At 47.4% G+C, this 288,358-nt stretch overlaps 8 protein-coding genes and 3 long non-coding RNA genes across 16 annotated transcripts; 7 read left to right on the top strand and 4 right to left on the bottom strand.

Annotated features, from left to right (window-relative positions):
* The first annotated feature begins 29,275 nt into the window (after positions 1-29,275).
* On the top strand, positions 29,276-38,470 carry LOC125707464 (delta-like protein 4). Its single transcript, XM_048974620.1, has 11 exons — positions 29,276-29,734; positions 29,868-30,128; positions 30,415-30,472; positions 31,140-31,403; positions 32,561-32,621; positions 33,106-33,236; positions 33,356-33,525; positions 33,785-34,004; positions 34,466-35,201; positions 35,639-35,747; positions 36,249-38,470. Exons 1-11 carry the CDS (start codon positions 29,681-29,683, stop codon positions 36,252-36,254), a joined length of 2,070 nt encoding a protein of 689 aa, XP_048830577.1. The 5' UTR covers positions 29,276-29,680; the 3' UTR covers positions 36,255-38,470.
* Positions 38,471-44,246: 5,776 nt separating this feature from the next.
* Positions 44,247-54,492, top strand: LOC125707466 (glutathione-specific gamma-glutamylcyclotransferase 1-like). 2 transcript variants are annotated; one of them, XM_048974623.1, is made up of 3 exons: positions 44,247-44,886; positions 45,079-45,114; positions 54,015-54,492. In XM_048974623.1, the coding sequence occupies exons 1-3, from the start codon at positions 44,716-44,718 to the stop codon at positions 54,405-54,407; spliced, it is 600 nt and encodes a 199-aa protein (XP_048830580.1). In that variant the 5' UTR covers positions 44,247-44,715; the 3' UTR covers positions 54,408-54,492. The 2 variants fall into 2 exon arrangements, with proteins under 2 accessions (XP_048830580.1, XP_048830579.1); XM_048974622.1 differs by lacking the exon at positions 54,015-54,492 and adding an exon at positions 45,397-46,508 and having other exon boundaries at positions 44,411-44,886.
* A 2,308-nt stretch (positions 54,493-56,800) lies between these two features.
* On the top strand, positions 56,801-58,241 carry LOC125707718 (uncharacterized). Its single transcript, XR_007382349.1, has 3 exons — positions 56,801-56,995; positions 57,088-57,310; positions 57,411-58,241. It is a non-coding gene; the product is annotated as an uncharacterized LOC125707718 (long non-coding RNA).
* A 28,002-nt stretch (positions 58,242-86,243) lies between these two features.
* Positions 86,244-91,917, bottom strand: vps18 (VPS18 core subunit of CORVET and HOPS complexes). The gene is made up of 5 exons (XM_048973895.1): positions 91,521-91,917; positions 91,049-91,190; positions 90,562-90,653; positions 88,316-90,180; positions 86,244-87,860 (listed from the first exon to the last, which is right to left on the bottom strand). Exons 1-5 carry the CDS (start codon positions 91,618-91,620, stop codon positions 87,132-87,134), a joined length of 2,928 nt encoding a protein of 975 aa, XP_048829852.1. The 5' UTR covers positions 91,621-91,917; the 3' UTR covers positions 86,244-87,131.
* Positions 91,918-92,047: 130 nt separating this feature from the next.
* rhov (ras homolog family member V) lies at positions 92,048-95,212 on the top strand. Its single transcript, XM_048973898.1, has 3 exons — positions 92,048-92,904; positions 93,140-93,198; positions 93,544-95,212. Exons 1-3 carry the CDS (start codon positions 92,706-92,708, stop codon positions 93,985-93,987), a joined length of 702 nt encoding a protein of 233 aa, XP_048829855.1. The 5' UTR covers positions 92,048-92,705; the 3' UTR covers positions 93,988-95,212.
* A 6,652-nt stretch (positions 95,213-101,864) lies between these two features.
* LOC125707038 (uncharacterized) lies at positions 101,865-106,935 on the top strand. The gene is made up of 3 exons (XR_007382166.1): positions 101,865-101,972; positions 103,533-103,837; positions 103,984-106,935. It is a non-coding gene; the product is annotated as an uncharacterized LOC125707038 (long non-coding RNA).
* A 2,069-nt stretch (positions 106,936-109,004) lies between these two features.
* zfyve1 (zinc finger, FYVE domain containing 1) lies at positions 109,005-118,640 on the top strand. Of its 2 annotated transcripts, none has more exons than XM_048973896.1 (11): positions 109,005-111,643; positions 111,944-112,463; positions 112,727-112,941; positions 113,044-113,150; positions 113,238-113,346; positions 113,427-113,524; positions 114,327-114,444; positions 115,638-115,808; positions 116,053-116,233; positions 116,317-116,433; positions 116,721-118,640. In XM_048973896.1, exons 1-11 carry the CDS (start codon positions 111,194-111,196, stop codon positions 116,951-116,953), a joined length of 2,319 nt encoding a protein of 772 aa, XP_048829853.1. In that variant the 5' UTR covers positions 109,005-111,193; the 3' UTR covers positions 116,954-118,640. The 2 variants fall into 2 exon arrangements, with proteins under 2 accessions (XP_048829853.1, XP_048829854.1); XM_048973897.1 differs by having other exon boundaries at positions 109,008-111,643; positions 111,959-112,463.
* A 6,509-nt stretch (positions 118,641-125,149) lies between these two features.
* dpf3 (double PHD fingers 3) lies at positions 125,150-163,548 on the top strand. The gene is given in 14 exon segments (XM_048974287.1): positions 125,150-125,392; positions 135,773-135,934; positions 136,519-136,625; positions 139,631-139,768; positions 139,933-139,954; positions 139,957-139,991; positions 139,993-140,028; positions 140,454-140,526; positions 144,879-144,920; positions 146,491-146,631; positions 147,564-147,692; positions 160,449-160,561; positions 160,688-160,769; positions 160,950-163,548. Coding segments are annotated over 13 exon segments (1,011 nt in total). The 5' UTR covers positions 125,150-125,392; positions 135,773-135,909; the 3' UTR covers positions 161,018-163,548.
* A 4,616-nt stretch (positions 163,549-168,164) lies between these two features.
* Positions 168,165-224,406, bottom strand: rgs6 (regulator of G protein signaling 6). 4 transcript variants are annotated; one of them, XM_048975438.1, is made up of 18 exons: positions 223,804-224,406; positions 220,421-220,520; positions 182,298-182,394; positions 181,169-181,219; positions 180,906-181,012; positions 179,450-179,501; positions 179,255-179,319; positions 178,728-178,804; positions 178,276-178,357; positions 178,078-178,152; positions 177,884-177,982; positions 177,718-177,779; positions 173,782-173,892; positions 173,271-173,399; positions 172,503-172,689; positions 171,942-172,031; positions 171,350-171,403; positions 168,165-170,552 (listed from the first exon to the last, which is right to left on the bottom strand). In XM_048975438.1, exons 2-18 carry the CDS (start codon positions 220,502-220,504, stop codon positions 170,502-170,504), a joined length of 1,473 nt encoding a protein of 490 aa, XP_048831395.1. In that variant the 5' UTR covers positions 220,505-220,520; positions 223,804-224,406; the 3' UTR covers positions 168,165-170,501. The 4 variants fall into 4 exon arrangements, with proteins under 4 accessions (XP_048831395.1, XP_048831396.1, XP_048831397.1 ...); XM_048975439.1 differs by having other exon boundaries at positions 173,271-173,396; XM_048975440.1 differs by lacking the exon at positions 171,350-171,403.
* A 6,901-nt stretch (positions 224,407-231,307) lies between these two features.
* Positions 231,308-276,273, bottom strand: sipa1l1 (signal-induced proliferation-associated 1 like 1). Its single transcript, XM_048974482.1, is given in 26 exon segments — positions 231,308-234,054; positions 234,190-234,268; positions 234,602-234,710; positions 234,802-234,954; positions 235,199-235,412; positions 236,371-236,530; positions 236,985-237,003; positions 237,006-237,214; positions 238,279-238,437; positions 238,439-238,583; positions 238,586-238,676; positions 238,934-239,031; positions 241,683-241,813; positions 242,220-242,574; positions 242,577-242,776; positions 243,041-243,264; positions 243,266-243,316; positions 244,236-244,815; positions 247,270-247,427; positions 247,683-247,786; positions 249,747-249,921; positions 250,031-250,219; positions 250,761-250,891; positions 251,560-253,188; positions 268,753-268,820; positions 275,731-276,273. Coding segments are annotated over 24 exon segments (5,241 nt in total). The 5' UTR covers positions 252,923-253,188; positions 268,753-268,820; positions 275,731-276,273; the 3' UTR covers positions 231,308-233,910.
* Positions 240,202-241,676, bottom strand: LOC125707390 (uncharacterized). Its single transcript, XR_007382272.1, has 2 exons — positions 240,969-241,676; positions 240,202-240,644 (listed from the first exon to the last, which is right to left on the bottom strand). It is a non-coding gene; the product is annotated as an uncharacterized LOC125707390 (long non-coding RNA).
* Positions 276,274-288,358: the final 12,085 nt, after the last annotated feature.

Here is a 288,358-nt window from a genome sequence, read left to right as displayed (position 1 = left end):
TCCGTTTAACGGCCGGTTGGTGGACGCCCAACAAGAAGAAAGCACCCCACGTCACAGTGAAGAGGGGTGGAGCAGCTACACGGGGTCGTCGGGGGGGGGAATTCGGCGCGATCAAACAGATCACCCCAAAGTCGATGGGAAAAGAGTCATAGGGAAGTGTGGGCTCTCTCTCAACATCAATGAACGTGGTGGAAAAAGGAGTGACCAGAGCAAGCCAATGAAGGCCAGGCCTCAGGGAGTCACGGAAAATGTAAACAAGGAAACCACCTGATGGGAGCGGGGGTCAGATAAACGCACGGTGGGCAGGTGCTTCCTGAGCCCCACTCACTCGATCACTTCAACCTCTCTCTCTCTCTCTCTCGTTCGCTCTCTTAAATACACTCCCCCCCCCCCCCCCCCACACACACACACAGTTTTAAAGACACAGTGTTTCTGTGCCGGAATGGAACTCCCAGACGAGGGCGTCCTCAGGAAAGCACAACTCGCTTCCCTCAGTTCCATAGCTGCAGATACTCTCTCTAAGTCCTCCGTCAAAAGAATGCAGGCAGTGAGATGGTACAGCCCCGCTACCTCACCCAACTCCAGAAAGGGACAGGCTGTAGTCTGGTCCTTCTGTGCTGTCAACACCTGCCACCCCAGAATTTCAAAGCGCTCTCCTCCTGAGACGAGATGTCTATATTTGGCCAGTGGGAAACCATGGGGGGTGGGGGGGGGGAGATCACATAACAGACCGACTATACGTGCTGAAACCATCGAGTTGTGATAAAACAATAGGACGATCAGACTCTCGCTTAGGGGGGGGGGGGGGGGGTCGCCTGAGTCAGAGGCGAGGTGTGCACGTGCTCTCTGTGCACACGTCTACAACTCATTAAACTTCTGACCTGACGACTAACCACGACACGGGAGACGGGAGGACAGAGCTCACCACATTCACCTAATCTCTGAACTCAGTGAGTTCTCCTAACGCACGTGTGAAAATCTGTCCAACACAAGCATGGGTTTCTGCTCTGGGGCTGGAAGCAGTCACCAGTTAAACAAATACCTATATGCCATTTGCTTTTCGATTCCTAGATTACAGCAGAGCAGGTGGCTGTTGAAAGTCACTGGACATGCAGTGTTTCAACTAGGTCTGAATGCTATGGTGGGAAAACCTCACTGAAGTCATGCAAATGATCACAGATCATCTGGAAATGGCCTGGTATTTGTTTGGGTAGGAGCCGATGAAGAATGTTTATTTTTTATCAGTGAAGGACGAAGAAGGATGAAGCAGACACAGCTCCATCTGGAGGTAGGGGAGTAGGGGGAGCAAGGATTTCAGAGTGACCTCTCCCTCTTGCACTTGTCCAAACATATATCATCTAGCTCTGTTGAGCGCTGATATCTCGCTATATGTGCTTGACCAGCAGGTAAGAAGGGTTAGGAGTGGATGCTGGCTTTCTGCAAACTCTACAACAGTAACCATGCCACTGGACACCTGGCAGTGACAAGGCTGGCCGCGTGGGGGCCTGTGCTGACCCGATAGGGGCCTAATTCCCAGCTTCCTTTGTCCTGAGAGTGTCAGGTGGACACTTGAGATTGTGTCGGCACTTTGTTTGTTCTCAATGACCGATAAACAGTCTGTGTAGACTGATAGAACACGCTCCATCCCTCTCCCTCTCTCTCTTTCTCTCTCCCTCTCCCTCTTCGGCTGGCCGGACTGGGATTGTTTTGCGCTGTCCAGTGAGGAAGGAAGCCAGTGTGAGAAAGTGCCTGTTTTTTTGGACCCAACAGGAATTGGCCTCATCACAAGCGGTTCCTTTTTTTGCTGCCCGAACAATGCAGTGGCGTCACACCCCTCGACTGGACCTCGGCTTTTCACATGGAAAAATGTTCCCAGAATTCCGCTCCCAGGCTCAGGGTAAGGCCGGGGGGGGGTGGGGGGGGTGGTGGTATTGGGAGGGGGGGGGCAATAGTGTGGGGGCGGGGGAATGATGGCAGGCTGGGGTGCAACTAATATACACTTGTTACCACAAGTACTGTACCCATGGAAACATAAATGTGCTCCAAAGCAAAGTATTTCGGGAAGGGGAGCTAAGGAAAGGGGGCCGGGGGGGATGACCAAAGCGGATGGCTTTGACAAAACACCTCATTGGTCTCTCACGTTTTCACCCCATAGCTTCGAAACAGGATGTTACCTTATCATAGCAAAATGACCTGGACCTCAATAAAGCTTATTCAATAACTGGACGCTTTAACCAAAACACTCTAGTTCTTCCACTCTCATTAGGCTCGATCTTTGCCTCTTTCCATACCACAAGGGGGGCTGGCTGGGAATAAAGCACGAAGACAATGGGCTGCATGGGGCCAGAGCAGTTCTCCATGAATCCCCCCTCGCCTACGTACCTGCGTGGCTGAACGCAAGCAACTGGATGAGACTTCAAATGCACTCGTCTTCCGAAGGACACAAAGGACGGACTTCGCTGCTGTGCGGCACTTCCAGAAAGTGGAGTCTGCGCAGCCGGCACACGTCGGAGAGACGTGCCACCTCGAGGATCAGACAGCGAGGATCAGACAGATCACAGCCTCTGCGGTGAGATCTGAGACCCCCTTGCCAAAACGTGTCAGTCACCCACTGTCATTGTTTAACAGCACAGCAGGCCCAATTCAGAACACAAGCCACAGAACTGTTTAGTAAACAGATTAGGAGTTGCAAATCCAAACAGTGGTCTTCCCAGCAGGCTAGAGCAGATGCGTGGATGAAAGTCCTTTGTGTTCCCCTTGCACCCCCCCCCACCCCCTTGTGACACTGGTTACAAACACCAGCATGGCTGAGTGATGCCTGGATGCAGCTCTGCAAGCGGCGCAAAGCCCAGGCAGAGTTACGTAAGCCCTTCTGTGCTCTGTGTTTGTAATTGCCGTGAGAGGGCAGGCAGTGTGGCGCTCCCAGCCCCTTATCAGGCCCAGCACATCGCCTGGTGGTCTGTGCCGAAGGTCTAGCAGCCTCAACCACCGGTGCTTTGCGATGACATCATTGTGCCGCTTCATGCCGCTGCCATTCGGCCTGAATGCAGCTCCGGCAGGGGACAACGGGCTGTGGCGCGTTCACAGGGGACTGGGGAGGTGTCTTCCTGGCATTCCCTCTCCCTGCTCTCACTTTGTGTGAGCTACCCAGCTGTCATGCATTTATATGCCACCCTAAACTCTCAAGGCAAATGGGCCGCGTGTGTCCCCTACAGTAGGGATTGCAAATTACCTCAGAAAATGAGGAAATAATAAATGATATAGTTAGATCAGTCAGCTGTTCAGAGACAACAGCAGTTATCTACACATCCTGGATTTTATTCACTATAAATAAGTATTTGGGGAAAAAAAACCACTGCCTATCATTATCCATACCACCAACATCAGGAAGTTGGGTAAGTTTTGTATGACGGGTAATACGGGTAAGTAGAGTAACGATGACACTAAAATACAACAAGACAGAAGTTTCTCCTAGACCAAGAAAAATCACACATCCATTCCACTTCCAGCGCTTCTACAAAAAACAGAGGTCTGGAGATTTGTGTCTCCCAGCAGAGCATGAATGGAAGACCCCACATTGGTCTGGATGTAGGCCAAGGCTTCGCCAGGCAAATGGGCAGGCAGGAGGTATGGGGGTCGTAGTGAATGTGGAGCTCCAGCGTCTCATCGAGAGCAGCGGGGTTCACCTTGAGTTAAAGAGAAAACAATGCCCCCAAGTCCACGACGATCTCACGGCCGTTACTGGAACAATAAACAGGATATTACGCACCGGCAAGCTGCATTCCTTATTTTGAAAAAAAGTGCACACAAAATGTGGCAAGGATGAACTTGCGCATAGACGCAGATAAAAGCCAATATGAATGTCTCGACTCGACGCCCTGGTAAATATGAGTAGTACTGCTGTCCAAAGGCGTCAGTTAGGGGACAATGTTTCTTTTATCATGTTTGAAAAACCAACTGGTTTGCAACAATTTTCAAAGCCTATTTTTCCGCTTTCAAATCAGAGAAACAAAGAGGCTGGCAGTGTAAACTAACTTACACGGTGGCTAACTTTAATCTGAATACGGATAAAGGGTTTCCAAAGGGGCTGCAAAGTGTCAAAGCTTTAATCTCACAAAAAATGGCAGTCAGTTAATTAGCTGGTGACCTGCAGTATCTACATCAAAAAAGAAAAATCCCAGAACCATTGACACAGAAGTACAACAGAGGCCAGTCTGGAAGGAGAGAGTCGCTGAATCTAAAATTTACAGGCTGGTCTCAAATCGCACTTTCGTGCAGGAATAGGGGAAGAAATCGCTCAACAAGAGGAATAAATAAATAGCTGAGACCTTAGTTCATTGGTCCGGGACTCACAATATGCCATTTTCACTCCCACTAATAAATCACCGGGACCATGTGAGGAAGCAGGACTTCTGGGAAGATTCTTCGTTTAACAATTGTTTGAAAATGGCCGTTTTTCAGCGATTCTGCTGTTAAGTAAATACAGGCCATACACAGATTGGGACTTTCATTCACTTGTCAAAACCGTTTAAGCTACGTTGAACACTGGGTGGCTCCTGATTGTGTGGGTGACGATAGGGTGTTGGGTGGCCCACAAAGCTGTGGAAAACCTCAGATGTAGGCCTCGTGCCTCCCTTTGGCTTTTCAGGGCTGAGATGCAAAGTGCCACTCTGCCAGTGAGACAGATTCACCATTCCTCACCATATTGGCTCAAATGACCCAAACGCCCGGGCTCACTGTTCATGTGTGGCGGTTGCCCACTGAGCAATATCAGCACAATGCAGTGGTACAGATTCTCTGTACGTCGGTAAGGAGCTGTCAACCTATGGGAGACATTTTCTGCAAAAAAAATTAAATGGAAATGATAGAATGAAAATACAGGCTCCACTTTGCGATTCAGTTTTCAGAGTCTATGCGCAAAAATCCTGCCAAAATGAAAATTAAAACAAAATTGCACCGTTTGCATGTCTGACACAGATATGAAACATTAAAAATTACTTTAAAAAGCTTTTTTGTCTTTTCATTTTCCAATTTGAATTTTCATTTCCTACTTTGCTTTTTTATTTTCAAGTTCACAACATGCAAATATATGTTGATTGGAGCGAGGTGGTGGGCGGAGCTATGGGAGGGGCTATGGGCGGGGCTATGGATCATTGCTGCACTTGCTCGGTCCATTGTCCTTGTGTTTCTTGCCCATGGTCACCATGTCACCTGATCTAACGACAAAGTTACACACGGCTAAAGTTCGCTACTTATTTGCAGATTCTGATTTATTTAGCTTCTTATTCGCAGCGTCTTATTTCATGGCTTAAGTTATTCCCAGCTTCCTTAGAGGGGAGTGTTCAGAGCGCCATTTTATTTGTGTATGTATTTTAATTTTATTTTTTTTCCGAAAATACCTCCCATAGTCAATCAACAGGAACTGGACTCATCACAAAAGGTTCATTTCTTGATTAAAAATATTATCTTCTGAATAGTCCAGTCACAAGTTGCATGCATCATGAAAGTATTTACTCATTTTTCTGACTAATAATGAAATGCTAAATGAAATACTTCCCTCTTTTATAGTGTTTTAGGTGACCAAATGGGGACAGACCACCTATATCAAGTCTGATTCAATACCAACCTTGAAAGGTAGAGTCCAACTCAAGATCAAGACTGTGAGGGGGTCGAGACTGAGAAAGGAAAAGCTCGAGTCCATTTTTGAGAACATAGTTTTAATTATGCAGACTCACTATCATCAGCACCACTGCTAATATTCAAAAATCAAATCTAAAATGGTGTAAAAAGACAAAAAGTATGCCACCCTCCAATAACTAAGTTTTACCAAGCTTTGGGTGTGGAGGGGAGGGGGGTCTCCAACAATCAACAGTCTCCAACAGCATCAAAAATTTAGCACTGTGGTCAAAATATAAATCGGTCTTACACCTCCCTCTAAAATGACAAAATTACAAGTCTGAACCACAAACAGTGTGAGACCGATTGAAGAATAGAAATGCTTTCAATTCTGAAACAAGACTGAGTAAGTGAAAAGGTGGTCTGGAGACCAAGACCAGACTCAAATACTACAACACAGCTCCAAAGGTTCCACTAACACATCAAGGATGACCTGATCCAAGGTTGGGCTCACCAGGAGGGCAAGCCTGGACAACCTATGTCCTTGACCCAGATCTGACCCCCAAGGAAGGTGACAAGAATCCTAACAAGCTGGTCGGTTAAGTGCACAGGTGAACAAGACTGTTGGACACTACAGTACATCATGCAGGGCTCCCAAAAGACCTTCACCGATCAGGTAGGGAGGATCTTGCTGATTGGTTCAGTGCCTGATCGCATGCCGTGACTGGGACCATGCGATCAGACTTTACTGCTACTCTGCCAGGCAGTTGCATGTCTCTCGAGCTGGTTGTCTTGACAGTGTGATTTGTGGATTATTGCCGTGCCAAACCATCCGCGATGCTTTTTTTTTTTTTATCATTACAGTTACGAAATGTCAGTTTTCAGAGTCATCTGAAACTTAAATGAACAGGTTTTCTTTAATGGACACATTTTACAGCCAGTGCTTTTAAAATTGTGTTTAAAACAAAGTTTTTATGTCATGATGTTTAAAAAAGCCTCGCACTACATTCACACTCCTTATCCTCTGTGAAGTGCTTTGTTTGGCACTATAACAAGGTGCTGTAAGATCCTCCCTGGAAACTGATTTTTCCCATAAAAATGAGAGACAGTCCATTAAATCACATACTTTTGGGGGAAGTTGCCTTTAATGGAGGGAGCCACACCTAAAATGGGAGGAATTGTGACAGAGTACTGAGCGAGTGGTATTAATCTCTAGCAGAATGTCATCTTAAAGCTCTCACACATCTTAAAGTGACATCGCCGTGGGAGAATCTACTGATAGGACACGGCAGTGCCCAATGCGTGCAAGAGGCTGGGAAACAAGTCGGCAGTCTCTGGGACAACAATGGGGCAGCAACAATGGCCCTTCCTGGTCCCCCCCACCCCCCATATTCTTGGATCTGTGTAGAGTGGCAATTGAGCTGTGTGCCTCTTGGAGGTCCACTCAACAGCCATAAGTCAAGCCTAAAGACAGACAGGGTTAGAACCTAACCTTGGTGACCTGGAAGTGTAATTCATGCCCCCCTGCAATTCTTCAAGTGGACTATAGGGGAGCTGGAGAGCCAATCTCACTGCAGCAGGTGCATTTCCAGTCCTGGCTGGATAGGTGGGCAGGTCACAGGATATCGTTATTCATGTGCAGAACAGCTTCTGGTTTCAAAGAGACATTTTTCACTGACCTACATTTTCATTTTACTTAAACAGTTCAATCTGTAGACCACGGAACAGCAAACCATTGGGTCTTATCTATAAATGGATCTGGGAGTCATTAGCATGGAACTGAGAAATATTTCCTCATAAAGATGAGATATAGGCATACTTATAAGCACATAAAAGGCAAAATAATTTCCTGTACTCATTTCTCCTAAATATGGCTCCATATAGAATAATGTAAGAGATTGATATCTATGGTCTCTCATGATTAATTGTCTCAGAATTTCCTTCATTTACAACTTAGTTGAGGTGGATTCTCTTAACTACAGTAAAAACCAGTGAAGCAGGGAAATGGGCAGCCTGGTCCTCGGGGACCCATAGTCAGTGCATGTTTTTGCTCCTGCCGAGTTCCCTACCAGAGAGTCCATGTTTTTGCTCCCTCCCAGCTCCCAGTAAAAATGTGAACCGTCTATGAGTCCCCGCGGAACGGACTGGTAACCACTGCCTTACGGACGTAAGAGCGGCTACTGAATTTTGAGTTTTGTTCAACCGATTTTACCATCAATGAAACCCATGAATTTACTGCAAATTTAAAATGAAACCGACAAGTCTCGTCACATCTTGTCGGTAAAGTTATCCGTCCTTCTGCAAAGGAAGCGGGGGCCGCTTGCATTGTTACCAGGGAGCTCGTAGTATGGGGCGGGGCCAAGGATGGTGATGTCATGCTGCCATTCACATGTCCAGTTGTTTCATAAGTTTCCATTAATGACCCCCCCTCCTCCCCCCCCCCTCCATGGAACTGAAAAATGAAAAACCACATGCACCCCTCAGAAATGGTGGGGGTCGCATGTCAGGGACCATCAAAGGTAGTTATTACAGCAGAGCGCCCCCCTACCCTGAAAAGCTGCCAGCACTGCTGAACTCCTACTGCTTTCACTCACGTACAACAAGTGCAGGCCCTCCTGCCAGCTTGTGGAAAGTGCAGGTCCACGGTTTCCGTTCCACTGCGGAGACGCTCTCATAAATCTCTCGTTATCTCGGGGCTGGGGGCACTTTCATCCGGTCCCAGTCTTTTTCTTTCCCCTCCCCCTCATATTTTTGGAAGTCGAATCACGGACGAATGGATCAGAATTTACCAGAGGCCACTGTGCGGCAAACATGTTAAAATGTTTACATCGTCCACCGTATGTCTTGTCGTTGTTTTAAATTTCTCTGTCATATTCTCTTAAGGAGTCATTTTATGAGAAGACGTAGTTGTTAATTCCACATGTTCCGAATTAACACCCATAGACTCACGTCTTTTTTCGTTCTTTTTAATGCCGAGCAATATTGAGGATCTCAGATCTGCCGAAACACTCCAGTCTGGAGTGACGTTGACTGAAAGAAAAAATAAAACTGTTTATCGACTCTCATTGGAAGGCCGAAGAGCTGCTGGCACTGAATCTTGCCCCCCCCCCCATGTGGTCTGTCATGTTAACCTTGTCTTACACTTTTCCATGTGTCTGTGAAGAAACAACAGGCACAGGTAGGGGGGCGGGGGGGGGGGGGTGATAGATTATACACAGTGGTCCTTCCAAGCATTTTATTTTCCCCGCAATCTGTAAACACGGAGGACAGCACTTCTGGAAACAAGGTCACGTGCCTCAGACACTTCAGCTCCTTCCTTCACATTTGACCCAAATTTGAAGTGCAGTGCTCTGCTCTTCTATGAACAACGAATACATGTAGGTTTCTGCATCAATAAGCCCTGTGAAACAGGCTGATATCCACTCACTCTCCGAGGGGCAGCTGACCAACCGACCGACCGGAAATCTCAGGTATATGTAAACCATTTGTGAGGATTAAGAAGGTGATATCCGGCATATAACCTATGAACATGCTGCTTTTATATCTCTCATTTTTATGTATACAATCTCATTATGGTGGGAATCATACTCAAACTATATTGTCAAGGTGTGTATTTAACAAAAAAAGCAAGTGAAATTTGGTGACCACTGCAGTGCTTCATGGGTCTGATCGGAGGGTACTTACATTTCATCATCCGCAACTGCTGCAGCTGACATAGGGAGACCCTAGGTGTGAAAGGGGCTTTGAAAGGGGGGGGCATGGCCCATTTTTGCCCCAGGGCCCAATGTACAGTTGTTCTGCCACTACACCCACTCATCCACCTTCCGACCATCCATCTTGGTCAGGGTGGAAATAATATTAACAGTATAAATATTAAATGTTTTCTTTTATAGCAAAATGCTTATCCAGTACAGGGGGGCTTGGTAGCATTTGACACAACGTGTAGTATATATGCAAAATGATATGACATGGAACAGGTTTAATGAGCAAAACTTTACAATGACAACGTGAAGGTTGAAATCTATAATTTGCTGTATGTGCCTGGAGGGGTACGGCAGACGGGGTGAAATTCAATGTGAACGGGGGACCCTTTTAAAGTTAATCAGGGCTCGAGAACACAGTGAGGTCAGAAGCTGCTTTAAGATAACATCACCTCGAGCATTTCACTGCGAACACTGCCGGCGAGCCGAGAGCTCCCTGGGGAAGAGAACAAGAGGGCCAATCACAGGGCCGAGCTGATTGCTCTCTCGAAAAAAAGCGGGCCACTTCGCCCCAGAACGTGGATTATAAGCCCAAGGACACATTTTGAATGCAAACAAACCGTGTCTGGTGTGGCGAGAGTGTACTGGCTTGATGTGACATCACAGACACTTCTCACCTGTCTCACTCCAAAATGTATCCTTTATAAACATTTACACTCAAAACATTCATTATTGTGCCTTTGCAGCAGCTGTTTCAAGAGAACACTCTTAACCAAAGGCAAACTATAATTATAAAACAACTGTTAGCCCTCAAAACAAAAGAAACAACCAAGCCTCACTGACACACACACCCAAAGGTCTCTCTCTCAAGTCCTGAACTGAGACAAACGATTTTGCTTTTGAAATGACTTTTCCAAAAGCCAGATTACAGAATTCTAGGGATGTTCCTTCGCTTGTCAGATAAACCCATCATTCCCAAACAGACGAGGGACAGCCTCCATCAAGCAGTGACAAAAAGGCCGCTTGTCCAGAAATCCAACCCCCCCACTGGGTCACGACCTCTTTTTCCATGGTGGATCAAACTAGAGGACCCTTTCGGAGTCATTTCAGCAAGAAGTAGGAGCAGCTCATGCCACCGCGAAGGGGGCGCGGCACCCAGCTGGCGTGTGGGGTAGCCCGTCGAGGATGCACTCCAAGGATCACTCTGTAAGCTTCAGTCAGCCAGCATCAAAAGCACCTCATTGGATGGACAGCGGTGCCTGCAGTCATGTGATATGGTTAACACTTCAATCGGACCAATAAGGTCAATAAGTTAATTTCCTCCTACTGGACCTGCATGGATGCAGATCTTCCAGCACTTTTTTTGTATGAAAGGGCATTGAGAGGGTGAATCAGGTTTTGAGAGAATCTGTTCCATGTGCTCTTCTGTCATTCAGCCAGCTGTCCATGCCACTGGGGAGTTCAGTGCCTTTCCTCAGCTACAACTGTCTGATCCACATGTGGGCATAGACTAGGTCGTGACTACAACACGCCATTATTTAGGGGATGGGACACTGCGTAAATGGCACGTGTCTGACTGCCAATGGGGGCACTGATGCTGCTACAGCTGATGTTGATGTGGGTCTGCTGATGATATCAGGTTGTTTGTCCATCATGTCCATCTTTCTTTCTGTAGTGTTTCTGCTGCTTGTTCGAAAAGCTGAAGCCAGGGGATCGGGCCTGTTCATGTTCCGGTGAGAAGAAAAACAATCTGCAGCTGTAACAATTACTATGGTGCAATTGCTGCATAATTGCAGCCTAATTATAGACGCACTGAGGTCAGTCCATAGAGGGCGTGGTACTCCTCTGATTTGTTCCATATTTATACAGTTGATATCTGAAGTGCTTCATCCATCAGGAGTCTATGAATGTGAACTTTTTTTTGGGGGGGTGGCCATTGTCGGGGGGAGGACCGGGCTGAGCGCTTTTAGAGTCCTGTTTTGGTGTCTACCTCACTCCCAGTATTCCTGTAGGCCTTATTTCTCCTAATAGATTTCTCCTAAAAAGATTACCGCTTCCCTATACTGGGACAGGGTGGGGGACAGGGGATGAGGGGGGTTGAGTGTCATACTCACCTTATGACTGATTAGGGCCAGAGGGGACAGGGTGGGGGATGTGACCAGATCTGGCTGAGCCATTGATTTCTATCCATATCTCCAGGTGTGAAAAACATAACTAACGAGGACCTATTGTGATACTTTTTAAAAACACATATGGGTCATATCCCTGCCAAAGGTAATTAAAAAGTTAGCAAGTTAACAAGGGTTTTGGCTCGGAGCTCACCAGCTGGCAGGCCCGAACATCCCAGTGTGATTTTCCGATACAGTGAACACAGCATCATTCTCTCTGAATGAATGTGGAATGAATGACAGAATGATCTGCTTCCCTGTTAATTCATGAGAGGACATGTTTTTTGACACGCCATACGTGTGCTCCTCTCTGTGTTCCTTGCTGTGCTCCATGTATGTGCTCTTGCCTGTGATCCTATCTGTGCGCCATGCGTGTGCTCTTGCCTGTGTTTCTGCCTGTGCTCCATGAGTGTGCTCCTCTCTGTGTTCCTGCCTGTGCTCCATGTGTTCGCTCCTCTCTGTGTTCCTGCCTGTGCTCCACGCATGTGCTCTTGCCTGTGTTTCTGCCTGTGCTCTATGAGAGTGCTCCTCTCTGTGTTTCTGCCTGTGCTCCATGCATGTGCTCTTGCCTGTGTTCCTGCCTGTGCTCCATGAGTGTGCTCCTCTCTGTGTTCCTGCCTGTGCTCCATGCATGTGCTCTTGCTTGTGTTTCTGCCTGTGCTCTGAGTGTGCTCCTCTCTGTGTTTCTGCCTCTGCTCCATGCATGTGCTCTTGCCTGTGTTTCTGCCTGTGCTCCATGAGTGTGCTCCTCTCTGTGTTCCTGCCTGTGCTCCATGCGTGCGCTCCTGCCTGTGCTCCTGTCTGTGTTCCTGCCTGTGCTCCATGCACGTGATCCCGTTCCTGCTTTGTGCTCTATGCATGTGCTTCTGTTCCTGCCTGTTTTCCATATGTGATCCTGTCTGTGTTTCTGCCTGTGCTCTATGCATGTGCTTCTGTTCCTGGATTTGCTCCATCTGTGATCCTGTCTGTGTACCTGTCTGTGCTCCATGTGTGTTCCTCTGTGTGCTTCCTGCATGTGCTCCTTTCTGTGCTCCTGCCTGTGTTCCTGCCTGTGCTCCATGCGGGTGCTCCGGAATGTACTCTTGCATGTGCTCAACGTACCCAGGCTTGTTCCATGTGACACCAAATCCAAAACAAGTGGCAGCCATGCCTCATCCATCCAGAATGGCTCTGGCACTAAGGGCAGTTCTTTCTCATATTGTGTGGGCAGATAAATATCTGTTGGGCCACAAAGAAAGAATGGGAAATATCTTGGTGGTAAAGAGCGTCCAGAGGCATTCAGAGGTTCGGGGGCGGGGGGGCGACTGGTCACGCACACAATCAGGGAACCAGTGCCACTGACTCCCCCACGCCAGGCCCTGCGGCTCAGTCCCGTGCAGTCAGTCATTTTCTCCTAATCCCTCCCCCCTCGCTTGCAACCCCCCGCCCCCCCCCACTTTTCCAACAATCAGACTCTGTGAATAGGAAGCGAGAAGAGGAAGCGTCTCCAGCGTCCACTGGCTGGGAACCGGAAAAACCCGGAAGGCAAAATTACAGAGGAAAAAACAAGGACCCTCCAAAAATACCCCCCAAGCCCATCACTGGAAATAAACAGCAATAGTATTAACCAACCGGCAGCCTGCACCCCTTAGCTCCACCAAGACACAGGAAGTTCAGGCAGGACAGTTGATTAGGCCTCATTAGCTTCCTCCATGTCCAGCTCCCAGCCGTGAAGCAAAGTTCTCCCTTCTTCAGAGCGCTCCCTAAACGATCCATGGCCCCCCGTCAGGAAACGGGTTCTGAGGAAGCAGGCCCACCTTGCCTCAGTGTGCTGGCACAATACATCTCTCGTGCTGGGATTTCTACCACTGCGGCAAAAGGCTTTCATTGCCTTGACAGGTGCTGTGAGACAGCGCTCCATTTTATCCTTGGCCGCCAACAATGAGCACTCAGTTAGCATTAGCTTTACTGTTAGCCTCAGCTAGCAGGTACAGGCATATAGTTACACAGATTGGCAAAATGAGGAAAGCTTTACGTGACTGATGCCCTGCAGCTGTACCATGTCACGAAATCCCAGATCTGCTGCAGGGGGAGAGGGGGAGGGGGTGGCTGGGGGGGGTCATGCCGACACAGGACGCCACAGTGACTGACAGGATCTTCCCCCCAAGGAGGGATAAGGTCACTGCCCTCTGTCCGCTTCCTCTGACCTCCGCTTCCTAAACGCTTGTTGTTTTTTCATTTGTTTTTTTTTCTTCTTGTATCAGCAGCCCCCCCCCCCCCCCCCCCCCGAGTGCCAATGGTGGCAGTCTCCCTCCAGACTCCCCAGTGCACCCTTTCCAATCTCTGCCGAAAGCCTACTTGCTTTTAAAGTTCCCCAACAATCCGTCTAACAGAATGTGAGACGTTCCGAAAATCCGGGAATGGCCAAATGGAAAACCGTGTTTATTGTCTGTCATTCTGATGGGCCTGTGGACACCCCCCCCCCCACCCTCAGGTCAGGGAGCCCTATCTGACAGCCTGGGTGGCCAGGAGAGAAGTGAGTGTGACCCAAAGGGCCCTTTTCACACGCCTCAGGCTCGGACCGCGGGATAACTCCGGTGCCGCTTCCTGTCCGTGGGCCCTCAAAAAAAAAACAAGCCGATGCCTTGACCTCTAACAGGCGAGGATTTCCTTTCATCCCACCAATTCCATGTACAATTAGCTTTGTTGTCAAACATCACAAAAAAACACAGAGGAGAAAAAAAATCTCGAGGATAAAGAAAAGGGGCCGGCTAACGTGCGACTTTCAACTGTTTGTCCTTCGTGTTTTACGTAAACAGGGACTTGGGTAAACAGAGCTCTCCGTTTTGGGAGTGGTACCTGTTTACAGGAACCAAAAGACATCAGCAAAAACACAGAGAGAAGGAGACCTCTCTCTCTTTCTCTCTCTCTTCCCCTCCTTCATCACCTAACTGTGACAGATGCCTGGGGTTTGGCAAAGTGGTGGCAGGGAGGAGCCAGCCAGGGGTGGGGCATGTTAAAATTGATAGCCAGATCTCATGTGATCAATACCTGTCATCACTCTGAAAACGTGCAATCTGCCAACAGTACCACGTGAGGCCCCGCCCTCTCTCTGCTCTTCTGACACACATGGGTGCTTGGTTTAGAGTGCCATGTCATCGGGCAGCTGCTGACCACCTGCACCCCCTCAGCAACCCCCCCTACCCTCCCCAAAGCACCATACACTGATTCTTCCTGAGGACGTCAATGGTCCTGCTTTTTCCAAACAAAATCATCACTTCCTGTGTACTTTTATAAGCTCCTTTTCAAATATACCATGACCCACCCATTCAGTGGAGAGTGAATCTGTCTACACTCACTCTTTGCTATGACATAAAAAAAATATATATTTCAAAATATATAATTTCACATAACACACACCAGTAAGGATCTATCCTAGTGTGAGTAATTTAGGTGACAGTAATCAGAAACCTCTGTAAACAGAAGCTCCATTCTTAGTTTTTCCATCAATCTAGAATATTTTGGAAGTTTTAATCAGTGCATCAGGCATTAAATGTGAACACCAAACATACTGCTGATTGTATTTTATGTTTCTCCAGCACTAAGTTTATTACGAAAAGACAAATATTGTTTGAAATATTCCAATGTCACTGTTTGTTTACATTCAATCACTTTAATCCTGCTTTAAGTATTCTCTTAGTCGTACAGACATACTTGCGGTCTCATCACACATTTTATACACACAATTAAAATAATCTCATTAGAAACAGACACGATCCAGGCGTTGTTGAGACTGGTTTGTGGAATGGTGGCTTTGGCCGCTGATGTAGTTCACCATTCCACTTTTTATTAATTTTTTTTTTTTTGCAGATCCATTTACCTAAGCAAACCGCAGAGTTTAAATGTGCACACTTTTATAATATTAAGATTACTGAATATCGTAACAAAGTCATTCAGACGAAGTGCCTTTCGCAAGGGAACCATAGCAACAGGCTTGAATGACATGGCATAGCACAATCTTAGTCATGACTTTGAGCGGTAAACGCTGCAGATCTTGCTTGAGGATTTCCACATACTGTCATATTCCACCATGCCAGTTAGCTGGCAGCCCATCAGCCGGGGGCATGACGGCCAGGGAATGTGAGCTGGGGGCCCGTCAGCTTGGGGCCCGTCAGCCAGGGGCCATTAGCTGGGGGCCTGTCAGGCGGGGGCCTGTCAGCCAGGGAATGTGAGCTGAGGGCCCGTCAGCCAGGGGCCATTAGCTGGGGGCCTGTCAGACTGGGATTGTCAGCTGGGGGCCCATCAGCCAGGGGCCGTCAGCTGGGGGCCTGTCAGCTAGGGAATGTCAGTTGGGGGTCCGTCAGCCAGAGGCCATTATCTGGGGGCCTGTTAGCCAGGGAATGACAGCTAGGAGCCAGTCAGCCTGGGCCCTGTCAGCTGGGGGCCCATCAGCTTGGCTTCAGAGCTATTCTGTGCAGCACGGTTAGGGTGCAAACAGAAAGAAAATCCCCATCTTAACAACTTCAAATGTGAACAGTTTGCTAAAGCAGCCACTATTCATTAGCAAAGTAATACCAAAGTTCCCAAACAATACTGATCTGCAGTATGGTTTGCAATGATCTCTTTGGGAACTACAAGGTGCTTAAGTCCTGTTTCTTGGCTGTAAGACTACCTAGAAGTCCGAAATACAGGAATATATTTGGATCTATTTTAAGAACTAGAGGCTATTGATCTTTACTTTGAGGATGTTAGTTATAAAATGCATGATTTCTGAGAACGGAGGTCAGCTTCCTGTGGTTTCCTGGGTCAGCACATGGAAGACACGCACTTCCCTTACTGTCGTTGTTTATATGAGGCTTTTCCATCTGGGGAATGACTTTCACACAGTCCGACCTTTCCCTGTCGCATCATAAACATCGATAATAACTCAGTGCTTTCTGTAACATTATTCCTGCACATTCTGTAGCTAGGCTGCGGCCTAGCTACAGGGCTCGGCAATATAAACCATATATTATGTTCTGTAGCTGCTTGTCATATCTCAGAGGCTACGGGCACAAGGCAGGGAACAACCCAGAATTGGGTGCCAGCCCATTGCAGGGCAAAATCACTTTACTGTTGCATAAAAATTAAACGATAAACTGAGAAACTTCAGTAAACTGTCAGTAAAGAACATCGCTTGGTAACTAATATAACATCACAGAAATAAATGCAATTCCACCCAATCATATGATAGTCTTTTAAGAACAAACAACCAACCAAGGTACAGCAACGTTCATTGAGTTAGCAGAGCCCCCTGCATGCTACTGTCTTGGCCATGTGAAAGGGATGAGTGCTCTCTGATTTGGTAAAGGAAAGTGGCTCAGCAGCCACTAGGTTTTTTTAAAAAGATAATATTGTGAGTAAACCAGTAATTAGGGTTTAAACTCTCAATATCAAGAAATACAGAATAAACTGCTTTTTAGTGTTACGCCATATGGAATTTTTTTTTTTTAAGAATAATTTATAATTAAAATTTGATTTCAATTTGCAGTCCATTCAACTTGTCGTCTTTTTCATGTTCTGAATCTGTTTATGGAGAATCCTGATGGAATTTTAAACAGAGCCTTGAAATGACTATTTGAATTATACCACAATAATTGTCCATATTAACTGATATGGAAAAAAATATCGTGATAAAATATTCAGCCATATTGCCAACCATAGTGCAGATGTATGTACCCCCCCCCCCCTACACACACACACACACACACACACATCAAAGGGAATGCACATTTAACTGATTAAAGTTGGCCTGACTGGGACAAAGGACGGAAAGGAGCCTCTGTGAAATAAGATTGTTTTCAGTGTTCAGGTGACTGGGCGCATCGTCAGGCAGGTCCTTTGTGGTGCAGCGTCACCTAACTCCTCTGAATGACCCCAAACACTGCCAGCAGACGGTGCTGCCTGCTGCTCTCAGCGGCAGGGACGGCCGCACAGAGCTTGGGGGACTGTGTTGTTTTGTAAACACACTGCGAGCCAGAGATAGGAAAGTTCCAAAATACCTGCAGATCCAGCTGTCTGACCAGTCTGGTTCTGAGATGGCCCAAAACCTGCGTACTGGTGGTTATCATTGTTAGGATGTCATATGGTCCGTTGTGGAAAGCAACCAGGAAATTGAATCACTGACCTCAAACACAGGGCTCAAAACCAGTGTACATCTACCTCTTCATGGCTTTGTGTAACTTATCTGTAAAACTCTGGTGCAGACGGAGAGGTTTATGGCAGATTTATGAGGGAGCAGAGCCACGTGGCAAGCGACTGCATGCATGCCACTTGTACAGGATGGGGGAAAATCCAAATAAACCGAGCAGCGATAATAAAAGTAGCAGGTAATTTGTCGCTGAACAAAAGTGATATGGCGTGCAGGGCCACACCCCTGAACACCTACTGACTCGGCGGGAAAGCCTGCAGCTTAGAGATCAAACACGCAATTAAGACGTGCTAAACTGCAGCGCTTTGAATGGGGAGGGGGGGGGCAGGCCATCTGCCACCACCACAGCTAATTTTCCGTTGAACGCACCCAGCGGCCCGCGTCTGGTGCCCATGGGGCTGCCTTGGCACCCACCACTGATGCATATTTACCCCCCTCCCCACACCCTCATCACCCCCACCACCCCCCGCCACAATGCTGGGAGCATCCTCCCCCAGTAGGTGAAAACCACCATAAAAATTTCTCAAGCGATTGTTTTTGTTTGAAAGCAAAACCCAACGGACCGAAGACTAAGACAAATAATAAGCTCTTTTGTCTTGTAAATGCAAGTGAAAATAGTCAGAAATCAGCTCTGTGAATTTGGAGCAGCCTGTGCCGACCACACAGTTTGAAACTGTTCACTTCATCTTTGCCCCTATAAAATGTACGCTGCTTTACTTGCGATGGGGCTCATTTATTTATGTTTTCGCGCCTGACAGGACTTCCTGTGTACACACACTAAGCACCACGTGTTCTGCAGGAGCACCGAGGTGGCAGCTCTCTCCCAGTCCTACATCCGTCGGCCCATCTGAGGGCAGCGAAAACACGGGCTCAGGCAGACAGTGTGACGCTCGTTATCTGCTCTGACAGTTATGGGGCCATACAGGCATGCTGTACCCTGCCTGAACGCGTCAAGCTTGGACCCACCTCTGTGACAACGCTATGGCAATAGCAGGTGCGTCTGTTCGGCCTGAAGGCTGACACTGAATGATTGCTTCAACATTCTCTCCTGTATTCGGACAAGCTTCATCCTTTAGTAACTAATGGCTAGCACAGGTGTCGGAAACACAACTAGTACGAAAGAATGCACTTTAAATGTAACTGATTAAAAAAAATAAGCCAGTATTTAGGAACAGGGAGCTAAGTTAATTTTAACTTTGGTTGGTTGTGATGGAGCAAATGTTTACCGTGTTCCGACGTCGGCATCCGTACTGCGAAATGTTTATTCTACCCCTGAAAAGGAATATGGGTTTTTCCGTGAGAACGCAGGTTTCAGAGTGTAAAGTAGGAAGAAGGCCACAAGCAATGTAAACCAGACGGTGGAAATGTTGGCCATCGGTCTTTTTTTTTTTGGGGGGGGGGGTGATTTGTCAGAGGGACCACACAGACGATGCCGCCCTCAAACAACACCACGAGGACCCTCCAAAGGACACAGGAAATAGCAGGAATGGCTGACTTCATGGAAACACACTTTAGCGCACAGACAGCAACAGAGCCAATTTAAATATAGAGCCCGTATTTAAATATACAGAGTTTTAAATGAGCAATAAGTGTTTGTGTTTTTTTATCATCTCGGTTAGTTTTAATCCATCTATTCTAAGCCCTGAGCCTGTTCCGTTTCGTCATCCAGTGCATGCTGGCGGTTTGCAATTAATGCAGAAACTGGTCAAGTGCAGTATTTTCGCTCATATTTGCTTCATCTAACTTCATCACAAGCAGACATGCAGGTTCATTTAAACTTTATTTTAATCTTTTGTTGCGTACTGAGAGCGCAAAAAAAGCATTTTTATGGTTTATTTTAATAACTGAAGTGGTATTAAGAAAAAAATTGTATTTGCATGTACCCTTGGAATATTGGTTTTAACAAATGAAGTCGCCTTAAAGGCAAGCTTTGCTCCGACGTTGGTCAGCTTTAGGTTACCATCACAACTGAGTCCGTGACATTTAAACATCTGGCTGCCGGACCAATGATGGGGTGATGGAGCCTCTCTCTGGGGATCCTGAGGGCAGCTGAAAGGGACATCTAGGCTTGAGCAGGTCTGAAGGTGCAGGCCTGGTTCTTCATATAGCTACCTGGGTTTTTCTTCATATGTGTTATTATTCAAATATATTCTTCTAAATTAAGGGTAGTGGGGGGTCGCTTATGGTCAGTGGATTAGGAGAAGGAGGAATTACTTTCTATTTTAGCAATATGAATGTAAATTAGACAGAGAGGAGGCCAGGCAGATGTATGATTTTCTAAACAATACCTGGACACCTACTTCCTGCCAGGGAATGATGGGAAATGGAGGAGATTTTGATGAAGCTGGGGGACCTCATGTTTCAGAGAGCCGAAATCCACACGCCTGTCCAGCCAGCACTGCTGCCAGGCGGAGCTGCGCGCGCAGCAGGGAGGCGCAGCCCTCACCGCATGAGGCCGCCAACCTGTCCGTGTTCAACAGGCTGCAGTCCCAGAAGCCTCGTCGTGGGATGATGCCGATCATGCTGCCCTGCTTGCAGAGCTTGAATCTGGGCCATGGAATCTGGAGCTGCAGGGAAACCAAATGGCTCAACCCAAGCCACGGGGAAGCAGGGGCTTAATCGACCAAGTTATTTTTAAGGCATCGGGGAAATAAAGAATGAACAGGACAATTAGAAGACTGTCCCATTAAAAAACGCATGCATCATTATGACATCATTATGCAAATGGAAGAAGTGGCTGCAGGGGGAAATATAGGGAGGGCAACTCTGCTCGGACAGGGTCTGTTTACACAAAGCCTGTGTGTGAAACTGGAGGCGGTCGTGCTGTTATTTGCGTTGGCCAAAGGTAAATAATCCCAGGGGTGGTGCCCGTTACGCTGTATTGTTTCGGGGCTGGATCTTCAGCATGGAAAGACAAAGCTGTATATAAGCTAGAAGATGTACGGCGTCACAGAACCCCTGTCATGCTGATTTATGATGTGCACTGAAACATGCTCTCATTCACGTTATTATTGCTGTTATTACTAACCACTCTTCCGTTGGTAGTTAGCATCAGCGATGTCTGGGTAATGATAGTGCAGCCCCGCCCCATGCCTGTCACAATGATGGTGTGGCCCCTCCCCATGCCTGTCACAATGATGGTGTGGACCCGCCCCATGCCTCTCACAATGATGGTGTGGCCCCACCCCATGCCTGTCACAATGATGGTGCGGCTCCACCCCATGCCTGTCACTATGATGGTGTGGCCCCTCCCCATGCCTCTCACAATGATGGTGCGGCTCCACCCCATGCCTGTCACTATGATGGTGTGGCCCCTCCCCATGCCTCTCACAATGATGGTGTGGCCCCTCCCCATGCCTGTCACAATGATGGTGCGGCTCCGCCCCATGCCTGTCACAATGATGGTGTGGCCCCTCCCCATGCCTGTCACAATGATGGTGTGGACCCGCCCCATGCCTCTCACAATGATGGTGTGGCCCCACCCCATGCCTGTCACAATGATGGTGCGGCTCCACCCCATGCCTGTCACTATGATGGTGTGGCCCCTCCCCATGCCTCTCACAATGATGGTGCGGCTCCACCCCATGCCTCTCACAATGATGGTGTGGCCCCTCCCCATGCCTGTCACAATGATGGTGTGGCCCCTCCCCATGCCTCTCACAATGATGGTGCGGCTCCACCCCATGCCTGTCACTATGATGGTGTGGCCCCTCCCCATGCCTCTCACAATGATGGTGCGGCCCCGCCCCATGCCTGTCACTATGATGGTGTGGCCCCTCCCCATGCCTGTCACAATGATGGTGTGGCCCCGCCCCATGCCTGTCACAATGATGGTGTGGCCCCGCCCCATGCCTGTCACAATGATGGTGTGGCCCCTCCCCATGCCTGTCACAATGATGGTGTGGCCCCTCCCCATTCCTGTCACAATGATGGTGCGGCTCCACCCCATGCCTGTCACAATGATGGTGTGGCCCCTCCCCATGCCTCTCACAATGATGGTGCGGCTCCGCCCCATGCCCACCCCACACACGGTCATGTCACCCCCCAGATGAACTGCTTCCCCATCCTCCGTGAGTGCACACACCCGCACCCAACCCCAAGTCCGCCTTAGTTTCATTAGCCTGGAGTAATCCGGACATGCAGGTTAACCACTCAGATCTCAGTGTCCCAGTGCATTTCATGCTGCCTCCCTTTCAGCTTTCTGCGAGCTCCTAACCTCATATAAACACATGCACATCGTAAGGTCCATTTGCCACTCAGTGACCCATAGATGGGCTTTAGGTGTGTGTGTGTGTGTGTGTGTGTGTGTGTGTGTGTGTGTGTGTGTGTGTGCGAGCGGGTATACCTATCCTTATGGGGGCACAATGTCCCCATAACGTGATAAATATCCGGTTTTTTTCCCTTCAGGGGATCGGTTTCCTCGTCCCCTGAAGGGAAAACTCTATTTTATAAGAATCAGTGACTGTTATGAAAAAACTAAAAATGCAAAAACTCTTACATCTTACATTTTGTTTGGTTACTTATGGTCATGGTTAGGGCTGGGTGGGGCTTAAGGTTGTCATAGTTAGTGTTAGCATTTTTCCCATAGAAGTGAATGAGCGGGCCCCATAAGGATAGGTATACCCTGTGTGTGTGTGTGTGTGTGTGTGTGTGTGTGTGTGTGTGTGTGTGTGTGTGTGTGTGCGTGTGTGTGTGAAAACCAGGAAAATAAAAGGATTTTCTGTTCCCATTTTACAGATCCCAACATCCTGATGTTGATTAAAACAGAGAGTTCAACCAAGAGCTCAGAACAAGTCTCTCTGGAGATTTGGCCAGTTGTCCTTGTGCTAGAACCATACAGATGAGCCCTTCGTCCTTGTGCTAGAACCTTACGTATGAGCCCTTGTCCTTGTGCTAGAACCTTACGGATGAGCCCTTCATCCTTGTGCTAGAACCATGCAGATGAGCCCTTTGTCCTTTTGCTAGAACATTACGGATGAGCCCTTCATCCTTGTGCTAGAACCTTACAGATGAGCCCTTTGTCCTTGTGCTAGAACCATGCAGATGAGCCCTTCGTCCTTGAGCTAGAACCTTACGGATGAGCCCTTCGTCCTTGTGCTAGAACCTTTCGGATGAGCCCTTCGTATTTGTGCTAGAACCATACGGATGAGCCCTTCGTCCTTGTGCTAGAACCATACGGATGAGTCCTTCGTCCTTGTGCTAGAACCATACGTATGAGCCCTTGTCCTTGTGCTAGAACCTTACGGATGAGCCCTTCATCCTTGTGCTAGAACCATGCAGATGAGCCCTTTGTCCTTTTGCTAGAACATTACGGATGAGCCCTTCATCCTTGTGCTAGAACCTTACAGATGAGCCCTTTGTCCTTGTGCTAGAACCATGCGGATGAGCCCTTCGTCCTTGAGCTAGAACCTTACGGATGAGCCCTTCGTCCTTGTGCTAGAACCTTTCGGATGAGCCCTTCGTATTTGCGCTAGAACCATACGGATGAGCCCTTCGTCCTTGTGCTAGAACCATACGGATGAGTCCTTCGTCCTTGTGCTAGAACCATACGTATGAGCCCTTCGTCCTTATGCTAGAACATTATGGATGAGCCCTTCGTCCTTATGCTAGAACATTATGGATGAGCCCTTCGTCCTTATGCTAGAACATTATGGATGAGCCCTTCGTCCTTGTGCTAGAACATTACGGATGAGCCCTCCTTTTTCCACCTATTGTGGGGTCATACTGAGCCTGCAGGCCATCGCAGGGAGCATAGTGCACACGCAGAGAACAGCCTGGGGAGTGGGGGGGGGATGCCAGTGTAAAATGGTTTGGAGACACCTTCCACCGCCAGCTCTCTTCAGACTGCCGGGGAAACCCAGAGGAAGCCCACCTACCGTAGCTGTGCATGGCCAGGGCAGGAATTGAGCTCCCAGAGAGCAAAGAGCCTCCCGACCGCTGAATGTGGCTTCGTTTTTCGGCAGCTGCAGATTGTATGTCGAGGCGACTGTAGCCCGGCACATCCGAACCCAGCGGCGCCCCTCCCTTAAAGATGGGGGCTGGCCTTTTTCCCCAAGGAGAAGCCCCAACCGGCAGGCTTTCAAAAAACCGCTTACAAAATCTACCCCAGGCCTGTCGCTTACGATCAATCGCACCATGAAACAGGGTGCTGGATCGCAGAAAGCAAGTCTGTACTGGGGTAGACAGTATTCATGCAGTAAAAAAAACTGCAAAAACAAAAGAGAACCACATCAGTCCCAAATATTAAAAACATGTACGCACTAAGAGTGTCTGTTTTTTATTTATTTATTTATTTTGTCTAAAAATGGAACTATTTATCTGTGAAAATACTGTAGCTTGATATTTATTTCTTCATCTTATAATGGTCAAGCGTTTAACAATATGTCATAAATTATAGACTGTCTAGAAAATTAGGTAGAAAAATAGACCTTAAGTCTGTGCTCCTCTTATTGCCTGCCAGTGAGATCTCGCACCCCACAATACTGCTGCATCAGTGGAGAATTTTATCCAAAGAGATGCACAGATTGCTGTTTTAAACACTCTTTATGTATGTATAAGTCTGGATGTGCTTTGCTGAAGCACTTCATAGTGTGAACATAGATTTAACTGTAATACAGCCCCTCCTAGGCCTCAAACTCATAGCCTCCCGTGTGCCGAAAGCCGTGTGCCCATTTACCAAGCCTGCTTTCAGCTCTCTGCGAGGACTGAGCAGGAAGGCTCGGTCGTATCTGCCGCTGCAGCAAATGAGATAGAGGCTTGCAGGACACGATTCTGGGATGTTCTGCAAACAGGCCTCTCAGGATGCGAGCAGACAGAGGGCTGTAACTCATAGATAATGGCAAGTTCAAGCCGGGAAACAAAGCAGAACGATGGGGCAAAGAAAGAAACGTTTGTCCAAGGGCCCCGACAGCTGTTCTTTTATGAATCCGCTGCTTCATTTGGCTCTAATCTCCATTTAATGCTAATCTTCCTCCAGACCACGGGAGCGAATCCAGGCAAGTTTATTGCTGGGGGCCGTCGGAGAAGACACCTGTAACTCCGAGGGACACAGACGCGGCCGTGCCGAACGCTGAGGTGCAGCCGCTGGAAAAATAAAGTACATAAATATAAAAATGGATCAGCCATCTGGCCAGGTGAGCTATCAGCCTGTTGTTAATTGCACTGCTGCAGTTCTTCATTTATCTAAGAAAGTTACATGTTCAGATGACTGAGTTTTATAGGTTTAAGGTGGGGGGTATAACTTATGAGGCACAGTAGCAAAAATGATTTTATGACATATGACTGTACCTGTAATATTAGAACAGTGGTTATTTTGATAGAGAGGTGTGACCATAATGCCCCAGAATGATTTTTCTTTTGGGGGTGTGTGGGGGGGGGTGTATCTCGGCAGTGCCTTCCTCCTGCAGGATCTGAGCGTGGCCCATGAATGGTGGGAACATACCAAGGGGAGAGCAGGGGGTTGGCTGGCTGGGCGCTTACTCACGCGGCCTGCAAATAAAACAGTCGGAATAGGCCATTGTCTCAGTGCAGGGAGATCACTGCCCCGCATTACAGTGCCGTGGGTGGCTTGCCGGGGTGTGTGTGTGTGTGTTGGGGAGGGGGGGGGGGATGAGGTCATGGTTCTGAGAAAGCGCTTCGTTTCAAAGACACCATCATATCTACACACCAACATTTCCTTTCGTCCGTTCCCTTGCTAGCGCTCACTGTAAATCAGCTGCGAGGTTGGGGGCGGTCATGTTCGCACCCGGCGTGACCCTGCGTGCCGTTAAATCATGTCCAGCAGGGGGGCAGGCTGCTCCCTCGCAGCTCGCAGCACTATGCACCCCTCGCCTTCACAGTCCCCCCGCTACTAGCCTGATGACAGTGCGGTAAAGTCCTGCGTGGGATCTCTGTGCAGGCCACATGCACGCCACTGCAACTCTGACGTTCCTGCCGGAAAAAAAAAACAGCTTATCACCTATTACCCCATATTGGCTAAAGCCACAACAAGCACAAATTCACATAGATGATGGTGGAAAAAGACAGAAAACAGGATAAATAGAACTGAAATAGCATGAATCATATTTTTTATTACGCACTGTGACTGTAAGAGGTGTAAAGTTTGTCGGATCTTTGAGATTTAGGGACGCCTGCACGAAAGATAAAAGGTTAAATTTCTTTATGCTTTGTGCAAGTGTATGGACAGAGTTTGTTTTTAGTTTATTGCATTAGAATCAGCATGGGTTGAGGGTGGGGGTGGGGGGTGGGTGGCAGGTGGAGTCCTTTTTATCAATTTTGATCTAAACAGCTGCTGTCAGAAGTGTATTGACAACACACCATGGCTCTCGGCCTACTGAAGGTACTGATATGGCAACAGCACACATGGTACAACAGGTAATGACCCATTTGGGGAAGAGAGGCCCAGGATGTTCACCCACTGTATGTAACCGGATTGCTCTTTTGTAAATGAGAGCATTGTTTGTTTGGATTATGCTTAAATTTTTAAAAGTTATTCATATATAATATAATATAATTATTAATATATAATGAATTTGGTTTATGTTCTTAAAGAAAACGCTTCTTAAATAACCCTGTAGAAAACAACAGAGCAGATTGTGTGCTGAAGGTGTAATACAACCCCGCTATGTTTTGGAGACAAAAACGCTGTTTAATGACGTGTCAGTCACGCTATCCATAAATGAATTGAGTGTCATGTGGGCTGCCTCAAAGGGGAGACAGATATTTCGATTTGAGCCTTTATGCGCCGTGAAATGGGAGATATGTCAATTTTATCGGGATATCTGCGCTTGGCTCCCCGGGGCTCCGGCGCGTGGCATCCCCCATTCAGCGTACCAGCACGCGTCTGTCTCGCGTCAATAAGAATGGGCTGGATGCGCAGATGCGCAGATGCCCGCAACAGTTTGCAGATCGCCTCTCCTTCTGCTCGTGCTTCTGATATAATTGATCATGTTTCTGCTGATACATACATCAAAGCTTTTCTGAGCAGTTGATGTATCGTCGCCATTCCACTTATTTCCGCCGCCGCTATCCATTGACATTCTACTCCATGTTCTGTCACTCAGAAGGGCGTAGCTGTAAATGAACAGATTCATAAGCGTCGTTTAATTCGGCGTGATTTTCGTTCATTTAAAATCGTGGGTGAATTCACATCACAGAACTTCTGTTCTGACGGCATTCTTCGTTGGTCCTTCATAACGTATCAATAAATATAAATAAAACATTTATAAAATGACAGGCATAAGCAACATATGTTAAGTAGCCTATTAACAGTAAAAAGTTCAAATGTGTTTTTCATCTCTTACTAAAGCAAACAAAAATTGCAAATTTAAAACTCAAAACCAAACCAAAAGATACATAATTCCGTTTAGAAAAAAAATATTGTCTGTTTTTTTCAGGTCTTCAATACAGAATACCAATTGCAAATAATGATTATCAGTTTTAAACAAAACATCACGATAAAAAAACACTCCGCCGATTAATTAAAATACCCAGGTTTGGAGCATCTGCAAGGAATGTTCCCTAATTAAGAGGGTTGTCGCGGGACGTAGTGCCCTAGCGCGCAGTCTTTCGCCAGATGGTGGGTAGGGAAAATCCACGTGCGGAAAAACAGTCAAACAACACAACCAGTCAAAAAATCAAAACCAACAGGCTAATATTACCAGTAAATGGTATACAGATTTTTATATGCAAAATTTAATTACCTCCAGTCCCTTGTGTCAGTTAGGTTTAACGTTTTATCAGCAATTTCGTCTCGCAAAGATCTAACACATAAGATTGTATCTATGCTTTAAGAGAAATAACATATTAAAAGTAACCATTAAATATAATGTCTAAAATTAAACCGGAAAATCATAAACAATGTGTTTTTTTTTTAAATATGGAACTCTCACCTAAATGTTTCTGTTTATTCCACTAGATAAAAATGAACCAGTACATGACTGAGAACTGTATAATTTCAAATTGCTATGGTTAAAACAATATTTTCATTACAAAATATAAAAACCGGATACGCAAACGAAAAAAGGAGTCTCTAAAAAATTAAACAAGCACAAAGGGGTCTCTAAAAAAGAAAATTAACCCAAAACAAGTCGTCTCTTAAAACTCAAACAAATAGTTTCAACGCAAATTAAAACTGATAGTTGAATTAATTTAAAATGGCACTGTATCATAATGATATAACACCTCGTGTATTATTATGAAAATACATAGGGAAAATCCCGATCGTGAAAATAAGTTTGACCGTACTTTATACGATTGTGATTAAGTATTAGATCTATAGATGGAGAAGTGAGATTTTATGTGAACTGATTCCTTTTCGATGCCCTGTCTCCCAAACAGCGATTGCTAATTCAGACTAAAGAAGCGGAAAAACAAAAATACTTTTTCTACAAATGTTAAACAATAATACGAATTTAACGTGTGATTTTGAAAACTTCGATAAATGCAATAACCACGTGTCAGAGATCTTATTTTGTGCGGCTTCCTTCAGATTTCCTATAAACATGCATGCACATCCAGGCTTTATAATGTTACGGAAGCATAACTCTGACGGGGGCTCATTATCATACAGCTGAGCGGTTATCTCCCCCATCGCTTTTACAATCTTAAATAAAAAGTCACATGAAAGCCGGTTCTGTGTTCGACTTTAATGAGGGGCACGCGACCCAACAATAAGAGGCAAGGTGCAATCACTTGGGCTCGCGACGCAGCCGGTCGCTCGCCAACCTCAGAAATACGAGCGTGCGATTTCAAAACGGGGGGAAAATATTTACCTTGCACCTGAAATTTAGCAGCACCAATACCCACGCCTTGCGCGAAAGGTAATTTGTCAGGGTGCCCTGCTGGTTCTGTTTACAGTAAGGTTTGTTTCAAGTTTTATCTGTTTTGTTTGATAAGATTCATTTGTTATTATAGGTGTTATTTGCAATGGCGTTTTAAATAATAAACTATTTCTCTTTGTAAAACCATTTTATTGTATACCAGCCTTTAATTGCATTGTATTTGTAAATGAAGAATAAGATTCAAAACAGTATGCTTATTTCCGAAAAAATGTATTGCATAATAAATCATTTATTCAAGTACCCCAATGTCCTCATTCTAAATCCGCCAAACAAAACAATGTCCTATAAAAATCTATGAAATATGAATTTGTACGCTGAGAAAATTAGCTTCAAATAATATAATATAAATCTGGAAAGATGTACTGTAGCACTAATTAACTTTGCCAGTTCCCAATGTCTTTGCGTATCGCTGGTTGCCATTTGAGACATATGATTTTACGCCTGTTATCCCGCGTTACAAGCATAACATTAAATAGTTGGTAAATAAAATAAAATATGCTCAGTTAATTGATACAAAAAAAATCTATACGTTCTGTTCCATGGCGTAAACGCTCAAAATATATCAACAGATGCTGGGCTTTTGATAATCGGTCTGTCTCCTTTGGTGGTCAGCGTTGCGGTGGGGTATTAAATCTGGATATGAGTGTTGTTGGAAATGGTGGTGGTGGGGGAGGGTGGTGGATGGAGAGGGGCGGTGTTTACTGATGGACAGTTTATATAATGAGCTACAGCAGGATCAAGTATATAAACTGAAGGAGGCGGACAGCAGTCTTCATTTAGGAATAGTAAGCCCTGGCAGTAGGTTACCGTCTCTACTGCACGATACTGTCGCTTCAAAACGTGTGTCTTTTTCAAAAACAGAACACAAGGCAGACTAGGACGCGCTACGAAACCAAATAACACGGTGGACTGTATAGAAGGTGAAGCCAAGCAGGAGACGCGCGGGGCCAAACTGTGGATACTGATCTTTATAATATACCGTTGGATGACCAGGAATTTTAAGAGCTACGTCTGGAGTGTTTGGAGTCTCTGCAACGGGGGGATCTTGTGCTGATCTTCAAGAAGGATATATATTTTCTTTTTTTTGCCGTTTTACGTTCCAACGTGACTATTTGGAATAGGAGACTTGTGACGGGAAAGCGGTATTTTGAGGAGACGAGTGGCTGCCCAGGAGAAACAGAAAGGATGGCAGCTCTGTTCACCTTTACCTTCGCACTTAGCTTAACGATTTCAACGCAGGTAAACGGTTATGCTGTGTGCTGTTCATGCATGGATCCGGGGAAGCTTTAAGTTATTTAGCAATGTAAATGTCTAGATTGTCGTTCAGAAATTATGTGTCATGCAGTATTTCAAATATTTTTGTATTTTAAAGGTCTGGGGATCCGGAATATTCGAGCTCGACCTGCACGATTTCAAGAATAATAATGGACTGCTAGTAAATGGGACAGCGTGCAAACCAGACTGCAGGACTTTTTTCCGAATTTGCTTGAAAAACTACCAAACGGTGGTGTCTCCAGGTGACTGTATCTTCGGCAGCGTCATTACTCCCGTCCTGGGCACGAACTCGTTTAGCGTCAGGCAAAGCAGCAGTTTCAGCAAACCAATTCGAATGCCGTTCAACTTTGGATGGCCGGTAAGATGCTTTTTGCAAAAACATGCATTGAATTCAGAGTTGACTTAATATAGCAATTTAAAGCACCTGTTTTCTTCTGTAAATACGCATGTTAATGTTAGCAATGTTTTAACGCTGCTGAATAAAGAATGTATTATTTGACTAAGCAGAATGAATTGTGTGGCAGCGAAGAATATTAAAGCTGAATTCGCACCATAGTATTTTAGGATATTTGTACTGATGCCACTTGTGGTTTTGAAGTTTTTTACATCTGTAGTCATACGAATAATTTATGTTATGTCCTTAGGGGTCATTTTCTTTAATTATTGAAGCCTGGTATTCTCCCTCGGCGGATCTACCTGCAGGTGAGTAAGTCCCCATTTAACCACCAGAGGGAGACATGTCTCCTTGTTCCCGCTCACAGCAATTTACAAATTGTGTGTTTATTATGTGTGAACAAATGTTTATTTTACAAACATACTCTCTAATAGTAATTTTATGTTAGAGTATTTTTCACTATAATTTATTATAATTGTGCATGTATCCAAATACAAGGTATGCTTGGCTTTGTTACGTGCTACAAAACAATTTTTTCATTCTTATACACCAACACAATTGCGCTTCCTCCGAGTTATTTTTGGCGTGGGAACGAGTGCTGGTCTTTGGTGAGAATATTTAAACCTTGCCAAAACCTTCTGACTGCCTTTTCCTGTATTTTACACCTTTTTCTGTTCCGCCCTTTGGAAGGGGAATAATAGCTTGAGAATGTTTTGCTGACACGAGGGAAGAGGAAATTTCATTCGTAGTACTCTGCACTTGAAAGGCTTACTCGCTTTTGATAACACACATGACGAAAACCGCTGTTCAACCGAGTTACCATCTGTTATTTAAATATGAGCAAGAACAAAGTAAAGCCTCTCCCAGTGCCTTTTATTTAACGTTGATAGAAAATACGTTGTTTTGATAAAATTTGTATTTTATTTGGACAGCTTTTCATGGTGGTTCTGCTTTCCCCTCTCTTGTTCCTTGCAGACACAAACAACCCCGAATTATTGATTAGCTCTTTTGCCATCCAAAAAAAGTTGGAAGTAGGGGATGAGTGGTCTCCTGATGTACAGAACTTCAAGCAGACGGAGCTAAGGTATTCTTACCGGTTCATCTGCAATGAAAATTACTACGGCGAAAGTTGTTCCAAAAAATGCGCACCCAGGGACGACCATTTTGGCCACTACACCTGCGACCCTGATGGGCAAATATCCTGTCTCCCTGGCTGGAAGGGAGAATACTGCGAACAACGTAAGCAATCGGAGAAAATGATCTACTGGCCTGAAATAACTTGGGTTTGCTTTTTAAAAAAAACTACACGTTTCTTTTAATTTCTGAATTCAACAGTGTTGTATTTTTGCCCTTGGTTACGCATCTCAGTGGTGTTAATTTGTAACGGATCTCTTTAATGTGTAAACCCTGCATCTGCACGGTACAAGTAACTGTGCTGGCTTAGCTGACACAGATGCAGATGCAGAATTGTGTTCAAAAAGAGAGCAAGGTGAAGTGCGACCGCTATTCATATACAAGCACAGCAGAAAGTGTATCATATCTAGACAAATTATTTAAGCTGGACAGTCTTGTGCCATAAGCAAATTTGTATATGCGTTTCCATAAAACAATACAATTACCTAAATACAGTATAAGATCCGTCTAAGGTGGTATGGAATACATTACGCTACAATATGCATTAAATTAGATCGATTTTGTAAACAGAAATGAAGGGCAATATCTTGAAATATGTTGAAATGCCAACAACCGCAACCACGTGTTATATGTCGCCTTTCTTCCAAAACAATCGGGCAGTAAACCTCCCAAATCCTGAACGCAGACAGGCGCATCTTCGCGGTAGGTGCACGGCCACGAGAGCTTGCGCGAGCGGCGCCGCCCCTTCGTGTTAATTAGGAATAGCGTGCCGGGGAGCCACCCGGGCGCAGCCGCGAGTCTGGTTTCTCTCACTCTGCCTGGGCGCGTGCCGGCCAGCCTAATCCCACACCGGCGTCCCCATGGGGGAGGGCGGCACGCGGCGGGTTAATCGCGGCGTCATTGTCCCCCGTGCGCCACTCAATCGCGCTCCCCATTGTGATGTCACTGCGCGGTAGCAGCTGCAAACACGACAATGGAGGCAGCTGTCCGCGCCTGACGGCGAGCATCTGCTTCAGCCTCGCCAGCCGTTAACCCGCACAAATCAATGTTCCATCAAACACAAGGTCTTAACAGAGATAGGGCCAGTGCAGAAGAGAATCGTCCATAATCGCCCCATAAATTCTTTGTATAGAATTTTTAGTGTGTACAAATATAATCTAAGCAAACCTTTATGTGTGGGAGTCCCTATCAATATCTATATTAAATATGAAAATGTGTGTTTGCAAGCAAAGTTTGTGACTCGTTATCTCTCTGTGTTGCAGCGATCTGTCTGGAGGGATGTAGCAAAGGGAAGGGCAACTGCTCCAAGCCAGGGGAGTGCGTGTAAGTTGATGGGACGGGAACTAGCGATGTCTACAGCTTTCATTTTCACTCCAGCTAATTAAGGGGAAATGACCCACTTCTCTGGGTGCAGATTGTACAGATTTCACTGTCTGGTCATTTCCCATCCAGTTTAATTCATAATACCATGTATTATGTTTTTTAGATTCCTATGGCGGATTTGACATAGTTATAGGATAAACTCTGCGAAAATATAACCTTTGTGCTGCTTCAGAGTTTTAAATGTGCCTGTTACCAGTGTTTAATGTAGACAATGGTTTCAACTGAGACAAGGACTCATAATTGGGCTGTCAGACCAGCACCTGCCAGTTTCTACACCTGTGTCAGGTGTTGGGAGGGGGGGGGGGGCACAGTGTGTTTGTAAGTAGTGGTGTGGGCGGTGTCTGTTAGCTTGGGGTGAGGAGGGGGGGCTTCCTGAAGGAGGGGTCTCTTGGTAAACATGCGGCATTCTGCTTTACCCTTACAGGTGCAGGGATGGTTGGCAGGGAGCATTCTGTGATCAATGTAAGCCATACCCAGCCTGCAAGCACGGAACCTGCCAACTGCCGAACCAGTGCAACTGCGAGGAGGGCTGGGGCGGACTCTTCTGTGACCAGGGTGAGGCACTATTGCAGTCTCACACAGAGCTGTGTTTTAGCAGTCGGCGATAAACAGCTGCGAGTGAGCAGGATGACAAATTGCATGTCAGTTGACGCATCCCGCCTGTGCCCACACAGATCTGAACTATTGCACCCACCACAAGCCGTGCCGGAATGGGGCAACTTGCATGAACACGGGCCAGGGAAGCTACACCTGTACCTGTCAGCCGGGCTTCACTGGGGTCAACTGCGAGCTGGAGGTCAAGGAATGCGACAGCCAGCCCTGTCGCAACGGAGGGAGGTGCATGGTAAGGCCCCCTTTTTTCCCACGATGCCTGTGCGAGCGGCATTTCCTGTTTTTGTTTTTCGATAATCTGTGCAAGACCTTTTCCGCCATTGTGAAGAAACGTGGGTCGGTTGACTTCTTTGACCCCCCACCCCGTTGTAAGGATCTGGGATCTGGGATCTGGGATCTGTCCCCAGCGAGTCACCTCAGACAGCTCGGCCGAGAGCCGGTCCCCCTTTTCCCAAAATGTTCATTCACCCCCCACGTCTTGTTGCGCATAGGACTTGGAGAGCGGATACCACTGTGTGTGTCTGCAAGGCTTCGAGGGGCCACACTGCGAGCACAGCCTCCTGACATGTGCCGACTCCCCCTGCTTCCACAACGGGAAGTGCCACGAGAAGGACAACGGCCGCAGCTACACCTGCGAGTGCCCCCGCGGCTTCACGGGACTCAACTGCGAGAAGAAAGTCGACATGTGCACATCCCTCCCCTGTGCAAATGGTACATTCCACATTCCTCTCTCCACACAAGACAGTCTAATATATGCCTGCAAGGTGAAACGGGCACTGACTTCCCAGAAGAGTACAGCAAACAGTCAGAGCAATGTAGTGTGAAGTGTCGCATGCTGCTCTGCATGACGCATCAAAAATCTGTCTGAAATCCTGCAGCTGTGCCATAAACTGGCATATGGCTCATTAATCACTAATTTGGCTCCAGATTATGCAACGTCACAACTTCTGTTTCGGTTTAAATTTCAATCATTTTCCCGCATATCATTTAATATGTTCTTGACGGGCCTATAATTGCGACACCGTATGCAGTACAGCTCATAACGGGTGGGTGTAATTAGCAAATAGCTCACTCAAATTTAATGTCGTGATTTGGGTTTTGAGAAATGACATCTGTGGTGGGCGGGTCTGGCCAGAGCGCATCGTCCAATGGAGTCGATCTTCCCGATGTAGGTGGGCAGTGCTACATCATCGGCAACCTGAGGTTCTGCAGCTGCCGGGCCGGTTTCACGGGTCAACACTGTGAGATCAACATCAACGAGTGTGCGGCAAGCCCCTGTGCCAACGGCGGAACCTGCATGGACCGCGTCAATGACTATAGCTGCATCTGCGCCCCCGGCTTCTCAGGACACAACTGCGACCGTCCGGCCGACGAGTGCATCCTGCAGCCCTGCCTGAATGGTGGGACGTGCTCCGGTGGTCATGGCAGGCCATTCGTGTGCACCTGTGCAACCAGCTATTTCGGCAACCTCTGCCAGAATTACCAGCCGCTGGTGCCGTCCGCCCCGAGCCCCACCCAGCAGGAGAAGCCGAGTGACACCTACCAGTGGGCAGCCGTGTCCCTCGGCATGGGCCTGGTGGTTCTGCTGGTGCTGCTCTGCATGGTGGTGGTCGTCTTGCGACACGTGCAGCACCAACGAGGCCGGGACGGGCCTGACAGGGACGCCATGAACAACCTGTCCGACTTCCAGAAGGACAACCTTATCTCAGCCTCGCAGCTGAAGAACACCAACAAGAAGGTGGACCTGGAAGTAGATTGTGGCCTGGAGAAGTCCAACTACAAACACAATAACTACCACTTGGACTACAAATCCTCCAAGGAATACAAGGACGACATGTCGCAGGATGACAGGACTCACAGTTACGAAAAGTGCCCCGAAGAGAAAACACCGTTGAGTAGAATGTACAGGTAATTCGCGGGAAGTGTCTCCCCGACTCCCATAATGCACAGTTCCTGGGCGACAAAATCAGCCACTTAGAAATGACAAAAGACATGATCCTGTATTTATTTTGCAGCTTTCATACATTACCACCGTATGTATTCCCATCTGCCGTGACTTTAGCAATGCGCCTGAATTTCTGTTCATTTCGCACTTCCGGGAGATGATTCTAACACAACCGTCAGAGTTACACGTTAGAGAAACCACAGTTTCTGCTCAGGGACTTAAGTGATCCATAGCTAAGGTCCCTAGTTGAGCCTCACCCCAGGTGGGCACTCGGGACTCCTCAATCCAAACCGCAGAACAGAGCGATGCAGGTTCAGCTAACACTTACTACCCTGCCCAGCCCGCTCCCCTCTGTCGGCCTGTGTTCCTGAGTAACCTTGTGCTCTCTCTGTGTTTACAGTGAAAAGCCAGAGTGTAGGATATCAACGATATGTTCCCCAAGAGATTCCATGTACCAGTCCGTATATGTAATAGCAGAAGAGCGGAACGAGTGTGTCATAGCGACTGAGGTAAAGTTTTGATTACTCCTTTGAAAAGGTGTTTACACTTTCTAATTCCTGAAATCAATATTCAGTATCGGTTTCTGCCGAAAACGATGATTCCACGATAATAATATCACAGCTTGTATTTTGATATAAAACCACTCTGAACATGTTGAGCTGAGTTTGTTAATCCAAGCAGAACATCTTGAAGTAACTGGGCGTCCTATTTTGCTGAAAATGTATTGGCTTGGCTGACTTAAAATTAGCTGTATGTTTGAGTTACTTAAAAAACAAAAAAATCTAAGCTGGTTTCCATGTTATTTGGCACAGTTCAGTGTTGAAACTCTGAAAGCTAATGGGAATAAAGGGAGACATGTTGCCATGCCAAGCTAAACAGGAATAAGACAGCATGCTGTAAAAAAGATAGATAACCAGCATGTTTTTGCCGTTCTCTTGTATTTTGCTAAAAAGCCGATTACTGTGTTTTTCTCGCTCTTCTCTAATCCTAAACCGCCTTTTTGTTTGCAGGTATAAACTGTGGAAGATAACCTAAAAAAAAAATTAAAATCAAGGAGGAATATCTTCCAGACTGTTTACAGAACTTAAGAAGAGACTGGGATTTATTTAAATGTAAATTGCTGCTCTTGAAAACTTGATAACTGGAGAGAGTGGGAGTCTGCTCTGTGATTGCAATAGGATTTCTACTTTTGTCAAGTGTCTGAATGTATAAGAGTTACTGAACTGTGGAGGGAATCTCAGAAGCACATGCATGTGCATCTTGGATGTTTCACCAGTAGGGCAGCGTGTGTGTGTGTGTGTGTGTGTGTGTGTGTGCATGTGCCTGAGTGAGCATGTGTGTGTGTGTGTGTGTGTGTGTGCGCCACCCTCTGGAGCCATGGCGGAACTTCGATACGAGCACACCTTTTTGAGAGAGACAGCAGAACTGTAAATATGTGGGCAGACGGCTAAAGGACGGAGGAAGGGTTTGCCTCGGATAAAAAGACCCTCGGCATTGTGGCGATAATCATTGACCAATCAACAAACAGCCAACAGATAAGTGGGAGGGGCCAGCTACTTCCAGGATTCTTCCCAGGCTGTGTGCTATGCAAGAAACTAAAAAAAAAGTAGATTTCTCCAAATAAAGAACTCTACATAATTCTTTCTGGGGGTGGGGGGGGGGGGGATGATAAAAATAAGTACAGGTGACGGTTCGTTGCTCATAAGAATGACTGAGAATTGTCAAATCTGCAAAATGACTGGCATTTCAATTTTGTTTTTTTTAAACAAAAACACTTTCCAAGCTCTGATAAAGATTGTATGCAGCCCATATCACAAAGCCTTAAAATGGGTTTGAAGCACTGAATTTGTGCCCTAACCTTCTTGGGTTTTTTGCACTACAGAGAAGGGGGGGGGGGAGAGATATTTTCCTTTGGAAATTGAATGGGATTTAGGGTGGAAAAACAAAGGACGGAGACCCAAAGTGCTGTGCCAGTGGGACCCAAGGAAAAGTACAACCCACTACTTTTTATAATTATGCAAAATTGCCCATACAATAAAAACTAAAAGAAGTGACTATCGTACCAAGGACTGCCTATAATTAGTATTGAAATTACTGAACCAATAATGTTATTTTTTAAGATTAGAATTTCACTAGTTAATTTAAATATTATGAAGCACTGATCTTTCTATGTTTTATAAGATTATTTTGTATATAATGTATATTTATAAACAGAAAATGTCTGAAGTGTACAAGCTGTTCCTTTTAAAACTGTGTTTCATTTGATGTTCACAAAATATGAATTTATTTTTTTGTTTTTGTTTTTTTTTTTATCAATGAAAACATACCTGGTACATAGTTGTTTCCTGGCCTCATTAAATGTTAGAGAAGGACGGAATACCAGAAATCCTAGCACTTTGTCTAGCCTTTGGAATTCTGTAGGTCTTTTCAGTTACAGCCGATAATCCTACAAAAAAAAAAACGACAAAAATCAGCTACATCTGGATTTCCTGTGACCTTGTAACTTGTAATAATCGCATATACATAGAGTGGTAGTATTTGTCGTGTAAAATCCATGTGCTCTCAGTCATTGGTGGTCAGTATTGTACTTGTTGGAAACAGGCAAAAGACGTTGGAATATAAGGAATAATATATTAAAATGTATAAAGTAAAATTAGCTAAATCCTTTTCATTTAATTGCGTAGGAAAGCATAGCAGAAGGCATTCTACAATGGTACCTCTCTCGCAACGTATAGAAGCGTCACGAACAAAAAAGTTTTTTAAATATATTTTTTGTGTGTGTTTCAGATGATATAATCGTTCTTTTTTTCTGAAGAGAGGTGGAATTAAAGGTCTCCAGGATTTTTTGCGACGCTGCACCATATGTAGAGGGGAAAAACCTCATTTAATGTAGTAATTAGCAGGCCCCCCCCCCCCCAAACAAACAAAAAGGTAATTAAAAGTAGGCTTCTGTTTACTGGGAGGATCTTGTGCTTTCAGAACAGAAATAAGGACTTTTGGGGCGATGTCAGTCCTCGTCTGCATGGCCCCCCCCACACTTGGCAACGTCACCACTTAATTACTGAAAAGAATCCCCACCCCTTAAACCCCGCCCCCTCACCCCTTCACGTTCATGTACTTTTAATTGGCTTGAAATTTAATCCGTCTCCATGGAAACGAAGCCCCTAAGCTGGAATTCTGAAACAAAAACAAGTAAAGAGCAAACGATGGGAGGAGAGAGAAGAGAAAAGCAGCTACTTAACAAAGGCGGGCAGATGCAAAAGGGTGTGACCCCCCCCCCCCCCCCCCGCTACACACACACACACACACACACACACACACTTCTATGAAAGCGAGCATATGTGCCCCCCGCACCCGAGCACGAGCAGAACGGAGCCTCAGAGACGCAAGAGGAACCTGCCGCCAAGCCCCGGCCTCCATTCAGGGTGAAATCCGACAGAATGACCCAGCGGTCCCTCCGAAAACCCCGCTAAGTTGCTTTAAAAAAGGCTCTCCGACGATGACCCAGAATGCTGGGGGCACAGATGGGCCTCTGAGTTTAATTAATTTTAGGTTAATTCATTCAGGGTGTCCCTTTACTCCAAGAATATTGAAGCATCCTCCATCTAAAGCCCACTCTGCCATACTAATTGTGTAACATCTTCTTTCTGTACTAAAAACGTGTTTTTGTCATAATATATGATTAAACAGCAAACCTTCCAGCTGCTGCATGATAGGCTGACTTGGCTCACGCAGGACTGGGGTTTTACTGGACAGGAGTCTCCAATTCCCTTCGATTTCTTCTTGATGCGGTTCGGTTTGTTTATAACGTGGCCGTCTGGTAGCTTGAGGCAGGTGGAACGTGGCATAGGGGGGTTGGGGGAGGGGCTCTCAGTGGTTCAAATGTGCTGATTTGCTTCTAACTTTAAAGGAATCAGAGCCAAGACCCCCCCACCCCCCCCCCCCCCACACACACACACACACACACACACAGTTACCAGAGCAAGTCGCTAAGATAAAACACAAGATCGGTCTCCAAGTTTGCACACATTCCAGACAATGGGAATTGGATATTATTCAGTCAAACACAACAAGATAATACAAGGCTTTCAGAGTTGATTTTCACCTTACTTCAATCTCTCTTGTAAATCAATTAATAATGGGCAGACTAATAATCAGTTCTCAACAGCAGAATTTGGTTCTAGAAAAAAACAGGCCTAGGCTTTAGAGCTGGGAACAGCCGTGTGGTCAAAGGTGAACCCCGAACATTCCTAAAAGCCGTCGTTCGAAAGGCTGCGTCGTCATACCATGCCTGCAGCTTTTGCTCGCAGAGTTGCAACCTGTCTCGTGCCGGCAGCTGTGTGTTTTCCCCATACTGGCCCATATTTTGGCCTCTGGGTTTCAATCACACAGCCAAGCATTTTCATTGTGTTATAATCACAGCATCCTGTTTGTTACCAAGTGACATCATTTCCTGCTTCCCGTCTGATTAAAATGCAAAGCGCACTGGCCAAATGCTTTTCTCACGCATCTCTTACAAACACTTTTTCAGTATTTGCGTCTCAAGGAAGTTTAGCGTAGTGAAGGCAGGGAATATTATGACATATGTCATATTTTCAGATAGCCTGCAAGTGTACAGGTCAAAACAAATTATCAAAAAGAAAAGAAAACTGCGGGCGGGGGGGGGGGGTATTTTCCGTAGACATATAGGCTTTAAACCCCATTCCCCAGAGAATAAAAATTAAACACAATCTTCTGACACATCATATTTCCACTTCAAACAATTCAACGAGGGGATGCAGTTCATTCATTAGGTTTGTGTTTTGAAATATTTATCCTGAAGAATCCGAGAGAACGTAATGATGGTTTAAATACTTGTATACAGCATAAATACAAGTACAAGAGCAAAATATTTTTAATCTCTATCCAAACTGCTTCCTTATTCGTAAGTAATTCAATTAATTAACACTAGGGGGCAGTAGGTATTGTATTTATAGAAATGCATGGGTCCCAACTAAGTAATTTTACTTGACTTGTTTATAAAACAATCAAAATTAAAATGAGGTCCATGTTTAGCAGTGAACATGACCAATTATCTGATTCCAGTCTGGAATGTCCGGTTTCACTCTGGTTTGCCTTTTTTTTGGTTCATGGCAGGAAATGTAATTTAACTTCGTGTATTCAGCCATCAGCTGTCCCAGCAGGTGCACCAAACACAAAATTAACTTTTTGATATTTACATTGTAATAATGAAATGCAGTTAAACTCTAACAACATGCCAAAGTTTCATAAAACTGAAAAATCAGTAAGTTGCTTCTTTCAGTAAACGAAAAGTAAGATATGTGATAGGATCATTTCCCAACTTTTGCAGACATATTCATCTATATTTGGTAAACGTGTTTCAGAACATACAGTCCCCTGTACTGGGAAGTGAGCCTGCATCTGGGTCAGATGTCAAAGACGCAAATAGCTACCCAAGTAGTGAAATATGAATATGGAGACCTTCTTACACAGCTAGACGTGATTTCAGAAATGCATGTGGCAAACTTGCTAAGACAAGCTACTCGGATGCAAAAAACAGCCCTGAAGATAGATAGAAAATTCCAAAAATCCACCAAATGCCGATACTTCAGCTTACTGTCAAGGAAGTTCTTCACCACCCCCACCGACCCCCACCCCCCCCCCCCCCCCCCCCCCCCCCACCTTGCCTTAACTGTTCTCGCTAGTCTCTGATTTTTGCCTCCAGATATGAAGTACGTCTGCAAATGTGTTCCCAGTGATTCCCAGAGCCCATAGTTGGTACAAAGAGATCGAAGAGCTTTACAAAGAGGTGCCACCATAATCGTGGCCCTGATGTGACACTGCTGACCACAATGAGTGGATGTAGGTGAGCCCTGGTCAGACGAAGATCCGGTGTGATATCAGTGGCACAAGCCCGCTTATGAAAAATCGACCGGTGCGTCAACGTCGCATGTCCAAAGTCTCCAAGTGCGTGACTACCCTGCTACCACACCCAGTCTCGGGACACTTCAGTCCACAGGTTGTTTCTCTGTCAGTAGGCATGACACAAGCTTAGCGGGACACCATTGACGAAATACCAGGTGGTTTACAGACGTCTAAAGCTCTTACGAGCGTGCAGAGCTCATGATTCTGCCTAATGCCTCTATTTATAGCTAATCATGTATTAGCCATGGCAGAATTGTATCTAAAACTCAAAGAAAATACCGCATGTGTGGGCCAATATCAAGTGACTCTTAAAATAACTGATTTTGTCATTCTTCACACAAAAAGCTTATTTTTTTAAATCCTTTATTTACCATTTGCATAAGCACAGATACATCGGAATGCTTCTCCTCATGTACCCCATCTTGGTCCATAGATTGGGGGATAGAAAATGTCAAATTTCGTTTGGGTCACAGCACCCCCTGAAGTCAGTACCATTTGGGCAATAGCAGGAGGTCTCACACATATGGTTGCACCTCTTCCCCCTTTCCCGCTGCGGTCCGAAAGCAGGCCTGCCACAGGGACCGCAGCGTACTGCTCCTCCTCAGACAAGACGCCCCGCAGACCTACGCTTTCCCGAACATGACGGCACATGATGTGCTGGTATCTCCAAGGAGCACATGCAGAAATCAGACAAAAGGCTACACTATACATAACATACTCTTCGCCAAACACATGTAGTTATCTAGATTGTGTATGTTTTTGGAAGTGTTACAGTACATTGTGACTCACCCCAGGGATAAGATTAGATTCTGGAATTTGGCTGTTCTCTGTGATGAGTCAAGACTTGTTGCACTGCATGGTATTCATTTTCCATGATATTTATGTTGCGCTGTGCTGTACTGTATAATTTATTGTGATGCACAAGACCACCCCCCAAAAGTCATGTACAGTAGTATTTAATCAAATAAGCAAATATAATTTTAATTATTATATGCGGAAAATTATATTACATACATGTGCATCAGACTTAATGGTAGCGATTTTAATGGTCTTCAATACTTTTTTTTCCATTATAGACATTTATTAATTTGAAAGTTCCAATATCTGAACATAATTTTCTTTTGCTATTCATTGTCTATTTGTTTGTCTCTTCCCATATTTACCGTGATAATAACAGAATGTGGAGTTGCCCTTAAAATTGTGTGTATGCACAATTTCCAACTTGTAGTGAAATTTCTAAAATAGAAAATGATACATAAATCATTTAACTATATTATTTGTTTCACATGATTCTTGGAAGCACCGCTTTTCACTGCAATAAATTGAAATTATTTGGAAAATATAACTTTAAATATTAATTCCTAGAAGAAATCTTTCTCTCCAGAAGCTATTGATTGTGACCAGTAGACAATCGACTACTGATTTAAAGAGTAGTAAATTAATAAGCAGCTCACTTAGAGCTGTTACTTGATATCAGTGTCTGTGGGCTACAGCATTATCATCCAGATTACACATTGATAAAGCCTGACAGACCTTAGCACTGCCACCGAACAGCACAATGGCACGGAGCATAATGATCTTGATTTCTGAACACAGAGTGAGTATGAACAAGAAATATCAGTAAGTCCATAGAACATGTCTTTTTCAAGGAAGACCTTCAAATTATAAAAAAAGAGACCTTTTTGCGATCAGTTTCACCTTTTACTCTTTATTAATGTACAGTATAGTCTTGTCTTCTGCTACCAGTTCTATAGTTTTGTATCTACAGACCAAGACATGAAATGTAGTAAGTGCAGATAGTCTGAGGGAATTTACATCTAAGGTGCTGTGAAGGGGAATGATGCAGAGAGCAAGCAGGTGATGAGGGATATTGGGTACATAAAGGGAGAGAATGAACACTGCAGACAGGTATGGCCCGAAACATGAAGACCGAGGTAGGAGCGACAACGGTGAACTAGGGATTCTGGGTCTGCTAGCAAAATATTACCTTGGTCCTCCACTTAGATTGGTACTTTCAAGTAGCAATATGAATATGTAGATTGAGTATTGTTGAAATAGGACAACTGGCAAAATGAGACAAACTTTGCGGCTAATGTATGTGTTCAGCAATAGTTTATTTTCTCTTTTATAGTGTTAAACAGGCATGAATGTATTTAGAACGGCATCAAGTTGAGATTCAAGACATTGAGATGATTCTGATGATTTTAACGATAATCCCCCCACAGGTCCCATGGTAGATACAATTTGCCAACCAGAAGGGGGGAGGTGGAGGAGAGGGTGGCTGGGGTGTAAGGAAAAGGAGTGAGGATGGCCCAGTGTTCTTGTTTGATCATTTGAATATAAACGGTCTCAGAAAATTACAATCGTGGGGGGTCCAGTCGGCACCACTAGGGTGATAAGAAAGTAACTGAATTAGCAGTGGTCAGACAGTTTCCATCCTGTCCTGCCCAGTCCCTGCCTCAGGCTCTTCACACTGCAGGTCACCCTCCATACAAAAATTCACTCACAGTATCTTTACACAGTACTTTGCTGGGGAGGGTTTTATGGGCAACGGTATATTACTGGGTTTTAAACTGCAGAGTAAAAAAATGGATTCATTTTGGGGATTCTCCTCAATAATGAAAATCCACTTTGGGTTGTGAAAACGTCCCTTTTGACACTATTTTTGGTTCATTCTGAGTTTTAAAAGAGCTGCTGGTTTTTAAAGATAATACGACTTGAATCGCATATAGTAGTTGTTTTGTAGATGCTTACTGTCCAGACCAGTTACGCTTTTAATGTGCGACTTCCTACCAAGAGGAAGAATTTCAGTAAGATTTACAGCGTATTAATACAAAGCGTCAATTACTCCGAAGCGGAAAATACTTTCCAGACGCATTCCGATAAACGATTTGTGACGACTTCCTCTGAACGTCAGCCGCTTTCGCATAGAAACCTATGACGCAGATCTAAATGGAGCTGGGGACTCCATCCATGTGTATCCAAAAACGAAGAAATAAAAATCGTGACAGTGACCAAAACGGAAGAAGACCCTTTACTCTTAGGTTTTTCTTTTTAGACTTAATAAAGCTTAGGGCGTATTTAGTTTCTTGTTTATGACCAACAGGCGCGTCTCGCTGAGTTTCTGTAGACCGCGTGGGACACATCCCTGAGATTGGTAAGTGACGTTCAGGCCCACGATAATCTGTACTCTGATTGGTCCAGCTGTTGCTCAACTGACTGGCTCGGCGCCACAAACACACGTGTGCCCGGCACTTGCAGTATAAAAGCTTAGTACCGCTGCAGGACGGCGGTAGATTTTCCCTTATACTTAGTTAATTGAACCGGATCTGTCATTTTACACATTTTTATTGGACTTTTGCTTAATGATAAAGGGATTGGCTATTTACAGTGGATTTTAAAACCTCAAGATAGAAGATGCTGCAGTATTAAAACCATGGGGAGCAGAAACATAAGGCAATCAAATTGCAGACCAAGTTAAAGACTGTCAGGCGTCTGTTAACTTGTACAACTAGAGGCTATCTGAAGTGAAATTGCTGAAATACGTGAGGAATGAAACATCAGGACATGATCAATGAACAAAGGAGTCTCTGGGTTTTTGGCTACGGTTCTCTCGTCTGGAGACCGGACTTCAAGTTCAAACGGAGCAAAGTCGGCTACATACAGGGCTATAAGAGACGCTTCTGGCACGGCGATACTTTTCACAGAGGGGACATTGATATGGTAAGTCTTCTTCCTGTATAGTATTGTCAGTACTATAAAATATTTATGTGAACTCTTAAGTGATGCTTAAGATACAGGGTCACCTTTGTTGTTTACGATTGTCTATAACGTATGTTCATTCGGCAGCTGTCACTCAATAAATAGGTCAGTTTTGTATTTAAACCTGTTCCTCTTTTTTGCTTTTTCGTGTAGCCCGGAAGAGTTGTGACTCTTGTGGAAGATGATGACGTAAGTGTCTTATTTCCGAAATACATCGCGGGTAGTGATGGGAACTCTCCTTAACGCTGGTTTTGCTTGTTCCTTTTTTAGTTTAAACTCTTCATGTGGATGCATGTCTGTTTGAGGTCGGGGGCATTAAAGAAACATATTGCCATAGACTAACAGTATTCAGTTAATAGATGATGATATTTTTTTCATTTAACACTGGATGGTGAAATTTGAAAGTGGCAAATTGGGGGATCGAAAAGTATCTATGTGAGAACTTACCTCTTGCTTTCATATGTTTATCAGGCATGCACTTGGGGTGTGGCTTACGAGGTGACAGGCTCCCAGATCGAAGACTCCCTCAAATACCTGAATGTGAGGGAGTCCGAATGTGGCGGCTACATCACCAAGTGGGTGGAGTTCATCTCGCGTGAGGACAGCCACACACCTACCCTCGCCCTGACCTACATTGCCACAGCCAGCAACCCCATATACCAAGGACCTGCCAGTCCAGAAGAGATTGCCGCCCAGATTGCTGTCTGCAAGGGCAAGACGGGCCACAACATTGAGTACTTGCTCCGCCTGGCCCAGTTCATGAGGCGGTACTGCCCAGAGGTAGAGGATGACCACCTGTTCTCCATCGAGGCTGCTACCCTGGCCCTAGAGCCCTACCTGTTGGTGTCCAAGCAGATGATGTAACCCTCGTGTCTGCCTTGTTCAAGTTGGGGGCCAATCCAAAACACTATGGTCCAGCAATGGCAGTTTTTACTGCCACCATGTAGTAGCACTGCACTTTGAACACTTTTGTGTTGACATTATTTTCAGACTTTATATAATAGATAAATGACACTTTTTAAAAGAGCTGCTTATTTATATCGATGATTTTTTTTTCTAGTTTTAGTGGAGATATTCAGACTGCAGGTACTACAGGCAGAACTTGCCTGTTCCTCCTAATACTGGAAGTATCAGCCTTCAGATTATAAAGAACTTGTTCTCATCCATCGCAATGCTGTTTACTATGATGTTGGGTTTCGTGCAATATTTCTGTGTTTTTCTTGTTTTCCCACTGATGGGTTTTAATGAGTAATTATGGTATTATGTTATTTGGTGCTGCCAATTTCAAAGTGCAATATTGTCCTAAAGGACACAATTATTTCAATTGTTTTTATGTTGTGAATTACAATGTCTGTTGTTTCTATTGTTGGTTGATGCAAGCAAACAGCACAAACATTTTGCACTTATAACCTTATACATAAATGTTTGGATAATTGTTTTATTGTATTAATATTATACTATTATTTATTATTTCCTCCTTTTCTTACTATGGTCATGTAGCCAACAGCTGTTCTTCTGTCTCACTACCTTTGTTGTAAAAGGAAAAAAAAACATTTATTCAGACAGTAAAGTTATTAATTTCATCGCTGGATTTTCTAGTTTCTTTTTTAACCCCAATATTTAAAAGCAGCAGATGTGAATGATGTCTGACAGCCAATTCATCTTCATACTGCATAAGCCATTTTACTTCAATAGTTATGTCCATCCATCCATTTTCCAAACCGCTTATCCTACTGGGTCGCGGGGGGTCCGGAGCCTATCCCAAAAGCAATGGGCACGAGTAAGGGAACAACCCAGGATGGGGGGCCAGCCCATCGCAGGGCACACTCACACACCATTCACTCACACATGCACACCTATGGGCAATTTAGTAACTCCAATTAGCCTCAGCATGTCTTTGGACTGTGGGGGGAAACCGGAGTACCTGGAGGAAACCCCACGACGACATGGGGAGAACATGCAAACTCCACACACATGTGACCCAGGCGGAGACTCGAACCCCGGGTCCCAAAGGTGAGAGGGAACAGTGCTAACCACTGCACCCTTTACGAGTAATACGTTTATAGTAAAAACCAATTCAAGCATGGATTACATATTAAGTTCAATTAAAATTTATTTGTATGCCGCATTTTCACTGTCATGACCTGCGCGCCCAGCCCTCATGTGTGCCACGCCCCCTGATCGGCCACGTGTGCTTCCCCGATTGTGCCCAGCTGTTTTCCATCAGTCTGATGTCATGTCCTGTATTTAGCCCGCGTTAAAATCTGTTTCCCCCTTTCTGTCATTGATGTTACTTCGTCGCCGTCTGCCCTGTCTTCCCCAATAACACCCCGTATTCTGCATCCTCGTCTGCCAGCCTCATCCTTCCCTGCTTCCTACCTGTTCGCCGACCGGCGATCATTGCATTCACAACATTACATCGTCTCAAAGCGCTCTACATTATCCCCACCTCAAGCCCCCAGTAAGCAAGCCAAAGGCGACAGTGGTAAGGAAATACTACCCAGAAAGAAGAAACCTTGGTTGGAACCCGTCCTCCAGGGGCCGGCAGAGGAAGTCCAAGGAGCAAGATGTCAAAGTTCTGATTCACACTGTCTCAATTTATCATTTAAATCTCCATGCAGGGGCTGGCAGGTGAAGGCAGACAGTTGATGGTGCTGCTTCAGATGGCAGGATGAACAGTGGTACTGCATCACAGGCAGAAGGGCGAGCAGGTCCGGAAGACACCACAGATAGTGGAGGCGTCGCAAGCAGCAGGGTTGGCAGGATATCTTGATAATTTGGGGTCTCCAGGCAGCACTGCGCAGGAGAGGTAGAGGAAATAAAATGTGCAATTAGCCAAAGTACGGGAGACTAGCGGCAGTGCAAACGGTTAGGTTAGTGCAATATGTAAGCTCCAACTGATAATGCTATGGCAGCATAAGTAGGAGGGAGAGGCAAGTTGGAATGCATGCCTGGGGAGTCCCTGAAACGTCAGCACTCTAATTCCACAAGGGGGTGTGAAGCTAGAGTGACAGCACTGACAGTCCAGTTTATCCAAAGCCAATGGCACCGATCCCCACCCAGCTCTACACCTCACACTACAGGTCTGACTGGGAGTGAGGAGTTAGCTTGAGCTAGAACTAGAGTCCCTATAGGCTAGACTAAGCAAGTCTGTTTTTAGTCTAGACTTGAACATTGAGAGTGAACCTGAATCCCGCACATCCGGTGGAAGACTGTTCCACAGCTGAGGAGCTCTATAGGAGAATGCTCTGCAGCCTGCCATAGATCTTTCTACCCTAGGTAGTAATAGACATTCTGTTCCTTGAGATCAAAGCAAATGAGGAGGGTTGTAAGAGGCCAGTAGGTCTCTATGGTATCCTGGTGCAATATCATTCAGTGCTTCATAAATTAATATTAGTATTTTGTAATCAATCTGAGACTTAACTGGAAGCCACTGATGGGAGCATAGAACAGGGCTAATATGATCAAATTGAACCAGAACACCAAGGTCTCTGACCACTGTGTTAGGTTGGGTAGGAAGACCACAGAGGCTGAGGTTGTCAAACTTATTTCAAGCGGTTTTGGGACCAACTGTCATGCCCAGCTGGTGCGGGTCCTCCTGTGTGCCACGCCCCCCTCGCCCGTGTTACCAGCTGTTTCCAGTCTTGTTAGTTGCTGTTGTGTATTTAGTCCACGTTAGAGTATGTTTCCCCAGCCCGGTCATTGCCGTCAGTCCTGTGTGTTGCTTCGTGTTTCTGGGTTTATCCTCCCCAAATAAATCCTATGTTTCCCCGACTCCCTGGACTCCTGCTCCTCTTCCTCTTTTCCCGCACCAACTAACCGTGCTTCTGTTTTTGCTGCGTTTAAGAAGTTTTTTTTGCCGTCCAGCAGCAATATCCAGGGGTGTACTTCTGGACCCTCTAACAAAATATCACCTTAGGCCCCCTCACCCAATAGTATGTATGATAAACATTGTTAAGTGCTGGCCCCCCCGATTCAGCCAGTATACCCAGGTGAATCTGTTTGTATCAATCAAAGTACCAATCAAAGTAATCAAGAACTGAGTAGCACCAAAACTGCGACATTCGAGCAGCACGAGTATGTAAATTCCCTGATTGTTAGAACTAATCTTAGAAACATTTGTGTCGTTTTGTAATTTGAGGTGTCTCCTGTCTTGTGGGAAAACACACATGCCCAACGATGGAAAAACACCTGTATGACACCTACGAACTCTCCAGTACAGCCTGTTCTATTTTTTGTGGATATTCTGTGTTTGGCATACCTTAGGTGGGTGTTAATCCATGCCTTATTTGACAGTGACTGAGAAATGGCACAACATACCATAGTCTTTATCCTGCCCTGCCCTATGCGTAACAACTTCATTGGGCAGTCCCCAGCAAAGTGCAAAGTAAACAAGCCTATATTTAACCACTGCTGAATCGTACACAAACATATTTCTCTTCATGCGAATGTGTGTCTGCATCAGAACAGAATGTAATAACCATTCAGTGTTGCGTCAACACAGCAACTATGTTTTGAACATCGGTGGTTTCATGGTTTGGCTCATTGGCGATCTCTTATTTCACAATTTTGTTAAGTTTGCAGTTTTATAAGAATATGACTTAGGGGCGGATTAACACCTAATTTCACGCCACTTGCGAAAGTGGCAGTCCTCTCGTTATTATTGGGTAATATATTATGATTAGTAATTATAGTAATTCTCAGTTATATGGAAGTAGATGCTGAGGGGCTGGGTTCTTTATCATGCGGGCGGCACTGTACCGCAAACCTTTACTGAAGCCTTCTCATTGTAACGTTGTAAACCCAACATCAGAGATCCAATATATTTATTTTGGTTAAATAAGTTCAGCGTGCACCCCTTTACCTTGTGGGGGAATGTTTAGAGCGGCCAAATGTGACTTGCCAAGCTCAGCAAACCTTGTATTTCTGAGAATCGCCTGCTAACTGGGTGAGAGGTTACAATGGTGTAGGCTCATGTAGGGACCTGCAGGCTATTTATGAAACCGAGTGAGTTCACCTATTTGAAGGGCTACAGCCTTTTCCAAGGGAGATAAACAGCTGCTGTATATGAAATGTATAACTCTGTTAATCTGTAATTGATTGTCATTGGTTAAAGGGATGGTTTTTATATGGTCCCATGGAACAACATAGCAACTGTCAAGAACACGCCTCTATATGATAAAGTAGTTCTGTGTTAAATAATAATGATGATGACGATAATAATAATAATAATAATAATAATAATAATATCTTAAAATTTTAACTATTTCAACCAACATTGATATATTTCTGTTATGTTATAAACATCATGGTACATGCAAGACCTTCCAAAACAACGTTTCAAAACACTGTTTCTGACAATTCAACATTTGACATTTTTATTAAGGAATTTACATAAGAAAATTACAGTATGATGTTACATGTGGATTTTACAGAGATGAAACAATGTGACATTTCCCACCATGCACTGCTGAAACCATCCATCCATCCATCCATCCTCCATACCCACTTGTCCTCTGCAGGGTCACAGAGGTCCAGAGCCTATCCCAGGAGCAATGAGCATGATGCAGGAATCACCCAGGATGGGGCGCCAACCCATCACAGTGCACACGCACCATTTACACACATTCACACCTGCAGACAGTTTGGCAACCTGCTGAAACCATTTAGGCGACAAAAGACGTGTCATCTTTCATGCTTTATCTCAGTAACCCAGGTAATCTGACCAGGAAACAACAATGACAATATATCCTGCTTAGTCCACTATAAATACTGCGCTTCTCAGCACACACAGATGAAACAGCCAGCAGTGTCTATTTTGAGTAAAAACCTTAAGCTTTTGTGTCATTTTTGTGTCATTTATTCCACCAGAGGCACAAATGGTGATGATCTCTGTTTTCTTGTGAGCTTCACTTCCTTCCTATTTCCCCACATGTTTTCACACGCCTCTCACCAGGCCACCATTGTCACTGTTGCATGCTGAGTGTTGTGTCTTGTTTCCCCGGTTTGTGACTGTTTTTTCTTCTTATGCAACAGGCAGAAATTGCAGGAGCCCATCTGATTCAGTTTCCGGTGATTAATTATAGATATCGTGCCTGTCCGCACGTTTGAGACAAGAAAATGTGACATCGTTATGTTTACTAGACACATTTAACTTACAGTTACTATTTCCATGAGGAGTCATTTAGTATTTTATGTCATTAAATAGCCGTACAAATATTTTATTTCCTTATTAGTAGTATTATTAGTATTATATAATTAGCATCCAGTACGTAGAACAGGAAAAAATTTACAATTTAAATTAAAATTCTTTAAAAACTCCCCTGAGATGAGAGTTTCTTTAGAGTCTCCTGGGCTACTTCAGGGTCAGGCCCATTGCTCCGCATTGGCTGCACCGTGGGAGAAAAGGTCACGGAAGGATTTAGCCGACGAGTGAGATGTATGCTTTGTTCTAGGTTTAAATGGAGGGCTATTGTGTGACATCGCAGGAAACAAATGCTACAAGGGGGTCGACCTTGAAATGCCCCAGAAGTAGTAGCACACATGAGGAGAGGAACATGTGTGTGTGTGTGTGTGTGTGCAAATTACATATATATTACATATAATATAATAAATATTATATTATATGTGATAAAAATCTGTTATTTTCACATAAATATCTGTGAATGCATTCAAAAAACTAAAAATGCCAAAGGTTTCTTATTTCATTTGGTTACTTATGGTTAAGGTTAGGGCTGGGTAGGGGTTAAGGTCATCATGTTGGGATTAGAGTTTTCCCCCTAGAAATTAATGGAAAGTCCCCTCTAATATATAATTATAAACCTCTGTGTGTGTGTGTGTGTGTGTGTGTGTGTGCGTGTGTGTGTGTGTGTGTGTGTGTGTGATTATTATATTGCGGAGAACACATTTCCTCACAATTTGATGAAATCCTTTTACTCTGACTTCGTTGGGACATTTTTACAACCCTATAAAGATAACTTCAAAAAGTCTTTTATTTTATTTGGTTACTTATGGCTAAGGTCAGCCCTAAGGTTGCCATAGTTGGGATTAGGGTTAAGGGAAAAAAATACGTTAACGGTTAAAAAGTATGTCGGTGAGGGTGTCTGGTGCTGGGCTTTCTGTGGGACAGGACATATTAAACGATTTGTACCATAACAATGAAACTCCACCACGTCAAGGTAGCAACAATGCATTCCTACTGTTGAGAGGAAAGTCACTCCCTTGGAGAAAAAAGGAGAGAAAATATAACTCAGCGTGAAACTTAAAGAATTAGTGGACTTTACAATGCATGAGCGACTTACAGGTATTCATTAAGCAAAATCAGTGTGAGAGCAATACATGTTAAGTGCACTGTATGCTAACTGTACTGGCTTGGCTGCCACGCTGTTGGAGACATGGGTGGCAGTGAGCGAACGCAGAAGTTTCTACACATCAGTGTTCTTGCTCCCCATTATGAAAGGGTTGGTGGAGTGGAATGTATGACACAGTCATGCGTATTGACTTCTATAGTAACCAGACAGGACAACCTATGATCCATAGCAATTGTCATTCTCTAAGTGACAAACAATTACTGTTGGGCCTTTTACTCTACCCACTTGTCCTGTTTAAAGATTAAATATCATTACTGTAGCTAAATGTAGCTAATAGTTTTGGAAGCAGTATGAATACAATTCATTTAATTGCAATTAATTAAACTAATTAACTATCCCCTCAGGATGGCATTCTCTGTGATGAGTCAAAAAAATTACTGTTTGCTATTTATTTCCCCATTAAAATAACATTAAAATAACATTCTGGGGGCGGCATGGTGGTGCAGTGGTTAGCACTGTTGCCTCACACCTCTGGGACCTGGGTTCGAGTCTCCGCCTGGGTTACATGTGTGTGGAGTTTGCATGTTCTCCCCATGTCGTCGTGGGGTTTCCTCCGGGTACTCCGGTTTCCCCCCACAGTCCAAAAACATGCTGAGGCTAATTGAAGTTGCTAAATTGCCCGTAGGAGTGCATGTCTGTGTGAATGATGTGTGAGTGTGCCTTGCGATGGGCTGACCCCCCATCCTGAGTTGTTCCCTGTCTCGTGCCCATTGCTTCCGGGATAGGCTCCGGACCCCCCACGACCCAGTAGGGTAAGCGGTTTGGAAAATGGATGGATGGATAACGTTCTATTGGACTGACGAATTAGTGATGACCATCCATCAAATATCATGTACAATAGTGTTTCTGCAAATATTCAAAAGTTATTTTAATCAATATATGCTAAATTATATTGTAATTTTATTGTAATTATATTACATACACATATGCATCAATACTTTCATTCTTTTTCCATTATGGACATGTATTACATTAAAAGATCAAAAGAACAAAATGTTCTTCTTGCTATTCAATTTCTTTGTCATCCCGTATTTACTGTGATTATGGCAGAATATGTGGAGTTACCCATAAAATTATATGTACAATTTCCAACTGGTAACAAAATTATATTAAAAATTACATCATAAAGATAAAAGAGGGTATATAAATCAAATAATTTGCTGCAAATATTTGCTGCTGAAATAATTTGTAATATATGACTTAAAATACTGATTCCTAGAAGACAGAGAAGCATGAACTGTATTGGGTTGGCACTTTCAACTTGCAATCTAAAGATATACAGATCCAACTCTGGACACAATTTGTCAACTAGAAGGTGGGGATGGTAGGGGCAGTGGGAGGGGTGGGGGGGGGGGGGTCCAGGGTAGGTTTTGAGGCTTCTATACAGTGCTAGAACCCCTGAATTAGCTAGGGTATCCTGGCCCTTCAATAGTCCTGTGCAACGGCGTAGAACTGGGTTTAAATCATTTCTGTATATTCCTCAGTAATGAAAATCTACTTTAGGTTGTGAAAGCTTCCCCTACATCACCAAGTGGGTGGATGTCTGTTTGAGGTCGGGGGCATTAAAGAAACATATTGCCATAGACTAACAGTATTCAGTTAATAGATGATGATATTTTTTTTCATTTAACACTGGATGGTGAAATTTGAAAGTGGCAAATTGGGGGGTCGAAAAGTATCTATGTGAGAACTTACCTCTTGCTTTCATATGTTTATCAGGCATGCACTTGGGGTGTGGCTTACGAGGTGACAGGCTCCCAGATCGAAGACTCCCTCAAATACCTGAATGTGAGGGAGTCCGAATGTGGCGGCTACATCACCAAGTGGGTGGAGTTCATCTCGCGTGAGGACAGCCACACACCTACCCTCGCCCTGACCTACATTGCCACAGCCAGCAACCCCATATACCAAGGACCTGCCAGTCCAGAAGAGATTGCCGCCCAGATTGCTGTCTGCAAGGGCAAGACGGGCCACAACATTGAGTACTTGCTCCGCCTGGCCCAGTTCATGAGACGGTACTGCCCAGAGGTAGAGGATGACCACCTGTTCTCCATCGAGGCTGCTACCCTGGCCCTAGAGCCCTACCTGTTGGTGTCCAAGCAGATGATGTAACCCTCGTGTCTGCCTTGGTCAAATTTGGGGCCAATCCAAAACATTATGGTCCAGCAATGGCAGTTTTTACTGCCACCATTTAGCATTGCACATAACATAACATTCACAGCTTAAAGCATCTCGGCATATCTTAGTTTTTACCCATGGATTTCAGCACGTATACTGCATATACACATGATTTACAGCAATCATTATGTAGCTCCGCCTACTGAACCAATGAGCTCATCCATTGGGTTTTTGCTGAACGGCAACTATTTCCAGCTAACTACCTTGTTAAGTGGGGACTATCAATTATCCTCTTTGACCGTCCCAAATTCAAGTTTATCTGGTTTGTGTTTGGTTAGCACCTTGTGACTGTCAGGAATTACACTACAACATGTTTGAGCATGTTTGCGTAAGTTGTTTGGGTAGTTTAAGCATTGAATTTCGGGAGGGTCCGATCACTTGTGCTATTTTCAAACAGGGGATGCAGGCTGAGAGGTAATGGAAAGTATTTGACATTTTGGTCATATTTTATTTAAATTGGTTTTGGAAGCAATATTTATATATTTAGTTTAACTGTAATAGTAACACAATTGATGACTCCTGTGCCTGTCATGCTGATCAACAGAAGACACCTACAGGGACTATTTCAAAGCAGAGCTCACAGGGGTTTCAAGAAAGAAGTCTGAAAAGTGCCCCCCCCCAACCCCCCACCAATCCATCAGTCACAAAGTGTATTTTTCTTCATTGCTGTTATTTTGGCCTCTGGGCACCCCTAACCATCTCCCAGTTTTCCCACACCATGCAGCGCTGAGCAGGAAAAAGCCCCCCCCCCCCCATTGCCCCAGGGATAAATGGCCATGCAAACAATGTTACAGTTTTTTTTTATTGCTTTGGCACATTTCATGAAACATACTTAACATTCTCAAGGCTATAAGAACATTACACAAAACCGTTCATGCGTGTAGCACAACACTATGGTTTAGCTGATTCATGTCTTAAAAGCAAATAATTCCACCAATGAATTATTCAGTGCCGCCAAAATGAAAAGTACAACCAGCATCGTTTTAACCACGAGAGTCAAAATGTTCAGATATATTGTCCGTATGTCAGAGTAGTTATGCTCCTGAGCTCCACAATGCTGAATGACAGTCGGTTCCCACTTTCACAATGTCACTGACTGATCATTTGTCATTAGCAAACTGATACTTCTTCATCTCAAAGACTAGTTTCAACACTGCAATGCTCCACATTACAGTATGTCAAGTTCACTGGCAAGAGAAAGCTCTCTCATGCACATGTAACTTCTTCAGATCTCAAGACAGTACAATAGCAAATAAAACATCACACAGCACCGTATAACACAAAAGCAACAAAATGGGAACACAAGAAACACTCAGGTACCGTGGGAACCAAAAACACAACTGAGAAAACTGCAATATGATAATCATGTGTCTACTGTTATGGGTGTAACATTTTACCATAGGATGCCAATGTACTAAACTATTTGCATATGTGAACTAAAACATTTGGAAATTTGTGTGAAACAATGAGAATTGATGCTCTGCTGTGCAGAAGTGACATTATGGTGTGGGGATTACATCTGTTGTTTTGCAAATGTTAATGTTTTTTTATGTGGTGACTAAGACAATGATCTCCTACATGTGCAGTTTTGGGTGTAAAATTACTGCAGTGGGAAACCACATGATCTATTTTGACTATCATGACCAAACAACTGAAATTTTTGCCAGATCATGACAGTTGTACAAAACCCTTTGCATATATGTAGCTAAATATCTGGAAATTTGTGTTAAACAATGATGAATGATGTTCAGCCATGCAGAAGTAATGTCATGGTGTAGGGATCACGCTTGCTGTTTTGGAAATATTAATTGCCTCTTGAGAAATGATCTGAAGCAAGCGTGAAAAACTGTAAAATCAAAGACAGGTTCAAAAATACTAGGGACACATGGCAAGGGATCACAGATGAAGACAGAACGTGTCAATGGTCAGAGAGCTAGTTGAGGTGGTCCTGGAATAGATGGTTTCATGAAGGTAGAGAGGGACTCTGTGACTGGATGTGGAGGGGCAGCTTGTTCCACCATTAATTACACCCCTGTTGTGCAATTAATAATTGCCTTATCTGTTTGGTACCTATTGGTCATTGGTTTATGTCCTTGTTTTTGATTTCCTCTGCCCATGCCTGCTTATGCTTATGTATCGAGTCTTTCCTAGTTTTCGGCCTCAGTGTTTGTCAGTGTTTCCTAGTCCCTGTGTATGTTCATTGTAATGTATTCCACCTGTGTCTTGTTGCACCATGCCTGTCCTGATTGGTTGATTTAGTTATGGTCCAACCCTTGTTAACCGTCTCTGTATGTATTTAAGTGCCTGCTGTCATTCTGCTCTTCAGTTAGTCGTTATATTCAGTTGCTGTGTGTTTGTAGCTTTGATTATTCCCTTGTCCTGTGCTCATTTTTGCTTTGTTCCTAGTATGTTTGTTTTGTGGTTCTTTTTAGTTATTTCTTCTGTTTTTGGTCCTTTTATTTTGTGCTTTATCCTTTTATGTTCAGTTTTGTTAATAAGCCCCTTTTTCTTAGAGCCACTCTGTAAGTCATCCCTCTTTTCCATCCTTGTGCCATGGGCCAATATTGTGGGCCGGATGATGGACACAGACCACGGTTGTACGCTTGTGCCTCAGGTAACCATGAGCCCTGGGTTTTCTCCATCTGCCACTTCAATCTCCATGGCCTGTTGCAAGATGTGTTCCAGGACCAAGGCCTGGCAGATGGGGCCTGGTCCAGCTCAGCCCAGTAGAGGACGTCCTGTCCATCGTAATGTTCCTCCTGCTGTTATGAGTGACTATATGCCAAACGCAGAACACCTCTCAGCTGTGCACAGCTATACCCTCCACAGGCTACACGGTGTGACATGTCCTTACAGAGTATTACCTCTATTACTGTCAGTTCTGTGTTGTCCTTAACTGCTAATGTATATTTAAGTGTGGCTTATAAATCCTGGCAGTGTGACTGAAAGCGATATACTCTTCCTTGCGGATGACATGTTGGGAGTTCACTGCCATTCCGCTGGGTCTGTGGTGGACCAGCTGATCTTCGAGTTGTCGGTCTCAGGAAGAACGATAAGATGTTTGTCACGTGAGTCGAGCAGAAGGGTATAGGGCCAGAGGTGACAGTCTGGGTCAGACCTAGTATAAACACAGACCTGATAAATGGGCCAAGTAGACAACCAGGATTTACAGACTGAGCTGTTCCACCAAACTCTCAGACTCTCTGGCAAATGATAAACAGCATACCTCACCAATTCAACCTAATGCAATTTGAGATATATAATATTATTGAAATTGATTGAAATTGCACATGACAACCACTGAGGAAGACATAGGGAGGTATAAGTTTTCCAAATAAGTGCCCTAAATTGCTGTAAGTGTGAACTGAAGTCCTTTCAGTGCAATTTCTGGGATATTTATCAGTGTCCTGGAAACTCTGCTAGCCAAGTCTGGAATTTCACCACCAGACTCTAGAGCTCTGAATGCCTGGGTGGCAGGTCCAGGTCCAGGCAGACGTGGCCTTCCTGCTGAGGACAGAGATGGGCTGCGGGAGCATCTCCAGATGTGACTGGTCCCTACAGACATCGTTAACCCCCAGCTTTGGGGTTATCTTCCTTCTGGCATGCATGTTGTGACATTTTTGGGCACTGGATGTAGGGAGAGGCACAGTCCACCTCTCACTGAAGGGACTGTAGGTTATATATAAACTTTGTGCATTCCAGTAGTTTCTGCATCAGTGAGTCTTTGCAATGGAATCTTCTATGAATAATAAGCCGTGTGATCCCTCCTCTCCCCAGTTTTAAATTGACCGTTTCTCAACTTGCTTATGAAAAGAAAGGCTTTAAATGGTTTTCTCAATGTTTTACTAAACGTTATACCAATTTGTTCAAATGTTGCTTGACATTCTGCTTGTGCAAATTAAAGTCTCTTGCATTGGCTGGAGCTTTTAATAACAAACTTTTCGTCATTCTGCTGACACATGTAACATTCTGGAAAACAGGGCAGCTCCTGAGAAGATCTTGTGAGGGGAGTTTGGGCTCCATGTTGTCCAAAGCTGATCCAGATCTCGTTATCCTAGGCACTGGTGTTGGTGAGAAGTATTTCAGGCGATCCCTATAACTCTCCTTCCAAAACAACTTTCCAGAATAGCCTATTCAGTCAAAGATCTCTCCCAATCCTCTGCTAAAGCTTTTGCTGACTTTTCTCTCATTCCCACATACCGCAAAAGACTTCCTCAGTTTTACCTGGAACTGACATTCTTTCCAAACACTCAAAGTTAAAAGGTCATCATTGCTAGAAATAGCAGTGGTGATGGCTGTTGATTGGCTATAGACCCTCCCGAAATGGGATTTCAGAGAGGAGCGGTGTGCTCTTCCAGATAGCGGCCTCAGCTGTCGCTCATGTGGGTGTGCTGCATATCACAGCATGCTTTCCCTCTGGGCCAGTAGAGCAATGCTGTGGACTACCGTATGAATAAGATAGGAGGAAATATGGATACATACAGTAGCAGTCAAACGTTTGGCCACATGGACCAAGAGAGAGGTTTATTTACACTATTTTCTACATTTTACAATAATTAGCAAGACATTAAAATTATAAAATAACACATGAATTACGCATTGGCCAAAAAAGTATAAAAAAAATAACCTGCTCTGAAGGTTGGGACTCAGAATGTTGTTGGCTCAAACTGGCTGGCTCTCCTTTCTCCTTTATGCCAGTTTCCCATTCTTCTGAGACACTTTTCCAGCTGTCCGAAAAGGAGGCCACTCATTGGTGGACTTAGGTCAGATGGGCAGGTCATGTGACGTGACACCATCACTCTCCTTCTTAAGCGGTTTGTATGTGCCCAAGAACACTGAATTTCGGTTTAACTTCAGGTCTGACCATACTCTTGAACACCGAATCACTGCCTCGTGGGTGGGGAACAGCAGTTTCATACAATCAAATGCTAAACATAAGCACTACAAGTGGTTTTTCTTTGAGAAAAGGTAAACTATCCTGGTTTTAATCATCTTCTGAAGTGGACTTGGCGGAGATTCTAATTCTAAAGCTAGCAGACATTTTTAGAGTGTTTATGCAAAGTCCAAGCCTGTCTGCGATAATTCATGGTGAAGTATGAAAACCATGTAATGGAATCATGACGAACTTTTGAAAACACGTATCGTATTTCTCAATTTTGCAGGTGATCCTAGCTACCTTCTAGTTCTGTTCTACCAGTGTATTTTAGTTTATTTATCAGACGCTTTTGTCCAAAGTGAAGCGCAAGTGAGGCAAACAGCACATCATAAACTAATGGCTGCTGAGAAATCAACTAGGCATAACACCCAGGGGTTAAAGTGGGCCGAAATGATCCAGAACGGCATTCTGGGACCTTCGGCTAATAAATAAATAAAGCCGATTGGCCGTTTCAAAACTAATAATGCCAAGCCAGTTTATTTTTCGCGTGCTGCGGCCTGGCATTCCTTCCAGCTGACGCCAGGCCCGGCTTCGCTCTCAACACACGTATTTTTTTGGTTCAATCCCTTCCCCTCAGCGGGTTCATACGTCCAGATAAAGCATACTAGCTAGCCACAGAGGGCGAACAAGCGTAAAAGAAGTTGCGGTTTTAATTAAGTAGTAGGTAATTTCAAGTGCAATGTTTCAAAAGAGCTTAACAAATACCACCAAACAAGCCGTTCTATGAGCAACTCAACTATCAGTTTTGTTAGCTACCAGTACGGTAGCTGAAACTTTCGTTTGCACTTTGACTAGCTTAGCTAGTGTGATGTTAGGTCTCACTCAGAAGCGGAGCTAGCAGGATGCTAAGGGCTGTGAATGCTGGCAATGACTGTCAGGAATCCCCTACAAGGACCCTCATTATAGATCCTCCACTGGTCTAGTATAATTCTATGTTCACACTGTTATATTTTTGTTTTAAAATGCACACATACTGTAAGTCTCTGTTTTCTGTCCACACTGCTCCAGAGTTTTTAGCCCCCAAAAGAAGGGGATTTTTGTAAACGGTCTCACAGCTGAATACTTTTGAAAACTCGCAGTGTGGATGAGTGAAAACAGAGACTCTTTAAGCAGCCTAATTGCCCCTATTCATCACGTGGCCCCTTCCCTGATTTAATTCCACTAGTTATACCCTCTCATTTTCTGATTGGTTGCCTTATCACCCTACATGGAAGTAAACAGTATTTCAACATGGCAGATATAAAGATCCTCTCGTGGGGCTTTAAATGGCTTTACCCCTGTTGCTGACCTGTACGGCGTTAAATAGCATGTCCTACAGTGTGACCGCTGCATTCGCGTAAAAAGAAACTAATCTACTAATCAGTGTGTTAATGTGCGTATGCCTGATCTAGGCTAATAGCCACGTCATATATGGTTTTTCATACTTCAGTGTATATGGAAAAACTTGTAAATGATGTGACCCCTATGAATACCCAGTTACAAGCGCACAGCAACTGTATCTGTTCAACCAACAAAATTATCTGTCACTATATCTGTATTCAGATTCTAGAAGAAATGGGCGTGGTCCCATTAAAATTGTATTGTCTAAAATAATATTCATTAGCAGTGCAATTGTTGTGCTCTAACTAAACTAAGTTTTATGAATTGTTTGACTCCAAGCCCCGCCCCTGGTCCTTTTATCCGGGGGACACGAACAATGAAATGCTGAAAACAAAGTTCAAACAATCTGATGCAAAACTTTGAATAGAAAAAATTCTAGTTTAGAATTTAGTGATCATTGTTGACACACCACAGTGAAATGTTTCCTCTGCATTTAACCCATATGTGACATCATCAGGGGGCAGCTAGTTCAGTGCCCAGGGACCAGTGCTTGGGGGTGGTTGCTCAGGGAACCTCAGTGGCGCCTTGCTTATCAGGGATTCGAGCCAGCAATCTTTCAATTACAAGCACACTTCCCTAATAATTAAGACACCACAGCCCACACTGTAACCTGTTTACAGTACCACTGTGTAAATTGCATTATCTGTGCATTTCCAAATAATGTATTCGTTATAATTATGTATCCATAATTACAAGTGTACGTAGTATAGTAACATTCGTGAACACTGAGAGACAAAAGATTAGTAGGGGAATTCGTGGAACAGATTGGTCTTGAGAGGCAGTTCTTGAAGGTGAAGAAGGAATCTGATGACTGGATGAGATTCAGAAGCTGATTCCACCACTGGGGAACCACACGGGAGAATGGTCTGCAGTGACCCTTCTCACATGCTAGAGGGAGCTCTAAGCTGCGTTGGTTTGTTGACCGTGGGGAGAGATGGGGCAAAGAGAGATGGGTGCCTGTCCCCTGATGGAACTGAAGGACAGCATCGAGGACTTGAGCTAGATACTAGAGGGGCTATAGGGAGCCAATGGACAGAGAGAAGGAAAGTGTAACATGTCAGCTGTTGGGCTGATTTTCATATAGCAAATTATAAATAAAATCCTGATTTCAAGTCGTGAAACGACTAGCCCTTCTGTGGATTTTGAACCCGGTTTTATGGATGTGGCTCTTGATTGGTTACTGCGTTCCCACGCTGATATGAATAAGTCAGCCCTGGGCTGTTTCCTGTCACTGGTCGTACTCCATTCTGAGGCCTTAGTGACAGAACCACTACTGACCAATCGCCGCACTGGTGTGGGACAATGGACAGGAAGTTGAGATTTCCCTTCTCTTTTCACTCTGGCGGCTGAGCGATTCAGGATTAGTTACATGAGGAGAAAAAGCCAGCTGGCCTTTCGATGCTGAGGGTGATGCTGAGGTGAGTCATCCAGGTGAAAGGAGACGTGTTCTCATTGGGACTGTCTATCTCTGCTCAGATCCACAGAAGGTCTCATCTTACATAAACATATGGCAGGTGTGCCTTTGTTTATGCCTCTCCACCATGTAAAGCATGGACCCAAACAGACTTCTGATTCCCTGTGTGGAAAACCACAACCTGGACCATCAGAGAGAGACCGAGGAACGTGCAGAGGACTGCTGGTGGTCCCAGCTTCAGCTGATGTTGGTTCCTCTCGTTTTAATGGGGAGACCCAGTCCCCCGTGGGGCCCGGTGGGAACAGGAGTGCAACAAAGGAATGGGGAGATGTTAACGGAAGCCACGCGTCTCTCTGTGAGAGTGTATGCAGTCACAGACGCCCACAAAAACGGAAAATCACGCACACACTTCCCTGGTGGTGCTCATGTGCTGCTATCCCTGCATATCTTCATGCTCAGCCTTATTTCCATTATTCCCACTCTTAAAATATCACACCTCCTTCACGGGGCGACTAAGTTCACTAACCCCACAAACGTCATGCCTGGAACTACAGCTCCCTCCGAATTATTGATCTTTCCATCACAAATGTAGACTCTCTGATCTCCTTCCGACCAAAACACTCAAAAGGATTTTCAAATGACGAACATGGAATAGCTGAGAGTACTGTCGCTATAATAGCTAACAGTTTGCCCCGCCCCTTGGCAGACTGCTGTGGAGGAGGTGTGCATGCTCGAGCTGCTCTTCTGCTGGCCCAGGTTAATCCGCACATGGCCTCCCCCTCTGCTCTTTGTCTCACCCACCCTTGACTTCCCTTCTCTCTCACACACGCCTCTCTCTGCCGCTCTTTAAATCCCCTCTTTCTACTTGCGTCCCTAAAGCCTCGGGCCCCACCCCACCCCACTTATACACACTTGCAAGCCCCTCCCACACACCTGCCTAGTGAGCCCCTTTTTCACTGCAGCTGAGACCTCCCCCTAATTACCCATAATGCATCCCGCCTAGTGAGCAGACAGAAACTGCACTGTAAAGTGGGAAGACCCCGAACCACAGGCCTTCTGCTCACACGAAGCCAAATCAGCATCTCCAGAGCGGCTTGCTCACAGACCACATGCATATAGGAGGGGAACCTCTAGCACATTTAAATCTGCACCATTTTCCTGCAATTGGCACCCCAAGGCCAAGATTCACGCACCAAGCCAGAGACTTCATGTCCATTAATCCCCGGCATTTGTTCAATAGGCTAATGCACAACACAGGAGTCCCTCGGTGATGCAAATGGTAATTAAGTAGATGAGTAATGTGCTAAATGAGTAAAGTGTACGCGGTTCCTCACTCCTCTCTGGCAACACAATTAGCTTATGGATCTGACCACGGCGGGCCGGCATAGCCGGTGACACCTAGTGGTGAAGCTGAGGCGGACAGATCTTTCGAATCAGCAGTGTTGGGAATAACGCTGAGGTCAGCATGCTTTTAGTGTCCTCCAGGAAGAACGACTACAGCAAGGAGAGAGGTGGGGGGGGGCGCTTAGGTAGGATACAGCTAAAGACAAACAGTAATGACAGGTATGGCTGTTAAAACTTTGGAAAATCAAACTTGAAGGATGTCTCACCCCTTAAACATGTATGATGTCCTGCCATTCACGAGTGGAACTATGTTAGGAATGGCCCTAACCAGAGATTAGCGCTAGCTGGTGCTGCCCAATCGGGGAATCCCAACTGCTCACTCTGTCTGAAACACCAATGGCATGCATTTAGATTGTCCAATCAGAGAACGGCACCTGGTAATGTGACCCACCCGAGAAAGGTGCTGTCAAAAAAGCATTTGTGCGTGATCTCAGTCAAAATCCATTAATCAAATATTATCGGTAATAACTCGACGGTGCCTGGTCATGTTTTAATTTGTAGACGTCAGCTCAGTAATCCCTAAACCAGCCAGAGAATATCTGTGACAGTTATTCTGTTAATGAGGTTTCAGTAGCTGCTCCTCGCAGTGACTGGCTAAGCCCTGTAACGTGTTCCCTGATGGTAAAGCAGGTCGAGATCTCGGGTCAGCCGGGAGCCTCAGTACCATCTGGGGCCAGCTGGTCTGTCATGTGGCCAGCAAGTTGGGGGGGCAGCTGTGAGGGTCTGGCTGGGGGGGGGGGGGGGGGTGACCGTGGCACGCCCTGTCCATGCAGCACGGATGCATAGCACGTGAAATAGCAGCTTATAGGGTGATATTCACACGGTCTGCTGCAATTTCGGAGCAAGGGTTGCGAGAGCAAAGCGAAGTCAATGAGTCTGGATTCCGACAGCATGCTGCATCCGATCATGATGGCCCCTTACATTGAATGTGATATATGTCATACATACTACATGTTATATACCAGGACCACTCAATTAATTTTCCCTGAGGTACAAATTTCATCAGCTGCACAAAGCCAAAGTTCGGGGCAGCGAGGGTCCCCTGGAGCAGGGGGTGGTGGGAGGCAGTGTTGGGAAGGTTACTTATAAAAGGAATCCATTACAGACAGAGGTGGAAAGTTCAGGTCCAGAAAGTACAAATCCAGACCAATGTTTCGTTTCAACCAAACAGTTGAGTTCTCTGTGACTCTTTATGCTCAATTGGTTGGTTGAAACAAAACCTTCCTCTGGATTCGAATTTTCAGGACCTGAAATTTCCACCTCTGTAATGGATTACTTTTATGAGTAACTTACCTACCACTGCTGGTGTGGTGGGGGGGGCGGGGAGCTGGGATCAGTCGCTTGACCCAAATTACATGTGTTTAGGTTCAGATGTGTTTGAGTGTCCCTGTTTTATACAATATTTTTTCAGTCCGCCCCATTTGCACCAGCACATTTTGCAGCACAATCAGTGGTTCAACCCAGAGGTGAAGAGGTCGACATTTTACAGCCTGGTGATGGCAGGGAGACAGACATAGTGTCTTCAAGGAGGCACCAGGCCGCGTGTGGCAGAGGCGGTGAGAATTCACCAGAAAAAAAAATAAAACGACCGGCCTCCCACCTGCATGCTAATGCGCACCCAGGCTGAACCCTGACCTCCGACCCAGCGGGGTCTCAGGCGTGGCCAAGGGGCTGGTCGCACAACAAGTTAAAGAGTGACTCATTAGAGCTGTAACGACCACTGGGCGTTTAAGTGCCCGTTTTGCCACTTCAGATGGGGGCGACCCCAAGGTCATGGCGTACTGTGGAGCAGCTGACCCAAGCTGTTTGAGGAGGGGCCGCCAGGCATGTTGTAACCTGATCCCCCACCCCCACACAGACACACACACATTGGGAACTCAGACCCCTGCTGGAGTTGCTGCACACGTGCCTTGAAACAGAGCACGTGAAGCTTGCTCTGCCAGACAGCAAAAGAAAGTGTGTGTCCTTCAACCTCAAAGAGAATTATGGGGAAAAGTATTTTCCAAACCTCAGGCTTTTCCATCAAATATGCCTGATTGCTGCAGCGTCAAGGAGCTTGTGTGTGTTGGAGGGAATGAAGTCTGGATTTCGTAGAGTGGATTAGTGGGGGGGGCAGTGGGTCCAACAACACAAGACCACAACAATTACAAATCACTGTACTAATAGTTGACTTCCTGTCATTTTGGGGGAGAAAATGCTGTAAGGCACAAATGCTCACACCAAAATGCAGCCAACCATCAGCTAATTTAATTGTCATTGTCGACACACCACAGTACACAGGGCACAAAAACGGAATGTGTCCTCTACATTTAACCCATATGTGACAATGTGACATAGCAGGGGGCAGCTAATTCAGCAGCCGGGGAGCAGTGCTTGGGGGCGGTACCTTGCTCAGGGTACCTCAGATGTGCCTTGCTGGTCGGGGATTCGAACCTGTAATCTTTGAATTACAAGTGCACGTCCCTAACCATAATGACATATCTGACCGCACAGTCACTTGCTCATGGAGTGTTTGGCGTGTGCTGTGCAGGAAGCGACCGCTCTGACCCCGACCTTTCTCGAGTGAGGCCTGACGGGCTCAGCCCCAATGAAACCGCTGCATGGCGTTTCCCGGTAACGCAGCCATGGCCACATCTAGTGAAGGCGGTCGGCCAGGGAGCCCAAATCTGTGAGGCTGGACCAGCCCAAACCAGAGCCCCCTTGACTCCACTCCAGCAGATCCCCTAATCCAATCTCTCTGCTCCAGATCGGGGTCCTGACTGTGGTGGGTGGGGGGGGGCACAGTTGACCCATTTATCAGTCCTAGCTAGAGGCCTGCTAATTACCACTGGCTCACTGCTGGGCTATGGCGCCTTCAATGCCCCCCCCCCCCCCCCCAACACGTACACCCCCTTATTTCATGTTGGTAATTCAATTGGGAGTCATACACTGCTGTGGTCAAGGGTTCAAGGGTACGTCAGGCCCTACTGGGAAATAGCCCAGGCGCATAGCAAACAGTGTCCTTGGGGGGGAGGGGGTGGCGTATAAGGGTTTAAAACTGATCAGCAGCTATCGACCTGTCTGGAGCAGATGCACCTCTCATGATTCATTAATTATCTAATTGATTGGTTCCTTCACCATATACTGTGGTGTTTCAGGTTTAGATGATGCCTGTATTAATGTTAAAACATGAATTAATATCTGTGCAAATGTCTGGCCCAGTGGTAACATCTGCAGGCCTGCATGGCTCCGCCATCTGTATGGGTCCCCTGAAAACCCATTTGTTTGTGGTTCCCTTATAGAGCCTGCCACCACCCCCCCACCCCGTTTCATGCCAGCGGTGCTCAGGATGTGGGCCTTCCTGCAGGCAGCTCTGCCCCTGGCCCCGCACGCACAAAGTTTAACCCCTACCATGCCGTACTATAAGCTGGCCTTATAGTACCTTTGGCACACACAGGAGATTCACATTTCAGTACATTTACATTTCAGCATATCTTCATTTCAGCATATTCACATTTCAATAGATTTACATTTCAGCTTATCTACATTTCAGCATATTGACATTTCAGCATATCTACATTTCTGCATATTGACATTTCAGTTGATTTACATATTCAGTAATGTTATTTATTTCTGGGCAAAGGCCTTAATACAAATACTGTATTTTACTGTACTCCATTCCACTTTACCTCATTTTTAAGGATTCAAACAGTTAAAATTAGACCATTGCTGTCAACTCACTGAAATGCTAGTCAGCTGACCCACAGCCTGACTTTGTACTTTCCTTTTTCAGATTTAATCCAGATAAAAGCAGGTACTTTTGCAGTGCTGCCCTCCTTCAGGCTAGTGCCAAAAGGGGGAGGGAAACTTCACTCACAGATGGTGTCCCAGGGTATGTGGACATTATAGGCTGCTGCAGTTTCTGGACGAGTCCTCAGACCCGCTCTGATCTGACCAATCAGCTAACAGTGTCCTCCACATCACGCATTAAAATCGGGACTGGCCAGTGTCCCGTTCACCATAAGTGACAGAGGAGGCAGAACGACGGGTTAAGATTCAAACTGCGACAGCTCCCCCTGTTGGCCGGTTTCAGGTAGGAAATTCCAGGGACGACAGAGAGAGGGAGGCGGCCCAGAGCAGAAACGTGTGGGTTTCACAGCTGACCCAGCGCTCTGTTGTCTTGGCTGTAACGATTATGATTCGAAGGTGTCAGGGTTCGCTCGAGGGAGAGGGAGCCGCCGTTTTCCAAATATGGTGTGCAGAATATGCCACAGCAAATCCAGGGGGGGGGGTGTGAAAATTCATGGGTACGGCTCGCAAAATCCATTAGGACTGTCACCAACCCCCCAGCCAGGAAGCACTACCACTTAGAATATGCGCCCACCTTCAGACTGACAGATCTTTGGAATGTACAGCAACCCATATAACAAGATGTGTTCTAATAAAAAGCATATTTTAAAAAAAGCTTTGAAATGGTGTGAGTAGATATATATATATATATATATATATATATATATATATATATATAGTATATATGTCCTCATGTGAATATTGAGAAGATAACAGCAAACAGGTATGTAGCCTCTGCGTAACAGTAATTGGAACCGGTTCTTCCATACTTTCCTTTTATTTTCGGTGATCTCCCCATAAGATCACAGCAACGTCAGCAGCCTTTATAGTCTGTGGATTCCACAGTGGTTTCATGCCTCAAAAATGTGAAGGACGGCCTGAGAGGGCAGCTTGAGCCAGATTTCCCAACTTGTAGCCGCAGGCTGCTGGCCTCCTCACGATAAAGATGTCCCAGACAGACGCAAACTGTAAACAATTATGTACCCGACTTGTTTTGCTAATATCAAAAGGCTGGGGATGTTTCCTGCTATTTTACTGGAGTGCATTTTTCTTTCAAAGAACAGGAAGGTGGAGCGACGGTTTCCCACAGGCTGAGAGAGGCGAACAGATCTGAAAGCCTCCGTGGACCCCGTCTGTCGTACTGGGAGCATGGCGTGGATGAAAAGCACCATTTGCCAAACTTACTGTTAGAAACGCAAAAGGCTTCGCTTGAGTCTGCATTTGCCTTTAGTTTCAGTCATGCTGCTGTTGACAAGCAATTAGTTGCTTTTTACAATAAAGTTTCCCATTGAGGGAAGCGTAGGTGATCAAACCAGATTGCAAATAAAAGTGACAGGAATTGTGGAATCATGCCTGTATTTGCTGATTGTCATTTCATCAACATCACTGACTCGCTGATAAATCTAATTCATCTCACACTTTCCCCTTGCGTTTGCTTTCATCGAGTTTGTGTTTGAGTATAATAGTAATAATAATAATAATAATAATAATAATCATAGCTTTATTTACGTAGAACCTTACATACATAAGAATGCAACTCAAAGTGCAAATAACAAATAATAAAAGCAAAAAGAATAAAAACTAAATAAAAACAAAGTAGGAACAAGATAAATAATTATAAAATTAGAACCCATTAGAAAACATTAAGAAATCATATTAATATACAGTAAAAAAAAAGTTTTAGTGCACAATTTCTTTAATTTTTAAAACAATTTTAATATTAACTGCTTTTGTACAAATAACTTTTGTATATTAACACTCGTGCAACAAGTCAGACAATGAACCATCTCCTCCATTTGGGACAACACCAGCCCGTTATGACGTCATTTCCTTCCCAGTACACCTTCTCCGGGGGTATATCCCGAGTCTGTGTGTGTGAGGCTCCTCCTCGATGATCCTATTCAAACACTCCTGCTGCTCCTATGGACCCAGGCTCCTCCACGACGGCCTGTGCCGTCTCCCTGTGCCGTCTCCCTGTTCATACAGCCTGCCAGCTCCTTTCTCACCACTTGTTTTTTTTTCCCCCTTTACTGTGAACCAACAAATATTTTTTGAAGCCGTTACCGACCTTCCTGGGCTGGGCTGGACAATAGTCCCGCAGGAGATAAGACTGGTATGGTGGCCGCTCTGGAAATCCCAGGCCTGTCCTCAAGCAACCTTGTAGCTTACTGTGCCTCACCCTGGCAGCTCTGAATACGATACTGCTTTACACGTTTGTTTTGTTTGTTTTAAATCAGATCTAAGGATCTGTTTCGTTCTGGAGGCTCTCCCCAGAGTTTAGAGGCAGGAAGTAGCCTCAGAAGCCACAGCGAGCTGGGGAAAAAGGAATACCGATGCAAGGAATTTCTTTACAGTATGTAGTCCTGGCACAGTAGGATAGCCCCCCCCCCCCCACATGACCCCTAAATGAGTTCTCCCATGAGCCTTCAGCTTCCATCAAGTTGAACTTCCGTCCTTATCTTCTCTCAAGAGCAGCGGCACCTCAGAATCAAGGACTGTTTCCGTGGCTACCCCAGCCCCCCCCAAAAAAAGGCTGTTCTTAAAGACTTAAAGAACAGGAGTTCTGGGAACTGACAAACCTATCAAATAAAGAAGAGACCACACCCTCCGGTCTGAGTTCTGCACGGCGATTAGCTGATAGCCGTCTTTGAGTATAGCCCTGAGAGCCCAGCCAACACTGCAAGATTCCGCTTTGCATCAGGAGAAAATTCGAGTTGGGAGTGGTTGGTCAGCACAAAAGCACCGTGCAGGGGTCATGCGGCCGCTCATCCGGGACCCTGAGGCAATCGCAACGACTGCTTCTTCTACCACGATAATGAAACTGATATTGTTGATAACTCAGGGTTAGGTGCTCCTTGCAAACGTTCCTTTCAAAAGCAACAGCGTGAAGGAACACGTGAGATATTCTGAAAATATAACAACCCAGCATGGGTTCTTCAGACCCATTAGAAATCCCGCAAGGTAGCTTCTGCCGCCATGCAACAATCTGCTAAGCTGCCATGGAAATGAAAGCGAGTGTTTGGCCATATTGGCCTGTAATTTGTTTTTCTTTTATTTTTTTAACCGCAGCCAATCTGAGTGCCGTTTCTGTCAGCTCACGCCACGCTAGTGACAGATTTGCTGAAGCAGTTACTTTCACATTTTGTTTTCCTCCCTCTGCCAGCTGGCAAGCCGCTCCCCCCCCCCCCCCCACCCCACACCCCACACACACACATACGGCTCGGCATTTCGTATAGCGGCCCGGACCGGTCCCAACAGCTCAGTCCGTTATCTTCTCCAGAACATGCAGACGGGCTGTGCTGCGGTTGGCAAGTCCAGGCAAATCGTAAACCGTCCGGGGGGGAGGGTGAGTCTGGCATCCGATGACAGGGCTGTAAAATGATACGGGGAAGGCCTGCTACCAGGTACCTAGAGGGCTGGGGGACTAGGATGGAACTGGGGCCTCCGAGGTGGAAGAGGGACAGTGAAGCGGGGATCTCCTCCCTGGGAGAGCCTGAGGTTGACGCAGTTTGGCTATCTCATCTATAGATCTCCACAGACAGACACCTGAAGAGCAACCTCACCTCTCCGCAAATAGCCACCCCCAATTCATTCATGCGTGCATACACACCCTGACCCCCGCCCCATCTCCAGTTGCATCCAGATAGTAAACTTCTTCCAGGAATTGAAAGTCTTTTGACAAGAACCTCCCCCCAGGGTCATGGAAAGACGTAGTAGGACAGGAATTGTCTACCATGTACAATAATGGGAACAGGAGCGATGTGGACCTGACTCGGTTGATAATAAAAGAGAGTGACCTGGGGCCTTTTGTAGGGAAGGGGGGGGGCACATACTCTTCCTAGAAATGACAGAATCGCAACTAAGTATCCCAGAAGCTTGTGAGCCTGGATATCAGCTAAGTTGTACGCGTTATTCAAGACCTGATCATCACATGTTCTTGGTGCAGAGCCACATGACCCACCCGAGCCCCCTGTATCTGATAAGAATGATGCCGGAGGTCACAGCTAACTCCTATCTGTCCCTCTCAGGTAAATCCATGCACACAGATAAGGGCACTCCAACAAATCCCAGTTCAAACACTGCGGCGAGGTGAGGCCGCCTGGATCCCCCAGCAAAGATCCAAAACACCCTCTTCACCTCCCCTTTGATGTCTGTCGATAATACCTTCATTTAGGTGGGGGGCAGCAACCCTAAGCCGCCAGTCTGGTGAGCCCACTGGGTGTACATCCCACATTCACTCCTAAGGTAGATCATCAGTAATATGAATCAGACACAGAAGGGAATCAAAAACACAGCTCACAGTAAACTATTTGTAAAAATTAATCATGCCACATGTTAGCGCAGCATGTAGCGGACTGCAGATTAGATCCCCCCTGGGGGGGGGGGGGGGGGGGGGTATGATCATATAAATACAGTTCATACAAATCCACTCAAAACTCAACATTGTCTTTAAGCAAAGACCCCCCCCCCCCCCCCCCCCGCCATCCCCAAAGCAGGGTGATGATGCCTGTACGGTTCCAGCTGACTTGCACTTGTTTTGGATGGGCAGGGTTGACCCGATCCGTCAATGTCACGCTCTACTCTGCGTTTCCCGAGTCGGCAGGCCAGAGGATTTGTTCAGATTCCACGTTTCCAAAACCGTGGCCTGCCAAGAGAAACAGGACCGACTCAAAACTGACTTGATGCCTCTAGATTCCAGCTGGCCACTTCCTGCAACAATTAATAAAATGAGACACCACTTCGTTGCGGGGACGCGGTTGGCGCTTGTCTCATTCTGCTTTTGTTCTCCTGAAGGAAAAAAAAAAGACGGCTTTACAATAAAGGGGCAATCGCTCAGCCCCAGTCGATTCTCTGATGTTTGTTTTTGATTTTTATCTGCTGCCCAAAAAATCTGATGCATCCTTAGGCTGACATGGCACATCTTTCATCCATCCATTTTCTGAAACCACTTAATCCCAACTGAAGTCGCTGGGGGGACCGGAACCTATCCCAGGAACAGCGGGCACAAGCGGGAACCAACCCTGGGCGGGAGCCAACACACCGCAGTGCGGACACACTCACATAACTACAGAGTCAATTTAGACTCTGTAGTTAGACCAATCAACCTATCCTGCATGATTTTGGACCTTGGGAGGAAATCGGAGTCCCTGGCAAAAATAGGGAGAGCGTGCAAACTCCACACAGAAAGGACCCGGACCAAAAGCACGCAGGACTGTCTTGCTACAAGGCAGGAGTGTTAACCACTGCACCACCACACCACACATGCAATAATACGTTTAGGATTTTTCTTTTCACTTTCCCAGAATCCACTAGGGGATTGCCCTCGTTTATTGTGCTGGCACTAAAGTGCCAAGTCCATTCCACAGGGACCACGTCTTAGCGGAAACCAAAATGACAAACTTTGAAGACTACAGTTGGGACAAGTGAATAGTCGCTAATACCAATCATAACTACTATCATCGTATTCACCAAGAATTTACTAAAGTGCTTCTCATAATCATGTGACGTTCAGGTCCGCTGTTAAGGGAATCTGATTTGCGTAATTGGAATAGAAATGACAGCACATCAGCTGGGCTTTTCGCTGATTAAAGTCAACAACACCCTTTGAAAGAATCCCTCACGGGGCAGCCGCATCGAAGCGAATCATAAGAAAAGCTTGGAAGAAAGGAAACTAAATAAACAATGAATATGTGGAGGCAGGAGATAAGGAGGGCCTCTTTCCAGCTTTGTGTGCTGTTTGTTTGAGTACAGCTGGAGCTCGCTGTAGGGGTCTTTCACACCAGCCCCCCCATGAGATGCATGAAGCGAGAGCCCAGCCACCAAACAGGGGGCACATGTTTACCAGATAAGAACAACGTCATTGTTATAACTCCTATAAAGCCCCCCAATCTTGCTCACACGCGAGGTCTGCCTACCGATTCCCTCTCTCCTCACCCAGTAATGGGCAGTCTTAAAAATCCACCTGTCTCTATGGAAACTGTGGGTGGGGCATTGCTTTGTTTGGCCCCGCCTCCAAACAAGAGTCTATCCTAATGGTTCTCTGTCACTCCTTCACAAAAGCAGGTCCAATGCTAAGCCACCCAGTAGCATCTCACCATTCCCAAAATGGAATATCACAGTCACTCAGCTCCACATCTATGCCATGCCTTCGTAATGACAGCACAAAAATGTTAAGGTAGCTGGTTACCCAAGGCCACATGGTGGAGGTAGCCTCATCTAATGGACTGTGAGAACATCCTCGTGAAAGAAGCCAAGCAAGCCCTAGCTGGATGGGCCAGAGGAGAGAGAATCAAGCTGGCTCCACCTAGTGGTGAGGCACCAGTTATACCTGACCAGAGAGAGAGGCCGCCGCCCACTCTGCAGTCCTGTCTCTGTGCCAATAAATTACAACAGCAAATCACTTCCCTTGAGCTGCAGGAATCCCAAAATGCAAGAGCCAGAGGGTGCAGTTTGTTTAAAAGAAAGAACATCCAACTATGCATCCCCTAAGTCTATCTTATAGTTCCAGACACGTGGACACATCATTAAGACTGAGGTAGCAGGGACATGACGGATTGCTTGCCGGGTGACTGGAGTAGGCCAGGGCAGAAACGAGGGAATCTCAGACGGAGCCCAACAGTCTGGACCACGGCTGGGGCAGACGCAACTGCACCACACCAAGGAGCTTAGGTCTGGCGGCACTAGGACATTTTCCAACCAGAACGAAGAATACAAAAATGTCTGAATAGTGGTGGGAGTGTGGAAGGATCTGAGACTTCAGGAGAGCTCAGAGTGCTTCCAGTATTCCGTAACAATCCTGGAGCCCACATCCACTGAGCAGGACTTGATGAGCCTGTTACAAAGGACAACGGCTTCTCATGAATGACTGTCTTAGAAACACGAAAAGAAAGGAAAATCATTCCCAGTATTAAGCCATAAGTTATTAATTCATTCCAAGGATGCCTGTATCTATAATGACTTGCAGGGCCTTCAGGACAGAAGCACAGGCAATTACAATAAGTACTTATCAAGAAAAAATGCTAGCAGCATTCAGAAGAATTCCTGTGTATATTGTTATGGACTGTATCTGACTCAACATGACTCCAATCACAGATACCTACAGAAACATCTGTTCTGTGGCATAATTTAATTAGAGCTTAGTTTCCTCTTTGGAGCTTCTTAAGAAATATCTTTGTACTCAAAGGTTTGGAGGAGCTGATGCACTGTGTAGCTTATGGAACCACTGGTTTGGACCTCTGGCCTCTGGCACCCCAAGGTCTAGTGTCAGGTTTCTGCTTTAAAGCATTCTTCTGCAGGACCTGGTAAGTCGCTACAGGCCCTAGGTCCGACAGGAGAGGTGTGTTTGGACAGTTTTTAGTTCCCCACCCTCCGCCCTGCCTTCCTCCACATAGGATACGCCAGGCTGGAGCTAGGAGACGCTGCCTTAAGGGAGAATATATGACCTGGGGTAACATTTCAGAGACTTTACAAGAGAACTACATGCTGGCACAGGTGGTGTCCATTATGGTGCGGCTCCACTCACCTGTAAGACTGGGCTGAGAAGGCGCAAGCAAAGCGGGGCCGCAGAACGGCAGGCAAACATGAGGAACTGTCAATGCAGAAACACCCCGTTATACATGAGTTCCCATGGCTCATTGCTCATCCCCAGAGGTGTCGAAAACCCCAGAAGTTGTGCTGGATATTCTGATACCCCAGTTGAAAGACATGGTGATGGATAATTCATCTTTCCTGTGGAACAGTATCAGGTGTGTGCAGTGCGCAGTGAACTATCCAGAAGGCAAAAAGGAGCACAGATTTTAGGTAAAGTCTAGAAGGGCAGCATCTCTGGCTGGGCCACAGATGAAACATCTCCAACCAAGCCAGTAGACCAGCTGCAGTTCAGAGCAGGAGACTTGGGCATCTTTTAAGCTTGAAATACCCAAATTTATTGAATACATCGATCATATATTCCGGAAAAAAATCCAGAGCCCCAGCCTTTAACATTCATGACTTGGGTCCAACGTCAGGGTCCAAATGAGATTTGCATGGCATGTCAGACAAGCTGTCAAAAAGTTATGACCTACCCCACTGGAAACTGAGGCATGTAGATGGAAGCCAAAATAAACCTGAATACGTAGACGAGTACACTGCACAGTGCACACTGCATTTAATCTCAGTAGAATTTTGGCTGGCATTTGGAGAGTCGAAGATGGAGCACCAGATATGCTCCCTCTTTCTGAGCCAGTCACTAAAATTACAGGGAGCGATCCATCTCAAAAAACATACTGTATAGATGATCCTCCAGCTATCAGCAGCTTCTCCTGCACCTATAACATGAAAATGCGAGAGGAGGGGAGGTTAAGCTGGAAGAGGAGTATCAACCTCTATCTGCAGAAGTCAGACTGCCAGAGAGCAAGAACGTGAGGTAGATTTTTCATCCTGTATAAGTGTGAGCCTCGTTCCCAATTGCCGGGTGAAACACCGATTCATTGTCGGGAAGGGGGTAGGGCAACTGCTGATCTGCTGATCCATGGGAACCATGGATCTCCTCTGTTTTGTGAAGGAGAACAGGGTATGAGCTCTTGGCCGCTGGACTATCTGCGCATTGTTCACTGTCCTAGAACTATTTAGCTCCATAGCGCCGCTATTCTGATGCAGCAAGACGAGGTTCATGAGGTTGCCGGTGGGGCTCAGGGAATGCCGTCCAAGCTACTGCAGAAGACGTGGGGCTCAGGGAATGCCGTCCAAGCTACTGCAGAAGACGTGGGGCTCAGGGAATGCCGTCCAAGCTACTGCAGAAGACGTGGGGCTCAGGGAATGCCGTCCAAGCTACTGCAGAAGACGTGGGGCTCAGGGAATGCCGTCCAAGCTACTGCAGAAGACGTGGGGCTCAGGGAATGCCGTCCAAGCTACTGCAGAAGACGTGGGGCTCAGGGAATGCCGTCCAAGCTACTGCAGAAGACGTGGGGCTCAGGGAATGCCGTCCAAGCTACTGCAGAAGACGTGGGGCTCAGGGAATGCCGTCCAAGCTACTGCAGAAGACGTGGTTCCTGAGCAATCAGTGCAGCAGGATAGGATCCCAGCCTGTGGAGATGGGGTTGGGTGGGTGGCTGGGTTGGGGGGGGGGGGGGGAGGTAATACAGGGAGCCATGTGAGGCTGAGAAATCTTCCCAGGGGCTCTTTGGCTGGGGGAAGCTGACCTGGGAAAAGGCTGTATCCTGGCTGGGAGGAGGGGTTGTCCAGAGGGACCGTGGGACACAGCGACCTGCGGTGCTCAGGATCTGTCAAAGCCTGGCATCTCGCTGCTTTATTGTCCTTTTTTTTCCTCCCCTGCAACAAAGACGCAGCTTGGAAACATGTGGCCCATTGTAAACGTAATAAATCTTTCAGGGAGGCGGCGGCATAATTCAAATAGTTCATCTGAGGTTCTGTCATGCAACAGACCAGTCATGTTACAGTGGAACTGAAAAAAAGGACCAACACATTAGAATGAAACCCGCCCAGTCTGCTCACCATGCATTTTAATGAGGAAGCACCCTGGCTCTCTCCTATTACACAAATTTGAAAGCAGAAGTAATAAAAGCCCACACATTCATGGCCTTATGAATATTGATGAGGAGATGTTCCAAATCTAAGAGCCTCAGTTGGATCTCATTGGACAGCTCATTATCCATGATTCCCAGTTGCCTGAAGGGTTTTAGGATCAAGAAGATCCTTGTGAGATACAAACACATGCGAGTTGCTTTCGCATCTATCGGACCTTCTCTTGTGAGTTGATGTCAATTTCTTCTGTTTTTTCCTAGCTTCAGAGAAATGGCTGACTGGAGCCTGCATGGTCAACAGCAGCAAAATTAAAGCAAAGGGGCGATATGGCATTATGGCTTATAATGCCAGAGGAGCTGTACCCTGTCCACGGGAGCTGAGCCAAGCATGCTGTGGTTAGTCCACTTGCTCCTGCTGCCTTTATTTCTACTTCATTACATTTCATCGCTAGTTTGGGGGGGCAGCCTTGCCATTAGCCAATGATATGTTTTTAATCCGAAATGCATGTAGGGGAAGGGGTCCTCAGAGGGCCAATCAGCTTTCAGCTACGTCCCCCTGAGGAACAACCATACCCAGTCCTGAGGGTGGGGTATGTTTGTAGTTGGGATTTGGAGACACCTATACTTAATGTGAGTATAGAGCACAGGGGTTGTGATAAAGTGCAGCAGGGGTTTTATTGGGGGAGGGGAGACACCCCAGGCATTGGGTTCACATACCTCTTCCCATACTGTACCCTAACGTCTACCAGTCCCAAAAACCTTATGTGTAGCTCCAGAAAGCTCTCATTACAGTGGGATTTCTCACTCCGTATGGCATGACCCAGCTATAGTCTGCTTCACCCCATGCTTTGGACGCACTTGAGACACCGAAACTGTAGAAGGTCCATGGAGATGATTCAGTGCCTTTAAAGCATAATTCAAACTAATTCCGCCTGGTCTTCTGATGTCGCCTAGTCTGGTTCAGTTCCTGTAAAACATCTAAATAGACTAAGTGTTTAGACACGTACATTTGTAAAATGTGCAAAATATGAGCATCCTCTTAGATAAATAGATTAATAGTGTAGGTAGCTATGAGATCTCTTCAGATATATAGCTGACTCCTACTCAGCACAAAAAAACATAAATCTGCAAATGACATTTCATTCACGGGCCTCTCCCAGGACTCCACACTGACCCTCTAGAAGTACTGATGTGCCAGACCACTAACTGAGAGCTGTAGATGACCTCCATAGTCCAATATGGTTGTCCATAGCCTGGGGAGAACACAGCAAAAGCACGACGGAGAATATCGTCTCGCCAGCCTTCACAGCACAGTAAAGCAGTGGGTTGCCCCAACATGGTCGGATCTGTGTGGCAAAGCACTGCAAGAAAGATAAATATTACATTCATCAGTTAGATGTTTGCCAGCCAAGAGCCCAAAGGTCATAGTGCTTCCAGGTATCTGTGTTTAATAACCTTGATTTATTTTCTGACTGAAACAGGTGTTGTCAATTACCTTTGCTTACATTAAAGCCTTTATTCCTGCACAGTCACTCTCAAAGCACTAAGCTGTATTTAAACTACCGAAGAGGGCCATTTCTCAAAGGAACTGCTAGTGTTCTCCATAAGCCCGTAGAACTGTGAAAAAAATGTAATATCTCTCAAAATAAAGGCCATTTATCTCCTTGATAATGGCGAAAGCTTTACAAATATGCCCTTCTGTGTGTGAAGGGGCCAGGCAGAGCAGGTCTGAGGTGATCTTGGTATCTGTGCGCGTCTGAGTCTGTGTGTAATCACTCCTGGATTAATATAATCCCATCCTCTGGGTGGGTGAACAGTGGGAGACAGGAGACATAAAGCTTGTAGTTTGGGTATGGAAAGTGGGGGTGACCCCAGCAGTGGAACTTACCATCATGTGTGTGTGGGTGGTGCACTAACACCCCCAAAACTCTCCAGAGGATGGAGGATTTAAACAAAGACCACCTTATGGGGGCACGGTGATGCGTGACTGCAACCTGAAATCGCCTCAGTCGTGATCCAGGTATCAGGGAGATGCTGTTGGAGTGCAGGATGGATGGGCAAGGATAGTCATTTTAACCAGATAAGAAATGACGTGAGCATCCTTTAACCATATATACTACCAAAATTCATTTTTTGCTACCACTGAGTTTTTATTGGTCATTACCTCCCCCCACATTGAGTGTCTTGTTTTAATGTCAATCACTCTTCCTGCCCTGTTCCCTCCCACTTATCCAGCTTTATCTACAGCTGATGCGCTGTAATCTTTTTACACCTCATTAAAAGATTTTCGACTGGACTGGCATGTTACTTGGGGTCTGGACCGGCACTGGCCTCGGGTATGAATCGGGGCCAAACCGATCCCGCGGGCACAAGACAGAGATGTCCATGCTGCCTGGGCGACCTGGGGGCCCAGTGCAGAAGGTATTACTGGGGCACTAAGGGTGAGAGACCAGGCTACAGAAATCAGCCAGACGGGACATTACACTGGGCCAGTTAGGTGACTAAGCAGATTACTCCTGCAAATCCCGGTCAGGATACAAATTCTCTAGGACCAAGGACCGAGCCAGGCAGGGCACAGGAACGACACAATATCTGGAGCATGGGTGGCTGCATGTCCACCAACGCATTTTCCACAGGTAAAATTAAGTAGAATCGATATTAAAAATCCAGGAATTTCTGTTACTTCACAGATAGTCTTTGGGACCAGAGCAAAAACATTGAATCCTTGATAATAGATAATAAGAGCTCTGCTGCCACCTACAGGCCAAATTAAGACCACATGGGGAACCCTCTAGTAACCTTTTAGTAAAGTTGATATTTATTTGAGGGCTTGGCTCAGTCTGAGATTAGGTATGTTTGTGTATGGCCAGGGTGTACCTCTGCATGGTACCCTGTACTGTCCGAGATATGCTACAAGTCCCCCCAAAATCTTCCAAGACAAACGCCTGGAAGATGGCTATTGAAATACTTATTAGTAGATTTAGAAGACTTAACAATGGAATAGTACAATGGAGTGGTATGATAGTACAAGGGAACAGCAGGGCAGAATACTGCCGTTGACATTAATGATGTGATTTGGATGTCCAACCTCAATACAGCCGTTGACATTAATGATGCGGATTGAATGTCCAACCTCAATACAGCCGTTGACATTAATGATGTGGCTTGGATGTCCAACCTCACAAATCCACAACAAAAGTCATGCTTTCCTTTTTACCACTACCTGATTTAGTGAATGGAGGTGGTTTATAAAAGGAAAAAAAGTTCCCTCCACAGAAGGGGGAGATTCAAGGTTACTTAGAGTTTGCGTTGCAGATCCAGTGGGATCTCTGTGATATTTGCTGGGGGGGGGGGGGGGGGGGGCGGAAGCCAAGGAGGTCATCAGAAGGGGTCCCCAGATATCTTTCTGGGAAGGAGGGGACTAACCAGCAGGTGAGAGAAGGAAAGGGAGCTATGAAGGGCAAACAGGAAAACCCCCTACAGCACTGATGCATTTCCTGCAGGCCTTGACAGATAAGCGGTGATGTTTTCTAATTTTACATTCACTCTAAACTTATCTCCTCCTTCCTTAGAAACACTTTGGCTGTCAGGGAAAAGCTTTTACCAACCTGCCAGAAACACACGCATCAAACATTTACGTGAAATTGACTGATTCACAACTTTGAAAGACAGGCTGGTCTTCAAGTTATGCACATATTTGGTATGTACATTGAGAAAGGTCCAAGAGGTACATGATCGCCACACCTTTGTTTTTAGGAAAGCCAAAGGTGTTCGATTTGTTTTCTTTTTATGAAACTGTACAATATAATATTTTATTCAGGGAAAAAAAATGAAAAATTTAATTTGTCATCAAACTCCATCTTCAAACCTGGATACAGGATAACATGTTTTTCCTCACCTATTGCCTGATCCGCCAGTAAAGGATTTGTGTGGCCCCATCGCCTACGTGGCACACCTTACCCAAGCTGGGCTCTTTGTCCTGGATCCCATGTCCTCCCTGGGAAGTCCAGAATTTTGCACCTTCACCTATGGATGTGGTCACGGTCAGTGAGAGGATCAATAAACACATAACCCACTTGAAGGTGTTATCAGACTTTTTCAGTCACCTAAGAATCCTCACAGCGGTTTTTTACCCTCAACTGAAATAACTTAAAAACACAATCATTCTCAAGAAGTTTGACCACTATGACCACAGAGACCACAAAGCTCGATGAGTCACCGTGACCTTTTGGAACACTCCAGAAAGATCTTGTTTGCCCCGGTGGTGAACAGAAAGCAGGGCTCAGAGAGGGACAGCTAATTTAAATCGATCAGATCGATAAGCACTCTCGATGAAGGTGGCGATGATTTTTGAAAGGTTCATCACTCTCCTGTCAGCTTGAGAGACCATGAGCCATCATTTACCCTAGTGATTCAATTAAAATAACGTATGAGGGTCTTTGGGTCTTGCACCAGGGGGCGACTCGAGCCCCCGTCAGATGTTACTGCCACGTAATTCCAATTGACTGTACTTGACGCAACGATTTTTAATTAGGGCCATGCCTAAGTTGTGATGCTTCGTAAAAACCGTCGAGTTTCTCAAGTGTCAGTTTGTCATTAAGGAAACTCAAGTATCCATCCGCCCGCTGCCAGCTGGGATTTTAAACATCTGCTGGTTACCCACCCAGCATCTTTCTCATTGTCTTCCTTACAAACTTAATGCTCAGTTCGACCACGCTGCCGAAAAAAACACTGGGAAGGAGGGAAACCTTGGAAAGAGGGGTTACAAAACCCACAACATATGGGGGAAAAAAGAAGACATCCCAGTGATCCATTAAAACCTGCGTCTGATGGGTGTTAGATCTCCACCCATATTCCCAAAGCACTGCATTAATCATCCTGTTTATTTGTAGGACATGTTGTGACCCCATTGATTTCCATCAGTGTCTAACGTTACAGTCCAGCTCTCCTGACTTTTCATTACATTATCTGTGACACAGTACCCGGGCCTGGTTTACAGCATCAGGGGTTCTGCCAGTTAAAACCCAACCCTGGAGCTGTCAGCGCAAAGCTCGCATCTGTCAGCCAGCCACCAACGTGAAAGCCGAGCACTCGTGTGCTTGTGATTAGAGCTGAACATCTCCGAGCTACATCTCGACAAATCGGGGTGTTGTGAATTTTCGTAGAAACGGTTACAAAACAGTGAACAGGCCTTCGCTGCCGTAAGGCTCTCAACACCATAGTATAGCCGCTCAGAGTTGTTTTGGAGAGACATGCGGGACGATCGCGATAAGATATGCAAAACATTTGTGTGAGGTCTGGGCTTCCTTACAGCTCCCTGGGACTTTCCGGGCCAATTTTATCTGATCCATCCCACTGCAAGCTCTAACCCGGCCCGTTTGGGTCTGTCGGGCCTCCTCCGCACTCGTCGACGCAGCTGAGATCGGTGACAAGAGCAAAGAGGCACCGACACACGACTGCGAGACAGAGAGTCTGAATCACATCCTAGGATCTGAGACGTGGCCACACCAGATGTCCGTGTCTCATCCTCCTCCGTGCCTTTTTTTTCTCCAGAGGAAGTAAATCATTGTCCTCGTGTAACAGATGGATACCTCCCTGGCCGGCCAAAGCCTGTAAACAGTCCAGCCAGCATGTAAATAAATAGTGGCCACAGTCGTTTTGCAACACCATCTACCCACAGCCCTGCTAGGAGGAAGCGAACACATGCCCCTCTGGCCGAGCGGAGCATGGCCATCCCGTGTGAAAGCAACGAGGCCGAGGGCCAAGCGAGAAAACTGGCACGTTTTTGGGTGACAGAAACGCGAGAGACCTCAGATGATCCCGTTTGCCTGTCAGATTAGGAAGTAACACGGAAGAGAATAATTCCGACACAGCAGATCGGCTTGGAGTTCGGGCCCGAGTGAGCGGTTAGGGGTGTCGGGTTTTGGTAGCTGCACCTGACAGCTGAGTAGAGAAACCCCTGGCCAACTGCTGACAGCGCCACAATGGTAGTTAGAGTGGACAAGGACTATTTACAGCTCACAATCAGGCCCGTCGGGAGGAAATGGCAGGCAGGCAGGCAACCCTGACCCACCAAGAGCGGGATGGATGCTGGATGCGCAGATGCTGCCACTGGAACAACACTGCCCCCTGGTGGAAGAGGTGAAAATGAAGAGCAGAGGTACACACTCTTCCCTGTTGAGGTTCATCCGAGTCAGCTGCTGTGGTACTCCAGTTAAGTGTCAGGGCCCACATTTCAAAGACTTTTTTTTTGGAGACATGGGAGATGAGTTCCTACCAGGTTAATGATGCAGAGGCATCCACTGAATTGTAAATCTTTCTCCAAACCCCATGCGACAGTCACACTCTGGTAAGTAGGATTACTCAACATGCCACTGGGCGTTTCCTTTTCTGACAGTGAGACTTTGAGGAAAAATCTAGAAGTTAGCTGAGATAAGCATATTAAAGGCGTGGCTAAAAGGGTGGTGTAGGAAAGAGGGGTTCAGGTTTGTGGGGCACTGGAAGACCTTCTGGAACAGGTGGGAGGGGAACCAGTGTATTGGGGAGGCGGATGTGTAGAGTAGTTGAGGAGTGTTTTAATTAGGGACTGGGGGAGCAGAGAGGTAAGTTAAGAAGGGGAGGAGGGGAGAGGAAAGCCCCAAATAATAATGAATGTGGGCACTGTAAAAGGCTGCCCCTTTGCTGTCTGTACTTAAACATGGTTGAGTGAGAGTGATGAAGAAAAATAAATATGGACATGGTTACCCGTTGTTCTGTGGTGACCGGATAGGCAAGAAGGGAGGTGGTGTTGCAGTAAATGTAAAAGAAAACTTGCAGGCAAGGGAACTCACTGGCAAAAATAAAAGTAGAAATGGTATGTGGGTAAAACTAGATGCTAAAAACTCAAATGGCCCAATTGTTGCTATTTGTTATAGAGCATCTAATGCAATTGCAGAGGAAAGTAGAATGTTATATGGCGATATCAGATTATGAGTAATAAAAATGATAGTCATGGGTGATTTTAATTTACCTGGGACACAGTGGGTCTCCTGTAAATGAACTTGAGATGCTGGAATTGGTACAGGATTGCTTTTTTACTCAGTTTGATAAAACCCCTAACAGGGGAGAAGCCATTATCTTGTTTTCTCTAATAACCAGAGCAGGATTGGAAAATTAAAGGTTTTAATACTACTTGACAGTAGTGATCATCCATCCATTTTCCAAACTGCTTATCCTACTGAGTTGCGGGGGGTCCGGAGCCTATCCTGGAAGCAATGGGCACAAGGCAGGGAACAACCCAGGATGGGGGGCCAGCCCATCGCAGGGCACACTCACACACATACTCCTATGGGCAATTTAGCAACTCCGATTAGCCTCAGCATGTTTTTGGACTGTGGGGGGAAACCGGAGTACCCGGAGGAAACCCCACAACGACATGGGGAGAACATGCAAACTCCACACACATGTAACCCAGGCGGAGACTCGAACCCAGGTCCCAGAGGTGTGAGGCAACAGTGCTAACCACTGCACCATCATGTCACCCCTAGTAGCGATGGTTAACATGGTTAATTTTGAGGTAAATTTTAGTGCCCAAAGAGCAAAGTCAAAAACAAAAACATAAAGCATCAGGAAGGCTAACTTTGATGGTATGAGACTGAAACTAGAAACTGTAAACTGGATGGAATTAAATAACAAAACTGTTGGAGTCATGGGGATTTTTTTAAAAGCAGCTTACTGCAAACGCAAGAGGACTTCATACCTGCTTCAAGCAAACCTAAATCAAGGAAACTGCAACCAAGGTGGTTTACTACTGAAATTAAGAATAACATCAGGAGGAAAAGGGATCTGCTCTACAAATGGAAAATAACTAATGATGTCAGGATAAAGCAGGGTTATTTAAATCACAGTCCTCGAGGTCCGAGCACTGCTGGTTTCCCAGCCTTCCTTTACCTGTGAGCCAGGTGTGAAGCCTCTGACCAATCAGAATCAGTAATTATTAAACTAACTACCTGGGAGAACTAAAAACAAGGCCTGGATTTGGAATCGAGGTCCAGATTTGAAGAGCCCTGGTCTACAGGTTGAGTTACAAAATAATAAGAGAAATGTCGAAAGGAAGACTGCATTGGAGGCTAAATATGACATTAAAAGTTTCGTCCAATATTTTAATAATAGAACACAGCCATCCTCGCTAACGCAGTAACTCGACGTGACAGAAAACGGGGATCCGACTGTGCCGTAAAGTCTTGTACAACAGGCTTTTACGACCTGGGACCGATCTGCCAGTAACGTGGCGGCTTTCCGAGTGCGCGCGCATGCGCAGAACCAATCGTGCAGCCTGCATGCATCGGGCACCTACAGTGGTTTGTGCTTATTCTGAATCCGATTGCTCGTGTTCGACTCTGGTTTGTTCCTGGTTTATCGATTTTTGCTTTACCATTGATTTCGGTCGCTTGTTTCTGCATTTGCTTGTGTTCCTGATTACGAGGAAGCCTAGCCCTTGGTGTTGACGTTCTGAGTGTGTGCCGTGTATGGTGTATAGAGTGACTGGAGTTCTTCGTATATTTGAATATATAGGGAAATGAGAGCGATTGTCTTTTGTTTCGTTTTTCTTTTGTAGATAAGTTAGTTTGGTGCGATAGATTGGTTTGTTGCGTTGGCCTGGGTCACTCGAAGTCTGTACATACACTGTGGTGAGCAAACTTGTAAACACACGCTCCATTTATACTACCTGTTTTGTGTACCGTGTTTGTTCTGTCCTCACCACACGTATTTTCTGGAGACGTTAATGACATTATGCTCTAGCTTTAGTTAAAAAAAAATTGATCAATTTTAAAATGTAGTTTTTTTGTTATTGATTTTTTAATTTTAATCATTTATTACATAGTAATTATTCAAATTGGAATGGCATATTATTTGTTCAATCTATAGAGCTGGACAATAGCTTTAAAACAGTATACGGACCACTTCTGTGCAGTTTAGATTAAGGTAAATATAGCCAATCAAAGTCATAGCTCCCCCGCCTCTCCACCAAAAAAAAAGTTTAAACTATGTTCGATTAAATCTCCCTCAATATTGATCCAAGACTCGCCCAATTTCAGTTTCGTGAGTTACTCATGTGACCAGATCAGCATGCCAAGTTTCGTTAAAATCTGTGATGAGTTCCGAAATTGTGATGATTTCACATGGAATGACCCAAAATCAATACCCCCCCCCCCCCCCCCCCCCCATTTAAATGTCAAGGTATTTAACTAATACTAAGTGAATTGGGATGAAAAGAAACAAGACACAATCATGTGTACACCTCTTGGTAATGTGGATTAATCTGTTTATTCATTTTTATTCATTCTTATCCGCACTATGTTTGGGTCTCAACACTTTATATTCCTTTGCTGCTGTACGTAACTGAATTTCACCACTAAAGCAGATCTATGCAGATACTTTCCTTGTATCAGAGCAGAGAAGGCAGTCCTGACAGTATACAAACACCACGCCTCACACAGCCACTTTTCCTCACACACGTTTGTATTCCCATCTTTGTGGTGATTCTCCATTCATTTCTATGGGAAACCCCGAATCCCAGCAATAACAAAATTCAAGATATTTGACATTGTTCATTTATATCACATTTGGTCCCCATTCCTCCGTCATGTGTGGACTCCTGCTGGATCGTTAATTTGCAGCTAATGAGACACAAACTTACTGCGGCTGTGGAGAAAGGTACGTTCAGGGTTACAGAATCACAGGTTTGATTTTTGGTACAAAATCCCAATTTACAAGATTTATTCAATGTATCATGACCTAGCTGCAAAAACTACAAAAGAATTAAAAACGTGACGTCATACTCGGACGAAAGAAATGTACAGTGCACACTTATAACAAGAAATATTTTTAGTGAAAGTTCTCTTCCAAAGGCAAACTTGAAACACCTCAAATGCCATTTTTCAAGGGAGGGAGTGTTTAGGTGCTCTTACATACAGAAAACAAGATCTGATCTTTCACCACTTGCAAACTTTAATGGCGTTTTCTCAGCCGGGGAGCAGGCAGCTACAAGCACAGCATGACAGTGCAACACGGGGCTATCCATTGCTCTACATGATGGCAGTTTGCTGTCGCAGAGCAGGGCGGCAGGTCGTCTTGCGGGGGGCGGGGAGCTTTGGTACCGACAACTCCGGTTTGTCTCCGGCACGTGCTTCCCGTCACAGCCAGCTGGACATCTCCTCGTCATACTTCTGTGGGTCGATGAAGGGCTTGTCGATGGACTTGATCATCAGTTCACCGCAATACACGCACTCGGCGGCCACGATGTCGTCGATGTCTGACTTGATCTGCTCGCGGCTCAGCTGCTCCTTGCCTGGTGTCGCCGTGTCCTCCTCCCGGATTCGGTGCCGGGCTTTACTGGGCTGGCTGGCCGCCGCCAATTTTTTCTGCAGCTCATCCAGCTTGGCCTGCTTGTACGATGACAGGTGGGGCGTCACCTCCTGGAGGAGGCAGTCGTAGTGGAACATGTGGCCACACAGGAAGAGATAGAAGGGCCGGTTGAGCAGGGGGAAGTCGCAGGTGGCACACTTCTCCTGGGATTCCACCACACCGTACTTGTTCCTCATCTGCTGGATGTCCTCCCGGATGCGGCGGGCACTCTCGGTGGCCTCCTCCATCTCCTGCTTCAGCTCGTCGATGTGCTTGTTGTACTCCTCCAGGGAGCTGCAGATGGCCTCCTTGAAGTGGTCGATGGTGACGAAGTCTGGGAAGAAGGGCAGGATGTCCTCGATCTTCAGCAGGTTGCAGCTGGACAGGCAGTTCATAGCCTTCTTCACGTCCTTCTCCTCCTGCACTACGTGCCGTGCGATCTTCAGCCACAGCTTCTTCCTCAGCTCTTCATCATCCTCGGGCAAGTCTGCACAGGACTTTGCCAGGTCCACATCCACCTGAGTGCCACAGCAGACAAGAACAATTCAGCATCAGCAAAATGCATTACTTTGCTTTCAAAACACTTGAACGCTTTAATAACAATGGTGATGAAGCAGTAATGATTGTCGCATTGTTTCTTCATTGCCCATTGTGGTACAATCAAAAAATATTTCACAATTATTTTCTCCAAATCAAAAGTTCTAGTATTTAAACTAATATTAAAGTAGCCATTTGGCTGAACAGCATCCAGACCTGTTAGAATCTTATATACCTGGATCATGTCCCCTCCTTAATCTCCTTTGCGCGAAGCTGAACAGATTCAGCTCAGCTAACCTCTCCTCATAAGACAATCCTCTAGTGTTTCGTAACTTATAAGTTTAAATGTTTCAAACATAGAATTATACCCAATTTTTTTTCCCACTGCGAGGTCATAAGACATGGCCCCTAGTGGCCAAGGAATGGTGGTACGCACCTGCAGAGCCAAGTCGACAGCCTCCTCATACAGCTCCATTATCTTGTACACCAGGACGCAGGCCTGGTGGTGCCCATGCTCGGCGCACAGCCGCAGTGCATACTTGAGGTCGTAGTGAATATCCGAGGCGTGAATGCCGGCCTGCTCCAGGTACCACAGGAGTGAATCCGGCCTGTACTTCGCATATAGGGACAGAAGATAATTGTGGATGGCCTCATCCTTCACCGTTAGCTCATACACACAGAATTCCATGTACCGGATGGTCTCATTGATCTGCTGGGTGCTGCCAATCTGACTGTAGTTGACCAGAGCGGGGATGAGCTTTTTAGCATCCAGCTTCTTGCCCATGTTGATCCAAGCTTCCACCACCCGCGTGGGTATATGCTGCATTAGTACGGGGGAGAACTTGTAGAAAAGCTTCACGTCGCAGTGCTTAGATAGCACCTCCAGGGCGGCGCCGTAGTCATCGTGCTGGCAGTGGTGAGAGATGACCCTCTCGTAGTCCTGCATGATGACGGCGAAGTAGACCATGTCGTCCACGTTGCCGTGGCTAGCCAGCAAGTCGTAGATGGTGCCGCGGTTGTTGTAGAAACAGTCCTTGTATTTGGGGTTGGCAATGAAACTGCGGAACTCGCTGCGCGTCTCCATGGCCACGCTCTTCTTGGAGTCGTCCGCCTCCAGAACGCCCAGCCGATTCAGGTAGAGCTCCGTCAGCCAGGTGACCAGCAAGGTGACCTGAGTCTTCTCGGCAGGCTTGAGGCTGCCCAGTTTCTTCAGCAGGAATTCTTTCAGAGCCTCCTCTTGCTGCGCCTCTATGAACTTCAGTGCAATCTCCTCAAAGTAGTTCTGGGTCAGGGCGTAGCACTTGGCGCTCTCTACATACCGCTTGTTTTGGAAGCAGTGCTCAGCCTCTTTGGCCAGGACGATGTCTAGGCACTCCGGCCGGTCCCGGCAGTACTCCTTAGCCAGGTCGAACTTCTCCATGCTCATGTACATCTGCCAGACGTCCCGCGCTTCCCTCTGGATGTGGTAGCGGAAGACGGCTTTCTCCGTGTAGATCCACACAAGCCCACAGACCGGGTCCTTCAGCATCTTTCTCAAGGCACCAAATTTCTCCGGGAAGACATCCTCATAGACCACCTGGCCGTTCAGGGTGCACACCGCCTTTACACGGTCGGAGAAGAGTAGCAGGAAGTGGAACTGTGTCAGGACGATGGAGAGAGGCTTCACTGTGTGCACGCTGTCCACATACTCCCACACCTGGACATCGCTCAGGAGCGAGTCGGGCCGGACATAATCCAGCTGGCCATACAGGACTCCATTACCCATCATCCAGGCAAAGGCCTTGGGGCAGGACCGGAGCTTTGAGGTGTAAAAGGCGATCTCACTATAGCCCATGTTCACCGGAAACTCCTGGAAGCTAGGCAGGAGGTCCTGGTTCTGACTGAAGATGGAGCTGAATCCCTGCTGCTCTGAGCCATCAGCGACCTTCCCCACAAACTGGAAGAGGCGTTTTCGTGTCGTGGCGATGATGAAGTACTTGGACTCGAGGCCCCGCTCCACCTCCAGGCAGCAGACGGGCGTAGGTTCGCCATCTTCCTCCAGACAGTGGACCTGCCTAAAGTACTGGTCCGGGTTAGTGTTGAACAGACTGCCCTCTGAGGCAGAGATCTCGGCCTCGAAGATCAGGCCCTGACTCGTCCCTACCAGCACGGGGCCCGTGGTGCTCTCCGTACCCAAGAGCTTATTCCAGCCCACACTCTCGATCAGGTGTCCCTTCCACCGAGAAAGGCTGCGCACTTTCTGGGTGTTCCTGTTCAGGTACAGGCACTCGTTTGTGATTAGGCTGATCACCAGATGGGAACCTGCAGGATGGAGCCGGTAAGATTATGCACAAAACTGTACCAGACTGTAGGGACCCAGGTACAGTCTCCTATTATACAGTAGTAAGTACGTAAGATAACAGTGTAACATCAGCTGTAAAATCAGCACAACCCCCAGCCACAAAAAAAAAATGCTAATTCACACAAAACACTTAAAGTTTTGGTGCATTTAAAGATCTTTAATCTGGCCCAGAAATGCAGCCAGAGTCTAGACTTCCTTGCGACAATGGCAGCGCATTCCTGTGAAATTCCTGCGACAATCCAGTCAGAGGTATGCAACAGATGCTGAGCTGTGCACCTAGATGTACAGTAAACGAACCCCCCCCTCCACATCATCCTCTGACAAAAGTTAGCACAGCTTACCTGTGGGATCCAGGAAAAGTTTATAAACGCTGCTTTGATCTTTTCTACCCAATTCAATCTGATTGGGTTGGTCAGGTTTTCCCAGATCGATCCTGCATCAGGAAAAAATATATACTTCATTTACACTGCATCCAAAGCACTTGCTGCTTTCGTGGTTTGTTCATTTTAAAACAAATTCAGTAAGTATGCACAACTGAGAAAGTAGTAGTAAACTGGTACGAAAACGGTTCCTTGTTTTGCATTACTGAAGGTTAGGCTGTCAAAGAATTAATTCCAACTTCTTTAAAATACACATTTCAGGAAATAAATGCATAACTTATGCGCATTTGTCCAGAAAATCCCATCACTGAAAAACTGACCAATTTGCAGTGCAATGTAAGATCTGAGTTAATCAAATCAGCTAAGGCAGTTTTAATCAAAAAGGATTAAAGTTTCGGGTAATGAGGGTTTGCTGCATTCCAATTCAATTCAATCCAATCCAGCCTACCTTAACAGCGTATCCTTCCCCAGACTCATACATAGCTGATTGTTGCACACAACAAAGTAGTTAATCTTTTCGGGAGGTGAAAAGTCGATCCTTTGTTTGTGGAATATCGGCTTCTCTTCCTCCAGCCGCACATTGACAAATCCTGTCGGAAAAATCCGCCAGTTATTACTCACTTCATCCTCAGACATCGTAAACCTATGCGACTTCCCTTCTTATCTCGGCGTGGAGAGCGGCCGTTAAATAGGAGATGGGGCTGTCTGGTCCTTGTCAGCTGACAGCAGAAATGCTAGGATAGATTGCGGAAGCATGCAACATATTCTGATCGCAATTACATGACGATTTTACTTTCATTTTGCGGTACACGCATCCTCATATTATCCAGTAAATGTGTCAGACGATTAAACGAACTTGTACAAAAGAACCCCCATTGAGCAGCGATGATGTACCTCCATTCTGCAGGCCTTAAGCTTACCTGAATGAGTTATCCCAATGTTCGAGGCAGAAATTCTATTCTGATGACCCGGACGACTCATATTTTGCGAGTCTTCATACTCGTCTAGTATCGAAGCCATATATACAGTCGCTAGAGGTTTTTAGCAGGGGGAAATGAAACTGCACACCAGTGCGTCAGAAAAGAATTCCACAGCCAGCTAGCTGTGTAAGGAGAAGCCAGAAATCTATAACTCGAGATCTGAAATTAACTGGTGTCGCAAATACGACGGAAAAATAAAAAATACATAGACCCAAAAGTCACCAAATAAAATACGTATCTGACAAATAAGCGTTTATCTACATGGTTCTAGAGATTGACAGAATTCGCACAAAGTGACAGGGAAAGGACGGTCATGTGATCTGTGGTCACATGGTTCGCGACCACGTGACGGTGCTATAAGAAAAGAAAAGAAAAATAAGTCATTGCGTCCGTCTGCCGCAAGGTGGAGCCGTCTACTAGGTATAAATGACCCTGAGAATCTCACAACGTGAAGAGTCGGATTGTAAATTGCAACCGGAATACATCACCGAAACGAATCTTAAAAATAATTTAATTTAGTACAATATGTCATCACTGCAAATAAGAAAACAGAGGTCCCTTGGATTGCACACTCGGTGTGATTAATCTACATGAACAAATACAAAATGAGGTAGACTTTTCATTTATGTATTCATTATGTTGGTAAAATTATTGTACATTTATTACTTTATTTTTATTCCAAGGAGGAGAGATAGTCCAGTGAAGCTTTGTCTGCCTGTGTCACTTCACTAAGAATGTATAAGTTCTGTTAGTAGTAAACTTTCGGTGGTTTAATATCGTAAAGGATTGTCACGTAACAGATCAACACAATTTTTAAACTGTAGTAAAATAACGTACACCCAAATGTCTGATAAAAACCATCTGTGTAAATCTTGTCTACACCGGGAAGGGTTTTTTGTTTTTCTTTTGGAAGGATTTATGTGCGTAACTTAACTGGGCACGCAAAGGAGGGGCCATGCAAATACAACCTGTTAGGGGAGTTGGTACTAAAGCGAGATCGGAGCGATGACAAGCTCACTGTGAGTGTTGGAGGTGATGAGAGCACCGTGCCGCCCGCTGTCCCAAGCCGCCTGCACTGTGCTGAACCCCGTGCGGCCACTGACCCCCGGATCTACCCGCTGAAGAATGCCCCCTCAAATGGACTACCACTGCGATCAGAGACGGGTCCCGTCCGTGTGCGCGCATCAAGATAATACTGAGGAGCCGGCTATCAGCTGTATGCTGGTGGGAGACGGTGCCGTGGGGAAAACCAGCATGATCGTCAGTTATACTTCCAATGGATACCCTATGGAATATCAGCAGACTGCGTTTGACGTCTTTTCCGGTATCTTAATTACTTTTTTTAATACAATCTTAGCAGCCTTTCTTTTGTTGGCAAAAGCTAATAGTTATATTGCAGACTACAATAGGTGACATTAAGCATGCGGGTCTGCTTTGCTTTCGCGGTATATTTTCAAACTTCGTTGCAACCTTAAAGCGATGTACGAAGAAATAGGGAGCGATCTGAAATTTTCTAGTTGTATGTGTTTTAACGCATTTTTTGTGTTTTTCTGCAATAGGACAGGTTCAAGTTGATGGGACTCCAGTACGAATTCAGCTGATGGACACTGCCGGACAGGTACGAGTACTGCTCGACGTAATGAGGACTTAATCAACGTTTACCTCCTACACTCCAAGTCCACCCATTATTTTTATTCCTTCTTGTGGTTTCGCAATGGCTTTTACAGAAGTTATCACTTGTGTTTAACATAATGCAGGACACCATGACTTGTATTTAAAAAAATGTAGTTTTACTTCCATCACCTGATCTCCATATGACGTATTTCTATAATTAATTTGCTGCTTGCCCTTGTGAGTAACATCTTGTAGTGGAGCTAAATTGCTTTTGTTGACTTTTGATCTTTATTACAATACTGGCACATGACATTTGAACCCTGTTACTAAAGTGGCTTGTGATCTCTAGGAGGAGTTTGACGGCTTCCGGTCACTGTGCTATGCTCACACGGACGTCTTCATCCTCTGCTTCAGCGTTGTCAACCCTACATCCTTCCAGAACATCACCAAGAAGTGGATTCCGGAGATCCGGGCCTGTAACCCGGCCTCGCCAATCATCCTTGTGGGGACACAGACCGACCTCCGACATGATGTAAATGTCCTCATAAACCTGGACCGCTTTAAAGTCAAGCCAGTCCTATCTTCTCGGGCCCGGTGCGTGGCAGAGAAGATCCGAGCCCAGGACTATATTGAGTGCTCGGCGTTGACTCAGAAGAATTTGAAAGAGGCTTTTGACACAGCCATCTTTGCTGCCATCAAGCACAAGGCCCGCAAAGCCAAAAAACTGAAGATGTCTGACCGAACAAAGACATATTCTAAGTGTGGATGGAAGAAGTTCTTCTGTTTCGTCTAATGGCCCTTCAGCAGTACTTCAAATCACCAAGGACTAATTTATTAATTTATTCAAGGCAGAAAGATTGTCCCATTGAGACTGACAAGCTTTCCTTTGTCATAAACACCTCAGTGAAGGACAGTTTGCATCCAGGGAACCAGTCGGAGTCGAGTGGTTGCGTGGAGTCTTTGGTGGATTTCAGTTAAGAACAAAAAAGAAAGTGTTAGGGGGAAATGGACTTCAGAGTGAGAATTCAGAGCACAAACCAAAATGGAGAAGCAAGGGGGAGCAGATTTAAATACAAAAGGCACCTGAAAACCTAACATGGTGTTGGATTTGACTAGACCCCCCTCACGAGGTTGGATTAACTGGTGGATATGGAACGAGCCCGCCAGTTTTGAATCCGCACCAATCCCGCCACCGCCTTCCCTGAGTTGGCGGTTGGCAGAGAGGAGTGAGTCGCGGGACCCTGGGGGCCACTGGCCTTCTTTTCAGAGTCCGCCGTCCTGCTGGGACCGTACCTTTCATATGCTAAACTTAAAGTCACGGCAGCGCAGTAGGTGTCGGTTACGGTGTCTGTCTGTTTGGCCGCCCCGTTAACTGGCGACGGGCCCCACATTGTCCCCGCGACATTGTATTCATGAACTGAATTCACTACAAGGGTACTTATTTGCAATGCACATTTCAATGGCTCCAGGCCAAGCCGGGAAGGAGGACTGGTCATCTTCCGCACCTAGGCCTTAGCAAGCACCTTGGGCAGGGATTTCAAAAGTTTGATATCTGCTCATAATGTGGTCCTGGGTCGTTAGGGCAAGTGGACCACGGCAACCAATCAGTGTCCAGAAACGCATTGGGAACAGTTTTGTTTTTTTTCCTTTTGGTTTTAAGCTGCAGGCTGTTTTTCTCGAATGTTTATTGAAATCTTCACCTTGGAAGGAATCATCTCACAGCAGCCGTTTTTGAGCTCCTTGTAGGAATTCATACAAAATGTATGAATGTAAACGCTGCATTGATGCTTCTTGTGGAAGCTTTTTGTTTTTATATCGTTTTTTGATGAGCGGTACTGTTTGTTTTACAGTTCGATCAGCTTTTTTGTTTGGCGACTACTGATCCTATCATTTCTGTTTCCTAATACTTCAGTCGGCAATAAGACGCGCCTTTTTTTCCGGAGTCTGTTTTGAATAAGTGAAATCTTGGCGTGTGAATGTTACATAAAATGCTGACAAATAAATTAAGATGAAATGCACTTAAGTCTCCTTGTTATTTTCTTAGTAAATGTGGGTCTCTCGTGATGCCTTGCGTGAGCGTGGAGGCGTTTACCGATCACCTCCGCATCTCCATGCTGATATCCTGCCAAGAGCCTTGTTGTGATCGTTCCTTCCCCGAAGGAGGAGTGATCGTAGTGAAAAGGAAGCAGTAGCAAGAGGAAATTGACAGATTTTTTTCCCCTTTCTCCCTGTGGTAGTTTCGGCACTAATTAGTTCAATTTTCCTGACTTTCACCAAGTTGTACCGTTGACTGTTTTTCCCAAAGCAATTCAGTTCATTACCCTTCCTCAGGGGTACAACAGCAGGAAATCTATACGGTAGGGCTATGCCTTTAACCTTTGTGCCATCTACTGGCCACACTAACTGACCTACATGAAAATGGGGTTAGCTCTAAATTGCCTGTTCGGAGTCCAGATTTGAACCCTATAGAGAATATTTGGTCTCACATTAAACACAAATTAACTAGGAAATGATTTCCCACTACTTGTCAAGTGCTTGAAGTTATTAGCATGTAGTGAAAAAACATTCCGCAAGTTTACCACAAGACATAAACATTTAAAACACACCAAAGGGAAAACTTAAGTTATGTTAAGTATTTGTTTAATTCTAAAATGATTTGCTGTTGACCATTAAAAACTTTGTTTTGCAGTTTTAGGTTTGGCCCATTTTTTTGTACAGGAACAGCAGGTAGATATGTGGCTCAGGATGAAGGTTTCTGACCTTTGTTACCTGAGGTGAGCCAGTTCTCCTCAGAAGCACCGCTGTAATTTGAGTAACGTACACAAATTACCACCAACCGCTACACTACAATACCAAACCATACATAGGGGTAAAGTTATACCTGCTGTTTGTTTATCCTGGTTATTCTCCAAAATAGCAGCACCTGATCCTCCCAATTTACATCCCATAAAGCTCAGGATTTTCATATCCATGTAACACTGCATTGAGACACCAGTCCGGTCCTCAGGGACCCACAGACAGTCCACGTTTTAGTCAGAAATATGGACTGTCCAGTGGGGAGCTGGGAGGGAGCAAAAACGCGGAATGGCTGTGGGTCCCGAAGGACCAGATTGGGACACGCTGCCCCAGACCAGTGACAGAAGATCTCAGTCACATCCCACAATGTTGGTAGAGACGTCTTTTTTTGAATGACCTCATTTTTAAAGCATAAAAGCAGGAAGAAAGGTGAGTCACCGTCTATAATGGACACACCCCTGTGGTCTAGACCAGGTGAAAGGGGATGGACACAGGAGCATAGCTGGTGCTGTTAGCGTTTTGCTGGCTGTTCCTTCTGCCCGCCTCCTCACTCCAGCCCACCCCCCACACACACAGCTGCATCCCTGATGACACTGTGAAAAAAGACCCCCTGCAGTGAGGTATACCTACCTGCAGTTGCCTAGGCAACCCTGGCTGGATTCCACCAGTGATAAAACTGAGGTTGGAGAGGAGCCCACCCCCCGCCCTGAGACTGCCCATACCTCCACGTCCTCCCTCACATCCTAGAAGTTAAACAATAATGTGAATGTCATCTCATTTCACGATTAATTTATTCAAGCTGCCAGGCAGAGTGGTCACCTCTTTCAAACTAACTTTCCAAACGAAGATTAACTTAAAAAGAGAACACCCTCTGCCTATTGCCTGCTTTTTATCTCCAGGTTCCCCAGAATTATGAAATTGTAATAAATATCAACCCAGTGTAAGAAATTCCCACTGGAAACTGTATGAAAGCCACAGATCCAACATATCAACTAACTGGATTTGAAAAAAATGTCATTTTATTCTATGGAGAATAAAAAGCTTATAATTGACCATTGTTGCTCATTGCTAGTCAAGGTTTTGGGTCACATTATTAAAGGGCAGTTAGCTCTTCACGGGTCATTTGAATGCAAACCACAGGTTATCAAAGTATAGCATCAAAGACAAGGCTTCACCAGAAGAAGGTTCTTTACTTAGCAGGATGAACACACTGGCTGTGTGCTTTGTGCGACGTGTCTTGGCAGGTAAAGTGTGAGGTATACAGTGTGACTGGTCACAGTCACCTCGCTACCAGGTACCGCATCAAACCTGCATCAGAGACTACGTGCAATTTGATATGCAACTGACAAGCTTTCATAATGCCCTGGGATACCAGCAGCATGGCACTTTAAAGTTAGATGCATTGTATTCTGTTGTCAATGGAAAGATTTTTCAGACCTTTCTGGTTCTGAAGCTTATTCAGTTTTGGTTTTGTAATTTAAACTCCAGATTGAGTGAAATGGGCGGCAGTGTGTGACTGTGATTGGATGGTCACCAGTTCAAATCCCAGTAATGGGCACAGTGATTTCACTGCCAATTGCACCAGCATGCAAAAATGCATGTTACTTTGAATAAAAGCATCTGATAGATAGATAAATAAATAAAATGTACATATTTGGTTTGGTTTGATTGTTTTGAATTTGCTAGAATCGAAAATACACAGATGTCAAACACAGATGGAGTGACCCGTGAAATCACACCACAGGGTAGAATTTTGGGCTCAGGGTCAGTGCAAAGTAAGCCCAGGGTGAGAAGCACCTTGGTACGTACCCTGTTTGAGGGTCTCTTTGTTTTGAAACAGAGTATCCACGAGCCTGGGGATTAAACACAGAAAAACATGCATACAGACACGCACACATGACGAAACACACTGAAGCGGTTCCCTTGAATGTCCGCCTACCTCACAGAACATATCACAGAAGGAGAACCGATGCATTGGGCAAGAGCAGCCAAACCTGTCGGAATCAGATTCCCATGAATGGTGAGCTGTGCCTCTCACCCTGTGGTTTGAAGTCAGCGTTAGTCACCCTTTGTCTTGCGACTCTCCCAGGAGCCAGGCCGTTTCTCGTTCCCAAGGCTTGGGCGAAATTAGCTAGCGTCGTTTTTGGCGTGTGGCCAGTTTCGGAGTTTGGGAGTTTCACTGATGCAATTTCCTGGCAGAGCACATGGGAACCGACAGGTGCATCTCCCCAGCACGGGCGGCTCCCCCAGCGACATGGCCCATCCACCTCGGCGACGACAGTTATAGCCCCAGGTTCCGCGGCAGGTACTCTCAGCTAATTCGTACTCAGGCGTGCAGGAAGTGCTGAAAAACAGAAACTGCTTGCATGGCTGGTTGGTGCTTTGGTCAACATGTTTATCTGCAGTGTTTCTTGGGTCTTGTGTCATGATTGACGGATGTGGCCTAGTGAGGCTTATGGGATCATGTCCCAACTGGGACTCTGCGTTGCACCAAACCCAGATTTCTCCAGGACAAATGCGCAAACGTTGTCCGGCACCTTGGATGCAAAAGCTTTGAAACATGAAACTAGGAAGCGGAGGGTAAACTTACTCTTAGCTCTTTCAGCCTGGCCACTGGACATTTGCCAAGTAGTTCAACTGCTGTTCAAAGACGAATGCAAATAATATCCCTGCATTGTTTCCAGTTCATTGGCGTCAGGCCAGGTGTGCTGTTATGTTGTGGATTAATGTACATGTGTTACAGACAGTTACCATTATTTAACAATTTAAATGTCAATAATTTCAATTTAAATTTTAAGTTAGGTTGTAAGTCAATGTATAATGTTATAATGTAAAAATATTTAAATTTTCATATTCAAAAAAACAAAAAAGTAAGCCATTGTGGGTGGATCCCTATAATCATAAAAAGACATAATAGATGTATAGATTTACCTTATTCATTGCTAATAGATTAGATGTGCTTAAGTGAAAATAAGCCTTTTGTGTGTGCATGCAGACTCCTGGGTGAAAAATATGGGCCAAACCCAAAATTATCTGGTCAGAGTCCAGATTTGAACCCTATAGAGAATATAGGTCTCACATTAAACTAACCAGGTCACGTTTTTTAACTACTTGTCAATTGTTTGAAATCATTGACATTCAGCGAAACAACACTGACTTTTTTTTCTGTAAATAGTTCTCTGCCAAGTTTACCTAGAAGACTTAAAAATTTGAATACGTCAAAGATAAAAGCTAAGGTACATTATCTATGTGTTTAATTCTCGCTAGTGTCCTGACCAATTATTTGCTGCTGAGAACATTAAAAGCGTACTGTTTTGCGATTTGAGGCTTAGCGAATTGTTTTTGGCCAGGAATGTCCCTTCTGATAGACCTCGTACCTCAGCCTTGTATCTTCTGCTGCCTGGCATGTGCTTGATCCTGACTAGGACAAAAATTTGGAAGATGAGTGGATCTAATTATACATGTACTCACACATGCAAATGAGCACTTAATTAGTTGTTCTACTCACGCATATTGGTGGAAGTCCAGTACACATCATCTCTACGGTTACTGGCTTGTATCTGTCTTTCTACAGTGGACCCTTCATTTGCAACTGAAAAGGCCTGCAGATGGATTGACCATCAACAGAGTATCAACTAAGGAGCACCGGAATCTGCTAAGTGATGATGTACACCTTAACCGAAAACTGCATCTTTTTTTTTACAAAGATTGAATTAAGTGCCCTGTGAACTTCTAATTTTTCATGAAATCTGTCCATTGATATTTTATTTTTTATATTAGGTCTGTTCTTAAGTTTATGAAGTTCATGGCAGCTACAATGCCCAACCTCCAACTGCAATGTTCCTCTGAAGTTTTCATGCTACGTTAAATTAACATGTGAAGAAAGTTTAGCACCATTAAAATACGCTCCGTGTTTATTTCCAGTCAGTTGCCTTCGAAAACATGGGAGGCTACTAACAGTTGTGTACACAAGGTCTAGGCAGATTTGCATAACGGGGTGCATTTCGATTGGTAGAGAGCGGCCATGTGACCACATCCTGCTCTGGGAATGGCGGGGGGGCCTCTTTCTCACACGCTGTGCAGTGGGGGTTGCTGTGACACGGGACTCCTGGAGCGGCGCTCCAGAGTGGCAAGTAGAGGCACGGTTACCCCCAGCAGCGGCCCGGGGCCCCTCCCAGTGGCGGCCCCGGGCCCCTCCCAGCAGCGAGAGCAGCAGAGACGTGACGGCCGCCTCAGTGTGTTTGTCAGGCTTGCTGAGGGCCGTTCTCTTACTTTTCCCAGACTTAAGCGACAGTAAAGTGTGTAAGTTACACTCCCCGTGTGAAGGGACGCCTCTGGCTTGGTGAATGGCCTGTTAGGACACGCCACTGCAGATCAGTCCTCTCTGCACCCACGGCACCCATAGCCCTTTACCCCCCCCCCCCACGCCTGGCTGCGGCTAGCCAACTGGTCCATTAAAACTAGTAAAAATGCCAGAAACAATAATAACAGCAATAACACAAAAAAACATAATTACACTATTGCATTTCATGTAAGTACTAGTTCCTCACAGGTCAAATTATTAATTCAGTTTTTAATTTATGTTATGTACAATTCAGTTCTGTGCAGGTAAGTGTGTCCCCTGTGACAGACTAGGATCCAACACAGACAGAGGTGGATAATTCTGGTACAGAAAGTAAAAATTCAGACTAACATGTTGTTTCAACCAGCCAGTCGAATACTGAAGACTCTTTATGCTTAACTAGTTGGTTGAAACAGGATGTTGGTCTGGACTGCTGCTTTCTCAACCTGAACTATCCATCTCTGCCCACAGGGTCTCCTTCGACCTACTGCCCTTTGCTTCCAGCAGGGATAGACTCCAGGGGCTGGACCCCACCCTGTACTGGGTAAGCAGTTGGAAGAAGAATGGAATGGAAATCCATAAAAAATCATAGCAAGTAAAGCCGTAAAGGGTCAGGAACGGACAGCGTGGTTATCGCTCGGTGATGATCAGGGTCGCACCAAGAGGAGAGTGGAGGGAGCGGGCAGGGTGGGGCCGACAGAGTCGATGGGCGGGCATGACAGTGTGATCCCCGGGGCATGGACCAGCACCACAAACTGAAGGTAGCCTTAGATGGTTTACGATTAATTAGCAACAGTATATCACCACAGAGTGAAAGTCTGTCCACGTATCGTGTGTGTGCATGTGTATGGTACAGAACGTGCTCTATAGGATGCCGTGTCAAGAAATAATACAGAATTCAACAGGTAACAATTATTGTTGCGATTAATAATTACCCAATAGAGGACTCATTAAATCTGGGTGAGACAGCAGATTTTAAAAGACTATAATGTTTTCTTTTATTTTAATTATTAAATGTGAGGAGCTGCCCTGATTAAGCTATTTAGAATAATAGCCATTGTTGAAGATGCATTCAGACTAAATAGGTGGGGGTTCAGAGATTTAAGGCTGTGGGGGTGGGGGGGGGGGTTCTATAGGTAAACTTTCAAATGCAGGGATGAAAGGACGGGCACTGCCTCCAGCACCGCTGTCTGTGAGTGGCCGTGGAGGGATGGACCATACGATGCTTGTCCAATCAGGATGCATGTCCCATGGCCGCATCCCCCAGGTAGCACCTGGTCTAACAGCATCCTCTGCCCACAATAAACAAAGAAGAACGTAAAATAGTGAGAAATGAAAATGCAGGGTGTGATTAAAGAGAATTGCATCCCTTAATAAAACATGAACCCAATGTAACTGAACTCACAGGGCTTTTAATGTGAAGCATTAGCTCCATACAGGCTTTAGTAACCCTGGGTGCATGTGGAACAGAGAGGAAGGAAGAGAGACACTTTGGGACCACCTGCAGGGTCCTAAAACAATTATAAGGGGCCCTTGGGATAATGTCCATAGTTATGGAAATGAGATGTAATGGGGCAGACAGTGATTATTTCAATTCTCACACACATCGACAGAAAAAAAGGCTGTTTGATTTCGGCTGAGTAAGTAAACACCCTATAACTTTAAAGCTCAATTATTTTTCAGTCAGACGTGTGAATTTATGTACTTACATTTTTTTTTGGTTCCATTCAGAAACTAAAACCTAACAATAACTTACAAAGAAATGCATTGTTCGGTAAGTCATTTCAAATGCGACTGGTTCTGGTCTGCCCAGTTTCTGTGGTCTGCTTGTGGCTCAGAATGTAAGATGTCACCAAAGACAGGCTTCAAGCTGGCCGGTAATACTGACCGTCCCTGTGCTGTCCCCTGGGAAATGAACTTGTACATAATACAGGGTGACTGCTTTGTTTCTCGAACCCACGGCTTGTCAGGTCACGTGTAACACAAAGAGAGATGGAGGGAGAGATCTGGGCAGGACTGCATCACTGCTGGGGTGAAACATAGGGGGATTTTGCTGCAGGGCCCAAAGCAACGAGAGACACATTGTGTCCAACAGACTGGGGAGGTCATAAATTTTGAGAGCTTGGATGATAGAGGGAAAAGGTCACATGACATTGCCGCCTCAGTATGTGTGTGTGTGTGTGTCTGAATTATGTTTATATTACATTGTAGGGACCAAATGCTCCCCAAAGTGTGATAAAAACCAGTTATTTTGACGTCCATTTTTCAGGTCCCCACAAAGATCTGTGAATGCAATCAAACAACTGAAAATGCCAAGAGTCTTATTTTGTTTGGTTACTTATGGTTAAGGTTAGGGCTGGGTAGGGGTTAGGGTCGTCATGTTGGGATTAGAGTTTTCCCCATAGAAATTAATGGAGAGTATCCACAAATATATAATTACAAACCTGTGTTTGTGTGTGTGTGTGTGTGTGTGTGTGTGTGTGTGTGTGTGTGTGAGAGAGAGAGAGGGGGGGGAGGGAGGGGGTGGGAGAAGACTTTTAAATTGGCTGCCTGCTGTCACATTCAGGTGGCAAATTTACACAAGAAAAGCCCTTTAAATAAGGCCTATGGCCACAGAGGTCTAATTGGATTAAAGGTGGTTCCCATGTATGCTATAGTTATTGGCTTCATGCTAATCATGTAGCCATGAGTCATGTGACATGACGAGCTGCCTTCTGCTCACATCATTATTCATGGTGCATGAGCTGTAACTGTCTATGACACATAGTTTATCATCAGCAAGTTGATTTCAGCACCAGAGCTAAATAATGGAGGACCCATAAGGCCTGGGTGAGGTTCGCCTTTGAAACTGTTTGTTCTTCCACTGGCTGCAGAAGTGTAAAATCAGGGAGGTCATTGGGCAGGTCAATGTCCTGCTTGTGCCTGGAGGATGACAGACTCCTGTGTGCCAGGATGCTGAAAGAAGAATGTTGTGAATTACTAAACTGGTTATCAGTACTACAATAATAATAAAAAATCATCTTCAACTCATTCCTGGCCGGACCTTGCGCCCATTCCATACTGAAATGAACAATGGCTGCCCTGTTCTAATGCAAGGTGCCATTTAATTAGGGGCTGAGCAACATATCCAGTGCTCAGGCTTGTTTAGCTCAGCTGTTGTAACGGCAAGTGCAGCCTGTTGTCATTTCCTCACCAAGCAGGTCCGACCGGCGCTGGGTTTCCATTCAGACTCCCAAGCCTGTCAGACCAGATGAGGTCATCGGTGACCCAGACGAACCGGTCATCTAAGCTCCCTTCAAAACACTGAGCTGCTGCTCCGGGCCACGAAACGATTGGCTCCCATCCAAGGGAACCCCGGCTTACATGAGGGTCCAGATTCTTCTCTTCTCTGCGAGGATGGACGACCGCACAGCGACTACAAAGGAGACTGCGCTCTTTTGGTGAGCGGGAGAACGGTGACAGCCCAGCCAACCGCAACCTTTGGGAGGAAGTGGATTAAGAACACGTGAGGATAAAATGTGACACTCGATTGACGTTTGTGATTTCAGCATTTCCGTAATGTTTTCCTCACCTGCATACAGGGCACTCCTGTGAACATGGGGCTTTCCTCTGTTTAGTCAGAATTGGTAAGTCTGTTCTTCCTGCTTTCAGATTAAAAGCATCCGCACCTTCCTCTGAAACAGGAGCCTCTCCCCCGTTTTTGACAGATACCCAGGAATTCCGCCTTCCTGCTGGTGCTTTCATCAAAAGTAACTTACGTATGTATATTGGTGGATAGTTCGGGTCCAGAAAGTGAAAATCCAGGCCATGAGTTTGTTTCAACCAACCAGTTCATTATACAGAATCATAATGTCAGGGTACTCAACAGGTTGGTTGAAACTAAATCTTGACCTGGGTATTAACTTTCTGGACCTGAACTATCCACCCCTGGTTATTTATTTTTATTTAGCAGAAACTTTGATTCTATGAAATGTACAGTTGAGAGAGCAGGGTCAACCAGTCCCTGGAACAACTGGGCCTTAAGGGCCCAACGGTGACACCACCCCCAGGGTTTGAGCCTCCTCAGACTCATAACACTGAGCCACACACTGCTGCTTGGCAATTGGTTGGAAAAATTAAAGTCATGTACCATGTTCAAGAGTTTAACAGTAGGGATCCTCTTCCACAGCTTTTTGGTTACAAGTGTTCGTCCTCACAAGTTGGGTTAGGTCAGGTGAGCAGGTAACCCTGTGCCGCATGGGGCTGTCGAGTTCGGGAATTCAGGTCCCAGCTCAGTCCTGGGGGGTGGAAAAAGACACTGGGGAGGGAAGCCGACCCTTTTTGTAAGAGGTTCTTTTTCACTATGCCGCCCCCGTCTTGCTGTTCACCAAGGTTTAAGGAGTCATTCGCAAAAGGGGAGATTAACCTAATAATACTGCTGACCCCCCCCCTCCCCCACCTCCCAGGCCATTGTGTCCTGCCTTTAACAGCTAATTTGGCAGACATGGAATAAAGCCTGCTGTTCAGGGGCACGGACATATTCACAAAGAATGAAAGAAAGCTACACTTAGCAAACCCAGCAGGAAACAGATGCCCGTGCACCTCCCAGGAGAAGTATGGCAAAAATCCTGCACCCAGATCTTTTTAGATAACACACCGTTTGTATCCTTTTATAGCTGAAGGTTTACATGGTGATGTCAGACTGGACACATCTCAAGCCTTTTTTAAAGGTCACAGGTAAGGTGTGACTTACATTACGGGAAAACTGAAATCGTCCCTAGAGTTAAATACCACCAGATGGCCACCCATAAAATTTTATCATTTGATCAGCTGAGATGCAGTGTCCTCCACAATTATTCGCCACCCTTTGTCAAGATTTGTAAATGGTTAGTAGCTTCACCTCACACCGAGGAAATGAGAAAAATCCATTGAAATAAATTTCATAAAAAAAAAAAAAAACAAATCCTTCACCAAGAAATAATTATTTTCAACAAAAACACGTGCCACTATTATTGGCACCCCAGCATTTAATACTTTCCACAACCTCCCTTTGGCAGTATAACAGCACTGAGTCTTCTCCGATAACATTTAATAAGGTTGGAGAATACCAAGCAGGGCATCTTAGTCCATTCCTCTTTACAGAATCTCTCCGGATCATCCGGGGCCGTAGGCCCCTGCATGTTTCTCATTTTTTCAGTGTGAGATGAAGCTGCTTCACCAAAAGGTGGATTTTTTTCTAACACTTTTTTACAAATCTTCACAAGGGGTGTCAATGATGGATTCTTAATTTAAGGTATGCATGGTGTTTTTATCCTACAGCATAGTGAAAGAAGAATCTATTATGTCTCTGGTTTATAAATACAATGATGGACATTTTCAAAATTTTATGTCCGGGGGGAAAAGTCAACAACCAGGTGAGACAACTATTGAAGTATCTTGAGATATTTAAGCGCAGAAATCCCCCATCTCCCCAGCTGTCTGGGTGAAGGATGTCTGTGACTCAGCATCTGCTAATCTGTGATGATTCATGAAGGTCGCCATTCCACACGCGAGAGCACAAGTACCGTCAGCTGCAGGTGAGCAATAGCAGTCGATCCTTAAGTCGCTGCCTGCTCGGGACGTGGGACGATACCCCAAGTGAGCTCCAGGGGAAGCCACCTTGACCAAAATCCTCTGCTGGGCATAAATAATATGATGTTACAGATCCCAAACTTTTACACCCTGAAGTTACATAATCTGATTAGGAAGTTAAGTCAGAAACTGTAGATACTGGATGATAATGTAAGACGAATCTGTTCGTGCTACGCCTGTGACAACCTTTCTGGGTCTTTCATGGCATATTCAAAGAGGATAGATATGTATACCATTACATACTGGGTTACTGGAGCTACCTGTCAGGAGACTGGGTGGGGAAAGGTAGTTGTTTGTTCTCCTTAACAGACCCACCCACAAACACAGGTTGAAAGAGTTTGTTTGTGAAGGACTGAAAATCGATCCGTTGCAGTTGTCGGGGAGCTGGCCTGTGGAGACGGGCTTCCAAAAGGAAGCCTAGGTGTGGACAGAGCCTGTCCGCCTGCCCACTGCATGAGGGCCCCTGGGAGCAGAGGATTATGGGAAGACAAAACCCCAGCAGGCAGGTGACCTCCGACAAGAGCAGAGAGAGAGAAAGAGAAAGAGAGACAGCTGTCAGCGTACGGCGATCGCCCATCAGCCGCATGGGAGAAGGCGTTATAGCAAGCCCTGAGCCAAAATTAAAACACAACACAACCAACAGTAATTTAGGCTGCAGACCAATAAGAGGGTAGGGCTGTCTGTGTAGGTGGAGTTTCGGGAAGCCTTTTGTTCCTGAGGAGGTTAAGGCAAGTCAAAGACACCAGTATTTCATAGAGATGGCTATTAAAAAAAAAAAAGAACATAGGGTAGCTTTGCAAGGCAGGGGAAGATAAAAGGCTTTTGTGTGAACTTTTGAGTGGCTACCAATGAGCGCAGTGCAAGGCACAGGACTGTAATTTGAATTATTATTAGACTCTGTAACACAATAATTCTCTGGCTGTCATTAGCACATAGCCCAGAGCAGAGTAGCACTGCTGCTCCAGAAATTCAGAAGCAGGATTGAAAGTGTTGGCCCCTCAGGTCTGGGGTGGGGGGTGGGGGGCTATGAGGGTGCTATAGCTTTAGCTTTTCTGTCATCCCTTATAAATGTCACACTATTTCACTTCAGGCACTGTGTGGGCACTGGTGTAGGGTGGGTGTATCATCTCCCCCGCCCACCTTCCCTGCCCCCATCCTGAGAAGCAAGTTGGGGGGAGACTCCCGGCTTAGAGGGGCAGTCTCCTGCTGAAGACGCTCAGCGGGAACCCTCAGCCTTGCGGCTCCGTCCCCAATCCATCAATCTGTCCCCTTCCAGGGGTGGTGGTTTCTGTTACGGAGGATAAACTGCCACATGACACACATTTTCTGTTATTAAAGGAATATGTGTTTATGCTATATATGGAGACCTCCAGGCCCAAACCATGATCACTTCTCACACGGATGGATCGAATGAGGTGAAAATGACCAGACTGAGGTCAATTAACGCTCTGAACCAGTTTCCCAATTCGGGCCTCGCGGTCCTATAGACGGTCCATGTTTTTGCTCTCTCCCAGCTCCCTGTAGGGAATTGGGAGCGAGCAAAAACATGCACTGTCTGCCAAGAAGCTCGGAGGGAGCAAAAACGTGGACCAGCTGTGAGTCCCTGATAACTGTTTTGGGAGACACTACTCTAAACAAACAGACATCACAGATAAAAAGTGTGTTATCTATTTTCTTTAAAGGATGTGTATGTGTGGGGGGAGGGTTATGATCTCTGTTTATAAGGGATGAGGTGTGGGTCAGGACACTCCCAAGTTCACACCTCAGGCCCAGTTCCTGGCTGTTTCACACCCACTGGTAGGATCGTTATCCTGCGGGGGGGGGGGCCCTTGCCACCACCCCAACATGCTGACCGAAACAGAGCCGTGAAATTTCTCTCCCTGCTCCCTCCGGGGCCTCACACCCCAGGGACATACAAATGGTGACCCACATGGAGGGAAAAACCCAGGCAGGGAAATGGTGGGACTTCGGCTCACTTTATTAGCAAGTTAAACTGCTTCTGCCTGGTAGATAGTCGTGAAATCGGGGAAGTGTTCGATTTTCACAAGAACCATGAGAAGGAAATCTCAGGTAGTGTTGCATAGCAAAATGAGACTTTTGCTTTCACTTGCTAAAGATAGTTATGTAATAAATTCATATCAAACAAAACAATGAATGCCAGTTTGACTCTAGTTCATAAGACACCTGGTACTATAGGATTGGGTAATAATGTGTCAGTAAAGGAGACTTTAATAGGTACTTGTCAAAGCTGTAATGACATGGATAGTGGGGGGAAACGTAGCTGTTTCAACTTAACAGGGCTATGAAAACCGTAGGAAATGTGATGAAGCCAATTGGGGACGAGCTCTCGCTGTCTGTCGGCGAGGTGGCCTGCAGCTATTCAGTAACATACTAACAAGGGAGAGCACCCACAAAGTCCCTTTCTCTTAAGAGTACAGGCAGGATGATGCACAATGGAACGAGCGCTTACTTTGGTAACCAGGCAGGTATTTCAGAATGAAGGGGGTAGATAAAACATATGGCTTTCGGTTTTGTGCAACAGATGCACGTCGCAGAAAGTGTATAAACTTACCGTGCATTGAGCTATTCTGTCCAGAAGAATCTGGGGAGAATCTGATTATACTCACACTGAGGTTTGCTTTAAAGGGTGATGGATCATATTAGGTAAATATTCTCACATGGCATAATGAGTGTACATAGGAAAATAATTATGGGAAAGACTGAATTGTTGTTCTTTGTCTGATCTCCCTTTTCAAAACCTTCGGAAACAGGTTTGCCAGGTTAAGCGAACCTTTGACAGGAATAAGATTTTTATCTTCCTTGAAGAGCACTTGCAGTTTCTGTCAAGTATAGGTTCTCAGCATTGGTCTAGATGATATATATATATATATATATATATATATATATATATATATATATATATATATATATATATATATGTGTGTGTGTGTGTGTGTGTGTGTGTGTGTGTTCCATAAATTAATGGTTAAAGCTGACGTGTCCTTATAATTGTATAGTTTAATTATAGTTGCATTGCATTTCTTATGTCATTTCTTTAGTCCATCATTTAGAAAATGAAAAAAATGTTCTTCATTTAATTAAGCAGGAGCAGCATATGACAATTCAATGACTTACTAATGAACAGATGTGACAAACCGATCGCTGCTTTCTAACAGCCCACTCATGGCTGGAACGAAACCTGCCAGATACTGAGTCCCGAGAACCAGATTTAAACGCGTCTGAACCTACGAAAAGTCTGATATTTAGTGCCCCCTACTGGCGAAAAATATATCATCTATACATGAAACAGCCCTCCAAAGAAAACAAATCGGATATATTAGATATTATATATTAGATTATAAGGACAGTTCATTTTACGTTAAGGTAATCTTTTAGAGAGAAGTTTAAGAGGGGAATATAAATGAAAGCACTAACTTGGAAATTGAAACACGCTTCTACGGACAAAATACTTTATTTGCTGAGGAAAAAAGGGCTACCACCTACTGGAAAAAATGATTGCCGTCTAAACATCATTTACTTTTATTATTATTATTTTTTACCAAATTGTGTTTTAAAACATTTAGTCTAATACTGTATTTTTTCACATACATAATGTCTGTGTAAATTCAAAATATGAAGAGGTCTGGGGATATTTTAAAATCATTGTAAGCATCTATGAGATAAAAATGAACTTTTTTTCGGTAAATGTCTAATTTTATAAATATCGCTGTAGAGGAGGTGTACACTGCCGAATTAAGTTAACAAAGTTTATAGTATACGCCATATAAATTGCTAAATCTTTTCAAAATTCAAAACAAAAACACTTGTTTGTACGTTTACGTCAAAATCCAAGATGGCCAATGGGACTTGTAGTCCGCAGCAACTCCAGTAACAAAGAAGGCAAAACACTGTAAAATATTAACAATTAATGACTACATTCTCCCTGTTACTATATACTCCCCATTCAGATGCGTGTCTACGTGTTTTCATTAATATAGTCGTGAAGTAATTATGCTTTCCCTGTGCTTAAATGTTTTCTACATAAAGAAAAGGTAAGCATACACACTGCATTACCCAGAATGCAACAGCATCCACAGCAGTTTGACATTTGACCTGTGACTGAAAATACCCTGATCAGCTGATCTGACCTGGCAACAACATTCTGGGAGGTCTATCAGGGAGGGGAACTCAGCTAACAAAAAACAATGCCTTCACTACACAAAGCAGCACTTTACTGAAAAGCTCGACTTTTTGAAACTCCTAAGACGGGTGATGAAGTTTAACAAGAGCAAGAGAGACGTGTCTCTGTTGTTAACGTGCCGGTAGCTAGCTAGGATTACTGAGTCACTATCCAGTCTTATAGAGCGACTCTGTTTTTGTTGTGGGGTAAACATTGATTTATGTGTTCGTTACAGTATTATTCAGTCCACACCGGTTCCGTCTTTTTAAAACACTAATCTTATAAATTGAGCGTAAACCGCATGATATGCTTGTTTAATCGCACATTAAGGGCAATTCGATCTATTGGAAATGTCATTGGTGTGTTTGTTTTTTCATCGTAGGTAGTCTCGCGTATTGTTTTAGTCTATTGGGGTTGTTTCAGGTATGTTATTTACCTTGCCAACTTAGGAAATTATTGAAGTTTTTAAATGTCAGGTTTACAGAGGTCGCTCCAGAGGCAAGTGAACCAGTCGCGTTCATTGGGAAGGTTTCGTTATTCTGGGTGTTTGTTTTGATGTTGTCTAAGTTTAGTTTTTTAAGAAAAAAGTTTTATTTAAATGTACGACGGCATTAGACATTTAACGTAAGCGGAAATAGCACTCATACCACCTGGTCGATTCATGTCATTCTTTTGTTGTCGGTGCAAGGGCATTATTGGTGTTTGCACTAAATCAAAATATGAGTATGAGCGTTTAACTCCCGTTTGCGTTTCATTGCCAGAATAACTGTTTCAACTTGAAGTTTCGCGAAGGGAAATAATGTTGTATTGTTAAGGGGTCTTGCCAAGTCAGGTGTTTGAATTTTTAAAGCTAGGAGTCAAATTTATTTAAACGGGTGGCATATAAAATCAATACTGTAAAACACTGTAAAAGATCATTGAGCAAAGAATTTGAAATAGCTTTAAAATAAATGTGTATATGTATATTAAGATAGATTGCAATAGTGAAGAATACTTGTAAATATAATTATATTTAACCATTTGGGGTCACGGTCCTTATACTAAGGTGTATCATTTCAATACTGAGCAATAATGAGTGGCCAGGGTTCTGGAGTCGGTGGCAGCCTGGTTTGCCAGGAGAGCTATGCCTGCGGGGGTTCTGAGGAGGCGGCGTTTGAGTGCGATGAGTGCAAGAGCCTGCAGTGTGCCCGCTGCGAGCTGGAGCTCCACCGGCAGGAGCGCCTCAAGAACCACGAGCGCACCCGCGTCGGTCCAGGCCACGTGCCATTCTGCGACTCCTGCAAGGGGGAGGCTGGCGGGCGGCACCGGGCGGCTGTTCGCTGCCAGGGGTGCAAGATCAACCTGTGTCTGGACTGCCAGAAGCGGACGCACAGCGGTGTGAACAAACGCAAGCACCCGCTCGCCTCCTACCCCCCACCCAAAGCGGTGGACGCCAGCGTCAGCGAGGCCGAGGTCCTGAGGGCCCAGCTGCTGGACAAAGTCAGGAGCTTCCTGCTGGTGGATGAGAATGAGGAAATGCAGGTGAGTATGGATTGGGGGTTGTAGAGTTACTGCTTCTCCTTGATTTAATCAGCACACCATTCTCTGGCTGGTAATACAGGCCGACGACGGTCCCTGGAGAACACCTGTCTTTCCCTCTACCAGTCAGTAATGATGAATCTATTTGGGTGGCTAAAAGCCCACCCCCGACAAAGGTTGAACGAGTTCAATAAGTTATCAGTAGCCTTTTGCCGTATTAGGCCACAGAATCTCTGTTCGGCCATGAGTTTATTCGTTTCCTAATTGTTTACGGGCTGTTTTGTTGAATAAATTTATACCAAGCTGGTCCCCGGTCAGGTGAAGGACGAAGACGAGTTTGTGAGAAAGCTGGACTGCCCTCCTGACCAGCTGCTCAAGGTGGTGTCCATCTTCGGGAACACGGGGGAGGGCAAGTCCCACACCTTGAACCACACCTTCTTCCTGGGCCGCGAGGTCTTCAAGACTTCAGCCACCCAAGAGTCCTGCACAGTGGGGGTGTGGGCGGCGTTGGACCCCATCCACAAGGTGGTGGTCATTGACACAGAGGGCCTGCTGGGGGCGGGGTCCCACCAGGGCCAGCGCACACGCCTCCTCCTGAAGGTGCTGGCCATCTCCGACATCGTCATCTACCGCACCCATGCTGACCGGCTGCACGACGATCTCTTCAAGTTCCTGGGAGACGCTTCTGACGCATACCTGAAGCACTTCACCAAAGAGCTGAAGGCCACAACGACACGATGCGGCCTCGACGTCCCTCTGTCTACGCTGGGCCCTGCTGTCATCATCTTCCACGAGACTGTCCACACCAAGCTCCTGGGCTCAGGTCAGCAGAGTCTCCTCACTTGCTCTGCAGAAACGATTCCAGCTTCGTCCTGCTTTAACTGATTAATTAATAATGGCCCTTTGGTGTCTCTTTGGGGCTTTGATTTATGAATATTGTATTTTTCTGCCAGATGTACAGAGACATGATTGTTTACTAATGAGTGTGTATGTTGCGGCTTTGAAAGCTGAACTCGGCGTACTATTGGTTCGTGTATCTGGCACCCATACATGCCCCTCCCCTTTGTCCCCCTTACCCTTGAATAGATAAGCCAGGGGAGACGGCAGAGAGGCTCCTGCAGGAGCGCTTCCGGAAGCTGGGCCGCTTCCCCGAGGCTTTCAGCTCCGTGCGGTACTGCGGCACTCGCACCTTCAACCCGCCCACTGACTTCAGCGGCCTGCTGCACAGCCTGGAGCAGCAGCTGGACAACAGCACCACGCGGTCCCCCCGCTCACCTCTGGTCGTGTTTAAGGCCCTGCAGGTTTGTGATGGGCCACCGCCCACCTCGTCCTCACTGGCTTTCTGGATGTGGTACCATAACCCAGCTTCCCGGGGGGGCTTCCCCCCCCCCCACTCTCCGCAGGCCCTGAGCGAGCGCTTTAGCGGCGAGATCCCGGACGAGCACCAGGCCCACAGCTCCTTCTTCCCAGATGAGTACTTCACCTGCTCCAGCCTGTGTCTCAGCTGCGGGTGGGTGTGACCTCTGGGTGGGGAGGGCTGGGAGCCATAGTGTAGGCGTTTGATGGATCAAACCTGTCTCGCCCGTCTGTGCTCCAGGTCTGGCTGCCGAAATAGTATGAACCACCTGAGGGAGGGCATAAGCCACGAGGCCAAGCACCGCTGTCGCTACTCGGTGCACTACGACAACCGCGTCTACACCTGCAAGGTAGCCCCCCCTCCCCCCATTATATCCCAAGCCTGTCCCACGCGTCGATCCAGCCTCACCGCACTCCCCCCTGTCTGCAGGCGTGTTATGAGGGGGGCATGGAGGTTATTGTGGTGCCCAAGACATCTGCATCCTCAGACTCGCCTTGGCTCGGCCTGGCCCGATACGCATGGTCAGGGTAAGGACTTCATTGGAGCTGCTGAAGTTAAACACATGGGCTTGTAACCTGAAGGTTGTTGGTTCAAATCACAGCTATATAAATGTTTGAATATCACTTCAGGTCAGCAACTAGACACCAAGGTGGCAACTTGGCAGTAAGCAGTAATGCACCAATGTTGAACTTTTCACCCCATCACTGATAATCTCTATACAGTAGGTTCGTCAAATGTTACTAAAATGTAGTGAAGTGTGGGCAGCGGAGGTGGATGGGGTTTGCCAATGCGGGTGCCAGTGGGCTGGTTCTTTGAAACCTATTCTTAGTGGTGAACGAACTGATGGAATCCCTGGAAAATGGTTGACAGTCCAGTGTAGTCATCTGCGTTATTTAGTGGTTGTGTCTTTGGCTCAGCTAACTTAGTCTAAATATCTAACTAAAGTCTAAATATCAGTCAGCAATATTGACCTAGATCGACGCAGCAGACAAATTCTGATGTCTTGATTTTTAACTAAGTGTCCGTCGATACCAATATGTTCAACCGATATTGCATGCATCTCTAATGGGAAGTACTAGTCAAGGTACAGATTAATACAGATGACTTATGGCTGGTTATAAGCCGATGGGCGTTTCATGTTTGCTTATGTATTTCAGATGTACAGAGCGTTACCCAAAGCTTTAGCTGTATTTTTTTATATTTCACCCTTACCAGTTAATGCCTTGGTTATTTAACGCTACTGCCCACCTTGGCCACGCCCCCCTCCAGAAGCCATTCCAGTCGGCTAAACCAGGTCTCATCCGTCTCTCTCTCTGGGTGTGTCTTTAGGTATGTGATTGAGTGTCCGAACTGCTGCGTCATCTACCGCAGCCGCCAGTACTGGTATGGGAACCAGGACCCCGTGGACACTGTGGTCCGCACCGAGATCCGCCATGTGTGGCCTGGGGTAAGAGAACCCCGCCCCCCAGTATTCTAGATTATGTTTCTGTTTAATATTCAGTCAGAAACTGCACCTACATTGGCTGGCTGGGCTTGTGAAGGGTTAGTGTCATCTGGTAGGGGGGCCTTGGTGCCTTGTCCCCTGTGCCAGTGGGGGAGGGCAGGTTTAACCTTCATGTTTTTCAAGCTCACGCTTGTCTCTGAAGTCACATTGACTGAGTGGGGGGGGGGGTGCAGAATGGGAGCCATTTTGGGTGGTGGGGGTGGGTAGGAAGGAAGTGCTGTGTCACCACAGTGCAGATACAGGGGACTGCTTGCCGTCAACGAGCGTCTGTTTGCCGCTTATCTGATCGCATATCAGATAGATAGGTAACCTTTATTAGTCTCTGAGCAGAAATGATGGGTTATGGATTATGGTGGTTATGCTGATGATATACAAGATGGCAAACCAGAGTGCTGTACACCTGTACAATGCATGGAGGGGTAAAAAGTAACACGATCAGTAAAACAAGCTGAGTGTGTTGAGAACAAATCAATAATACTGAAGTGGCAGAAGCTGTAAAATCTGTCTGCTCGTATTTACTAAGGGCAGCACGGCGGCTCAGTGGAGAACACTGATGGTTCACGCGTCCAAGATTGGGGGTTGAATTCTGCTTTTGGCTGTCTGCCTCTGACTGTTTCGTTTGTTTGTTTGTTTTGTTTGTTTGTTGCGCCCTGTGCTGCCTGAGATGGGCTCCAGGCACCTCTGTGACCCTGACCAGTAAAAGCCATTGATGGAAGGGTGCATTTGTTTTTCGTGAACAAATTTTTGATTCATTTTTAAATTACGCAAGGAAGAAAACACAAGAAGTAGGGAACAAACAGACAAGACTTCCCCAGAACCCCAACCACCGACTCTTACGGCAGACCCTCAGAAATGAACTGATAGATTATAGTAATTAATTAATTGGTAAATAATTAAATATTATATAGATGTACACATACGCATATATATAATATATAATAGCACTATATCTGCCTGTCTTGTGTGTTGGGTTTGGGGTTATGACGCCATACCTGGCTGGTCATCTTGACCCGTTTTCTGGGCTTGGACACCATAGTCTCCTGAAACATCCAGTCATGTGATTAGACATCGGATCAGCCCTCTGATGACGCGATTAAGAGCCCAGCAAAGGCTGACGCACCTTCCCACCTTCGCAGTCTGACGGCTTCCTGAAGGACAACAGCAACGCGGCCCAGCGCCTCCTGGACGGGGTGAACTTCATGGCGCAGTCCGTGTCCGAGCTGAGCGTGAAGCCTGCCAAGGCTGTCACCTCCTGGCTCACCGACCAGATTGCACCAGCCTACTGGAAGCCAAACTCCCTGATCCTGGTGAGCAGAGGATTTTTTTTTTCCTGTCCATGGCTTGTTTACAGCCCCTGTCCTAAAGTCCCTGGGTCTGCCGCACGACAATATATTTTTAATTGCATGCTTTATAAGGCACCTAAAGCATCGCCAAACTTTTATGTCCTTAACTGCTGCGCCCCCTGTTGCTCCGTTGAGGTATTGCGGAAGGGTGGGCCGGTGAGGTGGGCAGTCAGTGATTCCCCATTCCCATTCTGCTTGTGTACGACAGACTTGCCACAAATGTAGCAGCGTCTTCCAGGAGAACGACACTAAGCACCACTGCCGCGCCTGCGGCGAAGGCTTCTGCGGCGATTGCTCCTCCAAGAGCCGGCCAGTTCCCGAGCGCGGCTGGGGCCTGGCACCTGTCCGCGTCTGCGATGCCTGCTTTGAGCAGCGGGGCGTGCGGCCGGGTAACACCCCCTCAAGTCTTTTCATAATTTTTTTCTTAAACTTTTGTCTGCTTACGGTCATATTTGGCTGCAATCTCGCGCAGAGCTGCTGGATTTGGACCTGGAAGAAGAGGAGGGCGGGACGGTGATAGCTAGGAAGGTGGGCGAGGCAGTGCAGAGCACGCTGGGAGCTGTGGTCACCGCCATCGACATCCCTCTGGGTGTGTAGTGATGCGTACCACCTTTCTCTGTTTAGCTAGTACAGAGGATACTTACCTGCTAGCTGTTTATTTTTATTATCTAACAATGCATCCTGCAGTTGCATCTCACAAATGTAATATTACAGGTTCATTTTGCTGCCCCCTGGTGGTAATTTGAAGATATTCATTGGTTTTTTTTAAAATTTGCATGAAGTTTGCAAAAGCAGTGAGGTGTTTGTAGATATTTTAGAGTCCCGCAGCATAGAGATGACCCTGTGATGTCACATTCATAATTTATCCCACCCCAGGCCTGGTGAAGGACGCTGCCCGGCCTGCGTACTGGGTCCCTGACCAGGACATCCTGTGCTGTCACTACTGCCAGCGCGAGTTCAGCACCAAGCTGTCCAAACACCACTGCCGGGCGTGTGGCCAGGGCGTGTGCGATGACTGCTCACCCCAACGTCGCCCTGTGCCCTCGCGGGGCTGGGACCACCCTGTCCGGGTCTGTACTAACTGTAGTCAGAACCCTGGGGACCTTTAGCAGGGCTGCCTTCTGGTCTCCAAGTCCCCCGTCAGCCCCCATAGCTGGGATGCCTCCACCCGTCGAGGGGCAGCCGTGTTCCCAGGACACAGAATCTCTTTTTCTTTTTTTTTTGTTTTTGTTATGCACTCTGTAGTGCGAGAGGCACTCTGTTCTCCACACGTCTCCCACGGCACGGGGAATCGGAGTAGAGTACAAAGTGAAACCTCAAAGGTCTCCATTTCCACCTCAGGCACCCCAGACCTTAACTCACACGCTTCCCTTTTTTTATCAACGTTTCTATCCCAGAAGGAGTACTTTGTAAACGCGAACACCGAGGGCGTGGATCTGGATGGCTCTACACATGGGCGTCCCCTCTTCCGGGGTCAGCGTCTGCCAGGCAAAGCATAAAGCCGTTCCTTCACAGGAATAGGAGGATGTGACGAGGTCACCCAGCTCATGCAGCCTCCGTGGAGGTTACATTTACCGTGACCCAAATGTTTACCTGAGTTGACTTAACCATAGGCGCACAAGTACTAGATCGGGTCAAAATACTTTGATTCACAGCGTCCAGAGAGCGCATCCACCAAATGCAGGAGCAGTAATTAGTCTTAATGCTGGATCTTCTTGTTAGAGTTTGGTGCTTTTGTTCACACAATCACTTCAAATCAGATAGATCTGTTCCAACACTTTTACCAGGGTCTTCCTGAAATGTAAGGTGTGAATCTGTGAGGTGACCAGGTGGATGTTCCACAAAGCAGGAATTCTCAGTTGACTGGGTTAACTTGAGCTGTAAGTCACGATTGTCCAATAGGAATCCTCCGTACCTAAACTCGATCGTGACTTCTTGCTTAAGATAACCCAGCTAACTGAGAAATCCCGCTGCGTGGAACTCCTCCCGGATGTCTAATGGTTTTGTGGCTTTTATTAAGGCTGAAGGAACTAACCTTATTTTCTGAGAGGTGGGGGTCAGGTTCTTTTTCGATTTCCCATCAAGCCTCGTCAGTCTGGGCATACTGGGAGTGTCCAGCCTATCTTCGCATGCGGAGGTAAACAGTCTCAGTCGCCGGTGCAGCTGTTGCGCCTGTTACTTGACTGCGATGGGGTTGTCAGGGAATTGGGGTCCTCTTGGGCCTGGGGGTAGTTGCATTTCTTCTCCCACGTTCTTCGCTGTGTGTTCCTTCCGTGACCTCCAGAGGAATGTGCCTGCATGTGTCCAGGTGGGTGGATGTTTACGTGAGCTTTTAGATTCATTCCATCATCATGGGTGTTGCCGTTTTTTAAGCTCTGATCACAGTGTTCGCTTATCAGGTTCAATGCATTTTAGGGACAGGTAGGTAGGCCATGCCCACTTCAAACCCACTTCCATATTTCTGTGTTATAGTTGGTTTTTAGGGAAGAGGTGTGGTGGAACTGTAGGATTATCCTGAAAGAAGTGCGGTTTGTTTTTTTGGTTGAGGGGAGATGGTCTGACGCGTGCGACCTGTGAAAAGTCAGGACGGGCCCTGGGACTGCTGGTGGTGGTTCATGATTAGTCACCTCGCTTGTGTTCATGTGCCCCAATCAGCATGCATCCTGTTCGATCACCTTCCGCTGGGTGATCTTGTCAGACCCTGACTGTTACGAACAAGGGGCCGAGCTGTGGAGCATCGAACATCGAGTTTTATGTGTCATGTATGCTAATATATTAAAACTTTTAAACATTTAATGTGTCGGTGTGTCCTTTGATGAATTTAATAATTTTATGTTCTCTGTAATACAAATTTGGATTGATGCACTGAAGTCTAGACAGGACTCTTTCACAAACACTACATCCGCTAGGGGTCGTCACTTTTGCACCTCGGTCATTGTAATCCCAGAGAGTCATAGGTGGAGTACAGTACCTGGGCTTGAATAGTTAGCTTGGTTGGATGGCAAATGAAAACTGCTTTAACCATGTGCAGTTTTTGACTTCCTCCTTAATTTCACTTGGCTTTTTGAGGTCTTTTCTTTTTGGAATTAATCATATTTAAAAAAAAAAAAAAAAAGATGGAACGTCCCTGGTAATGCCGGAGTTGGAGGCTCAGTGCTTGGGCTGGCTGCGGAGTTGGAAGTCAGCCAACGCTCCCAAGTTCATGTTGCAGTATTTTTCTACACTCGCAGTAGGTTACATAATTCTGTCGGTTATTCTTTGCATGAAAGCTTGTTACTATCTTGACTAGTGAGGTTTTCTTTTTGGAAATCCTATCAAAATGCTTTATTTTTTTCCAGAAGACAAATTTAAGATTTTTTTCCCCTGTTCCGTTTATGGTGGCAAAACCAGGGGCATGTGAAAAGGCTCAGTCTTGCCCAGAGGGCAAGTCCCAGCTGTGAGTTTCTTTCGCCTTAACAAACTTGTCTGTGGGGGGGTGGGGGGGGACCCTTTCATAATCAGCGTATGCGATTCAACTCTGCTTCCGTCTCTGCAGACACTTAGCAACCAAAGAAATATCTAACAGCTTGGAACTGCTGTCGAAGACAGATTAATGAAGATGAATAAAAACACTGGTTAAGGTGGTGTGTGATTCATGATGGCCACAAGCCGCCCTTCCAGCTCATGTAGACTCTGAGAACCTGTGGCCGTCCAGTTCCTGCTCTGCTCCAATAACTGCCGCTCCAGCCCCCAGGGACCTGACCTGCAGTTCTGCTCCAGAAGCTTCTATCGTATTCCCCAGTAATTCATCCCCCCCTCCTCCTGTAGGGTGCTGAGATAATGAAGCACAAGCACTCTGACTTTCCCTCCCTTTCCTGTTATTGGGCCCTAGAGCGTTGAAATAATGGCTGATTTAGTCAACGTGCTGCACAAGAGCATTTAGACTAAATTCTCCTTCAGCGTGCGGTCTCCACTCCTCTGGGTCTATAGGGTCCAAGCAGCTGCAAGACCAGCCTCTAAATAGCTGCCTGTTATCTCAAAGATGGCCTCGAAGTTATGGGTGGACCTTACTAACCATACCCCTCTGAGACCACACCCCTGTAGATAAGGTCCACCTAGAGGCAGTCTCCAAATGTATGTTAGTGTCCATTATGCTCGCACTGCAAGTGCCTTCCATTTTATAAATATTGTAAATTGATATGATGAGCACCGATTTAATTGTTAAAATTGTCTTTGTAATGATATGCAAAACTATGGTAGATTGAGAACATGATACATCCATTACACAGCTTATATACTCATGAGATAATGAATGGAAAAAATTGTAACAAGTTTAAGGGCCAATGATGTGACAGTGAAGTTAAGGATGGAGATGGAGGGGGCCAGTTTTAACATGGTTGCCGGTGGAACACTCTTTTGCAGTTGCTGTTGTGGAGGCAGACTGGAAATGCTAGGGGGCGCTGTGACTCTGCTGGCATGAGCTACATACAAGTCTCTGCCTCGGATAGTTCCGGCCCCCATATGAACTATCCGCAGATGGCCGCCAAACACAGAAGCTCGGACAGCTAGGGGCAAGATGTCTGTTGCCTCAGGTCAAAGACTCAAGGAAATAAATGTGGCAGTTCAGTGCCTTTGATCTGCTGCAGTTCATGACCACTTACAAAAGTGGAAAGTATGAGCCGCACATTTTTCACCATTTTTCACCGTCCTGAAGCTGCACTGTAAGAATTATGAAGATTGGAAACTGCCATTGGCCTGCTACCTAGGAGGGTGAGGCCAGTGAGGATATAGACCGAGGCAGGCACAGGAAGGTTTGGGCTTTTTCAGATCATTCCAGAATTCAAGATAGACATCTTTGGGCCGATGGATGTGACGCTACCTTGAGAACTACCATCAGTACACCAGGGAAGGTAGAATGACTCACTGAAACCCTGTCATCTGGCACATTGACCTCAAGGCAGCCAATGCACTGACTTATACTGCCCCCCTGAGAGGATGCAGGCTTCTGCCACTAGAGGGCACCACCTTTCACGGTGCAGGATTACACTAAGGCCGTCTAGTAACGCAGATGATGGGGATGGCCACATTGTTTTGCAAAGTGCTCTTAATGATGAAAGGAATTGCTCCTTCTTATGGTGTATAAGCCTGATAATTTAAACATAATTGCATGCTTTTTTATAGATTTGTGCATTGGCCATAGAGACCATCAACGGTTTGAAGTCTCAAATCCTCTTTTCAGGGCCATAAAGTAAAATTCTGACCTCACTGGTCAAGAGACATAACCAGTTTAGTAGTGCGAGGGCTGAAATAATTTTAAGCAAAAAAACAACAGCCCTTCTTTAGTGGTGCACTCCAAAACTTTGGTGTGGCTCAGGGGTCAGAGGTGTGGGCATTGGCCACTTGACGTCTTCCGGCTTTTTGGCCAGGGCAGGGGTTTGGAAAAATGTGGCACCAGACAGTGCGGCCATGCAGCTCTCCCATGTGCACAGGGCAGCCTGACCAGCCTACAGCCCCTGAGCAATGTGGGGCGACCAGCATCATCCTGTGGTCTCTCAGAAAGGCCGGCTATCAGGAGACCTCAAGGATGCGTGCACACGAAGGAGAGAATCTACTAAATAACCATACTGAAATGAGATTTTCCCAAAAGCAGAGCTCGTGGGCAGAACGGGGAGGGAAAACTTGTTTAGTCAGTGTTCCTGAAAACCCGAGAGAGATAAAAAATACCCATGTCTTTTATAACAGAGGGACGGATCCAAACGGCAGGACTGAGCTCAGAGGTGACAGTTGTCCGCCGTCTTTGTGCCGTGACTCTTTAACTACAGGACAGCGATTAGCTAATTTCCTGTCAAACTGTATGCAGGTTTTCACCTCTGCCTGTCTCAGCTTGGGAATTACAGCCTGCTGGTATGGAATTATTTCTATAAAGTTTAGTTTAAAGGATTTCTGGGGCTTGAAGCCTATATGCTACCATGTTCCACTGATTCTAAGGGGGGGGGTAGCGTACAAATCCATTTTGTCCCAGAGTCTTTGGAACAGGTTTGGGATGGAATTGTTTTTACACGATAGCAAAACTGAGAATGAAAGTGACAAGCGGATCTTCTCTGCTCACACTGATTGTTGTGACTGCTTGGGTCATTTCAGCTTATTGTGGTCCTACTCTGTCAAAGCGATCAACGAGAAGCTGGTGAGTATGATGGAGAAAGATCTGCCGATTTTCTGAAACCACTTGACCCATATAGGGTTGCAGGGGGTCTGGACCCTGTCCTGGAGGCTACAGGCAGAAGACGGGGAACAACCCAGGATGGGCGACCAACCCATTGCAGAACACGCACACACATGGAACGCTGACAGAGACTTGATCCCTGGTGGCGGAGGTGTGAGGCAACAGTGCTAACCACCATGCCACCCTCAAATGGAGATGTGGATACTATATGTCTAAAATTGGAGACAGTAATGCAGTTAATAGGGGAGTGACAACTCTAGTGAAGGTAAAGGTACAGTATATGGACCAAAGTATTGGGACACCTGGCCATTACATGTACAGGAACTTCTATGACATTCCATTCTAAACCCATAGGCATCAATATGGAGTTGCTCCCCTCTTTGCAGTTATAATAGCTGCCACTCTTCTGGGAAGGCTTTCCACAAGATTTTGGAGTGTGTCTGTCGGAATGCCCATTTGCCTGTTCACCCAGAAAAGCATTTGTGAGGTCATGCACTGATGTTGGATGTAAACTTCTGGCTCGCAATCTCTGTTCTAGTTCACCCCAAAGGTGTTCGATGGGGTTGAGGTCAGGGGTCTGTGCTGGCCAGTCAAGTTCTTCCACACCAAACTCACCCAACCATGTCTTTATGGATCATGCTTTGCGCATCAGGCACAGTTATGCTGGACCAGACAAGGGCCTTCCCCAACCATTTCCCACAAAGTTGGAAGCGTAAAATTCTCTTGATATGCTAAGCAGAGTCCCTTTCACTGGAACTAAGGGGCCTAGCCTAATCCTTGAAAAACAACCCAATACCATTATCCCTCCTCTACCAAACTTTACAGTTGGCACAATGCAGTCAGACAGGTAATGTTCTCCTGGCATCTGCCAAACCCCAAACTCATCCATCTGACTATCAGGAAGAGAAGCGCGGTTCGTCACTCCACAGAATACTGCTCCAGAGTCCATAAGGCTCATCCACCATAAGCATCCCATTCCATGAAGCTCCCGGCTGGGTTTAATGCCAGGGGACGTTTGAAACTGTGTGGTTACTGAGTGAACAGAGTGTTGATGACTTTCATGCTCCCTGTGCCTCACCGCACTGTTACTTTACATGGTCTGTCACTTCGTGGCTGAGTTCCTGTCGTTCCTCAGTGCTTTCACTTTGCAGTGATACCACTTACAGTTAACCGTGGGATATCTAGCAGGGAAGAAATTTCACAAGCTGACATACTGCAAAGGTCCTATGACAGTGCAACGCGCAAATACACTAAGCTCTTCAGAATCACCCATTCTTTTACACATATTTGTAAACTTAACTGCATGGTTAGGTGCTTGATTTTCTACACCTGTAGCAATGGGTCTGAATGAAACGCTTCAATTCAATGATTAAGAGTTGTGTCTAAATACATTCGTCCATATTGTAGTTCTCTCCCTCACTTGCGGCACACCTCCCACACGGGGTCCCCAGTGGTGAAACTAAGATTGTGATGGATGAACTAGACACAATGGCAGATATTGTCTTGAAGACCTGCGGGATGGAAAATACGAGTGTGATGTACTGACGCTTGGATGGACTTTGCTCTCAAAACCGTGCATGAAGGGCAGCTGGTGGTCTGTGGATGTCACACGTAGGGAAGTTATCTTCACGATCTAGCAGTAAGCCTATAAAATACCTGACACGTTTAAAAATAAGCTGCTCGTCAGAACCCAGACAAAATATCTAAATTTAGCATTTCACTGCAAGCCTGGTTTAAGAAATAGAGAGGAAATGTAGTTATACATATCTCAGACACATGTATGAACCTGTCTGAAATCTGTGCATGCATCATGGAAAGTCTTAATTTTCCATCTCGCCCATCAAGTTGCAGTAGGCCTCTGTGGTCAATCAAAAACTGTTAGTGTTATCAGATTCAACCGTGTTTGTTTTAGTGAAAGGTGCTACATACCACAGGCAAGCGAGAGAAGTTTCGAATGACTTATTTGAGATTTATTCTGTACGGATTTGTGATATGAACTGATGGAGGGGAACCATAGAGGGTCAGATGAGAATGGATTTAAGAGGGCAACAGGCTGCTGGGCTTAAGGTCACTGTATCCTGCAGCTCGGTGACATTACAAAACAACATGGTCCTGTCAATTTTTGTAGCTGCTACAAAATCAGAGCGTAACATGGGATTTTAATGATTTCTAAAACAGAAGCATGTAGCACAGTTCTTAAGGACATTGATTTTTAACCAGGTGGTTGCTATATTAAGTATCTGCAAGGCCCACAAATTTGGATGCTTTAGAAAAATATCAAGTTTAGGGTAGAAAACTGTTTGTCTTCCATATGCATAGAAAACTGTGACTTAAATCCTTTAACTCTATATGGTTTACGGATGTGATTCACGTTACAAAGCTTTCTGACCTTGTCTTAAATTGGCTGTGATCTGGTGTAGGAACAGTCAGTGTCAAATCGGTTAGCGGACAGTCAAATCTCTTGAGCTTCACCTGCAGGAACTTTCGATCCACGATATCCCAGTAAAGGCTTCCAGTTCGTGCTTAGTGAGCAGCATGACTAAGCAATTTGCTAATGAAAGTGTCTATACCAACGATCAAAATCGCCGATTAAGAATTCCTCCCATTTGGTCGAATGTGGGGTATTGCTGTGCAGCGAGTCAATTTATTTTATTTTACTACTGAGTGATCAAAATAAATGAACCATGGCTTCTGGCCACATTAAGAAATATTTTAATATTTTACACATTTGAGTATTTCTGTAGAATATATTGTCAATACCTAATGGAATATTTATCTGAAATATAAAAGTATTTTAAACACGACTGGAATAAATTAAACCCTTAAATACACATGAGGTGTAATGCAATCGATTTGATAATTAGAAGAAACGTAATGTTATCCAACAGTAATACTACCCATAATAAAATGCATTAAGAATTTTGCGAGACAAAAGCACACCAAAAACCGAGTAGTAGGGTCATGAACATGAAGCCCCTTCCCCCACATGTAAAAAAAAACTCCAGCTAACAGCCAGAGCGCCGACTAGTTATCTTGCACTTGCACGCTGCAAACAGAGCAAATAACAGGTACTCGTGTTATAGTAACATCGCAAACTGCCTCTTTAAAAACTGTAGGCATTCAGCACTTGTACTGTACAAAGGAGAAACCCTTTAAAATGGTTTTGACAGTTTCCAAACAGGCCATGCCTTATTTTTCAGCATCGGGATGCCATTGGCCAATGAGTCGGACATCTTCAGCGTGATTGGTTGCTTTTTTTCGTACGGTTTCTTCAGAACTCCGAGACGCTGAATATTGGGTTACAGTGTAGCAAAATGGCGGCTGTCATTCAGAATCCACTCAAAGCGTAAGTAATTTTAAAAAATTACTGCAATTGCAATTCATTTACTTCATTGTTTATTTTGCCGGTGACGTTAAATTTAAAATACCGCGGAACGAATATAACAAAAAAACATGGTTGTTATGCTTTTTCCAGTATTTTCCCTTGCACAATTTTCTCGCACATGCATATGAAAAAATAGCTAGCTAAACTAGTGGCTAGCCAGCTAATACCAATATAGTTTATTTACGGAGCACCAAATGAACAATGAAATAACTTGACAACTCAAGAAAATAATCCTTTAATACCGTTTTCAAAATTTCGTAGTCGGAAGTGCACAGTGGCTGGTGCTGAATTCATAGGAATACAATGATTTCATTCCCTGTACTAAAATTAAACTATATTTCATAGTCCGTTTATGGGACGATTGCATGTACTTCCTGCGATTTTATGAATGCATGCATTCTTTTCGGAAACCGGTATATCGTTTATTGTGATTGTTACTTAGCTGCAGCCGTAGAAGAAATGCACAATTTTATATTGTTAAATCATATATGGAAGAGCGATTATTGTTCTTTTCCCAGCGCTACCAGATAAGGTTCCCTTAAGATATTTAAATTTTATTTAATCGTCAGCCGATCGCTTGATCGGAATTCATGATGGTTTACACAGGGCAAAAGTTGTTGAGATAATATAATGGAGGTAAGTTCGCGTCATGCAAGGCGGTGAGGGGTAGGAGGGGGTTAGTCAGTCAGTCCTAAATGCAGGGATATTCGGAGAGTCTCCTTGCTGCTCGGAGATCCTGTGGCGAAGGAATAAAGCGGCTCGTGCCTGAATAAACGCCGATTGTTGTATCGATTTTAATTGTGACGTCAGCGCATCGTACGGGACGCCGCTGATTTCTGGGGCGGGGGGTTACTGGTCGTTTAAGGGGATACATGTCAAGTTTCCGCTCCGTTTATTGCAATCCGCCTCTCCTTTTGACATTTTCACCGGCGCGTCCTGTTGTAACTTAAGCAGTCCTAAACTTGAAATTCGGGTCCACAGATCCTAAATAATTAATCTCACAACGAAAATAATACAAGGTTAATTTTGCACTGTCGGATTTATTCAGTTTGCGGCTGGTTTAAGGTAATTCCTCTAACAACATCGAATGTTTAATAATGGAGTGTGGTCGCAGAAATTAATTCAGTTTTGAATTAAGTGTTCTGTGGATATCAGAATCTGTAACAGTCATGGAAGTTTGCAGAGTGTATTTCTGCTAGCGCAATTTAAATGCGGCTCATTGCAACTTGCTAGCCTAGTTGGAGCTGGTCGTGTGAAGCAGTTTAACTGCATACATTGCTGAGCGTTTTCGTGTTTGCCTTCGTTTCGCACGCAAGCTGAAGCTGCATGCGCGGCTTGGCTCCGCTCCAGAGCGAGGTGCGAGCCCACGGCTAGGCTGACACTTCGATCCGTGTAAGCGTTATTCCCTTTCATCTTCTGTATTTTTAGCACAGTCTGTTTTTCGGTCTGCTGGTTCGCTTTCCGCACTCCAAAGAACGAAGCAAAAAGACAAACTTATTGTTGATCGGTGAAGGTGACTGCACGTGGACATAGACCTCCCGCGACAAGATCGTCTCGGTCTTGAGCGTCCGCCCGTATGTCGTTTGCTTTAAGCGCCTCTACTAATAACTAAATATGATGCGCGTCAGATGATAGACTTCCAACAAAAGCATGGAATAATGGTATTTTTCCAGCATCGTCATTGTCACGCACCCTAACTAGGGACTTGCCGGAAAATCAGATAAAGCACATATCGGAAATAGTCTACCAGGCTATAAATTGCCTTAATTCAGCCTGTTATGGGAAGCAAGGAAAATAATCGGGAATGCTGTCCCACAATATCTACGCTTGTATGATTGCAGATGTCAGGAATAAGATGTGTGAGAGATGGTTTAGGAGAGGCACCATTGGGCCTCTTGTTTTGAATTGATTAGGAGGGTGGTTAAGGGGCGTGTGAGAGTGCCCTGTTGTACTTGTGTGAGCAGTAGTGGATAGGAATTCCATGCCTTTTGTCTGGTGTTCCCACTGGCCCTGTCAGCTTGTGTTGAGTCCCAGGACTGCTTTACATAGCTGTGTTTTCAGGAATATTCCACAGACGCTTGGTGTAAAACTGGAATGCAACGTTGCAAATCAATTAAAGTTTTGCATAAAGAAAAACATCAGATCGCTGCTGTTGATTTATCTTTCCCCGAATCGGGGATGGACTGGCCATAGGGATTATCTGGTGAATCCACAATGGGCCGTTGTATTCGTAGACCATGAGTGAAATTTTCCCACCCCAGAGTGCAAAATATTTAAGGGGACCTCTGGATGTAATTTATGGGGCTGTTTTCTCTTCCTAGTCCATCTCTGCCCAGGATTGCGCACATTAAAGAACTGGTCTGTGTAAAACCCGGTGAATCATGAAATGTACTGTGGGCTGTGGAATGTGATTGTTTTTTTGGATGGCAGTGATTACATGGCTGTTAGACAGATTAGGCGTCTGGGGGTGTCTTGTGCCGTTCCGGCCCTTTGTTTCAGTCCACCGTTCCTCACATGTGGAATGTGTGCACTGCAACGTTCTTGCCATTATGGAAACCCGGTTCTGGTGGCAGGAATTCCTCTGCTGTGTCCGCCGCCATGCCGATAAGCTGTTTATTCGTAGGGAGGGGTAGGCGGTTCTTCTGTTTCACACTACAAAATTCCTGAGTCACATACTGAGCCAGTAGGAGTGGAGTTGGGGGGTGGGCAGCATGGGGGGCTCGGGAGGTGGAGAACTAGGGTGTTTATCCAGGGGTGTTGTCTGTGTTAGAGGCCGGTTTGGTAATTTCATGGGCTTCTATGTAAGGTTATGCTTCATGGCTTTTTTTTTGGGGTGGGGGTGGGAGTGGTGGCAGGAGGGGCTGTGACTTGCGAGAAGATTTAAAGCCCATCCGACGTGTGCAGTTGGCTGTCTTTGGAAAGAGTACCTCCCCGTTTATTTTTTTTTTTTAGTCCGGCTGGCTGTTAATTCAGCCCAGCCACGAGTCCTCCTGCGGCCGTAGGTCATACTGCACAGCGAACAAACCGTGAGCAAACCGGACGGCGGGGGGCCCTTGGCCGAGCCAGCCGAACATGCCGAGGGTGCTCACGGGAGCTGTAGCTCCCCCCCCCCCCCCCACCCTCAAAACAACCAAGGGCTGAGGGGGACTGGATCCAGTGAGATCCCTTGAGTGATTCAAGCACTTGGCTTTTCTTTCCCCTGAGTAGACGTCCGTGCACAGGGCCATTTTTGCTCGGTTGAAGGTGGGCTTTATTCAATAAAGCCCCTCCCAGGTGGGCTTCCCGTTCATGTAAAAGTCATCAGTCTGGAGAGGGAAGCTTATGAAAATCAAGGATGATATGCCCTACCCCCCCTCCTCGCCATTTCCTCGTCTTCCACTCCCACCTCCATTGTTTTGCCCGACAACGTGTTCTGTTTGAGATGAGAGAGGTGTAGGGCTGGGGGGGGGGGCAGTGGGCGGCGGGGCTGGGGGGGGGCGGGCTACGCCTGTAAGCGGAGGAGGGATGCAAATTAGCCGAGTCCCAGGATCCCTGGGCCCATCTGTTAGGAGGTGCTCTGACAGAGGGGAGGAGCAGGACTCAGGCGGGGGCTCCATCTGCCGCTCCGCCGAGCCAGCGATGGAGCCGCACCACCAGGCTCCGCCCCTCCCCACCCCACCACCCTTACGGACATGGCGGTCACTGCCATGCTCCTTCCAGCAGAGTTTGTTAAAAACAGAAAAGGAGTTGGCGCCATCCCCGTCTGCTCCCTCGGGGTATCGGCGTTGCGCCCTGTCGCTTGTTGGGGCCACGTCCTTCCTCTCCTCTCCTCTCCTCTCCTCTCCTCTCCTCGCACCTTCAGCCGTGAGCTGTGGCAGTGCGGACACTCTGTCTCCCACCAGCGATCCTGCCTTGCCGTCCTTCCTGCCTCAGCACCCTGCAGGCACCTCCACCTCCTGCCTTTCCATCATCCTCCTTTTTTCCCCCTGCTTTTCTCCTCCTACACAGGAGAGCAGGAAGCGCCACCCCCCCCCCAAGCCCCCCCTCCCCCCCGCAGACGCATCTAATGAGGGATATCAATTGGTTATAATTAGCCACCGCCTTGAATTTCAGACTTAATTTCACGCGCTCCTCCGGTCCTAATTACCCGCCCTCCCGACGCTAATTGGATGTCGCTCACGCGTGCTGGCCTGTCCGGCGTGCCCTGAATCCCAGGCCTCGTGGGTCTGGGTGTCGGGCCCCTTATGAGCGCGAGTCCGTTCTGTTCTTTGAGGTTCCTGTGCCGCTTACGGGGTGGCTGTGCGTGCAGATGCTGAGTCCCATGCCATTCTGTCCCTGGTCGGGTTCAGCCAGATGCACGTGCCCCCATTTCCCAGTGCTAAATGTCACTGTAAAGGTGATTTCCCATAAAAGCGCTCCGAGGCGGGTGGGGTTTGGGGGTTTCGGGTTTTGTCCTTGACTTGGTTCTGAATCGCCCACGCTGTTTGTTTTTCGGAGCTCTGCCGCGCGCGTCCCCATCGCGGGCTGCTGCTGCCGCTGCTCCTGGCTGCTTCCCGGTCTCCTCTGGTTGCTGGCTGCCAGTGTCACTTCCTGTGAAGGGAACCGGGAGGTGTCCAGTGTCCCTGGCTTCCCGCCCCCCACCTCACACTGATGTCTCTGCGGGCTCATGGGCCGGCCTAGAGGACCGGCCTCCAAGTGCTGGACAGGTCTTCCCAATGTCCCTCTCTCTGTCCCCCGCCCCCCGCTTTCACTCTCTCTCCCTGTCCCCCCCCCCCCCCACTGCTCTTTCTCTCTCTCTCTCCTGTGTTCCCATCTTTTGGTTGTCGGGCCTGAAGGAGACGCATGTTCAGGTTGGGGAATTTGCCCTTGCCTAGACTGTCCCACAAAATTCCCAGCATTCCGCCCATCCGGGGCACCTTGGTTTGGCCTCTCCCCCCCCCCCCCCCCCCCCCCCGACTCGGCAGTAGGGGCTTTCTCTTCTCCTGACCTGCCGGCTGTGTAAGGGAGGGAACACACTCTTGGAACAGCAGGAGCCGACGTTAGCTGACGTTGGGACCGGCAGGCTGAATAAAAACGGCGAGTGTCTGAGGCTCCGCAGCCCACGGGGTTCCGGGAGGTGGCTAAAGCCTCTAGCCATGTGCTCGGCATGGGGGTGCAAATCGATAAGCAATGGGGGGCAGTTATTTGTTAGTAAAGGATCAACAACTGTAGATTTCCTATTGAACAAATAATCAATGGGAGAAACTCCCACAACACAAATTGTAGCAAATGGACTGGAAGGCAGGAATCCATGTTTGAGAGGTAGATTACTGGGACGGAGGCAGCCGAGTGAGGGAGGGCGTTTCAGGCTATACCTGTGCCTTCTCCTGCTGTCACGTTGTGGGTGTGGTTCTTTAAAGGGCAAGTTTCGTTTATTTTTGTGCTTCTACTTTTAACGAAGCTTGTGGGGAGCTTTCAGGCAAGTGCACCGAACTGGCCCAGGCTGATGGAAAACCGGATTTTCTCACTGGGTGTTTTCTTCTGAGCTTTCTTCATTACAGGCTCTCCTATAAATGTCTGTAATTCTGTCACCTGCCACCTCTCTAACTCTTTGGTCCCCCAGCTGGAAGCTGAAAGGGTAACCACATCCAGAACGGGTGCGACGCTACACCCAGCACTACATGCCGTAGCTCATATCGTGCACGTTTGCCTGAGTTGGGCAAGCTCGCTGTTAGCTCTAGCTTGTAGGCATGCTTACAGGACCACAGCCAAAAGGATTTGAGCCAGTGAATTGTTTTTGTCCACCAGGGGGTGCTGTTAAGCATGCAGTGTATTGAAATGGTTCATGGTTCAAGGTAAGTTGTTTGCCCTCGTTAAGCTCGGGCTGAGCTTTCTGGATGCCATTGGATGTGGGCGAGGTGGAGAAGTGAACAGGGAGCGTCTGCCTTGATCAATATGACACTAAGGACAGTGCTAATTAGGGCTGAAATTGTTCTTTTGAATTTTAATATGGGTTTGCCCTTCTCTCACCCCCCTTTCCTTTTTATATCGTAAAGTGTGCCTTTGGAGCTCGATGGAATCGGCGCTCTGCGGAAGGGGGTTAGTGGGTTCAGATAAAGACCGCAGGAAGATAACTAAGTGGTGTCGGGTTACTAAACCCGCAGCCGCCCCACTCCTAGCCACATCCCCCCCCCCCTGTCAATGAGGCCGGCGTCTGCCGAGCGGGGCCACGCGTGGCAGCGCCCCCGCGTTCCCCGTGCCCTTGCTTGGCGTGACGGCCCTGAATAATTAATTGTCATTTGGATTAACGAGCGTGTAATGAGTTTGCACGGTTAGGTGGGGGCCCCGAATGCACTGAGTGGGGGCTAGGGGCCGGGTACAGCCCCCTCTTTATTCTGCTCCTGCCAGCACGACTAAAGGCGCCCCACTGTGATGGATTACCGCCTTTGCCCCCCCACACACAGTTTGCTGTTCGCTGAGGTGAAAGACCAACACAAACGCCCCCCCGAAACCCCCATCTCCAAAAAAAAAAAAATTATAATAATAAAATATATATATATATAGTATGAGCTGTCTGTGTGTGTAATATAATATAATGTAATATTATATGTTATATTAAATGCAATATTTAATAATGTCATACATGCATACATAATGCATACATACATACAAAAAATAGGATTTCCAGATTCCACACTCCAGGGAAGTGAAGGGGTGGTAATTTAACACATTTTTTTTTCCTTGATGTATGTAAATACTCCAAAGCTGAGTCTGTGTACCCCCCCTCCAGCGCAAGACTTTGCCAGGGGGGTTAGGTTTAGGTTTAAGTTGCTCTTGATAGCTGGACCACAGTGTGATGTGACTCTTTTTTTTCTTAAAGTTACAAAAGCCATCGAACAGGTTGAGCTACAGCTGTTTCCTCTTTTTGGTCAGTGACGCATTTCCTGGGGGACAGGTGTACTGATGGGATAGCCCCTCCCCCATGTAGAGCCGGGCCGTAGACGCAAGAACGTGCCGGGGGGTGTGGAGTGGTTTGCTAAGAGAGGTAGAGAACACCTAATGACCCCCCCCCCCCCCCCCCATGCCTTCTGCTTGGGGCTTGTGCGTGTTTTTGCACTGCTGCCTCAAATGAGAGAGATGGCAAGCAAAAGGAGAGATCGAATGGTGGGGGTGGGCAGAGGGATAGAGAAGGAGGTATGCGACTGAGCGGCAAGTTTGGAGCTGAGCGAAGAGAGGAGAGAGTGGGGGAGGAGGCGGGAAGGAGGCAGAGGACCGATCCAGGCTGAGGCCCCTCTGCTAGCTCAGCACGGATGACTGGCTGATGCATGCTCAGCATTCTGCAAACACGGTATGTACGTTAGGTCAGGAAAGGTCCTTCATGATGGTGACCTACATGGAAACTTTATTGTGAATTTTCAGGGGTTAATTTTGCCGATGATTCAAACATGAGCATCCACATGAATCTGAACTTCCCATATATTTATAGTTCCACTCCCCCCCCCGTACTTCAGCCTCCCCAGGAAAGAGGCCTCCTGCCACCTTCTCCTTTTTCTGGAGGTTACTGTTACTTTGCACGTGGCGGCCCAACCTTGCTGATGACATACCCCCATGTCGTCCGGACCCCCCTCGGACCTCAGTTCTCGCCGACCAATCAGACTCAGGGCAGGAGGAGGGGCTGCCTCACACAGGCAGGGTTTCCTGCTGTAGTTTTTCCCTTCCTCCAAACACAAGTGTCAACCGGGCTGCAAAATGGCAGTTTATGGAAGAGCACTTAATCTCAATGGTGGGGGGTGGGATACTGACCCCCGGGGGCAGTGTTGGGACCCCCAGTGCCACCAAAGAGGTACTTATGAGCTTGTTTCCCGACTTCTGCTCCAGGGAGATGGGAGATGCCCCCCCCCCCAAAGAAAGCAGTTAGCTGGGTCTGATATCATCTCTCACCAAGCAGCCAGGAGACTCTGCGTAGCTGTGACCATCTCGCCGTGTGGTGGCATGTTCTGCATTCAAGGCTCTGCTCACCTGATCGGCCATCTTGGGCCGTCCGTCGGCCGCTTGTGAAGCGGCACGGTGTGGCCGTTTGCACGTGGAGGCCTGCATCGCTGATGTTAGGCTGCGTGTCCTCCTAGCGCTATCGTCCTCGCAGTGGGTGAGTGGGGGGTTTATGGAATCTCAGTGTCATGTCTTTCAACCGCCTTCGTGACGCGGTGGGGTGCGGAGGAAGTCCCCCCCCCCCGACCACCTCATTCTGTTTCTATGCCAACCATCATCCCACAGCTGTCTCCATGTACACTCCAGTCCCCCCCCCACCCCACCCCCATGTTGTGCCTGACGTACCTGGGCCCGTGTTTGCTTGCCATTCTCACACTGACTCTCTGTCTCCCTCAAACACTGGGGCACTTTGTGCCCCCACCCTCTTTGTCAGGGGCCACATACCAGACATTTCTGTGCATCGGCTGGACATGCAAGCAGAGATCTCAATGAGGGGTGAGAATCTCGTCACCCCCCCCGATCCAGTGGCCACTTATCTGGCCGCCTGGGCTGGTGGGGACTGCAGTTCAAGCCCCCAACCCCCCAAAGAATTAATATTTCACCTTTTATATTGAATGATTTACAGACACCTGTGTAGGGACATATCAAAATGGCTGTCTGTTCCTCTGGGTGTGCCCTGTGCCATGTCCTTGGGCCACCAGCACCTATGCCTGCCCACCTGCCCGCATACGGGGTCACAGGCCAGCCAGTGAAAGCCATTGTCCTGCGCACTTGTCCTCCTCCATCTCTGGTTGCCACCAATTCTCTCAGTTACCCTCCATGGAGGGTGGGCCCTGCCAGGAGCCCCCGCGTCATTAACGAGGCGGGTCTGTCACCATGCGAGGCCCCCCCTGCATCAGGCCGAATGCGCATCCTCAGCTCGCATTTCACCCTGAATACTAACGGGGGCGGCATCACATGCTGTTGGGGGAGAAATGCCACCCATCCTTTGAGTTTTTTTTGTTTTTTTTTTATCCCCCCTCCCCTCCTCCCCCCACATTGTGCCTCTCCACCGTGGCTGATTGATGACATACTACCCCCCCCTTCCCACATCCTGCTCCTTTTCTTTGTTTGAGAGCGCGCTCCCTCCGGTGGCAAATGGGCACCGACGCACTCAAAGCCTGCCCCCCCCTCACCACCCTGAATTCTCTGCTGATCTCCATGCCTCAGTGTTAGGGTGGCAGGCTTCCCGCTGGATTGAGGAAACCCATCAGGCTTCCAGGACAGTGGGACTGGAGAGTCCTGGGTTGGAGCTTTAGGTGGGGTCCTGCTGTTGTACCTTTAAAGAGATGCCCCAATAAAATATTCTTCTGCAAAAATATATCAGGGGGAAAAAAAGGTTTTGAAAATTAGTGTCTGGTTGGTGAAGGGATTAAAGCAGCTCTCCACACCCCCCAAATTTAAGTCCAGTTCACCCTCACCTGAAAACTGCGTCAGTGCTGAGGACGGGAGTCGTGCTTCCATGTTGCCCTGGACTACCTGCCGGATTTGACCTGTGTCTGAGGTTGAAGGGGAGCCTGTCACCACCCCCCCACAGACTGCGACTGTACCGCATGCTGGCGAGGGCCCAAACCTCCCCCCCCCCCCCCCCCAGGCCCTCTCAGATCCGCTCTCCCAGCACCCTTATCATGACCACGGTACCCGGGCCGTCGAAGAGGCTTAAGTAATTAAAAGCCGTAAATTAAACAAACGGGAGAGGCTGCTAGCGCTCCGGCGTGCTTTTCTGGCGAATCCGGCTGCCGCCTTCCTTGCCGGCCAGATTGCGTCTGGTCATTGCCGCTCCCTGACCTCCAAGGTGTCACTGCATACGTTTCGGGGGTGGGGCTGGGGGTGGGGGGGGCTGTCACAAAAGCAGGAACGGACCTCCATGCCTGGTGCCAGCCGTCTGAACACGTCCGGCCCAGAGCAGCAGCTGCCGGTTGGCCGATGCGGCTCCAGGAGAATCAGCGGAGCGTGCGAGCCCGTTACACTGCCGTCCCGTCTCGGCGGGGCGAGGCGGGGGAGGAGGTATCAGAGCGGGGAGGGGGGCATAGGTGAGCTTCACGCTTCACGGGGCCCGTCCATCTGTCTCCACGGGCGAGGAGGACAGCCGAGCCAGAGTCCCCGGCATGGCGGCGAATTCCGCCCACACCGCGGGGAAGCGCGATCGGCGCCGCAATATGTTTCGCCGCAGCTAAGAAGAGAGCCCGCTTCCAGAACCTTCCGGGGGGGGGGGGGGGGTGTGAAATCTGTTATGTGCTGTGTTATTTTATGTTTGTGCCCCAAGCATTCATGGTAGGTGGTGTCCCTTCTTTCTGTACCGGTGGGGGGGGGGCTGTCCCTGATGACCGGCTGCATCCTGTACCCCCCCTGCAGGCTGGGTGACCAGTTCTACAAGGAGGCCATTGAGCACTGCCGCAGCTACAACTCCCGGCTGTGCGCCCGAGCGCAGCGTCCGGCTGCCCTTCCTCGACTCGCAGACGGGTGTCGCCCAGAACAACTGCTACATCTGGATGGAGCGGCGCCACCGCGGGCCAGGTGGGTGGAACTGCACCCTTAAATGGTGGAACTCCACCAGGTTGACCTGTCGTCTTCCATTCCGGCCCCCATCTCCTTCCCAGAACCTCCTTTGCCCAGCCTTTGATATTCTAAGAGTAGTTTTGTATGCAATAATTACCCGGATTGTTGGAAAAAAAAATAATAAACAGGGCCCAGAATGGAGCGATTCAGTGAGTGGACCAGCTTTTACACTTTTACATCCTGCGAGATTTAGTTTGAGACAAATGGGGACCTAGAAACTTTCTATGGTGCGGCGGGGGCTCGTCAGCTAGCCAGAGGCGCCTGTAAATAGAATCAGCGTCCTGCTGGGCGGAGTCCTGGCCCCACCCTGTACTCTGTGGTCGTCAGGCATCCGTTCAGACGGACCGGTTCCGGATTTATCAGTGCGGGTGCCATCTGCTTCTCCTGAACGGAGAAAAAGACTCCGCACATCGGGAAAATGGGGGCTTTTTGAAGAAAAGGCAGTGGCCTGGTCAGCGTGGGTGACTGGGTCTGGGGGGGAGGGGCCAGATTCTCACCCGGGCTGTGTGTGTGTGTGTGTGTGTGTGTGTGTGTGTGTTCAGGTCTGGCCGCGGGGCAGATGTACACGTATCCCGCACGCTGCTGGAGGAAGAAGAGGAGGCTGCACACGCCTGTGGACCCGCAACTGCGCCTCTGCGAACTGCGACTCCGGTGAGGGCATGCATCTCCTGTCACCCTCCTGCTCTGCATCTCCTGTCACCCTCCTGCTCTCTCCCAAAATCCCCTCCCCCTATCCTGTCTCACTAAACATCGCTCTTTCCTCTCATCCAGATGCCCCCTTTCTTTCATTCAAATCCTTCTCCAACTCACTCCTTCCATATTTGTTTTTTGCCTCCTCTTCCTGTCTACATTCCATTTTCGCCTCTCTCTCTCTCTCTCTCTCTCTCTCTCTCTGTCTCTCTCTCTCTCTCTCTCTCTCTCTCTCTCATTTCATCCTTTAATTGCCTATTTGCCCAGTATTCTTTGGTTGTCGCCCTCCAACTCCCTGTGCACATCCCTGTACATCACCCCCCCCCCCCCCAGTTTCCTCCTCCAAGCCCCCCCTGTCTCGTTAGTGGTGTTCCCATGCTCATCTAGCAGAGGTCATCCAGATGCCCCTGACATCCCGTAGCTGGTTTCTCCTGAATATTCACTGAACCCTCACTCCCCCCAGTTCCTGCAGTCAGAACGAGCTTCATAAGCCACCTCGTTACGTGAGTCACTGTAATAATGACTCTAAGATATTTATCAGTCATGAAAGCAGGAGAGTCACAGGCAGCCGCACCGAGCCATCTGCTCTGACTCCTTGTCAGGCATTGTTCTGCAGTCGGGGCCCCCACACATTTACCTCCTTTTCAGAGGTGTGCAGTGCCTTTGGAATTTGGCTCCTGTAAATCTGCAGGGACAACCGTTAGGATTCACAGCACGAAGCGGCGGTCAGACCGAACACGTCTGACAAACGCAGCGGACGCTGAATGCGGGTCCATGCTGTGCTGTTCACCATTGCTGTTGACGTGAATGGATGTCTTGTTTGCAACATGCTCGAGATTAGCTAAGGTTAGACAGCGGCAGGTTTTTTATTTTTATTTTTTTGACATTCTGGGCTCGTGTTTCCAACGAGAACGTTAGCGTAGCAAGCCATGATGTTAACGGCCAGACGAAGTGACGTTTGCTGCTAGCTAAACTCCCGGAGCCGTTTGTAGCACAATAAACAGGTATAACAGGCAAATGAAACAGAACAACAGGTTACTCACAGGACTGAACTGCAGCTGATGCTGCGGTTTATATTACGGAAGCTGCAGCTGGTTAATTAAACAGGGCGTGCCGTACAGGATGACCATCGTTTTGCTGCAGGACAAATTAGGCAGATATTGCATAGTTATTAGCTGAAGTAATTAGCTGAAGCTTGGGTTTTAGAATGAAAACTGAAATTCTGGTTTTGCTTTGTCTTTTATGTGAAATAAATTATTCCTGACAAAAAAAAACGCATCTATTAAAAATCTTATTTTCTCTCCTGTTCTTCTGACAGTGACGCCCGGTAATTATTAACGTGCCTTAAGGTCTAGCACATTTAGTATTCGTTAGACCTCTTTCATCAGTGGTCCAACAGCAGTATTCTGGCTGGGATCCTGCATCTGTAAGTGTAAGCAGGCCCTAGGGATGGGTGGTGTGGTCTGTATCGTTATGAGTTATGAGCCCAGCCCATAAAGAGGGGGTATGCTGGACCCTGTATTACTGCTTTGGGGATTTATGAGATTAGCAGACAGCAGCAAGGACACAAGCAGACTTTTAACGGCGCCACAATACACGGTAATGTTTAGTATTTTGTGTAACGTGTTTTCTTTGAATACCTGTAGTGCCTGATGTTGTTAGCGTCCACAAACTAATGGAGTGTGCCTGAAAGCGTCTGTACAAGCAATTCGGCTGCGGTGAAGTTGTTGCATACTAACAAAATGAATATATCACCCGGTTTTCAAGACGTTTCCTTCCCACCCCAACTTCACCACGGCTGGCTTGACTTCCACGGCAGCGTCTTTGAGGTCTCCACTGTCTGCCGCTGACGGAGATGTCCGCAGGGTCTGGGGTGTTGAAGAAGCGTTTTATTTTTTTGTCTCTTTTTCCTGAGCTGGGGCAGCTCCTGGCCCCGGGCTCCTGCCTCGTCCTTGTCAGCGGGGCCTTGGGAACGCCGAGGCGGGGGGAGCTGAGGCAGGGACTTCCGGCTGCATGCCGAATCGAGCACCAGGGCTAGGCAGACCGCTCTATTTTCAGCACTGCTCTCCCAGGGGTGCGGGGTGGGGGGGTGGGGGGGGTGTGGGAAGCTGTCTCACCACTGACAGCTGAAAGTCAACCTGCATAGACACAATGGATGGGGACTGGGGACAGTGGGGGTAGGAGACACGGATGAGTGGTCGGTAAACCCGAGTTATTGCGTTGGCAGCCCCCGGGGTGGACAGTAGTGACGTGTCCCTCCGCAGCCAGGCCTCCGCCCATGGACAGGCGGTGGGAAAATGGCTGCCAGAGAGGTGCCTGCTCTTAAAGTCCAGTTTCCTATGGACTATGGCCAAGCGGTTTCTGACAGCGACATTCCCGTCCGGCGGGATCCGAATACAGTCCCAACTGCCTCATCAAAGCGGGTTTGCCTTTTGATTCGGCATCAAGGTGAGGGCCACAGACCGACTGTGGGGGGGGCTCGCTTTGTCTGTGCTGACCTCTGCCTCTTGGAAGGGGGGAGGGGTGAGTGTCAGCTGTGTACTGATACCGCTCATCCTTTTATCTCCGGCACCTGCTGAGTTTCACGTTTTCTTCTCGCTGACGTCCGTGTTGGGAAGTTGGGAGGTAAATTTGGAGACGTTGCCTACTTGGAGCGGGCTCAGTAACTGATAGTCACCATGCGCTAAGCGTACAGGTGTGTGTGTGCTACTGCAGCAGGTAGCTTGGTGCTTATGGATGGAGACCTAACGCGATTGGTTCAGGTCCCACGAGGGGCGATACTGTTGGAAGCACGAGCGAAGGTACTTCACCTAAGTAGCTCCAGTGACATCTCCAGTTGTACTAATGGGCATGATTGTGTAATTAATTATGAATAGACGGCAACTTCTGTTGAGAGGCTGAGTCATGAGCCCCCCCCCCCAAGGCTGTGAGTGTGTGACGGACCGCTCGGCATGTGTGCCCACAGAGGGGGAGCTGGCAGCCAAGAAGGAGCCGCTGGCCTCCGAGAGCACCACCCTGGAAGCGCTGTTACGTGGGGAAGCCTTGGAGAAACACGGCCCCAGCAACAGCACCAAGGAGGAGGAAAGTCTGCTGGAGATCCAGGTGGGAGGGGCTGTGGGCGGGATCTTAGCCTGCTGTCCGCTTAGCTGTCAGGGCAGGAGGCTTTCAGGAATGATTTGTTTATTCCAACTTCAAATTATATGTGCATTTTTTTTGGGGGGGTCGATATTGAAAAGCTCTGCTTTCCACCTGCCTGCCCATCACAGAGGGTTCTGGAGGCAGAAGAGAATGGGATGGTTACCATGACGACGAGGACTTTGAGGCGGGACACCCCGAAAAGAAAGCAGAGGAGCAAAGGCCGGGTGAGGCTTCCATGGACCCAGGAAGAAGCACTTAAATGCCCCCACCTATCTGAGGATGCAGGGCCCCCTCAGGAGACAGACAGCCCTGTCTCAGGCTAGACTGAGTGATGAATTCAGGATCGAGAGGGTTATGATCTGGGGTGAACCCCACAGCGGGATGGACAGGGCTAAATTACCCACCTCGAGACGGGTCACAGAAGACAATGGTAACTATAGCAACCTCAACATATATCAAATGGCAGGTCTGTCAGGGTCCAATTCAGACCATATATTTGCATTTTCCCCTCACATTTGTGATGCCATATCAAAGGAACCGTGTTATGCAAAAATAACCAATGTAGTTACCAAATGCATCTTGGGCTGAGGTGTGCAACATCGCCCCCTGCTGGCAGAAGCGGTTGATGACATGCTCGCTCTACCTACAGGGTCGGGGAACAGGGCGCAGGAAAACTGAGGCGGCTCTTACGGAAGACCAGGACAAGCCATATGTCTGTGACAGTAAGTTTGCGTGCTGCGCTGATGACAGCTTCGCCCAAAGCCAGCTCTAGGGCACCAGGACTATGATGAAATGCGTAACTCAGGCCTGTTCCAGCCAATACTTAATCCTCTGCCATGGAGAGGTCATTTACTGTCTGGTAAACCCATGCGGGACGGAAGGCTGTGTCAGACATTCTCCTGTTCAATTCCTGCCAGCATTTTAAAAGAGGAGCTTTCCAGCAGGTCTGACAAACTTCTGCTGTGTTTTTATGTATCAGCAGCAGAAGCCGGTTACACAACAGTCAGCAGACTGTTTATTGGAATATCACTGATTAAACAGTAACAGGAGTGCTGACGACCAGGGGGTCCACCCTGGGAATCGTCCTCTTATCTCATCAGAATTGGCTTCCACCGGAGCACGGAGCAATCCAGTGTTTACTGTCTCGTCGATACTTAGAGCTCGCCATTGATATCCCCCTGAATCCCCATCTCTTTGTACGTTAATGTTTCTCCTCCTCGACCAAATCTGTTCTGGGGATGTCCCTGGCCTCCTAAGGCCATGGGTCCCATCTGGAGCGAGTCCAGTCCATCGGTAGTCGTTATCTCGGAGCTGAAACGGACTCTTATGGATTTTTATGGTCCCCGAACACGGAGCCAGGATCCACTCGAGGGATTAAGGGTCACCCTTTGAAGTGCGACACTTCTGTATCGAAACGTTTTCATATGCGTGACACCCTTTAAAATGCGATAAATGCATCGGTTACTGCCTGCTTTGAGTTTGCGCACACTGGAGGAAATGAGGAAAATGCTTCTCATACTTTCTGGATTAACCACATGGGCTATGGGCACATCAGCTGGTATCACTAATCAAAATCCGGCCAGCTGTCATTAATCGGGGGTCTCATGGTGTTTCCTTTCGCCTCATTACCTCTTTCCTAAGTTCTGAAGGGACATGATTTTTTGTATGTGTGTTTTTTCTGTAACATATAGACTACCTCTCTATACCCAACGGCAGAATTCTACCAGACTGACTGGTAGGATTTTGATGAGGGATTACTCTAGCTTCCAGGTTTTATCTTCTTGGAAGCAACAAACTCTGGTTGCTGGTAGGTCAGTACAACAGAGTATAATTTTTTTTGTTAGGAGACGTGGTGTGAAAATCCAGTTTTCATTCTTCATCGTCGCATTACTAGGATATTCTGAGTTGCCTTTGAATCTTTTTTTTTTCTCCCTTTCGTTCAAAGTTCTGTTTTCACTCCTAAGGCCAGTCGTGCAGCTGTTTACAGAGGGCCCACTTCGGGGGGTGGCTTTCCCGAAAGTAGTTCGTTATCTAGTACTTAAGATCGATTGTTAATTAGCGAGCATTTCCCAAAACCCTTCGTAACTAAAGAAGTTCGTTATCTCGTTTTGTTGATTTACGAGTGCTCCGACCCAGTCATTATTTTGAACGTAGTTCTTCGTTTAAAGTTTTGCCTGCTGTCTCAGACACACAGAGATATAGACAACAAACACACATCGATGCTCTTTTTTGAACGACGTAATAATGCTGATGAACCGGTAAGAGGTCAAATGGGGCTCGTTGTTGTAATAGCTGTATTCCAGTTGAGTACATAACAGGGTCGTGCACCATTCAGAAACTGACTTGAGAATGACCTTGAAAATCAAATTCAGTTCACAAATTAATTGAAAACATGGTGCGGAATCGCAATGCGACTATTGAATATGAGGAAGTAGAATTAAAACGGAATTGATTTCACATAAATTCATATACATAGTGTAAGTAATATTTCAATATGAATTACCCAGCGTGATTACATAAACTGCATACACTGAATCCCGCCCATACCCCCACCACGCGATCACGAATATTTACAGCAGCAAAAAGTGTCCGTCAGCCATGCCCCCCCCCCCCCCCCCCCCATTCGAGCACCTGCCTGAAAAGTCTGTGCCTGTCACTGTTATTCGTAATGAATGCCACATTTGAAGTGTCGCCTATACAAGAAATAATTTAACTGCAATTTTGTGTACCATGGTGAAAGAGCACTTCATACAGTCATACAAGTAACCCTCTCACGGTAACCCTCTGACAACCCACTGACACTCAGGAATAGCTACTGCAGACTCCTCACAAATGGTAACGCGCATAAACAGATAAAAATGCTAAAACAAAAAATATATGTACATGGAAAAGGACTCAGAGGGCTGATATAAACCAAATGCATATTGGTAGAAAAGGCTAAAACAATTACACAATTTTTATCTCGCAATCAGACAAACATAAAGTTTTCTCACTAGTCAATGTATACATCTACCATCTTGGACGTAAATCTCTTACATTATTATGTTTTGCTACATTAAATGACATTCATGTATTGTATGATTGCATTGAATTCAAATGAATTAAATTCTTCCTGTCATTCCAATTGAACATTTTACAGGGTGTGGCCAAGTCCAATTCAAAATCCAATTCATAAATTTTGAACAAGCCTGGTAAGCTACATAATGAGCCGACCAATCAAACTTGCGATGTGTTCAGTCACATCTTTTCAGTTGGGAAGGTGAATTCATGACCAGCAATGGCAGGGAATAGAAGACACCTTTGGAGACAGCGGCATATAGGAAGCCAAGTTGCCTTTATGGTGGCCAAGAGCTCCATGGAGCATCACATTAATGACCAATTCACTGAGAAATACAGGCTGACCAGGGGTGAAATAATGAGCCCTAACTCTGGTGCAGGATAAATTGAAAAGAGGAACACACTGGAATTTTGCCCTTAGTGCATTATGCAGCTTCTGACAGCTCTCTGCTTCTACGCCACCAGTAGTACGCCACCGGATTCCTGCAGACCTACAGATGCACATGACCTAAGCAAGGCTGCTGTGTCCTGCAACTATGCATGCATGGATCATGTTTCTGTTGCACCATGCACACGGCTGCATACAGTGTCTAGCAGGTGGGGGATGCCTTGCATGATACCGGAAGTGGTTTTCATGCCGTTGTAGGCATACCTGACATTGTAGGTACAGTGGATGAAACCCTCAACCCTCTTCATATTCGCAGCCCCTTGAATCCCACCTGCACCTGTTGAAAAGGGTTTTTGGCACTAGGCAAAAATGTCCACGTAATATGTAGCCGTCAAGGGCATTTTACAGGCATTGTCGGCAAGTGGACTGGGAGTCCACATGATGCTTATATGTGATCCAGCTTTGGAGTGTAGCAGATGGCAAAGGGTGGTGTGTTTGCTGGTGGATGGTTATTGGGAGACAGCAGGCATCCTCTTAGCAAATACCTGCTGATTCCAGTGTTGAATTCCCAAAGCCCAGCTGAGGAGACGTATAACACCACACACACCAAAGACACACACTGCTGTACTGGGTACTTTGGGCATGTGGATGATGCGATTCTGGCACCTACACAAGTTTCCCCCCCTGAATGTTGCTGTGCTGTTTTTGTTATGTGTAGAACGCTGCTCAACATTGCTGTAATTATTATATCAAAATATCTTCGACCATCTCAGTTTTTACGGCTTCTTTTGGGAAATGATATTTTCCTTTTCCTATCGCTGCTTCCCATCACGGTTTTTTCTTTCTTTACAAGGATGCATCATCCCATTTTGAGGCAATTTTTTATATTTTCGGCAAGTCGGTTAATTTATCTCGGTCTTAATTTTGGTTGCTTTGGTGTTTTATAATTGGTTTTCTAATATTCACCATTGAAATACGTGGGATCAATTTTCCTGTAACGGACAGTCTGTGCTTCTCTCACACGGAGGCTGGGGAGGAGCCAATAAAGTACTACTGAATGTCTGTTCGTTAATTCCGGAATAACGAAGGGTTTCGGGAAACGCACATAGACCTCACACATTCTTTACCTGCGTCGTTCTTTATCCTGTTCGTTATTCGTTAAGATCGATCACTTTCGGGAAGGCCATCCCTGATTTATTAGTCCTATTAGTTAAGGAGGCATCTCGGCTCTGCTGGGTGAAGTTTACGTGCTGTCAGTCACCCGCTCTTTAAACCTGCTTTCCGCCGCTCATGTTGACTCTCAAAGTCGCAGTTCTCCCGCTGCTATTACACCGTAAGAACCCATTTAGCACAGAGCTGATTTAAGTAATTGATAATGTAAACAAGCCTCATTTTGCGGTGAAAATGGCTTAATGTCAGGATTATTTAAATGAATGAATCTCCCTGCGCTGCCACATTACACAGGGCCTGGCTTCCAGAGGGTGGATGTGTGCATGATCACAGGGTATCGCTGTGCTCTCACATTAGCCTACGGTTTACATGCAGTCGAATGGGATTGAGTCTTGATCATGTAAAATTTCCACATTAAACTCACTTGTTTTCCTCTTTGTTGTGTCTTCTCTGTTTCAGACAGATACAGACAAAAGCGTAACTCAAAAACCACCACCCCAGGTATCCGGACTTGCCGCCGTCTGTGCTTCTCCTTGAGAAATCGGGCCATCCAATAAGAAGCCGTAGCACTTAGGAGCCCCGCACGCTGTCGCCGTGAAGGCTGTTGCCCTAGTCCCCATTGGTTTGGCTTGGTTTGGTCTGCTTCATCCAGTCCTTGTCCTTGGCGATGCAAGTCATGCGTGTTGCGCTCGTGAAATTGATGTGGGCACAAATCAGCGTGATTCTGGTGTCTGTCTGTAGCGCTTCTACTCCCCCCCCCCCCCACCTCCCACCCCCTCGGTGCTTGTGGGCCCCCCACCACCCCGGCCCCATCGTTCTCTACCTCGTTTAACCTCTGACCTTCACAATTGTGAGAATCACGGGCTTGAATGAACTTGGCCAATGGCAATGAATGATGCTGGTCATGTCACAAGACTGCGGTTCCTTTCTGTCTTACCTGCTGGCAGAAAGCCCAGACTTCTTTAGTAACCAGAGGAAAATCTCCTCACGCGTTAGACTTTCAGACGAGCCAAAGGCTCTCCGTCAACACAGCTCTCCTGTCTAATGTCAGAGCGATCATACGATGCTCGGTTCACTAATAGAATTAAAGTGAGAGGTGCTAATCCTCTGCAGTTGAGTGGCTAATCTAAGCATACGTAGCTGTTATGAGTGGAGAACTTTAAATATCCATTTTTTTCATGCTGTGTCTGTTCATGTAGCAAAGCATTCCTGCTCCTTTTTCTCATTCCCTTGAGTTAACATTGAGCCTCAGGGCTAGAAAACCCTCTTAGACTTCAATAATGAGGCAGAGGACATCGTCTCCCCTCAGCTCTCCTGTGCCGGGGGCCCAGGGTTCGATGTGGCATCGTGCTGTAGTGCTATGGCAACCCAGACAAGCACGGTGAACCTTCTCTCCCATCCCCGAGCTATCACCTGCCCCCTGAGTGAATGTTAACTGCATAAAACCAATGTCACTCATACCAGGCTTTCAAGCAAGACAAAACTCCCTCCTCCCCACACCCCCACTTCTCTCTGCCTTCTTTCAACTGTTCCATCAGCTCCGTGAATAAGCACTGCGTGACTTCATCGCAGCATCACGGCGGTTTCTTGTCAAATGGATTTACCCATAATCCCTCTCTCGTATAATTAGACTGTGCTGCAAAACTATTAGTCACCTCCTCTGGTAGCTGGAGCTGGAGGTGCGATGGCCACTTTTATTATAAAAAATTTATATAATGCGAAGTTTATTTCTGGGGTGGACACACTTAATCGATTTCTCATTAGTGGTCCTTACTTTATGCTTCCGAGTCTCAAAGATGTTCTTAATATGGAATAACATCAGTTACCAGTATCTATAATAATAGTAATAAATAATAATGTGAGATTGGTGATGCACAACACTAAAGGGGGCTTCATATTGCTGGACTGGCTTAGCATGTTGTTGACAGGACTTGGTCATCGCACCGTTGGGGTCTCACCCCCCCCCAGCCCTGCAAAGATGGGTCCTGACGGCCCTCCTCCTGCGGTAAGGGTGATGATGCTAATGGCTCCCTATCTGTTTTGACATTACCCATCCCCCCCCCCCCAACAGCCTGTGGGAAACGCTACAAGAACCGGCCCGGCTTGAGTTACCACTATGCCCACACTCACCTGGCGGACGAGGAGGGGGAGGATGAGAGGGACTCTGAGCCGCCCCAGTCCCCCCCAGCCCACCGATCCAACAACCACAAACGTAAGAATGCCATGTGGGGCAGCAGCACAGCCCCCCCCCCCCATGGACCCATGACTATCGAGGCCTCTGCCAAGAGAACCTACTGGGTGGTACAAGTGACCTCAGCCAAATACAGATGGATCTGGCATCTCAGAGGCCTCTCTGCTGCGTTCACAGTCACTTTCAAAGCTACCTGGTAACTTCGGTGTGAACAGAACACGAAAGCTTTCGATGGATTTTTCATTGATGTTGAATTGTGGCACTTAAGTTCTGGCTATTTGCAGTCGCGGCAGCATCACGATCTCAGATCCCAGCTTTTGCAAGGATTGCTAATCAGCCGCAGTCTGACGTACTTCATGGGTGCTGATGTCAGTGTACGAGGAGCTGCAGAGTGGTGTCTCGGAGCTTCACGCTGTCAAACTGCATCCCCGGCGATTCCTAGATGTAAATATCTGGGCTTTGAGTTTACATACTTGTGGCTTTGTTTTATCGGCGGCCAATTAGCTTGCTGCTCGCCGGGGACGGCAGCCACTCGGGTCCCCAGTAACCCTAGAACAGGGCAAGAGCCAATGCAACCCAAGTGCTAGGGGTCTGGGTTACACACCTCCCCCTGTTGCCTGACAACGTGTCTGCACCCAGTGCACAACCACGGAATTAAACACCATTAGGGGAAAATGCTGCTTGCCGTGTAGTCCCACCCACATGTAAAAAAACTTTCTTTCATTTAACTAACATTCTGAAATTTAACTGAAATTACTCTGAAAATTTTGCAGTTTCTATGGCTGGATGTTTTAGTGGGCCAACTTTTATGTTAAATACCATAGCTATGTCTCTGGGACAGGGCTTTAACTGCTGCGCCACCTATTGACCACGGTGGGTCATTACATTAAAGTAAAGCAGTGTTTAGGGGAAACCAGCCCCCCTGGCTAATTCATCTGCGTCTTCCCCAGCAGCTCAGAAGGGGCCAGATGGAACAGTCATTCCCAATAACTACTGTGACTTCTGCCTGGGTGACTCTGGATCGAACAGGAAGACGGGTCGGTCTGAGAACCTGGTGTCCTGCTCGGACTGCGGACGCTCCGGTGAGTCCCCCGCACGCACGCACGCACGCTCCACCCCCCTCATCCATCACAGCCCAAACGTTGGTTGCTTCCTACTCCTGCTCACCCGCCTCCCTCATTCCTCCCAGCGCCACCCCCGAGCTCCCCCCCCCCCCCCTCAAGCTCGCCAAATCCCCATCGCTGCTACAGTATTACTCCTCTTCCTTATTTGGGCAGTGGGCTGGAGCTCATCTTTTATCGAATCCTGCTGGAGGTCTGTGTGGCTTTTGGCTTTTTCCACAAAGCCAAAAGCGTCGCTAGTAATGGGAACAGCAACTCGAATCAAGCAGCCTTTTCATGGTGCATGAAGTGGCGTATTATCTCAGGAAACCGTTAAGCTGATGCCAGCTGGCTGTGATAAAGACTCTGGGGGGGGGGGGGGGGCGGAGCCTGATACCCCTCTGTCCTGATTACCGCAAGCTCCTCATTTCGGGAGGAGGCCAGTCAAAAGAACACGCTCCAACACTCGCTGGCTGTTCACGCTTAAGCCCGGTCCTCCGCTAGCAGCATCTCCAGATCCCTTTTGTAGAATGTGGTATCCTTCGAGGAGGTAAAATGGCCATACCTCCAGGAAGATTACACGCAGGGTGCGACATACTGAGTCCTGACGGCACTAGTGATAATTAAACACCTATTTAACCATAAGGGGACTTGTCCTGCACCCCAGCGTGCATGTGACAATCCTGAAGTTCCCCAGCAACACCCTCCCTCTGCGAAATGGATGAATCCACTCCCTTACCGCACGCTTCCTTGAGAGCAGCTCTGCCGAATCCTTAAATAAGTTTACATCTGCGATTAGCTTCGATTCTGAAGCCAACATTAATCCTGACTGAAATCCCTCACTGCATCGTGTCTTTGATCTGGCAGAAGTCGTTTGGAAAAAAGAGCATAGGAATCTCTGAAGTGCCCCTGTGTACCTCGAACCCCCCTCCTCCCCCCAGTGTCCCACACTGTGGATTTTACAGTGCCGTTATTGTGATATTGTAAAAGAATATAACATGCATATAACACGCAGTCTTTAGGTGAGCTGATCCAGGGACCGTGTTACTTCTGCAGCCTATGCACGCCCTCTCATCGCCTGCTTCTTTTCACCCTCCATGAGACCCTGTGCTCCGCCCTGTTTCCCTCCATCCTATGAGTTGTGTCCACACTGCCAACATGGTCCAGTGCCTCCCTTCAGTGGGCACCCCGCACTGGAGCGGGGTTACACAACTGGTTCAGGCCGTTCTCTGCTTCCTATGCATTCGAGTCCCGTGCTAAGCACTGATTGGCAGTCAGTGTTTGATGGGAGGAGCTGGGCCAAGAATAAAGGTTTAGCCACAGCCCAGTCTCTGTCATTTCACTGCATTTTGCACTGGTTCTATGTCAGTCAGCTCTTCTTAGTCTGTATGAGTGTTTCGTCAAGAAAATAACCCCCCCCCCCCCCCCCCCCACTTGCTGGCACTTTCATGGGGACTAAGGATACTATTATCAAGAAGATTACGTACTTTTGCTAATTTGAGATTGCTCTTCTGCACAGATAAAATGCTTTGCCTCAGGCAAAGCTAATAAATACGCTAATAAAATGTATTCACAAAGAACAAAATTGGAGCACTACAACCCAGGCTTTGCCAAAGCTGATATGATTTTTGCTGTCCAAATAAGCACTTTCCCTGGGGTTAATTGTTCACAGGTCAGCCTGAGGTCCCCTTAAAAGCTTATCCCAATTGCTTATATCCTTTGGCCAGCAAGAGGAGCCATATACATGGCAATTCGTTTGGGAAACCATGGCATGGCAAGTGTTGGCCAGTCTCTCCTACTGTCCAGGGCGCCCACGACATGCTGTAAGCCAGCGATTACTGCTAACTGATTACTGATTTGTGCAGTCCGATGGACTTGAGTGTTCACACCCACGCCACTGTCTGATTTTTCTGCAAGCACAGCTTAGGTACCGTAGGAGATTTCCTCGTCATGGAGATCTCAGGGACCTGTGATGGGTTCCCACCTTGTAGCTCATCTTCCCTGAATGTGGGTTAGCATTTATAGTTTCTGCCCAAAACATTTATCCTCCTAAAAGGCAGTTGCTGGGAGTGCATGCTCGTCTGCCCGTGGACGTTCATATACATCGTTGTGTTTTAATTTGCTTCCTCTCCCCATATTTGTTCCTATCTGTTCTGAAAAAAAAAAAGACAATCAACTTGGTGACTCGGTACATAGTGTCAGAACTTTCAAGTAAAAGCTTTTCAATTTAAACATGTAACTTCAACTTGTCTGAGTTAGTACCTAAACACCTGGAACTGTGAATTTAAATGGCGACATAAATATCCGGGTGTTTTGAAAGGTGAGCTTTGGCTTGTGGGAACACTGAGCAGTCAGATCGATTGTCATGGCGCCCAAGTCGGGGATAAATGCGGTGAAGCTGGAGACGTGCGTGTGTCCGTGTGGTGGATTAATACGGTGCACCGATGCAGGCCAAATATAGATGTGCTGGTGTCTGCGTCAGTGAGTCGATGAAAGCAAGCTGTTGTTTTCCGTTTTCACCTTTGACCTTTGGTCAGCGCTGAGCCCAGGCTTCTCCTGCAGGGACGCGGTCTCATGACACAGTTTTAGCATCTCTGCTGGTTTAGTGACGTGCAGACTGTTGTTGACAGGGTGACCTCCTTTCTGACCTCAGATCAGGTTGAGTGTTGGCAGACTTGAAATGGGGTCAGTGTGAAATTCGATAGATAGAATAGAAAGTTCTTCATTGTTGGGTTGGAGGCCGGGGTCCAGTTAGCGCTCCCCATCTCATCATGTCACATTAGCTTCATCACATCTTCCTCACTAACTAGATTCCATCATCCACCATCATTCAGGCATCTGATGTGTGTTTCAGCTGAAACCTTGAGAAACCTGGGAAATAGTGAAGCCTTAGTGATGCAGCGGCTGCTTTCTGTTTGTCCGTTTTAATTTGCACCTGCTAACTCTCATCTTCTCCATGAGGGATTTCACGTTTTTTTTGTGTTGCAAGAACAGCGGTCTCTTGCCTTTAACGGACTGCTCCTGAAATCAGTTACAGAACTGCTACTCCATTAACGGCTGTCTGGTGGCAGGCACCGGCCTGATGTTTAAGGAGAGAATTCTGGAAGATTTCACAGTGGGCCATTATCTGACAGTCGCCACAGCCACCTCTTCCATATAAGGAGCAGACGCGCTGTGCTTGACAGTTGCCGACAGTTACCGAGCAGCCAGGGCTAATCGTTTGTAGGACATGCTAATGTCAAATCACAGCGAGATCTAAAGCGCTCCCTTAAGATTTTGGTATGACGCACAGTAGCCGCTACTCCAGAGATTCTCCTTCTCTGTGAATCAGGAAGTAGATGTGTCATGTGGCCTGGCCTGCCCTTCCTCCCCACCCCCCCCCTCCTCCCCAATCCTTACCTCTCCTGCTTTCTGCTACCGTCACTCAAGACCCAGGCTGCTGAGGGCCCAGTAGGCCCGCTGCCATCCTTTGCTTTGTGGTTGTTGCGGTGTATTGCCATGCCCTCCGTGCTGATATCTTGCATCATGCATGTCAGCTGGACGCCTCGGAGGGCGGGACCAGAGGAAGATGGGCGGGGCCGAGGAGTTGTTTGGCGCCACGTCGGAAAGCGACGCGTCCACATTTCACGGCTTCGAGGACGAGGAGATTGACGAGCCCTTGTCCAACGGCAGCGTGTCGCCCCCCCGATGCAGATAGAAAAAGCCTTTAAATGAATAACAACAAAAGTTTAAAAACCTGCTGCTTTTTAATAGTTTTTTTTATATATATATATATATTTTTTTTTTTTTTTTGCAGAAAGCACAATTGATTATTCCTGAGGATAAACGCAAGTGTTCGGTTTATTTTTAATTTTATAGTCCATTTTATCGACTTGTCAATGAATTAGGATTATGTTTTTTTTTTTTTTTTTTTTTTTTGCCCGATGTCCGACGGCAGCACGCACAGGACAGCATGCTGCTGACTGATGTCTGTTGGTGACAGGAGATTTTTGTTGGCATTTTTCATTTTTGTTCCCTCCTAGAGGGTAAATGCAAATATAATATAAGTTGGGGATAATAAAAAAAAAACTCTGGAAGCTGTGGATTTAATTGTACAGTATGGAATAGAGCAGATTTGCAAGCAGGGTTCTGCTTTTAAGAATCATAATTCATAAAAGACTGAAGGAAAGCATGAAGATTTTGAAAGTGAACAGTCTAGCAGGAGAAGGATAAGATGAAGCAGCAGGCTGAGCCTCACAGCCTGGGGGGGGGCGAAAATGGAGGCGGCTGAGTGGATCCATGCCTGGGAAGAGCATCCAAGACCCCATGGATCGGTCCAGTTGCAGACACAGAGAAGTGGAAGGTAAGACCCGAATGATACCCCCCCCCCCAAATCTCCTAACCCCAGCCCCGAGTCCCCCAGACTCCCTGAAAAAATCGTCCCAGTTCTCGGGTCTCCCGTCTGATTAATGACAGCCCATGATTCCTTGTCACCGTCACCATGCTAACCAAGTTCCATGATTTCCTGTCTCTGAGCCACAGGATCGATAATCGACAGACTCAAAGGACCAGAATTATATGAGTTTCTCTCCCCCTATTAAGTTTAACAAGAACCATCATCAATCATGGCCGTAGATGTTAGGCGTTACTTAATTTAATTTGGGCTGATTACATAATGGAGGTGAAAGGAAATGGCCTCATTCCCATGTCTCGAATGGGTCAAGTGTCTGGCCAATGAGCTGGACCCACGAAGACGTGAGAACGACTCGCTGCCTGACCGTCGGTTTTTCACCTGATTCCTTTTGACACTCTGCCTCCACCCCTCCATCCAGAGTGAAGGTTCCGTGTCCCCCGTCTTCAGTGAAAGACCCAGACTGGCTATACAGTGTCACGCCATGAGGCTGATTGCCTCAGCTAAACCTGTAACTCAGAATTGCCCTTTCAGTGGGAATTATGCAGGAGCGGGGCAGGTTAAGGGGATCGTGGCCACCGTGGAGGTCAGCTGACTGCACATGCACGTTCAACCTTACAAAAAAAAATGCAAGCAGTATTTACATAATTTAAGCCAGCTGGTTGGCAACATTAGGTTGCTCCAGATTCTAAGATGCTCCGCCTCCTCCATGCTCCCCATACCTTTGCCTGTTAAGGTGTCAAGAAGGTGCTTTGGGAGTCTCTGACCTAAAAACATAGTATCTAAAAGCATATCTACATAGAGTAAAACACTATATTGTCCCGAAGACATAGCAGTTTTTCATTCATTCATATGACGCCTGTTCTCATTCTTCTGGCTGTTGAGCTTAATGGCTGTTGATACGCAGTGTGAGCCAAACTTTTAAGACGTGAGCAGTTGGCTAAGAGGAAAGCATGGATGGTGAGGGGATTTTGGGTGCACTGCGGGGATTTGGGGAGCTGGGACATCAGCCTGGGCTCCAGTGCTGACATAGCACTGCGCTAACAGGTGATGCACCACGTCTGCCAGTTTCCCAGTGTTCTGTCGTGCAACCCACTTTCCTCCTATTCCTCCTCCACCATTGTTCAGTTTGCACCATATTGCCTGTCCGGTGACAAAGATCTGCCTCCTTCTTTCCACAGGAAACCTGCAGAGCAAAATTTCTCAGAACTTGGACCGCCAAACGAGAGGAAGCTCCACCACACAGCCCCCCTGTTCGCCTGGTGACCCTTCCAAGCCTGTGAAACCCTTTATCCAGACCTGATCAGCACTTCAGAAACCTGGCGCCCTCTACAGGCAGCATGCTGACAGCATGGACTGACTGACTGACTTACACACCTAGCATCCTTCAGAGCATGTGCAATATGGATCCGGATGACCTCGTCTTGATGAGTGTGATGTGTCAGTATAAGGGCCGAAGTATATGAAGGATAAGGGCAGTGGTTTAGGTTGGGGTCAAACCAGCCAAAAGCCATAGTTTGTGTGTGTGCATTTTTTTTTAAACTATTAACCTGGACACACTCACTCACACTTTATAAGCACTATCTGATGAAAAAAGAAGCCAATAACAAAAGATTGGTACACCACTGGTGTCAGTGGGGGTACCTGGACAGACCAGGCAGATTAACCCATTTGGAACTGTTAAATCTTCAATGTGTCACTTTGGCAACCAAGCCTCCTGAAAATTCCCACTGGATTGGTGATAAACTTGTGGAAATGGCAGGGGGAAGTCTGATGGGTAAAAGGCCCACTTAGCAAAAGGATGCTGCTCGTAAGGGAGGGGAGACCGTGGGGAAACACTGTCCTGAAAATGTGAAGGCCCCTCGTAGCCTGGTGAAGGTGAATATGGGGACCCCAGCTTTGGTTCAAAGGAAATGGTCTTACCACCATTTAAGGAACAGAGGAGCACATGCAGACTGATATCAAAGAGCTCCCATTACTATAGAAACCAGTCTGGATTTACTCCAGCTTACTGGGATTTCCAGGTGGGTCTGATGTCACTAACTCACTCCCACCTGTTCCGTTCTGTGTTTGGCTCCACATCACCTAAGACTGGCATCTGGGAAGACGTAGCACCTAGTCATGGCAGATCTCTGCAAATTGGCCCTGGGAACCACCTGCTTTTGCTCTGTGGTTCCCATCGAAGCCTGGACTTGGGGATGTGGGCAGCATCAAAGAAGAGGTGTTTTTGTTGACATGTTGTGGGTTAGAAGCAGCCGTTGTCCCACACCTGCCTCCATGTAGCCATGGTGAACTCAAAGCAAGTGACTCCACCGGAGCATCAGCTCTCAGGACCTGTTGGGTCCCACTCCTGCACGTTTGTGTTCCTGGTCTCATTTCAGGGGAACTTTCTGTTGTTTCCAAACCTCAGTTGCAACTCAGGCTTTTGAAATTTTTTTTACTTCTATCAGCAAGTTTTCACATCCACATTGTATTCACATTTCACTGTTCAAATCCCGACAAATATATATGGTGGTTGCGTGGTTTTCATCTACTCTGAAGTGGATAAGGAACTAGGGTCTCCTGGGGGGAAAACCACAAAGGCTTTTAGTATAATTGTGTATTGTTTTGTTTGTTTTTTTTTTTTTTTTAAACTTTTTTTTTTTTTTAGGGGGGGGGGGGGGGGGGGGCAACATGGTATATTCTGAGTTTGCTTGTGAAATGAAAGAGGTGGATCATGCATCTTTCACGGAAAGAATATCCCATCGCTTTAACAATTGTATAAGGTTATTTATTTATTTATTGTATTTGTTTGCAATATTCTTATATTTTTGTTCAGGTTAGTATGTATAACTGTGGTTGCTGTTTGGGTTTGCTCTTCTGGGCTGTTTCGTGAAGCAGCCTTTTTAAATCTGTAGCTATAATCTTGATCATTTCCAGTTAATTACATCCCTTGGACACACACTCAAAAAAAATCACGCATCTCCATTATTCACAGAACAAAGTTTAAGTGCGGGAATAACCAAAGCGTGTTTCCTGTTAGTAAACTCCTACACCGTGTCTATATTGACTGACTGAAGAGGGCAGTCTCATAAATGGCCTGCCTGGTCTCAGAAGCTCCTGTTTTTATTCACAATGCACCTTTTCTACACTGGACTACTCCATTCCTTATGTCTTAGCTCCTTAAAAGTTGCAGGAAGTAATAATAATCAGCTAAAGTTGTTTTTTTAAAAAAAAGACTACTATATAAAGGGGCTGCTTACGGTGATTATAGTAAGATGTTCTTTATTTTGCTAGTGAAGCACATTGGTGAACCTGTACAGACGTTTGTCAAGAACACTGAGCTGGTTTACAGTGACAGACGGTGAGTCAGAGGAGAGGCTATGCCGGCGAGTGTGTCAGTTAATTCTTACTCACTTAAGTTTTATTTTTGACTGGTGAGTGTCAGTTTTGCTGCCGGTACTCTTGGGTTCAAGCCAGGTACGAGCTCTCTGCATACTCGTCTGGTGGGGGGATGCAAGATGCCTCATTGGGCATGTGGAAGCCACCAAATGGGTGCAGACGATGGCCTTGCAGATGAGACCCAGAAGCCTGAGATTTCCTTTGGCTGGTCACATGTCACAGCTAAACCCTGAGCTGCTGATCCAACAAACGCTGTTAAGTCTTTCTCAGGATTACAGTGCTTCTCTGATCAGCTCTATGTGTCTCCCTTTAGGTTCTCTCACAGTCCACGTCGTTAGTTTGTCAGCCAGCAATTGCACAGTGACTCTGAAACAAGCTTTTTTTGGTGCTTTATGTTTCTTCTTTGCTTGAAGCAGGTATTTAGTTTGCTTTACTGCTGCCTGGTCAGTAGACGGGGCTGACTGAAATAGAACACAAGGCATTCAGTGAGCCACAAAAATATTGTCACTTGCTGGGTGGCTCACGAAGGGTCAGACAAACCGGCTGGAGCCAGTCTGCAGGTGACTCGAGCGTCACATTCCGCCTCGGAGTGCTAGGTGAGAAACCGCATCCAGCCGGGGTTCTGAATCAGTCGGGCGGGCGCATGTGTGAGGAGGATGCGAAACATTCCCGTCTCGCTTTCACACCTGGTCAGTTGAGGTGTGAGAATGTCAGGTGCTCCGCGCACCTTCTGTTGAGTCATCCTCTGAGCATCTTCTACACCCCCCCAACGCTTACATGGGCTTCAGTCCAGATCGATGGCATCAGCAGTCTACAAAGAAAACCGCTTCTGCTTGGTGTTGTGTTGTCGGTCCCCCTTCATTAAATTGAACCTGACATCTGATATCCAGTCTTTAAGAAACCAGAGAGGGAAGACTATGTTACAATTCCACACCGCTGATTGGCTTCTAAACCTTCTTCCACAATTCGCTTAGAAATGTCTTGTAGACATTGGCCTCTCAGTAGACTGTGTATGTGAAATCAAAAAACTGCCTCTTGATGTTGGCAAACATTACCCCTTGACGCCAGTATCATATAACTGATGACATAACCCAGAATGGTGTTATCCTGTCCTCAAGGTTTCTTCAGGTATCCTTTTAAGCCATGTCTTGCCAGTGTGTATGAGCCGGCCCCTGGTTTTTCTCATGCATCTTCAATGGTGTCCCTCAATGGTACACACTCAGATGACCCCGCAAACCATGCTGAAGGTTTCTGTCACCTCTGTTCTTGCCGGATTCCATAGGAGGTGGTCATGCTTAGCCTGGAAGATGTGTGGCAGCGTCTTGCTCGTCTTCTGCCCTCTCTCTTCCTTCTGAGTAGGATAATGAGAGAATTGCTCTTGTCTTCCAGCAGTAATATGCCAATAGGAAATCAGGCTGCCAGAAAGGCATTACTGGTAGATCATCCTGGTTGTGGTTTAAGCTAGATCAAGAAGGGTTTGTGGTATTTGTTCTTTATTTGTCACAATTGTATAAATCTCAGTGGTGCTTGAACTGAACACAAGACTGCATGAGATTAGGTTTGCATATTAATTTCCTGGTGCAAGCAGAATGTCTTACCATGTCATTTGTGTACGATCAAATACCGAACATTCAGGTACTTTAAAGGGAGAGCCAGATCAAACTTACACACACACTCTGCTCTTATCAGGGATAGCCTCTGTAACCATGAAACAAACAGTACAGCCTTTGGCTCTCAAACTGGAAAGTCGCCGCACGTTTTGAGCATAACGTGTGAACAGTTTCCTCTCAGTAGGGCTTCTGGCTTCCGTCATGTCAGGGTGAGTAAAGTAGCTGCTCCCTGCAACATTGCGACATCAAGATTGTAGAATGAAAGTGTACATTTCCTCACTCGATGCTCAAGGTGTCACATGTAGCTTCATTCTGTGGAATGTCCATACCGGGCGTCGGACCTCCGACGAGCTTCTTGGTGCACTTCCGAAGGACAGTTGACTGTCAGCATTGAAGGTAGTCAGGGCAGTGTCATCAGGGAAACCTTGTACAGTTTACGTACCTCTTAAGAGTCCACAAAGGCTGAAGGTCAACGCACTCCTTTGCTGGCCTTCTGAACTGAAGGAGAAAACTAAGTTGAAATGAAGCTGAGATCAAACTGACTGTTGTAAACTTATTTTTGTCTGTAAATAATCAAAATGAAACAACGGAAGTCTTTGTAAGTTAAACTATTTTTATTGTAACAAAGGCAAATAAAGAATGGCACTGCTACCCCTTGCCTGGGCACTGATCTTGTGGAGTCAAGTAAAGGTGTGGATCCCTTGACCCCTGTCTTCTACTGCCTCTAGATGATGTGCCATGATTACAGAGCTGGAGGATGCCTGTCAGAGGCCAAAAGCATTCTAGAACTCTCACTCTGCTTATATGACATAGCCGTCCAATACTGAGATGTTTTTACCATGGTCACTAAACAAATTGATGAGAAATTAGTTCCTGTACTCTGCAGTAGGATTCAGACGAGAAAAACCCAGATAAAGGATTGGCAGACAAGGTAAGGCAGCTCCACACAACTCTATCAGGTAACCCAAACATGCAAAGTGCAGTTTGATGTACAATGCAAACGTGGAAGGACACGGTCTCAGTTTCAGTGAGAGATAGTTTCGGGGTCCTATATGTAAAGTGGATGTTAGAGTTGGACAACTCTATGTAGCACCTTGTGTTATCGTCAAGAGTATGGAATGGATTTTCCCAGACCCAAAGTTTCTTCAAGGTAGAAGTCCTTCACGTGAATAACACATGACCATAGTGTGGTCAGTATGTACATCCTGGTTTGTGGAATTATGTGTGCTCTCTTCGCTTTTTTCTTTGGTGCCTCTGTCTGTCACATGAAGCCTGTATACCAGCCAATTTATCCCTGTATGTTGCCTTAGCGGGGCGGCATGGTGGTGCAGTGGTTAGCACTGTCGCCTCACACCTCTGGGACCCGGGTTCGAGTCTCCGCCTGGGTCCCATGTGTGCGGAGTTTGCATGTTCTCCCCGTGTCGTCGTGGGGTTTCCTCCGGGTACTCCGGTTTCCCCCCACAGTCCAAAAACATGCTGAGGCTAATTGGAGTTGCTGAATTGCCCGTAGGTGTGCATGTGTGAGTGAATGGTGTGTGAGTGTGCCCTGCGATGGGCTGGCCCCCCATCCTGGGTTGTTCCCTGCCTTGTGCCCATTGATTCCGGGATAGGCTCCGGACCCCCCGCGACCCAATAGGATAAGCGGTTTGGAAAATGGATGGATGGATGGATGTTGCCTTAGCAACAGGGTGCAGCTCACATGCAGTGACACGTGACTTGTGTGGTGGACCAACCAGGTTTGTTTCTTCCGCTAACTCGAAGCCATATTGTGATAGAGGATCGTGTCATTGCTGTTACCAGAAGCCTCCGCGCTCCACCTTAGCTGTCCGCCCTCCAGTTGGGGGTCAATGATTGGAGTCACTGGTTTCCGGTTATATCGATATACTTGACTTTTCTGGGTCTGTGGGTTGTTGCACTGTCATACACACAGCAGAATATGGCTGCCCTTCTCTGTTGCTATGAGGGAAGCAGATGTGTTCATATATGTGCACATAGCAGAAGACACATTAACGCTGGTGACCACAGAGGAACCTCTACATTTGGTTGTCAGCTATCTTAACAGTATTACTCTTTCCCAACTACAGGCAGATGCCGTACAAGCATCCAGCAAGTATGTGTTGACCTTACAGCTGTGCAACCAAAGCAGAGCTTGTCAATGTAACTGCAAACAAAGACATTGTTCCTTGCCTTGTATTCCCATTGCCCTTGAAAGTCCCATTCCTATTTTAAACCGTAAATCCCAGTTAAAATCATAGTGTTTCCACAGTCCCAGACAGTGGCTTACAGTGTAAAGATACCATGAAGGTAAATGAGATTACATTTTTACTCAGAAGCCATGTTTGTGCCTTTTGCAATTATAACAAAAATTCCAGAGTGACAAACACTATATTTAACCTGAAGCTTTCTGCATAATGGATGAAAATGGGTCATCAGCAACGACAAAGAATTAACCAACACTTACAGGAGCAGTTGTGCTGGTACCATTAAACTTTAAGGGGAGAACATATGGAATAAATGGAACTTTAAAGTAACTGATGGGGTATTTTGCACATTTTACAGTCTTCTAGGTGATTCTGCTGGTCCAATGTGTGAAAAGCTCCTTGTGTGAGGAATTAAAATAAACACTTTGATATTGTTAATGAAAATGAAGCCTTCCGGTCTTAGGGAAACGTCAACCCGACATTGCTGCTCTAGTTCGCTATATGATCTCTGTGGATCTGACCAGACATCAGGACAGGTTGCGGAGCGTGTTAGAAAATCCATGCAGCTCCCCTGGCTCATCAAAGATGTCTGCTGCATGCCTGGGTCTCCCAGATAGCCTTTAATTAGAGCACTGTTTTTAGTCACTTCCTGGGTAATTAGCAAGCGGTGCACACACACGGCGATCAGGAAAGAGCCTGCCGGGAAAATCAGAGCTCGTCTTTGCTTTCCTGTTCCTCCCACGCCTTCCTACCAATTTTTGATTGAGCTGCTGACGGGAGGATGGCATTTTTAAGAATGCCAGAAGCTTATGCCGGTCCTACGCTTTGCGCTAAAAAGCACTAACTTGAAAGAAGATCAGCTGCACTGGCCCTCAAAAAGCACCAGTCATGCTCAACTACATGACAGCCCGTGAGCAGTAAGAGAGAACACCACCCTGGCCTCTGGACTTGCACAGGTTCAGATGCAGGTGCATTAGCCATGGTGATATATGGCCATGTGTCAAGACGAAGGATGGAATGTCGGATGTAATGTGAAAGGAGGAAATGCAGAGATTGAAAATGGCAGCGCAGAAGGTTGAGAACATACCCAGGTAGGAGTTGAATATAACAGTTTATCGTTATATAACTTGGGATGTCCTCACTCCATCCCCTACAGGTCACCCCACCTGTCTGCAGTTCACTGACAACATGATTCAGGCTGTGTACACCTACCAGTGGCAGTGTATTGAATGCAAGACCTGCAGCCGGTGCGGCACCTCTGAGAATGATGTAAGACCCCCACCCCCCACCTTCCATAGCAACAGAGTGACAGCCGCGTACTCTGGCCAATCGGGGCAAGGGCCACCCTAAATATGGGACTCATGAGGCAAACCTGCTATCTCTCTCTGTCCTTAGGACCAGCTCCTGTTCTGTGATGATTGTGACCGGGGCTACCACATGTACTGCCTAAAACCTCCCATGAGTCAGCCCCCTGAAGGTGAGACTCAGCCATGTTGGACATTGAGGTCCCAGTGCTCCATGCCCATAAGACTTACACCATCGTACACGTAGCCTAGCAATGATCACTCTTGAGAAAGTGAATGGCTTGCCATCATGGGATCGTTCCAGACGTGTCTATGGGAAGGTAACATGTTTCCTTCTGACCTTTCCTCTACAGGGAGCTGGAGCTGCTATCTGTGTCTGGCCCTCCTGAAAGACAAGGCCTCTGTCTTCTCTGAGCCATAACGGCAGGCAAGGCAGCTGGGGAAATAGGTGCCATTTATGGCTACATTCCTTTCTAAGTACACAGGAACTTCTAGTATAGCCACATCCCCATCCACATACAAACACATGCACACACATGCAATCAAAGGAGACCCCGTGTGGTCACTTTGCTGATAATCTCTTTTCATTCTGACCATGCAACTGCTAGCTACATCTCTGCAAAAATGCCCCAGATTTTGAAATGTTTATCAAACGAGGCCTGCGGTCCCTTTTCAGGTAAATCCTTACCATATGAAAAAGTGTCCCTCCCACACAAACCTCAAAGGCACAATCTCTGTATGCAGTGAGATCAGATATAAACTGTGACGCCAGACTTGCTGGATTCTGTGGAGCTATACAGTGCACTGACAAACACAGGGGTGAGCAAACCAACGTCACATCCTCCAGGAATCTGGTGCCAGAGTGAAGGTTATTGTTTTGCAAGGCTGAAGTTCCGCTCTACTGGCAACTCTGATTGGTGACATATGGATTAGACTGTTTTTTTTTTTATCCAATTACTATTTTTATCTCTTGCATTACCTTCCCAAATTAGATGTGCCTAGTAGCAAGATTGGGTAGAACTGCCTGTGTCCATAACCCAAGGCTTTGTGTACAAGTATGGCATCCAGTTTAAATATTAACAGATAGGAATACCATCATCTGCATAAATGTCTTAATTTTTGCATTAAAAAGTCACATTTAACGCAGTTACACCTTTAGAATGGGTTAGCGTCTGTGATTATAATTAAGGTGGCCGAATACTTCAAATCACATCCACTCAAAACAATGGAACGTTCTAGCGAGAATAATCTCTTTCATACTTAAGATGGCGTTGCCAGCTTGCTTGTTATAAGTCACACCACAACCCTAGAGGGCAAAACATGACATGGTTACAGCCTTTAATATGTGTATTTATGTTAACAGTAATTTACATTATTTGAAGTGTGGTGAGATGCAAAGCACTGCCAGCACTGCAGCATCACATTTAAGTCAGGTGATCATGGACGGTAGGTGGGATCATAACAAAGGAAAAGGTGACCCCCTGGGAGCAGCACAGGCCATGCGGCGAAAGGGTTATGACCGCGGTTGTCGATTTCGTCGAATGTATAAACTGCGTGTATCCTGCATTGTCCCGTCTGGCTTTCCAATGGCATATTCATTGCCGTGACCACTGCATCTGTCCAACTTCCGCTTAATTTTTTTGCTTCTGACTTTTCAAGCGTTACACTCTTCTCACAGTGTGCCGAATATAAGAGCAGCGATCTAGTCATTTGTGCTTCAAGTGTAACGTCACGCTTGATTTGACCAAGAATCCACTTGTATGCCTCCAGTCCATAGTTGTCTTCTTCCAATCCCGTATCTCTCATTCTATTAGTATTCAACTCTGTATACCTCTTTTGCAGATTTGGAAAGAATCCGTTTCTATGTGTAATCCTGAGTGCGGTTTTTTTGTACAGTGTAGATTTTCATAAGTGTAATTAAATGCTCTCCCAATTACCTTGCAGCCCATCCAATTGTATACAGATGTGTGGCATCGTTTCATCAATACTGTGATTTGTCTTCCATTGCTTATAATATTTCTAGTTAATGCCCTCTATCCCTGCGGATCTCTTCATTACGGAAGGCTCTTCTATGTATCTGACCTCATTCAATATACCTTCTTCGGGGATGTATTTGCTGTAGAGGCCTTCTGTATGTCTCTATTTAGTCATTATTATGATTAATTATTTGTTCGTTTTTCCATGTTTACTGCTCACTTCAAAGACTTTGGATGTTGTCTGTGATATTGTAAGCCACTGGCTTCTTTTACTCATTGTTTTTTTAATAGTTTTTTTAATAGCACATTAGTGGTCTGTAAGAAGATACCGCTAAGGAGATCAGTTACCTTTATTATGTTGTGCTAACACTAACCTAATGCAATCACTCTCTAAGCAGTAGTTAACAGTTTCAATGAAGATGTGGGCCCCACTCCAGCTGGATATAAATGCACATCTCAAGTATATAGAGCAAGCTTCACATTTGTGTGATATCCTCTGAGACTTCATGTCACACACCGGCTTCACTGAATCACACGGGCTGCTCTGCTCAGCTGTTCTCCAGTTATGTCAGCTCAGGTCAAAAAGCTGGACTCTGGCGTGGGCTACATTGGTGATAGCTGAATGCTTGATGTATAACTTACTGCAAACCCCTCCCCCCAGCCCCACCCTCACTGCCCAGAACAGCACAAATGGAGCAAGAGACCGAACCAACACAGATTCCAAAGACAACATGGAATAGACTGAGACTTGTAAACAGTATCTTTTTTGAGTTTTTGCGCTGAAGCAGTGATTTGTTTTTCCAGAAGAGAGACACCTCTCTCACCTTAATGCTGCCGCCCCCCAGAATACCCATGGAGACTGTTAATGCTGTAAAATGTTGAGTTGATTTAATGTTAAAAACTTGTCCCATACCCTGAAATGTACACTGGTTTTCTGCTTCCCCTTTGTTTTTAATGTAATGTTTCTAACATAGAAGTTTGTCTGATATTTACTTTTATTGTCTTCAGCTTCTTTTTTGACTGTCATTTGTATTTTCATGTGTTATTATTACTAGATGGCATAATATGTTATTGAGAAGTAGACATTGAATGGGAATCCTTTACATGTACTTGTCACTTACGGAGTGATGCTTACGCCGAGGAAGAACAGGTGAGTTGCCTAGTTGTTAACAGTTCAGTTCCCCGCAAAGGAAATTTAAATAATTAGGAGGAACAATCATGAGTCAAATGTCAAATGAGTGTCTAAAAAGTCCCCTTCCTTTATACATCATTGAACTTGAGCTCTTGTGGAGTCAGCAGTGAATGCCACACTCCAGCAAAGCTTATTTAACTTATTTTTTAACCCTATTATGTTTCTTTTGCCAGACCGCCACACAGCATAGTGACCCTAGCGTGTGGTTTAGTCTGCAGACCTGTGGGTTCAAGGCTGGCACCACCCTGTTGTAGGTGTTATGGCTTTGGGGGCGGCATGGTGGTGCAGTGGTTAGCACTGTAAGGGGCAGCATGGTGGTGCAGTGGTTAGCACTGTAAGGGGCGGCATGGTGGTGCAGTGGTTAGCGCTGTTGCCTCACACATCTGGGACCCGGGTTTGAGTCTCCGCCTGGGTCACATGTCTGCGGAGTTTGTATGTTCTCCCCATGTCGTCGTGGGGTTTCCTCCAGGTACTCTGGTTTCCCCCTACAGTCCAAAGACATGCTGAGGCTAATTGGAGTTGCTAAATTGCCCGTAGGTGTGCATGTGTGAGTGAATGGTGTGTGAGTGTGCCCTGCGATGGGCTGGCCCCCCCATCCTGGGTTGTTCCCTGCCTTGTGCCTATTGCTTCCAGGATAGGCTCCGGACCCTCCATGACGCAGTAGGATAAGTGGTTTGGAAAATGGATGGATGTTTCTTTTGTAATTGATTTGCTGTGTCCACCTGGCAGGAGACAGGCTCGTTATCATAATGTTTAAATAACGAGTCCCTTACCTGTATGCATCTGTGAAAGGGAAGTTCTGGAAGTTTCTCCCTCAGGTGGTGCTGTGGCTCAGCAGGTAAGGCAGTTCGGGGGGGCGGGGTACAGCAAGCACACGGGATACACCTGCACACTGAGATCCATGTGTATATATCCTGTATGAATGGAGAAAAATGGCATCATCAGGCTTGTGAGATATTCAGAATGTCAGGCTTCTGAGATATTTGGAATTCTATAATCAGGCTTACATGTTCAGAATGGAATCATCAGGCTTGTTTGATAGATTGTTTGTAGATATTTGGAATGTCATGAGGCTTATGCAATGTTCGGAACATCATCATCCAGCTCCTGGGATGTTTGGAATGTCATCATCATGCTTAGATGTTTAGAATGTCTGGTTTATGAGATGTTTTGAATATCATCAGTCTTAGATGTTCGGAATGTCATCATAAGGTTTATGAAATATTTGGCATGTCATCATGAGGCTTCAGAGATGGTTGGGATGTCATCAGCAGGCCTAGATGTTTGGAACATCATCCTTCAGACTTACTCGATGTTTGCAATGGCATCATGAGTCTTCTGAGATGATTGAAATGTTATCATCAGGTTTAGATGTTCAAAATGTCAGGCTCATGGGACGTTTGGAGTCCCATCATCAGGTTCATGGGACGTTTGGAGTCCCATCATCAGGCTCATGGGACGTTTGGAATGTCATCAGGCTCATGGGATGTTTGGAATCCCTTCATCAGGCTCATGGGACGTTTGGAATCCCATCATCAGGCTCATGGGACGTTTGGAATGTCATCAGGCTGACTCATTCTTTGCAATGTCAACTTGAGGATTCTGAGATGTACAGAATGTCTTCATTAGGCTTAGTTGTTCAGAATCCCATAATCAGGCTTTGATGTTCGGAATGTAATCACCCGGCTTATGAGATGTTTGAAATGAATGTCATCATCAAGCTTACAAGATGTTTGGAATGTCATTGTCATGCTTACAGGTTCAAGATATTAGGTGTATGACATCTGGAATCTCATCATGAGGCTACTGAGATGTTGAAATGTCATCATCATTCTTACAGGTTCGAAATGTTAGGTGTATAAGATGTCTGGAATGTCATGAGGTTTCTGAGATGTGGAAAGTTGAAAAATTTCAATCTGGTGGAGATTTCACTAGAGCCACTACAGAACAGCACAGGCTACTGAAAATGCATAGAAGGATGCGATTCAGCATCCTGTCTGTCCTGAAAATGCTGAAAGTAAAACAAAACTTCAGTCTTGTGGAAATAAACGAAGACATCCACTTCAGAACAACACAGAATGCACTGTAGGACTCGTGTCTGCATTTTGTGAGTCTTGAAAATTCTGAAAGTAGAACAAATGTTTCTCTAGTGGAAATTCCACCATCTCCACTCCAGGACACCATAGGCGACTCAAAATGCGGAGCAGGATGCATTTCAGAATTCTACGAGTCCTAGTTATGTAGAAGGTTCATGAAACAGTATCTCCATTTCAGGATACCACGGGCGAGTCAAAATGCGGAGCAGGAGGCGGATCTCCGTTGTGTATGTTCTGGGAATGCAGAAATTTGAAAGAACTTGTTAAGATGACAGCATCTCCATTTCAGAACACCATAGGCGACTCAAAATGCACGGTTTGACGTGTCTCAGCATTCTGCGGCTGTCCTGGTAACGAAGAAAGTTGAAAAATTTCAATCTTGTGGTGATATCAAAATATTAAATTCAGAAGACCAAAACCAACAGAAGATGCACCGTAGAAAGCGGTTCCGTGCTCTGACTGCCGTGCTGAAAGTAGAACAATCTCGTAGAACATCCATCCATTCATCTTCCAAACCGCTTATCCTACTGGGTGGCAGGGGGTCCGGAGCCTATCTAGGAAGCAATGGGCATGAGGCAAGGAACAACCCAAGATGGGGGGCCAGCCCATCTTGTTGAAATAAAGATATCCAGTTCAGAGCACGACAGGTGGCTCAAAATGCTCAGTGCAACACATTTCAGGATTCTGCGAGTCCTAGAATTTTGGAAAGTGTGGAAAGTTGACAAAATGTCAGTTGTAATTCAAAATCATTATCTCCACCTCAGGACATCACAGGCGGCTCAAAATGCAAAGTCTGATGCGTTGTCAGCATTCTGTGCCCTGGTAACAGACGTAGCTGAAAAACTTCAATCTTGTGGAGATAAAGATATCCACTTCAGAACACATGTGACAAAATGCACAATATGAAACATTTCAGAAGTTCAGTCTTGAGATGTGTGGAATATCATCATGGGGCTTATGAGATGTTTTAGAATGTCATCATCAGACTTAGTTTTTCAGATGTTTGGTTCGATAGGTTGAGATAGCATCACCATATTATCCAAACTCTGGTTATCGTTGAAGATGCTGAGACCGGAGTTTGACGACAGCGTGAGGTAAAAAGAGGGGTGATCCTCCATTTTTTTAAAAAATGTCAAAATCGCTTCAGGCGTACCAATCACCCAATGCGGAGATCCATGAATCAAACCTTGACAGTCAGCCTTGCCAATATAGTAAATCGACTTTTTCCCCTTTTCCGTCTTGGGGCCAGAGAGGGGCCGATGTTCAGTTAAATGTGAGCAGCCCCCTTCTCCAGCAGAAAATGCACTCCTGGTGCAGAAACTCATAGAGCTTCATTTGTGAATTTCAATTTACAGCATCGGTTTCCCGATATTCCCAAAAGCGACAAGGAGCAGACGCGTCGGTGATGGTTGATGCCTGGAAACTCTGGCGTTGAAGCTTAAGAGGTATGTTAGACACTGGAACCGTCATTCAAAGGACAGCCTAGAATCTGACTGTGCCATCGCCACACAACCAGTCCATAGGATGTCAGACATGCACTGTGACTCTTTTCATGTTGTAAAGGAAACATTTTATTTGACTTTCATGTTTTCATTTATAGTTGTTCACATGAAATAAGTGGAGAAATGGTAAGAACCTGTGGTGTGCAAAAACGTTTGACTGGTAGTATATGTAAATTACAATTTATCCATTTGGGATCAATAATAAGTCACTATTTCCATAATGTCCCCCCCTGGGATCAATAAAGTTAATCTTCTACCTCTTTCAGTTCTCTCTAACTGAACTTCCTCTTGTATTTTTCACCACCACCACTAGATGGCAATGTTATCTGGAATAACTTTTGCTACAGTATCAGCTTTGCACTAAATTAATTGTGACACAAATGTATTTTGAGGAAATTACGGAATGAACTCTAGCTACCTGGTAACAATAATTGTGTTTATCTAAATAAACATAAATTAGTTGAACTGTGGACCAATGTACAATAATTAAAATGAGCAGCTAAACATTTTGTTCCTTAACTAGTGTGCTGTGCATTTTTGGTGTAATGAACCTGGCTTGTTTACTGGTAAATAAAAGAGTGAAAATGTCTACAAACTGTAAGACAAATTTCACATGGGAAACATACAGGTTGTCAGAGGGAAAAGGTGAGGGCTGTCAGTATGAGGCCAGGTTCCTCAGGCTGGAGTTGCCTCTCCTGCCCCCCCATGGCGAGGAGGGGTATGTGCAGGTACCCAGTGACTTGAACAGAGGCTCAATCATGTAACAGTGGCAAGCAAAAATGTAACGAACGCGACTCAAGAATAGTTAGACATACGTCCAAAAGTTTATTTGGTGGCTACAAGATATCAGGCTTTTGGGTCTTCTGGTAGCCTGCTAATAGTTTTGTGGGTGACTAAAAGCAGGGATCCTCTAGGTATTTTACATGCATAGTTGTGAACCCATATCAGCTTTTGTGCTTTTAATGACCATCTACAACACACGTTTATATACAGCACACTTTGTACACAGTGTCACTGTGCAAGTGTTGACAATAAAACATATTTATTTGAGGTGCAATATGAATAAATTAAGCATATCTATCATCACCCTTGAGGTCTATGACAGCCAATGGCTGCAAATTACATGTAACCTTTAGCGTGCATTTGGACAATGCTAATAAAAAAAGAAATAAAAAATAAAAATCATCAAAATAGTTCCTTGATTTTGTGCGAAGGTACTGTCCTCATGGGTGTGAATGTTCTCTGGCAGTGGTAATACTCTGAAGCGTGTCCTCCTTATGGGTCACCACTAGAGGGCACTGTAGTCAAGGGAGCTTATCCTCAGTCACTGTGCTTCCTGTGATGAGGCGCTAGGTGCATTCCAGTGGAAAAACACCTCCTGGCGAGCTGGTTCCTGTTAACCAGATGAAAGGCGGTGGCAGTGGGGGGGGCGCAGCGAAGAAGCCATAGAGTGAGAAGGCGAATGCCGGAGTCCATGGTACACTAATGGCCCAGTGATGTTTGGAAATGCTTCCTTCCAGACTACTTCCTATTCAACCAGCCACTTCCTGTTCATGGAGTCCACTGTAGTTGCTGATTCTTTGCCAGCTAACACGTGCAAACCACAGTTTTGGGAGCTCTGTCAATGGAAACTGAAAACCAGTCACCAGCAACGCTCCAACCAGATTGCAAAAGAAAAACACACATACAGACACACACACACACACACACATAAGCATTTTACATGGCAGCATAGAGAATCTTCCTGTGAACACATGCAGCACACAGAACAGGGACCCGCACGTTGGTCATTCATCGCCACAATTTAAAGTGTTGATGCTCTGTGGCTTTTAAACTGAAAAAGGCTTTACATTCATCTTTTATTTACAATCACAAAAAAACAGAAGACAGGAGTTTCTGGGTTTCTTCTATCGGTGTACAGGAACCCTGGGGTGTAACAGAGGGTCAAAGTGAAGAAGAAGGAGGACAATGTGGTATCCACAAGAGGACACCTTCTACCACACAGGAGTGTTTGTACATTATAAGGGACACAAAACGAGAGGGAGAACATGTACAGTACGTCACTGACAAGTCCTGCAAGCTGCGGTATCAATAATGTCAGCTACACAACTTACAACACACTGCTGGATTTCCCTGGCAAATAATTTCCCTCTTTGGAAGTGAGCAGCTCTGTGGAACCGATTGTTACTATCCATTTGCGGAATCTTAAACAATATCCTAGACAAGACAGCAGGTGAGAGTTACACAAAGTCACATCACTCAATCCACAGGGCCCCTAACTCCTTTGCTCTTTTGGTCTAGAAAAGATTATACGTAACACTTGTACATTGCGTGAACTAGGAGCTGACGCCAACCCCTGAGGAAAACGAACATCTGTACTTTCTTTTGGGAGACCTAACAGCCAAGGCTCTGAGATTTTGGGTTTAAATAGAGTCTGGCCCCTTGCATAATAACAATGGATAAATGTTTTTTTTTCACAGTTACACAAAACAGTACTACATCTTTTACACAAACCCATCTTTTCATCATTGCTGTCTTCATATGACATTTAAAAAAAAAAAAAAACATTTATGTGTCACACCAAGAACACGGCGCAAACAATACGTTGATCTGGCACCAAAACGCAAGTTGAATCTTTTGAGTGTTTTTCAGCCCCCTAGTGGCCGCCGTAGGTCAGTGCTGAAATGAACAGACTTTTCCTTCTGTGATGCTTTCCGATGCGACACAGGTAGCCAGATCAAATCAAAGCCCTTGAGCCTTGACACTGTTTCCTGTGACACGGTTGTCTCCCCAAGCTGAAATCTAACAGGGTTATATGTCTTCTTCTCTTGATTATAAGCCGGCACTAGACTCCATGTAAATGCATACTGTATACATAGGGATCGTTTTTTAAACAAAGCAGTCCCAGTTCTGTCCTTAAACGATATGAAGACATGGTCATCCTGTTTTACTGGTGAATTATTGCTTGTCACCTTGGAAGTTCAAGGTGAGGCACAGCGAGGAGGGCGAGAGAGACCTACAGTGAATTTCCTGCCTCGGTTCGGCCCCTCCCCCACTGGCGTCCGTCTCCACACTACAGCCCCATCTCCCCAGCGCTCCTCTTGCTGCGTGGAGGCAGCTATTCCAGGTCCAAGTCTTGTCAAGAGGACTGCATGAGACCTGTCAGCCGTTTCCCTGTCAGCGATTTGCCCTGTGAAGACGAGAGTGTTCAGGGTCAGCAAGGACTTGGAAGAGCCATCTTATACTGAGCAAGAGCGCATTCAGGCAGGGATAAAAACAGGTTGGGTCTTACAGTTCGACTTATACTACCTCACACAGCAGTGCCAACGTATATTAGGGGAAAAAGCCATTGACCTTCTGATTGCAAATTCAAGCCGGCGTGCAACTCATCATTACACAGGACAGCGGCCTTACATGCACACAGCAGGGTAAGTGAGTGCGGATATGAGGAGGCCATTTCAAACAGCCAGAAGGGGCATACTGGAGAAAATGATTTGGTATGACTGCCAAATCAGGCTTTTATGCATCACATCTCGCACCAAAAGGTTAATTACCGCTTTAAAATAAAAATGAAATGTTGCAAAATCCATGCTAAGGAATTTGTTGCACTTAAAATGCAATTAACTGTGTGCAGGTAGCAGCAAAAATGTGATTAAATCAGTATATTTGGTAAGAAATAACTTATTATGAGAGTAATAAAACACAACCTTCGCAGTTCCTGAATCATGTTATAAGAATAAATTTTCTGTTACCCACATAAGAAAACAAATCACAGGAGGTTAAGAGAGGAATATTTTTATTACAAATTTGAACACCCACTGCAGCTATAGTTTATGTATTGTGCTAAATAGTAATAATGTGTGAGCTGAAATGCTGCTTCTACTAGATTCTTCTTAGATTTCCGGCTGCACCCTTTTGTGAAGGAAGCTGAAAGGTGTTAGGGCCCTGGGGGAGAGCCGGCCGAGCTCAGCTACCAGCAGTACATACCATGCTGCGGGTGAACTTCTCCAGTGAGGTGCGTCGGCCCTGCTCACTCTCAGGCTGCTGGCCGGAAGCAGGGGTGTGCGGTGTTGTGGGATTATGGGAAGTTGGTCAAAGCAGGAGAGCAGACATTAAGAGGGGAGACAGACAATGCAGAAGCGAGGGTTAGCTCTAGAGGGCAGCAGAGGGCAGTTAGCAGTGACCGCAGTGCATGGCGACGCCAGCAGAGGGCAGCCTCTCATTCAAGCAAAATGAGTAAGTAGGGCCAATTCACAAATCATTGCTGCAGGTTAAAGTGCTGCTCTTCTACAGGCAATAAGGCACTCTTTGATTTTATCCCCACGAGTGTGGTTAATATTGTTAAATTGTTTTTCCACTGTTTTGTCCACTTACAACAGAGCTCTTGCTCAGAAATGCGCACTTACTGCGCTTAAGGGGGCTTCATAGTGGGAAGCTGACCAGTTTTATTAAAAGTTCATACAGTAAACCATCCTGTCAAAACAGTTCTACTCTCTGCTTAAAGCAGCTCCGCCTCCCTCCACAAGGTTCCCCTGATCCCATGTGGGCCCCCATGACCCGGAGCCCCATGCAGCGCCACCTTCTTTCGGGCCAGCAGCAGGTCCTGGTATGCATTGGAGCGCAGGAAGCGTGCATAGCTGTCACTCTTCATAAGCTTGAAGATGTGCTCCTGTGAGAGGAGGAGATGGAAAAAGAGGGTGGCTCTCAGTACGGGGCCTACCCTCCTACCAGCAGGTGGCAGTAATGCGCTGTAAAGTGTCCACCCCATTATGATATTAATTAATTCTGGGCTGGAGGAATCTAGAGGGATCGAGGGCCGTTATTTGAGCCTTTAATCCCTGGCATGAGGCTTCCCGGAGGCTGGCCAGCTCCCCCTTCATGTGCCATCTGCTTGTTGCTGAGAGGAACTCTGTGTGTGTGTGCTTGCATATGTGAATGCGTTTCCTTGAGTGGGTGTATGTATTTCTGCATGTACGTGCACATGTGTGTTTTTATACATGTTATGACCCTACCACCTGGGCTGTGATTATGTGACATATGGTAATGTCCTTTCAGATTTATGTAAATACATGTTGCTTCTCATGCATGTGTCTGCATGAGGGTATACACTAGTGGTGGGTAGTGGGCAGACTCCACTCACCTGGGCGTCTTCGAAACTGTAGCGACCCGGGTCCTTGAGGTTCTGGCTGGTTCGCTCGTAGCTGTGGGAGTCCAGATTGATGGAGCTGGGGGCGCCCTCAGCCAGGAACTCCTGCCAGATCTCCTGGGCCCTACGGGGGACGTCCTGCAGGGGGCGCCGCTTTAGGTCCTGCACTGCCAGCCAGAACCTGAGCAAAGTGGCATGGAACCCTTATCAGATCAATCCTGAGGCTTCAGAGAGCTCCCACTACTACCTCTGCAGGTCCCCTCTGCTTAACTCAACATTTTACTCTGTGTGGTACGTAGGTGACAGTCTTGTGTTATGACTAGAGTGTCCACCCGTCAGGACAGTCCGGTTTCCTGGCTCCCGGTCTGGACTGCTGCTGGGTGTCTACCTTTTAGCCCCCTTGTCCTCCTTTTTCCCTTCCCCCTACCCACCTCCCAGTCAACAACTAGCACTACTCTCTCCAACCCAAAAAACTCCAAAAAACGTGAAACACACGTACACACATACTATGGAAGCCAATTACGATAATTATCACAATAGATATACTATTCTTGGCTTCCGTAGTATTTGTATGATTACCCCCTCTCCCCCAACAACCTTTCATGGGTGTCCTCCTTTACTGGGCCTTTTTGGACCCAAGTGTCATGCCCATGGTCACCCTAGTTATGACATGACTGACTTGGCCAGGTACAAGTGGCCAAACAATGGGGAGCCAGAGCAACAAGCTGAAGATGTGGTGGGTCACGGGCAGGAGAGCCTCACCGCAAATTCTCAGAGCTGAACTCAGACTCCAGGAACTTCAGGAACTGGTCTCGGCCCGCGGGGTCTTTGAGGGCCTCATCCAGCGAGAAGCCCCACTTCTTCACCCGTTGCTGGCCGGGGTCCTTGCTGCTGTCAGCCAGGACAAGGGAAAGGTTAGGACAGGGGCCATCAGCCAAGTTGGGCCAGGGGCTGAGCTAATTGTAGGCACATTGCTGGAACACTTCAATTTGAATGAGGCACACAATTTTTTATGAAACCTCCGGCTCTGTTAGTGTGTGACATGCTTGGGTGGCATGAACAAGCTCTCCTCCAGACACCCATGGGTACCCACAAATCTGGCAACATGATTCCCAGTATACAAGATCCTGTGTTCACTTGGCTGCACCAACGAGACCTTCTCACGGGAAAATGACACGCTTACAGTTTCTACAGACATCTGGGCGTAACTTTTAACCAAAGTTTGAACTAGAACAGCATGATGGGATCCTTAAACTCTGAAGTACAAGCTTACCTGGCCTCCAGGTCCCAGAAAATGGTGTCCTCACTGATCCAAGGGTTGGAGGGCTCTGGCATTGAGATGAAAGGGTCATAGTCCATGAACTGTTCCGTGTAACTCATCAGGCTACAAAAAGAGAGACAGGAAGAATATGAGGACTCAGTTGGCTACAGCATGGTGGATTCGCAACCTACAGCCAAAGGACAACACTAGAGGGGACAAGCCGATCCAGTAGAGGACGCAATGGTCAGAAATCTGACTTAAAAGAAGACTGCCGGTTCAAATCTGAGAAATGCGATTTGTTTGATTGGACCAACCAGTATGACATCCAGCAGTGTTAACGCCTGAGAGCGGTGCTTAATTTATGTTGGAGCTCATCCCACGAAGCTCTGGCTCAGAGCAGTCTATGTACTGGCACAGCTCAAGAGCACTGCACCACCTCAAACAATAGACCCAATAAAATTCATTTGAGTTAAACTTTGGATTAAATGCAAATTGAACCAAAGAAATGTCTATTTATCAAATCGGTTGTGTTGTATGTTTTTTCCCCCACATACATTCGCTTAAAGTAGTATATTATGCTTATCTGCCTTATCATCCATCCATCCATTTTCCAAACCGCTTATCCTATTGGGTCGCGGGGGGTCCGGAGCCTATCCCGGAAGCAATGGGCACGAGGCAGGGAACAACCCAGGATGGGGGGCCAGCCCATCGCAGGGCACACTCACACACCAGGCACTCACACATGCACACCTATGGGCAATTTAGCGACTCCAATTAGCCTCAGCATGTTTTTGGACTGTGGGGGGAAACCGGAGTACCCGGAGGAAACCCCACGACGACATGGGGAGAACATGCAAACTCCACACACATGTGACCCAGGCGGAGACTCGAACCCGGGTCCCAGAGGTGTGAGGCAACAGTGCTAACCACTGCACCACCATGCCGCCCCTCTGCCTTATCATTTAAAAGGTAAAAACAACACTCACAGAAAAATCCACTGTTTGACCACTAAAATTATAGCAAAATTATGTTACAGCAAAATGTTGAAAAGAAAATTATATTTTGAATTTTTTTTGACAAGAAACAAAGCCATTGGAACCCCAGGAGAGCAGAAATGAACCAGAAAACCTGATGGAAGGAAAAGCGGAAACAGTAAGGAGAGGAGCAATGTTTGTGGATGCGAATGCTAATGAGAAAGACCATAAAAAGGAGCAGCGCACGTGGATGCTAATGGTAATGAAAAGGACCTCAAAAAGGAGCAGCGCACGTGGATACTAACGGTAATGAGAAGGACTGAAAAAAGGAGAAGTGCATGTAGATGCTAACGGTAATGAGAAGGACTACAAAAAGGAGCAGTGCACGTGGATGCGAACAGTAATGAGAAGGACCATAAAAAGGAGCAGCGCACGTGGATGCTAATGCTAATGAGAAGGAATGGAAAAAAGGAGCATGAAAAGTGCAACATTGATCAAAAGTTTGGTGTAACTAACAGGTCATTAGAAAATATTTCATTGTTATGTGTTTAGTAATTAATAGAACATTATAGTTGTTAAAGACTCATTGCATGTATGACATCATCTTTATGAGGTCCAGCACCTCAGAGTTTACGAATTAACTGAGCATTACATTTCCGTCTGACGTATCTGGCGACGGGGAGGTTTCCCAGCAACACACTGGAATTATTTCTTCGTATCGACTGCAGTGTTGTTGAATAGAAAAACCTTTGGTGTAGCACACTACTCTGGTCCCAGATGAAGCTACTTAAATAAGGCAGTAGCCAGTGACAACACCCCCATGTGAACCTTTCAGAATTCAGTTCAGTGGTGGGGGGATAACACAGAACACCCGGGCCAGGCCCCACCAGATGTCGCTGTTGGACAGTGCGCGACATGATCATTAATTCAGTCTATAACGATATTTATTATTATTCACAAATAATATTGTTGTGCCCTTATTACATATGACAATGGTGGCACTATCTTGCTACCAGATATCTTGTTACATCTGATGCATGAAAGACAGAACTGCCCCTAACAGTCTTCCATTGCTGTGCAAAGGACCGACCCGTCAGGATTTAAGAAATTGAGCAGCTGCATGTGCTTGTTCATTTAGAGCAAAAATTAGAGATTAAAAGTTTGCCCAGATGAAAGAACATGCAAGTTTTATTTTCAAGCAGTGAACGTCACTGGTGAGCCTATTCTGCACTATTGCAAGGGTGCTTTGACTTTAAGTTAAGGACCTCTAAGCAATGGGTTTCCATCCATCCATCATATTCCGCTTAATCCGGGGTCGGGTCGCGGGGGCAGCAGTCTCAGCAGGGAAGCCCAGACTTCCCTCTCCCCGGCCACTTCATCCAGCTCCTCTGGGGGGATCCCGAGGCGTTCCCAGGCCAGCCGGGAGACATAGTCCCCGGGGTCTCCTCCCAGTGGGACATGCCCGGAACACCTCCCCAGGGAGGCGTCCCGGAGGCATCCTAATCAGATGCCCGAGCCACCTCATCTGGCTCCTCTTGATGCGGAGGAGCAGCGGCTCTACTCTGAGTCCCTCCCGAATGACCGAGCTCCTCACCCTATCTCTAAGGGAGAGCCCAGCCACCCTGCGGAGGAGCAGCAGCTCTACTCTGAGTCCCTCCCGAATGACTGAGCTCCTCATCCTATCTCTAAGGGAGAGCCCAGCCACCCTGCGGAGGAGCAGCAGCTCTACTCTGAGTCCCTCCCGAATGACCGAGCTCCTCCCCCTATATCTAAGGGAGCGCCCAGCCACCCTGCAGAGGAGCAGCAGCTCTACTCTGAGTCCCTCCCGAATGACTGAGCTCCTCATCCTATCTCTAAGGGAGCGCCCAGCCACCCTGCGGAGGAGCAGCGGCTCTACTCTGAGTCCCTCCCGAATGACTGAGCTCCTCACCCTATCTCTAAGGGAGAGCCCAGCCACCCTGCGGAGGAGCAGCAGCTCTACTCTGAGTCCCTCCCGAATGACCGAGCTCCTCCCCCTATCTCTAAGGGAGAGCCCAGCCACCCTGCGGAGGAAACTCATTTCGGCCGCTTACACCCGCGATCTCGTTCTTTCGGTCACTACCCATAGCTCATGACCATAGGTGAGGGTAGGAACGTAGATCGACTGGTAAATCGAGAGCTTTGCCTTTTGGCTCAGCTCTCTCTTCACCGTGACAGACCGATGCAGCGCCCGCATGACTGCAATGGGTTTCCTTGCTCTTAAAGTTTGCTTTGGATGTGTTACAATAGTGATCATTTACTGCTTAATATATCTGTATTTGTAGTTCGATGAGGTATAACAGGATAATTTACCAGTTCTATGAGCTGATGCTGTTATTAATAATGTCTGCCTCCACTTCCGCTTATTCCTGTCCATTACATGAATGCATGTTGTGATTGAGGTACGTATATATTAGGATTCACTGAGCAAGTACTGTGCATCTTCGTGTTTATCGTGTCCCACCAGGCTTTCTGTGACAGAGACACCCCTGCATGAGAGGGACAGTGAGTGGCGAAGTGGATCAGCTGGGAATGTTTGAGGCTCCCCAACCAGATTTTTAGGTGTCGTACAAGGAGAACAGATTGAGAGCCACACACTGAGTAGGGGGGGGGGGTCAGGCTAAGATGCCAGCTAGTCCACGTGCAGAAGGACTTTGGGGTCACGATCTCCCAGCAGGTCCGGGGGGGAGGGGGGAGACTGTCTGTGTGGGGCATCAGGCAACTTGTAAAGCATCACCGCACACTGGCTCCCAACCTGAAGCAGCCGTGCTGCCTTCAGCCATGCCAGGATTGCGCCCAATGCACAGAAATATGCGATATGCATACAGTCTTTGTTTCTGTAGCTGAATGTGTGCACAGCCAGGTTCGTCATGTTGAGCAAATGTGGTAAACAGCTCTGCCAGCTTACTCATCTGATCAAACATTCAGCGTGAAAGTTTTCATAGTACAATCGCACCTGTCGGCGACTTTGGACATTTTCATACAGTGTCTGTCCAGCTGGATGTTGAGGAATGATATCTGCAGGGGTTTAAAAAAAAAAAGCATTAAAAGAACCTGGGAACAGAGAAACGGCTTATTGGTTGAAAATGAACATGTGACCAGGAGCGTGTCAGCTCAGATACCTCCTTCTGCACATCTTCTTTGGTTGCCTTCCTGATTGGCTGGGACGGCATGTGGACTGGGCTGTGAGTGGGCGTGTCGTCCGTCACCCCGTACACTGACTGCCAAGGCCGTGTGGGACAAATCCGTTAGATACCCAGGCCTCATCTCTCCGCCCACCAGGATATACCTCTTGACCACAGCTCCCAGATCTTACCTTCTTCACCTTCTGCGGGTTCTTCTCACGTCGGCACTTGCGGATGTCCATCTCAGTAGTATTTACGCAGCCTGGCTGTGTGGGAGCCATGCGATCAAAACTCATGATGTCAACATGGCCAAGAATACAGGTGCCCTCTTGGATCTTAGCTTTAAACCCCATGGACACTGCCTTCCCCGGGGCCCATGTCCCACTCACCACTGGCCGATGCACATCCCAGAATGCCCTCTCCTGACTATCGAGGATCTTCCTCTCTGTTTTGTCCTTCTTCCTGTCAATTCTGAGTAAACCGATGACATCATTTCAGTAGTAATGTGAGCTGTAACTTATCATTCCCCCGACATTGCACAGGAGGTGATCTGTGGATTTTGTGGCGCTCTTATATTGACCTGCCACTAGATGGAGCTGTGTAATGGGAACTAGTTTTTTTTGTCAGGTGTCTGCAGTGGAAAAAAAATAGAAATGGACGACGAGCGAGAGCTGGACAGCAGTGAAATTTTTATCTTTGAGCGATTCAGATTCTCAGAGAGACAAGCAACAGCATCGTACTGTTTTATTAAATGACAGCAACTCTGGTCTTCAGCTCAGAATGGGCCCCTAGCAGGCTCTCTGACAATAGCCCCAGCTGTCCCACACCCCCAGACACTTACTTGACCTGGGCTTCTGCCTGCATGAAGATGAACTCCCATTTCCTCGCGAAGGCTCTCTGCAACCGAGCCAAGTTCTCCTGCAGGTAGAGGCAAAAATTGCACGCTGAGCTCAGACACAGCTGACCTGGGAACAGCACAGGGATCCAAAGAACTGTGGGTCCCACCTCAGGGAGTGGAGGGGGCACAGTGCCCTCCAGCAGGGGGTCAGTGCGACATATATGCTCTATGGCCAAGCATACTGTGTAAATAGGCCGCGGGGCATGGGGACAGCAGGGGCCGAAAACCGGCTTGGTTTCCAAGCGTCTATAAGTGTCTAATAAATAATGGATGTGTCGGTCTTTCAGCTCTTACTGGGGAAGCTCCATCCTCTGTAGGCAGCTTGCGCTGCGCCGCAGAGAGGCTTTCTGGGCCTCCACCAAGGAGAACCGGATTAAAGCTGAGCAACCTGAGGAGAGTGCAACGAAAGAGGCGTGACCCCCACCCGCCCCCCCATCCCCACTACGCCCCAGGGCCTGAAGACGGCTCACCGCCTCATAGTCGGCCAGCTCCAGCCGGGCTTTGTTCTGCATGGTCCTCTTGCAGAGGTAAATGGCTGGTGGGGGATAAAACAGGAGATTGATGGAGAAAGGCCAGACCAGGAAGAAACGTGTATTTGGGGTTTGGGGGGAACCACGCAGCGCCGTGAGGTGCAGGGCAGCAGGAGGATGGCGGGCTGTCCTTACCGTAATCCGTGTTCTCCGGCTCCCAGCAGTTGGAGGGCCAAAAATATGGGGCCTGGAGAGCATGGGGGGGAGGGGGGTATATGTGAAAACCTAGGTCTGTGATGCCTAGAGCTCCGCCTCCATAACACCGATGACAGCAGAGTGACTGTCATTCAGCCCAGCCACGTCCATGAAAAACATCAAAGCCCAGCATCGTAAATCTCCTCTCATCACTGCCTGGGAGGGTAATCTCTCAGCACCAATTACTGGTAAGAGTGACCTTGCCGATGCCCTTCCCCCCCCACTGGTACACCGTGCCCCAAACGTCACAAAACGTCATGGCGGCCTGCTATGGGAAGAGACATCCTCGCCGCTTTTTCTGCCCTTTGATTGGCCAGGCAAGGTTCACAGAGACATATACCCTCCCCCACACCCGATCAGGGCATTACACTCACGCTACATGCCTTTGTTCTTAAATTACAGAAACTCAATGAAAAGCGGATGCAGCCCGACTCTTTCACCGCTGAGTATTGATTTGATGAGATCAAGGCATCTGTGGCCGAGGAATGTCAAAGCAGAGTGAGATAGTGGTGCGCTGGCGCCTGTCCCGCTCACACCGACTATTCCCTGTTTTTGTATTTCACTGTCACTGGACACCGCAGTTTTTCTCGACTAATGATGAGGTTGATTGATCAGCCGAAACCCATAACAATGGAGTCGGGCTTTGTAACCCTTTACATTCTCGTGGCTTAGGGCCACACAGACACTTATCTGCCTCCAAACTCTACGATGACTTGACTTCGCGTGTTAATTGTGAGGATTGATCAGCGACCTGGGGCTCCATTACAGCTCGGATGGATCCCGCTAAGTTTGCTTGGGGGTAATAAAAGCGGAATACCGTCTTCTTTCTCCCTCCATGCTGAGCGCAGTCGGATGCATTCAGTGAATGCCGGCCTCCCTACAACGCGATTTATTTTTAACCAAGCAGTTTGTGTGATTTTTTCTCTGACAGCTGGGCTGTGGGATGGACCCATATGTTTAAGTGAGCGTATGTGTTTCCGCCGTCATAACGGCCGCTGACGTCCGCCTGTTGCGCATCGGAAATGGTGGCAAACAATTTTTAGCCCCACTGCATTTCTGGGCATTACCTACACAATTCCCCTGCCCCTCCGAGAATGGTGATCAAATCACTCAGGGAGGATATTTTACTATGAATGAAATTAGCATGTTATGAATACATCGTGACAGGCAGGGCTGACATACCTGTCTGGTTTCATCATCCAGCTGGTGCTACTGTTAAACCTGATAAGCTAATGCTAAGATAAGCTAATGCTAAGTTAAGCTACTGATACTAATTCATGACAGTCACAGACCAAACAAGAGAGTAGGAGGATACAGGCTACTCGTTGTCATGGGCGATAACTTCGGTACCCCTCGCTCATCTCCCACTCGCTGCCCGACAAGTGGCTTTGCTAACCTGGAAGCGGTAGAATGTCCCGTCATCCTTCAGCGTGAGCACATGGTCAGAGATGGGAAAGATGTAGCCCTGGGCGGCTATGAGGCTCCCGAGATGAATCGCTTCAGCTGAGGAGGAAGATGGCACCTTATCAAACAGATGCAAAATGCCGACACGGGTCTGTGTTCAGCAAGTTGGATCCATGGCTGAATGACTCAACCGAAAGGTACAGGCTACCTCAAGCAGCACAGTCCTTCCAGTCTGTGGTTTTTGAACCCTCATACCTGGATCGTCAATGGAGAGATTCTTCAATAACCACTGGACGATCTCTGTACCTGTTATTAATGAGAGAACGGCATGGCAACCGCAGAGAAAGTGTTTTAAGAAAAGGTGACATAGGTCAGGGATGTAAGCTGATCACTGAGGTGACCAAAGCATTACCCAGCATGCACTTGGGCGAGAGAGCTCATATTTTTACAATCCTTGCCTGCATTTTTCCACTTTACACCTAATCTGAGCACAATTAATTAATTAAAGTCTTGTTGATACACACGGTGGTTAAATCAACATTTGTGTTTTTTTTTTTTTTTCTTTTAAATGTATGTCTGTTTGTTCGAGTAATTAAGTGACGGCTGATTTTAATTGGCTCTAAACATTCCACGCTGCTGTCTTCATTACCGGTTATGCCCTTGTGTTCCTCGCCAGCGAGCTTACCACCTCAAAAACAGAACAGTCACAAAATTTTAGAGAAGAAGGGAAGGTGATGGAGGAGTGGAAAGGAATGATGGCTGGCATTAGGGTGCCAAAAAGGAGAGCAGAAAAGCCACCTGCTGTCTCTGCAGTAATGGCTTCTCTCACACTAACCGTTCGCTCCATAATCCCTCAACAAGCAAGGTTCTCGCTTAGGCATAATCACTGAGGTGTATCCCAGTGAGCCATTTCACTGCGGCCGCATCGATTGCCCCCCTACCCCCCTCGTGCTGTACTCATTTCAGAAAAGGGCCATCTTCTCACTTGGTGTACCTTCTGCTAGCGCAGAGCCAATTACATCGTTTGACCCAGTTTTAATGTCAGACGGTCGGCCCTCTGTGTTATTATGCTATTGGAAGCAGCAGGAATGAGACTCACGTCGCTTGGAATGATGTTTAAAAAGCTGTGATTAAAACCACACCATCTTTTCGCCTTTTTTTTTTTTTTAAAAATCCTGCCTCAGGCACTCCCTAGTGTGAACATATTCTATTTGCAATACAGGCAGGGTGATTCATTTGTACTGGACATATGAGCTATAAAAATGCATTTGTATTAATGCTGTGTTTTGCTTTGTTGTGAATATGGAAAATGATGCCCCCTCTGGGTGGATAGTGGAGTTGCACCTCAGATCTGTGGGTCAGGATGGCTGTAGGTGGGGCTCACCTGTGACTACGCTGGGGATCTTGGACAGGAAGCTCTTGACCGTGCGGATGGGCACACCCATTTCCTCGTCCTGGAGACGTTTCACCACGTCTTCGATCTGTGGAGGGGGGAGACTAGGGTCATTCCCATTGCTGTCAGGGACCCACAGAGGATGCAAAAGGGAAAGCTGCCCAGTTTTGACTAGTTCTTAGTACGTTGCTTGTCAGGCGCAGTGCCGCTGGTTGCCAAGGCTGCCGCATGCGTGTGGGAAGCGAGATTTCTGTCATTTCAGACACAGTTTACATGTAAACACAAACACTAAGTCCAACAATATCAAGGGTGTGACTGAACCACAAATCCTCCCGCACAAGATGGGCGCATTAACATCAAGAATACAGTTCTGATTATATAACACCACGCCCCCCCCCCCCCCCAAAAATCTTCTATGATCTCCACATCATCACCTCGTTCATATCTTCTCCAAGTATTAAAGTGGAAGAGATATATCTAGCATATGTTTAGCTTCAGGCTAAAGGAATAGAGATGCGTAAGTTCACATTAGAAAGCCAGGTGATTGTCACTGAAGAAGCAACCCCCCCCCCCCGCACTGCTGTACGCAGATCACAGCATGTCACTGGAGAGAGAGTGCACCTCACTCCCCATCCATGATGCAGGACTGGGCCAGTTCATTACACTAAAGAGAGGATCTCTCCGGTGGTGGGGGGAGGTTGAGACCCCACCAAAGGTCGGAGGCCTTCCCTGCACTGGGACTTGCCCACAGTCACCACCAAACCGCATCGGCACTCAGTGTCTGCTGAGGTGATGGGGAGAGAGCGAGGTGGCCTTCGGAAGGACCGCAGTGGGGGGTGTGGCCTCGAATTTGGAGCGCCGCTGAACAGGTGCGCAGAGGAGGAGAGGAGGGACGTGTGGACTGTGATTAATCCCCCCCCCCCTCCCAAAAACAAGCCTGCATTCTCCAGTGCAGCTGGATGTGTTAAGTGGCTGGTGCCCCTATCCCCCAGGAGGCGGGCACTTACCTCTCCTTTTGGATAAAGCCCCCCACCCCGCCCCGACAACCCTGGGGGGCAGCGATGCCATTGCTCAGCACAAGTTTAAACCCAAAATCAATACAGATGAAAAGCTAACATGATCTAGATAACGTGGGCAGTGGAATTCCAACCAGGGTATGTGCTGTAAGCAGGAAAGTCATCAGAGATTGGCTGCATTTGTTATGAGGGCCGCTGCAGGGTTGGGTGGGGGGCGCTTCTCAAGAATGCTGTTTGCTCCTCAGAAACATCACGCTGCACAATTAAACGCTACACAAGGGGGGAGGGGGGACCTTTCCAAACAGCACGGTCATTACCTGAGCTGGGCGGCCCTTTGTTTGCCCATGTGTTCATAACAAATACACCAGTGAAATCACCTGAATTATAAACCTGCCGACTGACGTTATTGCATTTTTTTCCCATTGACGTAAATGAACTACACAGCACAGCTTAAGTGTTTAGGAGAGCGGGCGGCCTGCTCGTTAATCTCATCCGTCACACTGTAATAGATTTTCAGATATTTTGATGCAGTGTCCAGTGGCCACACACACACACGCATGTGCCATGTGTACTGTCCCTGGCTGCACACGCTGGTACCAGTAGGTAAAAATTGAAAATTGGCCCCTTTTAGACTTAATAAGTCATAATGTTTTGTTTTGATACCAGGTAAAGTCAGAATAATTTCAGGTCTTTAATGGTTTTAGAGATGGTCATTGGTCTTTCCCTGACCTCATGTTCACTTTTGTGCAGTTAAACGTGGGGCTTTGTTACAAAGCTTCATTTCGGTACCTAGTTTAGTGGGTTTTCCGTTGGCTTGTATGAGAAAATCCAGGATGAAATGGACCGATATTTTTGCTAACCTGCTGCATTTCTTGCATTTCAATGGTTAATTTCAGGACAGTTTTTGAAGGTAATAACAACAAGGTAAAAGAACAGGAAATGTCCGGTATTTTCTTGGAAGAAAGATTTAAATGTGACATTTCTGGACAAAGTGATAAGTTGAATCTGAAGCGTTTTGGGCCAGTTTTTACGCTTTCCTCCAGTCAATGCCGGTATCAACTCCAAACTAGTCTGGCCTGCAACATCTTATTGGCATAATGCCCTCCGTCACAGAGGTACCCAACACAGTGTCACTAGTGGCAGCCAAAGGACAGACTAACATGCAAACCCACAGCCACAGTAAGACGGCACAGAACAGCCACCAGAACAATATCCGTTCAGCAGAATTAATCCCACCATGCCTCAGCGGAGCCTCCCTAGTGGCTGTGTTTAAATCGACCTCTACGGGGGGTGATGTGCTCTTTTTCACGGCTGTTAAATGAAAGCAGGAGGCACCTTGCGTAAGATCCCAATAAAGGTCTGCTGAGCAGAATTCATTTCAGGTGAGAATGGAGCTGTAGAGTATAACGGATATCTAACTCTGTCCCGACCTGGGAAAAGGCTAGTGTGTAGCTAGAGAGTAACACAGCACAGAGTAAGATAGTAAGAAGAGTCCGAATCAGTCAGCCATACCCAATGTTGGTAAATCTAACTTGTTTAAGTTATTATTCCTTGTCAGTTACTCTGACAGTTTTGAAGCAGCATCAAGAAACTGAACTTTAAATGTAATTTTGGTCAGTCTTTCATTCCTTCATTAAAACAGCTTCCAATATGCATTGGAATTTACCTGTGTTATTATTTACAGACAAGCCTGTGAAACTGCAAGACCGCAAGACGTTTCATCCCCCGCTGCATGAGAGGCAGAGCGAGAGAGGAGGGCCGGGCGCAGAACCCCAGTGGGGACTCCGGTGGGAAGACGGGAGTGGGTCCGAAGCGGAGCGGGAGCAAGGAGCACTGGGTGTGGAGATGCAGGTGTCCCTAAGCCAGCCTAGGGGTACAGAAATGCTGCCCGTCACTCTCGAGACACACAAGGGTAACACCATGCTGAATGGCCGTCGGGGAGCCTGGGCACAGAGGCGCAAACGCAGCTCAGTGCTGCCAAGGTTGGGGTTTCTGGGGGTTAAACCCAGTGGGTGTCGTCACAACTGGCCCACCCACCAGACAAAAGCCTGCCTAACGTCGGGGTCTCCATAGCATAAACCTCTGGGCTACCGTTGCACAAGAAATCAGCCTCCACTACCACAATGGCCCAAAAATGATGAAAAACCTGACATTTTAAAAATGAATATCTAACACTCGCCAGTCCCTGCGTCGCTGTAGTCTGAAGGTCACCTCGCAGAGGTGAGAGCACTGCTCCCGGTTTCAGTGACATAAACTTTTTGCGTGTTTGTCGTTCCTCCCTAAATAATTGAACATGACCATGTTCCTCATATGAAAATGGAAGTAGAGAGGAGCTAGGGGTTGATGTTGCTGGTGCATTGTGGGAATTGTGTGTGAATGTTTCTTTTCTTTCTCCATGTTTACGCTGAGATGATGGATTAACCCCAGATCCGGTAGCATTCCGACCCTGGCTTGGCGTTGCTTTTGATACTATAATGCAACTTTCTTCTGTGCTCAAATCAGCCTGACACACCTGCCACCTATTTTATTCATCAGACTGAACAAAAAACAAATGGACGCTTGGATTTTTTACTTAGGGGCTGACAAAGAGAATTCCATCTTTCCATCATAAGCTATTCAATTTCCTGTCTAACTCAGAGGGAGACTGGGCAGATTTGTAAGGTATTAAATATAAATAGTAAAAGAAATTCTCCAGCCAGTCGTGTTTCTCAGTGCTGGTAAAGATCAGAGCTGGTAAAAAAAAAACTGTAAGTCAGGTTCTGAGCGATCGCCGAGGCTACGCCCTGATTACGGGGCGGGGAGAGGCGGAGCTCTTTAGGGGTTTGACACGGGTTCTGAAACGCCCTCCGAACAGCACAGCCCCTATGGCCCACGTTTCAGCCCACGGTGAAAAGGGTTTCCACAGTCACACCCACCACAGGCTACAGTGGCCACCGCGTCAGAGCGCAGAGCACTCCACTTACCTCGCATGTGTGCCTAATGCGTCCTGATTCCACTCTCTGTAAGCACTGTTTTGATGGATCCTGATTAACGGGGATGCTGAAGAACAGCGGCCGCCACGACAGGAAGACGCCACGCTACGTTTCCAAGGCAACGGAGACAGCGAGGTCTGGGGAAAGGCTCACAGCAAAGCACTCTGCCAATCACACACTTCAGCTCTGATTACGGTATGGCTGGGGGGTGAGGAATCAAGAGGAACACTTCAGCCCCACATAGGGCGGCTTGTCCTGAAGAGCGACGCCCTGGGGGAGGGGAGGTTTCACCCCCGCCTGGAGGCTCCTAAAGGAGCTGATGGGTGCCCTCCACGTCTCCAGGCCACACTCATGCCCGAGTTGCCTCCGCATGTGCAAGCAGACACACCCCTTCATAACTTTACAATTTCAAAAATAGCCCATTATCTCCGGGGAGGTTCTCAGTGGCGTGGCCAAGGTGGGGGCCGAGTGTGTTTCCAGCACACCATAAGTGGTTTCAAGAGGGCAGCATTCCTGCCTGCAGCTGATAAGCACCACCCCTCCCCAGCATGCTTCTGTATGCAGTAATCATGCTGAGAGATGCTGCACTTGGTCAGGCTTTGTCAGGCTCCGCTGCTACCACGCCCAGTTGGACCCTAGTTGGGCGAGCGCTTGGGCGCACTGGTAGTGATGACGACCAGCACCCCCTGGCACCATGGCAACACCCACTACACCATCCCAGGCCCACCCACAACAGCGCACCACCAGGGCTGGGATGATGCTCCCTAACATAGCCCGACTCTGGTGCCAAACTGACCTGGCTGCCTTCTGATTACAGAATCTCTGGTACAAGACTCTTCATTGGGTGCATGCAGAGGTAGGACTGACCCCAGCTGCAAGCTGATTTGCCCACGAAGTGCACCTTCCCTGTCATTCAGCGGCTCAAAACATATCATTGGTTAATGGTAAAATTCTACCAGAATTCCTGGAACCTCTAGGGTGGCCATGGCATTGCCTGAATGGATTTTTTTTCAGGTTCCTTTCCTCCGGCAGTTGTACCACAAATCCAGGCTGTAGCTCCATAAAAGAACCAGGGTCTCAATCACCTTTGCCTGGTTAAACAAAAGGAAAATCTGCTGCTTGTCTGGGGATGACAGGCTCCTGCAGGAGCAGTGCTTAGTAACACTTGCTGTGAGACTGTGAGTAGGGCAGCCAGAAGGAGGCACCCGCAAATGTGGGGAAGCCTCCACCCTGGGGAGGGGCCGGCTCATGAAGCTGCGCATGACACAATTAAAAAAATCCAAGGCCTGTATTTGGTCAGAAATGAAGGCGGGATGATCACCACTACTGGGAACTGTGATCAAAACAGGACAATTGTAGAACAATTCACCACATATGCAACAGGGCGGCGCTGTTTCACTACCATTTCAGTAGGCATCGGTGAACAAGGTGGGAAAGAGGGTGAGTTCAGTTGCAATTGTAGCACTAGATTTCTTGGTTACATGGAGCGTTTCAGGAGGGAAGCAGAGAGAAAGCCGTACGCAAATCCCCAGCACTAAGCTGCAACATGTTTTAAACATTTCATTTACACAGTTACCCCCTCCCCACGAGGGTTGCTAACACACAACAATGGAACCACGCTTTACATCAATCATCAAATTCCCACAATGCTACCATCTTAAAGGCCACTGATTCCCCAGGGCTGGGGAGGGGAGGCGGGGGGGGTTATCCTAGGACATGAAAACCTCTCTCCTTGCTTAAAGCACTGATTGTTTAAAACAGTGACGGGCTTACAGAAGTCTCTAGCATTTATTTAAATTAAAAATAGCACAGCAGGGGGCGTAGTAGTGAAGGACAAAGCAGATAATCGAGTAAAAGAAGGCCTTCTGTCACAGCGCTGAACTGCATGTGCTGGCTCAGATCCTAATCGAAATAGCTTCAGGACACATCACTCTGCCCAACTCGATAAATATGCAAATTCCCTATGATTTTAGGTGCTCTGGATAAAAACACGGGCGGAGAAAATAAATGAAAATAAAAGATTATCTGTGAAAACACTGTCGAAATGGCTTTAGTGCTGCTCACGCGCTATATTAGAAAGGGGCTCTCACTCCCTTCTACATTTTACGCTTTTTAATGCAGTTTATATTCGAATGTAGGAAATTCTGATTGGGAAATTTATGCTTTTTAAAAATAAGTTACTACAATAATATTTTGTATTCCTGTCATTACTTGCATTATCCTTGCGTCTGTATTCTGGCCCCATGGAACACCTGAAATGCTAACGATTTGTATCAAGAAATGCTGAAATAGATGATACAGGCTCTGCCCTTCGCTCAGACTTAATGCGAATGGACTTTATAAAGCCTAACAGTGGCTTATATCATAAATATTCAGCCTCTGCTTTCATTTGGAGCAAACCCCCCCCCCCTCCGAGAATGGCAGGTAGGAACCATAAGAGGGTGAGTTGGAGGGGAAACTTGGGAAAGATTTGCATAGCAGACCTGCACCCCCCCTGCCCCATCACCACCCACAGGTGCAAGATAAAAGGGGGCTGAGTGACATGGCTAGAGGGGGGGCGGTGGAGGGTGACAGAATAGGAGGTCCCTTCTTCAGAGCATAGATTTAATCAAAGTTCACCTTTCTATTTCAAACGTGGGTGGCAGAGACCCAAAATCCACCTGCGGCTTCAAGGCCCTGCAGTTTCAAAGCCCAGTCGAGATCTGGCCGGGGGGGACAGTTGGGGCTGGGAGATGGGGGGGGCAGCTTCTTGCAGAACATTTCACGGCACTTTAAGATTCTCTGGGTGCTCGCTGTACTACTAAACCTGATTTGTGCGGACCATGTATTTTCCACCCAGAGCATTTAAGGTGCTTTGGTGCCCACAAAACACAATCTACTAAATCTAAAATGCCGCCCTTTTATACCTCCTGAAATACACTTCCTATTAAAAAACTTCACTTATATTGGCCTTAAAGAGTCCAGAACTGAAGATGAACAAGGCGACACATAGACCGACCCATTTCCACTCCAAGGGGAGTGATTTTTGACTGGACCTGGAGAGGTACACATTCATGACAGGGTATGTAAACCCACACAAACTCTCTCACACACACACACACCTGTACTCATGTCTTTGTGGGGACCATCCATTCATTTCTAAGGGAAGAACCCTGATCCCAACAATGACGACCCCTACCCAACCCTAACTTTAACCGTATGTAAACCAAACAAAATACAAAACTTAAGGCATTTTTAGTTTTTTGATTGCAGTCACAGATCTTTATGAAATTGAATTTCCCCTTGTGAGGACCCAAAAAAATGGTCCCTACAGTGTCAAAAGATCAGACCAACACACAAACAAACACAAACATACACACACACACAGACAGACACACTGACACACACAGGGCAGTTCAACTACCAGAACCACATCTTTGGGCACCACAGACACTTCACACATAGAAACAGCATGTATTTTTTTCCAAGCTCTTCCTCCATGGCAAGTTAACATCCACACTCTCGATTTGTACAGCCCAGTCATTCATGCCTGATGTGCAGTAAGGTACCACATCATGAACATTGGTGTTAATGGGCTCTTCCGCATGGGGGGGGGGGAATCCAAATTTAAGACTCATAGTAGCACACAGCACAAATCTGCAGGAGCAAGCCGTCCAAAAAGGGCGGGGGCAGTAGTCAGATTCCCGCCAGATGGTAATTAGGGAGCTCGCGATGTTATTGTGTTTTCTGTGTTTGTTTTCCCTGCACTGCAGAGAGCTGCCGTATCTGCATAACAAGCTGTAACTGCCCTCACTTACTCATAACAAGCTGTAACTGGAAACTGAGAGTGACAATCCCGAGAGAGTCACAGCTCCATCCACTGTGAAGACCCCTGCTCAGGTCCCCACTCGCTCGCACCCCTACCTACTAAGGCCCCCGTCTGCTCGGGCCCCCACTGCTAGGGCCTTGCCCACTTGGCCCCCACCTGCTAGGGCCTTGCCCGCTTGGCCCCCACCTGCTAATGCCCCCGCCTGTATGGGGCCCCGCCTGCTAAGACCACCATCTGCTCGGGCCCTCACCTACTTGTGTCACCATCTTTTTTTTTTTTTAAATCTGACAAACCACTGGAAAGCAGGGCTGATAAACCCTGGTGGAAATCGGCTCTCAGTCTGGGCCAACAATGTACGGAAGGAAGGAGAGCAACACTCAAAAGATGTCAGAATATATATAGCACAACACGTCTTTGCAGTTTAAACAGGTGTATGTTTTTGTCCCACTATGTTATGGGGCGCTGGGTGGAGAGTGGCGGCTGACGGACGGGGGCTTGGCCCAATAGGAGCAAAGCCCTGCCTAGGGCTCAGGATATCTCACCAATGGCAGTCCAGCTAGCCTATCACTGACACACAATGGCTTTCTGAAGTCTTAAGCATAGTGTAGTACTGTTTAATAAATTCACAACGCTGTCAGGTTGTTTGTCTGGTAGTACACAGAATGTTATGATCAATATTAACCAATGAGAGCATTATAAGCCCAGCCAATCAGGTGCAGGATGTCTGATTGGACATATACCAAGTGACAGTATGGCACCCCTCCCCCTTGCAAATGACCTCTGGCCACGGTTACTGATACTTGGCTGGCCAGCGAATAGGAGGGAGGGGCTCCAGGGCTTTTTATACGCTATTCTGGAGCTAGAGTTGTCATTTCTGTACTAGAGGATCTGTGCTGAATCTGGGCCACGTGGGTCCCGCAGGTTTTGGCTGGGGTGGGGGCACAGCGTCCCCTGAGGCTCACCAAGCTTTTCCACAACCAGCAATCACAGAAGCTTGCAACCAGAAAAAACAGCAGCTTTGTGACATATATCCTTTCAGAGGGCATGTTGGGGGGGGGGGCAGGGTAAGGCAGATCCTATTGATCTTTAATCAGTTCCCCCCCCCGAACAAGGCAGATTTATGTCAAAGCCTTTCTCACAGCTTTTCATAACCCCCCCCCACAGCCTTCTGCTGTCATTACGCCACTGGTTTAAGTCACAACATTTACTAACCTGCTGGCCCAATGAAACTCTTCCAGCCACAAGTACCCAGAATGCCTCTTTTAGTAAGAGCAGTGAGGTGCCAGTGGGGGGGGAAGGGGGAGTGTGGGGGAATGACAGCCTGAGATTGCTTCCTGGCAGCTATGTGTCAATCCAAACAGAAACTGCTTTTCATGTAAGGATGAGAGAATTGAGAAAGGCACCAGAGCAGGGGGAACACAAGGCAGAAATACATAACACAGCCACATCTTTGAGTCCCTGGTTACACATTGATTTGGGTGGAGTCTTAGTTACAGTACCTATGGTGCTGAAAATGATTGCTTATGCGCCTTTTGGGCCCCGTCGCCAAGCAACGAGAGACTGCCAATGAAATCACTGGAGAGGAGAACAATTGGCCCAGCAGAACAGATGGAGACCCAAAGCTCTCGAGACACTCCCAGCTACCCAGGACAGCACTAGGGGGCGGCAGCAGTGGTGGTGATTATCTTTGGCTGTCTGCACTGCCAGAAGCACAAAGCATGAGGGACGATCACGCTGCACCCCCCCCCATAGGCTCAGGTGAGTTCAAACACACTGGGACACAGAACTTAAATCAGCACAAATGGAAAGAACAAGCAGAGGCTGAAGCACAGAATAATGGGTGAGGAAGGAACAGGCCCTGAATTTGGATTAGCAGCCATTCTTTCATCATCATGCTCACTGAGGTGTGGGAAGGTAAAGAAGGGGGATTAATCCCAGTGCAGGCCTCTGTGCAGACGTTTAAGTTAAATCTATGATTCACCTTTGGTTCCATACGACGGCATTTCAAACAGGCCCCACTAACATCAGGATGTGTATCTGCTGACTACATCAGCAAAGCAAGGTTTTGTCAATCGATCTGAACCCACGCTCTTATTTTAATAATCTCCACCGCATGATTGGTCCGTTGAAGAAGGTGGGCAGGGCCTCAGAAATGGGACCAGTATACATACTTTCGGAGCCCTCAAAGATTGGCATTGCCCCAGCATTGCCCGGCTTGCATCTTGTATCTCATTACAGGAACACGGAGACTATACAGTGACATTTTAATGGTTTAGCTTTAGACTCGGGGGGGGGGGGGGAACAAACCACTTATGCATGATGGCGTGTTTATCTGAGGCAATGTGCTATTTGCTCGGCTGCGAATGGGGCCGAATGAGAGCAAGTCATATGTGCTCCTCCTTCATGGCTCTAGCTCCTGCTTGTCGCCTCAGCACCCAAGAAACGCTAAGCTAGCCGCGGTCATTAGCAGCACAGGTCATTAGCATGGGGCCCGCTGGAGCTGGGGGTGTTTACAGCATGGGGGACCTGGGAGGGAGGTGGAGTGCCCCCCCCCCCGGGTTCCAGATCCGGAGGTTTCCCAGGCTCTCTCCCCACCCCCTCGTCGCTGCCCCCTCGCCTCGTGGAACCTGAGCAGCGCAGTGAACGGGAGTTTCACCGGCGCGAGGTTTCCACGCAACTGCTGAAGTACAGTGCAATTTAAAGTTTGCTGGATTTCATCCTCCGCAGTGAGGAGCCCACAGAGCGTACGGAAGTGTGGATTAGAGAAGCGAGAGACCGGGGGGAGGGATGAAGAGAGCACAAGGGGCTCACACAGCAAGGGCCTGGGAAGGGCAAGGTGAGGGAGCAGGAGGTCTGAAGCAGAGGGTTCGCACGGTTCACATCCTGGCAGCTTAGCCAATAGCCAGGCCAGGTCCAGTGAAGGACAGCTGACATGGAAAGACTCCACAAGGGTCAGTTTGGTGGGGAATGTGGCGACGAAAATGACAAATGACCAGGAAGCTATTAACATGTAACCAGAAAAAAGTCTTCAGCGATGATCTTCATCTCTTTCTCTTCGATCGTTAGCATACGCAGCCAGAGGAGCGAAAACAGCCCAGATCTTTGCACGGAAGGAGCAGGAAACCCAAAATTAATCTGAAATGTTATATAAGCAGGGTATTTAGAAGTGCCTCTGCCGCATACTGGTTTATAGCCAAGCTGACGCTTATGGAGGAGAGCGACTGATCTGCGTGTTACGGCGTTGTATGAAGAACACGCTATGCCCTGAGGACCGGTGCAGCAGGTTGAGCTGACGCGACTTTGTCAGAACGAGATGGGATTCTCCAAAAGCGCAGGTCGCATGCTGTGACGTGCTACAATACGGTGTTGGAGGAAAGACTTGCGGATGGGTGGGGTAGGCTCGGTAATCGCATGAACCCGCCCCTATTTATGAACACTCTGGAGGAGGCCTCTAGGGAACCCCAGAGTTAAAAGTGAAAACTGGGAGAAACTCCTGCTCCCTTTCCTGGGGGGGGGGGGGGAGGGGGGAGTTAAGTAAGGAGGGGGCGGGACATATCTCCCAGTAGCACAGAGAAGATAACAGCTTGTTTGAATGTGAATGTTCGAGGCAGCATAAGCGTAACGGCTCTGCTTCCGATCCCCGAGTGGCCAGCCGCCCAGCGGGCTGGAGGCACCGAGAGGGCATGCCTCAGCGCACTGCTCTTCTGCTTGGTCTTCCCTTGTCCCAGATCTGCTGGCCCAGCTCGCTACGGGTTTCCCCGTGTGGCCTCCGTGTTCACAGCCCAAGGGTTTCAACATCTATTTCCAGAGCGGACGACAGTTCAGGGGAAAGCTATTGCCAACACTAATGAGAAATACTAACAGAAAAGACCATTAGGGTGACCCCAGAACACCTGCAGAAAATTCCAGCAAACCTGGAACAACCAACATCCTCGATATTGGAGCTCTTGGTGACACTAATTAGCCTTTGTAATCTGCCCCTAATCAAAAGGGATTAAGATCCTTCCAATGCAGGAATGATCCTAAGGATCTGGCCCATTCCAGGCTCATGCAGGCCTTGATCCCAGTCCAGGAATGATCCCATCTGTCAATATCTACACCCCTCCCCCCCAGATATGCCTGACAACAAGGTATATTCTGCCCAAAACAGAGCCCCCACCCGCACTTCCCCGATGCCCCCTGCTGCTGCCTAGAAATGCTTTCAAGGCACAGCTCTGGTCCCTACAGAACTGAACGCTTCAGCTGTTCCTGCACACATGGTCGGGCCCCAGTCACAGCCTCCCAAGGTCCTGCAGTCAGCATCCGTGCCCGTTAGCACTGTGACAGCCTGCAGTGCGCTTTCACATGCCAGTCAACCCAACTCGCCTTTCCGAGAACACAAACTACTGGCAGGCGGATGAATATTCAGCAGCACCAAGCTTTAAAATGCGAAGAATTTTAAGGGCCTCACCAGAGAAATATGAAGTGCATGCCTGCCTTACATCAGCAAGGCTCTGCCTGCGCATCACGTTTTGTGAATGAAGGCCTTAACTGCCAGGTTGCTGACTCATGTCAGCTACATGCAAAGGCCTGTGGGAAAGAGGGACCTCTATTCCCTCCCCCCCGAGGGCCAAGCTAATGTGGCGCATCATTAAGAAAATCGCTAGGGTGACCAGCAACAGAAAGCAGTGGGAGTAGCCCCAGAGAGAACCTTTAATGGGGGGTTCTCCATGCTGTGTAAATACACATTAAGGCATTTAGATGGTGTTTAGTGCACCTGCATGGCTGCCCTTCCAGAATGCCGCTTCAGGCCCATTTCAATCTTATGGTACCTTTCCACTGGCAGAAACCAAGCTAAACAAGTTATACAGTGGTGAGATTCTAGCTTCAGCACGGTTCCAGCTCCCTCCAGTTTTCCATTAGACTAGGGTCGGCTCAGTAAAGGCAGTGCATGGTTTGGAGAGTGACAGTGACGTAAAAATCGCCAAAGCACGTATTTGTTGTTCACATGGTGTACATCAGGATATACTACATGCTAATTTCCATTAGCACGTCTATGAGAATTGCCATGTTATGTTAGCATCGAATGCTAGCAGAATTAGCATTAGCTGCGTAAATTTGCGTTACGAATCCATTCCGTTCAGCTGTTCTACAGACCTTTTTTTTAAGTGCGAGGTTAGTCAAAATTCAGGGTTGCCAACTTTGGTCAGCTGGCTGGTGCGAGATTTTCAATTTGAGGTTAGTCTGCACACACATTTACATGCATGTAACAGTTTTATCACCTTGTAAATAGTCTGTAGGGTTTGCAGTCTATAGGGTTTGTTATTGGGAATGCATCAATACATCATGAAGTGCAATACTACTAATATGCCCTTTTTTTTCAGATAATAAATCAATAAATCTCCATACTGTTCCCGGTACATCTCAGGTACGGCTCAGTGGTAGGAGGCGTTGGATAAGTGCCATTAGCTGCCCGTGAAGCCTCTTCATCCTGAGTACAGCATTGGCACCTCCCCCACTAAGCCACCCCTGCTGGCCCTCAGACCGTCGAAGGATCTCCCACCCCCATCCAACTCCTGCTTTAATGAACGGAGTGCCAGATCAAAGCGAACACAACCAAAACGTCATGGCAACCGTGCTGCCCCTATCTATGCACGAGCATCTGCTGATGTCAGACGCTGACACCCCCTCCTCCCAACAAATTACAACCTAAGTAAAACTCAAGAATGAAGATTTGCGGCTAGCAAGCGTAGCCCAGCCGACCCCCGCCGGCCCTCTCCGCTGCCCTCCCATGAACCCTGATGTTCCCCTTTTAGAAGGCCATTCTTTATCATGACTTATATCCTGAAAATGGCAGAGAGGTTATTTTTAAGCCCCGTTCTGTACTGGGGTTGAAAAGTACATCCCCTCAAGCACCAAGGAGATAATTGTTCCTAATGACAACGTTAACAGAAATAGCATCGGAGACAGGGACAGAAACGAGAAATGGAGAGAAGACAGAAGCACATTCATTTAACAGACAGATTTATTATTACATAAAAATCAGGATGTTTTATAAACTCTACCCAGACTCTCAAAAAATAGTTTAGTCTGCAGTTTCATAGTGTTGTTAAACAATTGATTCTTAAAAAGTTATATCTAGATGTTTGGCCAAGTCTTAAAGTGTCTATGGTATGGATTTATTCATTAATTCATTCCACAGGTTAGTGTGAATGTTTGCAGGATTTTTGACCTGGGTGCTTTTTGACTGAAGCAAGGGGGGAGGGGGAGACACTTCATAGATGCTCCTCTGGGTGTCTTGGGCTGTCAGCAGGTTGGTCAGGATGGGTGTCTCCTGATGAACTGGTTTATCTCACGACCTCCACTGACCTGAGCCCTGTGATCTCCCAGTTCACAGCTGGGGGAGGACGGAGCCAAATCACGCGAGTGGGGGGAGATCAAGGGGAGGAAAGGAGAGGAAAGCCCACCCCCTCATCGGCAATGTGGTCACAAAATAGCCAGCAAAGCACGGCACGTCTTTCCGTATCAGAGAGATACCGCTGCTGAGTGGGGGTCTCCATGTTCCATCGATGAGGGATGGCAGCCAGTAGGTGAGGCTCATTCAAAAACCCTAAGAACAGGCACTTCTATCCCTGGCCATCGGGAAGAAATTGTGGAAAAACACCGCCAGCCAGTTCCTGTCTACTCACGGAGCAGCAGATCGGAATTACACACGGAAACACCTGGACACAGCATTACGGATGAATCCCGAGGTGGTCTCGGGTCGACAACTAGTTTACATAACAAAGATATTCATGATTAATCGCCCATTGATGCGTGGATGCTGACACACTTGCGTGCATGAGGACCATCTTGTTGCCATTAGACAGACGGTCATTGCATTACAAACCCTTGGAATATTGCCAGGAAACTTATGAATAGAGAATAATATCAGATTATGTTGTTTTTCTTTCATTCAACTCTCAAATACTGCTGGGGTGGTCTGTGGAACAACCAGATGTATGCATCATCAGTGCTACTGGTTACGGTACATGCAGAATACCAGTTAAACACATTAATCAAGGCAGAAAATCCGCGTTCCAGACAGGGGCTATACTATATATAAGAGAACCAAGGAGGGACGAAAAGGTCCGGTATGGCACAGCCTTAATCAATGGCTGTTAGAGAGAATGTCTCCAGGTAAGGGACCAGTTAGAGCAAGACTATTCAATTAGAAACATCTCAGAGCCACCCTCTAATTAAAATCACGGAGGCAAGGCCTTGACAGGCAAAGAAAGGGAACCAACTGAATTGCAGGATCCCATCCTGAAATCCACAATGCCGAGCAACCTGAAATGATCACTCCCATCGCACCTAGGTCCTGGGGAGGGAGGCCCGCCCCCCAGAGACTGGCCCACGATAACAGGACCCTCTTATGAAAGACTCTGTATCCTGACAGAAGGCTGCATTTTACATAGACGACCAAAGCCAGGTGCTCCACTTAGTTCAGACCGGTCTGAAACACACCTTGGGGGGGTGGGGGGGGGAGGTGGACGTGCTACCCGACTTCATCCAGGATACTCTGGGAGGAAGAGGTGCAGGAACATACGGCAGGGCAGGGGAAAGGCCGCCGGAGGCACTGGAAGCCCGCGCTCGATGGCTGGAAGCCATTTAATAAAAATCGATGAGGCCAGTGGCCAAACTAGGGAGGTCAGTCCAGCCATGGACTCTCAGCACCTCCACTGCAAACACAGGATGGGGCCCAGAGGCCGAGGGTGCGGGGATCGAATGAATCACAGCCACTCACTGAGCAGACTGCCGAGTACTTTACAGTACATTACCTTCTATCCAGTAGGCTATTGCTCTTTTTAGCCAACGTGGCAAAAGCGCGAAGCATCTCAGCTGCCGATGACATCAGAAGCATCTCCAGTAAAATGTGCCAGCAGACAGTGCTCTCGCAGTGTTGCTTCAGTTTTGAGGGATACAATGTGGTACAGAACAGCACAAGCGATTCTGCAGTTCCGAAAGGTATTAAGAACTGGTTCCACCACCAGAGGGAAGGACTGTGAGTCTTCGGTTAGAGCTGAGGTCTGCTGATCTGAGAGATCTGGAAAGGAAAGCCTTTTTCCACCTTTATTGCCTTTCAGATTGTCATCAAGAACAGCATCCATTGTTGCCGCTGGTGACTCATCTTAGGGGACTTTGGGTCCAGGAGAAGATGCCCACCCCCCCAGAACAGGCAAAGGTCAGACCGAATCAGTTGGGGATCTCAATCTGAGTGTAAATTTGTGGCCATGCCAGTTCATCCACAGGAAGTCACAGTGCAATTCGAGGACTACAGGAAGCTGACATCTACAAACTTCACAGGGAAATGCTGAAATGCTTTTTGAAGCCATCGCAGGATCCCCACATGAAGACAACAAAAGGTCTTCTAAAAGACCCTCACTCACCATTCATTTGCTATTCATTATCCGTCCCTATAGTCAGATGCAGTCAGTCATAGTCAGAAGTCCGAAAACTTCTGGCCCAGCAGAATCGGAACTTTCTGGAAAAGTTTGCAAAATTTTCAGTCTGTGCAATAGTTATCGAGCCATCTATTCACCTTCATGGAATGATGTGTTCCAGAATTCTGTTCATTTACTTTAAACATAATTATAACATGCTGCTTATGGCGATTTCTTCCGGAAAATGGCTTCTGAAGAATCCAGGGAGGCACATTTTTCAGTTTGTCCAATCATTCGGCAGAGGTTACTCCAATAAACCATGTGATGGACCACCAGCAAATGCCCTATGGAAATTAGTTCAGAGGTCACCTGATTAAAAAGCACATATATATTCTGTCTGTGACCCTCTGGGCTAGAAGGTGGATGATATACTGTATATTCTGTGATCAGAGCTGGACTGGTCACCTGGTACAACGGCATTTCCCCGGTGGGCCAATAGGTATTTAGCAAAATACAATTTATTGCTGACCGTAGAGGACCCTGAGTCCAGGGCCGATTTTTAATCCCAGTCCCAGCCCCGTCTGTGGTACAGAAAGAATCTGAGGAGCAAAACACAAGAAAGAGAGATTCCGCTCCTATAGTGAGACTGGTTTGTTGTTTTCCTGCTTTAGCACTGAATACAGAGGCTTCAACAAGTCAAAAGACGCAAGTTAGTTAGAGGTTATGCTGAAATAAAATACGAGTATTCTGTTACAAAGAGCACTCAGCAAGCACATAACCTTTACCATTTAAATCCGTTACGCCGTCTGATTGGCGTTAAGATGCTACTTAATCTGCCAGTTCATGTTAGGTGCTGGCTGGTGACTCAAGATTCAAGTAATAAAAAAGATCCTGAAAAGTCTCATGATTTTAAATCACTGCATCATCTCGGAGATTAAATCTATTGTTTACCATGACATGTACTTAGATCAGCTGCCTAATGAAATAACAGCAGCAGAACGTAATTATGTGTCTGTCAAGCCAGACGAATGACGTCTGAATGACAACTGAGCCAAGAGCAGTAATGAACTTTCTTCATCAAAATTTCAGTGTTATAAAGGATTTCGTTTGGGGTTGAACTTATTTCAACCCAATTGAAGAACGTACCCCAGACAGCACAGCAGAATGAGCAAAGAGACAACCGTTAAATTGCAGCTACCAGCTCAGAGGAGACAGTTACAAGGCCTCAACCTGGACTGAACATTAATCATCTGACATTAATTATCAGTAGCAAAGAGAAGATCAGACCCCAGCAAGTGGCCTCAGCAAACCACTTGAAATATCAATGCATCACCACGCTGTTAGAGGAAGGCCTACCAGTGAGGAGAATTTAACGTCCCAGAAACAAAAAGAGAGGTGAGTCATTTCAGCAGACAGGCAGGGGGCAGCATTAAGTGGGTCACCACCAAGACCTGACACATTGGGAATAAGATCAATAGATCTTAAGACAGGCAGGCAAGACAGTAATAGCAGTTCAAGATGGCCTGTCGCCCAAAACTAGAAACTGAAATTGCTGCAATGCAGAGTGAAAGAATCCTTTTAAGGCCAGCGCTGTGATGTTTTGCAAACCTTCGGAGCTAAAGTGTCTTTAATGAGGCTCTCCTGTTGGCAGCCACCCTCCCCCCCCCCCCCACCCCCCCCCCCCCCCCCCCCCCCCCACCCCCTGCATAGCTGGCTAGACAGGAGACAGGCTGGTCGTCTGAAAAGGGGCGATTTGTCTGTTTAAGATGCAATGCCTGTCCCCATGCAGATGCCAGGTTTGTGCAGCTGACTAGCAGATTGAAGGAGAGACTTCAAACCGCCGAGTCCCGCCACACCCTGTCCACGTTTCCCTGCAGCAAGGCTACCCTTTCCTGCAGAAACAGCTTTAATATGACACGTCAACATTCTCCCCATAAGGAATAGCATCCTTTCAACAAAGGTAATGCCAATGAGTTTAATGATGCCAAATATTTGCATAAACATGATGTTTTAAATTAGTTATTAGTGAATACGGACTTTACAATGATTATGTCAACCATCCCGTATCCATTTTTGTTTCTGAATTACTTTTTAGTTAATGAGACCAAACTGTTCAAAGAGAGGAAAGTTTTCATGACAATCACAACTATGAAATTCAGGGAGGATTACACAGCTATGGCTGGCCCATTTTTACAGGGGCGATGTAATAGCAGAGGGTCCTTTGTTTGTTTACCATTAGCCACAAACCCGCACCAAGTCAATCGTAATGGGAGCCGGATGGAGGCCCTGCAGCAAGTGAACACAACGAGTGAGGGGCTGGATAGAGGTACCCCAACACAGTCACCATAAATAAATAATCAGACGACCAATCTGACATTTCAATCCACAAGCCTTGAAACACGGGAACTGCTCTGTCAATGGAGCTGATAACCAGGACGTGGCAACAAGACAGATCTGACAGACAAAAAAAACAAACAAATAAACAAATGAGAGGCGCAGTCATTTAAGGAGCCCCTGCAGTAAAGCATTCACAGCAGTTTGGTTCTGCCACGGAGAGACCCTCGTCGCTCACTTTTCCGCACAGGTAATTAAATGATTTAACAACAAGCTGGAACCGCGGCACTGATGGAGAGAGTGTCTGTTGCTAAAGTCATCAGGAAATTAATTATAGGGCCCCAGATGACAAATCACACACGGATTCAATTAACGCCACAAAAAATCAATCTAAACTGATATCAGCCGCGCTCATTAAGTCAGAGCCAATGCGAGGAGCGATTGCTCACACTGTCCATGCAGGCGCACGCCTAACTTCCTGTTCCACTGCTCAGTCTCTTGTTTTTAGGTGGAAGCCTTCCTGGAAATACTCTAACATGCTGCCATCTTACTCAAACATATATGATTCTGCTACAAAGGCGCAATATGGCTGGAAAGGCAGGCGGTGTCCCTATGTCTCTATGATAACCCAGGCTTTCTCAGATGGACAAATGTCTGGCAACCCGTCTAACCTCGTGATTCTTTATTTTGCATGAGGGGGTCATCGGGCCAGCGCCGAATTCCGTGACGATGTCATTTCCTCCATGCTCCACCCTCCTCAACTCATTCATTATCCTCCTAACGACCTTTTAATTAGTCAAAATTGCCTGCAGTTCTCTGGCGGCATCAGTGAGAGGAAACAAGCAGCTCCACGGGTCACGATCCATAAATCTTCATCCGTCGGTGGAGCTTTCATCCCTGTTCCACGTGAATCTCCAGGGTCCCATACTTTGGGTTGCGGGAGGGAGGGGCCCAGCAGGGGGAGCTGTGGAGCAGCCTGCTCTAGCTTCAGACTGAACATTCAACAGCTAGGCATAGTTCCTGGTAAAACACGAGGGGTCCGGATTGCTGATGCTTTCCCCTCATAGGAGCGGAAGTTGGTGGCAGGAAACCCCCTCTGCCGATGGACACTTCCCTCCCTGAGAAGAGCAGCAGCGAGGTGTGAGCTGCACCCCGACTGACACGTCTCCCACTACTGAGGCACAGATTTAACATCCTGTCACGGTGCTTCAGAGTAAAAAGAACTAAAATGTCAGCCACACACCTCCGTCTCCGCGGCAACTGAGGTTCCGGGACTGATAGGCCTGCGCAGTCCAATGCATGCGTGTGTGCGCGTTTTTCCAAATGAGCTCAGCTCCACAACTGGGCAGAACCATGAAGAACAGGTAATCCCAATTAACTTCCTGCACAAACAAACACAGATGAAATCTGTAGGCGACAACGTTGCTCACATCCGTTGTTATCGCATTTAAGTGCAGAGACACGTTTGCCGGAGCCTTGTGGGACCCGCGTCCCTGTCAGTGGTGTCGCTGTGTAGCTAAGAGTCCCCCGGGGAATGTCAGCATCTAACAGGGAAAGTGCAGGAGGTTTGCAAACGAGCATCATGCTGGAGTTGGAGCTGATGCCCACATCTACATCTTTCCAGGTTAGCAAAATAAACGTCTAACAAAGATCTTTATTGTGGCACCTTTCTGCCGGTGTCTGCTCACTCGCGATCGCCACCTCATGCCCTTGCACCAGGGCAGCAAAACTACCTTTAAACGCAATGTCGCTCGGTTTTTGAAGCATATTTGCCAAAAACTGATTTGAAGGGATTCTGCCAACCTAGAAATTCATCATCTAAATGCTGGCAAAACATTATACTTGCTTGTAAATCCTGGGATTTCTCCCACTCAGCTGTGTTTGGCTTACAGTGCAGGCTGCCTATCAAACCAGCGACGTTTATGTGGTTTCATTTGGTTGCATAATATGTTATGTAATATCTATGAAATGGCTACTGTAAAATAGTATACCGACTTGGTACATCTACTTGGACTGTACCACACTGATTTAAGAGGTGGGGAAATCCTTTTTATCCTATTAACCAAGTGAAACGGTATTTCAATGCTTTACGTGGACTGATTTATTGTGACATTCTTCAGGCATCCAGGGGGGGGAAACCACATTCTTTGAGCCAGCTTATCCATGGCTAACATGTTTTTCACAGCCCAAACAGTGTGTGTCTGCAAATCCATGTGCGTCAAGGAGGAGAAGCCAGCGATCTGCAGCTTGTTGACGCTGACCTTCTCAGTGGATATGCAAACTTTAAAATGACAATGCCGCAAATTACACACCACGTTCAGAAGATTACCGAAAACTATTCTGTAGACCTTTTGAGATGTAGAAGAAGAGACGAGATATTAAAAAAAATTTAAATGACATGGAGGCAGATCCGCTAATCAGAGACCTTATAAGAGACCGCCATCATGCTAAATGTTATTGTCAGGGAGAGGGTGGGGGAGAGAGAGGTGGATAAACCTTTAATGCTTTATGTATTAAAAACACCCCGCAAGCATGAAAGGGAGGGAAGTAAATGTTTTGACAGGGAAATATAAAATGTCAACATCCTTCTATAATCGTGCGGGGTGCTCTGCTATTTGCCAATGGTGCCATAACCTTGGGAGTCGCTGTTTTGGCATAATGATTAACCAAGCAGGCAGAGCATCCATCCATTTCAGCACTTCATGGAGAGGATTCTACCACAATAGCTCCTAGTCGGTCGGTACATTTTTCCACGCTGCTCATTTATTAACTTATCATTGTTTCTGACAGTTAATTTATTGTCTGGGACAAATGAAACGCACAGGCAATTGCTGCTAGTCACTAGTCATAATTCCTCAAAATAAAGAAAGTGTATGTGAGACGTGGGATGGGGGGGGGGGGGGGGTAACGATCGGCTGCGTATTGGGAATGGGAATCGCACGGGTTTGGGATAGCAGAACGTTCCGATCATCATCTGGAAGATAATTCGAAGGATTAATGTCATCTCTGATACCTTTTTAGCTCCATTTAACTTTTAAAAGGTCCCAATTAGAAACCCAGGCATGTTTATTGTGAATCGCTGGGGCTGTAGTCAGTGTGTCCTTCAAAGGAGACATCAACCAGCCAACCAAAGGAGCCGATGGGTTTGCGGAACCAGAGGACCAGAGTTTGATTCTACACAGAGGGCTGACTTAAAAATCTGTTAATAATACAATAATCTGTGAGAATAAAGAATACAAGATACATCACTATTGCATTATTCATGAAGAAATCTTACTTTCATCTAAACGCCTCAAAAAAAGAGTGAGACAATTAAAAATGAATATCTGCTCTACCGTTGAATAATAATCTTTTCTTCACCCTTGAATGAAGAGGAACTGATTCCAGAAACCCTCTGCCCTCGCTGCAAATTCATCACCTGGTCCCAGAAGGATTCCGAGATTTCGTTACAATATTCCAAAGCATGTGAGTGAATGGTGTGTGAGTGTGCCCTGCGATGGGCTGGCCCCCCATCCTGGGTTGTTTCCTGCCTCGTGCCCATTGCTTACAGGATAGGCTCCGGACCCCCCCCGCGGACCCAGTAGGATAAGCGGTTTGGAAAATGGGTGGATGGATGGATATTCCAAAGCAAGGGCCAAATAGGAGGACACCATTTATTCCGGTGAAGGTATGACAGCTACGGGGGAGCAAAACGGAAGCGGGGGCCACCTTTCTGGCAGATATCCGGAGAAACGGAAGAGGAAGCGGCAGGGATGGCCGAACGCCGGGCGCTGCCATCCTGCTGGGCGCAGCTAGAGAGGCATCTGTGCCCTAATGACACTTTCACTCAAATTACACATAATGCTGGGGAAGGAGGGGGGAGAAAATTCCTGCCCATATCGCTGTCTGCCAATTCTTAAGAAAGGAGGGAGCGTGATATTATATGTGCGCCCTGCATTATGCGCTCATTAGCGCCGTCGGCATTAGGGATCCCCAGAAGCTTCCCTGCATGCCGCATCGCATCACCTTAATAAGATGCATTATACCAACTTTCATTCGTTTCATTTTTCTGCTGCTACCGCTTGCTGGATAGAGGCTTCTGAGCACTGAAATCATGGCAGTTCCTTAGCGTTGGGTTGAGTGGGATCAGCAGACACCATATTTGCCAGTCCAGCCGTGGGTGACAGTACAGAACCGAGAAGACGGGCACCGGAGCGGGACTGGCGATCAAGCCTGTGCGCCGCTCCTATTGACTGGCAGGAGATCTGCTGTGTTTCCTGGGGGCATGTGTAGGGTTGCGAGGGGGCTTGGAGGGGGGTGTCAGGTGTATGGTACAGCAAGGGAAAGGTACAACACTTGAGCCCCCCCCCCAATGAAGGATGTACATGCAAAAATGAATATCAGTGTTCCAGACCCACCTCCATCATGGCACAAAATTACCCTTCATCTGCCATATATAACTTTTAAATATATATTACCCCCCCCCCCCCCCAATATATAAAGAAAGAGATGCTATACCTGTAAGGGATATTATAAAGTGCCTGGAAGTGTTTTCATTACTATATACAGTATGATGCAGTAACATGCTTTCTGGTGATGGTTAATTAGCAACGAGATGTACGTGTTTGTGGGGGGGGGGGTATCTGAGGCTGCTCAGCCTCCCACCACTGAAAGGGAACCTTTTCCATACATACTGAACACGCAGAGAGACAATTTTAAGCATCTGTGACTAATCAAAAAACTAAAACTGCCAAAAATGTTTGGTTAAGGTTAGGGCTGGGTAGGGGTTAAGGCTGCCATGTCAGCGTTAGGGGTGTCGCCATAGAAATGAACAGATAGTTCCCACAAAGATATGAATACAAACATCTGTGCGTGTGTGTGTGTGTGTGTGTGTGTGTGTGTGTGTGTTTTTGCATGGCTGCAGACCTACACCCGGCCATCCAGATGATGATTCACACAGACACACCTCCGCACTGGAGCTCATGCAAGGGCTACCGGGGGGCCGGGCCTGGTGGGGGGGGGGGGGGGGTGGTGGGAGACAGGAGAAGCAGCACAATCAACATAAAAGGCTGCTTTTAATACCAGGGACAGTGTTCGCGGTGGCAGCCGGGAACCGCATGTGCTCAGTATCCCACACAGGCTGAGCTTCATCCTCTCGCCTGCATCATGTGTCGCGTGACGTGACCCAACATTCCAGCCTCTTCCCATTCAGATCTCCCAGCCACAAACAAAGAAACGGAAGCTGAACTTCTATACGGGACCGTCTTAAGAAAGAATGGTACACTCGGGCCATGAGGCATTTGGCATTCTGATAATGCGAAAGCGGGATTCATATGAATGAGACATCGGGTGAGTTAAAAATCCCAGGAAACCCTACATCCAAAATACATAACATTCACTACGGTTAAAAAAACACACATACACAGGACTAACCCATAAAAAATGTCTGTTTTCTGCTGCTTTTCAGTGAAGCGCCTTAGAAGGGCCCACGCCATCAGCACTGTCTCACGTTACGTTGCGAGCGCAGTAATGCTCTCCTCGCAGGCCGGCGTGGCATCGATCTCGCCCATCGCTGGCCTTTTAAAAGCCGGGTATGCTCGCTCCCACCTGCCCCTTCGCGTTTATGAACTCTCGTTTCCACTCCAGACCCGCAACTCCACAGCCCCCCACTCTGGAGAGTCTTCGTACTGCGGCTTAGCGACTGCGTGAAGGATTTATTATCAAGAGCAGGAGGAGGGTCTCTGATGACCCCTGACCCCTATTTCCGCCATAACTGGACTTCATTAGCGAAATAAATGACCTCCAATGACCATTACCCCGTAAGCAAGAATGCAGTTAATGTTAGCAGAACTACGACAGTGCCACCAAGATTTCTGCCTTCTAAGCAATTCTGTGGATCTGCTAACTAAACGTAGCCAAGGAGTTTAGCCACAGGTCAAACAAACATCTGACAGATGGATGCCCCATTCACTGTTGCAGGTGTCCAGCCTGCTATGAAATGCCACAGCTCTGGAGAACACGAGGAAAACACCCATCAAAACACCATTCTGACTTTAAACGAGCACTTAATGAGTCATTAAGGAACGTATTTCATCAAAAGAACGTGCGTGATGTTTTTGCATTGCTACTTATCTGAATGGCCTGTTTTAACTTGACAAACACTTCTGTTGATAACACTGCAGCATTTAACTGACTCTGTTATCCAACAGCACAGAGAGACTTTGTCTGCACCAGGTTACCATCGACACCCGGATACACAGAAGCCTGTCCTCCGTGGGCCGGAGCGGGGCACGGATGAGTCCAGTGCCGTCTGCTCTCACCCAGGAAGGGGGCTGAAGGCGCAGCTGATACCCCAGGTACTGAGACAATTACTCACAACCCTGTCGTGCACTGACTGAGATTGATGACAATTTAGCTGCAGATGAAGGTGTCCCACTGGAGGGAAGAATGAGATAGGAGGCCTGGTTAACTCTCTCCGAGCCAGTCTGAATCTTAACCACAAAGTCACTGATGCAAATACAGTTCGGGGCCTGTCGAACGGCACAAGGCTGGAGGTTGGTGGGCGGGCTTGCATGCTAACTGCTAACGTGCTAACCACCTCACACGCTAACCGCTAATGTGGTAACCCCCCCCCCCACACACACACACACACACACACACATGCTAACCACTAGCATGCTAACCCCTCACACGATAGCCACAAACGTGCTCACCCCTCACACGCCAACCACTAACCACTAATGCACTAATCGCTAATGCACTAACCGTTCACACTCCATTGCACGCCCAGACGCCAAAGCGCATGAGGTTCTCTTTCATCCCACCAGAGGCACATTCCTCGTTTTGACACCCCACACTTCACAGATAATAATGACCACCATGACAGATCCAATCTCCCAGGCTTCTGTGCCATCTTTGTTGCTAATGAGCACTCAAACTGTCCCCAAGTCATCTCTCCCAGCCTGAGACATCCTCTCCTTCAGTATAAAGAGTTAATCCATCTATATTCATACCTTAATTATTCATAACCCCCCTCCTCAGTCGCCTAGTCCTGTCACAGTGCCCACGTACTTAGTTAATGGACTCCCCCAGCTCCTCCTCCAGTTAGATCTGTGAGATCCATATGCCAGGCCGCAAATAGGCAGGCTGAGATCACCTCACAGGCAAGGAAGAGTCAGTGAGGCGATAGGCCACACCCCCAGACAGTCACATGGTTGTGAAAGGTCCACTGCAGTGGACCACATTCTATTGGGAGGAAGTGATTTAAATTACAATTCTCTATGAGAACTGCCTCAATGAGAGCCATTTTCACATCTATATGAGATGCACAAATATGAGTTCCTATTGGATGGCACATTGACAGGTGGTTTAGTGTTGATGCAGGAATCATTTGCTTGCTGCAAACTGCCATTTCTTGTGATGGTACAATCTAGTCTGCATCTGGAGTTGATAACACTGGCCATTTTCAATACATGTAATGCACTGCCTCAGTTTTCCCAGAATGATTTGTGGAAGAGCAGGGATGGAAATGTGACAAGGGGGGGAGCTCGGAGATCTTAGCGGGGGTGGCGGGGTGTCAGACTGGGGCATGGCCTTGGTGACCCAAACATATGTTACAGGACTCCATGCTTCTGTGGAAAGGGTCCGTCGGCCGAGGCGCCTGACGGATAAATACGTTTGGCCGCAAGCTGCGAGCAGATGCACCCGGGCACGTTCATCACACTGTTCGTGACACTCCACGGCGTTCAGAAGATGAGGCGGAACTGGCGCCAGGAACAGAAGCACTTTCAAAGAGACAGTTGGGCCCGGCGATCACCCAGCGCCCTCCCGAGGGTTTGGAAAGAAAAGACTGGAAATCATTCCGCTGCATCGTGCTTGGTTCTTTTTTTTGGGGTGAGGTGGGGGGGTGGGGGAGGGGGGGGGGGTGGTGGCATAATACAGAATTAATAGGCAACTTCAAAGGAATGGAGTGTTCCTAATGAGAGCAGAACAAGATAATTACAGCATCTTTTATGAGATTAGGACAGTCGTGGGAGGTACAGTACTTACAGTCAGACAACCATTACGCACGGACCCCTTAGAACGGCCCCAGGTTCGACCCGACTGGCAGGTTTCAGAGGCGGCCTGGTCAAAGGTGCCTGTTGAGAGGTTGGTGCCCCAGGACATGGGGGGGGGGGGGGTAGCATCTTTCCAGTTCACCTTCATTAACGTGGCTGGATAAACCCTTCATGATTAGGCGCCCCCCCCGCCAGAGGATCTCACCTACCAGGGCTTTCAGACTGAGGGCTCGGTGGGAGGGATTAGCCGTGGCTGAGCAACCCGAAGTGGCGAATTTACCTCGACGGTAAATGGAAGCAATAAAATACGGAGCACAGGCTGAGTGTCCAGGCATGGGCCCAGCAGAGTCTGTCTTTGCTGGCAATATTGGCTCTGCAGCTAAAGTTCACTTTAGGGAAAACAAGTTTAAAAGCTTTTATTGGTGTATTTTTCATAACTGGAGAGAGCTGATCAGCACACATATGGACAGAGCTGCCTTTTTTTCTCTTGATGCACAGAACAAAGTGTTGGGTAAGCCGGTACCTCCTACACAGAGCCGTTACCACGAGGGGGAGGGGGAGGGAGAGGCTCACGCCGGCTGGCTCCCACGTCTAATGGAGTGACAGCAGCAGGGTCCGAGTATCGGGGGGGGGGGTGAGGAGGCCACACACCTGTTATACACCACCAAGTGTCTGTTCAAAGCTGGTGAATTGCAGCATTAGCATATTTTAAAAACAAGTAATTCATCCTGCCCCACACACCTACCCTAACCCTCTCAAACGGTGTAAATACCCCTTTGAAGTGTGAGGCTTTGAAATTCTGACCAGGAGCAGAGCGGTGCTGAGGGGAGGGGGCTTTGAATAATCTGATTGTTTTGTAGGTACGCTGATGAGTCCAGGATGGCTTGGTGCAGCCTACTGTACGAGACTCGCTGGTCTGCTTCCTGATAAATAACACACCCCTTCCACAAATATGCCCTGAGTCTCCTGTAATTGGATAAAATACCTCACGTTGTACCTTTGGCTTTCTGCCGAGGATCCGGGAGCGAGGAGTCTCCCAGATCTCTCGCACATCACATGGTACGAGCTCTGGTGCCACCAGATCGCTAAAGTTCATGGAAACTCAGCACTGATTGGTTACCCTGGCAGCAAACGGCTCACACCCAATGAAACGTTCTGGGGTTTGTCCCCGAGCTTCCCTGAGAATAAAACATTTCCCTACGTAGACCCATGGCTCCCTGGCAGGGAGGAGGGTAGCTTATTCACCACTTAACATTTATTAAATGTCATAGTTGAGGTGCGAAAGGACCGAAGGTGTGTCAATGGGATTGGCCGCCGCCACGGTGATCGCGGCAACCGTAACCATCGTCCGGTGACACTCTCAGGGAATCGACATGCCACGTGACGGCGGGATCTCTGAAGAGGTGGCACTTATCTCTGAAGAGGTAAACTAAAGCTCCAAAAACTCCCAGGCTTAAATTTGAAGGCAACGCTGCAGAGATGTCCTACAGATCTACCTGCATCTAAGGGCAGGAGCGAACCTGACAGGTTCAGCAGGGAAGATCTCATTCCAGACAGGAAGTCCCCCTCACGGGCTGAGATGCTGTCAAACCCATCTTGAGGACACACCCCCCCTCATGGTTTGGCATGCTGTGTGTCTTCACTAGAGGACAAACACAGTGGAAAATCATTAACACAGGATAATTACTTACTGAATTTTGTATTTTTTGATCAGGCACATTGATGTGGCCCTGATCCAGATTTTGTGCTTCGTGGCTTCTTGCTAGATGAAAGATTATAAGCAGTGTGCTGCAGATAGAGAGGGCAGGGTGGCGGAGCTGTCCCCCCCACCACCACCGCTGCCAGGCCACCCATTCCCCCAGGGCCAGGTTACTGCTGGTTCGCATGGGGGTTATCTGTAGATTACCAACCCACAGAAGCCCAGAATGACATTAAGAGAGTGATTGGACTTGGGCAGTAGGAGATCCGTGAAGATTCTTAAGAGCTGTGTAGGGACAGGGACAATGCCTATCCCATCTCACATCTCTGTTCTCTGGGTGGGGGGGGTGTTATTTCTCTCCAGAGCAATAGGATTAGCCCAAAGTGCTTCTGAGGGGAGGGCACTGAATCCACCCTCTGAGGTACCTAGCCTGTTCAGGACAGATACGCTGATTTCAACCCATTGTCAGTCAGGGTGCTGTCTTGCTCCTCCCAAAAAATTACGGGATGCCTTTGATCCCTCGCCATGCCCATCTACCCAGCGAGCATTCCTTTGATATTCATTTCAAACATCTGCCTGGAGTTGGGACACGAGGCCCAAACGCTCCGTAACGTCAGTCTCCATCTCCCCATCTCTGAGTGAGACAGCAATATAAATCACCCCCCCCTCCCCCACCCCTGCTGCTCACGAGAGGCCGCCATGCATTTGTTATTTTCTGCCCACTTCAGACAAAAGGGCGAGGCACGTCTCAGTACCTGACTTGTCCCAGGATGGCGCCCCCCTGTGGCAGGGCAAAAAACGACCAGACCACCGCTGCTACTGCCCCCCCAAAAAACAGAAATAAAACCAAAAAAATAAACAAAAGTTAACCACATTTAAAGCCTTCTGCCTGAGCCCACCACCTGTAACCAAAATATTTATCAAAGGCACAGACAAAAATGAGGCACCTCACACTAAATTAATTAACCATTAACTTTAAAGCTCAAACTAAAGTAATTGATAGGAATGCCCCACCGGTATTGCTGGATCAGTAATTAAATAAACTATAGGGTCACAGACCACAAATATTCAATTATCGCCACACAAACCTGTTTAAAAACATTAGCAGATGTAATGCTGTTAAGTCTCCGTTGACAGACATACTCCAATTGGGGGGGAGGGTTGGAGTTGGGACAAGTCCCTGGTCTTAGGACAGGCCAGCGGACAGAGTTCCAGCCTACGCTATCGAGCTGACGCATGAGGGAGTAACGAGTCCCTGACGGAGCGGCGTATCGAAAGTAAACACGTAGGAGGCGCCACATAGAGTAGAGAGGCAGGCGAAATAAATTTGCACTTCTCCCCAGCAGAGCAGGCGTGTCAAAGTTTCGGAAACGAATCAGGGCTCTGTGGCTGAAATGGGGGATAATGGTTCGTGTGCCAATGTGTAAATGCTGGCTGCTGGCTCACCCTTGTCACTGCTGTCCGTCCAGCGCCTGATATCGGTTCATTTCTCACTCTGCTGTTAACCAAGAATCAAAACATCTTGCCTCTTGACAACATTGTCAAAACCTTTAACAGACTTACTGTGGAAAACAGATACCTCCCCTCCTCTCTCTCCCACACAAACAGTATGCCTTGGTTGTCCAGGGCAACCTACAGAAAAAACAATGGTACCTTTTCAATCCTTTTTATTCACCCACCTCCTAGGTGCAACCCAGGTGCCGGAGTTGGCCAGTGTATGCCCAGATATCTGGAGCTCTCGTCACTGTATGGCAAGGGTTGTTAAACCAAGATGACATTTTAAGGGCTTTGAGAGGTGATTTCCATTAGCACAATGGCCCCAAATGGTACCAAAATCTGTCATTCTAAGCAGAGGGGTTTTCATTGGCTGGCCGTTCGTTGGATGGGTGGAGCCAGGATATAAGGACCAATAGGGTCTAAGGCCATGAGAGTCAGAAATAAAACAGGGTCCTGTTAGGCCAGTGAAAGTCACGAAAAGTGCCACACTGTTCAGCAGACGTATAACAGAGGTGGGAGGGAAGAAGGGCACGCCAAGTCTACAGGGAAACATCCATCTCTGGGCAGGTCCTTGATCTGTCCCAACACTAACGCAAAATGGCCTGTCACTAAGCACCATCATGAATGGCCCACAAGGAAGGACGCCATCAAACAGCTGTCGTACGCCGGCGATTAAAGAACGGAAGGCGCTGGCTTCAGACAAGGCCGTCAAAGTCGACGTTCCCACGGGGGCTGAAAACACCATTCAGATTCACATCAAGTTCACGTCTGACACTCCATCGCGGAAGTTCTGCATGCGAGCTTTAGACGGCAGCACCCTTCGAGACAGAGCGGAGCGGAGATATGGGTAAAGTAAAGCGATAAATCTCACGGTTCCTGGCCCATATGATGGGATGAGCTCTGACGACATGCCATTTACATACAACACGTCATTCGGATGGATACTGTGGATTTGCCTGAAAGGCTGATTAATAACGTCTGAACTGTACAGCAGGTACGCAGAAGCCCCCCAGACTCCAACCTGTGGATACATTGCCTGCCTGCTTACCCTTTTCCTGCTCCTCACTTCCTTTTTCTAGATGAAACTGCCCCCCGGTAAGCTTCCACAGAGACTGTACTGGAATGCAGAAGTGCGGCAGATCTGCATGAGGCCCCCAATGGCAGCAGTGTGCCCCCCCCCCACAGGATGCAGTTACTGACCCCCCCCCCTCCTGGTGCCACATGGGTCCCTCCCATGGGTAGGTACAGGGTACAATTCAATCCAGCATTTTTTAGAGTGAGTTGACCACGCTGTACCCAGACACTGAGACGTCCATGGGTTCTCTCTCTGCCTGACACCAGTCCGCAGTGCGCCCAGAATCTCACAACGTCACAACACAGAAAAACCATAAAGCGTCGCATTTCAACAATTAAAACACTCAGTCATATGTGTCATATATCTAATGAGACAGAGGTACATTTCATGTGGCGTGAAACTGGTTCTGACGCCTAATAATGTCATCTGTTACTGGTCGTGTGTCTCTCGTCGTAACTGGACTGGACTGGTGATGAACTGGGCAGATGATCGTGTCTGACACAAACACAAAGCTGGAACCGTCCATTATGATAATTAATGCACATTATTGCTATCAGTGATCACACACTGCAAGCCTCCTAAAACAGGGGGGATCGCAAGGTCGGATTTATCTAGGAGATTCCGGGAAGCCGGTCCCCGCCGGCGAGTGGGCGCTCGAAACGACGCGCTCGGGCAGGAGCTGGAGGAGGCCTCATGGTGAGCACAGGAGAAGCAGATAAATGAGGATCCCAAGTGGCGGCGTTATCTGAAATGCCCGGACCCCGGGCCGCAGCCAACCACAGTGGAGCTTTTCAATAAAACATAAAATGACGTTTGCCTGATATTGGTCATGCACACAAGGGGAAAAGACCTGATTGGCAGAGGCTCACAGGTGTTTAAAAAAAGGGGGCGAGGCACACTAATCTGGGGCAAAAGCCTTGAGTTATAAAGGAACACAAACGCATTCCTCATACAAATACGGCGGGTTTGTGCCCGTGACAAAGTGGCAGCAGTGTGACGCCCGTGTCCTCATACTGGCATACTGGTGTTTTCACTCGTCACTCACAGAGCTGCTATTTAAAACCTCATCTAGGGGGTCTGAGAGTAATCTTGGTGGCCTCTCTCTTACCCGAGTTCTGCCAACGTGGCCTCGCTGGGTCAACAAAGTGCAGGAAGATACGCGAGACGCTCTGCTACTTTGCGGAACGGCAACAATGACGAGAGTCACCTTACACACACACCCCCCCACCTCAAGGTTTCTCTGTTAAAAGTATCAAAAAGCAGTTTGGTTGTGTGAATGCTTGTGATATGTATGTACATTACACTGTATACGTGTGTGTGTGTATATATATATATACATTTATATATATATAAATGTATGTTGTTTTATATATATATATAATTGTTTTATACATATGTTTTATATTTATATATTTATATATTTATATGTTTGTGTGAGTGTGATGGTGACGTTATTTTGACGTTGTGGGGACATTGTTTGGTCCCCACAAGGGGAAACTCAATTTCATAAATGTCTGTGATTGCAGTCAAAAAAACTAAAAAAGTCTCGTATTTTCTTTGGTTACTTATGGCTAAGGTTAGGGCTGGGTGGGGGTTAAGGTTGTCAATGCTGGATTAGGGTTTTTCCCATAGAAATGAATGGACAGTCCCCAGAATGATATGAATACAAACATGTATGTGTGTTCTCTTCTTTTATTTACTCAAATGGGCTTTACTATAATAAATATTAACTGTGAATGACGCATGTGGGAGAGGGGAAACATACAAACGCTCACACACTGTGCCCTGGTCCACGCACGCAGGTTAGCGCGTCAGGAGAGCTGATCTGTGTTGCCAGAGTTACAGCCCTGGAAAAAGATTAACACACTCCTGATAATTCCCCATTCAGCTATAAATAGTTATCCTTGAATTACACACCCTGCGAAAAGAGAACAACAACCAAAGGGTTCATCAAAAAAAAATAAAAAAAACCACCTGCAAAAGCGAAGGTGCGGGGGGAGGGTCAAATCACCCACGCACAATATTATTGGCTGAGCAGGTGGCCAATGAAAAGCCCTCAGAGGGAGCAGTAAGTATTTGAACCTAATTGCAAGACGGGCAGCTCCGTGAGGATCGGAAGTTCCTATCTACAGCAGGAAGCCAGGATCAGCAGAGCTTTCCATCGCATCACGGGGCTGGGGGGCCAAAGCCACCCGCGGGTGTGTTTAATAAGCTGAGAGAGAGGTTCCTCCCTGACCTCGCAGCCTCCTGGGCAAACCGTGCCCCATCCCACCACTGCACCAGCTGTCCAGCCCGATGCCCATCCGTCTCCCGCTCAAAGCTGCTAGCAGGTGGTGTACAGGTTAGGGTCGTGGTCTGGAAGCATTCAAATCCCAGGACGGTGTCTGCTGTTGTACCCATGAGCGAAGCAATTAACCTGGATTGCTCCGCCGAAATAGGCAGCAGTAAGACGGGTGGGGGGAGGGGCAGGGTAGGCCGCTCAGAATAAAAGCCCCAACTTGTCCCCAATCGTTTCCTCCGGCGTTCCTTTGATCAGCCCCGAAACATGCCGGGAAGGGAAGCACCGTGACTGGACCCCCACACAGCCATCCGCACACCACGCATTCAGCCGCTAACGAAGGAGGGAAGGAATTTACCGGAAAAGCGTTGATGCAGGCAGTTCCCATTATCTACCTGCCACTCATATATATATATAAATATCCTCCGAGTCAGACCCACTGTCACTTTGGGGCTGCATCTTTCTTTAGGCAAACAAAACGCAGAGAAACAGAGGCTGTCTGCAAAGGCAGCGCGACACGGGAGCGAACCGCACAGCGATAAATCCCACGTGACACGCTGGCTTTTTTCGTTACAGCCACGTTCGCTCCGACAGCATTTGAAACCAAGGCGGGATATACAAAAAAAAATAGCAAAGAATAATGTGAAAAGAAAAAAAAAACCTATTCCAAAAGATCAGTGCGAAGCCGAAAATAAGTGGAATGAGTAAAACCAAACAAGGTTACAAGCAGCATGATAAAAAGTCCATCTTTAATCTTCTCTTCCCAGCTGCCGTGCTGGGAGATCTGAGAGAAGGTGCAAACAGCATCTGTGTAGCCTACTGTTCAGGTCCAAAGTGTGTGTGAAAGACCTCAGTAGGCGGTTAGGCAACGGGGCCATCACAGCTGAGAGCTGGGATCAGCGGCCAAGCGACGGACGTTTTGGAATATTAATATGGAAACGTGGCTCTGTGGTGAAACTGAACCAACTACTTCTAGGCATCTTGAAGTCTCTAAAGTAATTTCACACCTCCTGTAAGAGGATCCATACCTGATTCCAAATAGCAAAGCGGGATGAGGAGTAGGACAGGCCCATGCCGGACACCCCGCAAATTCGGAGAGGGATCTATGGTTTCCAGGTCACGCCATCCAGCCCCCCTAAACCCCCCTCCCATCTCCTGCTGCTCTCCACAGCTGCAGACATTTTTTTTTGCTGGGTGGCCATTATATTTTGAAGTAGCGTGTGTATTTTATGGCTCCCCTTAAAAAATACAAGAATGTATATTTTTAATTTTTTATTATTTTGATGCGGAGTGGCAAATGGGGAGGGGGGGGGTACAAATGGAGGGACACACATAACGGCAGGGATGGTGCTCGCCATGAATAAAACCTGAAGCAGGAATTTCTCATAAAAACAGGGAAACTGAAAATGAGCTTCAGTTATTAAAGCTGAAAGAGTCTGAGAGACGTTACGGTCGTGGGAGAGAGGAAAGGGCTCTCCACAGAACTGGGTGGGGCGTCTCTGCGGCGACCGGCGACCTCACAGGCCATTAACCAGTGACCCCCCAGCACCTGACCCCCACAACGCCATCCCGCTCCCCCCCTATTAAAAATACACAAGGAGACACCACACCGAGACAGCGAGACAGCAGCAGTGAATGACTGCTTTTTAGCCCCCACAACTGTCCCTGCCGGTAAACCGGGCTCCATTTCCAAAAACCACTTCTACTGTCTGCTTTACAACCACCACCCACATTCCCCAAAGGACAGACCCCCCCCCCCCATGTTTCTGACCTGGCTGACCTAATGTCTCTTCGCGTTCCAACTCATTCACACGCACGCACCCTCGACCATGAAACCCTCCATCTCAGGGGCTGATTAACGGTTGGTGAGCCATTTCCCTTTGGGTCTGCAGGCTGTTTTATGGCCTAATCATGCTCTGTCTTCACAGCTCCTCGACGTTATACTTCACCCGTACCTCAGGGTAACGTTTTTGGACAGTCCCCAGTCCAGTTTGTTTGGCTCAATTCCAGTCCCCTGGGGAATTTTTTTGGGGGCGCCCATGGACTGGAGGACAGGACAGGGTGAGACCTGAGGATCTCTGATTCCATTCCACATGCAGTCATCGCCTCTGAGTTGGCCGGAAAAACATAGGATTCTACCTGACTGAAGAAAAAATACCGATCTGGGGCCTGGTCCTGTTCAAACAACAGCCTGGAAGAGCCCCACCATCCTCCGGGCTCCCTGAAGGACGGAGTAATCAGTCAGACCATGCTCCTGTCCTTCCAGGTCAGGCGGCAGTAAATTTCCCCAGCCGGGTGACTGCAGTGGAGGAAGCTACGGTGCCGCAAGCGAGCTGAGCTGGCATGGCGACACCAGAGCACCAGGGAAAGCCGTCAAGTAACAGACATACTGCCGACCATCAGCAGCAGACCCCTGGGGACCCCTGGGTGCCTGTCAGCTCAGCCCCCATAGCTGTCCCTTGAAGGACTCTGGCTATGTCTGCCTGATGGCTCCTAACTCGCACCCCAATTTGTGCCAGGGCCCGTGGAGACTTAAACAACCCGGCCAGCTCCCTGGGTCTCTCCTTCTTACACATCTCTTAGGGGGACCAATCCGAGAGCAGGAAACATTCCTTCAGAACAGAAGCCTTCTTCGCAGTCAAGCCCGTTGCCATGACAGTGGAGGCTCCACCCAAACATAAAAGTCCAGCCATTCTCGGCAGGTTAGTGCAATTACTGGCTGAATGGGAATTTTTGCATTGTGCAGAGTTCAATTACCTCTGCTGACAAAGGCTAAAGTTAGAAGCGCGGGGGGGGCATGGATATCTCCCTATCACAGGAGCTCTGCGAAAATAGCAACACCACCACCATTAAATCCCAGCATTTTGTGCCGTTTAGCATTATTAATGTTCTCATTTCACACCTTGTGCTTGGTCAACAAACTCAGCACTCAGACAGGAACAGTGAGGAAGTTCCTTCCTCGACATGACGAGTCCCAGCCGAGTCCTCACCACTCTGACTCCCCACGGCCTCTTAAGGCTGAAAACGGCATTCAGGATAATCCCATCATTCAGTACAGGACACTGCTCGTACATTTTTAAATGCTGAATAACTCCAAAAACTTGGGAGAAGTTTGGGGGGGGGGGTAGTGTGTGTGTGTGTGTGTGTGTGTGTGTGTGTGGGGGGGGGGGGGGGTTATATGTGCATCAGATACCTGCATTAAACATAGGGTAAGCAAGATGCCCCCCCCCCCCAAATGTGTAAGCATGAAACTCCACCTATATGCCCAAAAGATCTGCCAGTTACAGTCACTGGGAGCCGAGGCTGAACAAGGACCCGGAAAGATCCACAGTGGGCAGACAAAATCAGCCAAACGTGGCTCTCCAGCAGAGCGACAAACATGTAAGGAGATCTTCTCCCACCTGGAATCAAAAAGCTTCTGCTAGCGTCTGCCAACTCATTCATGCTCCACGTTCCCCCAACTGAGAGGGGACAGCCCAGGGACACCCCATAAGAGAGAAAAGTGCCACCTCAACATTATGGTTAAACTGCCCACCAGGAAGCCCCACCAAGATCTCAGGCTGGAGACCCCCGAACACTGGAAGAATGACGGGAGAGGTGAAGGGTGTGGGGGACCTCATGGGGTGCCGTTGTTCTGCACGGCGATGGACACCCGTGAGAAGGATCACCTTCCAGGCCCCTTTCCTCGTCAGGAACACAGAGGGAGCAGAAAGACCGGCAACGCTGATCAGAGCACCATTAATATTTATGAGAGTCGCCACCCAGCGGCACACTGGCCTGCAATCCCATTTCCTGTGATCCTGTCAGTCTGAGGGCCCTGTAGACCAGCCTCGCTCCCTCAGCCAGGCTGAAGCCCCCTCACACTCACTCACAGAGCACTGGGGGCCCCCCACAGTCACTCACCGGTCGTCTTTTTCTGCGTCAGAGATAAACTGAAATATAGGGAACTCTTGCTGTGTTTGTTAAGTTAGCATAGAGGGGGTACGCTTATGTGTGCCCATGGATGGGCTTACTGCCACATGGACACCCCCCACAAGACAGATGTTCAGGGAGAAAGGGACACAGCTTTTCCGTTTATTATCAGTCATCTTCGGAGTTTTGGTTGTTTCAGGTTTCACCTGAAAATGGGAGTCAGCGGAACACAAAGGATCACAGCGAAAGGACCTTCAGAACACTGAGGGGTCATCTGGGGGGGGGGGCTTCCTCCGTTCACCCTGCCCCACACAACAGCCTGGTCCCCTGGCCACTTCAGCAGGTGACATCATATATCGTATATCAGCCCCCGAACATGAAACAGGCCTCCATTGCGTCCATTGCCACACTCCATTTTCGCATTTCGGTAGTCATTGCTATCCCAGCATGCATTTCAACCTTCATTCTCACCTCAAGACAACCTGGTAGCGTCAAGATGCCTGGTATGAAAACGTTCCCCGATCCCCATCTGATTAACGGCCCCAAACGTGGACCGACAAATACATGTTAATTAACAGCTGCCAGGTATATAAATTGGTTAACCTGCATGGGTGGAATTTACATATTTCCTCTTTCGATAGAGGCTTGCAGACTCCTAATTCCCCCCCGACCCCCCTCGGGGAAAACGTAAAGTGGGAGGGACGGGAGGCAATCTGGTGAGGGGATGGGAACATCAAAAGCAGGTTCCCATGCGGGTACGGGCTTGGCACTGGGTGCAGGCTATGGGCCATTCTCGTGATGTGATCCCCCCCCCCAGCCTGCCACGCATCCCAGTCTCTGAAATCAATACAGAAATCAAAGCGGGGAGCAATTCGGCGCAACATAAAAGTACAGCCCCCCCCCCACACCCCACCAAAACAAAAAACCCCAGTCAGCCCACACAGATGGAGATTAACAAGGTCTTCCTTTATCATTCAAAAACCATGAATAAAGAGGGAGTGTTATTGGTGGGGCTGGGGGATTTTTCCTATTTTGGGGGTGTCAGAACAAATGCTCCAGGAGAGGATGGAGTGGCACACGTTCACCTTTCTGTAGACGATCATGTTGGGGGAGTCCTCATCTGGGTCGGCTGTCCCCACGCCCCCCTGGTCCCGGGACGCCTGAGCCATGCCTGTGGTCCCCGGGCTGCAAAAACACAAGGTGGGCGGGAGAGATGAGATTAAAATTAATTGATAGGTTCTCCACTGAGACAAAATGGCAACTCAGCAACGTGTTCTGACCCAAAAGCCTGCGACAGAGAACACCAAGCTGACGTCTGGGGTGCCTGGGGAGAGACTGCTTTACATTTTGTAGGTCAATGTGCCGCTCAGTAGGATAGTTATCAGTGCCTGGATCAAGAAGGGGGTGGGCTTGAGTCCCGTAATCATATCACCGGACAGTGGTGGGCTTCAGTCCCGTAATCATATCACCGGAAGGGGATGGGTTTGAGTCCCGTAATCATATCACCGGACAGTGATGGGCTTGAGTCCCATAATCATATCACCGGAAGGGGATGGGCTTAAGTCCCATAATCATATCACCATTGGAGCCTTCAGCAAGGCCCTTACCCCCAGCTGCTACTGGGATGCTGGATGCTGGCTCATCCAGCTGTCTGGTGCCCCTTGAACTTCTCTTGTACGTCGTACTTTGGACGAAAGAGGCCGCTAAATAAACAAACGCAGATGTACCAATGTGTCGCTTATAAACGCGCATGGCGGTGGAGTGTCCGCGTGTGTGTGCACAGATAAGGTTAGATAAATAAAACACGCGGACGAGATTCTTTCAACAGCACAAGATCCGTTTGCCGTTCCGGATCAGGCCAGTAATCATTAGCCAATACGGCAGGAGAATGCCGTCACTGGGGGCAGCGTAGACAAACAGAGCCCATTTAACGAGCTGCGCAACGTGCCATGACCAAACGGTGACGTTCCCAGGCAGAGGATCCACTCTAGGATGCCATATCGGCTGACCTTTCCATGCCGCGTATCCACCAGCCATGCCTCTTCCCTCGAGTGTCACGACAGTGATAAGGAGGCCCCAGCAGAGTAATGGCAGATGTGAGACGAAAACAGCGCAGTCTGGGGAGACACTTCGGCCCGGGGGTTAGGAGCCAGCCGACAGATCGTGCAGACAGCACGCCCAGGACCCAGCCTGCCTAGTCGGGGACGGATAGCTCCGCTTGGAATGCCGTTCTGTGAGCCGGCTCCATCCCGGGAGTGACCCCCCGAGGTGACGGATTTCTGCCGAATGCCATGCCAAACCGGCCCGCCCGCTTCCTCCTTTGGAGACTGCCTGGGCTATTTTACATCCTCAAGCCGACAGACGAGGGTTTTTTAACTTGATTGTAGTGATTTATTCTGCTGCTTTACATTTTTCAAAAGAGAAGCTTCGCCAGAGGCAGGGTCCGGATGAAATCTGGGACTTTGACGGAGTTGCACTACGAAAGGAGGTTACAAGCAGGGAGCTCAAAGACTAAATGCATTAGCTGCACATTTTGATGACATAACAAGTACACATCCCTGTTACTGCTCGCGGCCCAGCAGAGTGAGTGCTGCCACACTAAGCACCCCAAGCTACCTGAAGGTGGAGCATCAGTATAGGGGTCTGCTCCACGACACAGCTGCAGCGGTACAACAGTGTTGCGAATACATTCTCCCTGGAGTCCCAGTGTTCCCAACTTAAGATGAGGTCACCACCATGACCCCCCATGACCCTTTACCCTCTTTCAGTCTCTCCCTAAATTCCTGTAGAAGGACAGCAGGTTAACGTGCCCAAAACCTATCAAGAGGGTTTATGTGATACAGAGTTCTGTGATACCTGCATACTCAGCTACTTGTCTTTTTTTGTTTAATGTAACACACTAATCCGTTTGAATGTATGAGTTTGGGAGCTGAGATAATCTCTTCTGTTTCGTTTTGCTCTGTTTGCTTTTGTTTCTTGTTTTGATTTTGTGATCGGCGTGTGTGCGATTCACGTGTGTTGTTCTAAAAGAATGCAAATCAAAATAAGAATACAAAAGAAAGCGTAGCAAAACCCCCGATTCAACAGAGCCTTCCCACTATGGGCTGGGCTGAGATGGCAGGCGACCTCTCGCACCTCACACACTGGCCTCCATGAAGGACCAGGAAGCAGCTTTTTCAGATTTTGCAGTTAGAAATTCCAGCAATTGGAAGAGTCATAGACATGGCAGCACAAATGCATGAGGACGAACCCCAGAGGGGATTTAAGGGATTCAAGAACAGAGATCAATAAATGGAAATAACTGTAAATAACAACAAACTCAGTAGAAGGAGGTAGAAGCTGAGTGCATCATTCCAGCTTGAGGGGAGGAAAAGCAGCCAGAGCAGGTAGTCAGATGGTGAAGAACGACCAGCACTGGGTCAGTCACATCATAAGCCGCATCCTGTTGAACTATGTGCAAATGATGATTGTGAGCAAACTGAGAACAAGAAAACCATCTGCACACCAGCAACAAGTCTGCAAGCGGCGGCAGGAGACGAGCAGAGGTGGAGATTTCAGGTCCAGAGAGTACAAATCCAGACCAGGATTTTGTTTCAACCAACCAGTTGAGTACTCTGTGATTGTGACTCTTCATTCTCAACTGGTTGGTTGAAACAAAATCCTGGTCTGGATTTGTACTCTCTGGACCTGAAATCTCCACCTCTGGCGTCGAGCACTCTCACGTATGGGGTGGGGGTGGGGGGTGGGGGGGGGGCGGGGTATTATGGGGAGACAGGTTGGTGGCAGTAGTCTGAGGTGACAGGGGGTGCTCTTCCCCCCACTAACATTCCTTGTTTTCTCCTGCCATCACCCTGATGTGTCAGTCTGAAAGCAGCGTTCAGTCAGAGAGGCCACAAGATGCCCAATGTGACAGTGACAGTCAGAACACGGCATGGTCATAAAGTAGTTTGCGAGGAGCTCTGGGGACGGCGGTCACCTTGCTCATTCAGGCTACAGGCCACGCATGCGACACTTATCAGGAGGGGGGCAACCAGGCTCACGGCAGCCTGTCCCACACAGAAAGCAACTTCCATCACCCTTCCTTCTTTAACTGTTAAACATTTATATTTACAGGGAACGCAAACACACTGATAAACAGAGAGCAGCTGCATACAGAGCTATAAAAACACATTGGCTCTCTCTGCACCCCTCACTCAAGTATCCTAACCCTGTAGCGAGTGGGCTGCCGGACCCCAGGTCCCTCCAAAGCGCCCCCAACTCTGGCAGCAGGACTTCACAGCTCCCTTGCGCACAACCTGGCAAAACGGATCGATTTTCAACTCCCGCCTAAGTGGAGAAGCTCTGCATACGCAGCATGGGCACACGATTTCACACACACGCCCCCCCCCCCCACCAGCCCCGGAAAGCCCAGATCTGTAATCCAAGCATCCTGACTGACTCCCCACCTACCCCGGGGAGCATTCTTTACCTCAGTGAGAAATCAGCGGCTCGTCGAGCTCCTTGCAGCTCCGCTTCCCTTAGCAACGGGGAGAAGGCAGGTTCATGGCAGCGGCGTCTTGAGGAGGAAGGAGCGACGGAGCTGGGAGAATGACGAGGAGAAGGGAAAAGCCGGAGGTGCTGGGATTCTCACTGCAGTATTTCTCCTGACAGTTCCTGGGTGGATGTCATGGAGTGAAGTGAACAGGCAGGTAGACCCTTGCATCTGTGTCTGTGTGTGTGTGTGTGTGTGTGTGTGTATGTGCATGTGAGAGAGAGAGAGAGAGAGTGTGAAACAGAGAAAGGAGGAGGAGAGAGACTGAGGTGGTTCGTGTGTCTCTCCTGCTGCCTGTGTGCAGCCACAAAGCTCTCAGAGGAAGCAGAGATTTTATACACAGGGAGAACATGAGAGAGAGAGAGAGAGAGAGAGAGAGAGAGAGAGAAAGGGGGAGCAGGGGAATGCGAATAAAAGAAAAAATAGAGAGTGGAAAAGGTTCGGATGCTGTGGAGAGCAATAAAGCAGGACAGAGACTCCGCGGCAACAGCGACAGCTCCCAGCAACGCAGAAAAGCAGGGAATCCAAGCCACACGTTCAGGACCCTGGCAAGTTTGAAAGACAGAGACCCTGAACTGCACAGGATCACGGACTGGGTGGGGAGTTGGGGGGGGGGGGGGGGTGAGCCTATAAACAGCGGTATTGCCCATGCGAGACGTGGACACTCCTGGCCAGAGCGAGAGCGGACTTTATGAGAGGATAATACCAGGAAGCCGGGGTGACTGAGGCAGAATGAGGAAATCACTTAAAAGAAGCAGCAAGCCTCTCATTGGCTACTGGAGTTTTGTCCTCAAACATACTGCACAGATGCTGTGTCAGTAATTCAGTCATTTTCTCTCTCTCTCTGTCTCTCTCTCCCTCTCACTCAGTTCAAGGCAATTTAACTCACATTGCTCCTATTAGCCAAGCATGTGCCAAATACATATATATTGGCACATTTATATATATATATATATATATATATATATATATATATATATATATATATATATATATATATATATATATATATATATATATTTAAACACACAAAATGAAGATCAGGGCAGCCGGACAATGAAGAAGTTCTCCAGAAATGAAGGGATTGAACTTAAACATAAAAACATGATCTATGACCCACACTTATTAAAACGGCTCAGCAAACTGCAGAATGAACACGCATGTGTGTTAGATCTCTGTTAGGTGACAGATCTGAGTGGTCATTTTAGGGCTGGGATATTTTTTGGACTCCATAGAGTAAACCTGCCCACAATTACAATAATTAAATTAGTGGCTGAGTCAAGCGCTGCACAGGGTCAAGCCGGAGTCAGTGGTTTACTGTCCTCCAGCCGGGGGCTGGGGGAGTCGGCGGGGTCAAATGAAAAATGGTGCCATCAGCCACACTGTCACCCCTGGGATGGAAGATGCAGGTGAATGTGATTACAAACAGTCATTGTCATTAGGTGAAGATTTAGGATGAAGGATCCAGACCAAGCAGACATGGAAGCACACAGAACCGAGGAACTGGCCTCTCCCGCTCCGACGGACCCCATGGCAGAAATGTGCAGGCAGCTTTCTGAATGAGAACGGCAGCACGCTAAAGACAGCCTAGAGTTAGCCTTCGCGAGCATCCAGCTACCAGGGTGGGGGGGAGGTGGGGAGCATCTCCGTGGACACAGTTGGAACCCTAGAGCTGGAACTTTCTTGCGCCCGTTAATTTCCAGATGTCACCCACGCCAAAGCCATCGCCAAAACGTGACGTCCCACTACATTCATAAGAAAGGGCTTTAATCTGGCCGCTCCCGGCTAATTCCAGGAAAAACTAACGACAATCAACAGCAATGCTCAAACCTGGGAGTGATTAATGAACTTTCTTTTCGCTATTTTGTTTATCAGTACTCCTCCTGAGTATCCAGTTACGATATTACGATATCAGTCTCTATTTCTGTCTAATTCTTAAAATGACAACATAAAATAAAAGGGAAGTAGTTAGAAAGGGGAAAAGAATGTGGGCCTTAAAACATAAAAAAATATTTTATATGGAATACTGAGGAGTCAGAAACTGTTTGTACTGAAAATAAGCATCAAAAACCAGAAATTAAAGTCAAGTTAATGTGGTATTTGGATGTTAAGGATTTGTGTCCGGTTAAGTTCTGAAGCTGAAAAGGGCACTGGAACAGCTGGGCAAACAACAAACACAACAAACAGGCTCGTCTGATGGGATGAGTCACCCGCGGAAAGCATGGCCGCGTGTCAGATGGGGCGTGGTGCGGTCAGGCGTCCGCCGCTCAAAGGGCTCACAGCTGGATAGCAACATGGCCGACCCACGTTCATCCCCTAATCTTGTCCTCAGCGCCTCCATGCCTCTTTACCCGCTACTTCCACTTCTCCCCAAAATGTATGAGCTCCAGGAAAGCAGAACGTGCTCGGCTCAGTGCTGGACCTTCTGTGCTCTTCGAACCAAACGCTGTTACTGGGCAGACAAAGAAACACGCCAGTGGGATTAAGGCCACAAAATCCCTTATATACCAGCACGTCTTTCGGCAAGCAGCAAGCTCCAAACGGTGCCTGAAATCTCAGCAACACAACTCCAACCTAAGAGTCTCTTTTGTTATGTTGCAAATAGAACCAGAATCCAAACCATCTACTCTATATATTGGAGTGTTTATATTGGACACCAAGCGACACCGATGTCCCAAGTGGTTCTCAGAGTGGATGCAGGTATCAATGGATGAGGTGGACAAGGGTCCAGGGACACTGTACAGAACATGAACAGGTGGGTGATGTTAACCCCCCACAATGTTGTGTGATTGGCCATATTGCTTTTGAAGGCGTGATTCTCTTATGAAATTAAATTAATATAGTTTAACAAGGAACAGAACACATTCTTGGTTTCTTTTGTATCCCTCATAGTTCACTTTGCTCCTTTAACAGGAGCAGCACCGGCTTAAAAAGAGGAAAGCTTAACACCGGCCAATGGCGAGTCAGTGAGCCCGCCCCTCGCGCATAGTAACCCGCTATGAGGTGATAGCGCCACGGCAACTCCTGCCCCAGATTACAGTGCCGGCCGAGGGGGAAGCAGGCCCAAACGAGCCCCAAGACCACACCTTGGAGCAATGGCCCCAAGAGTGACAGCCAGGCCAGCTGTATCCTCCACAAACAACCCAAAGAAAAGAAAGGGAAAGTCAGCCAGAGAAGGCAGGGCTTGTCAATTGAAGAGATGAAAGATGTGGGGGCTGTATTTGTATCAAACAAATGCTCTGTGTTAAAGTCAAGGTACAGACACAGTCTTAGGAAAAGTTTTGCATTTGTTACTTTTGGACAAGATCTAATAAAGAGAAAACAGAGATTTCGGTCACGACCCGCAAAACCGTAGCCTGACGGAAAGACGATGACAGCTGGTCTGACACCTGGGTGTGTCATGTGATGGAGCTCAGCCTCCCCAACCCCAGAGATCAAGTCAAGGCTGCAGCGACAGTACCTGCCGGTCCTCTTGATGAGCCAGTTAAAATTCAGTGCTGGCAAACAAATCTCATTCCTGCCCCCTGCAGGATGTTTGAAGAGCTACATGCACTGTATCGATTAATCCTGCCCACCTGTCACCCCAAACCTGCTGTGAGGAACTTTCCAGATACGGCTAACCCTCGACCAGCTCGACTGGAGGAGGGGCTAAGAGGCTGAGTCACCAAGTCCCACCCTATCTGTACGGCTGTTGGCATCACAGTCCTCCCAGTTTATTTATTAATTGCCGTAACTCACAGCGACATCAGGGCATAATATCAGTCTAGGTGCCTTTAGTATATTAGTTTATTTTAGTTTTTTTTTTAAATACTAAAACACATACAAAGGATGGTATAACCACAGAAACAGGAAGCCAGGCCCAGAATTCCACGGCATTAGGAATCACATTATCAAGCATTATAATTATTAAGGGCTGTGGGCTACTGTTTATACAGTCTGATAACGCAGAGTGTGACATTTCACCCTGAGGTTTGGCAGCACCCTTAAAACGTGTGCGATGCTCATCAGAGGAGATACTAATCCTGGAAACGACTTGATTTTAAACAGCCTCAAAATGCAGACGATGCCAGCTGAACACCGCGTCCTGCCTGAACAGCGTAAACACAGGCGATCGCTGCCTGCACGCGCTCGATGATCTGAAAGCACTCGTCACGGAAAATGGGAAAGACACGACAGAGGCATTCAGATGGACCACAATGGGGATTTCGACCATCAATAGCGGGACTCTCACGCCATCTTTCAGGCGTCGCTATTGATCTGCGATTGATCGGACAGCAGACACCGTGAATGGGGGAGCTGGAATGAAAGCTGTGGCGGGGGGGGGGGGGGGGGGGGGGACGCTGGAGAGCATCGAGCTGCTGACTCCAACACCCCAGGTAATGTTAGAGCCCTTCAGCAGTCCAGACTGCACTGCTCCAACCACAAGCAGCTCTGCATTTTAAACCATTTTTTAATTTACAGTTTATTTATTGACCTGCACAGGAGCTCCTGCAGATTTCAGCCACTGAAAGTCTTTATTAGTGAAGTTTTCCCTAGTTTTAAAGAGAAAGCAGCTTCTGAATATATATTTAAATGTCATATTTTTAATTAAATATAACCATGTTTTTTTTTCCATTTAAAACACAACTCAGATACATGAAACTAGACGGGGGGGGGGGGGGGGGGTTAATTTCTATACAACAATATGGCCAGGAAAGAGATTATTTTCCTGCTTAGTGAGTAATTATTATCGCTGCCAGAGAGTTTGTCATATTTCTAAGGCTGACTGATGGTGGGATTCTCTCACTTCAGAGTAGCAGCATTCACAGGTTCTAATGGAGGAGCCCCCCCCACCCCCACCATTCACAAAAAATAAAAATAGGAGAAGCGATTCCCCCATGATTACGGAGATTGTTTTCCGTGAGGCTGCATACGAAAAAGGCATAGGGATGATAACAGCGATCGGAAACGAGACGAGCCAGGGGGCGCTGTGGGGTCATTCTCATTACAGGGAACCCACAGGAATGTGAATGAAGTCACTGCTGCCCTGAATGAGGGCTATGCTTCCGGCAGAGAGGTGGGAAGGACGGGGACCAGCAGAAAATGGGTTTGTGAATGTCTGGCCAGTACAGGGCATAGTCATTATCATACCATTATTATGAACAAGAGGCTGGAAATGAGCTGCTGTTCCTTCCATAAGGATGACAGGTGAATTAATACAGGAAAAAAATTACTTTAAAATAATCTGTTCAAGCTCAGAGGTCATCAAGGATAAGAAGATCATGTAGGCTGATGTGTTAAATTATTCCACATTTCCCTGGAAAGTGCAAAAAAAAAAAAAATCGAACAATCCATCTAATACTACTGGAATTAAGGGCTAAAAATCCATCCATCCAACGTCCCACAGGATGTCAGCACATCCTGCTCGGGGTCCTGGGAGGCAGCAGAGGGGCCAGTGAGCACCCAGGGCACGATACACTGTAAACCCAAGTGACGGCCGGCTGTGGGGAGGCCAGCAAAGCTGGGGAGTCTCAGGGCTATAATAGGGTGCAGGTTCCATACGGTAATATAGAAATCGCAGAACAGCGCATATCTGCAATAACACGACATTAAGAGCAGATAAAACACACGAGAAAGATCAATACAACAATATCAAATGTATTCCCAATTACAAGCAAGTTGCTAAATCAGGAAAATTCAACCCGCAGGCATGAGATCTATGACATTTGGCATTTGACAGAACAGAAATCAACAGCAGGTCAGACCCGCAGTTCAAGCGTGGCGCAGCGATGTAGCGGGCCGGAGGGGGCGGGGAAGCCCACATGGCCACGCCCCCTCTTGCACTCCATCCCACAGAGCTCCTGCAAGCCAACTCAGCAGAATACCTAATGAACCTGAGCCGCAACCAACGGCAACCGGACCAGCTGCCGCCGGCTGGTGTGGCAAGGGAGGCCTGCAACTGGTCGAGTCGGCAGCCTGTTATGGAAACAGACGTCATTCAGATAAACGCCTCATTTTCGCAGCAAGTACAATGGACTATATCCTCTGCAGCTGCAAGACGAGAAGATCCAAATGAGATGGAAATGGTCCTATTATGGCGTAGACTGGAATTGACTGGAACTGCTAACAGAACATAGCACCCCCTGGTGGTGCTGATCAAATTTATTATTATTATTTGAAAAATCGTTACTTTATACAGAATTCTAAAGGATGCACGTGAAATGTCATACACAGTACAGAGACGATTATGTGAAGAATAAGGCCAGAGCCACACACACACACACACGCACACGCACGCACACACACACACGCATGCACGCACGCACGCACCCTTTAGATGTTGGCATCAGTACTGGTTCAAAAGCAGCCCTTTTTAAAAACACTTTTTAATTAAGACCACTTGACTGAATATGCCGCTACTGGCTTTAAACCCAAAGTTGTTAAAGCATAAAAAGACAAAAATAAAAAAGGTGTTTACACATCAATAGCCGCTGCAAAAAGCCATCTTGGCAGTTTATCCGAGGAGCGTTGATGACTCCTATAAAAGCCATCAGAGCTCAATACACTGTTATTCTTGCATCTGTCTGCCAAAAAGTTGCACTTGTAACATTAGCGTCTCTTCACCCCCCTTTACAAGCGATCGATGGCTGCTCACTTGTATTAGGTATGCAGGCCCCTGTGTCTTTCCCTCCAGTGATTAGCTTGAGTGATTAGCCTCTGCTGACCCAGAGGCATTACAGTGGCCTGCACTCTGATTCCCTGGGTCCTTTTAGCACAGAGGCCGCTTCCTGCAACAGGGCCTCTCAAATTGGGCCACAGTAGACAATCTTTTGAGGACTTTGGCTGAAGATGGTTGAGAAGGCCTTAGAAAACCGACATAGGTGTGCAGGGTGGTTGGATTGAACATTTCTCTCAGAAATGCCCTCTGCACTGTTTATTCCTACTAACGGACAAATGAAGCTTCATGAACCATTTGCTGTATTTTCTGACCCCACTAGATGGTGCTGTATTTAAAAAAGGGGGCTCTAAGCATGCGCCAAAGCTTAATTTAGCCATCATTGATTTAGAGCCTGAGGTCCACGCTCCCACTAGGGGCCAAAAGAAGAGCCTCATTCCATTCAATACCACATAGGGCACCTGCTCTCTGGGGGGGGGGGGGACTTGTCCAGCCACCAACAACAAGCCTCCACGTCCAGGGAACAGATAAGGGAAGAGATCAGCAAAATGTCAGCCAGAGACACAGGTCACATTCCTGCACTCTTACCCCGGTTACGTCCATCTTCCCATGTATGTGCAAGAGCAAGATACCATGACTAGCATGTCTGTAGGGGGGGCATTTGGGGACAGGGACAGGCTGCTGATGAAGAGGATCTACTGACCCATTAGGGGATTACAGCTTCCCAGCGGCCATCATGGACAGGGCCCAGATTGTCAATCACCTTAAAAAACACAGACAAAAGCATTTTGCATGTTTTAAAGAAACTTTAATACTGCAATCACTGCAAATGGTCTTTAACCTCTACAATTTACAAAAGAAAAATAATAGATTATGTAAACAGCATTTTGTTAATTTTATTCTTAAATGTGCATGTAAAAATAATTAAAAAGCATTCAATGGGTGGAAAACCAAAGGGGTGAAAAAGGCGTTGGATTTAGATACATCATACACACAGAAGGGGAGGAACGTCCTTGTCCAGGATGAGATGAAAAAGCCAAACCGCGCTCAGTGTCTCAGCACAGGCACTCCTCACTTTTACAGACTTTGATGATAATTTGAACAAAAAAAAAATGTGCAAAAGGGAACATTCAGCAATCATTCACATTTCGGTGTTTTCGCCAGTCGGGTGGCAGCGCTATCCTGTAGGCTGCAGAGAAACCACACACGCTGTTACTCAGAAGAAAAGCTTTATGGCACCAAAGCTCAGGAATATTTCACCGCCTACAAAGAGGAGAAGCTGACACACGCGTGTGTGCAAATTTGGAGAGGCCAGTAGGCAGGGATTGGCCGAGGAGAAAGCATCCTACGAGTGACTCAAGGCCCACCGGAGGACAGCATGGCAGCTACAGGAAACCCAGGGGAGGCCTTCAGATCTCCCGTGATTCCTAGAACAGAACCAATACTCAGGCCTCTTGGGCTGACTGGCAAGCAGGAGCCCCACAGGCATCAATGTTCTTAAGGCAGCCTGTAAGCCTTCCGGTCTGTAGTGTGCTGAGCATAGTCAAGGGGCTTCCTTAAAACGATGTGCAGCATAGACCAATTCCTCCAAAACGCACTGGGGGGGGGGGGAGCAGTCTGTCTTCACAGGCCAATGAGCCACACAAAGTCCCTCGGTGTCGTGCACGTGTCACATCAGACAGTTTGCTGTTCGGTGACTGCGGAGGGGAGTGGTGCCCCCCCCCCACCGGATCGGCCCATATCCTTGCCAGGATGTTCCCACCTCACATGCTGGAATGTTGGCATCTGCTGTTCGGCAGAACACCACCAGGGTCACAGAAGGGCCGGAATAATGCAATGAGGTCAAGGTCCCATGCGTCATGCGCATATATTCTCATCATCAATTCCCTAAATCCAGGTGATAAGGCCTGACGTCAATTTAAAAATGCGATGGAAGACAAAAAAAAACTAATTGCAAGTATAACACACGTCCTTCGTTATACGTCATCGATAGTCCGAACAAACAAATGTACTAATATTTTGCGCATATTTTACACCACTAGAGGGCACTGCAGCCACATGAAAGCAGCATTGGAAATGGCACTAAGATTTTTCCAAACTTCACAGGCATACCAGGAAAAGAGATATTAATAACAAAACCTTTAAAATAAGTTCCTGGATCATATAAAAGACCCCTATAACATACGTGTTCTGCATAAAATCACTAGGTATCTACAATTTAAAAAAAATAAATTAACCAAAACTGTAGTGAAAGTCACCAACCGCATTTTCCCAGAAACCTGAAATGATGTTCTTAGAGGTGGAAGAAATGAAGGACAGCGAGCCTTTTACTCTCATCAGTACATCGTACCAAAAACAAACCTCTTCCCACTTTTCAGACGGCATTATTAGAAGCAACAAGACGCAGTGAAGGTCGGCCCAAAATAAACTAAGCGATGGTCCCAAAAAAATAAAACAAACACCTTAAAAGACACTCAATTTCACAACCCTGTCTACTGCTTTGATAGACCTTCAGTTTACTTGGTAAAACATACGATTACCACAATGTCATATCACATTAGGCCCATCGATGAGTTTTATTCCTGTGGTAAATGGAAGAGTATCGGAATGTGCAGGTGTGTTGTGACCAGTCCAGTGCATTGTGGGATTAAAATAGCCCTCTTAGCCACTGAACAGATGTTTCTGCACTGGCCATGTCAACCATCCCATCCTCACTGCACTCCCCCACCCCCCTCACCAAAAAAAAAATAAAAAACTGAACTGGAGGAGGTATGGGAATACTCTCGCCTGCTTCTGGGACATCTGCAAGACTTAGGCTGGAGGTAGAAGATCTCCAGTGACTCTGGAGTGTGTGTTTGGTGGGGGAGGATAGAGAGACAGACTACAGAGAAAGTCCTCCAAGGCACCTTCAAAGGACTCCCTCACCTTCCACTAAGCTCTACAGCCACAGAAGTGAGCTGAACTGGCAGGAAGCAGCAACCAAGGGGGAAAAAGTAGGTGGACAGTGTCCTGCTGGCTGATCGCCTGTGAGTGACTCCATTTCTGTCAAATTCATCCTGCTTGTGGATTGGCAGAGTGACCAGCTGAAGGATGAGAAAAGCCCAGATGCGAAGATCTTCCAGAAAGAGTCGAAGCAGGAAAGAACAAAAATTCTGGAAATTCTGGAAAGAACAAAAATTCAGGGGGAGGGGGGTGTCTTTGGAGACTGGCACACAGGCATCGCATTTCTTCTGGGGAAAGGTAGGAGGCGCTAGAGAGAACATGTAAACAAGCTCTCTGGTAGCCAGAGAAGGCTGTGATATCTTCAGGCACGCTGGGTCCCTCGCTGGCCTTCCAGGTAGAGACAGCAGGCCTCTGCTGCTCTGGTCCCTCGCCTTTGCTGCACGGCCTCAGTTCATGTCGATGGTGTTGAAAACCCACTCGGTGAACTTCTTGAGCTTGGCAGAGGCACTCTGGGACTCCTCCTGCAGACGCTGGTTGTCCTCACGTAGGCTCTGGATCTGAGCCTGCAGCACTGCCTTGTCCTGCTTCTCCTGAGAGTGAAAGAAGTTTGAAGAAAAGTAGAAGGGGAGAGAGAGAGAGAGAGAGAGAGAGAGTGACAGGCAAGGAGAATGAGGCATGCAACCCTGGAGCGCTGATGGTCCCCAGTGCTGGATAAGTGGTCTCACCTTCTTCAGGTCATCCTGCAGCAGCTTCACCATGGACTCCAACTGGCTGATCTTCCCTGCCAGAGTGATGGGGGCCTCGCTGTTGGGTGGGGGGAGGGGCACATTTCAGACTGGCCAGTCAGCAAGCAATGTTATCTAAAGCATAGATGCTGCCCCCCACCACACATTTGGGCTCCCCAGGAACAAGCACACTTTAGGTCTGTGTAGCAGGAGCAAGAGGCTCGTAGGAAGACACAGGATTGCAGCTGAGAGCAAAGCCTCCAGTGACTTTCCCTTCAAAACAAACACTGAAGCTTTGAAGGACTACGCTAACTGCGTGCTGTTGCTAAAGACCCAGTACAGCGGTGAGGGATAGACGAGGTGGGAGGTTACAGCCAATCCTGTTAGGGCTGGGGTTAGGTAACCAGCATACCCTGGGGAGGAGAAGAGCTGCTGGCTGCACTCAGCATTCTGAGGACTGGAGGTGCCACCTTTGGGCTGGTGGTTCACATCTTGAGTGACAAGCAGTGAGGCCCTCTGGACTGCAAGGGGCATGAGAGAGTGTGGGCATGAGGTCTTCATCATACAGCCGTCGCCATAGAAAATGTGTTCACCTCGCTCGCGGAGTCTTACCTTCGAAGGCCTTGGCGGCATCGACGAGGTTGGACCAGTCCAGCCCACTATCAGCATCTGCATTTGGCAGCGGTATCAGGCCCGGGTCCGGAACTGGCAGTCGCCTCCGCTCCTGCAGGTCTGTGAGGGAGGTTTCAGATGCCGAGAGGTCTCCTGTTAGAGGAGGGAGCAGAAAAACATCACGGGACAGGCAGATCACCTTTTACTATAGCCTTTAAGGTGTCTGAACAGAATTAAAAAGAGGGGAGCAAATGTATAGTTGTTCTCTACCAGCAAGGGGCACCATCAGAAAATTACGCAAAACAATAAAAAGACCAGTGTAGGACTCCAGAGAGGGTCTTCTACACTACAGTGAGATACACTCTTTCCCTCAAAACGTAGAAGAAGCAGTGCTCACCGTGCAGTTTGACGCCCAGCAGATAGGAAGGCCGGCGGAGGGGCGCCCCGCGCACTGTGGGGGAGCGTGGCACGGTGGAGGAGCTGAAGAACACGTCGGCCGAGGCTGGCTGGTCAAGGCCAAAGGCCGGGTCACGCTGGCCACTGTAGATGCTCTCGTCTGATAAGGTACGGTGCAGAGAGCGGCGTGCCGGGGCCGAGGCTGAAAAGGAAGGCTGACAAAGAGAGACAAAACAATTCAAGCACACAGTGAACTGGATGCTGTTAGGACAGCAACAATGTAGTCCAGCTTCGGTGTGATTTGCCTCAAAATGAAATAACCCCCCAGGTTCTCTCCTACACAATGTTCCTGGGAAATTTGGAAAAGATCTATCAACTACTTTTGGAGTTATTGTGTTCAGCAGTTACACATTCCTTTATTTGTGCCAGGTGTTTGGGAAGAGGCAATAAGATCTACCAAATACTTTCTGCAGAGACCCTTCCCACTGCTGCCACAAAATGGCATTGCTTCAGTTTTGGTGCAAAAAATCAGTTCCAGACGTTTTCCTATACAAAGTTCCTGTGAAGTTGAAAAAGATCTGACAAATACGTTTTGAGTTATAGCTAATGACACAAACCATCTGCAGCGGATCTGCCCCAAAACTATAGGTATCTGGCCAGAAAATAGAACACACTGACTTTCAGCTGAAATTATGCTGTTTACTTTTAATGCCATGTCAGCAACCAGGGCTATATTCATCGTGAGAAAACAGACTGGACAACTAAAAAGGTAAAAACTTCATAAATAATTATAAATTGTTACGGACACTCAAAACAATATAAATAAGACGTTTAAGATGTTTAGTTTTCAATAATAAAAAATCTAAAAAAAAAAAGCCTTGACTTTGCTAAAAACCTCTGTTACATAGTCAGGAAAACAGTAAACATACTGTAGCATTCAGCTAAAGTTCACCATTACTCTCATTCAAAGAGCACTCTGGAGAAAGCACTAAGAATGACTTCATACTGGTGATGGAGAAGTAAAAATAAAGAGTGTGAGATTATCATGTGCTGTCATTCAGCGACTGGGTTACACCCTGTCCCAGTATCTCATTGGTTAGCATCAGGATGAAGCAGGCAGTGATTAATAGCTCGTGCTAACTGCCACTCACCTCCCTTTAAAAGGGAACATACCTTGTGCTCGCCGGAGGCCGGCGGTGGGCTGTCCAGCGTGATGAGCTTCTTCAGGTCCTCCTCTACGGTGGACTTAGCCAAGCGCTGTGGAGACTGCGTGTCCCGCATGGTGGCTGTCAGCTGTGGCTGGCCGGACTCCAAGTCCTCGCTCTGGTGCCGCCTGAATCACGGAGCCAGTGTGTTAGCGCTACACAACTGCTCTGTCTAATAGCGTTGGGATGGGGGGCAAGCTTTCATTTACACACGCAAGCATGACTGCTATGGAATATATGGCTTAAAGATAAAAGCAATATCCCAAGATGAAAGAAGAAGAAAGCATCGCTAGCAGTGCAAGCAGCAGGATTTTAAAGGTCTTTAAAAAGCCTGCTTTGATCACTTCTGACCGCCCTCAATGTTCCTGCCCTTTATGGTTAGTGAAAACCAGAGACAAAACCACAGTCCTTACTCCAGGGGGTCAGTGGAAAATGTACTGGCAGTACCCTATGTGTCCGCAAGGTGGAGACAGAGTCAGAGAATTTGAACAGAGTACATTTCAGGAAACAAACAGGATACCCTAAAGGGTATGTGTGTGTGTGTGTGTGTGTGCTCCCTTTATTCCAACACCCCCTGCTCACTTTCGTGTGTCCCCAAAGCCACTGAGTTGATGGTGCTTCCTGGCTTCTTCCAGCCAATAAGGTACTTGCTGGTGGCACCCTGGCGCGGGTAGAAGCTCTTGGGTCCCGGTGAGAGGGAGCTCTGAGAGGAGGAAGAGGAAGGCGAAGTGGCCGGCACAGACTCCTCCCTGGGGGAGCTCTGGCTGGAGCCCTGGAGCCCCGGGCTGGCAGAGTGCCTGGAGCTCAGAGTGCTGATGGGGGAGGGGGGGGGGGGAGAGGAGCCACGTCACCATACAGATCACCGAGACACCAGGAGCCCCGAGACCAGCACATAGAAGACAATGCCTGCAAAAAATTCACCATTAACCCCACCCCCCCACACCCACACCTCCAAGGGAGCCAATTAGGAAGGTGTAAGCAGCTCATAGTCAATATTAGGCAGACCAATGAAATGGCTCAGAGGGTGTGTGCGTGTGTGGGGGGAGAGATACCAGAGTGCTGTGAACCATGTTAGCATGTATGACAAAGACAAGGTTGGGGGGGGGGGGGTCAGGTGCGGAGTGTCCAGCACTGCACTGGTGGAAGTATGTGCTATTGCTGGGGGTGAGAAAAGTGTGGAGCCCATTAACCAGCAGACTCAAAATGGCGACGACCCTCAGTCACGGCTGCCCGCCACGATCTCACGCTCTTTTATCAAACATATTCAACTTAAACATGTCCTGATCTTCATAAATTTAACCATGGAAGAAAGTCTGCAAATCAGACCAGAGGGTAAATGTCTCAACGTCTCATGGAAAAAAACTCCAGCAGCAAACGACTGCCATGCTGATGTGCAAAGTACAAAAGCAGTTCGTAAAGCTCCTTTCCTTCCGTCACATGGCACCGGTTTCCGAATTGGGGGGATGGAGAGGAGGGGCAGGCCACAGAAATAAGAGCACTGCTTCCTGTTCTGCTCCTTACAGCATTTACCCCCCCCCCCCATCCAGGCCAAGGCCCGAGAACAATTCTGAGACGACGGGAGGCACAGCCACAGGCGGTTCTCTGAAGCGCTCAGACGCCACACAATTAGACCGAGCTGCGGAAGGGAATTACATTTTACATTCCATTTAAAGCATCTGCTATTCAGAATGACAAAATATTTACCCAGTTAAAAGGCTATGTGTGTCACTGGAGCAATTAAGTAACTTTGCTGAAAGGTATTACGGCAGAGAGAGACTGCTGGGACTCAAACAAGCAACCCTGAACCGAAAGTTCATTCCCTAACTGTGCTTCCTGATACATTAGCTCCTGGCTTGGGTCTTAAAGGGAAAAGCACCTGGAATAGGATGTGATGTCATTCAGGTTGTAGGAGCTGGAATCCCGCACCAGGTATGTAGAGGGGCTCTTGGTGAGGCCTTCGGTGCATTCCTGCACTTGCCGGCCCCCATCCGTGGGGCTGTGCCAGGTGGTCGGTACCTTTTCCCGGAACCCTGGGGCCGCAGGGGGCCTGCAGGGAGCCTGAGCTGTGAGCAGGTCCATAAGAGGCGGCGTCAATGCCGCTGTCCGCAGACTCCCCCTGCAGGTAGCCGGTGGCATAGCCATTGGTCTCCGAGTCAGGCCGCTCCACAGGGCCGCCTCCGATGTATCATACCACTTATCGTCACTGTGGGCGCCACTTGAAGCATTGCTGGACAGCGTGTTGCTGCTGGAATGGCTGGAGTAGGGGGCTTCCACCTGAGGACAGGAAATGGGAGGGGCGTCACTTCCTGTGACCAACAGCAGCTCCTAAGACAGCAGCCATATTGTTGCATGTTCTCTCAGAGGATGGTCATTTGTATAACTCTGTTTCTATAACCCAAACTCACCAATGCTAGCATTTCCCAAGAGTCTAACATGTAAACCACACAGAACTCATCGGCCCCTTGATTTGGCAACCTGCGACCTCACCAAGAATACAGTACACCACCTGGGTGGGAGAGGCAACATCTCACCTGGCTGGTTTTGTTGGGGGACAGGTGAACAACCTGCTCCTGCCGCTGGATACGGGGCACCCCCGAGTGGGATGAGACAGACCTTGAGACCGGCGAGTCTGAAAACGTAAACAGGGAGGTGAGAGACCAGGCCAGCAACGACAGATGGCATCCTGCCATGGCTGAACCAAAGCCCTCAACTCAGCCCCTAGTGAAACTACAGCTAAAGAACAAAAGTACAAAGCAAAACAATGAACAATGAGGTTAGGGAGGTTTCCCAGTATGCACCTACTCAGCCTTTCGCAAGGGCACAGACGCTGTGTGGATAGGAGGCATAACTTTAAGCCTCGCGTCATTAATACATAAAACAGAACGTTTAATTAGAGCGCAAGGTGATTCAGGGTGTTGGGAGCCATGTAAGCCATGTCTGCAGCGAGTGCATGGACGTCCGGCCCGTCCGGATGAGCAGAACGACGTGGCAGTAGGGAAGCGAACATGAGGAATCTATCCATGCGTGGAACTACTTCTCCCTCGACCAGCCCTGCCCTAGATGGGAATAAAGAGATGGCTTTTTGGGAAGGATACCGAGGTCAGGAAAGAGCGGCTGTGGGCGATGATTTTGGGGGGGGCGGAGACATGATCCGCGGAAAGCCTGGCGCGACTCGGCTGTGGGTTCAGCGGTTCAGATGGCGAAGTGAACCAGACGTAGCACGCCGCGGTTAGCCTGTTGCTCACGCCGATCAAACGGACAAACTGGAAAAAGGAGGACAGAGAGGGAACCAGGGCCTGGAAAACCACAGCTGGACTTCCCCTGGAACGTGGAGGGAAGGAGAGAGAGTCTGCTGTGGCGGGGGGAGCGGCAGGAATGCTGGGATGTACATGTGAACGCCATGGGGAGGCAAAAAGATTGTGGGAGGACAGCTCTTCAGAACAATAATAAAGAAATGGAACGTTTTATACATGATATTTGCCTATACGACGTAGTTGCGTCGTATTTGCGGTGGGGAGTAGTCACTCCACACCCCCAGGGCTGGGAGACGGAATTGCACCTGGGTGCGCTTCGGTTTCCTCCCATATGTGTGTTTCTTTGGGCGGTGTATCACTCAGCGGGTTAGGCTTCTGAGCTCATGATCAGAAGGTGACCAGTTCAAATCCTGTGGCCGGCTGACTGAGGCCACCAATGGGCCACTGAACAAGGCCCTTAACACCCAGCTCTAGGGGTGATACACACCGGCTGGCCCCATGCTGTGACCCTCATCTGTATGCATGTCTCATGTACCTATTTCATACCAAGCCCTTGCCAGAGCTGGTGCTCAGCGGAAGCTGGAGCTCACATCGGCCCGACCAAAAACCGGCTCGCATTCGCACAGCACTTGGTGCCTAAAGGGTAGAACAAAGACGTCAGCATATGTGTGATGCTGTGGGAGGGGGTACCGTTGCGGAAGTGAAGACAAAAATGGAGGAGCATGCCAGATGCGATGAATGCAAGACTTTTTTTTAAATATACTGCAAATGCTTACATTATTTTTTAGCTATGACAAGAAATGACGCTGAAAGAACTGCTGCGCAACATGCATTAAAAGGACAACTTTAATAGTGAGAGTGAAGAAAAGAACAAAACCTTTTGTTAAACTTTTATTTTACAAACATACAAATAATCAAGAAATATGTAAATCTTTCATGTGGAATAAATATAAAAAGTGATGCTCCTGTCCATTTGCATTCTCTTCACCTGCGTTAAAAAACACGAGAGACAATAAGTAAATTTCACGTAAATTACTGACATTTCAATCAAGATAGTGTGTGTTATTTTCATTGCTGTAACAAAGCAGGTAGTCGTACATTATGCATCACTGAAGCCAAATTCCAATAGTAACTTATTAGTTAGCTAAGTTGTTATAAAAACAGGTTGGATGTACAAAAATGTTTAACAATGAAGTCATACAACCAAGTGTAACGACATGCTATTTTGTTGGATGGATCCTTGGAAGGCATCCGACATACACCACATAATTAAAGTTCATAGTCACATTACAAGTAAAACACAACAACTTACCCAATTCCTCCAAAGCCGTTGCGGAGATGATTTCCAAACACGGAGTCCATGATATTTGTTTTTAGAGCAGCCAGCACCATTTTCATTTAGCTCTCTTTTCAACTTCCTGTATTCTTTTTACATTTTTTAAAATCTTCTTCATGACTTGCTCCATTATCCATTCTGATAACCCACATCTTCTCCAGTTCACGCCGCATTGCTTCCTAAACTTTCGCTTTCCATTCTGACGCCGCCAATCCGCCTTCCGACGTCACACGCTCCCAACTCCTAACTCTGGCCCAGCGTTTCAAGGCCAGGAAAAAAAAAAAAAAAAACGCTCCCACCCGGATATATCGGCCCCCCACCGCTATTATTTTGGATGCGAATGCAACGTCAGGGCCGGAATTACTCGGCATAAGCTCCAGCCCTGGTGTGAAAGGGCTAACGGAAAGCAAGATGGGGAAGACGAAAAGAAAATATCCCCATGGGGGAATAAAGTATCATTATTATATTGAAATGCAGAAAATAAAAAAAGTACAAAAGTAGCCATGTTTGTTTGGAAGAAAGCAACACATTTCTGCGATGACAAAAGGCTGAGGCAGAGATGTCATGAACAGCATCATAACAAACTAGCCTAGGAAGGTCGAGGCTACACTGAGCGGCCACTTGAAGGAGAACACGGCATGATGTTACGGGTGACCAGCTATAGAGGGTGCCTGCCTCCAGGAAGCTCACCTGAGGCCCTGCTTCCGGAACCAGGCGTCTCATCGGCCCTCTGCCAGTTGGGTGTGGACTTGCCGCTGCCCCCTGTCTCCCCCAGACTCTGCCTATCCACTGAGAGCGGCGAGTGCCGGCTCATGCTGAACCTAGGAAAGGAAGGATGGATGGACCCGTTGTTAATCTGCACACCATGTGCCCTGCAGCAAACATTCCTGTTGGAATTAAGCCCCCCCGGGGCCGATTCCCTATTAGATTTATAAGCAGCCTCATCAGTGAATCATCCCTTCATAAACACTGCATTAATTAATGATACAGGGGGGTGCTGCAAGGGTCGAGTGAGGTGGAGGGATGAGGTGGGCTTCCTGAACATAGACAAGTCAATGCTATAGTTTAGCATGAGCCCCACATCTGTCGGACACATTGCAGGAGCTATATATATCCCAATTAATCAACCTAATGAGGTTCGTCAAAAACCCAAAAGAAGTACTGCATCCAAAAGTGGACCACAGCTACAGGTCTGCACATGCCAGACCGGACCGCGTCAGATCTCACCCCTCAGGCATGGACTTCTGGCGCCAGTGGGCGGAGCCTCCGGAACCCGTGTCACTGGAGTAGGACAGGTTGCTGGGAGAGGCCCGGCTTGGTGGGGAGCGGCCCATGACCACGGAAGAAGCCAGGGCATAGTTATCTGCTCCCGGGGAAAAACTGAAAAGCGGTGGATGGGGGCAGACGGAGGGTAAGAAAGGATGAAAAAGAGAGAGGAGTAAAAACACAACATGGACCACAATCTGGCCAGCTGCCTGTTTGTCAGCGCTCCTTACCGCTTTGGGTTCTAGGGGTCGCCCATCACTGGACACACTGCGAGGCATCATGGCAGCCCGGTCAGGACGTTCCATAGAGCCCGTCTTCCAATGCTGCCCCCCATGCTGACGGCACGTGGCGCGCTCACGTGACCCTGAGGTGAGGCTGACAGCGTTTGCTGGGGACTCGACGTGTTACGCTGCCACTTGTTGGTGGTGTTGCGGAAGGGAAGCTTGTACTCAAAGTTGGAGCTCTCCGCGTTACTCTTGTACTCAACTACTGGCATGCGGTATAGCTCCGAGCAGCCCCTGGAGGTCACAGGACTACACATCATGCCTTGAATATACTACATTTCCCAGAATCCTCTGCATACAACAGCACTACACGTCATGCCTTGAATATACTACATTTCCCAGATCCTCTGCATACAACAGCACTACACATTACCCAGAAACCCCACTAAAGCTCAAAATTATGCACCAGTCAGCCAGATAAGGTTAATAACTACTCCATATGAATAACCTTCTATAACTATTCACATGGAAGAATGGTTTAGGGACTGGTCTGCACACCTGCGAGGGCTGGAGTCCTCATGCGGTGGAATGATCACCACCTTGACGGTGACCGACGTACGTAGAAGATCGATCATTTGCTCATGAGAGAGCGTGGCCACAGCCACCTTGCAGATCTCCACTAGGCGGCTACCCTGCCGCAGGCCTGCCTGCCAGGCATAACCGTAGGGCTCCACCTCTGCCACGATGCCTTCATAGTTCACGTGGAAGCCCAGCTGGCCCAGGGCCGTTCCGTCGCAGAGTCATCTCTGTGGTCTCACAGCCTTTTGTCAGGAACTGGGGATGGGGGAAAAAAAAACACACTCTGGATACGGGGACGACAGCAGACAACCAGGGGACCAGCGTGGTGGGAAACTCCATCACTTAACTCAGCACTCAAAATCAGTATAAAACCATAAGCGACTCTGAGGGGGCACTTACACCTCAATACCAGGGTCTTCATAACGTTTCTCTGAACTCAAATATCTTTCAGTGTAATAACCTCCTTCCAGGGCTCAGATCACCTTCCAAAATGAGTAGCAGATCCTAAGGCTTCATAAGTATGATTACATGGGTCATGGATGCAATATAGTTGGCAAAACACCGTCTGCCATTTCAGGGGGCAAAGCTATTGAACTTCTGATATGCGAGTGCTTATGAGTAGACATCGGGGTGTGGAAATGAACAGGAGAGCTGGGCGTTAGTGTGGAGTGGGATGCCGGAGAGGACAGCGTTTCACAGAGCTATTACAGAACATTCCATAGCTGTGTGGCCTTGTCCCTAGGGTGGTCCCACTGCAGCAATGCGAGTCTGATGTAGCGAATGGAGAGGGAGAGATGGGTCAACTTTCATCTTAGAAACAGTGACAGACGAACAAAAGGGACAGCCTCATGAAAGCAAGAAAAAGAAATAAAAAATGCAGCTGAATGTTGGAAGGGGGCATGATTTCATGGGTAGATAAACTGGTGGGGGGGGGGGGGCAAAATGTGAGGGCTCTAAATGAAGTTATGCATGATAGGAAGATGGAGTTCCACCCGCCCGCCACACAAAGAATTCCAGGGGGTGCATGTTTTATGCAGCATTAATTTACGATGCTCCGGTGCACCCAACGTACTGTGTATCTTTGCTACTACCTTAGCAGTGAGGAAGGGAGCAGTTAAACAAACACACCACATTAACTCAAGAATGAGCCCTCGTGACTCCGAGCTACACTGACCTCCAAGCGCTTGACCACCTCCCGGAAGTCCTCTGTATTGTTGTTGAAGGAGCGCAGCGATATGCTCTCGCCTCGCTCGTAGAAGATCTTCATGGAGGCTGGGCTGCCCAGGGTCCAGCCAATCACGTCGCGCACCGAACAGTTGAAGACCACAGTCTTGGCTTCAAGGTCGAGCAGGATGAGGGCGTCGTTGGAGACGCCCAGCAGGCCCTCCAGTTCGCCTCCAGCACTGAGGTCTTCCATGTGCACGGGCCAGGTGATAGCTCCGGGGCTCCGCAGCTCGGCACCAACATAGGGCCGGCTCTTCTCCCGCCGCTTATGGGCCAGCGAGATGAAGGGGAATTTGCCAGAGGGGTCGATAGGAGTGCTGGTCACATGCTGTTCAGCCAGGTCACACAGATACTCCTCCCGCGTCCGTGTAGCCATGGCTCGGAACTTCTCAGACTTGTGAGCGGCGTTCTCCGCGTTGATCACCTTGGTCAGCAGGAAGTCCCGGAAGACCGAGGACTTGGGGAAGGTCACACCCTTGGGGATGGGTGGGCCAAACGATGCCACAACACGGGACCGGGCAACAGCCACGCTGCAGAGGAAGACAAGGACAGAGTAAGGGGTGGGGAGGGAATGGCTGCCATCTATGCTGGCCACACCCAAGTCACAGATGGAATTCTACAGCAGCATTCCAAAATTCCAAAAGGCACTGCCCATTAAGGGTCAGGATCTAGCAGCCACATCAAATAATCTGCACCCTTGTATTATGGTACAGGAAACCGTTCAATCATTCAAACAGTTATGGAAATGAACCAGAGATAACTTAAGGGAGAAGAGCGCCGCCCTGTTGGTGGACCGGAAAAACTACATCCCATTATGCAAAGGCTGGTTCTTTCAGTGTTCCCAAGAGCATGTCAAAGCGATTATGGAAAATTAAAAGAGAATATGACTCCTACGTCATCTAGACGGTCACTGTTTAAGAATTGACTGTTTTGAATTTCTGCAATAGCCATTTTAAAATACAGCATTTATAAAAAGAGTGATTGTTTCTGTGATAGTGCTTCATCCGGAGGGATAACGGGGGAGTGCATTAGAATTCAGTGGTTTTCGGTTCTGGTCCATGAGCCCCCGCCACAGCAGCAGAGCATGCTGGGGGCTACGTCTGCCTCCACAGACAGGGTAAGCTTTTTAGCTCCCCCACCCTCCCCACTGCCTTCCCTACCCCCACACACTCTTTTCCTTTCATTAGACTTCTGGAACAGACATCTGAAGCTTCCTGTGCTGTCTGGTATGCCGGGAACTCCGGGCGCTTGTTGAACGAGGCTGGAGTCGAGAATTTGGGTTTGTTTGGAGAGCTCCAGCCCACAGTCAGAGGCTGGCAACGGGTGGGACGGGGAGCAATTGGCACGGGAGCTGGTTCTACTCCAAAGGGACGGGAGATGGGCCTGGGAAGGGACACGTCCCCTGTGGGGTTAAAAAGGGAGGTGACTGATCCGGCCCCTGTTGCACAACTCTCTGGATAACTCTACCTCCAGGAAAAATGCCTTGTTCCAAGAGGAAGAGAGAAGAAGATAAAAGAAATTGTGTGTGTGTGTGAGTGTGAGAGAGAGAGAGAGAACAGACTCCAGCAGTCTAGGACATGATTACAGGAACACCTTTGTGTTAAATAAAGAACTTCGAGTCAGCCATTGTCTCAGCTCAAGCTTTTCATTCCGGAATAACAAGGGGCATCGCCCACCCTTATCGGCTCGTCTCTCTTGATGAGGAGTGTCTATCCTTTCCGGGCCACATTATCATTCCACAATGCATTAATTTACCTTCGATTAGTCAGCTGCTGGATGCTGACCTGTCTGGTAAAAGGCTTTGATCAACAAAGGTGCCGGTTGCTGGGACTAACTTCCATAGCACAGTGGAATCCACAGTGCGACCACACATTCCTGGAAAGTATCTCTGGGGTGTGATAACATAACTACCATATCTGGGCGAGAAGACGCCCTTGGGGGAAGGGGGGTGGGTAATCAAGGCTTTGCTTTCTCTGCCCTCAAACGATAGACAAAGTCCGAGCAGCTGAGGAACAGGTGGGGGATGGAGGACACGGACGCGAGTGCACATGTCTCAGACTGGCATGCTTATGACGCAGCATGGGGGTCCTAATCACTGACTAATCACGAGGCAGCCGGACAGCGCTGAAGGTGAACAGGCCGGCGTACACTGCTGGGCACTCTACACCAGCGTCACGGCTGCCCTCAAAAAATCACAGAGCGAAACAATCCGGGTTTAAAGGCTGGTGCACAGGTGGAGCCAGACAGTCCTTCAGACGGAGTCACATTAGCACTGGACATCTTGTAGGGTCCCGATCTTACAGGCGAGCCAGCTTAATTAGCCATCTCATCTGAAATTCCAAGCAAGATCTCACCACCTCTAATCTCTTTATGGACAGCTCCCCCTTAGAGGGAGAGAGAGAGGGTGAGAGAGGTATGAAATGTCCCTCTGCACCCTTTAGGGTCTCCGCAGATCAGTGTGTCCCAGTCCGGTCCTCGGGGACCCCCAGACAGTCCACATATTTGCTGTGAGCTGGGAGGAAGCAAAAAGATGGACCAGCTGCTGGTCCCTGAGGATCGGATTGGGAAACACTGTCCAAAACAATGGTATGTTCTCATTCTTACCGAGTGAAGTCAGCTGGATCTGTCAAACCAGCCATTCCAGCAGATTGCGTAGGGCAACCGGACAAGAGCTCCAGGTTACTAAGGAGCAGAACTGGAGCGCCACACGCAGGTGGGGGGTGATCAAAGCTCATCTGTTCTGTTTGGCAAAGACGTGTGTATGTGTAGTGTGGGGGGGGGGGGGGCATGCTTAACGAGCACGGCACAAATAGTTTCAGACGCGCATGTGCCAAGCCACCCCTCAGGCAGCAGAGGTGGGGTGACATGCATCATTAGCATCAGTTTTCGCATAGTGGTCACGTGTCAACGGAAACAGGGCACAGCCAGGTCCCTACATCTCCTAGGACAGCTGGGGGGTGGGGGGGGTGTGTTCTGGTGCTTACCTGTAGCAGGTGTTTTCCGAGCAGGGGTTGTGTACGCGCACTACGATGAACACATGCTGGAATTGTGAGCGGATGTACTTAGGCGAGAAGGCTTGGGCACCGGGCTCCTGGAACACAATGGTCACGATGTCGTTCCCAATATGCCGTTTCCTCAGCAACTGGAAGAACGAGGTGGAAGGTGAGAAGGATTAGGGAATAGTGCAGCTCTGACGGCAAAACGTAATGTCATTAATCTTTGACAGCAGAATTTGAGTGTGACAAACTCAACTCAAAACACAAATGGGATCAGCTGGTCTGGGATTACAGTGTTCCTTAAATATCCATTGCTCAGGTTCAGTTTCTAAAGATGACTGGTTGCTTGCCAAATAGCTCCACCCACCCATTGTACTAATCGTACACGTTAAAGAGCATACCTGCTGTCTGTTGTTGGGCGTGTAAGGCAGCATGGTAGACACGTGGAACATGATCTCATAGTCTTTGTAGGTAGTGTACAGGGAGTGAGTGCCAGTGCAATCCGCTGCAAGATCAAGAATATCCGGATTAGCAACCCACCACAGGGAATTTGTGCTAAACTGGTCACCCCCCAGCCAGAGGCAAAAACACCTAATGAAATCTCCTGAATCAAGTAACAAGTTAAAACTTGAAGGGATTGAGAACTCCAGGCTCGGAAGCGGACACCCCGGTCCTGTCAGTGACTCGGCTTGAAAACCTGAGGAATACCGACCATATCTATGAGGATCACTGGGAGAGCACAGCAGGCAGGGAAGTTAGTTGATGACTAAAACCTTAAACATCCCAGTACCAAGAAACACCATGTCAAAAGAACCCAGATATTCTATCAGTGTGGCATTTACTATCTTCTAAGACGCAATCTGCTGTGAAATTATACACCGAGAGCAAATCAGAACAGTCTATTGAGCAGAACAAGATTAATAAATATGGTTCCAGTAAGTGTAAAGCATCAGCTAATAAGCTAATTAATTTAATTAAAGATGTGCCTTTTGTGCATGTCTTTAGCTCCACGCAGCTGCACTTCCATATTTACACCACTGATTAAAACAGGAAGCATTCCGACCAGAAAGCCAGGAAAGCCCGTAACTGGCTGTGTTATCCTGAACATTAAAAATAAACACGCAGAGCCAGGCTTAATTCATAAAAAGCACATCCCTTACACCGAGGATACAGAAGGGGGGGATCCCGAATGCCCTTCTATTTATAACTACCGACGTCACAACTGATTGATTACTTAACCCAGGGATAGACATTAGATCTGGATGGAAATGTATCTGTCAATATGAACCAACTCAGAACAGCCAAGTGTTGCCATTATGTCTGTGCTGGTTCTAAGCGTTTGGTCTTCACGAGAAGACCGTAGAGCTTAATATTACTACATCCATGCCCTCTCTATAGGTGCTAAAAATATTAGCTACATATTGCCCACTTCAGCGGATTTCTGAAATGAATGCTGAAACATCTTCCACAGTACCAAATATGCATTAGGAAGCGTTACTGGTCACATGCACACCTACACAAGCAAATACACACACAAACTCGCACACACATACATACTTGCCCTGGGACTAGGGCACAGAGATTTATTTGGAGACGTTTGGATCTCTCTCTCTCTCTGAGACAGCTGAATAATCCCCTGAGCAGGCACTGTGTTGTACGACTGTGAAGTCGCCGCCGCCGGTTATTTTCCGAGCAGCAGCCCTTCTGCCCCGTCCCACAGTTGCCGTTTCTCCTCACAGACTTTCTCTTCTCTGCTCCTACGCATCCTGAGCATGTGCACTCGCCCGTGACAGGAGAACAGGGGAGGCAGAAGACGGAGCCTCGCTTATTCAAACAAACAGATATACAGACAGATAAAGAAAGCTGGAGCCGGGCTCCGGTAAGGCCGCTAACGGATTCACAGGCACGGCCCAAGAAAACACCCCCTCCCCCACCTCCCTATTTATAATGCTTTGCTTAAAAACATCAGGGCACTGAGCTGGCACTAGTTCAGACTGGCACCAGTTCAGGTGGAGGTGGGGGGGGTAGATGATGAGGAAATTACAGAAAATACACAAATGTAATTAAGGGCATGATTGGGATCGAGGGCAATTTCCTGGTCTGGTTTACAAGCGTGCAGGGCACGAGCATGCGGGGGGGGGGCAAGGGGCACGGCGAAATAAACGCAAGGCAGAGGAGAGCCACACAAACAGAAAGGAATATAAAGGAAGACATTGGAGGAGAAGGGAGACCATGACCGGCACTTCACAGGCAGCCAGTGCAGACAGGGAGGCAGCCAATTCAGGAACGGCAGCAGATGGGGTGGGCGGGAGACACTGATAAGAACTTGCACAATACCTTCTCTGATAGAAGCGCGTGGGGGTGGGGGGGCACACATTTTGAGCCGCCACAAAACCCCTGGGCCAATCTACTATAAGCGGGCAGAAGCACCCAGCTCCACCCCTGACCCTCCCCGGGAGACGTACTCTTGGTGTCGAGCTGAGCGCGGTACTTGGAGAAGCCCTTGAGGCGCACGCGCTCCCCCAGCAGCTGCAGGAACTCCTCCAGGGCGGGGCCCGCTGACTCGTTGTTGTACATCTCCTCCTCACTGCTCTGGCCTGCCTGGCAGTACATGACTCCCACCTTCAGCTGGAAGCTCAACTGCAGGGGTGGGGGGGGGGGGGGGTGCGGTGGAGGGGGGCAGAGTTAACGAATCAGATAGGGTGGGGTAGGAAGGTGCAGCTCGCCAGCCCCGGAGTGATGCCCCTACCCCCTGCTCGTCCAGCTTCATCAGCTGCTCCGTGACCTTGGGCGTGTTCAGGGCCAGCCGCAGGCAGTGCGTGTTCAGCTCCGGCACCAAGTACTCCAATACCTCCTTTAAGGGCAGCCCACGGGCGATGCCATGCTTGGAGGTGGAGGGCACAGCGTCCTCCAGGATCGACCCCCGGAGTGTGGTCAGCTGGGGGGGGCACAGGAGAAATAAGACGGCATGTTGGCATGGATTATGGCAGCTTTACACTTCATCAGATCCACCCTATATCACAGAGACTTTCCAAGCCATCTTAACCCCCCAAAACATGTCAGTCTGCATAATGAAGCAGACTGCCACAGTCACCTTCTGAAGTCCTGCCTGGAACGCAGTTGCCCTTAAATACCCCCGAACGTCCCCAAAAAGCGGCTTGTGCGGGGATCTAACCAGAGCAGGCAGGAAATGATGTCAACGAGGCTCTTGCAGACATGCGACAGAGAACTTATCATGTCCTGTGGCAATGGTGAGGCTGACCTCTATGTTATTGCCCGTTCCCAGGAGGGGGAAGGGTCTTCCATCTAAGGCTGCGACAAAGGTGCAGCATCTTCACAGGACTCTCGGTGGGCCAGCGCCCGAGATAACGCCCCCTAAAGGCCTCAGATACCCTGACAGAGCATCACTCCATGGGAGGATAAACGTGTCAATGCAAGCTAGCTGGGTAGCAGTGTGCCCATCCGGCCCCGGCATTCACCTTGCAGGTTCGGAAGATCATCCGGTAGTTGTACTGCGGGCCATGCTCCTTGTGATCTTCCAGCTTCTCCCTGCGGATGCTCACCGCCACTGGTCCCAGTGACTCATCCATCCCAAAGTAGTTCCAGTGCTCTGAGCGAGAGAAAATTGGGGGGTTGGGGTCAGGCAGAAACAGAGAGCTGGGAGGGTAGATGCCCCTCAATGCGAGCTGAAGGTTTCAGAATATAGAGTCTTTGAGATGCAAAGGATTTTGGGATTTCTGATGTCATCACTTTAGCAGGGGCTGAATCTGAGACTCTGAGACACAAGACAGTGTGGCAACGGGAGGAACAATCACTGATGGATGCCACAAACCACAAGGACTAGTGTTGGAATGTCACTCAGTGGGGACCCCCCAGGGAAGTTGAAGGAGGAGGATACACAGGCAACAGCACTGTTTCTCTATCAGCACTGTGGGAAGCCATAAATGCAGCCCATTAAGAGCTAATTGCGCTGAACAGATGGCAAGTACTGTATATCATTATTATTATTATTTTTAATTATTGACATTTAGCCACAGAGGTCTCTCTGAACAGCACAACAGGAAGCCAATTTTCCCAACCCCCATAATTCATGCCACACTGGGGAATCGGTCAGCAGGAGAGACCGTAGAGGTCACATGACCCGAAGTGGCCTTTCCTGCAATCCTCGTCTTTACTGACCAACTCGCTATGGGACCATCGAATGCCAGCATCACACCCAGTGGGGTGGATCTTCAGAGAGCAAAAGCACGAAGGTCAATGGCATCCGTCCCCGCTCACCTCTGACGTAGAAGTACTTCCTGTAGTAGTAGGCGCCCAGGTCCACATGCTCCACACTGTAGCGTTTGCTGCGCTCGCTGTGGAGACCCTGCCCATCCTTCTGCATCTCCAGCACAGCTACCCCAGCGTTGGTGCAGTGGGAGCTGAGGGACGACTCGCAGGGGTTGCCGTCTCCGGTGACCACGATACCCCCCCTACCAATGCTGCCCAGCTTGGACAGACTGATGGTGCGTTCGCCCTCGCCGCCGATCTCATTGCGGAAGCAGGGGCAGTTGAGCACCAGCTCGTTGCTCTTGCCATCTCCAGAGTCCAGCAGGCTGCCGGCAGCTGAGGCGCCTGTGGTCATATTTCGGGGCCTGACAGCCGTCTGCCTGCTCGGCACCACCTCGTTGAGGTCAAACAGGATGCTCTGGACATCATAGTGAGCGAAGCCCTTCTGGCAGACCCACGGCTTGTGTGAGGCAGAGGTGCCGTCCTCCGAGCGGCCGTCCTCAGCGTCCGAGCCCGCTCTGGACGAGTCCCCCTCAGCGCGTGAGCTGCGGAGCTTGCGGAATATTGAGTCCCCACCGATCTCCGACTTGGTTCGCCTCTTCATGGGCTTGTCCTTCGATCGACCGGAAGGGCTCCCCCTTGTGGGCAGCACAGGCCCATCCGGGACGTCCAGGCCAGCCTGCTTGTGGCTGGCGGTCAATAGGTCTCCGAGTTTCTCCGGTGCTGGGCTGCGCTGGTCAGGCTTGTCGCCCTGGTAGCCCTTCAACATGTCGAAGAAGCTCTCGCCAGCGGCATGCTTGTCGATGGAGGATGTGCTGCCGTATTCCCGGTGGATCGGCGACCACTTGTAGCCGGAGGCATCCCAGTCCTCGAGGCTGTCGCCGTCGCCATCCAGCTCTCCAACAGTGATGTCGCTGTTGCTCCGCTGCCGGACGCGCCGGACGGTCCTTCGTGGAGCCCCGTGGTACCCATCAGGGGACAGGTAGGAGGGGTCAGTGGTGGTAGCCGTGCCAGTATCCTGCGTCTTGCTCTTCAGTGTTTTCTGAATGTTGCGCAGCATAGAGGAGTCCTGTGGGCTCATCAGGAGACCCGGTTTGTTTGGTAGACTGCCTGGGCCCCCAGTCACCGCGCTTGGGGGTTCTGAGTCCATGGAGACGGACCACACCCCTGGCGTGTCTTTCCGAGGGGGCCAATCAGCCACCCGGTCCCGCACTCCCATTTTGGGCACCCCGGGCCGTGTGGCAGGGTGGGTGCTCTCGCTGTGCAGGGGTGGCGCCGGACCATTGGGCAGCCGCAGGTGGCGCGTGTGGAACTCATTGGTGGCGAGCACGGATCCCCCCGCACTGCGCTCGGTCTGCGTTCGGCTGGTCATGGCACGCTGCTGCTGCGACGGCACCGTTCAGCGGGGGGAGCGAGAGCATAGTGGCCGCTCAGGCTGAACGCTGCACACGGGGCGCATGGACCACGGCACGGACCAGCGACGGCTGAGCAAGAGGAGCACGAGTGGGAAGAGCTTGCTCTGTGGGGTTCAAGCTGTCATGCAGAGTGCCCCGAGGCCGCGTGACTGCTCCAGACTGCTCCCGTGTCCACACACTCGATCTCAACGCAGCCACATCCCGCTCAGGAAACCCCAGGATCCTGCAAACAAGAGGAGAGACAGAGCGAGAGAATGAAAGAGGGAAAGCAAGAAGCAAACGTCTCCGATGTCAAAGGAAGAAGCCAGGAAAGTGTCCTATGCTGGCATCATCCACCATCAAAATTCAGCAGGACAGCCAGAGGCAGAGGTGAAGAACCCATCCCGGCTGCGAGCTAATGGTTGCTTAACCTCCCCCAAACCCACAGTGTAGTCAGGCAGGACCACGCACTCTTGCTCTATACATACTTGCGACTTGAATCCGCACTGCGCCAACGAACTGCGTGACAGGGCGCAGCCAGGACTCGCCATGGCATCATAAGGCAGCAGGACGCAGCCCGACGAGGCAGCCCATTATTAGGGCACCTTCTGTCCGACGAGGGCCCAATGATCCCAGTCCATCTGCTCGCTTCGAGGCGGCCCGGGTCCAGTGGTTTTTGGCAGGGAGGAGCCCCTGCCCCCCACACCACAAGAACTTAAACTATGACATGGTACAATGCAGAGGCCCACGGAGGGCCACATGATCCAGGCCAGGCACCAGCCAGCAGAAAATGAACCGAACGGATGCATCAAAACAGGAAGTGCAGGTGCAGAGCAGCACGAGTGAAAACGTCAAACCAGGACACAGAAGCTAAAGAATTTAACACTGAAGAAGTATAAAAATATTACCAGCTCACCATCAAGCCTTCTGTGTACCAGCCATATGCCTTTGCATTTAATTTCTATGTCCAGACAGGGTGTATTAATTTGGCAGACACCGACTCTAGCACTGGAGCCTGCCTTACTGACCTTTTTGACCACATTTGATATGTTAGGTGTAATTCAGCTTAATTGCACATCCCCGTTCTCTGTAAGCGCAGATCTCAGAGCCAGAGAGTGAGGCTTCTGAATGCATCCACCGCCTCGAGCCTATTCCTTCACCGCAGACCTGCCTCTGCGCTTGCGTTTGGCTGGCAGCTTTTCCCCACATGGCTTTCAAAGGTCCATTTCAGATAAGGCACATACGTTATAGGTAAGCAACTGGTAATGGACATAGTAGAGAGAAAACTGGAAGCCAAGTTTGAGAGGCAGCACATTTAGTGGGGGAAAAAAAAATAATAATAAGATTTCAATCCAATTCAAAACCAGAGCTGAACCGGAATCTTAAATCATATCTTGCAGTTGCACAAGCAGGTAGATAAAAGTAAACAAATAAAGTATGAAGAGTATGAAGGTTCCTGCTCCCATCACAGATGTCGAACCCCACCTCCCCAAGCCATGGAACATCCCATCTAGAGAGCATACACTGAGCCTACAGCCCACTCCCCACTCCTTCAAGGTGGACATGGGAATGAACCAGGCCAGCATACGAACGGGGGGCCGCAGCAGCCACGGTTCACAGCCAGATAAAGCCCTTAGTTTTTCTTTAGCAGGACTGATGTCAATTTACTTGGATAAAAACTTACATGCTAATTGTAATACTGCCCCCACTGCCAAGTCCCTGAGTCACGGGGAAGTCGAATGACGGGCGACTGCTCGTCATGGGGAGCAATCATGGAACTTTATTGATATTAAATTGTGTATTGGAGTAGTCAACATGGCACCCCCCCATGCCCACAGAAGGTCATGCAAAAGATAAAAATACAACACAGACTAAATAACTGATGGCTATGAAAACTCCAGGGTCATTTACTCTGAAGCTTAATTTAACAACAATGACCAAAGTGCACGGGGGCAGGGAAGGAGGCTGGGGTAGGTCACACAGTGCATCTCAAGAATCACATTATCGGCCGCCCTGAAACGCAACATGGCTGTTTCCAAGCAACCACCTGCCTCTTTTCAGCCATGACAGAGGTAAAGAACACGTACATTAAAAACTGAAAAAGGAAAAGCAGAGAGAGAGAGAGAGAGAGAGAGAGAGAGAGAGAGAGAGAGAGAGAGAGAGAGAGAGAGAGAGAGAGAGAGAGAGAGAGAGAGAGAGAGACCAGGATCCTATCGCCAAGCTTCTCTATTAAATAAGTATAAAGCGGGTCTGGTGTGGACTACTGTCGACTGCCCCCCCCAACCCGCAGTCACAGAGGCTGCCATGTGGAGCATGTTAACCACAAAGCCCGGCCTGCAGGGACCCCCTGCTACACGATCATCTTTATTGACCACCTTACGCAGAGTGGTGCTCCCTTACTCGGGGAACTGCTGCAGGGGGGGGGGGGGGGGGTTAGGGCTGGGAAAGGAAGGGCCTGATGCTGGCATGACCAGCACTGACACAAAAGCGGGGGCCCCTGATGGTACAGCAGACTCACCAGGTGTCTATATACCTCCAACACGAGGAGCGTCAGCCTGGCAAGCGATGGATGGGGGGGGGGGTGTGGGGGGGAGGGGGCTAACCCATCCCACGGAGCTTCATGCACACGGTCAGCCGATTCAGCCGACATGGTCACACTGTCGCACACAGAGCCTTTCTTCTCCAGCAAACCCACCGTATTGTGAGGCTCCGTGTCTCCCAGGGACAGACAGCAGGATGGAGGCCCAGCCTGACAAACTGTGGCTATATACATCCTCTGTTGCCCGGGAGAGCGGCTGGATCCCAGCGCGGTGCGTGCAGAGACAGGGAGCACCTCCCCCTTTATCCTGAGCTCTCTCCTCCAGCCCGAAGCCCTGCTCTGGGGCAGCAGGTACAAAGTTTCCTCTGTCCTGCCCAGCTGGGGGCTGCGCTCTGAAAAGCAGGGCCCCCACTTCATCAGCACAGAGAGGCCATTGATAGAGACTCGCCGTGGACATGTGGGGGCCGCTGGGAGACATTAATGAACTGCTCAGAGAGAGAGAGAGAGAGAGATGGAGAGAGGGAGAGATAGAGACAGAAAGAGGGAGACTGGAAAGAACACAGTGAAAGATAAGGGAAAAGAAGAAAAAAAATGATGAGTATAAACGGATAGAAGACAGATGAGTGAAGGACCGAAGGACAAAAAACCCATAACTAGAAGCACGGCCCTTCCTGCTCCAGCTCGAAATAACAATGTCCGCCGCTCCTTCCTGGAAATATAACCAAACAAAAACAAACGCACAAAGAATTTTTCCAGTCGCTCTCCGCAAGGCAAGAACAGGGAGGACACGCTTAGCTGGATGAGCCGACCCCGCAGCCAGCAGGTTGCCGCTGAACCATGGCTCACAGCTAAACCGGCCCACGGCAGTGACGCCATGGGACGGCGCCCCCCGCTGGCCTTGCCTGTAATCCAACAACAGCTCCATAACATCCTACAGCAATTAAGTTTGCTGGAATGACAGAATCACCGGGCTGCCAAATTCCGAGAGGAAGCAGGCAATCCAATTAAGGAGGGCAGGACAGAGCTCTCCTAGGCCACGATCCTCGCGTTTCCTGGCCTGCTGTGACAAGAGGTGATAGTTTCCAGGGAGACGTAAATGTCATAATAGGTCATGCCTCTGATCGAGAAAAATATTATTATTGCTCTAGAAAATGTGTCACCTGAGAGTGATGTGGGTCGGCTCTGTTCACGAGGAATAGTGACACAACCAGGGTCAAGGTGGCTTACACACACCCCCCTCCCAAAGGAAACAGATTCTGCTACCTTGAGGGTCAAGAAAAACACTTGGCTTCACCACTGCAGCCAATTCAGTGAAATTAATGACCGTTTTGCAAGGGTATTTCACTGTAGAGGACATGAGTAACATACCAACTTTTATTACTAATGTCTATGTTTATTACTGTCGTCTATGACTAATATAATGTAGAACTGAAGCTGATATAAATAAATCGCAGGGCTCTGATAGCAACTGATAGTTTTAAAAGAGATGAGGGGTATTATTTGTCAAGCATTAACCTTCCTATTTCAGGAATCCTTGTCTGGTACCTTCTGACTGGAAGTATGCTAATATAATGTCCATATTCATAAAAAGGGATAGAAGTAATCCATCAAGCTCTAGACCAATGAGTTTAATTGCATAACCGGAAAAGTGATGGAAGCTATAATCCAAGTGAAAATGGTAGATTACCTGGATTCAAATAACATTCTGAGGGATAGCCAACATGGATTTACGAGAGGTAGATCCTGTTTAACTAATCTACTAGAGTTCTTTGAGAAAGCTACAAGAGAAATTGATCAAAAAAAGGCCTATGATGTGATCTACTTAGATTTCCAGAAGGCCTTTGATGTTGTCCCCCACAAACGGCTCTTGCTTAAGCTCAAAGCTGCAGGGATTTTAGGGACTGTAGCAGCTTGGATTGAAAACTGGTTAACAGACAGGAAGCAGCGGGTAGTTAAAGGCAAAATGTCATATTGGGCCTGTGTTTATAGAGGGGTACCACAGGGTTAAATTTTAGGACCATTGTTCTTCCTAGTTTACATTAATGATATTGACACCAATATATACAGTAAAATGGCTAAATTTGCTGATGACACCAAGGTAGGTGGTGTAGCAGATACTGATCTAGCGGCACAGAAGCTACAGCGGGATCTTGATTTGATTAGTGACTGGACTGATACCTGGCAGATGAAATTTAATGTAGACAAATGTCAGGTAATGCATGCAGGGAGCAGAAATATAAAAGTACAGATATTTTATGGGTTCCACTGAAATAAAGGTAGCTAATTATGAGAAAGACCTCGATGTATATGTTTATGCTTCCGTGTCCCACTCTCGCGAGTGTGGGGAAGCAAGAAAATACGCCAATAGAATGTTGGGTTACATCTCTAGGTGTGTGGGGTTTAAGTCAAGGGAAGTGATGCTATGATTATACAATTCCTTGGTAAGACCCCACCTAGAACATTATATGTAGGTTAGGCCACCGTACCCTAAAAAGGACATTGCTGCCTCACAAAGGATTCAATGCAGGGGGACGTGATCCAGGTATACAAGATTCAGGTGTAGATGCTGTTTAACCAAATAGTTACTGCAATATTAGTTCAAAGGAACTCATGGCCATAGATGTAAATCATTTTAAACTGGATTAGAGAAAGCACTTTAGACAACTTGTAGTTAGAATATGGAATAGTCTTCCTGCTAGTGTAGTGCAAGCTAAAACCCTGGGTTCCTTTAAATCAGAGCTAGACAGGATTTTAACAACTCTGAGCTATTAGTTGAGTTCTGCCTAAACGAGCTTGATGGGGCGAATAGCCTCCTCTTGTTTGTAAATTTTTTATATTCTTATGAAAGAGCTGAAGAGAGAGAGAGCCCAGAAGATGGCCAGTGGCCCCCGGGACCTGGGCAGCGGGGTGGGGGGGGGTCTCGGCGTTCAGTGTCACATGAGAGGGTCTCTCGCTCTCTCGCTCTCTCTCTCGCTCTCTCGCTCTCACGCACAAACCTGCTGTGCTACACAAAGACAGGCTCACAAAGTGAGAGAGAAAGAGATGGAGGGCAGGAGCAAAATGGAAAACAAAAGGCAAACGTAGCACATCACTGCAGCCATGTGATTGACACCTCAAGGCCACACCCACTGCAGGCAGCGTCAGCATAAATAGTGAGGCCACACACACCCCAGGACACGTTTCACCCATGAGCTGGCAGAGACATGAGAAATACCCGGTTTGTCATCATGCCTCACAGGAGATGCCAGACGAACGAGGCTCAGTGAGGACCACTAACAGTTACGACCAGCAGCAAGCTCCTCGAGCATGAAAGTGGAGTGTATTGGTGCCCACTTCACCATGCAAAGGCAGACAGGGGCTTTTCTCTGCCTCACATCTTAATATGGCCATCAGCGATCAAGACGGAAGCGAGAACGAGCCTGATTCACAGGACAGACATCACCCACATGCTGTCCGTCAGGATTCGCGAGGTGAGGCCCACCATGACGCCGGTTCCATGACCTCCAAACCCTGACCAACCCCCCCCCGCTGTCCCCCAACACCTGCCTATGGGCTGGGTAGGATCCTCTCACTTTCAGCAAACGAGGAATCTTACACCTCTTGCCAAAAAAAACCCTTTTGGCAAGAGAGTGATATCAGGATGTAACCCTGCACCCACGGCTGGGATTTCTCCACCGGAGGAAGAGGCAGGAATGTTTGGGGGAGGGCGGGGATGTGCAGGCAGAGGCTGGGACTCCCCAAAAAGAAATTAAACAAACAGCCTCTGTACACTACAAGGAAAGTTGGGGACACATCACTTCAGATAAAAAAAAATTTAAAAAAATAAGTACCGGACTGGAGCAATGGGAGACCCTGGTTGAGAAGACGGAGGCACATTTCCTCCGGGAGCGACAGCAGCAGCCCACCTCCCGAGCCCCGGGGAACCCGATGGCAGTATAATCCCCAAACCACGGGGGAAACTTAGCTGCATGTTATTTTAGCAGAAAGACGTGGTTACACCTCCGAGAAGGAAGCCGCAGGCAGAACTATGGCCTCTTGTGGTTGTCCTCCCAAGACCCTTACACTTACACACACACACACACACACACACACACACACACACACACACACACACAAACACAAACACACACACACACACACACACACACACACACACAGGCCCATCACCAGGAGGTACTGACAGCTATATACCCGGAAGATTCTCACCCCCAGTCAGCAGGGGACAGTGAAAGTGACTACAAGGACGTGTTTAACTGCAGAGCAGAGTTCATTCGACACATTTAGCTGTTCTAAAATTGCCGCGTAAAACGACGTGGCACCTTAGAAGACAAGACGAGAAGGACAGATAATTAAAAGTGGATGAGGAAAAATTTGCCTCATGGGGTAAGAGGGAGAGAGACAGACAGAGAAAGATATACGCAAAGAGGACTGAATAGCAGCAGAATAGATGAGCTTGCAGGCGGCAGAGCCATCAGACTCGGAGTCTGGGGTACCCACCACCATTCAACCTCGGTTGTGAGCCCCCACACGGTATGACTGATTTTAAAAAACACACTCCCATAAGCTGATCCTCGTTACCGCGGCGCCCACCCGGTCACAGTGGGCACTTGTCCGCACTCGCCTGCGAGCTCCGCTTTCGGTAACTGAATAGCAGTACGACCACAAAGCCCCAGGCATGACAGATTCAGACAGGGAGTACAAGGAGGGGGCAAGCATTTGGTACGGTGCTGAAAGAAAGAGCGCTGCAGAGACAAAGCGAGAAGCGAGGCACAGACCTGTGCCTCCATCATCAAAAAAAAAAGTCTGAAAAGCACTTTGCAGCAAAATCCATATTTCACAGGAGCAGCTCACCGACTCTGAACAGCAGGAGTCTAAGTGGAAACCTGAAGCCGCTGCCAGGAAAGCTTAGCGCTTCCTACAACCCCCCGCTGAGCCGGGGGCCTGCATGGCGAGGCTGCCCCTGCGTGGTCCGGCCGGCACGGAGAGCATCCTGCCCCAAGACGCAGCCCAGCGCCACCCATATTGCCAGTGCACAACCCCTGGGCCTGAGGGGGTCTAACAGGTCAGCGCCAAATGGCGCCAAAGAAATCCAAACCGCCGGCAGGGATTCCCAGGTCTGCGATGCCGGCTAAAAGGTCCCACGTCTCACTTGAGAGCCACTGCCAGGGCCAGGACTGAATGAAACATGATGGAATCACGATAATAAGCATGTGAGTGACAGTCTGCAAACATCTTAATCTTATACCAATGTTTACACTAAGGAGGAAGGTGGGGGGGGTTAAGATGATAGAAATAATCACAGTTCAAAAGGCGGGGGAGGGTGGCTGCACATCAGATGACACATGGAACTATTAACGAGACGCACCCAGGCATTTTCTGGGCAAATGCACACACTTTAATCATGCCGATCGCACCGTTTTCTGAAAATACTTCACTGTGAGGCAAAGCCAAGACCGCAGCTGAGGAAGGAAACCCGAGCATCGATTCGTTGTGTGCGTTACTAAAATTAAATTGTAGGCTTTTTCTTTAGAGGACTAACACTGCGGCTCCATTTAAGTCTCTAAATGGATCCCTCAGTTAAACAAGGCTTTCAGAAAAAAATCAAGTAGTGAGACTGAAATTAAATTATGGAATGGGGGGGGGGGGGGTACAGAGTGACCCACAACAGCCTGGTGTTAAACAGCTCATGTCTATGGAAGAAACAGCAGAACAAGACCCCCCCCTGACCTTCCTACTCAAATACGAGATGAGAGCATTGAATTCTGGGACGTTTACAGGTTTGTGGCGAATCCCGCGTTCGAACCGGCTCAGCAGAGCACTCAACCCAGCCCAAAACTGACCCGAGGTGACAAACAGGCACGTCTGGGGCACCTCGCTTGCACCAAACCAGCTACCAAGAATCTGGCAGCTCAACCAACAGGCGGCCAACTGGGGGGGCCCAAAATAGCAGCCCTGGCACAGCGGCATAACCAGCGAGTGGCGCAGCACCAGCAGCGTGTAATTTAAAAATAAAAATAAAAACGTAATACTGAGAACAGAGCAGAGTTGGGCACTTCGATGCCACTGAGCGCCGTGGAAGGAAAAGGAAACTGTGCTTGCAAATGGGGTGCGGGGGTGTGCGGACACCTGAGATATCCACGGTAAATGCGCGTCCTCCCCCCCAAGGTGATGCTGCTAATTAGTCCTGAGGCTGAGCCTCCTGCGCTGCCTCTTAAACACATTAAAGGACCCACAGAAGCCAAACAGGAAAGAGCATATCAAGCTCTGAATGATATCGTAGCATGAGGCTGGGGGGGTGGGGGGGGGGATTGGTTTAGAAGATGAGGCACAATATGGGTCAAAATTACACCTACAGTCCACCTGCAGAAGAGTGCAGACGTCACCAGACGGCACTGAGATTAAAGCATGGCATGGCTGTCGTGTTGGAGCTCATCGGGGGCACAGAACCCTCAAAGGGGAGCACGTGGAGGGGAGGGGGACGAATAGGATGTTGGAGAAGCACGGGAGTGCTGCTCAAAATATTGCAAACGAGTATTATGACAGAAGATAGAAGGGGCAAAGACCAAGAATGTGCCGTTCGGGGCATCTGCTGTGAAAACAAATTACAGATGAGATGTTGGATGGAAGAATTCAGGAGCGAAATGGCTTGGGTACAGTTTAGCTGCACCTGGTTTTCTGTTAAAGCAGAGATGAAGAGGGAGGGAGGGAGAGAGAGAGAGAGAGAGAGGGAGAGAGAGAGAAGGAGAGCGAAAGACCAGGACAGAGAAGGAGCTGCTGTGAAGGTTCAAAACATCCAAGTGGAAAAACCAGTCGGGATGTAGAAGACGCCCTTCATCATCCTTGCCATCCATTCCGATCCGCTGTGCTTAAGGCCAATGGCACCCCGACCCAGGACAAAAGCTGCTCTTTTCTTTCTGTGTTTATCACTGCCCATATTTCCTGTGTGCTCGGGGTTCCGGGTGGCCGGGGGGAGTAGGAGGGAGTTTACACAGGAATACACACAGTCAGCTTCCCCTGCATCCGGCGGCGGGCTGGTATCTCACTGAGCACATTCACCGCGGGGCCATGTACACACAGCTGGGTTCCGGGGAGCCGCCCGCCCTCACGCCGCAGGCCCGCCCTAGAGCTGCGGCCAGCCAAATCGCAACATAAGCACTGACCTCAGCCATCAAGAACATGTGGACTTGGGGACTTCTGGAACCCAATGGCAAACAGCAGGTCGCCTGAATGGCAGTAAATACCTCTCCCAGGTACAACAAGGAGAGAGGCCGTCTTCCGTTCACACAGTGGACAGCCCAGAGCGACCTTGACGGGACGCTATTATCAACACCGGTCACGTCCGCTGTGCCGTCTGATTAAATCTGTAGTTGCACGTCTGCAATAAGGCGATGCACAGCAGTGGGGAGAACACAGAATAGCTTACGGAGGAAAACGGGGTACGACCGTGGAAAAAGCAGGGCTAAGGGACTTGGGCAAGGGCTCACATCAAGAGTGTTAACATAGCAAGAGGTGGTCGCAACATAATTCAAGGGCTCTCGGCTGGGATGGGAAGGCGTTCATATTTAGAAGGAGATCCCGTTTATTCAAGCTGAGACCAGTGAATTACAGTAAAACAGCCGGTCCGAGGACAGCTGGGGGAGCCTCGCACACATCTTGAAATCCGCTTACCCATGCACAGACACACGTGAAGCAGGCTGGCGTGTCATTAAGTTTTACTATCCCTGCCGCGTTCCAGCCCTCCTCAATGAGACACAGAGATTACACACTTTCCACAAGCAGCTGCTCACAGGCCCCATCAGCCACGCATCATCCGGCCGATTTCCTCCGCAGCCCACTGATTCACAGGCGCGGAGTCCTTCTGGACCACTGGAGACCAGGACAAGTGTTCCTCTTTGACCTGAATCGCCCCGAGTCTGTGTGCGTGTGGGCAAATATATACATTACATTGTGGGGACCAAATGTCCTCTACAATGTCATAAAAACCTGTCATTTTGACCTTGTGTGAACATTTCTTCCGCTCCCCATAACAGGAGAGTCAGATTTTTACAAAATTTACAGCAATCTAAACAATAAAAATTCAATAGACTTGTATTTTGTTTGGTTACTTATGGTTAAGATCATCATTGTTAGGATAAGGGGTTTTTCCATAGAAATCAATTAAGAGTCCTCACAAAATATACATTCAAACGTATGTGTGTGTCTTTCAGGGTCACAGGAGGTTGGCTTTAGTTAGACAAATCTTATCTATATTCAGCTTAGCAGGTTAACTGCTTAACCCATGGGATTGTGTTATACAGCATTATGGCAGGACAGTAACGAAAGGAAAGAGCATGGCAGGCTAATGACACACCGAAATGAAGACCACCCTTTCAGGGAGCTCCCCTTATTCAGAGAGGGCATTTTTGGACTCGGCAGTACAACAGCACTGCCCTGTCGCCGTGGGACGACAAGCTAAGGGCCTCTTTTCCTGCAGTCTTTGTGCAGAGGCAAAAAAAACAAAAAACAAAACAGGAAGCACTTGCTGCCACATCCGCTGAGCACGGCACCGAGGAGGAAGCACAGGCCGCCTGTTTGAGAACGCGCCAGGAAAATGCACAGCTCCGCGACAGTAACTGGACAAACCCTGGCTCACCACTGGAGAACTGCCATCACAGTCAGACCACCCCCCCCACCCCTTGGATTTCTGCAGATTTATGCACAGTCAGATAGCCCCCCAGATGCCTAATATAAGTAGCCACACCAACCTGAAGAACTTCAAGAATCTACTGAAAACTGTCCCACTGACATGAATGATGATAAGATAAGTCCAAGGACACCCTGTGGGAGCGAGTAATTCTCCAGACTAGAAATATGGATTGTACTCTCACCCCCCCCCCCCCCACAACTTCAAAAAGACCCTGAATTTCAGACAAACCCTGCACATCTAAGCCACTCCCCCAGGAGCTGGGTCAATGCAAATCCTCACGGGGCTCCCAGTAAACTCCAATTAAAAAGCATTTCATGATTTCAACGAGTCGGAAAGATGCTTATGAAATGAGAACTTCTGATCCGTGAGCTTCACCCCTAAATCGCCTTTGAATCTCCTGCCATCTACAAATGAGATACCATACTTTAATAGTAATACTCAAAATACATATTCTATTCACTAACAATATGACAACACAAAGACCTGGGCGAGAGGCTGGCAGACGGATGGACTGAATGCAGTGCCTGAGTTCTGGAGGAGTCCACCCAGCGCTAGGTTCTGGCCGCTTGTGAGGTGACTTGTCTTAAAAGTGGTCCTTGATCTACTTTGTTTTCTGGTTCCAGGCCCATTTAATGACCAAGAGCTTCCAAATCACCAGGCGCACAAAAATGGGAGAGACATGAACTGGTAACTCAGGCCCTTCACCCCACAGTGTGCTGTAATCAGAGTACAACTCGCCTGCCAGTTACCGCTCACCGTTAGCTCACGCATAATAAGGCTTTGTTTGGGGGCTGCGGCACTCCTCCATTCAGCCCCCCCAGACCACTCCACATCGCATTTATCGTCAGGGAGACCTCAAAAGCTCGGCTCATTTTCTATGTACCTTTACAAGACCTGATGGCAAGGGGGATGAGTGTCAATCTGAAGACCCTAGGGCTGAATAGGTACATGGGGGGGGTGGTGGAGAAGACACAAAGACCACCCTGTCTACCACATCTGAAGTGGACTGAATTTTAAACATTTCCTACTTGCAACCATCAGCATCACTGCAGAACATTTTCTCTGACCTTGTAGTCATACTTTAAACCCTAAACAGGAATCACTGAGAGGTGAATATCAGCATTTTTGGACCGTGTGATTAGTAGCCCTGCCTTTGTCTCTCCACAGCGCTCCTGCGAGTCGTTCCGAAACATCTGGTAGGACCCACATATGCCTTCTCAGCAATCTATACCGGCTCCCCAGTGGAAAGGTGCAGCGTAAGCCCGTCTTCCGACACAGCGAGGGAGCTCTGGACCACGAGAAAAGCGGACTCGCGCAACACCGGGGACGCACTGGCCCCCATGAGAAACGAAGCGATGCATTAATGAACAAATCCGCATAGTTCAAGACGAGCTAGTCGCTGTGGCGCTGCTCAGACACGCCGATTGCTCTTCGAGCTTGCAGGCAGTGGGGCTCAAGAAAGGAAGACGGCTTTAATTACTCCCGAACAGCGCTGTTAATTAAAGTGGGGGGGGGGGGGCTCCGCAATTAGAATTTCATTAATGGCACATCTTTCAAAAGGGGGCTGTTTACTGGCCTTTCCCGGCACAGCAAACCTAAACAATAAAGGCTTTAAACTAAGCGTCAGCTGTTTCCTTAAGGTCTTACCATCAATGTCGATGCTCGTAAAATCTCCAGAACATACAAACCAAGGTACCATTACTCGCACTTACAAATGTTAAGACAAAGAACAGCATATCCTGAGATTACTGGACCAGAGCTCATTTTTACTTAGCCAATCTTCTCAACTGTTAATCCTAGAGGAATTATATCACTTGAGGGCCTTATCAGGATAACCAGTGCTGAATGAGGTGAAGGAGGGTTTGACTGTCACACAAATGCCATACAAAACAGACATTCATCTCCATAATCCCATCAATCAAATAAACGGGCTCCTCCGTATGGCCGCATTAGCCATTCCTGGCGTCAGCATGGGCGCGGGACGGGCGCCGACACCTTCCAGGGGTGTGGATGGCCGAATCTTGTTGTAAACACAGGCTCAAAGCTCCCACATCCCCTGAAACCCTCCTAAGACCTGGCCCTGAGCGTGACCACTCCCTGAACAGGATCTGCTGACATTCGAGGTAGGGAGGGAGGGAGACAGGGACACCAAACCTGTCCCGGTGGATTGTTTAGGCTCAGCTTTCCAAGACTTTATGGTATACGTTACAGAAGTACAAACCGTCACACTGAATCACAGCTGATGAAATCTCAGAATTACTCCTACTGGTCCTTGCTTACAGTGCTCACAGAAAGTCTTGAGACGCTTGCTTAATTCAGTAAAAATAATGCAAAAAATAAAAAAAAAAATAATTCTTGCTCTTATAACAAAAAACATTGCTTTATTCATCCATCCATCCATTTTCCAAACCGCTTATCCTACTGGGTCGCGGGGGGGTCCGGAGCCTATCCCGGAAGCAATGGGCACGAGGCAGGGAACAACCCAGGATGGGGGGCCAGCCCATCGCAGGGCACACTCACACACCATTCACTCACACATGCACACCTACGGGCAATTTAGTAACTCCAATCAGCCTCAGCATGTTTTTGGACTGTGGGGGGAAACCGGAGTACCTGGAGCAAACCCCACGACGACATGAGGAGAACATGCAAACTCCACACACATGTGACCCAGGCGGAGACTCGAACCCGGGTCCCAAAGGTGTGAGGCAACAGTGCTAACCACTGCAACGCTCCCTTGCTTTATTCATTTACTATAAAAATATCACGTTTGAAACAACCAGCATGTTTTTTGGTAAATCATTAATTTAATGTAGTAATAAATTGAAACCCAAATTATAGCTAACAGTTGAGTTAAAAAAAAAAAACATTGATATGCAGTGTCATCGGATGATTTTTTATTAGTGACACCTTTGCAATGACATTTGTGGTTAGTGTCCATTTGAGAGTCAGTGACTACAATTGCAATTAATAGTAAAATGGCGAGATCAGAACTGAATGAGTGAAAAATTATCACATTTAATAAAAAGAAAATAACTGCACATATCTTCCACACAGACAAGTTAAACGTTGTATGTCAGTAAGTAGGCTTTTGTTATGAAACCAATACATTTTTACAGCAAGCATCCCAAGAGTTTGTGAGCACTGTATGTGCATGAAAATCTATTTAATTTTCACTGCCCCCCATTTTTGCTAGACAGAGACACATTAATGAACATGTTTTTAAAAGCAATTCTGGTAGATAGAGATTAAATGTCTTAGTGGTAAATGTTTAACACCAGTAAAAACTGCAAACAAAATAGCAACAAAATGCCAATAGGATTTCCTCAGGCAGGAATTACAGTGCTTTTATTCTTACTGGGTCTCTTCCATCTCACTCCCAGTAGAATTGGACTCGGGATTCTGACCGGGCCATTGATTTTCTTCTTGTTAAGCTCTCGCCGACCTTGCAGTCATGGTCATTATCCTGCCGGACGGTCTGCACCCTCCCTGGTACATAGACCATGGCACGTCTTATAAGAAGACCTACCCATAATGCTCCATGTTTCCTCACCCTCTCGTAACAAACATGTCCCTGGCTGATTGGACTGTCCGATATCCCGAAAAAAATCACATTCCGACAGGATTTCAAAATCCGATGCCTGCATGATGGTTGCACATACAGAATTCAGACACGCTGTATGTCTTACAGTCTGGGATCCTAAAGAGTTTATATGCAAGAACACTTATGAGGTTACACCTTCATTCAAAATTTCCCTGCCAGTACATGAAGGACAGCTATGTGCATCTACTGTTTGATGTTGGACGTACTTACACATTTCAAAGATTTGCAAAAACTGGGTGAAACTACCAGACTGGATTTTTACATTTAAAACCAAATAAACGTCTCCTGCATTCCACAGTAGTCCTCTACCTCGTAAAAGCAGCCTCTTTTCAGAGGGTCTCCAACAAGTTAACAATTAAGAAGAGGGAGGAATTGAGGGTTAAACCCTTAAATATGCTTGCACTGCAATTACAGCTCACAAGCAGCGTCAGATAATGTAGCTCAGCAGGCACAGGTGAACAAAAGTCACGAGCCGCACATCAGGGGGGCACAGGGCTATAGTGGCTTCAGAGCATTCTGGGAAATTTACTTATCAGCATAAGGAAACAGCCAGCGAATCAGACCACCCCATGTCAGCGGGTCTTTGGACAAGTGACACATTGTGACAACTTCTCATTCAGACACGTGTCACTTTGAAAAGGAAGTGGACGTGCAAGGAGAGAGGGGCTGGCTTACCTGTGGCGTCACGACCCAAAAAAGAAAAAAAATCCTTCCATTGATCTTCAACTGCAGAGGAATAAGGGTCTGCACTTCTCACTATGGCCCGTTAGAAGGCAACACCAATCTTTTACAAGTACTGCTCTAAGTTCTTCTTTATCAAGCACTGTTATTGCCAGGCTGACTGCTAACAGGCCTGTTATTAGCCTGAACCCTTCTGTGTCTAATAGGCACAGTACAGCTCTGAGATGGGGGTAAGGAGCAGGGCAGCAGAGGACAAGCTAACCCCGCACACGTACCCTTTTGAGTCATGTGTACTTACAGCTCTGCTTCTCAGTCTGGGCTCCACTGCTTGTTCAGCCCGCGCTGTCTGTCTGGCTTAAAAAGGTTCTGCAAGAGAAGGAATGGAAAATAAAAAAATCGGGCACGCCAAACGAGGTCAGCAGATGCACAAGACACACAGGCAGTTTCCCATAACGGGGTTCTGACAAGGGAAGGCCCAGCGTGAGAAATGGATGGGTGACACAGTGATTAATGCACTAAAAGCATCCAAGAACAATAAAAATAAAAAAAATGTGTGTGTGGGGGGGGGGGGGGGAGTGGTTTCTAATGAAAGCCGGTAGCGGGTATCAAATCTGGGCACTCCGGCTCGGGAAGCCTCAGGCACCTTCGGAACCTGCCCTTCAGCTACCAGGGGTTACAAACGCCTTGGGCTCCATCTCTGCCTCTCTAGGGATATCTGCAGAGGGGGCCACCATCATTACCCAGCCAACCCCAGCGTAGATTCAGCTCGTCCCAGACATAGCATCTGGGTTCCAGGTTGCAGGAAGCCACACTCTGCTGAGGGGACATGCCAACCTGACAGAACTGCATCCTGGTAACGGATCTGAAAACAATTCTACCCGCTGCTTTAGTGTGTGGCGTGACGGGGAGCGACACGCACACAAGAGCCGGCTTGTTCCATACGGTTCGGCGTGGTCTTGAGCAATATGCCTCGAGAAGCATCACAGATTGAGGCACTCAAAGAACTTTCAGGTTCACTGGGTCCCCATCACATTTTTCAATAGCAGGCAGCCTAACCGGAGCCATATATTGTTACACCAACTCTGCCAAAAACCGGTTTTATCCATTTCTCCTACAGCTCTGCCTTTCAGGTGTCTAAAGACCCACCCCCCAAAAAACCCACCAATATCTCGAGGAACAACAAACAGTTGAAGGCATCAGGCATCTGGAGCTTTCAGAACCTCTAATTACCTCCAGGAATAGCAGTTCAGGGATCTCAGATGTTCACCACATGATCTCAGATGTTCACCACATTCTCAATTAGTACATTTGCTCTTCAGGACAGCTCTTGGTTAACTGCCTTCAGTGACTCCTCACTAGTAGCTCTTTAGCTTATATGGGATGCATGAGAGCTGACACCCATCAATAAGCTGCCGAGAATATTTATTTAAAAACATTGTAAGGTGTGACTACTTATGATGCAATAAATCAGACTCCACCAAAACTGTTCAACACTAACCACAAGAACACAAAAGGTATGAAGAAAGGTAAAACCGTATTTAAATAAAACGACTTATTTGCTAAGATAAAAATGCTCTTTGGCCACAATAACAACAGGCTAGGTGACTTTTCAGGGCTCCTCATCTCTGACTAATTCCAACAGCACATGCACTTCTGCCTCAGTGACAGACATTTTCTTCCTGTTAGACAGTATAAAAAGTTTGAGGCTCAGAGACTCTTAACTGTCATGTATCCGGGGTCTCTGGAGGATAGACATTTGGGAGCGGTAGCTGGTGACTTCCTGAAAAAAGAACATCAATCCGAGAGGAGTGCCTTGAGGAACCAACAAGGGATTAGAGTACCATTTATGCCTTTGTGGGCCCCCCTCTGTTAAACCCATAGCATCCTGAAAACTGGGAGCTACATTCACAGCACCGCTGCCAAGGAAAAGGTTCAGCCTCACGAGCTGGATGACTGGCCGGTGTCAGATAAATTCCTGCCTTTTTCTCCTGGATCCCATTCAGGGCTAACAGACATTATATTCCTTGGCCCACTCTCTGGTTTCATTTGTCTTCCTTCCAAAGTCTTCTCAAAAGCATCTGGGCCAATCTGCTGCAGACTGGATCAAAACTCCATCTTGGCTACGAGAAGCTTACAAATAGTTTAAACATGGTCTACGGGCAGACAGACAGGCAGGCCGGCAGACAGACAGACAGGTACCACTTCTAAACAATGCCATTAAAAAAGAACAAGCTCCCCTAGTCTCCAAACGTCACCTTCTTCTACGAACTCAGCCTCAGGCAACACCAAATTGAGGTTTCCTACTGCAAGCAGTAAAGCTGTTCGTCACCTCCGATGCTGCACACTAAGCAATTCAGTAGGGGGCAGAGTCAAGACTGTTCTCTCTATAAATAATAATGAAGAAATTTCTGCAACTTTCCAAACATTAAGCAGGACCGCCAACGTTACTCTGGTCATCAATACCAGATTATAGACTACCTGGAGGAGATGCAAGGTGAAGTTACACTGACACACACACACACACACACACCACACACACACACACACACACACACACTCACATACACTGAAGGGCATCACTGCAGTGTAGGCTCCTGTCCCACTGCCCTTCAGAGAAGACAAAGCCAGTGAGGGTGACCACAGGTTCATTCCTTCCCTTTACTCGAAGTTGGCCGTGGTGGTAATGGGGAATGGAAACCGTAAATCTCAGGTTGTGCAGCTGGGCTCGCCGCTCAGGAACTGGAATGGGGGCTGGGACACAACTGCAGAGACTGCTTACCAAGACCAGAAAAGCAGTGGGGGTCTTTCTGCAGGAAGATCTTGAATAACTTCGGTAATTAATCAAGTAATACACTGGAGGCAGGAAAACTATTCTCTGAAAACAGGCAGACTGATATTCAAAATCAGGTTACTCAAACAGCTAATGAAGTATTTTTTTTTGCACAAGGAACAGAAGAATAACGTTGATGAAACAAACTTTTATCCCAACATGCATGTTGGCATGAAGATGCACACTGTGACCCCAACTTTGCCTGTCTCACTTTCTAAAGCCTCACTGATTCCCCGATGATCCAGATTCAAAACATCAGTCGAAAACATCGACTGAAGCCGGTAAACGAGACACGACGCGTCAGGACGGCGGGTTCGAGGCCACAGGTCCTCCTGAAACTCCAGCTGTCACTGCACTATCAAATAAAAGCGTTCAGAAAGCCGACAGACAGCACGCGGCGCGGAACAAAGCAGACTGAGCCACGGCTCTCTGTGGCCGTGCCCTGCCAGTCACCCCTGCCTGAAGAGAGGGGCACAGCTACCGTGGGCAGGCCGGCATCCGGAGGCCAGAAACAGAACAGAGTGGATTAAATTACAGGCCTTAAAAACAAAAACCACATCGTGTGAGAAGGTAAACGATAGCATGCCGGTATAAACGTTTTTCACTGGGCCCCCACCCCCACCGAATCCACCACTGCCATTAGCACGGAAAGGCTTGACAGGCACGCAAACACCTGCTGCAACTGATGAGAAACTACATCTCCCTGACCGCCTGACATCGCATGCCCCCACTCAACAGCTGCCCCCCCCCCATCCGGATGAACCTCCATCTGAATCTACATATGACAATTAGAGGGTAGTAATGACTCCTACTGAAGCACCGGAGGAAAGGTGTAATTTTATATCGAAATACCATTTAATTAAGCAGTCCGTTTCACTGTGCTGACAGGCTTTTCTTGATCTGCATACGAGAAACATTTCAGCAAATTATAAACTTCACCTGTTGACTTAAACAACATATATTAAAAATAAATGCCAATTTAAAAAAAAAAAATGCTCAATCCCTGCTGTCATTTTCACTCAGGTTGCCAGGGAGACGGGCAGGCGCTCCCCTTTGCATGGGATGCCTGGGAACCCTAGGCATGCTGGGAACTATTATATCAGGCAGTAAAAACCAGAGGCCAAGCAGCCAGGAATAAATCATTCAACACACAGGAAGCCAGCCAGGAAGAAAGGTCTGGAAAAGCATGGCTGCTCATTTGTTAGCGTGATTCATACCCGGCACCTGGGGAAGGCTGGGAATTTTCCCCGCATAGGCAAACACATAAATAAGTGTAAATAAAAACTCGGGAGACCGAAGTGTCACCATTTCGGACAGACTTTTTAATTGGACTGCACTTTCACAGAAGGTCATTGGCTAAATTTAGAAGGGTAGGTTGCCTGGCCTGACTGTTCTCATTAAGTTATCCTTTAAAAGCATAGATATCTGTTGTCGGGGGGTTTCCTTGGAGGTGGTGGCACAAAGGAGGGGGTGAGATACTTCCAATGGGTGAGGAGACCGCACTGGTGAGAAGGGCCGACGCTGTTCAGTCCTCAGCCTGCGATCAAATATTTGGGAGGTGATTTGTGGAATTTCCCATGATCCTCTCCTCTAAGGCTAGGCAGGAAATGATTACATAGAGAAGGAAGCCCATGCACCACTCAGACAGGAAGAGCTGCTAGCATTCGCCCCTGGAGCTGCCCGGGTGTCAGGAGGAGAAAATGTTTAGTGGGGTGGGGTAAATTTTCTTCTTTACTAACCCCCCCCCCCCCAAAACTGGAATGCTCCCACTGGGCAGAGCCGCGTAATGGGAGCACTGGACTGGTCTGGCAGGAACTGGAAATCAGTTCTACCCCCCATCCAAGTGCCTCCTGGCCACTGTAGACCCGCTGTCCTTTTGTTTATATCTTTTCCTCCTTAGTTCTCTCCCGCAAAATGGACAAACTGCAGGGTTAAGCGATGCTAGTGAGCTTAACCGGCTCACACCTGTCACCCCATCACAGGATCAGCACTGTCGACCCCTTAGGAGACCACGAGGTACAGCCTGTATGCGGCCTCACCCTGGGGGGGGGTAAATCATCCGAGATAAACAATGCAATCGCTACAAGCAAGGGTCGCCACGGAGACCCCATTCAGTCACCAGCAGTTATTAACCTGGCTGATGGTCAAAGTCCGGCTGCAGGTCAGCAGCAGGAGGTGGAACTACTAGTTAACATGGAAATCAAACGTTAACGAGACTCCATTGAACATGACCACCTCACTTTCAGGGGTGCCGTCAGTGTAGACAGGTTTGTGGATACAGCCGCAAGCTTGGGTGGGGGGAGGGTTCCGCGGTCACTGAAAATGACACAAAGTTTTAAAACAGACCGTATGGCCAGTCCCCACATGGCTGACCATGTGCCATGCGGCCCCTGCTTACCCCTGACCACTGCCTGGGGCCTCTGCAGTGTATACCAGGCCAGAAGTCCGCCTATACTGGGAGCCAATGTCCTCGATTCTACCCCCCCCACATCAAAGGTCAACAGCAGCCATACAAAGCACCCAGCGAACTTCTCCATAGGCCGAGCCAAATCGAGGTGCGGTTTTAAGGGACCAGCGTTTCATATAAGATGTGGTCAGAGCTACCACCCATAATGCCAGATTTCCAGTCCAAATAATCTAAATTAGCAAAGAAAACAAACATGCTTTGCAGTGCATTACTCAGCTGCCAGATCCTTTGGAGGAGAAGACAAAAAAAAAAAAAAGAGACACGAGATGATGACAATAAAAGTAAAAACATTTCCCAATCGTAGGTGGAGTCTTATTTCAGAGCTCAGACAGCTTCTCTCTCACGGCGGTGGAGCCACTATCTGTCCACATCCAGGATTCGACAACCCAGACCAGACCAGGCTTCCACCAACTTCCAACAGTGTGCCAACACCTCCAATGAGCAAGAAGACACTTCTATTAAAAACTGCTCTGGAATCAAAGCAGGGATTGCAAGTTCCAACCTTCATTGTCCCCAAATGATTTGTACAAACTAGTGATTTTGGGGGATTCGGGTGGAGGTGTCATTTCCAGGGAGGAGGAGGTGGGGCCTTTTCATTCTCTTAGCCAATCATATTGTCCTTTTCAGTAGAATATTCCCCGAGACCAAGAAAGGCCTCTCTGATCCTTCGGAGCCACAAAACGGCAGGAGACCGGCCGATCTAATTGGAGCCATGTTCAAACGGGCGGTGTGAAATGGCTTCACTAAGAAAATTAGAGAGCAACGTTTCAGCTGGAATAGCCTCAATGGCAAATGGAAACATAGAGACAAGTACTAGAGCTCCTCTGGGCCTTGGGGTCAAAGGTCAGCAGTTGGGACGATGACAGGAAACAGTCCTTGCTTTAACAATTAGTTTCAACACTGTTGGCTGGCTTCAAAGCCGAAAGAACAGGGTGTAACAGAAACCTGTTGTTGCAGAAGCTTTTCGACACGGAGGACGACGGCCGTGGGTGGATCATCTGGCAGGAACATCCTGGTGCTCATCAGGCTCAAGTAATTTGGGCTTTTGCAGCACAGGACACAGTGCTTAAGTTTAACAGGTGTGACTGAGCATTACTGCTGCAGCCCCCCCCCCCCCCCACACACTTTCCAGCAGATGAGCATCTGGCTGGGGGGGGCAAGAATTGCCGCATCCCCGAACGGAAGAGCTGTGGAAAATTAGCAGGCTCTGCCTTTCAACGAGGGTGTTCGCTAACGAGGCGTGTAATTTGGCATGGTGCAACCTCAGTGGCATTCCTGACCCAGTGTCAGTTTAACTCCTTCGCCTCTGGGCACCGACTCCCTCTCCAAATCAATAGGCAAGCAAAATTTCTACCAGCAGGGAGCATTGCAATGTCAGAGCCACAATCCCGACTTCAACAGCACTCACACACCAAGGCACTGTATCTGTCAGGTGTTCTGATACACTGGGGCACAGTGCGACAACCCAGCACAACAGACCGCCGAAAGGAACAAGGGCCAGCAAGTGCCCAAAGCAGCGAAGGTCTGCATCGCCCCCATCCCAATAAAGCACGTTGTTCAAAATAACAGGTAAACTTCCAACAAAGTACAACCAAAATTACTAAAACGTCAAACCACACCAAACAGCACACAAAAAAAAAAAAATCTTCGGGCCACCCACAGTGCGAAGAAACACAGATCGTGGAGAACCCAGCCACTCCAACCGATAGCGAGACGCCGCAAGTTCCCTGGATCCTGACTATTGTCAGCCCGCAAGCACGACGCCACATTCCAAGCAAGGATGCGGTTGGTTTGTCGACACGACTGCCAGCACAAAAAAAATCGACCAGAGGCACCTGCGAGCTCCAGTTGTTCCACTTGCATCTGAGCACAGGAGCTGAGGAAACCAAAAGCAGGCAGAAACCAGACGCTGACTTCCACAGCCTGAGAAAACCTGAGCAACAAATCATGTAAACAACATCAGACCATCTGGTACTCACCATTACTCACCAGCTTACAACGTCAATATGGTTCTGTGTGTGTTTTTTTTTTCGTTTTATTCAGTAGTCTAAGGAAACAAAGTTGAACAGCCAAGGCTGCAAAAACCAGTTTCAGCTCCCTCTAGTAACACCAGCTTCTCTCTGGCACCCCCCCAATTCACAGGAACCTGTGAAACTGCTCTAGGCAGCCACTTCATTAAAACAACATGAGTCCAATTAAAAACAGTTGTGCAATTAATACACAGATCTGCAGGGGGGCATTTGTGTTTGATGGACACGTTACAGTAAATTACAAACAGAGCAGTGGAATCATGTTACAGGGCTCCTACACTGGGGGAGGAGGGATGGGTGGGGCAGGTGCTTGGCATGCAGTATGATGAAGCTTAGACCATCATTCAGAAGGGCAATGACTAAAATCACCACCCGATGCCCCCTCCATAAACCACTTCACAACTGCAACTGCACGCCACCACAATAAACAGCTTCATGTGGCAGGGAGCGGCAGCCCCAGGAGGAAGAGGTAGCCCGAACCTGGAGGTGAGATCATCTTTGCCAAAATCAGCCCATAAAAACCCAGGTGTGTTTCGGGGGGGGGGGGGGGTGTGGTGGGGGGAGGGGGGGGGGGTGGTGTCAATCTTGTGAGCGCCGTGAGTCACAGTTAAGTAGAGGCCACACTGCCTTCACTGGGGATGATTCATAAAATCAGGAGTCTCAGCAAGATCATCCAGACACAAGAGGATGACAGGTGATGACATTACAGCTGAGGGTTAGACGGAACTCTGTACCCAAGAGAAAAACCTGCCAAAAATTATCTAGAACAAATTTAATTACAGCACAAGCAGCACCGGTCCTCACCTGAGAAATATCACATGCTTGGTTGGTGCAGAGTACGATTTCAAAGTGCACTTCATGCAGCAAGCAAATTGCCAGTATTTTTCCGATATCGGCATTCACCACACGTTTTCCCTTTTAATCCATGTTTCTCCACTTATCCATGTTCAGGGGCTGTGCTGCATTCAGCACTACCTACTGAATAGCCATTCCCCAATCTTTTGTTTTGTAGGATTGCCTATGCAAGCAGTCAGCATCGTAGAAGAATTGTGTCAATGAGTCGTGATTCACATGCCAGGAAGCAATAAAAACTATTTTTCTATGCATCATAGCATGTTAAAAGGTAATTACAACAGAGAACATGAAAAATAAAAATCAATGTTTGGTATCCAGTGGGTTGCTCACAGTGCCGAACACCATTCAACTGGAAGCTTCTGGGTTAAATCAATACGAGGAAGATAGAAAGCAAGAGCAGTAAAGCAGACAAAAAAAATCCTTAGCCAATGCCCCAATTTCAACATAATGCTACTTAAACTGAACTGGTAATCACTGAATGAAAACAGGGGTGATGTTTTTCTGAATGGCATCGCCCACTAAATAAAGATGGTGTCCGGCCAAGTCTTTGTTTGAATAACAAATGACAACCTCAGCTCTAAAGAGGCAGAGTGCTTATGATCAGACTGAATCACACACACACCGCACACCCCTAGGAAGCTCCCAGTGCACCTTCCAGCCAAACCGTACTGTGTACATTCAGTCCAGGGGAGCAGGGATGGAGCATCTAAAGCACCGATACTATATTCATTCAAGTTATCATCCCTTTGCCATCTCAGGCTGACTGAAACACGAATGTTCTCAGGTCTTAGAGGAATTCAAGTCACGAGTGTATAGACACGCGGAGGTAGGTGAACATGGGAGAACACAACAGGACATGTGAGAAAAGCACTCCAACACACACGAGCTGCAGCTCCGGAAGACTCCTGCCAGCTTACCCCTGGCTGTCCAGCTAATCATTACACTCCCAGAGTAAACATTTACTTAGCGTTTCTGTAAATTGGGAGGCTCCCAAGTACACTAGCGGGAGGGGGAGGGAGGGGTGGGGTGAGGTGAACAAGCTGCCCACCTCATTGTTCCTCTTGCTCGTGCAAATTTGCTTTCATCTCCACGCAGCAGAGCAATGACCTCATCCCTATTGTGTGGGCAGAGCCCTCTCGTTCCATCCACGGGCTGGCTTGCTGCCCCCCCCAACCCCTTCCACCCCCCCACTCCCACATTCCAAAGGCTTAACGGGAAATGGTATCAGAATGATCTCCTGTTCACAATGTGCTGCAGGTTGCAGTTCCAGCGTCCCACTCCACAGCCTGTGGGATTCTGGGATAGCGGACCCAGACCCCCAGGGCAAACTCTGGTCTTGGGGTCCCCATGTCAAAGAACAGCAGCTCTGAAAAGGTGCCATCGCTTTCAGCTGCTTCTGACTGCAGAGCTCCAGACTAACTTTTCCAGCAGCAACCCTGGTTCTACCAACTTTCTCAGCGGGTTGCACCAGCTAATCTGGCGGCATCATTTTTTTGTTGTTTTTCCGTTTTTTGGTTGAAAGTGGTATTATTGCTTTTTCCACCGGGTCAGCTGGTCCGTCCCTCTGTGCAGCTGAACTGTCATCATCACTAGTGTCTGTTTCAGGAATAGGGCTGGGCTGACTGTCTATCGCCAGGGGCTGACAGACATCACGACATTGAGCCCCCCCCATGTCTCTGAAATGTTTTCAATCTACCTGGTTTGCACCTGCGTCGGTAAATAAGGGGGCCAGTCTTTATTCATATAGCAAGAAATTAGGATTAAATCTTACGTACAGAGCGAACTTTCCAGTTCACTCAGTCTTAATGCCTAATCGTATTACTGTTGTTAAAAATAACGATATACAATATAATGCAGTGAATTAATGTCGTATGGACTAGAGGAACCTCCTGCTGATTTACTGTCACACCCAGGATTTTATCATCTTAATCTTCCACACTGCATTTGAAAAGGCCCTACTTTACGCTAACTGCCTGGCTGGACTACAGTAACCTCAAATTATTAACTTTATTTTCCGATTGGTTAATAATAGCCAAAAAAAGACAAAACGTTACAATGAATCGAAATAAAACAAATTTGAAGTCGTTTCCGATCGCACCTTTATTTAGAAAAAAACAGAACATCACAGGCTGCGTTCCCGTGGACATCGTCACTACGTCTCTATAAGTAAGTAAGCATCGCCGCGAGTCTGAGATCGCTGGCTTCACTACCTTACTATTTGAGTGCACAGGCACATTACATAGGCACTCAAAATAACAGTGTTAAGTATAATGAAGTTTGCGGTTTGAGACTCACTGCAGACTATACTAAGGAAAAGACCGGGTGATTAGGGGAGCTCAAAAGGGCAAAAACAGAAATACCAATAATTTATTAGTAATTAATAGTAATAGTGGTTAATGCATACTTAATGAATTTAAGAAAAAAATTCAAAATGTAAAAGAAACAAAAAATGTACAGTACGTTTATAAGATGACCTAAGCCCCCCGCCAGCGTTGTCATAGTCTATCGAGAGGTTTTACTACAGACATTGGCAAATGACCATTAAGTAGACGTCGCCTAACCTCTCCACCAGCATCATCCTCTTTCTTATCTTCTCTTCTGTTTTTTAAATAATACGCTGTAGACCACTTAGTTTCCGGAACACCACCGCTAACGGGATCGTTTTGCCATCAGCGCGCACTTACGCACGTAGTCCCGCGTGCAGGTAGCGAGAGACCAACTCGAAAAAAAGAACGAAAAAAAAAACACATTTAGGAGTGAAGAAAAAAAAACGTTCAAACACAGTTGGTTAATGCAGCACCTCAGCTGGGGAGTAACGGCGTAACATCCTAATGATTATTATATGCTGCCACAGATGCCACCCGATGAAATATTAACTGCCACTCGATAAAAAGCCGCATAAATCCGAAGCCCTGGATTGCCTGATGTCCTCCTCCACATCAAGATGGTTGAACCCTCAACAGCTGGACATCACCTGCTTAATCCCACCACATCTGCCCCCTACGTCACCAGCCCAGAAAACACACTATACAAACACCACAAGGCATTATTCCAGTTACAATGTTCTTAGAGTGATAACAAGAGAGAGCTGCCAACAAACGGAGCCGAGCATGATGGGAACATCAGTCGGCTGATGCGTCGTCTATATACAGACCTTCAAAGGCAAGCGGGTGAGAGAGACTGCGAGGGGGTTTAATCAGACCAATTTATTGACAGGGATTTCAGACACTCACATCACAATAGCCCATTACTGTAGCCCAGTATCAAGAATGTCACCTAGGTTCACAATGACAGCAGAGACCTATACTGTGTGAACTCTGACAGGCTATAAAAATGGCAGGGAAGGGTTTCTTTAATTTCCCTCTATCTTCAACAGGAAGCTAGACACATGAGCACCAGCCCAGCTTTCCCGAGTTATGCAGTGGCTGGCCAAAAAACGAACTACAGCTACAAGCTCTCTGCCATGAAACGTGGGGCGTGCAACTCATCGACTTCTGCTGCACTCATGGAAAAGCCCTGAAGGTCACGGCCGCCATCGTTCGGCCCTGGACAGAAAATCGAAAGCATAATGTCTTTAATGACTTTAGCGAGAGCCTCCCGCTGTTCTGCTCCCCGAGCAGCAGGTGTAGTCGCACCAGCACCTCTGCAGACGGACCTCGATAGCTAATGGACTGCCGAGGGAGATCCCACACCTCCCTGAAAGTACACCAGTGAATCCCTGCTTGAAGGTCATACATTTTAAGCTTGCCAGGGCCCGGAAACTGGCAGCCCACCAAGCAGATGAAGCAGGAATGTTTTACTGAGTTTTGGTAAGAGCCTAGTCGAGAGTGGAACAGGTTTCGAAAAAGAGTGATGAGTAAGATTTAACTCAGTCCAACATAGGGCGGTTTCATTGGAGTCAAGTTTACCATCGTCATGTTAATCATCAGATGCGGACACATTACGCGACTGGAGGAGGAGTCAAGACGGACATATTAGTGTGCGACGCTGTGAAAGACGCATGACATTACAGCATTCACTTAGAAATCGCTTTTCAGCGTTATGCCTCGTGACTATGCCTCTTTAATTAATTCCTTCTTAATCATGTAATATGACAGCATCCATTTCAATTTTCAAAAATGTATCGTCATACATGCGTAGTACAATTGATTTCCTTACTCATATGCATTCCATGCTATCAAAGAATACAAGACAAGACAACGAAACAGCAAAAAAAAAAAAAACACACCCTACTACACTATATACTAGAGACACTGCATAAATACACCAAAACAGAGCGATCAGCTATTGAACCAGATGACCCTGGGAGTCTCACTGTAGTGTGTGGCCTATTTGGCATTTACTGGCACTCGGGTTTAAAAACATTGTCTGATCAGAGCTGTCAATCCTAGTTATGCACCCTGCTACTCCAGCCACTGTTTGAGTGACATCCAAAAAAAATTAAATCCCTTCATAATCCTTTCGAAATCCTTTCATAATCCATCATATGACGAAAAGCGCCTGGCCTGTAGCAGTTACCCAGCAATGGCGTGAGAATTCCACATCTAATGGGTATCTGCCCTGGATCTTTGACACTGGCATGACAAGCATCCCTGTCCAGTATTCAGCTTAGTGAAATTCTGCCCAACCGTGCGAATAAACAGAAGGTTGAAGGCCTTTGTGAGGAGGTGGTGGTGGTGGTGGTGGGGGGGTGGGGTTCCCATGCCTCGCTTCGTCAGGAAACCCCACCTTGTCATTCCAGTTTCCCATCGACACGCCTGGCTTCACTTAACGCCTATTCATAGGAAGCAGGCCGACCCAAGTGACTCAGTGCATTACGCAACTCCAGACCTCCATTGGGTTACAGGGGACACCCCCTAATTGACCGTACAGACACAAGTGCAGAGCAAGGCATGCATTCTGTCACTGCAAATAGGGACACAGAGAGCGCTTTGAATATGTGCATTCAAGGCTAGGTTGCGAGGTGGTGGTGGGTGGGTGTGGGGGGGGGGGGGCATTGCAGGCAAACAATGGGGTGTTGTTTTCCCACAGTGAAACCTCATTCCCTCAGCCTGCTAGTCTTGACCGCGATACCACACAATATGCCATCATCAACCCACCCCTGTCTGTCCCACACAGCTGATATGGCATGACTGTGGAGACAGAGAAAGAGGGAGACAGACTGACAAAGAAAGGGGTGAGAGAGACAGAAGGTTCCTGATTATTTTTTCCTCCTTCTCAAACCAAACAGGTGGGGATGACATTTCATGCCTGCCACATTGAGCAATGGCAGCGCTGCAAAATGATAACAAAGAAAAAAAAGCTAAATATGGGGCAGCCGGGACCTCATGACATGCCAGGATACGATCCACAGCCAAGCAGAGGATGCACATGGTGAGGTGATCGGACGAATCCACAAAGTCCGCTGTGAACACAGAGCAAGTTCAGCCAGCCATCCACAGATCGTAACGCATGTCTAAGTGGTGACCAGGTGGCGATGCTGCAGGACATTTTAAATGGCTTTTCTCAAATACAACAAGTCACAGCCTTTAGGTAGAAAAAACACTAAGCAAAATTCCAAGAATTTCCAGAAATTCCAAAAGCATCTCCCCCCTCATCAGCCTCAACTAAAATAAAAGGGGATTTTTAGCTCATTACAGTTTTATTGTATTGGCATACAATTTTTTTACAGGTCCATTCGAAAGTGCCTGCCCCAACTCTCCCCCCCCATCCCGGGGTATGTGACTCTGCAGCAGGACACACTTTCCTATCCTCTCGTGGGAACAGCGAATGCACTTTCAGCTGGAAGATGACACACACGGGGCTGATAGATGCCGTTTGCAGGGGCAGAGTTTTATTACATTCCCGTCAAGCCAGACAGCACCTCACCCAAGGACACGGACAAAGTTAACGCGACGATTCGCAATTAAAGGGAAACGTGGCTTCCGGCTCTGCCCGACTGACAAAAGAACATCAAAACTCATCTAGAAGACCCTGAAAAGCTTGTGCGGAATTGACATTTAAAGATAACGAGGAGGCACTGAGCTAAGATAACTGCCGGATCCGCGAGGTCTGGCCGCGTCAGCTGACTTCACTCAAACGGAGCGTGAACGTTTCACGCAAATGTGTCGATTAGGGCAGCCGCCTGCCCCTGCCCATTAACGTCTGACCTCCAGAAGAGCAGAGGAACCGGCAGGGGGTGTGGTTTTAATTGTAGGGAGACCCTGACACCCCATCAAGACGGCATTGGAGGGATGTGCGGTAGGGGCCGCCCAATCCAACGTCACCATTCTCTACAAGCACACCGGGTTGGACCTACCATCCGCATAGGAGCTGCACTACATTCAATATTAAACACAGCCACCCCAAACTATTATCCATTTTAATCCAGAGTTACACCTTAAAGCTGCCTCATAACTTGGGACACAGCGACCTGCCATTAGTGATGCAATCTTCAGCCTTTTCGTAATGAAATCACGGATCGCTTCATTCCAAACTCGTCCTCCGGCTCTGTGTGGGTGAACTCAAGAGGGTCCTTAAAGTCATTAAAGTCGACTCCCCCTCCGGAGAGACCTCACGTGACCAAAGCTGGAATGTCTTAAATCTCGAGCCCAAATCAGCAATTAAAGCAGCATTAGTAAATTACAGCCAAAAGACAGCAGCAACTGTTACTGCTGCTGGCTGCCATTAAAACATTTACCGAACAGAGGCTGAAAACAATTCCACATTCATTATAAAACCTAAGGCCAGTCAAGAAGGAAAAGCAAATATTACAAAAATGCACAATACACCAGTGATTTATTTTACAATGTTGTTAAGTATTTTGAGAGAGTTTGTTTAAGAAGCCAAACCCTTGAATTCAGGAGGAGGATCATGGACCCCATGTGGGTGACAACAGTTTTAAAAATATGGTACAACACGGAGATCTTCATTTTATTTCCTCCTTTTTCATGCCTCATGTCCATGGCTGAATGTCACTCCTACCTTCTCGCAACAGCTATTCATCCATCACAGGGCACACTCACACACCAGTCACTCACACACCAGTCACTCACACACCAGTCACTCACACACCAGTCACTCACATGCACACCTACAGGCAAATTGGCAACTCCAATCAACCTCAGCATGTTTTTGGACCATGGGGGGGAAACCAGAACCCCAGAGGAGACCCCATAGAAACAAAGAGAGGACATGCACATGGCAGAGACTCATACCCAGGTATCAGAGGTGTGAGATGACAATGCTAACCACTCTGCCACCGCGCCGCCCCTCAACAGCTATTATTTAAGAGCCATTTCCTAGAGAAGTTTTTTTTCAGACTGATTCTGACCTACCAAAAGGGGAAGAACAGGCAGGAGAAGTTTGCCAGCTTCCTCGAGCTCCAGGTTTCGCACGAATGGGCAAAGTTCCCAAAGTACAACGCACAGAGGAAAATGCGGCGGGAATCGCAACACCCGCGTCAGCAGGCGGATGAGAGCACGACGTGGCTTCAGATGCATGGAAAAGTAAGCGCTGCAACAGCAGACGATGAAACATCCCATTCCTGAGCACCAAGACTATCAGCGTTTTGCTCACCTGTCCTACTTACAGTTTGGCTCCTTTACGTAGCGTTCACTTCCCAGCAAGGGAACAACAGGAATTGGACTCCTAGGGTGCATCCTTGCAACTTGGTCGGTCTCAAGGGACACTCTGCTTTCTTTGGGGGTGTTGCCCACAGCGACCGCCGCAGTCCTGTAGATCCTCGGCAGAAACAGACCGAGGATCCATTTCCTCCATCTATCTGCCCCTTTACGGGCACACTACTTTATCCAGCTCAAAAAGGCCCACAATGCATCAATCAACATATTATATGACGGACAGCCAATCAAAAAACCCTGGCATGCCAATATTACACACACACACACACACACACACACACACACACACACACACACACACACACACACAGCTCCATTCTAAAAATGCCTCCTAACATCACTGCAGCCTCCAACTTGTCTTATTTCAGTGAAATACTAATAATATCTGGCACTTCCCTTGCCAGCACATCAATGTCGGCCTTCAGTAATCTTGAGTAGCCAACACAGCAAAGCAAACTACCCTGAAGTCCCAAGTCTTTTGGACTAGGAGAGAATAACAGAATTATATCAAAAGGTGACTCTTCTCAGTTACACTCAAGCACACAGAACTGACAGCCATGCCAGATAGCTGCCAATGGGAGTTTGGGCCCTCCCCCCGAGCCCAGGACTAGTTAATCCCATGCACATCGTGCACCATTGCACCTTAAGATTATCCATCTGTCCGTAGATCCGTCCATCCATCCATTTCTCTACCACCTCCCCAATAATGTGGACCATGGGTCATTAGCCCCCCCCCCCCCATGTCAAACCAAGAGAGTAGGAAGCATGCATTGTCAGCAAAACTAGGTGAAGAACCACATCCTACACCAAAGGTTCTCCCCATTTGATTTTTAGTCAGTGGGGCCTGTCACTGTGCATCTGTTCTAGCTCCTACACACGGCAGATGCGCTGCCCCGCTGAGCAATGGGGGACAATCTGCTCTCAAGATACAGTTTTACAGAAGTATAAATGGAGACTGTGGAGTCTGTAGCGATGCTCATTTGGCTAAGAGATCATAGCAGTGGTGGTAGAGTGTTAATGAAACAACTACAAAACTGCCCTGGTGGAAGCTTGTGCCGAGCCCCCTGTTGCCATGCAACAGACAACGACCATCCACCCAATATGCCATCCAAAAAAAAAAAAAGACTTCATTAACGAATCTGAACAGAAGTCATTTTACAGCTTCACTCAGACAAAAATCCCCCAAGAAACCACATTGAAAGATTCTTTCATTTAACTTCCATCGTCTAGCATTTTGGTTAAAAACAAAAATGCAGCCTGGAATTTGTAAATAAAGCCAAACGATTTCAAACTTTCCTGGATTACAAATTATGCATTAAGCATACATCCTTAGGCAGTGTAACAGGAAGTAAAACTCGACAATGAGGATTAAACAAAAGACAGACAAACGGACGATTTGTAGAGAAAAAGGCTCACGAATGGCATCTTTAAAAAAAAAATGTATATTTTGAGTTGTCCGAGCAGCATACACCACAATCCATAACGCATGTCACACGTGAAAATCAATCGTCTTAATATCGCTATGTTATTTAAATAGAACAGCGATGTTTGTCAATACAAAGGATCTCTTAATGCAACTAAGCAAACACCACCACGTGTCTTTATTTATTTGCAGCTTGGCGGATTTTTTGGTGCCGATTTAATGTAAGCAACGAGTAGCTGGGATCTCCATGAAGAAACTGTGCTCCTTCATCTATATGTCCTTGCTCACATTCATCGGGTTCTAACGATGCCCTCTAGTAAAGTGACAAGTTCATGCTGTCATCGCTTACGATTAATAGTCAGCAGGAAATCACACCCAGTATCCCAATTCAAAGCAAACGCCACCAAAATTGTGTAGAAGCGTTTTCCCCCCCTCATTTACGGATTAATGCCATAAACAATAGAACCAGATACACATCTGGACAAACGTGATAGAATTTCTAAGTAAATTACACGTATCTTTTAACTTAATCCTGGACATGACAATGCAACGGCTAGTCCTTTATCGTTACTCATTATTTCTTAGTCATTTCCCTTGGTCAAACAATTATGTAAAAAACGCACTATTTTAGACTTAACTTTGCTTACAGTTAGAGTCAGCTACCACACCTAGGCTACATTTACTGGGACCTACTACCAGTGCCCCTTAGTTTCAATAGGCGCCGAGGGTACCTACCTAGCTGCTGTCTCCCATAAAACCGTGACTCTAACCAGTGACTGGGATTTTTTCAGTAAAATTAACAGTTTGCTATGGGTATTAGTGATAATAATATAGTTTTAAAGAAACACCCATGCACGGCAAACCGGGACGGCGAGTTTCCGACTCACCTTCACCCTTCCCTCCTCCACCGTTGTGAGCCACGACCAAAGAAAATCCTAAACGTAGCCCCCGGTTTTCCCGGTTTTCCACGTTAGGATCCAAGCGTGCGAATGGAGAGGCAGGAAGGAAGATCGGTCCCCCGTTTTACGGCGTCTTCACGGTAACATCCCCGATCGTCAGTCAGTCCCCGCTTAGCAGCGAGCTCATACCCCGGCGATTCCTTTTCTCTACCGTAAGTTAGAAGTTTGTTATAAACTTGCAGCTCCGCCTTGCTAAAGCAGCTGCTGGGGAGATGAGATCACCGCAATCCACCCCCCCCATCACCCCCAACGCTGGACTCTCGCGAGAAGCCCCATGCAATAAAGGAGGGGTGGGGGGTGTGTGAATGAAAGGAATAAGAAAGAAAGGAGGAGAAAAGAATGAGGAAACCTAGCACCGGCAACCCAAAGAAAGTGCAGCATTGCACTCTGGGTGTATGTAGTATTTTAGGTGTTAGGCATTGCTTCTTCAGCTCTTTGAGCGTGTGGGACCAGGAGGCACTTATAAAGTGTGCCCATCGCTTTTCTGCCCGACATTTCTCCGTTTGCACCCGGGAGCATATAGCAGTGTTTTTATCCTGTGTGTGTGACCTATTACCTTAATGCGTCTTCTCAGCACACATGTGCTCTATTCTGTTCCACTGGCACGCTTCCTGTTTTTTCTTTTGAACTGAGTGCCGATCAGCAAACAGATTTCTCTGAAGTGCCTGCCCCTCCTGATTTTCATTAAATGTGGAGTAGCCCAGCACTCATACTTTGCATCTTATAGTGTGCTTTCTTTCTGGTTGGATTCAAATGAGTAGTTCATTCAGCTGAGAAAATAGTCAAATCAGCCGGCACTTACATTAATAGAACACTTAAAGTAAGCAAATAAGGAGCTTTACGGTCTTTAAACATACTGACAAAGACAATGCACTTAACAGCTGGGGATATTAACTTTTAAAAAGTATTTAAGATTCTGTATAATCAGTGGTTTGGACAGTAGACATGAGTTGACAATAACGGCAAAATACGCCAGACTTAATACGGAACAAGTTATCTAGACCCTTCAGGCCAGAACAAAATCACTCCTACTCGGACAAGCAGAGGAAGAAAATATTCGACTATCAGTTGCTCACCCTTGCATAAGGGGGTTGATTGTGCCTTTTATGTAAATTGAGCATTAGTAGACCTCCTGTGCACCCTCTGGTGTTTCAGAGCATTATTGCACGCGTCAAGTGTCGGCGTGCTTCGCTGGGGCTGCGGTGTGAAGCCTTGAATATCTTTATTGATTGCATGTCATTTACAGTGACCTTAATTGCAAACAACATGCGGGAAGGCGACCGTTCGGTATGCATCCTTGTGTGGTTCTTTAAGGTGAAGACGCAAATGTACATTGTACTTGGTGATAAATTAGGCTTCACACCTTATTAGGTCGAATACATTTGAAAATATTGCCCATTTCATGGAAGACGTGTTTGTACTACGGGTCCCTCATACATTTTGCAAAATACCTCAGAATTTTATTAAGGGCCTATAGGCAACATATGGTATCGCCAGGGGCGGTGTTTGATTAAAGGTAGAAACCGTCAGTGGGAAAAATCAGGTGCTTCTCCTGTCAGTACGTGATATTGATCGGAATCCATGTACAGGATTATATTTTTAATTAAAACCATGTTGGCATTAATGAGTGGTCTGTTTCATTTTGGAATGTGATTCAGGAATTCGTCCTTGCGTTTGTGATTTTTTTTCCACTTAATTACACTATCTGCTCGGCATTGGGA

Source organism: Brienomyrus brachyistius, chromosome 14 (genome assembly GCF_023856365.1).
Source record: "Brienomyrus brachyistius isolate T26 chromosome 14, BBRACH_0.4, whole genome shotgun sequence".
NCBI lineage: Eukaryota > Metazoa > Chordata > Actinopteri > Osteoglossiformes > Mormyridae > Brienomyrus > Brienomyrus brachyistius.
The sequence above is the reverse complement of the archived record's forward strand: the minus strand, read 5'-3'. Positions and strand labels throughout refer to the sequence as shown.

What these genes read in the sequence shown, in the direction of transcription:
- rhov (XM_048973898.1), top strand. Translation starts at nt 92,706, where the DNA reads ATGCCCCCTCAAATGGACTACCACTGCGATCAGAGACGGGTCCCGTCC. An exon ending in TGCGTTTGACGTCTTTTCCG is followed by an intron (nt 92,905 to 93,139) that starts GTATCTTAATTA and finishes TTTCTGCAATAG; the next exon opens with GACAGGTTCAAGTTGATGGG. An exon ending in TGATGGACACTGCCGGACAG is followed by an intron (nt 93,199 to 93,543) that starts GTACGAGTACTG and finishes TGTGATCTCTAG; the next exon opens with GAGGAGTTTGACGGCTTCCG.
- vps18 (XM_048973895.1), bottom strand. Translation starts at nt 91,620, where the DNA reads ATGGCTTCGATACTAGACGAGTATGAAGACTCGCAAAATATGAGTCGT. An exon ending in GGGAAGGATACGCTGTTAAG is followed by an intron (nt 90,654 to 91,048) that starts GTAGGCTGGATT and finishes TTCCTGATGCAG; the next exon opens with GATCGATCTGGGAAAACCTG. An exon ending in CTGTCGACTTGGCTCTGCAG is followed by an intron (nt 87,861 to 88,315) that starts GTGCGTACCACC and finishes TGTGGCACTCAG; the next exon opens with GTGGATGTGGACCTGGCAAA.
- LOC125707464 (XM_048974620.1), top strand. Translation starts at nt 29,681, where the DNA reads ATGGCAGCTCTGTTCACCTTTACCTTCGCACTTAGCTTAACGATTTCA. An exon ending in CGTTCAACTTTGGATGGCCG is followed by an intron (nt 30,129 to 30,414) that starts GTAAGATGCTTT and finishes TTATGTCCTTAG; the next exon opens with GGGTCATTTTCTTTAATTAT. An exon ending in CGGACTCTTCTGTGACCAGG is followed by an intron (nt 33,237 to 33,355) that starts GTGAGGCACTAT and finishes GTGCCCACACAG; the next exon opens with ATCTGAACTATTGCACCCAC.
- rgs6 (XM_048975438.1), bottom strand. Translation starts at nt 220,504, where the DNA reads ATGGCTCAGGCGTCCCGGGACCAGGGGGGCGTGGGGACAGCCGACCCA. An exon ending in TTCAGCTCTGAGAATTTGCG is followed by an intron (nt 172,690 to 173,270) that starts GTGAGGCTCTCC and finishes CACTTTGCTCAG; the next exon opens with GTTCTGGCTGGCAGTGCAGG. An exon ending in ACAGTTTCGAAGACGCCCAG is followed by an intron (nt 172,032 to 172,502) that starts GTGAGTGGAGTC and finishes CTCCTCTCACAG; the next exon opens with GAGCACATCTTCAAGCTTAT.
- zfyve1 (XM_048973896.1), top strand. Translation starts at nt 111,194, where the DNA reads ATGAGTGGCCAGGGTTCTGGAGTCGGTGGCAGCCTGGTTTGCCAGGAG. An exon ending in ACCGCGTCTACACCTGCAAG is followed by an intron (nt 113,347 to 113,426) that starts GTAGCCCCCCCT and finishes CCCTGTCTGCAG; the next exon opens with GCGTGTTATGAGGGGGGCAT. An exon ending in GCCCGATACGCATGGTCAGG is followed by an intron (nt 113,525 to 114,326) that starts GTAAGGACTTCA and finishes GTGTGTCTTTAG; the next exon opens with GTATGTGATTGAGTGTCCGA.
- LOC125707466 (XM_048974623.1), top strand. Translation starts at nt 44,716, where the DNA reads ATGAAACATCAGGACATGATCAATGAACAAAGGAGTCTCTGGGTTTTT. An exon ending in ACAGAGGGGACATTGATATG is followed by an intron (nt 44,887 to 45,078) that starts GTAAGTCTTCTT and finishes TTTTTCGTGTAG; the next exon opens with CCCGGAAGAGTTGTGACTCT. An exon ending in CTCTTGTGGAAGATGATGAC is followed by an intron (nt 45,115 to 54,014) that starts GTAAGTGTCTTA and finishes TATGTTTATCAG; the next exon opens with GCATGCACTTGGGGTGTGGC.